General features: G+C 41.2%; 4 protein-coding genes and 1 long non-coding RNA gene across 12 annotated transcripts in view; 4 read left to right on the forward strand and 1 right to left on the reverse strand.

Moving 5' to 3' along the window:
- The first annotated feature begins 1,092 nt into the window (after positions 1-1,092).
- Positions 1,093-2,878, forward strand: phlda2 (pleckstrin homology-like domain, family A, member 2). Its single transcript, XM_059975565.1, has 2 exons — positions 1,093-1,631; positions 2,562-2,878. Exon 1 carries the CDS (start codon positions 1,208-1,210, stop codon positions 1,616-1,618), a length of 411 nt encoding a protein of 136 aa, XP_059831548.1. The 5' UTR covers positions 1,093-1,207; the 3' UTR covers positions 1,619-1,631; positions 2,562-2,878.
- A 3,160-nt stretch (positions 2,879-6,038) lies between these two features.
- Positions 6,039-140,080, reverse strand: slc22a18 (solute carrier family 22 member 18). Of its 3 annotated transcripts, none has more exons than XM_059975569.1 (10): positions 139,948-140,080; positions 97,447-97,544; positions 85,845-85,990; positions 85,621-85,753; positions 47,271-47,380; positions 44,923-45,033; positions 39,819-39,919; positions 13,424-13,525; positions 12,338-12,458; positions 6,039-9,779 (listed from the first exon to the last, which is right to left on the reverse strand). In XM_059975569.1, the coding sequence occupies exons 1-10, from the start codon at positions 139,951-139,953 to the stop codon at positions 9,613-9,615; spliced, it is 1,095 nt and encodes a 364-aa protein (XP_059831552.1). In that variant the 5' UTR covers positions 139,954-140,080; the 3' UTR covers positions 6,039-9,612. The 3 variants fall into 3 exon arrangements, with proteins under 3 accessions (XP_059831552.1, XP_059831550.1, XP_059831551.1); XM_059975567.1 differs by having other exon boundaries at positions 139,752-140,001; XM_059975568.1 differs by lacking the exon at positions 13,424-13,525 and having other exon boundaries at positions 139,752-140,013.
- LOC132396399 (uncharacterized) lies at positions 122,615-131,437 on the forward strand. The gene is made up of 3 exons (XR_009512972.1): positions 122,615-122,715; positions 124,009-124,234; positions 130,435-131,437. It is a non-coding gene; the product is annotated as an uncharacterized LOC132396399 (long non-coding RNA).
- A 129-nt stretch (positions 140,081-140,209) lies between the features above and the next one.
- Positions 140,210-158,958, forward strand: tssc4 (tumor suppressing subtransferable candidate 4). 4 transcript variants are annotated; one of them, XM_059975571.1, is made up of 4 exons: positions 140,210-140,598; positions 142,583-142,655; positions 149,092-149,157; positions 157,272-158,958. In XM_059975571.1, the coding sequence occupies exon 4, from the start codon at positions 157,351-157,353 to the stop codon at positions 158,392-158,394; it is 1,044 nt and encodes a 347-aa protein (XP_059831554.1). In that variant the 5' UTR covers positions 140,210-140,598; positions 142,583-142,655; positions 149,092-149,157; positions 157,272-157,350; the 3' UTR covers positions 158,395-158,958. The 4 variants fall into 4 exon arrangements, with proteins under 4 accessions (XP_059831554.1, XP_059831556.1, XP_059831553.1 ...); XM_059975573.1 differs by having other exon boundaries at positions 140,210-140,445; XM_059975570.1 differs by lacking the exon at positions 149,092-149,157 and having other exon boundaries at positions 140,211-140,598.
- A 36,360-nt stretch (positions 158,959-195,318) lies between these two features.
- The window catches only part of LOC132397172 (anoctamin-9-like), a 111,656-nt gene continuing 81,064 nt past the window's right edge, over positions 195,319-225,910 (forward strand). For 2 of the 3 annotated variants that reach the window (XM_059975574.1, XM_059975576.1), the window contains exons 1-4: positions 195,319-195,545; positions 209,734-209,802; positions 215,930-216,043; positions 224,490-224,626. In XM_059975574.1, coding sequence (XP_059831557.1) covers positions 195,417-195,545; positions 209,734-209,802; positions 215,930-216,043; positions 224,490-224,626 — 449 coding nt within the window. In that variant the 5' untranslated portion in view covers positions 195,319-195,416. Of the gene's footprint in view, positions 195,546-195,900; positions 196,079-209,733; positions 209,803-215,929; positions 216,044-224,489; positions 224,627-225,910 lie in introns of those variants that run through there. The other variant, XM_059975577.1, reaches the window with a different exon arrangement.

Genomic DNA, 225,910 nt, shown 5'->3' on the forward strand with positions numbered 1-225,910 from the left:
TTCAGTTTGGCTTCCCCTTTCTCTCTTATACAATAAACCTGAATATTCTGATGTTCAGGCCAAGATCTGGATATAATATCCCAGGTACAAGCACAAAAAGACTTTATTTTGGTTGTACCATTTAACTCTGGCTCCTCCATGTTCTTCCTCTGGGGCGTTCCTGAAGGTCTGGTTAAAGTCAGAGCTGACTTTCATACTCAGAAATCTCGTTTCTCATGTTTTGTAACCTTGTAATTATTCCCACCATTTATTTTTATTCCTTGTATGATGTTGTACTTTTCCCCAGCAATCGTTGCCATTCAGCAATCTCCTCTCAAACTCATTCAAATCCCTTTGCTCGCCAAACGATAGGTTTTCTACAGTGCGTCAGGAAACACCATGATTTTAAACGGTAGTGTCTGTTACACGATGTACCCAGTCTGGCCGCGTTAGTGTGACGCCGCTCCCTTAGCACCGACCGCGTGTCAGCGAGGGGAATGCGGTCGGCCTCTTTAACCTTCTTACTCCAATCTGGTGAAGCAGTAATTCCAGGCACTTGCATTTTACTAACTCACCACGGAACCACTATCCGTAGTGAGTCTGTAAACTAAAACGATCCCATTTGGAACAAAATCCATATTTCATTTTTCTCAGTTACTCGATATGGAGAGTTTTTTTCCAATTGTTTTATATATGTCATCCAGTATATTGAAATATTTCACCCTGCCAACAGCAGGCAAGAGAAGCTCATCCTGAAGGGTGCGGTCGGCAACGCTCGACCCTCGTTCGGGTTGCATGGTGGGTCTGGCCGCCTCTTCCCCATGGATTAAACAAATTAGAGCTCGGCGACGGCCCCCTTTGAAGAAAAATCCGCCTTTCCCAAACAGCGGATCTTTCATGGGTAGGCGGGGACCGCAGCCTTATCGCTTGGTGGGGCCAACAGGACGTGAGGAAAGAGAGAGAGACCGCTTGCATCAGATCCTTTGGGAAGAAACGAATCCTTTTACCGTAAGGAGCAGTGGAGTCCGATTACAGTCTCCCCTCCTCCAGCTCCTGTTCAAAGGCTGGGTGACATCAGCTGAGTGAGACAGGAAATGGGAGGGGCACCAGAAGCCTTTATCTCCCGAGGATCTGGCAGCGCCCGGAGTCTGAGAGCTGCAGCTGTGGGTGAAGTCAAAGAGCCGGTTCTAGCTTCTTTACGGCAAGGCTTCAACTTAAAGTTCTCAAGATGAGGAAGACAGCGGGTAGTGTCCAGGTGATGAAGGAAGGCGTGCTGGAGAAAAGGGGCGATAACCTGCTCCAGCTCTGGAAGAAGAAGTACTGCGTGCTGACCCAAGACTGCCTCCAGCTCTACCCGGACTCCCAGAAGCGGTCCCGGAGCAAGGACCTGAGTCTGCAGGAGATCCGGACGGTGGACTGCGTGGAAAGGACGGGCAAATACATCTACTTCACCGTGGTCACCACCGACAACAAAGAGATGGACTTCAGGTGCCTGGCGGAAGGCAGCTGGAACGCGGCCATCACCATGGCTCTCATTGAGTTCAAGAACAAGAAAGCCATCCAGAGCTTCCGATCGCGACAGGACGCAGAGATGCTCACTGTGGGCCAGCAAGAGAAGCTGTTGGGAAGGGCTCCCTAGGCATACTCCACAGGTAAGGACGTAGCCTAGCATTACCCGCGGTCGCCTTGTTAATTCGAACGTGGGATCGGGGAAGGTCGGCATTAAAGTTATCCATCCGGGATAGGGTCGGTACTTCTCATTACACACACACTCCCTCCTTTCTTGCCGCATGGTGGGAAGTTCAAGTCATCGGCCAGTGCAGAGAAAGCTGACGGATTTTGACAGTCTCAAAAGTTTGTAAAGAAGTTCTGCCAGAATTGCTGGGAGCATGGGATCCCGGGATCATGATAAGCGGGCTTTCGAGTACTCTTCCCGGGTTGGGGGGGGGGGTAGTGGGGTCAGTGCCTCCCGTTTTCTGTCGTCTGCCTGCGGCTGGTCAAGTTAAACGGGAGGTTGGCCCAACGCTTCTCCTTACTTTGGGTTCAGTACCTAGCTGGTAATGTTCAGCACACACCCCGGGTGGGGAAGGCTAGTGTTTGCCAGGATACTATACTGTGGCAGCACGGGATGAGGCGGGAGAGCTGGCCGGGATTGTTGGGTGGGTTTTCTACCACACACCTGGCAGAATGTGTGGGTGGTATCTGGATGTTGGGTAAGGGCAGGATCGTGTTGAACTCTGGAGCTTCGCCCACGCCTAACAGCTTTACCACCTGGATTCATTCCTGCAAACGATTAGTTCTACAGGGAGGTGTCTGCCCACTCCCTATGTGAATGACTCACCAGTGTGAGTCAGTGCCCTGGGGATAGGTAAGATATTGAAAGAAATGAATGGTCTGGAACATTCTAGGTTTGGAATGAATCTCAAACGTAAAAGTTAAACTTTTTCATCTCAGGACTTGCCAAAATTCTGTAAGATTTCTCTCAAGTGTAAAAGCTACCTTTACCAAACACTTCAAAATAATCTGTGACACTGACTGTTAGAAAATATTCTGGTCACTAATCAGCTATGCTCTTTGTCTAGGTTGGTCATGTTGATCATGGAAGAAACATCAGTAAGTGAACAGTGGATGAACACACCCAGGAGATTGAGAGCCATTTGAAGTGACTTCAGTTTCGTCCTCTGCTGCTCCTGTCAGAAGGACCCAAGCTGCTGTAATCAGCCCCAGACATTTAGGACCTGACACCTGGCTGAAGTGAGCCTGTGGGGTTGACTGGAAATCTGCTTTATTTATTTACCTGTTGCAGAATCCAAGAACATTTACCTTGCGTCGTCAACTTATAAATTATTTTGTAATCTAAATTTTGCATATTTATTAAAGTTTTTAATATAAAAATGAACCTCAATCTGCTGTCTCTTTAGTCTTTGTATTTGCATAAGGTGGGTTTAGATTTTTGATCTATTTCATAAGGGATAGTTATCACTAGCAAAGACAGCATTTATTGTGCATCTCTAATTGCGCTGAGGAGGAGGTAGGTAAGAGACACCTACATTGGTGGGTTTGGATCACATAAACTAGACTGGGAGGAATATGTGCTGCCCTTGCCTAGAAGGAGATTAGAAAGCCAACAAAGAGTACTTTCAATCCCAACGCATTGGCAAATGAGCATGGCTCAGATGGCACTTTTTGGGTGGGAGGGTTATGTGGCCAGGCATATAGAACTTTGAGGTCTCTGACCACAGACTGGACATGCATTAGTAACCTTCTGGGAGCAATAACTGACTATGTAGTTCCTTTCTCTCAATCATATAGATGATAATTACGAAGAGGTACTACCCAGCATTCTGCAAATTGGTGTAGATTTTGAAACAAAGTTTAAAATACGGACCTCTCAATTCCATATGTAGTTTCCAGCTGAGGTCAAAGATTTTGAATGGGAACTCTGCTTATACAGGGTACTGAGGCAATTCCAGCATCCAAACCAGTCTTTACTGAAGTCTAAGCAACACACATAAAATGCTGGTGGAATGCAGCAGGCCAGGCAGCATCTATAGGGAGAAGCACTGTTGATGTTTCGGGCTGAAACCCTTCGTCAGGATTAACTGAAAGGAAAGTGAAGAAGGCTAATGGAATGTAGGCCTTTATTACAAAGGGAATTGAGTACAAGAGCAAGGAAATCCTCTTGCATTTGTACAGGGCCCTGGTGAGACCGCACCTGGAGTATTATGTGGACAGTTTTGGTCTCCAGGGTTAAGGAAGGACATCCTGGCTGTAGAGGAAGTGCAGCATAGATTCACGAGGTTAATTCCTGGGATGTCTGGACTGTCTTAAGCAGAGAGGTTAGAGAGACTGGGCTTGTACACACTAGAATTAAGGAGATTGAGAGGGGATCTGATTGAAACATAAGATTATTAAGAGATTGGACAAGATAGAGGCAGGAAATATGTTCCAGATGCTGGGAGAGTCCAGTACCAGAGGGCATGGTTTGTGGGGGTCTGGAATGCACTGCCTCGGAAGGTAGTGGAGGCCAATTCTCTGGATGCTTTCAAGAAGGAGCTAGATAGGTATCTTATGGATAGGGGAATCAAGGGATATGGGGACAAGGCAGGAACTGGGTATTGATAGTAATTGATCAGCCATGATCTCAAAATGGCGATGCAGGCTCGAAGGGCCGAATGGTCTACCTATGCACCTATTGTCTATAAAAGATAGTAAAAGATTTGAAAGTAGAAGGCGGAGGGGGAAATCCAAAATGATAGATACTGAAGTCTACATCAGGAGAGTGAAAGCTTTTAAATTTTTCAAGTGTGAATGAAACATCGTGACACCCTACTGCTGTAGTATTTGGGACAGATGAGTGTTGCTGTCTAAGTTCAACCCACATAAATCCTTCTGTAATTTACAGTCCAGAGAACTCTTGCGTTGCAGCGCTCTTGAATGTAAGGGTGTGGTGGAATCTTAAAGCAGAACATGATGAATAATAAAACTTCCCCTGGCTTATTTCTAAATTATAAGGAAATCCTCATAGATGACCAAACTGTGATCTTATACATCCCTGCAATATTTGAGTACTTCAACTTGCTATTTTCCTGTTCTGCTATATTAATGTAACTAGGGGCATCATTGTTCAATTTGTTTTAATGCTTGGAGATGCACCCTAAATGCAGGGCAGAACAAAACGGTGTCCGCAATCAACAGATATGTTTGACACAACCAGTGGCATTTCCTTTGCTTTCTTTGCCAGTGTGCCAACAAAACAGGCTACTGTAAACTTAAAAAAAAGGGTATAAATACAGACTAAGGTAACTGACCAAAATTTCTGACACCAAATGTTTAACCTTCCTGACCTTTCAGCTGAATCAGCCTTATAAAAGTAGTTAAATAAGCTTTCTATTTATATGAAGTAAACAGAAGGTACTAACTCAACACTAGCCCTTGGTTTGCTTGCTCCTTTGACACTGGAGTTTGTGTTTATTTGTCCATTTCTGTTTTTCTTACTCTAAATTTACATCCTTTCACCCCTTGCCACCGTGTTGGTCAATGATCCACGGGATAAAGAAATTGGATACAGTAATATAATGCCAAGCAGGAAAATTTATTTTCGACAATCCAACTTAAAACATTATTGTGGAATATTTTCTGAAAAGCCCTTTAATAGTTGTGTATTAAATTTCATCTAGTTCTAGTGCACAGGTAATTTTTCATTTAGGGGTTTTAATGCATTTTTATGCATTAAAAATGCATAATTTTTAGTCATTATGCAAAGTTTAAAAAGTGAAAACTAGCATAAATCAATGTAGAAAGATAATAAGTTGACACACAATTAACAACTATTCAGTGAATAATACCTGCGGTGGCAGTGGATGTGGTCAGGAGCTGGTTTCAATACGTATTAAGGGAGCACTGTGAAGAAAAAATGCCACTGGTGTAGTTTCCGTGTCCCATGTGAGAAGTTCAATAGGGCGGCGGGAGACGAGTCCCATCTTCCATTAGGTCCTGATTGTAGTTGGCAGCAAAACACGAAGCTACACACACTCCCTGGCACGTAAGGTCACCAACCGCTCAGGTAATGTGGAGCAGGGATAGGAACAGGTGGCTCCACTGGTCTAAGCTGGGTCGGTGACTAAATTTAGGGACAAACTAATGGGGGGGGGGGGGGGAGTCACAATGAGCAAGGGCATGTTGTGCAGTGCAGTACCCTGAAGAGACAATACTGGCACCCTGCAGATTTCCTTGGCCCTTTAGACCCAGGAAGCCCAGAATTTCAGTCACCACAACCTCTCATTGATTCTATTATGGTTATTGGTTTGACTGTGTATACCCACAAGAAAACAAATCTCAGTACATATATGTACTTTGATAGTAAAGTTATTTAGAAATTTGAATTTTGAGCCTCTGACTGTGTTGAATGACAAACATCGGAAAAAGCATCAATGTGATTAGAGTTCAGATGTGATGGCCATACAGTAAAACACCCCTGATAACTCAAGTAGCAGACATTGATTCAAGCCCCTCCTACAGCCTTACTAGACAAAGACATGAGGTAAAGAGAGGGAAGCTGTGGACATGCTCCATTTTTATTACATTTATTACCTTTGTTGTTTAAGTTTACAGATGAAGAATAGTCATATTGCCAAGGCTAAGAAAGAACAACAGCATTCTCTTTAGTTGAAATATTTCTTTAAAGTAAATTCAGTATTCAGTCTTGGAGTCTGTGATCACTGGAAATAAAACATGAATTTATGGGAAGGGTGGCTGTTTCTGGAATAATTTGTGTGCCATTTGCAAGACACTTTAGGAGCTATAAGGTTTCTGACACCCTTATTCAGTTCTTTATTCTTCTATTTTACAATGGATACAAAAATGTCAGACTTATAAGTTACACCACAAGATAATGATCAAAAGGGATATGCAGAAAATGACAATGAAATGGAGGGAAAATTCAGCATATTGATTTAAATCATTGTTTACTGTGGCACATTTCTACAACTGTCAAAGATCAATAAATTCACATCACCATAAGTATACAGCATTAATCAGGCTTAAACTTAAACTTTGGGATGGGGACGGGTGCAACAACACATAGCCGACTGGATTAATATGTCCCATTCCTTGAGCACATTCAGATAGAGTCAACTCTTTTCCCAGCCGTTTTTTTGCAATAGCATTTATCTGATTGGAACAAGTCTTTGCCACATGAACAGATCCTATAACCATGTCTATTCCCTTTCTGGTTTCAGCCTGTTGCTGGTTTCACAATATTACTGAATCTGTTTTTGTCAGCCTGTGAATTATCAGAAACCTCCATCAATTCAATCATCTACAACATGACCCAAAATGCAAATATACTGTGCATCTTCTCCCTTCATATATCTTTCTGCACCCTTTAGCACATCTTAGTTCTATTATTAGTACCTCCAACTCCTTGTTCACCTTCACCAACATCACCTGTCCAAGACACCAAATACCCTGTCCCACAATTCTTCAGGTCAGCTAACATTTATTTCTTGTGTGGAACTGTTCATGTGTAATTTCCTTAATCCTTGCAAATGAGTGTTTTCTTTTACAGTTACAATGCACAGTTGAATCTAGTTATCCTCAAACCTGCAGATCTGCTCAAGGTCATTTGGCACAATCAATTATGTGAAAGTGTCCTCAGTAAAGGGCTGTCCAGCCCTCTTCCTGTATATCATTTTGCTCTGGTTCAGTGTTCTCTTCTACATCTGGCTGTGACTAGACGTTTTCCATGCTACTGTCTGAATTTCATAGGGAAACCAAGGCAGCAAGGACTTTGTATCTGCATGGTTAATGAAGATTATCAATAAAACACCAAATACAGCACAGAAAACCAGTAAGAGCAGTAGGTCACTGCGAGCCACTTGGCTGAGATTTCCTGAACTGGGACTTGCCAATTGTTCCCTTGCTTTCCAAGCTTTTAAGACTGATCTTCCCTGAGTTTCATGGAAGGACTGGGTGTGCATGGAGCATGTGGTAGAAGTACAAGCATACTATGAGTTCTCTTCCCTTTCTTTCTCCCCAAAACTAGTAGCTAGAGCAGTAATGTTAAGAACATAGAACGTAACAGCAGAGTACAGGCCCCTCGATCCATGATGTTGTGCCGAACTTATAGTCAACTCTAAGATCAACCTAACACTCGCCTCCTACATAGCCCTCAATTTTTCTACCATCCATGTGCCTATCAAAGAACTTCTTAAATGCCCATAATGTATCTGCCTTTACCATCAGCCCTGGCAGGGTGTTCTATGCACCCACCACTCTCTGTGTAAAGAGTTTACCTCTGACATTCCTCCTAGACTTTCATTAAACCACCTTAAAATTATGCCCCCTTGTATTAGCTATTTCCGCCCATAGTGATAAAGCAAGGGCAGAGTTGCCACATTGCTCTGTTAGACCGTTCTGGGCATGCACAGGGGCTCATGGAAGACAGAATTTTCAGACAATTGCTTTAAACAGATACAGATCCTTTTGTATCTGTCAGTTTTTTCCCCATCCCTATCTGTTTCAATAAGATTACCCCTTATCATTCCAAAATGAAAAGAGCACAGGTCTAAGCAATGAAATTTTGGATAAAATACATAATGCTGTCAAGAAGCAAAAGATAAAGAGGAGGGAAAATGTTGATAATCTTGGCAAAATCACCAATACTTAAAATTCAGCAGCACTTTGGAAATGATGAAGTATGACCAAGGTTAGAATAATTCATAAAAAACTGAGATTTACTTAAAAGATCATTACAGGATTTTGTGAAAATATCTGACTAACTTTTGTTCATTGTACAAATTTTTCTGATCTCCATTTGCACTTCCTTCTGAGGTTAACTTGACCTGCTTTTATTTTTAATTTAATGCAATTCAGGCCTAATCTATGGTGGCTTTGTAGTGTTCAGTAGTTCGATGTTAGACTGACCAGGTGGTGCTGTGTTTTCCAGCAGTGAACCAGCCAGTTTTACAACCAGGCTTCAACAATTCTTACAAAGGGTCAAAAGCCTGAAAAAAATTAACCCACCATTTCCCCTATCTCTCGCTACCTGACCCATTGAGTCTTAATAGTACCTGCTATTTATTATTCAGGTGTTTTTGTCTACTTTTTAATCTTGCTCAATGTGAATTCAATTTCACAGAGAGTAAATAATAATCTATCATTTGATCAGCAGCAAAATTACTATACTGTTTGGCAGAGATCATCCTGCCTAACGTCCCAGTGATGATAAAATGCCCTTGAAGTATCACTGAGAAACATTCTCTTGGCAACCAGCCTAGTTGTGGTGTGGGCAACTAATGGTTGTGGTCCAGGTTTGACAGGTAGGCACTGTGACTACAATGAGTCTCCCTGATACTTGCCACAGGGAAAGTCATCACTAGGTTTCACATAGACTCCTTATAAGGGTAATATCCCCACTTGCTTGGGAATCCAAGGCCCAAGACCACATAAAATGGAGAAGGAGCTGTCAAAATAGCTTTAAGAATCAGAAGCATTAAAAAATCAGTGCATACAGCAGGGGAGGAGCACTGACTAGTTAGTTAGTCTGACTAGTCAGACTAGTGACTAGTCCAGTTAGTCGCTTACCTAATTGTGTGCCTCCTTTCAGTTCCACGTTGGTTCTTATTATGCCTCAAATTCACATTACTGGAGGGGAAGCAAATCAACCACAATGCCCACAAATTGCCCAACACGAAGAGGAGCAGGAGATAAAGCTGAAGCACAATAGCAACCATACGGCTACTGTCCAACTGGAGAATTAATTACCTCTCAGCTCTATAACTATGTGAAAACATTAGCAGCTTCTGTTCTGTATGATATTCTTCACTTTTTTTGATATAGACTTCCTTCATTTATCAGCTGAATACCAATGTCACGAATACATCTGATTAGCAAAAACCATAGAAATCTTCAGCATTGATCTTCACAACTCTAATCAATGCACTGGATGTGCTGCACGTCCACTATCATCATTCTTCTTCTTCTCTCTGGTACTAAACTACTGATCCACCAAGTGTTGAAATTACTCACAAATTAGATTACTAATTAGATTCTCTTAAATGATTGAGATTCTGGAACTGACCATTCTGTAAGGATTAAGACATTTCCTAGAGTTCCTAGATTTCCAGCATTTCAATTGGAAATCCTTTTAAATACGTAGAGAAAGACTAGCAAATTGACTGCGAACTGCAGGTATCCGAAAGATGGGTACCCATATAATTGATATAGGAAGCCTCCAATAGTGGGAGCCATTGAACGGATGAGAGAGTGTACGGACATATTCAACCCAAGCATCGCACCTACAGAAAGACAAATTCACAATCAAATAATGAACACAGACAAATGAAGAGTTCAACAGAAGTAATCCATAAAGTCAAAATCTATCTATACATTGACATTAATTAATAATCTAAGCTCCTTTATAAAAAGCTTAACCCCAAATAGTTCAACCAGATCAACTTTCCAGAAGCACAAGAACAAGTCCTCCTACCTATTTCTAAATTTCCTGACATCACAGTAACTAAGCTTGACCATTCATCAAAATCTCTCACTGGTGCAGAAACCTAGCTCAGTCTATGTAGTTCAATACCATCAGCAGCAATAACTCAACATCTACTGCCCACATTTCTTTGTTAGTACAGTACAACCTGTCTTCTGTAGGCCATCTCTCCAAAGGACATGGGTTTGGACAGCCATAACAAAAGCCCAACGTTCTCAGCCTTTACATCACACCAGATGGCTGTTATTCAGACAAAAGTAACTTTGTTTAAACCTTGGAACTTAACCCTCCCTATGAGCTAGTTCATCCCAACTTAGGGTTAAACCCATTCTTTCCTTTCAATTACGACTGGGTCAATGGCATCCTAATTAAAATTTATTTCCATTGAATGATATCTCTGAAGAAGAACAGGGGAACTCTCTCTGAACTTCAACAATGTATAAACTGGAGAAAAATCAGGCGGGGATTTTGAGGTGAAGTTATATTTATAGCTTTATAAAATTCTAGTTAGGCCACATCTGGAGTATTGCATACAGTTCTGGTTTCACCACTTTAGGGAGGATGTTGAGGCTTTGGAGAGGGTGCAGAAGAGATTTACCAGGATGCTGCCTGGACTAGAGGGCTTGTGCTATCTTGAGAAGTTAGACAAACTTAGTTTGTTTTATCTGGAGCAGCGAAATAGGAGGTTTATAAGATTATGAGAGGCATAGATAGAGTAGACAGACAATATCTTTTTCCCAGAGGGCATGAATTTAAGCTGAGGGGGGTAATTTCAAAGGAGGGGCAAATTTTGTGTATATACAGAGATCTGTGGGTGTCTGGAATGTGCTGCTTGGTGTGGTGGTAGAGACAGATACACTAAAGACTTTTATGGGATGTTTAGTTAGACACATGGATGTGAGGAAAATGGAAGGATATGAATATTGTGTAGGTGGAGGGGATTAGTTTAGTTAACCATTTGATAATTAATTGAATTGGTCTGGCATAACATTGTGGGCCAAAGCGCATCATTGGAGCCTCCCTGCCTTCTATTGTGGACCTGTACTCTTCCAGGTTGAAGAAGAGGGCGGGGAACATCATAAAGGACTCCTTCCATCCTGCACACGGACTGTTTGAACTGCCTCCGTCTGGTAGGTGCTTCAGATCCCTCCAGACTAAGACTAATAGGCACTGGAGAAGTTTTTTTCCCTACTGCGGTCACTTTGCTGAACAGTTAACTGCCAGTTAACTGTCGGCTAACTATTACTTGGATTGCACTACTTGTATGTATAATCTATATTTTCATTTATATTTATCATTATTGTTATGAGCAGAGAGACAACATCTGCTGGAAGTAAATTCCTTGTATGTGCACAGGTACTTGGCGATTAAAGTCTGATTCTGATTCTGATTTTGATTCCTGTGTTGTCCTGATGTGCATGATGATATCTCAAGAGACCACACTGGCGCAAAAGACATTGGTTCTTAAACAGGAATGGAGAAGTACCAGACAGGGGTGTGGTGAACCAAAATCTGTTTTAAAAAAGTTTTATTTACAAGATAATATGCGAAAGCTTCATGATGCATTCATGTGGGCTGCAGATAAAATGGCTGAAACTTGTCAAGGCAAGATGACTAAGAGAATTCTGAAGGCTGCATTTTGATGTGATTAAAATCTTGAGAGTTGCAGCCTCAGGAAAAGAGACTGGCTGCCGTCTGAACCTCATTCGAGGGCCTATTTATCATGTACGGGACAAGGCAAATAGTCTTGGCAAACTCTTTCACTGAGGGAGGAGGGCGGTGAGGGGATTTTGTAAGAGCAGTTGATTTTGACCTTTCCTAATACATGAGCAAGACCCGATGAATAATGATGTGGAGCAAAATTATGGATCTATGCATCTTGAAAGAGGACATTCAGGCTGTTAAATCAGTGCACTGTATCAATTATAGCATCACAGATATAATACAGCACCGAAACACTTTGCCCATGGCGTCAACCAAACTAATCCCATTTCCTTATATGTGTCTCACATTCCTCTAATATTTGTTCTCTGAAAGAACTCATTAGTGTCACTACCATGATATTTTTCTTAAAATCCTGCATATTCTTCCTTTTCATATATTTTTCTAACTCCTTTCTGATATTTTTTTTACCTCCGTATATCAAGGGAGCTCAGGGCAAACGGAAGAATATCACCATCTCTATCAGTTAATTTAGTAAGGGGTCTGAGGAATTTAACATTGCACCTCTACTTTGACAAGCTCTAATAAATCACTTCACATTGCAATTGCAATGTGTCATGAGCAAGGATAAGGGTTTAAAAGGAGAAGTTCAATGGCAGTAAAAGTTAATAATTACAGTGTTTTTTTTTTACTTACCAGTGTCTGCGGGAGGAACAATTTTGGTTAAGATACTGTTTGTGGTCAGGTATAATCCAGAGATTCCGAAGGACATGGGAATGCATACTAGGTAGAAATGGAAGATGTTGCTTATCAATGCCTAAGGAAAATAGATGGAAACTATTAATCTTAGAACAGGGAGAAATAAAACCAAAGAAATAGCATTATAAAAACATATTTGATTTACCAATCACCTGCCAGCTCTTGTTCCATCCCCCACCCTTTCTTATCGGATTCTCCTCTCTTCCTTTCCGTGAAGGATCTCAAACTGAAATGTCAGCTGTTTCCCTCCATTGATGCTGCCTGACCCGCTGAGTTCCTCAAACATTTTGTGTGTAGTAAGAAGAAATCCCTGATTTCTTTTTCAGCTGTGAGTGATCATCACAGGCTTTTGGCATGAAAACCGAAAACCACCAACGAAGCATTCAAAGGACTTCAAAGGCATCTGGTCTCAGTGCACTTCCACTTCCTTATTTGTAGCCTTCCGGAACTGTGAAAGCAATTCAGGCCCTCTGCTTTCAATCTACCTTGAGCATGTTTAAAGATTGACAAAATCCTTGACCTTTGAGCCTATGACCCCTCCCTCACATGAGCCTCAGGCTATGAGCTACATCCTGCTGCTAAAGCCACAGACATAAGCACAGCTGCCACAGTGATGTCGTTTGGCTTGTGGGGGAGGAGGTTATTGAAATGATAGGCAAAAGCTTTTATTCAAATCTCTGTTTTAACAACAGTTAGAATTTTTTACTCTCTATATTACAAGATTCTGAGGATTCAAACCTTCCAGGGTTGACTTCAAATCTCCAAAAAGTGAAGGCTAATCTCAAAGACACTGCTTATGAGTAGCTTTCTAAGTAAAAAAAAATCTGGTATGTAACTTTTTCTTTAATATCTGTGGCATCCTACTTAGAACATGTGTGCAGTGATTTAGTAACACAGCAGATGACTCACTAGTTGACTGAACTCTAAACTCTTGTGCACTCATTTTCTTATAGTGCTTGCTTTGAATACAAAGTTTGAAGAAGTCCATTTGGTATAATGGAAAGCAACTAGATCAGCACTTACCGTGGCTAAACCTACTAGAGAAATCACCAGGATGGACCAGGGAAGTAGGGTGTGTTCTCCTAGTCGCTTAGTCAGCCATCCAACAACCAGCCCTTGCATAATCTAGGGAAATATGAAAAAAACCAATAAATGACATCACTTTAACTTTGGCATATGTAACATATAAGGGGATTTTTCTATCAGCTCAGATTGAATCCAACCTGGACCCATGGGATAAGTTTCCCCACTTTCATGTTATGAAAGCACTAGAGCAGGGGTTCCCTACCTTTTTTATCGCATGGATAAACTGAGGGGTTCATAGACCTCAGGTTGGGAACCTCTGCGCTAAAGGCAAAATTATTGTTACTGAGGTGCTTGACCTCAGGACTAACAGGACTCAGTGACGCAGTGTACCGTAGATAATATTAATTTCCTCTTTGATATCATGGGGTTTATTTTATTTATTGAGATACAGCATGGAGTTGGCTCTTCAAGCCATGCTGACAGCAACCGCTGATTAACCTAGCAACCTAGCTTAATCATGAGACAATTTACAATGACCAATTAACCTACTAACCGGTACATCTTTGGACAATGGGAGGAAACTGGAGCACCCAGAGGAAACCTACGTGATCATGGAGAGAACGTACAAACTCCTTACAGGTAGCATTGGGAATTGTACCCAGGTTACTAGTACTGTAAAGCTTCGTGCTAACCACTATGCTACTGTGCCAACAGTTTTGACTACCACTAATTTGAAGCAGTATGACTACAGTTTCTGCACTAGATATTTGTTACGGGCAATGTTGAAGGATGTGCAAACATACCAGATGCCAGTTCTAACTGCACTATATTTGTTCACTACTGTATTGTCCAAAATGTTATATGGAAGTACACTGCCCAAGAAATATCTGTGGAACTGACTGTACTCAGAATTTATGAGACTGGCTGTACACGAAGCTGGTATTCACGGTTACTTGGACTCACAGGCTGCGCTGAAGGGTGTGTGCTTCTGTGGTTCAATCATTTACAGAGTCAGTCTACTTGCTTCATTCACAAAACAGGGAGTTGGCTTCCTTTCTCATTCACCACTGCTTACTTCTTTTGTTTGGTGTCAATGAGCTCAAATTCTAGCTGAGCAAGGAAATATGAGACAGGTGCCTTCAGTGACCTCTTGTTACAGGGCCATGCACTTGCACAGTATGTGCGGGAACCAGCTCTCTTCAGACTAGCACAACACCTGCTGTGGGACTGGGACTGAGACAAAGTTCGGGAGATTCCATCTTGTAGTCAGGGGCTGCCATGAGTTAGAGTTAGAATCAGAATCAGTTAATCACTGACATAACATATTGTTGAGCAGCAGCAGTACAGTGCTAGACATGAAAATTACTGTGCAAAAATAAATAGTGCAAAGACAAATGATAAGACATTATTCATGGAATCTTCAGAAATCTAATGGCAGGGGGAAGAAGTGGTTCCTAAAATGTTGAGAGTGGGTCTTCAGGTTCCTGTACCTCCTCCTTCCCGATGGTAGTAAAGAGGGCACGTCCTGGATTGATGGATGTCGTTTTTTTGAGGCACCGTCTTTTGAAGATGTCATTGATGGCCGGGAAGTATTGGGCCCTTCATGTAACTGGCTGAATCTACAACCCTCTGCAGCTGTTTGCAATCCTGTGCATACCAGGGTGTGATGCAACAGGTAAGAATGCTCTCCATTGTGCATCTGTAGAAGTTTGCAAGCCTTTGATGACACGTCAGATTTCCTCAAACTCCTAACAAAGTACAGCCACTGGTGTGTCTTCTTCACAATTGCATTAATATGCTGAGCCAATTTCAATGCAGCAAAGCAATAATTCAACTTACATTGCACATGTAATGGAAGTGAAACAAGCAACAGTTTATTTGGACTGTGCTCTTAGATTATGGGAAAAATCAGGAAAGATAACAACTTTTAATTGTTCAGTGGAGCTTTACTAGAAATTGTATCTGAGTCATAATATGAAATAAGTTACTTGCAATGGACTGAATGTACTATAAGAATAAGAGAAGTCTTTTGTTGGAAGTACAAACTCAATGAACTCTTGGAAGCTTTGGAAGAAAGCATTGAAAATTCCCAAACACAGTTCCCACAGGCTCTATAGGAGTTCCTCAGCAGTGGGCTGAATATGTACAAAAAAAGTGCTTGAAATCAGAGATGAAAACCAGGCTATGTGCAGTTTAACCAGTTGCCTCTTTTGTCTGCTGTTATCATGCACATAGCATGTCCTGTTCATTTGCCTTGCAGGAATCTGAGATGATTATCATTAGACAAAAGAAGAAGGAAGCAGTTTGAAATGACTGTGAAAAGCAACTACGCTATGAAACAGGTAGAACTATCCTAATGTTGGAATTTCCAATGACTACAGAATATACAAGAGGTCCACCAACACCAAAAGTAAGCCGGCTAGTGGTGTAGTGGCAAATGCACCAGAATTCTGAGGCAAGTGGGCTTGGATTCGAATCCAGCCGGCTCCTCGCAGGCTGTCCATCCATGCTGGGCTGAGCGGCGAGCTAGCAACTCAGCCTTGTAAAAAACAGACAAATGCTAAAGAAACAGCAAGGTTGCCACTCGATGTGCTACCAAGTGTGGAGAGGAACAATAACCACCAGCACCCAACACCAAATAGAAAATCACCTTATCTTGAAAATAAATTATTGTTCCATTACAATTATGCTGTCAAAATCCTAGATTAGATCCCCCAGTGCAGCAAATACCTGCAGATTAGTAACTGGAATAGCGGGAGTAGCAGCTCATCACCGTGCAAAATCTTCTCGTGATAATTAGGGATGGTGATCTGGGTGAGTACCAGTGGTCTAGGTATGACCTCTGGAAAGCCATCTCGCATGTGAAGTGGCAATTCTGAACCAAACGTGGACCACAGAAGGATGCTATCACCTTCTACAACAAGGCTTTGCTCCCAGATGAGTTCAACGCCTTTTTATTCTCTCTTTGACCATCAATACATGGAGGCACCTTCATGAACTCCCACAACCCCTGAGAAAGCTGTGATGTTGTTCTCTGAGGCCAACGTGAAAGCATCGTTCAGGAGGGTAAACCCATGGAAAGCATATGACACAGACAGTGTACCTTGCCAAGTACTAAAGACCTGTGCTGGGGTCTGGGGTATTCACTGATATCTTTAACCTCTCGCTTGGGCAGTCTGAGGTACCCCCCTACTTTAAACAGGCTTCAATCATGCCCAATAAGAACGTGGCAAACTGCCTCATGACTATAGTCCAGCAGCACTTAAGTCCCATTGTGATGAAGTGCATTGACATATTGGTCATGTCCTGTCTACTGTTACAATAGGTCAACAGCAGATGCCATTTCACTGGTTCTTCACTCAATTTTGGAAGATCTGGACAATGAAGGTACATACATCAGGAAGTTCTTTATTGACTACAGCTTAGCATTCAACACTATTATCCCCTTGAGACTAATTACTAAGCTCCCAGACCTAGATACCTCTCTGTACAACTGGATTCTTGATTTCCTCACTTGCAGACCTAGTCAGTATGATTGGACAACAACATCTCCTCAACAATCACCACCAGCACAAGGCTGCTCGACTCACTGTATATCTATGATTGCTTGATAAGTAGAACTCCAATGCCACATGTAAGTTTGCTGATGACATCACTGTCATTGGCCGAATCAAAGCTGGTGATGAATTGGCATGTAAGAAGGAGACTGAAAATCTGGTCGAATGGTGCCACAACAACAACCTCTCACTCAATGTCAGCAAAACCAAAGGGCTGAATTTTCACTCAGGATGAAGAAGCCAGAGGTCCATGAGCCAGTCCTCATTAGGGCACCATATCAGAGGATCAGTCCAGGGACCAGCATGGAAGTGCCATCACAAAGTCTTTCTTAGAAGCTTGTGTACTTTTGGCATGTCATCTAAAACTTTGATAAACTTCTTAAGATGTACAGTGGAGAATATCCTGACTGGTTGCATAACAGCTTGGTATGGAAACAGCAATGGAAATATCATCAAAAAGTGGGGATACAGCCTAGTCCATCACAGGCAAAGTTCTCTCCATCACTGGCACATCTACAAGGAGTGCTGACATAAGAAATCAGCATCCATCATCAAGGGTCCCCACCATCCAGGCCATACTCCCTTCTCACTGCTGAGGTACAGAAACAGTAGGTTTCATCCCACCAGATTCAGAAACACTTATTGCCCTAAACCATCAGTTTTCTGAACCAGTGTGGATAACTTTATTCACCTCAGTGCTGAGCTGACTCCACAATCGATCAAGGACTCTACAACTCATTTCTACAGTATTATTTATTTACTTTTTATTACTAGTTCATTTTATCTTCTTCGGCACATTGGATGTTTGTCAGTCTTTGTTTATGTATAGTTTTCATAAATCCTGTTGTATTTCTTTTTTCCCTGTAAATGCCTTCTAGAAAATAAATCTCAAGGGAGCATATGGTGTAAACATAGATAATAAATTTACTTTGAACTTGGAAAACATATAAAAACTGATTAATTAAACCATCATTACATTGCAAGCTCAAATAGGAAAGGATACTTCGCTTTTTCTCATCTATATAGGTGTAATGGCTTCTCTGTAATGTTCACTGCCGAGTTAACAGTTTCTCTGGAGCAGCAATGTTTGGGTTACGGCTGGAGATAACAGGCCTGTAGTATGCATGTTAGCAAAATGAATATTGTTTTGTCTTGTGTATCTGGAAGGATGTTTTCTTCGTGGTCTTTTGTCGAGAAGAGAGGAAGAGGGAGGACGTGTGTGATGAGAGCTGGTAGACCACTGGACGGAGTGGACCGGGATCTGAGGGTCTGAAGGTTGGTAATGCTCGGAGGAGACCAATGGTGGAAGAATGACTATTGAGTGAACTCCAACATGACTTTGACTTGACTTGGGCCCTTATTTATATTCATTACTAACCCTACATTCAGATTAATATTCATAAAGTTCAATCATTTAATTACATATGGTGTACTGTCTGATATTTTGCGTTGTGGGTTTGCAACTGGGGGTACATTACACAGCATCCATACAAACGTTTGGCAGGGCCGAAGGCTGCTCCCCCTAGATGAACACGAGCTGGGCGAGCCTGAGGGTTACAAAGTTAAAACAATGAGTATGAGGTGCACAGGAAGGGGTAGCAGCTCTGATGAAGGGACTTGCAATGTCCATTCTGGGGCAGTTTACTCACCCTTGGTTCCCGCTGGATACTCATCTCATCTGTGGCTCCAAGTAGCTGTCTGCATGTGACAACAGCTACACCCCATACACAGCTTCAACAGGCAGGTCTCAAACCCTGGTGAGAAAGGGATATGTCTAACCTAGCATGCAAAGTCAGCTCCGGCAGACTGGGTGAATGAAATCAACAGTGAGATCCAATGGCCAGGAAGGGGGTTCTGTAATGAAGCTTCATTTAGAGTGAAGGGTGTGACGGGCACAGAAGTCAAGATCATCCACTGCAACTGAAGAAGACCCCTGTTGTGATGGCTACTCGTACTGCTGAACCCAGACTTCTAAGGTTGAGAGAGTGGAACTGATCCAGTGCAAGAGATTTTTCACCTTAAAAACTCTCCTGCATAGGTTGCTGTTTTATCATCAGATACAATGGACAACCAACTGAAGAGATAATAGTAAAGGCTCTAATATATTACTTTGAGGTATTACTTATTTACCTGCTTAATAAATGTAATAGTTTATACATTGTTGAGTTTTGGGAGCACTCATTGGGTTGGGTTGAATTGCCAGACTTCAAATACAGTATTTCAGGAATTACGGACAAAATGGCACCTCACAGTCAGTGTGCTCTGCTGGTACACTCTGTACAGAGTGGTCGCCTTAAAAAAAATTACTCTGCTTTAGTGCAATGTTTTTGATTACCCAAGATGTTTCTGCATGTTTTTAATGAACTTGGCTCTTTCTGCTGTCTGTAAATTGACAGAATGATTTGAGGTGAGAAGAGCTGCCAAATGTAAGTTCAGGGACCTGCCATCAGAGGCACCCGGATTGACTGCCTCACAAGGTAATATCAGAGGAATTTGAAAACTATTAAAAAGCCTCATAGATTTCACAGCTGAGAAGTCTTGACCCAGCCTTGCTAGCTGTGAAATGCTACAATTGCGCTTTTCAAGGATGGGGTCTCCGCACCAAGGCACCTATGAAACCACTGAAAGCATGGCACTGGACCATGTATATGCCGAACTGTGTGTGGCCAGTGTAAAAGGTGAGATGGTCAATAGCATATCTGCAGTGATGAATAAATCTAGAGCGAGCAAGAGGCTGAAAAGAGAGGTCCAGATGGATCAAATATTCCGAAGATGGGAGAAAGGGCCTTCAGTCTTGTTGGGGGGGGGGGGGGGTGGTGACAGATATACAAATTAAAGACAGGAGAAAAACACGCAGACCCTCATGCCTGCTCTGTCATTTAATATGATCAGAGCTGACTGTAATCTCCATTCTACAATCTTATCTACTTACAGTAAATTTTTAACAATCCAACCATTGTTTATCGAATATCTATCCACCTGTCCTTTAAAAATATCCATAAACTTCTTCGACGAACCTCTGAGAATATGAGTTCACAAATGGAAAAATACCTCTTTTCTGTCTTAAATGAGCAACTCCTTATTTTTAAACAGTGCATTCAGTTCCCTGGTAATAAACAATACATTCCAATTGTTTCTCAAATGACTCTGGTATTTGAGAACCATGCACTAAATCTATACAAATGAACACTGACTGTAAATTCACCGATGACAACTGTTGTTGGCAGAATCCCAGATACTGACAAGGTGGTGTACCTTCCGCCTTGCAAGGGTTCACCCTCTTTAAAAGACAGCCTAACATTAGCTTCTGAGACAGAGATCACAGGGTCATCAGGTGCAGCAGGAATCTTCACAGCTGTAGTTATATTCTCCCTTTCAAAGTGGGCATAGAAGGCATTGAGTTAATCTGGTAGTGAAGCATCACTGCCATTCATGCTATGCGCTTTGTAAAAAGTAATGTTCTGCAAACCCTGCCAGAGTTGTTGTACACCCGAGGTCGCCTCCAGCCTCATTTGAAGTTGTCTCTTTACCCTCTGCAAAGCAAACCTGGTTTTCTGATACAGGCCTGGGTTGCCAGACTTGAATACCACAGATCTAGTCTTCAGCAGATGATGTACCTCCAGGTTCATCCATGGCTTTTGGTTTGGGAATGTACAGTAAGTCTTTATGGGCACACACTCATCCACTGAGGTTTTAATGAAGTCGGTAGCAACTACTGCATACTCATCCACGATCGAAGATGAATCCCTGAATACAGTTTAATCCACCGATTAAAACCAGTCCTGTAAGCACTTCTGTGCTTCCTTTGTCCATACCTTCTTGGTTCTCACTGCTGGTGCTGCATTTTTCAGTCTCTGCTGAAGTCAACCAGGTGACCAGACTTCCCGAAGTGAGGGTGTGGAATAGCACGGTAGGCATTCTGGATGGTGAACTAACAGTGGTCCAGTGTGTTGTTTTCTCTGGTATTGCAAGTGATCTGTTAATGGTAATTGCTTAGTGATTTTTCAGACTGGCCTGGTTAAAATCTCCCCAAAGCAATGGTGAAAGCATTAGAGTGTGCTGGTTTGTGCATGTTGATCCCATTGCTCAGATCATCTAAAGCCTGATTGACATTGGCCTGAGGTGGAATGTACACTGCTGTCAAAATGATCCCGGAAATCTCCCTTGGTAGGTAAAAAGGATGGCACTTAACTGCTAGGTATTTCAGGTCTGGTGAGCAGAATTGGGGCAGCACTGATATACTTGTGCAGCAAGAAGAGTTGATCATGAGGCATACTCCTCCCCCTCTGCTTTTGAGAGACTCTTTAGATCTATCCTGATAGTGTATAGTAAGCCTGTTGATCAGAATCGCTACATCTGGTACGGAAGGGGTTAACCAGGATTCCGTGAAACAAAGGACACATGCAGTCCTAATGTCCCTCTGATTCAGCACCCTGGCTCTGAGATCATCGATTTGATTCACCAGAGACAGCACGTTTGCCAGTAAGATAGTCGGTATTGGGAGTTGAAAACCCCACTTCCTTAAATGCCTTGTATAGCTGATCAGCAGCCTGCGTAGAATCCTACTAGTAGGAATCCGTCCCCAATCGGCACTTACTCCATGTAACAGCAAACAAAATAGTGCTCATTTCTTGAGGAACAGGATTGAAATGGAGGAAACCTCTGTTAAATGGTTAAGCTATGTAACAAATCAGATTGTGAAGAGATTGGTCCCTTTACCCTTGAGAGGTGATACACCTTGAGAGATGACCAGAAACAGGGGCTATAAATAAAATATAGATACTCATACATAAGGGTTTCAAAGGAAACTTTTTTGCCCAAAGATAAGCACCAGGCATAGTTGGATAGAAATAAATGAGGTAGAAAGTATTAAATTATATAAAAAGTTTAGATGGAAAAGAGTCAGAGATGGTTTCAGCAGAAGATAATTTGCTATAAAATGCATAAAGCGCAATAGGAACTGAGTGTTGAATGGAATAATTGTGCAAAATACGATGTGCAATTCTCTGCAATTCACATTGAGCAAAGGCTCATAAACATCAATAAGATAAATGACAGTTTGCTTTTCCAGTGGGTGCAGGCTGAGGAAATAATGTTTTATTTTATGGAGAGATTTGGCATAGAACAGGCCCTTCTGGCCCAACGAGCCACACCGCCCAGCAACCCACCTATTTAAACTTAACCTAATCACAGGACAATTTACAATGAACAATTAACCTACTAACCAGTACATCTTTGGACTGTGGGAGGAAACCAGAGTTCCTAGAAGAAACCCACATGTTCACAGGGAGAATGTAGAGTGTTGGAATTGAACTCTGAGTCCCCAAGCTGTAACTGTGTCACACTAACCACTACATTACTGTATTGGCCAGGATTTTGTGGAAATACATGCTCTTCATTGATTGTCATATTTCACATCAACCCAAAGCCTCAGCTATTAATTGTGCAGCAATCCATCGGTCCGTAAGTGTAGGCAGGGAACGCTAAACCAAAAATCTTCAAGTCTTGGTCAGAACAAGAGTTGGTAAAGAGCAACATTTAATAAATAGTTGCAGAGATCAGTGTGCTAAGTTTATGAAGCAATGCAACAGTTAAGTGCAAGAAGCCACACATATTTATGCAATTTATGCATTAATCAATCAGCTTGAAGTTCTAGCCTTATAGCCTCATAATTTGTCCTTCCCCAATTAAAAATTTTCCTGTCCTCGCTGATTCTATCCTTTTCCACAATAATGCTAAGGATCAGGGAGCAGTGGTCGCTGTCCCCCAGATGCTCGCCCACAGAGAGATCTGTGACCTGGCCCAGTTCATTACCTAATACCAGATCTAGTATGGCATTCCCCCTATCAACATACTGTGACAGGAATCTGTCCTGGACACACTTAACAAACTCTGCCCAGTCTAAACCATTGGAACTAATCAGGTGCCAATCAATGTTAGGGAAGTTAGAGTCACCCATGATAACAACCCTGTTATTTTTGCACCTTCCCAAAATCTGCCTCCCAATCTGCTCCTCAGTATCTCTGCTGCTACCAGGGGTCTTATAGAATACTCCCAATAGAGTAACTACTCCCTTCCTGTTCCTGACTTCCATCCATACTGATTCAAAAGAGGATCCTGCTACATTACCCACTCTTTCTGTAGTTGTAATAGTATTCCTGCCCAGTAATGCCACCCCTCCTTCCCTTTTTCCCCCTCTCTATCCCTTTTAAAGCACTGAAATCCAGGAATATTAAGAATCCATTCATGCCCTGGTGCCAGCCAAGTCTCTGTAATGGCCACTATATCATAATTCCATGTATGCATCCAAGCTCTCAGTTCATCACCTTTGTTCCTGATGCTTCTTGCATTGAAGTAAACACACTTTAGCCCTTCTACCTTACTACCTTTATACACTTTATTCTGCTTCTCTTTCCTCAAAGCCTCTTTATATGTTAGATCTGGCTTTACTCTATGCACTATACTTGCAGTTCTTGCATGACCTTTATCCTCCTCCACCTCACTATCTGCTCTAACACTCTGGTTCCCCTCCCCCTGCAAATCTAGTTTAAACCTCCACCCCCCGCCCCGGAATAGCACTAGCAAACCTTCCGGCAAGGATATTAGTCCCCCTCCAGTTCAGGTGCAACCCATCCCGTCGGAATAGGTCCCACATTCCTTGAAACAAGGCCCAATTGTTCAGAAACATGAAGCCCTCCCTCCTGCACCAACTCCTTAACCACGTATTCAGCTGCATTGTCTTCCTATTTCTAGCCTCACCAGCACGTGGCATGGGTAGCAATCCTGTCCTTCAACTTTGCACCTAACTCCCTAAACTCTCTTTGCAGGACCTCCTCCTTCTTCTTATCCACGTCATTGGTCCCTACATGGACCACGACATCTGGCTGCTCACCCTCCCTCTTGAGAACATGGAGAACTTGATCCAAGATATCACGGACCCTGGCACCAGGGAGGTAACATCAGACCATCCAAGATTCTCAATCTCTCCCACAGAACCTCTTATCTGTCCCCCTAAGATGATGAGAGGCATTGATCACGTGGATAGTCAGAGGCTTTTTCCCAGGGCTGAAATGGCTAACACAAGGGCACAGTTTTAAGGTGTGGAGGTAGGTACAGAGATGTCAGAGGTAAGTTGTTTTTTTTACGCAGAGAGTGGTGAGTGCATAGAATGGGCTGCTGGTGACGGTGGTGGAAGGGAATACAATAGGGTCTTTTAAGAGACTTTTGGATAGGTACACAGAGCTTAGAAAAATAGAGGGTTATGGGTAACCCTAGGTAATTTCTAAAACAAGTACACATTCTCACAGCATTGTGGGCCGAAGGACCTGTATGTGCTGTAGGTTTTCTGTTTCTAAGCACATGGATGAAAGAAAAATGGAGGGCTATGTGGGAGGGAAGGGATAGATTGATCTTGGGGTATGTTAAAGGGTCAGCACAACATTGTGGGCTAAAGGGCATGTACTACACTTTGTCACTGTCCCCAACCTTTTCTCTTCCCAACTTGACTCTATTTACCAGTCATCTGCTCCTCACCTGAATCCACCCTATTACTTGACAGGTCTTGCTTTACCCCTCTCCTCCTACCTCCTTATACTGGCTACCTCCCCTCTAACCCTTACAATTGAGATGAAAGGTTTCAACCTAATATGCCAATTATGCATTTTACCCACAGAAGTAGCCTGACCATTTGAGTTCCTCCAGCAGTTTAATTCCAGATTCCAGTTTCTGTAGTCTCTTGTGTTTTCTTCTGATCATAATGCTGAGAAAGTAGAATTGAACCTCAAACACTAAGAAAAATAGTGGGGCATATTCTCAGGCCTATATACATTCCATTCAAACAAACTGCTGCAGGAAATCAGCAGGTTAGGCATGAAATGGATGGTCAACATTCCAGGTCAAGATCCTTCATCAGGATTTCATGTTCACTCCAGTTCCTCACACAGACGCTGCTTGTTTGCTGAGCTCCCTTAGTGTTATATTTATTGCTCCAGATTCCAACATCTGTAGTATTTTATGTCTCCACATTATATTCAGCTTGAAACAGTTCTCTCAATAGCATGACTGGGTGCTTATCCTGGTGATGCTTGATCCTTTGCTGTTGAATGAATAGCATTTAAGTTTGCTCTTTCCACTTCCTGATGCCTGCAGCAACTTTGAATGATCTGTCCACCAAACGTAATTTAGAAACCACAATTTAGGAATGGGACCTGCCCAGCTATATCCGTTGAATATGCAACAATAATTTGCATATAAATACATTTGCAGCAGGCGGTTTCTTTTCCCTTTGGGCACTTCTAAAGTCACATCTTTCCCACGGTTGCAATCTTAATTATTTCATTGCTACCCAATTTGAATTCTCACTCAAATTTATAGGTGACAAAGCATTAACCATTGTGAAAGAGAAGCAATACAGGTATTTCAAGTTCAGTACAGTATCACAATTGGCAGTTAATGTATGAAAGAAGTTGTGTTAGAATTAAGCACGTAGCTAGTTTGGATTTTTGCAATTCAAAACTCCTTTGAAGATTTAATGCTACATGTTATCAAAAGTTCAAGAGAAAAATTGATGTTGAATAATCAGCTAACCAAGATATTCTGAACAGGAAAAATGTTTCTGTAAGAGTGGCACGGATATTAAAGAGATTTTATTACTCTTTAATAAGATCACACTGTCAGGTCACCTGAATTAGCCAACAGCTTGGTTCTCTGGGGGAGAAACTCAGCCAAACCTTCCACTCCTCTCGCTAAAAAAAAAGTTCATGTGGAAACTATACAGAAGGTGTATGTGGTGTATGTATACCTATCTAGGATTGTATGCAAAGACCAACTAGATATCGGAAGGTTGTTGGAAAAAGTAGAGGTAATGACTAAAGAATCAGTCCATTTAGTGAAGGAAAATGAAATCCTGAAAACCCCACAACTGTGAAGCTGAGCATGTCAACGTTGTGGAGGATAGAGAGAGGTTATTGAAAAAAAACAATGGTTTCCTTTAGATGTTCTGGTTTCCTCCCACAGTCCAAAGATGTACCAGTTGCTAGGTCATTGTAAATTGGCCTGTGATTAGCCTAAGGTTTATTCGAGGATTACTGGAAGGAGGTGGGGGGGGGGGGAGGGTGGTGTGCTCAAAAGGCCAGAAGGACCTTTTCTGCATTCTATCTCAATAAATACACAGTTAAAGATACAGGTTTCTTGGGGGCTAAGAGCAACAATAGCAATGAATGAATTAGGACTTATGTGACCCAAGGGTTGATTCAGTTACCTGGAATCCATAAAAGGGTTTTAGATTTAGCATTTTGAAGAAACCACTGGTATGAGGGATGTCTATTTCTAACAGTTAGAAAATAAATCATCCTGTGTCCTCCATTGCTTCTCTCAAAGGACAGTCTAGCTGGATATCCTTCATTCTGCAAACTGTTAGAGGTCCTTAACATAACCATTGTCCCACTACTCCCTCCTCTGATCCCATCTCTCATCTGTGCCGGGTCTTTACCATTCCCTCCGACCTTCAACTCTCTGAGGCAGAGCGCTCTGTCCTCATTAAGGGCCTCAGCTTTGTCCCCCTTCGCCTACACCTCAGCGAGTTCCGTGTACGCCATCACACTGAACTCTTCTTCTGCTGGCTCTGTCTCCGAGCTTACTTCTTTGACAAGGACTCTCCCCTTGTTCAATCTCTTCCCACCTATGTTCGTGACACTTCTCATGCTTTGAATTTTTCAATGATTTTTAGTTCCCTGGCCCCCACCACCTTATTTTCACCATGGACATCCAGTCCCTATATACCTCCATCCCCCACTGAAATGGTCTCGAAGCTCTTCACTTCTTTTTGGATTCCAGACCTAACCAATTACCCTCTACCACCACTCTCCTCCGTCTAGTGGAATTAGTTCTTACTCTCAATAATTTCTCCTTTGGCTCCTCCCACTTCCTCCAAACCAAGGGTGTAGCCATGGGCACCCATATGGGTCCCAGTTATGCCTGCTTTTTTGTTGGCTTTGTGGAAAAGTCCATGTTCCAAGTCTATACAGGTATCCATCCCCCTCTTTTCCTTTGCTACATCGATGACTGCATTGGTGCTGCCTCCTGCATGCATGCTGAGCTTGTCGACTTCATTAACTTTCACCAACTTTCACCCTGCCTTCAAATTTACCTGGTCCATTTCCGACACCTCCCTCCCCTTTCTTGATTTTTCTGTCTCCATCTCTGGAGACGGCTTATCTACTGATATCTACTATGAGCCTACAGACTCTCACAGCTACCTGGGCTATTCCTCTTCCCACCCTGTCTCTTGCAAAAATGCTATCCCCTTCTCACAATTCCTCCGTCTCCACCACATCTGCTCTCAGGATGAGGCTTTTCATTCCAGGATGAAGGAGATGTCTTCCTTTTTTAAACAAAGGGGCTTCCCTTCGTCCACCATCAACTCTGCTCTCAAATGCATCTCTTCCTTTTCCCGCACATCTGCCCTCACCCCATCCACCCACCACCCCACTCGGGATAGGGTTCCCCTTGTCCGCACCTACCACCCCACCAGTCCAACATATAATTCTCCGTAACTTACGCCACCTCCAACGGGATCCCACTACCAAACACATTTTTCCCTTCCCCCTTTTTCTGCTTTTTGCAGGGATCGCTCCCTACGTGACTCCCTTGTCCACTCGTCCCCCCCATCCCTTCCCAGCGATCTCCCTCCTGGCACTTATCCTTGTAAATGGAACAAGTGCTACACCTGCCCTTACACTTCCTCCCTCACCACCATTCAGGGCCCCAGACAGTCCTTCCAGGTGAGGCGACACTTCACCTGTGAGTTGGCTGGTGTGGTATACTGCATCCAGTGCTCCCGGTGTGGCCTTTTATATATTGGTGAGACCCGACGCAGACTGGGAGACAGTTTCGCTGAACACCTACGCTCGGGCCGCCAGAAAATGCAGGATCTCCCAGTGGCCACACATTTTAATTCCACGTCCCATTCCCATTCTGATATGTCTATCCATGGCCTCCTCTACTGTCAAAATGAATCCAAATTCAGGTTGGAGGAACAATACCTTATATACCGGCTGGGTAGCCTCCAACCTGATGGCATGAACATTGACTTCTCTAACTTCCATTAATACCCCTCCTCCCCTTCTTACACCATTCCTGACATATTTAGTTGTTTGCCTGTTCTCCATCTCCCTCTGGTGCTTCCCCCTCCTCCTTTTTTTCTCCCGAGGCCTCCCATCCCATGATCCTTTCCCTTCTCCAGCTCTGTATCACTTTCGCCTATCACCTTTCCAGCTCTTAGCTTCATCCCACCCCCTCCGGTCTTCTCCTATCATTTCGCATTTCCCCCTCCCCCCACTACTTTCAAATCTCTTACTACCTTTCCTTTCGGTTAGTCCTGACAAAGGGTCTCGGCCCGAAACCTCAACAGTACTTCTATAGATGCTGCCTGGCCTGCTGTATTCCACCAGCGTTTTGTGTGTGTTGTTGTTTGAATTTCCAGGATCTGCAGATTTTCTCATGTCCCCGCTAGCTCACTTTTTTCCTAAAATAAAGCAGCTCTTCAAAAGTAATTATTTTACCTCACTTTCACTTACTTCTCCCAGCCCTTTCAGGGATACCTGCTCAGGTAGCTGAACTTCAACCCACAGCACTCCATCTGCAACCCACTTCTTCAATGTAGAACACTGCCCAGGTAAGAAAGCTTTGGCAGTGAAGTTAACAAGAGTATAGATGAGCTAAAAGGGAAAGCGGGTGACATCCTGCAAAAAGCAGCAGCAACCTCATTAAAAACTTGAATTGGTGACTACAGCAATGATCTGATAGACCAGATGAGAAAGTACCGGTATGTGCAGAATCACTGACTCTGAATGACACATTCAACTTACAACTTGGTTTTTCTTAATGCTATCTCGTTTCCAAAATAATTAAAATCTTCCTAAGATAACATACAAAGGTTGTAAGAATATCATTATGAAAAAAATAGTAAGTTAAATATAAAACAGATAATTTTGGAAGAACACAGCAAAAATCATTAATGTCTGAAAGTGAGGAACATATTAATGTACTCCATTGTAACTATTCAATCTGATGTGCAAAATGATAGCTTGTCACTTTTTCGATGTTTGTCAATTGCATTCATATATTCCTGTGTAGGTAAAAATGTGGAATACATTACACATGGTTGCATTTGCCTTCACAAGAAGCCACATGGTATGGTATATTTAAGACCTGTGTGAATCATAAACCAAAAAATGTGTCACACAAAAAATGCATTGTTCATAAAGGATGAGCCAGGCTTGCAGGTATGTTAAGCAGTGACAGGTATCAGTTTATCTGTGAAACAATCACTGAAAAAGAAAAATGCTGCATTAGCCAATGATTTATTTTTTCTAGTTTTATTCTCCAACTTCCCTAACTTTATTAAAATATTCCAAGGTGTTTCAAGAGAACATGTTTCTTCTGAAGCGACTCAAAAATAGTGCAGAAATATCATATATACATATGTCTCTGGAATCATAGATCTATGTTAATAACAGACGACAAAAGTAAATATCACCATTTTTTCCTGAATGATGACCATTAAATGAGTGATTTTGTCAGTTCTGTAGAAAGGAGTTGCAGCTCCGATTCACAGGGAGTATCCATAATGCAGCAACACTGCGCTACTGAAGTGACAGCAAGGTGGTGACTTTGTCATCATAATCAATGGTTTTATTTGTCACGTACATGGGCCTTCTGGCAGCACAGTCAGCAGAACTGCTCATATCATTTGAATGAACCTGCTGATTAATGTCATAGTTTAGCCATGCGCATGTTCCTCAGAGAAAGCTTCCCACATTTTTAATAACACATTCACAGAATGTTGAAAGCAACCAGTATTCGTTCGTTTTAAATCATCAAATGCTGCCACTGTTTCCTTTACAATGAATGATTGGATAATATGTTTTTTATTGGGAAGAACAAGTTGAATGTCAAGGAGACAGGAATGATCATCTTTAACAGATGATGTTTCTTTCATAAATGAATTTATAAATAAAATATATTACAAGAAATGCAAAACACAGCACATGGTTTTCTTTACATTTATAGTGTCCATACATTCATAGTGCTATTGGTCCTGCCTATTTTAGAGTACAGAGCCCCACTGCCACTCATGTAGTCTTGGGATAATAAAATCTTCAAGTGTTTGAGGGGCTTCTACACAGGGCTTAGCTCAATATCTAGCAGCAGAATAACCTTGGATTGCAAACCTTCCCTACAAAAACCCCTGTATTAGCCGCACCAAGTTTCAGTGCATCCTTCAGCATATACTCCTGCAATTTAGAATGTGCCACCAAATTTATGATCACTTATGGTCAAAGGGGGTTTTCTCAAAAACCTTTTTCACAAAGGACAGGTATTACGTCATGGTCTAACTGAATGGAACATTACACAGCAACAAGGCCAGGCCCATCCTTCAGAACACTTGGGTCAGAACACAGTGACACTTTTGTGTGTGGCTGGGTCATAGAACTGAAATATGCAAGCACCAAGGTGACATTCAGAACAAGGAGAATGCCGGGTGCTCTTCTCCCATTATCTGGAGACTCATGCATCTTGACCAAATAGAATCCGCTCCAGCATGGATCCCCAGATGGAATGGAAAATAGCTTGAGTGACTGCCACGCAGAGGAGAGTGTATGGGCCACATCTGCACAAAGTACAGCATCACAGAGAGCTACTCACACTATATGATGAAGTCCTTGCCTACCATCCAGGGGGAGCACTACTCCCATGGTCCAAATTTTGCTTTAACCTTGTCTATACACTCAAGCCAATTTTTGTTGAACACTTTGCCCCCTCCAAGCCAGATCTCCAGCACATTCAGGAAGTCAGACTTGTGGGTGAACGGGATAGAAAACTGATCAGGTGACAAATAAACTCTTCTCAGGCTTCCAGTCAGGTATAGGTATTGATTTTAACCAACGATTCGATGACAAACTCTTGTCATCTTCCTCAGGGATGATGCCTGCGCATGTCTAGTCCAGTGCTATATACATCCCCATTGTCTGTCCTTCCTGATTGATTGGTCCTCATCCAATCAATCTCTGCTGTCCCACCTTATTCTTAATTGAATTCCAGTTCTTACTTAGAGCAAGACCTTCACCCATGTTAAAAAAAACTTTCTCTAGTTTTATTTCGATGGCTTCCTTCACCTGGTGGACCCAAAAGCCATTGGCGCACTGCAAAAGTTTTGACTTCAACGGCACATCTACGTCTACCCTTGACATAATTCCCTCTGACTCTGTCTTGAACGCTTGAGGATGAAGAATGCTCTGATGTTCTCTTTGATTACTTCTCACTGATCCATCAGGAAGCCCAGGAGGAACTTTGCATTTCTCCAGTCTGCACAATCCCTTTTTAGAAACTCGATGTTTTCTGCAATCAGAATCCTCAACTGAAGTTCCATGTCCCCCTACCTGTCTTCTTTATTGACGCTGAAAAAGACAGCACTGAAAAAGGGTGACTTCTTGATTGCAGTCCGAGGGAATCATCAAATGCTCCTACCTGAAACCACTACAGTTGAAGCTTGCAGCCACAGAGACTGCAGGAAGTAACATTATTTCAACATAGTTAAGTGAACTAGGAATCTTAAGAACTGGCAGACTTGGGAATCCAGACCATCTAAGCAGCAAGTGGAGCAGCTTGGAAGCTCAGGAAATATGTTTGATTGGGAGTACTCTGGGAGGTAAAACTGAAGCATAGGGTCTAAGGATACAAACCTCCAACCCCCACACTTCCCTACCATTGTTTTGGCTAATATGCAGCCTCTGGAAAATAAAATTGAACAAGTAGTACCAAAGGAGCTTCACAGGCTGTTGTGTACTTTACTTAACAGAGACATGGCTCATTCCCAATGGATACAGCACTCTAAGCTTGAGAGCTTCACTATCCACTGCAGGGACCAGATGACAGCATCAGACAAACACAGAGTGACAGTGTTTGCTTCATAATGAACTCGTTGTGGTGGTTCAGGAAGCAATAGTCCTGCTCCCCTGATCTGGAAAACCTGGCAGTCAATTGTTGCCCATTTTACTTGCCGAGGGAGTTCTCTACAGTAGTGGTGCACTTTCCGCACCTGGCACACAGCAAGCTGGCATGGGAGGAGATGGCCACTGTGACATTGCACCTGATCTTTTCCCAACCACGATGGGGGACTTCAACCAGACCAGTTTGAAGAAGTCTCTGACTCACTACCATCAGCCTTTCACCCGTGGAACCAGAGGAGGCAATATACTCGATCCTGTAACACCACCATCAAGAACACTCACTGTGCTATTCCGTGTCTGCTAGACCAATCACCCGGCTGTACTTTACCTCCTGGCATATATACAGAGTCTGAGGACCACAGCACCAGTGCTAAGAACTGCAAAGGTATGGTCAAAGGAGAGTTTATAGGATTGTTTTGAATCAGTGGACAGGATCATATTCAGGGATTCAATGTTCAACTATGCTACACCTATCACTGACTGCATTAAGATCTGCATGAATCAGTGCATATCTTCAAGAACACACTGAGTTTATCCGAACTGGAGGCCAAATTGAATCACTGAGGACTAGATCTGTGGCATTCAAGACCAGCAATCCAGAATTCTACATGTAGCCTAGGTATTACTTAGAGAAGGCTACTGTGAGAGCAAAAAGGCAATTCTGAGTAAAGCTAGAGACACAATCAGCTACATGACAGCTGTGCTAGGGTTTGCATACCATTACTTCCTCAAACAGCATAGATGGCAGTGATGCTTTACTCTCTGATGAGCACAATGCCTTTTACGCTGTCTTTGAAAAGGAGAATAACACTACCCCTGTGCAAATCCCCACAGCATCTGATGATCACATGATCTGTCTCAGAGGCCAATGTCAGAACATCCTTCAAGAGAGTGAACCCTCACGATACATCAGGCTCCAATGGACCTGTTTCTCTGTTTAGCATGTTTCCAGTACCTGGTCGGTACTGAACTTCAATTTCTCACTTCTGTTGTTGGAGGTTACCACCTGCTTCAAAATGTCAGCAATTATACCAACGTTGAAAATGAGCAGAGTGAACTAGCTCAACATTATCTATCATAATGAAGTGCTTCCAGAGGTCGGTCATGGCTTGAATTGACTCCTGTCTGAGCAAGGACCTGGACCCACTCTGTTCCCCTACTGCTGCAACAGGTTCACAGCGGAATGAATGTGTAAGGCTTATCAGATCTAGTGGTTATCTGGAATGGTACTGGTAAAGCTGTGAAAGTAGCACAGAGGAAAAGATTCACAGATCTGCTGAAAGTCTCCTTGATAAAATGCAACATCCTGTTACCTCTTGGGGATTCTTGGCCCCCGACAGCTCAAAGTGGAAAAGTATAAGAGATGGTATGAAGAACCTCAGGTCCACATTTTAAGAATGCACAGGAGTTCTACATTGATGGCAGAAGAAACACCTCAGAGAGGAATTTCTTAGCATTGTTTTTTTTCTGTAAATGGTCAAGTTTTGTTTTTATGTATTTCTGGCTACTAGATTGGGGAGTGTATGCAATATGATGCACAAGAAGTAAGAATTGCTTATGGCAGGCAGAAATAATTCATAGTTTCTCTTTCCTGTCAAATATATATATATAAATTTCAATCAAGTAGTATTGCCCTCTTAGCTATTCAAAAATCCTTTTCTCCGTCTTATGAGCAAGTATTTATCTAAATGAAGTGAATAAGCACTGTTCCTCCTGTGACAAGAACAAAGTTTGTTCTTTGTCTTATAGTGAATGTTTCTCTAAGTTTCAAATATGTGGAGTGGAAGTGTTCCTTGGCACCAAGACAGAAGTTAACCCCTGTTGTGTGTGCCAATCCTTTTACACGGAAACTGAATCTTCCAAATCACACGATGCCGAGGTAAGCAATCCTTCCTTGAAATACTTTTACATGATCCTACTTTCAACTTACCAATTTTTCCCAAAATTCCAGTTTTTCTCTCTGTTGTACTATCAAACCAGAGCATATCTAGACTAAAGGACTGTCTCAAGAGCGTTAAAAGCAACACTGCTTTCTTCTTCTTGCTCGCCACTCCACCTCCACCACAATCTTTACCGTATAATGTCTTTCAAACTCTCCTCCAGTGTTGTAGGGTACTAGGACCTTCACTTTCGCACACAAGTCTGAAAAATACATTTAAAATGCACTTCTTCTCTGGTACTATACTATTCCTTCAGAAATATAGAACGAAATATCTCATTCCATCTTAAAGCAAACATTCTATGAGATGGTGGCTTCTATTGTTATGGATTTTTATTTACTCTAGTTTGTCACCTATCACACAATGGCAGATCATTTAAAAAATAAAGAGGACTGCTGTTACTAGAGCAGCACAGAGATCTTACTGATGAGTAAGCATGAAATCAGCATGACCATCAGAAGATCTCATGAACATCAACTGGACCAGCTACGGTGACGGGATTTGTGGAACAAAGAATACGGATATTAACTCAATGACACAGAAAGGAGAGGCCCCATGTGCCACCTAGGCACTAAAGGTTCAGACAATGACACAGAGACCAGCAAAAAAGATGGCGGATACAGGAAGCAGTGGTCCCAAAGTATAATGTCAAATAACATAGAAACATAGAAAACCTACAGCACAATACAGGCCCTTCGGCCCACAAAACTGTGCCAAACATATCCCTACCTTAGAAATTACTAGGCTACCCATAGCCCTCTATTTTCCTAAGCTCCATGTACCTATCCAAAAAAAAGACCCTATCATATCCATCTCCACCACTGTTGCCGGCAGTCCATTCCACACACTCACCACTCCCTGCGTAAAAGACACCCCTGGTATCTCCTCTGTACCTACTCCCACGCACCTTAAACTTGTGCCCTCGTGTGGCAGCCATTTCAGCCCTGGGAAAAAACCTCTGACTATCCACACAAAACGCCTCATCATCATTTTATATACCTCTATCAAGTCACCTCTCATCCTCCTGCTTTCATAAGGCATGCTCCCCAATTCAGGCAACATCGTTGGAAATCTCCTCTGCACTCTTTCTATGGTTTCCACATCTTTCCTGTAGTGAGGGGAACAGAACTGAGCACAGCACTCCAAGTGGGGTCTGACCAGGGTCCTATATAGCTGCAACATTACCTCTAGGCTCCTAAATTCAAGCCCACGTTTGATGAAAGTCAATCCACCATATGTCTTCTTAACCACAGAGTCAACCTGCACAGCTGCTTTGAGTGTCCTATGGGCTCGGACCCCAAAATCCCTCTGATCCTTCACACTGCCAAGAGTCTTACCATTAATACTATATTCTGCGATCATATTTGACCTATCAAAATGAACCACTTCACATTTATCTGGATTGAACTCCATCTGCCACTTCTCAGCCCAGTTTTGCATCCTATCAATGTCCCACTGCAACCTCTGACAGCTCTCCACACTATCCACAACACCCCCAACCTTTGTGTCATCAGCATTCTAATCCATCCCTCCACTTCCTCATCCAGGTCATTTATAAAAATCACATGCCACAGAGATCAGTAGTAGGGTAAATTTGAATGCCTACAGGATTACGGCAAGAGTAATGCAAATCACATTTGGCTGTGGGCAACACAGGTGAAAAAGAAGAGCAGTTCCAATTTCACTGATACCGTTTAAATGGAGTTACTTGCAAAATAGAACACTGAATTACTCTGGGGATCAGAGAGAGGATGAAATAAGAAAGGGGTGGGTTATGTTGGTGTTGTGCAGAACTCTGGTCAGATTCAGTGTGGAGTACTGTGGTGAACTACATATACCTGTCTGGACACACCCCTCTGCTGACTGCTCCTGTGGCTCCTCCCACAGACCCCTGTATAAAGGCGATTGGAGGCACTGCTCCTCCCTCAGTCTCCAGGATGTTGTGTGGTGGTCTCTTGCAGCTAATAAAAGCCTATCATTCGCCTCCCGTTTCCGAGAGTTATTGATGGTGCATCAAGTACTTCAATTCCATGCCCTGGAATTCAAGAGAAATTCATTGGCCATTCAGGAAATTGAGGTAGTGGAGGGGGGGGGGGAAGGAATAGAACAAGTGGTGGATACTTGCAGCCCAAATGATATGGGGGAGGGGGAGACAGATGGTTAAACGATGAGGATAAATTACAAAGATTAGGCAGGGTTAGGCGGGGATAGACTCTTTCTTCTGGAATGGAAACTAAAACAAAGGGGTTATTCTTCAAATCAAAGAGGTTCAAATTGCCAGAGCACTTCATACAAACCATCAGAGGAAATTAAAATTGGTAAGGTCCAATGCAGAATGATGTCTAAGGTGAGGGGTGACCAGACTTGGGAAGAATCACAAAAACAAAAGAATCAGGGAGGTTTGTGTTGAAGGACTAAAGAGTAGAGGGAGAAAGCCTGCAAGTGTCAGTTCAATAATTTTTCTCAAATTTGGTCAGTATATGTTCATTGGGGAGATCCGGGTTCCTTGACAGTCAAAGAAGGAATTAAGGTTTGCTTAGGGAAGTTTACTTTGGGCAAGTAGAAGCAGGCTTCTATAGGAAGCCCTGAAGAAAGGTCTTGGCCCAAAACATCTACTGTCCATTTATTTCCATAGATGCTGCCTCCAGCATTTTGTGTGTGTTTCTATTGGAGTAGCCTCTGGACAATGTGGGCCACTCCAGTACAAACTAAAATTGGGGAAATAACATCTACATATTTCCAGAAATAAGGGTGATTAAAATGGACATTATGATCCACGGGTTTTCATTCACAATTATTTTCACTGAAATTAGGTTCACAGAGTGAATCAATTGCTGGAACAACCGTATCCATCTCCAAAGAAGCAACCATCTCCAAACAGTATAGCTGTGTGATTAAGCAATGCTGAGGCTGATGAGCAGGATAATGGCTGCTTTGATTTACTTTTTAACAGCTGAAGTACTCCCAAACTTCGAATGAAAATCACACGTTGAGATTCCTCTGCTCATAGGCATTGCTCTGCATTTTCATAATAGAGTCAAAGTTAAACCAACACAAGCTCTTTGGACATCTCATCCAAGCTGACCAAGATGTCTATCTAAACTTGTCCCATTTACCTAAGTTTAGCTTATAATTTGCAAACCTTTTCCATCTCTGTACCTGTCCACCTGTCTGTTAAATATTTACTGTTAACTACACAGGGCATTGACTTAGTTCCAAAGCTTCACAAACAGAAGCTGTGGGTGGCTGGGAAGGGAAGAGCTCAAGTGGGAGATCTAGAGGGAGGGAGGAATAGAGAATGAAGACACGTGGGGGAGGGAGGGAGGGGTGCGTGTGCGAGGGGAGAGGGAGGTTGCGCGGGGGGGGAGAGAGAGGGTGTGTGCGCGGGGAGGGAGGGTGTGTGTGGGGGGGAGAGAGTGGGTGTATGTGGGGGTTGAGGGAGAGGGTGAGGAGAGAAAGATAGAAAAAATGATAGAAAGACAGGAAAATAGAAAAATGAATGAAAAAGCATAAGATGGATAGACAGAGGAAGATGGAGAGAAAAAGAGACTGCTCCAGAGACAAAGAGAGAAAAATGTACCAAATTTCATTAAATTCTCCTAAAGCTGTGGATTTAAACCATGCTATAATAGTAGATTATACATTACACTTTGCATGAAACAGAATATGTAATTTAGAATCAACAGCAGATTAAAATTATGGAATTAGTTAGAAAACAAACAATAGGCCAATCCCAGGCATTAAGTTGGTGTACCACTGCTCCATTTACACTACTGCAAATATATTCTTCCTTCCAAAAGATCTGGAGAACAGATCTGTAGATATTCCAGATATGCAGAGTGGCTGAGGAACAAAGGAAATTCCTGGAGATTGGGTGAGTCTCACTTCAGCTGTAGAGAAATTGCTGGAAAATAAACTTATAGGGATAGGATATACAAACCTTTGGAAACTCAAGGCCTAATTGGGGAGAGCCAGTATGGCTCCATGTGTGGTAGCTTGTGCCTTACCAACTTGATTTGAGTTTCTTGACAAAGTAGTGAGAGAGAGATTGATGAGGGTAGGGCAGTGAATGTTGTCAGTCTGGATTTTAGTAAGGCGTTTGACGAAGTCCTTCATGGGAGGCTGATCAAGAAGAATAAGATGCATGGGGTTCGTGGAGAATTGGCTGTTTGGATTCAGAACTGGCTTGTGTATATATGACAGAATGTAGTGGTCGAAGTGGCTTATTTTTGGAGGTCTGTAATTAGTGGTGTTCTGCAGGGATCTGTGTGGGACCTTTGCTGCTTGTGATGTATATAAATAACTTGGCTGAAAATGTAGATGGGTGGGTTAGTAAGTTTATGGGTAATACTGAGATTGGTGGTGCTGAGGATAGTGTAGAATACTGGCAAAGAATACAGCGTGATATAGAACAGTTGCAGATACAGGATGTAGAAGCTTTGGAGAAGGTGCAAAAGAGGTTTACCAGGATGCTGCCTGATTTAGAGGGCATGTGCTATCACGAGAGGCTTGACGAACTTAGGTTCCCCTGAGCGCCGGAGGCTGAGTGGAGATATGAAAGAGGTTTACAAGATTATGAGAGCCATAGACAGAGCAGAGAATATTTTTCCCAGGGTTGAAATGTCTAATACCAGAGGGTGTGCATTGAAGGTAAGAGGGGGTTGTGAGGGGCAAATTTTAAGTGGTGGATGTCTGGAATGCAGGTAAGTTTCCAATGATTTTTGTTCTCAATGATTCTCAAGGCCATTATTTCCAATCTATCACAAAATATCTGCTTTTCTAGTTTTCCTGCCAAAGTGGGTAAACTCACATTACTGATCAAGATCAAGCCTCTTTACATTTAGCTTTGGAACTGCACAGGAGAATTGGTCACAAAGTTTGTTTGCTGTATATGTTCCTACGGGCAGAGTGAAAAGCCAAAACTGATCCTGGGTGCACACCACAAGGGAAAAACTGGAAATTTACAACTGATTAGACTATGATACTTAATCAAATTAAATCTTTATTATAAGCTTGGGGCATCAAATATAACTTTGACTGTTATCAAATAAAACACCACTGGGATATACTTGTAAATACTAAACTGATGTTTGAATTTAAAATGATCTAGATTATCTTGGTTGTTTAGTTAATTAATGATCAGTTCACTTTTAATGCAATCATATATACTTAATATTTTTCTTCTTTCATGACATTGCAAATTAATGCTGTGTTTGCATCTAACAGTCTTGGATGTTTTATAGTTATTACTTCATGATTGTAAAAAGGTTGCAAGATCCTGCTCTGCAGACTAGTCTTGACTAACAATAAAGATCTTTCTTCTCATGTTAACTGAGGTATCATACTTCAAATCCTTAACATAAGTATCAAGCTGTAATCCAATTTTCCAGTCAGTGGTGAAGAAAGGAAAATTTGTCTAATGCAATACAATCTATCCTTGCTTAATAATTACATTATAAATATATATCTTTACCTCTCCCCTCCATCTCTGCTTTCCAGAGATTTCTCCCTCTGAGATTACCCTGTCCATTTTCTATAGCCACTCTCCTCTCCTATCTGATTCCTTCTTCTCCAGCCCATGACCTCTCCCACCCACCTGACTTCACCTATCACCTTCCAGCTAGCCCCTCCCCCTCACCCTCCACCTTTTTATTCTGGCATCTTCCCTTCCAATCCTGAAGAAGGGTCTCAACCCAAAACGTTGACTATCTTCATTTCCATAGATGCTGCTTGACCTGCTGAGTTCCTTCAGCATTTTGTGTGTGTTATTTTAAATATTGTTATATTGTGCCAAAATATATATGAATAGCAAATTCTTCCGATATTTACAGTTATCACCAGTAACGCTCAGCAGAGCCGCATAGGGTACTGTAATGTCACTTACCATTTGCAGAACACCAACATAAGCCATGAGGTAGCCATTGTCCTCTGCTTCCAGTTTGAAATAATCCATACCAACAACCGAAAACATACTCTGGAATACTCCTGCAACAGACAAGGATAGTCAGATCATGCAAGATTCTACAATGTTTTTTTAACAAGCTTTGCATAATATAATCAAATTGAACAAGTCCTCTATTTAATCAAATTGTGAGATTGGAGGCAGTTCTTAAACTTATGTTAACTAAATAATTTTTGACTGATTTAACAGGGAGTTTGTATGCCACCAACATAGATGCTTAATCACAAATAGTTACTGTAAAACACAAGAGATAGGTAACAGGCACGAATTAATTTAAAATTTTTACATTGATCACTGTTCTGGGGTTTGAGAATGACCTTGGCAAGTTTACAAGCTCCTACTTTTATTTATCTACCACACCTAGTTTTCAGTATGCAAAATGAATGTGAACTAGGAATAGCACTATTTTCCCTCCAAATATACTTCATAACACTTTTCAAATTAACTCAGTAATTTTGTATGTCATCTTTTGTGATACAAGAGGTATTTGCTCACAAAATTTACATTCTATCAGCAAGACTGTGATCCCTCACGAGTAATAAGTTGGAGAGGCTTCTTCACACAGGCTCCAATCCCTCAACCCGTGGGTGGCTGGAGGGCCCCAAATTGTCTGCAGCCTCTGTAGCAGCTGCATCATGCTTCAATGGAAAATAATAGCACCAATTATTTAGGTTGAAACGCCTGACTGTAGAAGTGAAAATGAATTGATCTTATTCTTGTGGGATGACAAGTCATTCCACACACAGATGAATCATAGGCTAGATCCAGTCTCAGGTTAGATGATCAGTGTGATCATCCCAGGAAAATAGAAAATATGACTCAATTCCCCGCTCTTGATCACTATCCCTTGAGCCTTTGCATGTATACATTGCGTGTCAATGAGGGCAAGATAGGCGAGCACTCATTTTTCAGACTCACTATAACTTTGGGCATGATAAAGAGGAGGAATAGAATGAGGATAAGTTAATAGAAGATTATCATGAGGATTTTTTGGGGTTTCCAGCATTTAGTAAGGATATTCCCTTTAACATTTAAGAGGCACTTAGACACATGAACAGGCAAGGAAAGGGGGACTATGTGGAGGTGGATGAGATCAGTTTAACTAGACATCCTGTTCACACAGACCTGGTGGGCCAGTAAGCCTATTCCAGTGCTGCTCCATGTCAGGCTATTGCTGCTGTCTACTATGCCAGTAAACCAAGAAACTGCAAACTATGAAGCACTATAGCTATCTAAATGTAATAAATTTGGATCTAAAGATGAAATATTTAGAAATTGAAGATTAGCTTTACTTGTCATATGTATGTTGAAACGTATAGTGAAATGTGTATTTGCATCAGATAAAATCAGCTTGGAAGTGTTGTTATGCTTCCAGCAGCAACATAGTGTGCCCACAACTCACTAACCCTAACCATACATCTTTGGAATGTAGGAGGAAACCGGAGCACCCGGAGGAAACCCATGCAGTCTCAGGGAGAAGGTACAAACTTGTTACAGACAGTGGTGGAACTGAACCCCGATCTTATAGCTGGCACTGCAAAGTGTTACGCTAACTGACTTGCAATCTTAAAGGACTGCACTGAGGCCACACAAAATTTGCTAATGGCACTTCCCAAACAGAATTGCAAATACTAACAAGTAAGAGAAATGCAAGTTTTTTTGACATTTCCTTACTTCTTATAACATTTTCATCTTTGCGTTTCAAAGGTCTTGAATATGAACTGCAGCACAATTATCACTGCTCCAGTAAACTCAGAGATTTACCCTTTGCTCTTTTAATTTCAAAACTAAACTTTGTTCATAACAATAAAAAAAACAAAGAAAGTAACAGTGCAAAACTCCTGCATTCATAGTCAAAACATCCAGCAGTAAACTCATTTTAAAAGCAAAAGTAAAACCCAGAGCACCATAGCCACTTATGTGGCCTCCCAAGGGTGCATACACTTTCACTGTTAGAGGTGCTTCCCCAACCAACTCAGCTCTTCCATCTGCGGTGCCTAGAACGTGGTCCATCCACAGAGCCTTGGCATTGGCTACACTGAGCTTCAGTGCATCTCTCATCAGCATGTACTACCGCAGCCTGGAATATGGTAGTTAGCAGTATTCCCTTACAGACATCCTGCAGTGCAGGAGGACCAACAAGTTTTTGGCAGATCAAAGGGCATCTTTCACTGAGTTGATGACCTTCCAAAAGCACTTGATAGCTGTCTCAGTATGTGACCTTGGATACAACCCGTAGTTCAGAGAGTCTTCTGTCACACAGCTGTTGGGGAGGAACTGAGTCAGGGACCCTTGCGTCCTCCTTCACACCATTTTACCAACTCCAGTGTGCAGAGAGATGGGTGACTATTCCTTGTGCAAATCTACACTGTAAGGACTGGAAGTGTGCTAACACCACTGATCTTATCAGACCATCCTTTGCCATTTACATCTCCTCACATCACCAAAACTAGCAAACTTGCTATTTTTATTGCTCTTAGACGTGCAAGAATAAGTAACATATTATATTAGGCAAGGTTTCTAACCACACTAACCCCACAGCTAAATCCGCTATGCACCAAGATGAAAATTATTTAATTACATAATAACTAAGCAGATAATCTGTGTCGTCACACAGATTATCTTAATCTTTAGCTAAAATCTCCCCCAACCATTCATCAAGAGATACACCATGGAAATAGGACCTTCAGCCCATCAGGTTTTTTGCTGACCATTCCTCTAATGGATACAAGTGCTGAACTATTGCTTTGCTGAATGCCAGATCATTGTATATTTTCCAGGTTGTAAATGTAATAATCTGGTATAAAGCAGGAACCACATTAAGTGCAGTTTTCTGGTTGTTGCATTAGTTGCAATTTGGAGGTGCATTATCTCGAAAGTATGCAAAGGGACTGGGGTGACTGTTCTAAGTGGACAATGAGCTAAGTGTCAAGAGTGCAGTTTTTATCTTTTAACAACAAACACAGAATTCTGGAGGAACTCAGCAGCTCAGGCAGCATCTACGGAGAGGAATAAACTGTCGATATCTGGGGCTGAGACTGGAAAGGAAGGAGGAAGAAGCCAGAATAAGAAGGGGTAGGAGTACAAGCTAGAAGGTGAAAAGTGAAGCCAGATGGAAAGGAAGATAGGTGGGTGGGGGAGGAGGGAGGGTACTGTGAGAAGCTGGGAGGTGATAGGTAGAAAAGGTAAAGGGCTGAAGAAGGATCCTGATAGGAGAGGAGAGTGGACCATGGGAGAAAGGGCAGGGGAAGGGGCACCAGAGGGAGGTGATGGGAAGGCGAAGAGAATGGGTAAGAGGGGAACCAGAATGGGAAATGGAAAAGTGAGGAGGGGAAGAAATAGCTGGAAGTTAGAGAAATTGATGCTCATATTCTCAGGTTGGAAGCTACCCAGATGGGACATGAGATGTTTCTCCAACTGAGTATTGTCTTATCTTGGCAGTACAGGAGGCCATGGACCAACAAATAGGAATGAGAATGTGAAGTAGAATTAATATGGGTGGCCACTGGGAAAGCCCACCTTTTGTGGCAAACAGAGCAAAGATGCTTGATGAAGCGTCTCCCAATCTATATCAGGTCTCTCCAATGTACAGGAGGCCATACCAGATACATAGACAAACTGGCAGACTCACAAGTGATGTGTCAACTCACCTGGAAGGCACCTAGACAGCCTGTTTGTGCGGGCCACATTGCTTACATGCCTGACATCAAACTTTTGAAACAAGCACTCCATGCTCTGTGAGAAATTTCTAGCTTGACTGAGAAATTGCTTTAAAGGCATTCTCAGAATGTTTGATAAAAATAACAACATTCCTATCGACTTGTAGGAATCCCTTGCTCATGAGGGCTCAAAGTGGAGAATGGCACATTGAGTCTCTTCAATAGGACCACATCTGAAAAACGTGCTGGTCTAGAAGACAGGTGGCAAAAGAATCACAGAGGCGATAATGAGAATGGGAGAAAGAATAAGACCATAAGACATAGGAGCAGAATCATGCCATTTGGCCCATCCAGTCTGCTCCACTATTCCATCATGGCTGATTTATTATCACTCTCAACCTCACAAGTAGCATTTATGCAGGATAATAAGGAGAGACGTAATTGCTTTGCCAGGAGCTAACATGGACCTGGTGGACCAAATTGTTTCCTACTAGTTAGTCAATAAGTAGTACTTGAGAAGGTATACTAGTTGTGCTGCTCTAATGGTGGTTGAATGGCTTCTGACTAATATTTCATTTGATCATGCTCTGATTCGATGAATTAAAAACTTCAATATTTGATTTACTGACCCTTTTCCAAACTGCATAGGAAATCTGTCATATTTCTCCCACGTACTTCTGCACTTCAAAAATGCACATAAATGCCTATTTATATAAATCTTTATTAATTTTTAACCAGTAAATGCTGCCTCTAATCTGTTTATTTTTACATATTATATTTGGCTGTTCCAATCATTTTCCTTCTTTCTGTGAAGTAAACATTCTGTCCACTGCTGCAAATAGCTGCCCAAGTCCTGCATTCATCTTCAAATTTCTTTTTGTTGAGTTTACCATGTTCTTTATCTCAATTCTCACAGATTTAAGCCACACTTTACAAGGTTCCTAATCTGATGTCAGCCAACCCAACTCCTGATGTTACAGACAAATCTGTTAAATGAAACTTTCTGATTAAAAACATTGCCTAAGACCATCAACCCAGGGACAGTAGGACATTGATACACCATTCCTCATCTTAGCACCAATATGCAAATGTTTGGGCTTACATATATCACTTATTTGAAGTAATGAACAGAAATAGCTGAGCTTTGTCCTTGAGAAGGGAGAAACAAAGAACTATAATATGACTAGCATTTTTAAAACAGCATGTGGTAATCTATTTCACATAGATCTGTCTGTTATATATACGTACAAATATGAAGTTATTTGCCTATTGGAAGAACAGAGACAATAATAATAAATTGCATTGAGCAAAAACTTACCCAGCAGCTATCTCTTTCATATTCAAAGAGGTAATGAAAGGTGACTTACCCATTGGCAGTCCAGTGATGGCTTTAACAGCAAGTATTTCTGCGGCTCCAGGGATGCTCAACAGTTTGATGATTTTTTTTACATTGAAGACGCTCTTACTGGAAGCCATTTCTAGAAATGAAATAAGCATATCACTGCTCACCGATTTGTATGCTCTGTGTTTCACACAAATGCTCTCACTCATGTATTTTTTTTTAGACAGACAGACAGACATACTTTATTGATCCCAAGGGAAATTGGGTTTCGTTACAGCCACATCAACCAAGTATAGTGAAGAAATATAGCAATATAAAACCATAAATAATTAAATAATAAGTTAATCATGCCAAGTAGAAATAAGTCCAGGACCAGCCTATTGGCACAGGGTGTCTGACACTCTGAGGGAGGAGTTGTAAAGTTTGATGGCCACAGGTAGGAATTACTTCCTATGACGCTCAGTGTTACATCTCGGTGGAATGAGTCTCTGGCTGAATCTTATCCTTTGGTTGGTTTCCTCTTTTTCATCTCTATCAGCAAAATCCACTGAGTAAATTTAAGATATTTTATTCTATGTCCTTTAATATCTTCACCCACAAATGCTCTGGGAGAGTTGCCAATGGCTTTATTAGATATGCTGCTGGTATATTAGGGAGAGCAGGATCTCAGATACACCTTTTCCATATAATCTCTCTGAATGAAACTATCAAAGCAATGCAAATTTGTAAATGTGCCTCTTGGGACTGGACTGACAATGCCCAAATTCCCTTGGTGAACAAAGCAGCCATTTGAAAGCAGTATTTTATATCACCTCACAGTACTCATCTGCTCACATTCCTGCACAAGAATCATCCACACTGTTGCTTATTAATATTTAAAAAAAATCTTCTCCAGTGATTTGGTACATAAAAATGCTGACATAGTACTGAGCTATACAAACTACATTATAGCAGGAAAAGACCATGCATGCTCTGAAGTTACTCTGCTATCAAGTATATTATGCTGATCTGTAACACCTCTTTTAACTCATCTTTGTGCACTATCCCTTAAAACCTTTATTTAACAAATATCTGCCAACTTCAGTTTGAGGATATGTGGTATGTCATGTAAATTTCTATCATGGGGAGAATTCTAGCTGGCTGCACCACTGTCTGGTATGGAGAGGCCACTGCACAGGATTGGAAACAGCTACAGAAAGTTGTAAACTCAGCCAGCTCCACAACAGGCCAAGCTTCTCTAGCATCGAAGATACCTTCAAAAGGGAATGCCTCAAAAAGGTGTCATCCATCATTAAGGTTGCCCATTACCCAGCATATTCCTCTTCTCATTGAGGAGGTGGTACAGGAGCCTGAAGACATACACTCAACACTTTAGGAAGAGCTTCTTCCTCTCTATTATCAGATTTCTGAATGAACAATGAACCATCTACACTATCCATTCTATCCATTCTTCTGATTTTGCTCTCTTTTTGCACTACTTAATTAAGTTTATAAGATATATTTTTTGGAATTTATAGTCTTTTATTATTATGTATTACAACATACTGCTGCAAAAAAAAAACAACAAATTTCACGACATATCCCAGTGATATTGAATTTAATTCTGATTCGGATTCTGAAAAGTTTCAGTTTACTCAGCATCCACCATTTGGGAGAGATTTTCATCTCTTTCTCTGCTGGGGTCACTGATCCAAATCAAAGGATCATTGCACTTGACCTCAGTATAGCTTAGGGGTGGAAAGAAAAATTGGACAGTAATCATATCTTTGGCTGCACCAATCAACATCTTTGGACAGTTCCTGAGGATGGATGCCGACAAGTACAGCCTTGGCAGAGGTTGAATGCTGCATATCTTGTTTCAATAGACCTCCACGATAGAGTACGTAGGAAAAATGTTTACTCTGGCAAGTGGGTTGATAACCAAACGTTAAAAGTTTAAAATAAACGGCAAATATATTAGAATGGAAATAAATTTTTTTTCCACAGAGGGCGTTGTCAGAAGCTGGAATGTACTACCTAACACGATGCTGGAACTGAATTCCAGAGGAGCTTTCTAATGGCAACTGGACACATATTAAGTGTATGAATTTGCAAGAATATGGGGATGAAATAGGGACTGGAATTAAATTTAACACCTCTTTTAAAGAGGCAGCACAGATATGACTGGTCAAATGGATTTCCATAACATCCAATGATTTGATGCAATGTCTAAGACATCTGATGCACGTGAAGTCAAAACTTTCTGGTCAGGAAGACTAAGGCAAGAAAAGTTTAAGCCATAAAACATTGTACAGAACAGAAACAGGACAGGTTATCACAAGATCTGCTGGTCATGGCTGGATTGTGCTGAGACACACATAAACCTCAACTGACCTGGTTTGTTTTTTTGTCTCACAGATTTGGTATCTTCCGGTATATATTTCATCACTACTATGCTGTTCAGAACAGATCCTGCTGCTGCAACGTAGGCTGCAAATGACTCCCTGAAGGAGGTAACAGATGTTAAATCAATAATGTGGGCTTATAAATTTGCATTCTACACCTGTCATTAATTAAACATCAAGCAAAGCATCTATCAAGATTGGTTAGAACATTATGTGTGAAAGGACCTTTGATCCATTGTTTCTTGCAACCGAGGATTCAATTTATATATTTTTGTCTTCATGACAACTCAGAAAGTGAATGTGATCTGAAGACAAAATATATTACTCGTACACTTTACGCTCTTGTGTTAAGGCAATTGCATTAATGCAAATGCAATATAAAGGTTAACCAGAAGGCTTTTAAAATAATAGATTTAAGCCTCCAGTTCAGAGTTCAATGTCTAGTACACAATTAAACGAATTTGCTTGCTTCAATGTCTTATCATGTGCTACGACCACAGCAGTACTGATTCCACAGAAACATCTAGGTATGTGACAGGTGAGAATACACAAAAATTTGAATGTTTCATTTTATTTGGTTGTACTATTTGCTGAAACACGTTCTGTGCTCACACACATAACTCTTACTTAGGTAAGTTATTGAAAGGCTGTTGCTAACTATGAACTTGTACACCAGTGTAAGTCAATATTTTACTGACAACCCAGAAAGAGGGGAAACAGAGAAGCCTTATTAATCATGACTGGTTTGGATATGGCAAATAAAGAGAAGTAGTTCCCATTAGCAAATGGTTCAACCACAGATATAAAGTTTCGAGCAAAATATTTTGAGGATGTGAATATTTCTTTTTGTACAGTGACGAGCTATGAATTTGAACTCTCTATCTATTAGGGTGGTAGAAACAGAATCAATCAGAGCTTTCAACGGGAACTGGGTTAACACTTGTATGCTTATGTGCAATAACAGGAAATATGCAAAGAACAGGGACTGAAGGGTTGGCACTAGTTGGAGCCAACACAGACTCATTGGCCAAATGGTCTTCTGCTGTGCTGTAATAATTCAATACAGGGACTGCCTTGAGCTTGATCGCAGCTCTTGGGTGCTTCTACTAAAGAAAGAATGTACAAGGTTATGTTGAAAGAAGCAAGATCATATACTTCTCTCACCTGCAGGTTAAGAATCAAAAGGCAGTCCATGTCCTGGAGAGGTGGATGTGCTTTTAGTGGTAGGATACTAGTATGTGTTGCCATTGGCTGCCCAATGATGGTTGGCTTGCCTCTTCACAGGGTGAGTGTAAGGAAGCACACTCAATCTCACACCATGACTATTTGAGCAACACCTTGTCCAACAAAGAATGTGTGGTTTACAAATCACTTGGGTGGAGTTTATGCACATATGAGAGAAAAGAAGGACATAAATGGGAAAATGTGATTCATTGGGAATGTTCAGAGAGCTGCCACACATTTTCAATGGGCCCAATGACCTCTGTCTCTGTGTGGATGAGTATGCAAAATGAATGGTTGAACATTTTACAGTGTAGAATTCATTGTGAGATGTGGGTATGTATTGATTGCTGAACATGAGGGTGTGATAGACTAAATAGCCAAGTATGACTCGTTTGGATAGCAATCATCATGAGGTGAGTGATATGGGTGTGGTGAATTGAACAGTGCCTGAAGCTAAAAGTACTCAGGGAAATATAATGCATTTGTAAATGTACTTGCTGACCTTGACCACTTGTGCACTCCACAACCATTTTACAGCATCCACTGATCACTTGGAATTAACTGCTTACATTGATCTTTGATCTCCACTGCCTTCTGACCAGGTATCTGGAGATGAAGAGGATGTGCTGCTGGAGAAGTGTGATGTGAGCAGTAGGATACTGTTATTGATGGCTCTGTTAACAATATTGGTTATACCTTCATTAGAAGGCCTCCTAATGATAGTCCGTATCATCTCTTCACTGGGATTAGCATATGTAAGCACATCCTTTTCCATGGTATGGCCACCATGTCGTAAATGATGATACAGGACTTCTCTCCACCTTACATCTGCTCAACCAAGGTTCATCATACAGCTTCAAATGATGCTAGCCTTTCATTACACTAGCCCTCCTCTACAATCTAGCTAACAATACTAGCTGAATGTGACTGTCATCCAGACAGAATTAGCTACACTACATTCAAAGGGCAGGGTTAGCTGTAGATCAACACCCCTTCAATCAGTTTCTGTTAAATTTAACCACCTCTCTGATTTTAGAGCAGTCAGATAACGGCATGGGACAATTTATACAGTACTTCACCTTCTCTTTTGAAGGCACCAACTCTGCTGGAGTTCATTTCCAGCAGATGTACTTAGGCAGTGTTTATTTATCACAGCCCTCTTTGGAGAGTAGTATCAGTAGATATTATAATTGCAAATACCACCAAGTCAAGTTAAATCCCATCCTCTTCTATTGACTGTAATTTTCAGTGGCGCACTGATTAATGACATCTGGTTATGCCTGGTTAATTATAAATACCACTTTTTCTCCTGGCTAGACGTTTAATCCTCCTTAGATGGAGAGATGTTGCCCCGCCCACGCATGCTCAATGGCTTAACGATATTATGGCCTGCTTAGACCTTGAAAAAATTCATTATTCAGTTCTTAATTCGGATTTAAAGTTCCATAAGGTCTGGGGACCTTTTATTGAGTACTTTCATAACCTTCCTCTTAACTAAGGTTTTTTTTTTGGTCCCTTGCTTTCAGCTCCTTTTCCTTTTGGTGGTAGGCATTAATATCTTCTGTTGCTAAGTGTATTTACAGCTTTGGGGGTTTGATTGTCCTGATTTATATTCTCTATATTGTGTTGTGGTTGGTCTGGAGTTTTTTTTTGTGTTGTGGGGCTTGGGGAGGATACTAATTTTACATGTCTTCAATTTGGGTGCTTTTTCAATTATCTTTCTTTGTATCATGTTGTTATTGTATGTTTATTTTTGCACTGTATCAATGTTCGTCATTTTGATCTGGGTTTTTTTAATCTGTAGTTATGTAGAAAATGTATAAAAAAACTAATTAAAAAATACTACTTTTTTGAGTCTGTAATTATATCTCTGCTCACCCCAGGGTCACTGAAATCTTTGTAACTCCTCAAGTCAATTCAGAACAAAGACAGAATGCTGGAAGAACTCAATAGGTCAACCAGCATCAATGTTTGGGGTTGAGAACCTGCAAAAGGACTGAGGGGGGAACTGGAATTATTGTCAATATATAGTAAGTTAATGGGATAGAGTCTGACAGGTAATAGGTGGAGACAGGTGTGGAGGGGATGATAGGTTGATGGTACCAGGTTTGGGGGGGGGGGGGTGCGGGAGGTCTCTACTATAGCTGTTTCCACTCTTTCTTCTAAAGATGCCATCCCCCTTTTCTCAATTTCTCCAAGTAGGTTATCTGTTCTCAAGATGAGATCTTCTACTCTGGGGTTTTTGAACTGTCCTGAGAGCATGGCTTTAATCAATGGAACTCTCACCTGTATTTCCTTCACTTCCAGCACATCTGTTTTCACTACCCTCTCCCCAGCAAAACAGCAGTAGAACTCCCTTGGTGCTCACTTTTCACCCCACCAGGCTCCACATCCAAAACATCATCTTTTGCCACTTCTGCTAGCTCCAGTGCAATCCCATCACCAGTCACATCTTCCCCTCTTCCCCTTTCTGCGGGGATCACTCTCAGGTCTACTCATTCCTCCCCAATCCTTTCTCTTTCTCTCAGCATTTTCCCTTAATACATCAGTTCTCCCATGTCATTCCTCACCACTATCCAGGGACAATAAATAGCTCTTCCAGGTGTGATGAGGGAGAGTGCACTTTTTCAAACCTTGTGTTTGTCATGTGGCCTCCTCCACATTGGTGAAATCAAGCATAGACTAAGCAGAGCAGCATGTCCACATTGTCCATCTTGAACTTCTGGTTGACGTTATTTTGACTATCCTTCCCACTCTGACACAGACTTGTCTGTCCTTGGCGTTCTCCATTGCCATGGAAAGGTCAAGGCAAATTGGAAGAACAGCATCTCATAATCTGTTTTGGTAGCTTACAACTCAAGCAATAAATATAACATTTTCCAATTTCAGGAAAGCCTGTCTTCACTTACACAAGCTTGCCTATCCACATTGTTTTCTTCTCCCTTTGTTCACCCTTCGCATCCCCTCCCCCACCTAGCTCCATCTACTCATCATCCCCTTCTCACAATCGTTCCACCTATCATCTACCTACACTGTACCATACCCCTGTCTCTATCTGCTTCCACCTACCAGCCTCTATCTGCCTCACCTACATAGTACTACATAGTAGCAATCTTTTCTGCTCCCTCTCAGCCTTGATGCAGGGTCAAATTACATCTCCACAAATGATGCTTGACCTGCTGAGTTCTTCCAGAATTCTGTTTTTTTTTCTGGATTTCGGCATCTACATTATCTTCTGTCCTTAGGAATTCAGTATAACTCCATGCAGAAACACAAGAGTTTCTGCACCTTCTCAAAAATGAGGAACACAGTACACTATAACTCTTTTTTAAGTTGTAATAGAAGCCCATGTGTAATAATCAAAAAAAAACTTGGGAAAGAAAGACATACAATTTAACATTAAGATAATTAAAGAGGTGATTTTTTAAAGAAAGAAGAATTACATTTGTATAGAGAGATGTCAAAGATGTACTTGTTGTAAGGTAAGTTGCTGTCAATTAATTATTTTGTTAAATGTGGTAGGCAAATGCAGAAAATATTGATACACAGCAAAGTTCAACAAACAAGTGAGAAAAATGACCAAATGACAGTGGCTTTGGCACTCAAGTTAGCGACTTTTCCATTCTGAAAACAGTGCTCAAAATGAAATTTATGGCAAAGTTCCATCAGAAGTTGCATTTTTAATTGACTGCATTTTGCACCTCTCACCTGCTCTTACAGTGGTTCTCACAAACTCATGGGCGCTCTGAATAATCACTGTGTTTACTTGTCTCTTCACCCATGACTGGTTATGAACCTACAGAAATCACCTTCTGAAATTTGATGAAAGCCGAACTCTTAGCCTCTCTTGCTCTTTGCTATTTGGTTGTTATTTGAGTTTGCGTACCACATACTGAACTGCTGGAAACCAAATGCATGATTCTATGCAACTTGATCAGAAATATTGCTCTTTGCTTCCCATCCACTGCTGCCAGCACTCTCCAAGATTCTTCCTCTACAGCTTAATCACTTAGTTACACAGAAAAAACTGGTACACATATTGATTGTAAGACAAAGCATAGTTTTAGTTCATTACTTATTCAACAACAGTGCATCTCCCTTTAAGACACTCAATATAGGTGTCTTGCCCAATTGCTGGCATGAAAAGTTGATAGCAGATGTTCCATAGATCATTGTATTCACTACCTATCAGGATTTAAATTAGTTACATCAATTCTGAGAGCAACAAAGAAGTATCTCCTTTCAATAACCACTTCTCTAGATTTCTACTGACAATCACTCATTTCTCATATTATCATTCTTTTAGTAACATCAAGTGCAGGGATTATAGCTCAAAATGATCCCTGGAAAATAAATGGAAATATTTTTTTATTTAGCATTTTGTCATCAGAATTTTCAACAATATTTGCAACTTTTCTATTTTCCTTTCTTCTCTAGCCTTGCTTATCGTGGTAGCAATAAAAATATTTTATTGTTCTCTTTTCTGCTTCTGTATTTAATAGCCAAGAATTTTCATGTCATGAGTTTTTCAAATGAGTATGAGAAAAACGTTGGCATGGAAGATGCTCAGTAGAATTGAAAGAACTATTAAAGTTGTCTGTATATTTTAAGCTATATTATTGCTTGTATTATTGAAAATTTGATTTTTTTTGTTCCTGTTTCTTCGGTTTGATACCAAAAATTAGGACATTCGTCACTAAGATATTTTCAGAAAAAGTGACTTATAATAAATAATGGTGACCAATATATTAACTTTCAAACAGAGAAAGCAGAAACTCATCCATATATTTTGATAAAGTAAGATTTAGACCAACTGCATATAATCATAATAAATTTATTGAGAAGTCACTTGTTTCACCAGTCCTCCTCTTCCCAAGGTGGAACAGGCCACTACCAGTTTCTGAGTTTTATGTAAAGAAAGTTTACTTGGGCATGGTATCAGCAAGATTCTCCAGCAAGCAATGACAGAGGAAACATATGAGAGAAGAATAATTTTATTTTCTGAAGAAGTTATATTCAGGAAGGAAACATCAGGCGTAGGAGGATTTTTTAAAATATCAAAACACCACACGTAGGGTAAACAGTTCATTTTGCCAGTTTCCTACCATTTAAAAATACTCCTGCTGTTTAGTGTGCAAGTGCCAGGAAGTGGTTTGATATTGACATTAACCTCCTGCAGCTAATTATGTGCAGGCTAAGTACAGCATTACATGTTCAGGATATACCACTTCCACCCCCCACCTCCCAGCTTCCACAAACCTGACAACAAGCCATTAGCCATCTGACACAGTGCAAGTCCAAACAAACATAGAATGAACTATGAGTTGCTCAGCAGTCAAAAACAACTGTGACTCCTATCCTAATACCTCCAATGCCACAAGCACATCACATGGTGCAAATATAAACCATATCTAAAATTAACTGTATTTTGAACACAAACAAGTTATGTTTTCATTCAATTGTACTTATGCCTGCCTGTGCCATTTCAAATTAATGCTTCCCTGGTAAGGTTTTTAGCACAGATTGTGATCATACACTATATCAGTCTCTGTCAAGTGTTTATCACAGCCATCCAAAACTAATACTACTTCTCATTTTCCCACAGTTTTGTATTTTCCAACAGTTTAAATAATTATCCACTTTTTCTTTAACAAAAAGATGCAATATCCATGCCTCATTCAGTCCAAATCAAAAAATTCAATGTTCCAAATCTCTGAATAAATATTTATGTGATCTGCACATCTTTAATAAGAACCTTCAACCAATGACACCTATCATTCTTTCCACATGGAAGGGAATCACTATGATTCTAAACTTCTCCTTTTAGCTTCTTCTGAGCTGATTTTTAGTCACAACATCTCACCTAACAACAACTTTTCATCTCTAGTAGCCACGTGACGAATCTAAAGTGTACACTCTCTAGAGATCTTAAGATCCTTCACATTGTCTATTACCTTACAAAAATTCATCTTCTATTTGTTTTAATTTTCTGTGCTCCTAGTTATAAAATATAACATGCTTTTAATCTGTCCTTACTCTTTCAAGAACCTTCCTTCTTCATCTTCTCTTGTATCTTTATATCTAAATATATTATATCTGATGTAGATACACTTTATATCTAAATTCCAAGCCCTTTAACACAAAATACATGACCACATATTGCTGCATTCTTGAAGTACTGCATTGATTTTCACTCCCAAGCTTTTCCCAAGTATCATCTCAGCTCTAACTTTTTAATTCCTTTTCTCATTACAGTACTGAATAAGCATTATCTCACCTAATGTCATCTGCAAATTTTGATCTACAAAGAGGAAAATTTGGAAACAACTGCATGGTAGATACAGTAGTGGATGTCATAATGATGGTGGGGAGCTGCCTCCACCTCTTCCAGGAGGAATGCCACAGAACCTAACTACATCAGCCGACAGGTCTTATAAAATATAAATGAGCATACTTTGATATACAGTATGTTGCATTTCTCAGCGCTCAACTGAGCACAACCATGGCATCAGCAGCTTGTTCATTTGAGGAGGAGCTAACCAGACAGTAAAATATTATTGAGCCAGGAAGAAGTGCTTTACCTGTTTCAACAAAAATAACCTAGGCTATTTCCTATCTCTGTCCTCTCACTCCCATCCAGTACAATCTCTCAGCCTTCCAGGTTGCACATTCAGTGCTCCAAGGTTATTCTCATCAAATCCAATGGTCCTACGTTACTAAGTAATGTAAGTAAGTCTGCAGATGATCTGAAGACTGGTGGTGTTGTGGAAAATATAAAAAATTGGCAAAAAATACAACTGGATATAGATCTATTGCAGATATAGGCAGAGACCTTGGTAGGTCAAATGTAAAGACAAGACCTTTAACAGTGTTAGATAAGCAGAGGGATCTTGGGGTCCAAGTTCAAAGCTCCCTAAAAGTACCTAGACAGGTTAATAGGTGGTTAAAATGGCATATGGCATGCTTGGATTTATTAGCTGAGCCACTGAGTTCAGAAGTCAGGAAGTTATGTTACAGCTTTATAACACACTATTTAAGCCACCTCTGGAGTACTGCATACAGTTCAGTTGCCCCATTATAGGAAGGACGTCGAGGCTTTGGAGAGAGTGCATAAAAAGTTTAACAGAATGTTGCCTGGATTAAACACTACGTGTTATAACAAGAGGTTGGACAAATTTGAGTTGTTTTCTCTTGAATGGTGGAGGGGAGATCTGATATAGATTTATAAGATTATAAGAGGCATAGACAGAGTAGCCAGACAGGCATTAAGCGTCTAATGCTAGAGGTTATGCATTCAAGGTGGGAGGGGGTAATTTCAAAGGATACGTGAAGGGCAAGTGCTTTTTTATTTTACACAGAGAGCGGTAGAGCTGGAATGCACTGCCTGGGGTTGGTGGTAGAGGAAAATCAAAACAGCATTATGTAGGTAAAAGGAAGTTAGTTTAGTTAGCGACTTGATTACTGATTTGATTGGTTTGGCCCTATGTTATGGACCACAGGGCCTGTTCCAGCTGTACTGTTCTATGCTCAATGTTCTAAATGCACATGGCTTTACACGATTTCATGCAAATTTTCACTGTTGATTTTAAAGCATCAATGCCACAAGCACCAATTAGGGGTGGCACAGTGGTTAGCACAACACTTTACAGCACCGGGGACCCAGGGTTCAATTCCTGCTGATGCCTGTAAGAAGTTTATACGTTCTCCAGGTGCTCCGGTTTCCTCCCACAGTTCAAAGATGGTCGGTAGGTTAATTGGTAACTGTAAATTACCAATTTACACTGAAAAGCTTGAGCACGTAGATATTAAGAAAGAGGGTATGCTGGAGCTTCTGGAAAGCATCAGGTTGGATAAGTCGCCAGGACCGGATGAAATGTACCCCAGTCTACTGTGGGAGGCAGGGGAGGAGATTGCTGAGCCTCTGGCGATGATCTTTGAATCATCAATGGGGACGGGAGAGGTTCTCAAGGATCGGAGGGCTGCGGATGTTGTTCATTTGTTCAAGAAAGGGCGTAGATATAGCCCAGGAAATTATAGACCAGTGAGTCTTATCTCAGTAGTTGGTAAGTTGATGGAGAAGATCCTGAGAGGTAGGATTTCTGAACATTTGGAGAAGTATAATATGATTAGGAATAGTCAGCATGGCTTTTTCAAGGGCAGGTCGTCCCTTACGAGTCTGATCAAATTTTTTGAGAATGTGACTAAACACATTGATGAAGGAAGAGTAGCAGATGTAGTGTATATGGATTTCAGCAAGGCATTTGATAAGGTATGCCATGCAAGGCTTATTGAGAAAGTAAGGAGGGATGGGATCGAAAGGGACATTACTTTGTTGATCCAGAACTGGCTTGCTTGCAGGAGGCAAAGATTGGTTGTAGACAGGTCATATTCTGCATGGAGGTCGGTCAGCTGTGGAGTGCCTCAGGGATCTGTTCTGGGACCCTTACTCTTTGTGATTTTTATAAGTGACCTGGATGAGGAAGTGGAGTGATGGCTTAGTAAGTTTGCTGGTGACACAAAGGTTGGAGGTGTTGTGGATAGTGTGGAGGGCTGTCAGAGGTTACAGTGGGACATTGATAGGATGCAAAACTGGGCTGAGAAGTGGCAGATGGAGTTCAGCCCAGGTAAGTGTGAAGTGGTTCATTTTGATAGGTTAAATATGATGGCAGAATATAGTATTAATGGTAAGACTCTTGGCAGTGTGGACAATCAGAGGGATCTTAGGATCTGAGTCCATTGGACGCTCAAAGTAGCTGCACAGGTTGACTCTGTGGTTAAGAAGGCGTACAGTGTATTGGCCTTCATTAATCGTGAAATTGAATTTAGGAGCTGAGAGGTAATGTTGCAGCTATATAGGACCCTGGTCAGACCCCACTTGGAGTGATGTGCTCAGTTCTGGTTGCTTTACTACAGGAAGGATGTGGAAGCCATAGAAAGCGTGCAGAGGAGATTTACAAGGATGTTGCCTGGATTGGCGAGCATACTTTATGAGAATAGGTTGAGTGAACTCGGCCTTTTCTCCTTGGAGTGACAGAGGATGAGAGATGACCTGATAGAGGTGTATAAGATGATGAGAGGCATTGATCGTATGGATAGTCCCCCAGGGCTGAATTAGCTGCCACAAGAGGACACAGGTTTAAGGTGCTGGGGAGTAGGTACAGAGGAGATGTCAGGGGTAAGTTTTTTTAATGCAGAGAGTGGTGAGTGCGTGAAATGGGCTGCCAGCAACGATGGTAGAGGTGGATACTATAGGGTATTTTAAGATGCTTTTAGATAAGTACATGGAGCTTAAGAAAAATAGAGGGCTAGAGGTAAACATAGTAATTTCTAAGGTAGGGACATGTTTGGCACAACTTTGTGGGCCGAAGGGCCTGTATTGTGCTATAGGTTTTCTATGTTTCTATGTAAATTGTCCCACAATTAAGCTAGGATTAAACTGGGGGATTGCTGGGCAGCATGGCTCCAAAGGCTAGAAGGGCCTTTTCCACACTGTATCTCAATCAAGCAATAAATAATCCAGAGAAATAAATAAGATCAAGGCCCAGATGTTTAGATAGAATGCCCCATATTCAGGTTCAGTTCCTTAACTGGAACCCCATTTGTATCTGAACTGGTTGAAATTCCGTCTGATCTACTGATCATTTACCTGTGTTCTACCTTTATATCAGATTTCCAACTTCTGCAGAATTGTATCTCATGACTCCAGTGCTTTTGTTTCTTTGTTTTCATTTATACATCTCCTCCGGGCACATCACGTCATTACGAAATCATTACCACCCTTCTTTTTAAACTGACTTGTCGCCATTTGTATCATTCAGTCATTCTTGGTCTCCACCTTATTATCCATTATTGCCTACACTTTCCCTTCTCTGTAAAATAAAATTAGCTTAATTTCTAACTGTTCTCATTTCTGTGGCAAAGTCACACACATGGGATGTTAATTCTGTTTATATACCCACAGATATTCCCTAACCTGCTGAGTATTTCTAGCATTTTGTGTTTTAATTTGAATTCCCGAGTCTTTTTTTCCTGAGATCAGCTACTAGATTATATTTCAGCCCTAAAGTGAGGGCAGGGCGAAGTAGGGAAATCTGCAGAGAACAAGATGCGTAGAGTGATGATAATGGTGACTCTAATAATCCCAGTATTGATTTCGACAAACTTAAAAGAGCAAAGAAGCGGAGGAAATTTAGGTGTATTCAGGAGGGCTTTCTTGATCATAAACACAAAGACATTCTGCAGATGCTGAAAATCTTGAACACGATGTTCAAATTTAGTTGCTGCCTGACCTGCTGAGTTCCTCCGACATTTTGTGTGTGTTGTTCAAGCTTTCTTGATCAGTTTATGTTTTGGTAAAAATGAGGAAGAAGGCATTGTGGAAAGGGGAAAACGATAATCCAGAATTAGAATGTAGAACAGTACAGGAAAAGGCCTTCCGGCCCATGATGCTGTGCCAAAATAAATTAATAATTATACACCCAACTGAACTAATCCCTTTTGCCTACATAACGTCCATATCTCCCCATTCTTGACACATTCATGTGTCCACCTGCAAGCCACTTAAATGTCTCTCACGAATTTACTTCCTTTACCACCCCTGGCAGTGCATTCCAGGCACCCACTACCCTCTGTGTGTAAAAAAAACTCACACATAGCACAGTGTTATTTCAGTTTAGAGCATTCCAGAGTTTGGAGGTCAATTCTGGTGCCATTTTGAAAAGGGGTGTCTGCACATCCATCCCATGGAATGTGTGGGTTTTCTCCATGTCCTCCAGTTTCCTCCCACAGTTCAAAGACATATCAGGTAGGTTAATTGGTCACTGTTAATTGTCCTGTGATTAGGTTAGGGTTAACTAAATTTATTGAGGGTTGCTGGGGTGGCAAGGCTCAAAATAATTTAAAAAATCTTCTTTGAACTTAACCTTTCTCATCTTAAATGCATGACCTCTAGTATTAGACATTTTGACTCTGGAGAAAAAAAAAGGCACTGGGTGTCTATCTACTACTCATATAATCTTATAAACTTATCAGGTCTCCCCCTCAGCCTCTGCTGCTCCAGAGATTACAATCCTAACTTGTCCAATTTCTTGCAACACAAGCAGAATCAAGCTCAATCAATCAAGTTATCAAGTTCAGTTTATTGTCATTTGACCAAACACATGTATACTGCCAAACAAAACAACATTCCTCTGGATCCAGGTGCACAACGCAGAACATATAACTCACACACACAACACATAAAATAATATTACCACAAACAAATTCACAAATATTACGGTTAATTTATGACACAAGTTAAAAAGTAAACAGTATAACGCTACTGGCACTTCATACATAATGAGAGCTGGCTAGCAGCAGGGAATTCAGTAGCCTAATGGCAGTGGGGATAAATCCTCGCAATCCTCTGACTTGCCCCACACAAAGCCATGCTGACGGTCAGTAACTAGGCCAAATGCTTATACCATCCCAAAGGATCCTCTCCAATTGTTGAAATGATTAATTAGGATACAGTCAGTTAAATGAAAGAAATCTAATGTGAAAAAAACTGGAATCAAAGGCTGACAGGCTGAATTGTAGGTGAATAATGGCCAGATGGCTCCAGATAAAGTTTAAGTATCTGTCCATATGGGGGAAGGTAGGTCACCCAGAGCTAGTTCTCCTGAATGACACGAGAGACAAAGAGCATGATAAAATTGAAGGAGCACATTAAACACGTCATCTTGTTATTTGTTGTCTGGGGAAAATAGAAATGAAATAAGGATGAACAGAGAATAGAAAGAATAGATTGGCAGCAATCAAAAGGGACACATAAGTCTTCATTGAACATTTACATAGTTCACTAGTAACAAGAAAATAAATGGAGGCATAAGACCTAAAAGGGTGATACAAGCATGGGTGTAGACAATGGCCAATTCCTAATGAGCACTTTGTACCTGTTTTTGTTTTAGGCAAAGATCCCAATAGAAGTAATGGCAGGTACAAAAGTTGATAAAGTACTACACAGAGCTAATATGGATGTCACATGGACCATATAGGATGCATTTTAAGTTGCCCAGGTGGAGATGATTGCACACGGGGTTGCCTGTATCTTCCAAGCTTGTAATAGTGGGGTTATAAGAAGGCAATACAAAGGCAAGAGTTACATTCATGTTCAAAAAGAGACGCAAGGACAAGCTTAGCCAGTCAGCATAACTTCATAGGTAGGGAAGCTTTTCAAAATAATAATCACAGAGAAAAAGAAATGTAATCACAGTTTGCTGAGCTAATAACCATTTTTAGGATAATAATGATTGACTAATCTGACTGCATTTTTGGATCAGGTTACAGAGGGTTTATGAACATCATACAATGGATTACACAAAGTACAGTCTTTTTCAAAAGGATTTTGATAAAATTCACATAAAAAGCCAATCTGTAAAACTCAAACTAAAAACTGTGAGTAACAGCATAGGCAGAAACAGCCACAGTAGTTTTTCATAATGGAAGGAGGTAGACAATAGTGCATTGTGATTTCTGCTATGTTTATTAGATTATTAGATAGATCATTAGATAGATATTAGATAGATAGATAGCTAGATACTTTATTGATGCCAAAGGAAATTACATGTCACAGTAGCATTACAATTTATTAACGATACGAATATTAGAAGAGAAGTAAGAAAAAATAAAGTGTAAGTTACCTCAGCAGTCTAACAGGAGGGGTCATCACTTCCCCGGCTATAGATTGACTCATTATAGAGCCTAATGGCCGAAGGTAAGAATGACCTCATATAGCACTCTTTGGAGCAGTGCAGTTGTCTTAGTCTATTACTAAAAGTGCTTCTTTGTTCAGCCAAGGTGGCATGCAGAGGGTGAGAAACATTGTCTAGAATTGCCAGGATTTTCTGTTCTACCACAGCCTCCAGTGTGTCCAGTTTGATTCCTATAACAGTGCCAGCCTTTCTAATCAGTTTATTGAGCCTGTTGGCATCACCCCTGTTGATGCCATTGCCTCAGTACACCACCACATAGAAGACTGTTCTGGCAACAGCACGCTGGTAGAACATGTGAAGGAGAGGCCTGCATATTCCAAAGCTCCTCAGTCTCCTCAGGAAGTAGAAGTGACTCTGGTCCTTCTTGTACACAGCCTCTGTGTTTGTGCTCCACTCAAGTCTGTCATCCAGGTGCACTCCAGGTACTTGTAGGTTCTCACCACATCCACGTCCTCACCATCAATAGTAACAGGAAGCAGTGCATGCTTAGTCTCCTAAAGTCTATCACCATCTCCTTTGTCTTACTCATGCTAAGTTGCAGAAGATTCAGCTTGCATCATTTGACAAAGTCCTCCACCAGGGCCCTGTATTCATCCTCCCTTTATAGACCCAAATATTGCTGAGTTATCAGAGAATTTCTGCAGGTGACATGTCTCAGTGTTGTGTCTAAAGTCCAAGTTATACAGGGTAAATAGGAAGGAAGCCAATACAGTCCACAGCTTTGAAGCTGTACAAACTGTGGTCTGCTAGTCAGGTAGTCCATTACCCAGGATACAATGGAAGTGCCGACCTGCATTAAATGGAGCTCTTTCCCCAGCGACAAGGGCTGTATGATATTGAAGGCAGTTGAGAAATCAAAAATCATGATCCTCACAGTGCTGCCCTGCTTATCCAATGGGAGTAGACTCTGTTCAGCAGATAGATGACAACATCATTGACTCCAATGTGCTCCTGGTAGGCAGAGAATTGAGAGCTGATCTGACCAGGGGTCAGAGGTGAGCCAAGACCAACCTCCCTAGGGTGTTCATGATGTGTGAGGTCAAGGCCACAGGACGGTAGCAATTCAAGACTTTTGTTTGCCCTTCTTGAGTACTGGGACCACACATGATGCTTTCCACACAGTTGGGACCCTTTCCAGGCAGAGACTCAGATTGAAAATGCTCTGGAGAACTCCACACAGCAACTCAGCACATTGCTTCAGGACCCTGGGGTTCACACCATCCAGTCCCAGTGCTTTGCGGTGTTTGAGTTTCCCCAGAGCCCTTCTCACCTGTTCAGTAGTGAAGGTGAGTCCAGGATGACTGGGGAGTTGATGCAAGGCCAGGGGTGGGGGAAGTGAAGATCGGGACAAGATCAGTTGGTATGTGAAAGTGTGGATGGTAGGTGCAGGGCAAGGAGGGGATGCAGACAGTTGTAGCCTGTGTTGTTCATCCATATAGAGGAGGGGAGGCACTGGTGCTGAGGGAGCATTCTGTGCCTCGGCACCTGACTGGTATGTTGAGGGGGGTGTGAACAGAAGGGCAGTTGTCAAACCTATTAAAGGATTGGTTTAGTTCATTTGCCTATTTAAAGTTGCATTTTGAAGCTCTACAGCTAGGCTGATTGAAGCCAATGATGTTCTTCATGCCTCTCCACACCTCCTGTGTATTACTCTGTCCAAACATGTTCTCCAGTTCTCTCCTGTATTCTTGTTTAGCCATCTTGATCTTCCCCTTTAGTTCCGTCTTCACAGGCTTCAATTCCTCCCAGTGTCCTGATCTAAAGGTTCTCTTTTTGTGGTTAAGAAGAGCTTTCAGATCATTGGTGACCCATGGTTTGTTGTTAGGGAAAGAGGCAACAGTCCTTGACGGCATTATAGTTGACACAGAAGTTGAAGTAGCCAGTGATGCAATCAGCAAGCCTGTTAATGTCCTCCCCATATGGTTCACAAGGCACATTCCAGTCAGTAACCTCAAAGCAGCCCTTCAAGGCCTCGATGGCCTCTGGAGACCATTTCTTTATTATCTTAGTGGTAGCTAGCTATTGCTGTATTTTGTATAAGGGCATGAGGTGAGGCACTTTGTGATCTAATCTTCCAAGTGGGGGGAGAGCTGTGGAGCTGTAGCATTTACATACAAGAGATCCAATGTTTTATTTTCTCTTGTATGACACTTGACAAACTGATCGAAGATGGGTAGGACTATCAATAGAGAAACATAGTTGAAGTTTCCCAATACTGCAATGAATGCATTGGGGTGTTGAGTCTGTAATGATCTGGATCTGGAAGTATAGGGTAAGATTTAGGGGAAAATTTCAAAATGTATTAATGAACAGTGAAAGAATTACTAGTAGAGATCAAAAGCACATTGGATCCCAGGCTTTGTAAACAAGTAACAAAAGCAAGGAGATTATGATGATCAAACATTTGTTAGGGAACATCTGAAGTTGTACGCCCATTCTAAAAAGGATGTGAAGGCCAAACGGCAGTGCAAAAAAGATTTTCTAGAATGATTCCAGGAATGAGGAACAACTGCAAGAACAGACTAGAAAATCTAGGGTTATTAGCCTGAGAACAGAAGTTGTTTAATATAGCTGAAGCAAAAAAAAAAGGCAATCTGAAGCAAAACGCTCGAGGTTCCTCCTGCATTTTGAGCATGCTCCTTTGGATTTCCAGCATCTGCAGATTTTCTAGTGCTTGTGAATCTGAAAGAAAATTATGCTGGTGACCTGAAAAAGTAGAAAAATTCAGGAAACACTCAGCAGCCAGTGTTTGTGCAGAGAGAAAAGATTTCAGATCAATGACTTGAAAGTAGATTTATTTGATGAAGGAGTACTAAACCATTTAATAAGAGAGAAGCTGCTCTTATTATTAGGTGGGTTAAAGACCAAGGTACACAGTTTTAAAAGGATTGCCCCCAAATACAATGGCTGGTTCTGACTGGAATATGCTCTATCAGGGTGTAGTGGCATATGATTCAGTGGTAGCTTTCAAAAAAGAAATGGATAAATATTAGAAGTAAAACTTTTCAGTATTATGAAGAAGGGATAATGGGATTGATGGGAGTTGATGAGCTGAATGGCCTCTTCCTATGTCAAAGAACCTCTAGATTCTTTGATTCCTAATTAAATAATAAGTGTCATTCGACCTCTAATGAAATAACATTAATCAGTGCAAGGCTGACCCGCAAAGGCAAAATACAAATGTGTGATGGTACAGCAGGCAGTGCTTCTGCCTCACACCTCCAATAGCCCTGGTTCAGTTCTAATATTGAGTAACATCTGAGCAGAGTATGCAAGTTCTCTCCTTTTCTTCAGTTCTTTCTATATCCCAATGGCCTCCCCCCATGTCCTTAAAGATAGTAATTCCAGTCTGGTGATTACTGCACAGATAAACATTACTTACATATTCTGGACCAGTTTAACTCAAACTGCATGGCAGCATGATTGATTTAATTGGTGTCAGTACTACTGATCAAAGAAAGAGTGAAAACAATTAGCCTGAGTTCCACCTCCTCCTCCTGCTTGTGATCCAGTGGCTGCAGTAACTAAAAGGCCTGCATCTCAGCATCAAACAAGGACAACATTAGGCTGGAACAAAGAAGAAATTTTAATTCTAGAGCTAAATAGATGAATCTTAGAGAAGTCATCCACCATTTTGATGTTCATTGGCCAGATTTATATAAAGGCCAATTGAGTTAGAAACTATGATCTCTGGAGAAAGAAAAGGGGTGCAAGCATAATGGGAAGAATGGTTCATATTAATTTCCTGTTCAGTGAATTCAACCTAAGCATGCCCTCAGTGACACAGAAATACCTTACAGACTTTGTGACATTCCTCTGAACTTTCCCCGCGGCCTGTTCAGCACTAATCTCCCTATCAGCAGTGACCTTGTGTGACTAAGAGTCAGATGATAGCACATACTGAAAGACACTTGTCAACTCTCTGCAAATTCTGATCAGCACACAGACATCCTCATTCCTGTGAAATTGCCATTTATACACCTTTCAAGTTATGCTTATAGCCCGTTAAATATAATCCTAATTATCTTTATATGTAATTTACCAATAGCTAAGAAGTTCTCTGTAACACATGGTGAATATCCAAAGCAAGCATGTAAATGTCCTGTTCTCTGCTACTTTGTAATTAATTTCAAATCAGCTTCTAACTGAACTGTCAATCAAGAAATGACTGAGGAATGCTAGATTTAAATCTGAATAATTGTGGTTAGAAGAGTTTGGAATAAATGCTTAGTTATACCAAGTTCTGGTTAGAACAACCCCAAAATAATGCATGTAGCTCTGGAGGAATGTACTCACCTTGGTTGGAGCATGGCAAGGATTTATCAGACCGATTCCATACTCCAAGGATTAATTTACAAAAAATGTTATATAGAGTCTTTTTCCTATATAGGGAATGTAATAGGGTAGAGGGAAATTAATAATAATACATACTTTAATTGATACTGAGTAGGAAATTCTTTTGTTACATCAACATTTAGAACACACTTAGAAGTGTGCGGACTTAACTAATGTACAGAATAGTAGTATACAATAATGTATCAATGTGTAATACTGTGCAATAATAATGTACAAAATAATAAAGCAGAGACTATTGTACTATGATGTGTGTTCTCCTGTCACACGGAGGTTGTCTACATGCATTGCATTTGGCAGGATAGGTTTTCTGTAATGATCCTTGTGACAGCGGAGCTGAATGAGTCTGTTCACTAGGTGCTCCACTGCTTATTCAGTAGGTCATGGAGAAGATGTGCCTGATTGTCCATAATGGATAACAGTTTGTTTAGTGACCTCCTCTCCACCACTAACTCAAGAGAGTCGGGGTTGTAGCCAAGGACAGATGGAACCCTTTTGATGAGCGTATTTAGTCTTTTTGCATTACCAGCATAGATGGTGCTCCCCAAACATAAAGCAACATAGAAAACTGCACTTGCTACACAGACTGGTAAAAGATCTCCAAAATACTGCTGCACACATTGAAGGACCTTAGCTTCCTTAGAAAATAAAGTCTGCTCACCCCCTTTTTGTAAACAGCCTTCTTGTTGGTTTTCCAGTCAAGTCTGTTGTCAAGGTGAACACCCAAGTATTTGTACTCCTTCACCACCACAACCTCTTCTCTAAAAGAAAATATTTCTTCTGGATCATGACTCCAGAATTAAGGGGGCATAGCTTAAAAACTTGAGATGGGCCTTTCAAGAGCAAGACTAAAAAATACTTAACGTGAAATGGAATTTTTGTTTGGTCAATCAGAGATAAAAGATTTATCTGGGGAAGATAATCAAAAGGATGTAAGGTTAATTATAGAGGAGCTATGACTTCACTGAATGCAGGAACAGACTTGAAGGGATAAATGGCCTATTCCTGTGTGCATGCTAATTCCAATTATCATTACTACACCATTGAAGTTTACCAAAGGAAAGGCACAATCTATAAAATGCACTTTTTTTTTTAAAATGAACATCTCTCAAATGCACTTCGGTTACCACCTGGAAAGACGTTTCGGAGAGGCAGATGGGATGACTACTCCTGTCTTGGAGATTTATTTCTGTTCCTTTGTCAAAGAGGTAAAATCCTGGAGCTCTTTACCTGTTTGTACTGTCGCAGCGTTTCCATCATTTTGCCTGCATATGATGAAAACAAACCCACATTTCAATCAGGCAAAGCGTTCAAGAGGTGTTCAACTGCTCAACATCACCTTCTCAGGAGCAGTCAATAATGGAAACTAAATGCTGGCCTTTTCAGAGACACCCGCACACTGTGTGAATGGATTTTAAAAACATATAGAGCCAGTTATTATCCTGAAATTAACCCTAGGGCTTAATCACATCTCTCCAAGAAACAAAATAAACATTTCAGGTTAATGGATAGACCAGAGTGCTCCTTAGTCAGCAATCAGAAAATTTATTCTTTTTCATTTGGTCCACAAGTATGGCTCAACTTTCTGAATGCTTTCAGCATTTATACTATTGATAACCATTAACCCACATAATCACACACTGCAGGGAGTGCAGTACCCTGTACATTAACCAGATGGTTCTTGAACCAGAGAGGATAACTTCACTTGCCTATCACTGAACTATTCCCACAACCACTTTCCAGAACTCTTCATCATATGTTATCAATTTTATTGCTTGTTTATTTCTTTTTCTTTCTTCTTGTGTTTGCAATTTGTTGTCTTTTGCACATTGGTTGTCCGCCCTGTTGGTGCAGTCTTTCATTGATTCTATTATGGTTATTCAATTTACTGAGTACGTCCACAAGAAAATGAATCTCAGCTTCGTATATTGTGACATACTGTATATATACTTAGATAATAAATTTACTTTGAACTTTGGAACATTGCCTCTTGTTCCCTTTTTATGTTTTGCTTCTAAATTCAAACTGCTTGTTACCATTCAATAGAAATTTCAAATGATATAAAAGGAAAAGATTTGGCCAAGAGAGTAGAACTAGAAGAACTTAAAGAGTGAGAAATATTGGCTCTCGATCTGGAGGCAGAAGATTTGAATAGTGTCCTGGTTTTGTTTTGTTCCACTTCCAACTCTGCCTGGGGTCTCTGCATCTCAGGTACCTCATCTAATTCTTCATGAGTGAAGCTCAATGTCCCACCTGAAACCCACCTCCTAATCACCATATCCCTCACTCCTACCCCTCAGACACTCAGACTAAGATGTATCAACTCAGGGCCAATAGAAAAAAGGAACACACCTGTAACTATGAGCCTCTGTCGTGTATTGACATGACCTAGTGAGTAAATGACAAGTCGCGGTTGATCTCCGGGCATGAATATTTTACATTTTTATTTCCTTGCAATGCGACCTCTAAGCATTTAGCCCAGTATGCATAACTGTTGTTTTCTACATCATTGCCTGGACCTCCCTTTATCACCTGAGGCACGTTCTGGTATCAAGGGAAATATTTTGGGATAATGTCACTATGGAAACATCAACATGGATACTAAATCTAACAAAAGGGAGGAAGTCTAAAGGCATGATGGGACATGTCCAAACTAATCTGGTCTACTTAAAAAGCAGCCTTGTATTAGTCAAATGACTGCTGCTGCAGAACAGAGAGTGCAATTGTAAAACTTACTGAAATCACTAAATACAATGTGCCTTTCATGCCCATATCTGACCTACTTTCTAAATGGAATCGACATGATTTTGATCTCCAGTTCTGCTCTTCTGTAAGAGTTGATTTCTAATGTTTTTACAGCTTAAGCAACATTAGTATATACCACCAAAACGACAATGTTTCACGACAAGCAAAAATGCACAGCTGTGGTTGATACACAGTTATCAGGAATAGGAATCCACTCCTTTACCTTTGGGACTTAAACCAACTTTGGAAACCTAATCAATGCTCTGGCCAAGATGTGCTCATTCTGCACAAGGTGTGGAACTTGGGATAATCTTTATGACATGGACATCACCATTTATATGCCAAATAAGTAGGAAATTCACAAATTAAGTTCACAGCTGGTCCTGCCTAAGAAGCATCGGAGGATTGCGTTGAAGTGACTTCATGATGATTCTGGCCATTTGGGGGTTGACAAGACCTGTGGACTGCTCAGTGTCTACTGGTCCTGAATGAAGCCGGACTTTGAAGAGTACTGCAAGTCGTGCCTTCGATGTATACGGAGGAAGAGGCCGAGGACAGTCTGGAGGTGACATGACCCCGTATAGAATCTGGTTCCTCAACTCCAACCTGGTCCATTTGCTCAGCAGCAAAGACATCGCAGAGTGTTTCATTTTGTCTACTTGGGCCACGTCCCCTTTCACAACCGCTGAACAAACAGTACCAATGCAGGGGTCATCTCGTTAAGCAGCTGCCGCTTCCTCAGGACTCAATTCTGGTAACTGCTTTGTCTTCAGAGCAGTCAGGTTGCAGTAAGCTTGTGGAATGGCACTATAAGAAGCTCCCAAATGATCTAGCACTGGATTCTGCCCTTGCCTTTCCTCTGCCTTCCCCGTGATGGAAAACTGGCACATGGCTTCGAATCCAGGGGTAGGAACACTCTCCCACTCTCCGTCTCTGTCCAGCCCTTCATGTGCATGTCAGGCCAATGATTGGCATCAATGTTCCGACTCCCTGATCTGTGCTTCAGGCTGAAATCATAGGCAGACAACACTACCAACCACCGATGGCCTGTGGCATCCAATTTCGCCAAGGTTAGGATATAAGTTAATGGGTTGTTGCCTGTCCTATCAGGATGCATAGTGATCAGGGATGGGATTTTGAGAGCAGGCTCATACATGAGGATTTGGGGAGACTGGAGTGTATATTCCCTAGATTTATGCAGCCAAGGAATCCAGTGGGGTTTCACATTTGTTATGAAAAGAACCAAATTAACCCAAACCAATCTCCCAGGTATTCACTGCCGGTGACTGCAAATGAAAACTAACTTGGGTTCTCTTGTTCCTAGCTCTGATGAAGGGTCTTGACTCTGAACCAGAAATGCTGTTTCTCTTTACTGACATACCTTCTGGCCTAGTGAGTAATTCCACTGTTTTCTGTTTTTATTTAACATTCATGTTCATGCCAGTGATTTAGTAAAAAGAAACCCCTTTTAAAAAAATTCCTAATCTCATGATCCCTTTGTAAATGAGCAATTATCATAGTAATAGTTAATTAATTACAACTCCTGAGGTCCACTTTTTAAACTTAGTCCTTTAGTAACTGCATACTCCCTGAATGAGACCACTTGTTTTCTCTTTCCTCTTGGATAGGAAGAATATGATTGAGGATGTGGAAAAATTTCACATGGATATTGTTAGGAATGGAAGGTTTGAGTCATAAAGAGACTGGATAAACTGAGGCTGTTTATTCTGGAGCAAAGGCAGCTGACAATATTGAGAGTCTTTTCCCATGGCTTGAGGTGATCGAAAATGGGAGGATCACAGACTTAAGGCAAGAGTGGAAAGATTTAAAGTGGATTTGAAGGCCAAGATTTTTTTTTGTACAGAGGATGGTGGATATGTGGGATGAACTGCCAGAAGAAAGGGTAGAGGTAGGTATAATTGCCATGTTCATTCCTGCCTTCATCACATGAAATGGAGTTCATCAGCACAAACTTACGCTGTTGTGGTAAAGGCACAGTAGATATAATCACATCTGTGTAATACACACAGAACACTGTAGGAACTCAGCAGGCCAGGCAGCATCTATGGAAAAGAGTAAATAGCTGACATTTTGTGCTGAGCTGCTTCATCAGGGCTGGAAAAAAGAGACGAGAAGTCAGAGTAAGAAGGTGGATGGGGAGGAAGGTGTACAAGGTGGCAGGTGATAGGTGAAACTGGGAGAGGGGGAGGGGTGAAGCAAAGAGCTGGGAAGTTGATTAGTGAAAGAGATAAAGGGCTGGAGAAGGAGGAATCTGATAAGAGAGAACAGAAGGCCATGGAAGAAAGGGAAAGGGGAGGAGCACCAGAGGGAGGTGATGGGCAGGTAAGCAGATAAAGTGAGAAAGGGGAATGGGGATGGGTGGTAATTACTGGAAGTTTGAGAAATCAATGTTCATGCCATCAGGTTGGAGGCTACCCAGACAGAATACAAGGTGTTGCTCTCCCAATCCGAGTGTGGCCTCATCTGATTTCTCATCTCTTCTTTCAAGTCCCAATGAAGGGTCTCTGCCTGAATTGTCGACTGTTTACTCTTTTCTATAGATGCTGCCTGGCCTGCTGAGTCCTCCAGCATTTTGTGTGCAACACTTTGATTTCCAGCATCTGCAGATTTCCTCTTGGTTATTATCACATTTTAGTTATTTTTTTGCACTATTCATTATATAAGGGGACTTTCAGATAACTTTCATAGAATCAAATAAGCAGAGACATGAGCCCTTTTGACCTACCTCACCTGTGCTGGTTCTTTGCCTACACTTCCTCTATTTGCCCACATTAGGCCCATATCCCTCCACAGCCCTAATGAGAAGCCCTAATTCATCAGTTCAGATTCACAGGCCAGAGGCTGCTCAAACCCACAAAGGGCTTGAACTATCATGAATGGTTTACTTCATCATTTAGATACTGAATAAAATATTTGGGGGGAAAAACCTGAAGGTGTTAGAATATAAACAAAAGATGCTGGAATCAGCTCAAACAGAGTTGATATTGGAGATCAAAAACTGGGAAAGGGGATAGTCAGTTTTTAGTTGTCAAGAAGATGGTGTTAGGTGGAAAGATAGATGAGACAAAAGGAATGCCTGTATGATTAAGTGTCTTTGAATTGAAATGTTAACTATTTCTTTCCACAGATGCTGCCTGATTGGACGAGTGTTGCCTCGTAGTTTTGTTCAACTACAAACACCAGGTTGTTTTACTGGACAAGTACCCAAGAGCCAGGGAATTTAAATCCAATAAACTTAAAATGTTCAAAATAGCTAGTCTTGGCAACAATGACAACATGGGATATGTGTGAGTACCCATCACACAGGCATCCTTCATAGGAGGATATGTGGTGTCTTTATCTAGTCTTGCCTTGACTGCAATTCTAGAGACAAAGTAATCTGGTTGACTGTGAAAACAACCCTGTAAAAGGTGATGAATCCCAGCCCTGCCCGTGCTGCCCACGACCTGAATGAAGACAAACATTAATTCAATGGGGGCTTTGACAGAGACTCTGCTGACAACATTTTCAAGGAGGGCAAGGCAGAGCATGCAGTAATGTCAGCACCAGTATCAGTCATCTTGTGCAATTTCCTTATTTGGAACTCATTTCAACAGTATTTAATCATTTATTGCAAAATAATTTGAGTAGTTAAAAACTTTAAAACACAGTAGGTACTTTAGCAACACGAACAAAATGCTGGAGGAACTCAGCAAATCAGATAGCATCTAAGGAGGGAAAGAAACTGAACACGTTTTGGGCCAAGACACTTCATCAAGGCTGGAAAGGAAGTGTGCAGAAGCCACAATAAGAATGTGGGGTGGGGGGTGGGGAAGAAAGGAGTCCTTTCTCTATTCATACAGAATACTTCTATATGGGTTAGAGCTACACTGCAGTGTCTCCTGACTGTGTGCTGGCAGGGTGCTCCTGTTTTCTGCGAAACTTCATAGATGTCCATGAGATTCCTGAGAAATTCTAGCCATAGATTGACCAGGTTCAAACTGATACCCACAGCCACTGAGTGAACAATCATGGACATGGGGCACAGGTGACTGTGTTGCCCAACCTGAGACAGGAAAATGGTGGCCTCTAGGGATTGGGGAGTAAACTGCTGAAGCCACACACCTTGCTGGCAACCTGACCACTCTGCTATCATTTCAATCTTTAGATACAAAACTGATCCAGCTGACGGATCCTAAATACCAGTGTCCGGTCCTTGTTGTCTTCACTTTTTCTGTTCAGAGACTGCTCTCTGTAAAATCCAAGCAGGAGAATATAAATTTGGGGGTGCAGTTGGAAATGGGGTGGGAGATGGTGTCATTGCTTCTACCAAAGAGACAGCAGTTCCTACATACTAAATCTCTGGTCCTACAGAGTACTGCAGTGTTCTGTTTAAACTGCTCCTCTCTGCTCATATAGGACAGCAATCTGTGCAGAACAGTTAGCTGCTCAAATACACCATTCCTCCACTCCTGGAGCACTACAACCACTCACTTGAATGGGGGCAACTATCCGCTCACAATACCCCACTCAACGAGACATCAATCTGTTCACTGATAGAATCTCTCTACTCTTTTAGAGATTCAAATAACTCATGTTGCAAAAACTGGGCATCCAGTTGGATCAGCGTGGGATTCCAGGGAAGCTGCATGACATCATGCGACCTCCATCTGTAACTCCAACGCAGCTATCATCAGGGCCAGAGGACACTGTGTAATAGCAATGCCACAAATTTCATTAAGCTTTCTACTCCTTCCTGTCATTCTCTGCTTGTTGTAACCCAAAATACTCTGTACACTGTGACCTAGAACTATATCTAAATGGTTATCTTTGCTTCCTTAAACCAACCAACCCTTCCTCACTCTCAAACCAGCCCTTTCATTTATTTCCTCAAGTAATAAAGCCCTAGTCATAGCCCTTGTTATAAATTTTCCAGGACACTGGATCTAATTTGGTCTACACGGATCACATTGCAAAAGAAAAGCTATTTTTCTCAATACTGTTGCCAGAAACACATGAATAAAACCTCTGTCTTCCGTGCCATCCTCTGAGGATAATATTCACCTTTTGATCTGGGTGGGCGGGAGAGGCCTGGACTTATACCACCAGTTGATGCTGGAACAAAATACAGGATATTCTTTTGTGACACCATTGGGTGAAATATGTTCTCCGTATCACTAAAATGATTTGCAATACAAACCTCAGATGTAGTGCACCATACAATCACAAAGAGAGATCACCCTATGGAAGAGGTGAAGAAGGGTGGACTAATATGTGCTGTAGTTTGGAAAAATTAAAGTTGATCTGTTGGAAATGTGGAAGATTCTGAGAGGCAGGGTAATGTAGTCTCTCCTGAGAGAATCAAGAACTAAATTTCGTTGAAACACTGACTTGGCTTCTCCCTCACTGACACTGCCTGAGCTGCTGTGTATTCCAGCACTTTGCTTTTTCCTATTTTATGAGTGTCTGTGAATGCTAGTACTGGGGGTAGGAATGGCCTCTAATATGGGGATTGACATTCAAGCCTGTTGTGAAGAGAAATTCCTTTACTCAAGAGAACTGCAAATCTTTGAAAAATCTCCATCCAGAGGGCAGTGGATAGAAAACCATTGAGAGCATTCATAAGATAAAAATCTATTTATCCCGAAGACCAAAGAGACTTTTGCATGGTAAAGGAATCTAATCGCATGACCAGCCATGGTCTTGGTAGAAACACAGAAGCATACAAACAGAGAAAGGAAACTGGACCTCCAGCCCACTGCGTCTGCACTGATCACTATATTTATCACATTTTGTTCTTCCCATGTTTTCATTAAAATTTCCCAGGACAAAATGAATGGAAGAGTCAGTTTGAGGAAGCAAATAGTGCACTCCCACTTCCATGGTAAAATCCTCACCTAGTCTTGCATATTAATTCAATGAGTCATTAGTAAGCAAATCACTGCCTCTAAGAAACAGTCAGCGCATTTAGGGAAAAGATCCAGTCAGCAAGTAGGTGAAGGCTCCTTTGATGCAAGACTACTCACTATAATAGTACAAACAATATGATTTTTGTCTTGGACCCACCTCAGAGACTTTATGAATCAGACAAGCTGCAATAACCCACATGAGATTTATAGTCAATGTCTGAGTATACCATTCCTATACACTGATAGCTCCTTTACTATCTTCATGTCTTAGAGGTACAGCTCTTACCTCTGAATCAGAAGCTGTGAGTGTAAGTCCCAGTCTAGAGACTTGAGAGCAAAATGTAATGCACTATTTTTTTTTTAAGATGAGATATTAAACCCTCTTGGGAGGATTTCAGTGATGGTAGTGTTGCAAAGAGCAGGCTCATCATAGGTGTCTTTAGAACATAGAACACAAGGAATTAGTGCAGGAAGCAGGGTTTCAGATTTCAGAATCATTGGGATCTCTTCTAGGGAAGGTATGACCTGTACTGTACTGAAGGATAGGTAGCACCTGAACCCAAGAGACAGCATCTATAGGGAGAAGCGCTGTCGACGTTTCAGGCCGAGATCCTTCGTTAGACGAAGTCAGTCCTGATGGAGGGTCTAGGCCCAAAACGGCGACAGCGCTTCTCCCTATAGATGCTACCTGGCCTGCTTCGTTCCACCAGCATTTTGTGTGTGTTGCTTGAATTTCCAGCATCTGCAGATTTCCTCGTGTTTGCCTGAACCTGAGAGGGGGCCAACATCCTTGCAGGCAGGTTTGCTAGAGCTGTTTGGGAGGGTTCAGATTTATTTGACAGGGAGATGGGAACTGGAGCAATGGGGCAGATGATACACAGTTGATAAGTAGATGAAATATGTTATGAGACTGTGAGCAATGATAGACAGATGACAGTGTAAAATTGCAGCCAGTGGGATGGGTTGAAACGTGCCTTTAAACTAAATGGTAGTCTCAACAGTTTGGAAAAGTGAGGATAAATAAATAGGGAAGGAGAATGCAGGAGAGCTTATGAAAGTCTCCAGAATAAGTAAAAAGACAAAGTTTAGAAAGAGACAAGAATTAACTTCAGATAACCTGGGGGCAAAATTAAAAAGGAAATGAAATGAATTGATGTCATTACTTACATCCTTCATATACACGAGGATTAAAATCTTTACTTTACATCTCTGCCTAAATGTGCAATTTATAGTCATTTATAATAATAAACAGTATGTAAAACAGGACAGTCAATATAACAGAAATACAACTGTATCAGCATGAATTAATCAGTCTGACAGCCTGGTGGAAGAAGCTGTTTCAGAGTCTGTTGGTCCTGGCTTTTATTCTATGGTACCGCTTTCCTGATGATAGCAGCTGGAACAGTTTGTGGTTGGGGTGACTCGGGTCCCCAATGATCCTTCAGGCCCTTTTTTACTTTGTCTTTGTAAATGCCCCAAATAGTGGGAAGTTCATATCTACAGATGTGCTGGGCTGTCCGTACCACTCTCTGCAGAGTTCTGCAATTGAGGGAAGTGCAGTTCCCATACCAGACAGTAATGCAGCAGTCAGATGCTCTCAATTGTGTCTCTGTAGAAAGTTCTTAGGATCTGGGGGCCCCATACCAAACTTCTGAGGTGAAAGAGGTGTTGTTGTGCCTTTTTCACCACATAGCTCGTATGTACCAACCACATGAGATCCTCGGTGATGTGTATGCCGAGGAACTTAAAGCTGATCACCCTCTCAACCCCAGATCCATTGATGTCAGTAGTGGTTAGCCCTTCTCCATTCCTCCTGTAGTCCACAACCCCTTTGTTTTTGTGACGTTGAGGGAGAGGTTGTTTTCTTGACACCACCATGTCAGGGTGATGACTTCCTCTCTGTAGGCTGCCTCATTATTATTTGAGATTAGGCCAATCAGTGTAGTGTTGTTGGCAAATTTAATTAGCAGATTGGAGCTGTGTAATGAGTACAGGATTGAAGGTGTTATATTTTAATGCCCACAGTATACAGAATAAGGCAGATGATCTTGTAGCACACTTCGAAACTAACAGGTATGAAGTTGTGAACGTCACTGATGTGTGGCTGAAAGAAGAATGTAGTTGCGAGTTGAACCTCCAAGGATGCACCTTGTATCAAAAGGACAGGTGGGTATGCAGAGGGGGTGAAGTAGCTCTTTTGGTATAAAATGAAATCAAACCCTCATAACCAGGTGACATAGGATTAGAAGATGTAGAATCCTTATGGGTAGAGTTAAGAAACTGCAGGGGTTAAGAATCTAAATTGGAGATGGTATCAGAAAGGATCTGGGAAGTGTGAATTGGGACAGGTTGTTTTCTGGCAAAGGTAAGTGGGAGGCCTTCAAAAATGAAATACTGAGAGTAAAGATTTGTATATTTCTATCACAATAAAAGACACAGATAAGAGGTTTAGGGAACCTTGGTTTTTGAGAGTTATTGAGGCCCTGGTTAAGTAAATGAAGGAGATACTGTGGTGAACTACATATACCTGTCTGGACATGCCCCCCCGCTGACTGCTCCTGTGGCTCCTCCCACAGACCCCTGTATAAAGGCGATTGAGGTCTGAGCCCGGCCTCTCAGTCTCCAGGATGTAGTATGGTGGTCAACCACTCCTTGTTCCTTCTTCCAGTCAATAAAAGCCGATATCTTGCCTTTACGTCTCAGAGTGAGTTATTGATGGTGCATCAATTTTATTGACTGGAAGTTTTAAAACATGGAAACCGTTTTACATCCGGAAAGATTGGATTTGGACCCCCAAGACCCTGAAGCAGCTCTTGCCTTTGAACTCTGGCTTGCATGCTTCCAATCATACTTGGAGGAGGTTCGTGCAACTGAACCCGCCGTTATGCACAGAATTCTCCTCTCGAGGGTCACCCCAAAAGTTTATTCATTTATCAGGGACCAGTCGACTTACGAAGGAGCACTGGACGCCCTCAAAAGACAGTACCTGCGGCTGGTGAACACCGTCTACACAAGACATCGTTTAGCTACCTGATGACAGCGGCCTGGAGAATCGAGCGCCCAGTTTCTCTAAGCCCTACAGACACTCGTCCGAACTTGTGACTGCAAAACACTCACGGCGGAACAGCATGCGGAGCTGCTAGTACGAGACACCTTTGTTACAGGAATTAGGTCAGTGTACGTGCGTCAGCGGCTGCTGGAAAATACCGATCTTAACTTACGCTCAGCGATCGAGACGGCTGACATGCTGGAGGCTGCTCTGCACAACACTAACGCTGCCTAGTCATGTGATCCCCTGCCGGTTCCGTGGATACCTTAGACCCCGCCGCCGCTGGTTCCCGCGAGCGAATTCGCCAACGCTGCTGCCAGTCATGATTCCACGAACTCCCCGAACCCGACCACAGCTGCGGCCAGGCAAAAGCCTGAGCTGTGTTATTTCTGCGGACTCGAAAAGCACCCCCGAAAACGCTGCCTGGCCCGAGAAGCGACCTGCTCCAGCTGCGGGAAGAAGGACACGGTCTCCGTCCACGATCTGGCGCCTGCAGGAGCAGCAGACCACTACCCCGAACACTCCCCGGTAACTATGAACCCTGTACCTGAGGTGACACCGCGCACACCAAGCCCTACACAGACTCCTCACGACACTCATATACGGGGCGTTTCGTACGCGTATATACCAGGCGCCTCGCACATGCGTGAGGGATCACTGACGCCTAGTGGGCTGACACCTCCAGTTAGGCCGGAACCAGCACAACCACCGTCTCAGGTGCAATCACCCCCAGCACCTGTGCAATCACCACCACCGCCATCTGTGCACTCACAGCCGGTGCTATGTAGATCGCAGTGACAGATTCGACCACCTGATAGACTTAACCTGTAAGAAACTTCGCCACATGGGGACCCTTTTTAAAACAAAGGGGGGGGGGGGGTGAATGTGGTGAACTACATATACCTGTCTGGACACGCCCCCCTGCTGACTGCTCCTGTGGCTCCTCCCACAGACCCCTGTATAAAGGCGATTGAGGCCTGAGCCCGGCCTCTCAGTCTCCAGGATGTAGTATGGTGGTCAACCACTGCTTGTTCCTTCTTCCAGTCAACAAAAGCCGATATCTCGCCTTTACGTCTCAGAGTGAGTTATTGATGGTGCATCAGATACATAGCAGGAAGGAGCAAATGAGGCATTTGAGAAATACAAGGGATGCAAGAGGCCACTTAAGGAGGAAATCAGGAGAGTAAAAGAAAAAATGAGGTTGCTTCAGCAGACAAAGTGAAGGAAATTCCCAAGGACTTCTACAGATGTATTAAGGGTAAAAGGATTGCAAGGGGCAAAATTGGTCCTCTGGAAGATTACAGTGGACACCTATGCATGGAACCAAAAGAGATGGGGAGATCTTAGGTTAATTTTTTACATCAGTATTTACTTGGGAGATGAACACAGATCTACAGAAGTGAGGCAAAGCAGCAGTGAGGACATGGACCTATACAGATTACAGAGAAGGTGTTTGCTGTCTTGAGGCAAGTTAGGGTGGATAAATCCCCAGGGCCTGACAAGGAGTTTCCTCAGACACTATGGGAGGCTGGTGCACAAATTGCAGGGGCCCTAGCAGAGATATTTAAAATGTCTAATCAGGGTGAGATGGCAAAGGATTGGACGATAGTTAATGTAGTTCTGTAGTTTAAGAAAGGGTCTATGAATAAGCTAGAAAACTATAAACTGGTGAGCCTGACATGAGTAGTGGGAAAGTTATTGGAAGGTATTCTATAGGACTAGATATATATAAGTATTTGGACAGACAGTAAGTGGTTAGGGATAGTCAACATGGCTTTGTGCTTGTTAGGTCAGGTCTAATAGAGTTTTTCAAGAAAGTTACTAGGAAAGTTGATGAAGGAAAGACAGTGGATGTAGTCCACATGGACTCAATAAAGGCATTTGGCAAGGTTCTGTAAGGGAGTTGATCAAGAAGTTCAGTTGCTCAGCATTCAGGATGAGGTAGTAAATTGGATTTGACATTGGCTTCACAGGAGAAGCCAGAGTGGTAGTAGGTGGTTGCCTCTCTGACTGAAAAGATTGTAACCAGTGGAGTGCCACAAGATTTGATGTTAGGTCTGTTGTTGTTTGTCATCTGTATTAATGATCTGAATGATAAAGTGGTTAAGTGGATCAGTAAATTTGAGGATGACACCAAGATTGGGTGTGTAGTGAATGATAAGGAAGACTATCAAAGCTTGCAGCAGAATCTGGACCAGCTAGTAAAATGGGCTGAAAAATGGCAGCTGGAATTTAATGCAGACAAGTGTGAGGTATTACACTTTGGGAAGACCAAGCAGGATAGGACATACAGTGAACAGTACGGTACTGATGAGTGCAACAGAACAGAGGGATCTGGGAATACAGATCTACAATTCCTTGAAAGTGGCATCACAGGTAAATAGGGTTGTAAAGAAAACATTTGGTATATTGGCCTTCATTAATCAAAGTATTCAGTACAGGCTTGGGATGTTATGTTGAAGTTGCTTAATACGTTGGTGAGACCTGACTGAGTATTTTGTGCTGTTTTGGTTACCTACTTACAGGAAAGACATCAATAAGTTCAAAAGAGTGCAGAGAAAATTTACAAGGCTGTTGTCAGGACTTGAGGACTTGAGTCATAGGGAAAGGTTGAATAGGTTAGGACTTTATTTCCTCGAGCCTAGACGAATGATGTGATAGAGGTATACAAAATTATGAGGGGTACAGATAACATAAATGCGAGCAGGCTTTTTCCAGTGAGGTTGGGCAAGACTAAAACTAGATGTCATGATCTCAGGGTGAAAGGTGAAATGTTTAAGGAGAACATGATGGGGTACTTCTTCACTCAGAGGGTGGTGACAGTGTGGAACAAGTTGCAAGCGGAAGTGGTGGATGTGGGTTCTATTTCAACATTTCAGGAAAGTTTGGATAGGTACATGGATGGGAGGTATGGAGGGCTATGGTCCAAGTGCAGGTGGACAGGACTAGGCAAATAGGTCGGCATGGACTAGATGGGCTGAAGGGCTTGTTTCTGTGCTGTAGTGTTCTAGGACTGTATGACCCTAATGCAAACAGCAGCCAGGATGTTGGTACAAATTACAAAATAAGATAGAAAAAGCATGTGTAAAGGACAACACTATGACGGTCAGGGAGATTTCAATGTGCAGGTAGAATCAGAGCAAACACGAGGAAATCTGCAGATGCTGGAAATTCAAACAACAACTCACACAAAATGCTGGTGGAACACAGCAGACCAGGCAGCATCTATAGGGAGAAGCGCTGTCGACGTTTCGGGCCGAGACCCTTCGTCAGGACTAACCGAAAGGAAAGATAGTAAGAGATTTGAAAGTAGTGGGGGGAGGGGGAAATGTGAAATGATAGGAGAAGGCCGGAGGGGGTGGGATGAAGCCAAGAGCTGGAAAGGTGATTGGCAAAAGTGATACAGAGCTGGAGAAGGGAAAGGATCATGGGACGGGAGGCCTCAGGAGAAAGAAAGGAGGGGTGGGGAAGCACCAGAGGGAGATAGAGAACAGGGAAACAACTAAGTATGTCAGGGATGGGGTAAGAAGGGGAGGAGGGGCATTAACAGAAGTTAGAGAAGTCAATGTTCAATAGTAATAGTAATAGAAGTCAATAGTAATCTCTTACTATCTTTCCTTTTGGTTAGTCCTGATGAAGGGTCTCAGCCCGAAACATCGACAGCGCTTCTCCCTATAGATGCTGCCTGGTCTGCTGAGTTCCACCAGCATTTTGTGTGTGTTGTAGGTAGAATCAGAATTTGGTTTAAAATCGCTGGCATATGTCGTAAAATTGGTTGCTTTGCGGCAGGAGTACATTGCAATGCATAATAAAAACAACAAAAAATAAATAAGTAGTGGAAAAAGGATAAGAAAAAATACCGAGGTAGTGTTCATGGGTTCATTGTCCATTCAGGAATCTGATGGCAGGGGAAGAGTTTGTTCCTGAAATGCTGAGTGTGTCTTCAGGCTCCTGTACTTCTTCCCTGATGGTAGCAAAGAGAAGAGCCCATGCCCTGGATGATCAGGGACCTTAATGATGGATGCCACCTTTCTGAGGTTTCGCCTTTTGGTGCTGGGGAGGCTAGTGTCCAGAATGGAGCTGACTGAGCTTCCAGCTTTTTCTGATCCTACACAGTACCACATCAGGTGGTAATGCAACCAGTTAGATTGCTCTCCACAGAACATCTGTAGAAAGTTGCAAGTGACTTTGGTGACTTACCATTCTCCTCAAACTCCTGATGAAAATTAGCCGCTATTATGCCTTCTTTGTAATTGCATCAACATGTTGGTCCCAGGAACTTGAAACTGCTTCCCTTACCACTTCTGATTCCTCGATGAGGACTAGCGCGTGTTCCCTCGCCTTTTGTCTTACTGACATTGAGTACAAGATTGTTGCTGCAGCACCACTCAACCAGCTGATCTATCTCACTCCTGTACGTCTTATCACCATCTGGAATTCTGCCAACGATAGTTGAGTCACCGGCAAATTAATACAGGTGGGGAAATTAGGTTGATGCTGGATTCCAAGAGAAGGGGTTTTAGCATGATAGCTTTTTGGAGCAGCTTGTGGTAATTATTATGTAATGAACCAGGTTTGATAAGATACAGAACCCTTAGGAAGCCATGATCATTATATGATAGAATTCACCCTGCAGTTTGAGAGGGAGAAGTTAAAATTCAAATGTATCATTATTTCAGTGGAGTAAAGGGAACTACAGATGCATGAGAGAGGAGCTAGCTAAATTGATTAGAAGAGGACACTAGCAGGGATGACAGCAGAACAGCAAAGCCTGGAGTTTCTGAGACATTTAAGCAGACGCAGAATAGATTGATCCCAAGTATTCTAAAGGGAGGATGAAGCAAATCTGGATGACAAGGAATGTCAAAGACAGATGAAAAGGAAAAGAAAGGGCATATAACATAGCAAAAATTAGTGGGAAGTAGAGGATTGGGAAGCTTTTAAAAATGAACAGAAGGGAACTACTAAAAAGAAACAAGGAGGTAAAAGGTGAAATATGAAAGCTAGAAAATAATATAAAAGAGGATACCAAAAGTTTTTTTTTCCAGCTATATAAATAAATGAATGGTGAGAGCAGATATATTGGACCGCTGGAAAATTTCACTAGAGTGGTAATAATGGGGACAAAGAAATGGCAGACAAACTTAATAAGTATTTTGCATCAGTCTTCACTGTGGAAGGTCAGGGAGCATGTGGTCACTGTCTCTGAAATGTTCTCCCACTGACAGATCTGAACCTGGCCTAGTTCATTGCCAATAATCAAGCCTAGTTGGTTTGTCTACATATTGAGTCAAGAATCCTTTCTGGACACACTTAACAAATTCTGTGCCATCCCTCAAATTCAGGTATAACCCATGCTTTTTCTACAAGCAATACCTTCCCCAGAAGAGATCCCAATGATCCAGAAATCTGAAACCCTAACCCCAGCACCAATTCTTCAGCCACATATTCATCTGCCAAATAATCCTCTTAATGGTGCATTCACAGGAACCAATCCGGAGACTACAACCCTTGAGGTCTTGCTTTTCAACTTTCTATCTCGCTCCTTATATTCTCCCTTCAGGACCTCTCTGAGATGTCACTGATCTTGGCACTCGTCTTTGTCAAAATCTATCCCTAATCATTGAAACAGATGTATACCAATTGTATGTTAAAAACACCTAGCTAATCTGAGAAGATGTAGGCTGACTCTCTTCCCCTGCCTTGGAGTTCAGCCAGGCACACACCCTGGTTTGATCCGTAGCTCTCTGGCTAGTTTTCTCCCCCCATCTACTGCTAACCCTTTGCTGCCCTCTGCTGTTTCACACATATATTGCAAGATAAAAATAAGGTGCTAGCTGGGACCATCCATGAAAGTAACAAATTCAGAACATTATCACTGACATTGTAAGAACCTTGAAATAAAATTATTCATCAAAAAATATGAGTGCAGCATGCAGTCAAATTCAAAAATAGTGACTGAGGAAGATTACTGATCAAAATGGTCGACGACCAGTGCAATAGTAATTGGGAGCACAGGAGAGATAATTATTTCTATTCAACATGGTTTTTGACATTGATGTATTTTTCGTCTTAAACTGGACCATTCTGAATAACAACAGTACAATATTTTCAGGTAAGAAATATAATATACAGGTTGAGTACCCTTTATCCAAAATGTTTGGGGCCAGAAGTGTTTGACGCTTTTTTTGATTTTGGAATATATAATAAGATAGCTTGGTATCGCCATCATTTCTGACTCTGAATTTGGGTACTACCAGTAAGCAATCTTTGTCTTATACATGTTCATCACACACATGAACTTAATAGTAATAATTATTACATACAATTAATATAATGCATGCAGGGTAACAAAAGCAGCACAGCAGAATTGGGAGAATATCTGAATCAGCTGTTGAAAAACAACAAACAACAGGCTTTCAGTCTCTGCCTACAATACCATGTTTTGATTAAAAGGTTACAGTACACCTTATTTGTATTTTACTTTTCATAAGTTTTATGTAAGATACAAAACCCATCAGCATTGTAGACTTGCTCTGGTGTTAGATTTTCACCAGTGACAAACTTATCACAAACTATTCAATGAATTGCTCTGCAGTTTTGTCATCAGCGCTTTATTTTAAAATTTTAAAAAAATCTTAAAAAATGTAATGCTTGTGTTCAAAATGCAGTGATTTTTTTTTTGTCACTAATAGTAGGTGAGTAATCAGCAGCAAGACAATTCAGAACTGTTTTGGCCACTGCAGTTTCAAGCATTCAGGCTTGGATATGACAGAAATGATTACACTACTTCAACAAGTTAGGAACAACAAAGAGTTTGAAGGTATCAACAATCATCTTAAATGTTACAATGAAAAAGAAGATTTGGAAGATGTAATCAACAAAATAATTGTATAAAAGCAGTCCACTAATTGCAAAAAGTTCTGCGCTGATTTTGTTCAATTACAGTAAATCAAAAGAACATCTCAGCATACGTAAATTAATTCCTCTATCAACAACTATTAGGAACTAATACAGTTTTATAGTACTGTAGTTGTTTTGGTAGTGTTCTAATTAGCTCTGTATTTCATATAAATACACACTGTAATTTGTTACTCAGGTAAACCGTAGTTTTTCAAATATCTTTTTAATTATTTCCATGAAACTTCGGGTAATTGGGACAGCTGCTTAATTGGGCCAAAATGTACTGGTCCTGATGTGCCCCAATTAACTGAAATCCACTGTAGTTTAAATCTGAATGTTTATTAGCTCAATCATTTTGTATATTTCAATGTGTTAGAAGTGCTTTCTAACAAAAAAATTAAATTGGTTAAGGTACAAAAGTATAGTGCAATATCTGATTAATTAAAAAGACAGTTTAACGAGCATGCTTATTAACTTGGGTAAATTTTTAATAACTTAATACTAAAATGCATATGTATAGAGTAAGCAAGTCATGTGTGATCTCCAGTTATAGTTCATTACAAGGTGAACTTACTGGATACAGAAAAGGGTTGGATCAACGTGGCTGTTATTTGGTCTACTCCAATGCATGCACTGTGGTGAGTCGTCTCTGCACACAACCAGAAAGTGCATGTGTGCACACCAGTTAAGGAGAGAGCCAGGAGTTGTGACTCTTCTACTGCTAATTTGTCCTCATTCAGAAAATCAGCTAACAAACATGATTCAGGCTAAGTGAAAGTTGGCACAGTGATTCATAAAATGCATCCCATCAAAAAGTCAACAATCAGTTATACTGAATGATTTGCACTAATTGAAGTTGGAAATTTCCCATCAGGTTAGTACAGATACAACATTAAGTGCTAAAATTTGACCACTGCTTCATTAAAATAGAGACACAATCTTCAGCTTTATTTTTAAAAAGTCAAGGTTGACCTCCAAATTTTTCCATTCCCTTCTCAAGTTGCTGTGTCATGCTGGATAGCAGTTCTAATTGAGGCAGGTATTTTTCCCCCAGGAGATCATCACTAAAAGGTCATTTTCCTCAGGTACACAATGAGTGGCCAAGCAAAGTTTGTGTACACTGTACAACTGTAATTGGGCCTTAACTGCAGGTTCCAGTAGGACACAGGAGATAAAAACTTTTATTCTATTAACTCAACACAACTTGGAACACCCATCCAGTTAGCCAATAGAGGAGCTCTTTGCTAGTCTGCTAAAAAGAATAATGATGATTACCCAAGTACATAAGTGTACCCACAGAAAAAGAATCTAAGGGTTTTATGTGTTGATAATAAACTTCATCTTGAACTGTTCCTGTTAGGTTGACTTTTGCAAGAGGCATGGAGACCCTGAGTATGTACTTACCCAAATTTAGATATCAGAAAACCACCAGCTGAAGAACCAATGATCATTCCCACACCATACGAGAGACCAAGCTTCCCCAGTTCTCCAGTCCTTTCCGACTCCAAGGAGAGGTCAGTCACAACCATCTGAGCAGCTGGGAGGGGTTAAAAGGAAAGAATGCATTTTAAAATTGGGCACTAGAGAGATGAGCAGAAAAATGGGAGGAAAAACGGACCACACTGTACCTTGCATTCCATGCATGAATATGGAGGGCAATCGAGATAGGAAAAGCAGCAACACATTTGTTGAGAGCCCCATTATCAGGCTGGTAAGGCTAGAGGAGAGGTATGCCAGTGAGAGGGCCGCTCGGCCTCCAAACAAGTCACCAAATCTGTCGAAAGAAGAATAGAAATACAATTTCAAAGATGGTTGGGAATGTGAGATTGGAACTGGAATTGGTTTAACATTGTCACACACATCAAGATACTGTGAAAAGCTTGTCTTGTATGCTGTTCATGCAGATCAAATCATTGCACGGGGTACTGAACTAGAACAAGTAAACAATAACAATGCAGAATAACATGTAACAGCTGTAGAGAAAGTGAAGTGCAGATAAACAATAAGATGCAAGATCATAACGAAGTATGTTGTGAGGTTAAAAGTCCATCTTATTACAATATGGTACAAAATTGTACAAAGGTACAATATCTAATAATAGCAGGGTAGAAGCCGTCCTTAAGCCTGGAGATATGTGCTTTCAGGCTTTTGTATCTTCTGCCCAGTGGAAGAGGGGAGAAGAGAGAATGCCCAGGCTAATTGGGGTTTCTGATTATGTTGGCTGTGAGGTAGTGAGGAGCACAGACAGAGTCCATGGAGGGGAAGCTAGTTTCCATGATTGTATACAGCTCTTTGCTGTTTCTTGTGTTAATTGCAGGCCAGTTTCATCCTAAGCTGTTTTGTATCCAAATAGAAAGTGTTCCATAGTGCATCAATAAAAATAGGCAGGAGTTGATCGTGACAAGACAAATTTATTTAGCATCCAGAGATGCTGGAATATGAGGCAAAAAAAAAGCCACTACAGTAAACTCTGTGGGTTAGGTAGCATCCATGGAGGCAAAGGATGGTTGATGTTTTGGGTCAAGACTCTGCAACACGACTGGTGAATGTGGGTTACTGGAGGGGTACCTGTTGAGTCTTTCTCTGAGAAAGAAAGAGCATCCTAAGGTTTTCCTGATGGTGAATGGAGGTGTACAAGGACTAGATCGTGAAGATGAAGCAGTTGGGGCTAGGAAATTGTAAGTTCAAAGTAAATTTATGATCAATCTATATATTTGTTACTGAATACTACCTTGAGACTAATTTTCTTGCAGGCATTTATAAGGAAATAAATAGAATTCATGAAAAAACTATACATAAACAAAGACTGAAAAACAAGCAATGTACCAAAGACAAACTGTGTAAATAAAATACTGAGAATGAGTTGTAAATACACCTTGAAAGTGAATTTGTAGTCCCTAAAATCAGTTCAGAGTTGTGGTGAGTGAAGTTATCCATGCTGTTTCAAGAGGGGTGCCACAGTAACATGGTGATTAGTGTGATGTTCTTACTGCTTGGGACACTGGAGTTCGGACTTCAAATTCAACACCGTCTGTAAGGAGTTGTGCACCCGCTGCTTGAATGAGTGGGTTTCCTTTGGGTGGTCTGGTTTACTCACACATTCCAAAGATGTAGTGGTTAGTAGATTAATTGGCCATTGTAAATTGTCCTGTTATCAGGCTAGTGTTAATAGGTGGGTTGCTGAGTGGTGTGGTTTGTTGGCCTGTTCTGCGCTTTAATCTTCAAAATTAAAAAAAAATGCTCCTGGTGGTGTGAGACTTGAGGCATCTGAACCTCATACACGATGGTAGTACTGAAAAGAGGAGATGGCCTGGAGTGTGGGTGTACTTTATTTATTTAGAGATACATCATGGTAACAGGCCCTTTCAGCCACACCACCCACTAAACCCATGTGGCTAAATAACCTAACCCGTAGGTCTTTGGAAACACACATGGTTACGTGGAGAACATACCAACTCCTCACAGACGGCACCGGAAGATGAACACTGTACCACTCCTATCATCATTTGTCCTTGATGATGGATGCTGCTTTCCTGTGGCAGCACTCCCTGTAAATGTGCTCAACGGTGGGGAGGGTTTTGCCCGGGATGAGCTGTGCTGTATCCACCACTTTCTGCAATCTTTTCCGCTCCTGGGCATTGGTGTTTCCACACCAGGCTGTGATGAAACCAGTGAGGATACTCTCCACATATAGGAGTTTTTTTGTGACATGCTGAATGATTTCAAACTTCTAAGAAAGTGAAGGAGCTGACATGCCTCCTTTGAAATGGCACTTAAATACTGGCCCCAGGACAGATCTTCTGATATGATAACACCAAGGAATTTAAAGCTACTGACCCTCTCCACCTCCAATCCCCTGATGAGGACTGGCTCATGGACCTCCAGCTTCTTCCAACTGCAGTCAAAAATCAGCTGCTTGGTTTTGCCGACATTGAGTGAAAGGTTGTTATTGTGGTATCACCTAACCAGATTTTCAATCTCCCTCCTTTATGCAGATTTGTTACAATATTTGATTTGGCCAACAACAGTGATGTCATCAGCAAACTTAAATGCAGCGTTGGAGCTGTACTCAGCCACACAATCAGTAAGATCCTGTAAGACAAGGTCTTACGGTAAGATGGCAGTGCGTTCGATCGCAGCAGCTTCTACGGGGTCAAGTTTTTTTAAAAATACGTACTTTTTATGATGGCAAGATCCTGTTGGACATTAAGAATTTAAAGCACTGCAGATTTACCCCATCAGTGAATTGCTCATTGGCAGAGAAACTGAAGGAGTTGGACTTGGTGTGGATTGTGCTGCTGCCTGCATCGGTGAGGCATTGGTACACGAAGGAGGTGTGCAGTCTAACAGCGAGTGATCATCTTAAGTCATTTCTCTTGTGATCGCAAGTCCCTGTTGGACATTGTTAATGTGGAATGTTGCAAGTCTGATTTACTGGTGGATGGTAGGGCAGCTGCGTGGCCTCAGTTATAGCCTCAAGGTGCGGTGTCACCTGTTTAAAGTCGTCCAGGAGAGAGGCGTCAGAGTTGGTGCACTCCACCAGAGGCAGTGTAGTGTGGCGTCCAAGCTGGACTCAGTGTTGCCCCCAGTGTTCACTCGGCAGAAGACAAGCTGTATTGGATTCCACTACAGATTTCTGTAATATTCATGGACTCAGGGTCTTGGATTACACTTTTTGAGAGACAGTATTTACTGATATCTTATAGGAGCTCTGTGCTGTGTAACTGTTGGTACTGCATTTTACACCTTGGTCCCAGAGTAACATTGTTTTGTTTGGCTGTATTCATGGGTATACACGTATGGTCGAATGACAGTTAAACTTGAACTTGAGCAGGAGGCTAAGCACACAGCCTTGTGGTACACCAATGTTGATAGTTAGCTGTTGCCAGTCTGTCCTAACTGGGGTTTGCCCGTGTGCAGATAGAGGATCCAGCTGCACAGGGAAGTATTAAGGCCCAGGTATTGGAGCTTAGTGATAAGTTATGAAGTGAGAGGCTGAAGATGTCCGTAAACACTCCAGCTACTTGACCAGCTATGCCACCTGGGCCAGATATGGATTTGCTCTCCTGAAAGATGCTCTTACATCAGCCTCAGAGACTGAAATATAGAGTTGTTAGGGGCTGTGGGCTTTGTGAAGGTGTCTCCATATTCTATCGGTCAAACAAAAGGCAACCTAGGAGCAAAATCTTGTTGTCATTTATGTTGCTTGGTTTTGCTCTGTTGGAGGTGATGGCATTCAAGCCCCACCACAGTTGTTGTGCACCTCTATGAGATTCAAGTTTAGTCTGGACTTGCCATTTTGCATGTGAGATGGCTTTTGGAGGACATATCTGGACCTCCTGTACTTTCCTGGAACACTAGTCCTGAGCTCCATTAATCCAGCCCTCAGCGGATTTCAAATCTCTTGATTTATCCAGGCTTCTGGTTGGAGAAGACAGAATGATTTTGTGGGGACATACTTATCCATGAGGTTTTTATAAAGTCCACGACAACTGTGGCATATTCATTCAGGTCCTCTGATCAGTCCTTGAACATGGCCCCGCCCACCGCTCGAAGCAATCCCATAGCCATAGGTAGAAGGGACTGGACAAAGGGAGGCAATACAGAGTCAAGGTATAGAGTTAAATGCAGAAGCAAGAGAAAGGGGAAAAAAAAGATTCTTTTCTGGTTACAAATCAAGACCATCGATAGCCAATGGACAATCAGGGAAAACACTGTGTACAGTAGTCACACAAATCACCTGGCATCTCTGGTTGGCAACGTAGCTGAAATATAAGCATATTCCAGATGCAACAAAAGCAGAACATTTAAACTAATTTGTAATTTTACATCAGCTTGAAAATATTTAAAATGAATGTCTTTTCTACCCGAAAATAATTATGGTAATGTTTCTGCAAGAATTAATCAAACCATCAGTATGGATATTCAAAAGATTAACTCCAGATCATGCCAATCAAGTGAAGTTATAGTGTGAACTTACAGTAAATATCATAAGCTAAAGAACCACTTGAACACCAAGGAGCTACAAATGGCATCTTAACCACCCAAGCATTAAAAGCAGTTAATATCCAAATCATCAGATCTTTGAGACAAAAACAACAATCTTAACGTCAAATGCAATTGCTTTAACATCAAAGTACTGGCAATCATGTACTCAAAGACAGCCCCATAACCTAATTTCTTCACTTTCTTTTATTTCTCCAGATAAGGAATTAAGGAGCCGTAGAATAACACCTCCTGTATAAGTGCCTTCAAAGACTTAGTCAGAATCTTTTGATAAGTTCTGCAAGAACTTTAAGCTGTGTCATGTCTTTTGCTTTGAAATTCTTTGGTGTGCAGAGTACCTAATATTTTGGCTCAGTTTGCTGCCTCCTTACATACTCAATTCTGCTGAATATTTTTCACTATTAGTGTCAACAGATACACACTAGCAAGAGCATAATACACCTTTCTTTCAAAGGAAAACTTGATGAGTAACCATTATGGTGGAGAGTTCAATATTGTTCATTCCCTGCATTCTATTCAGTGTAGGCACCAATTTTCATTCATAACAAATCTGAAATGTGTTGAATGGTAGTGCAAATTGGATTACAATGAATCAGCTGGACACTGTAAATAATATATTCAATGTTATTAAATACCAGACAAAGTTCATCCCTTCTGCAAAATTCCTTTGCCCATAAACAAAATATTAAAAACAGATTCAGAGTAAACCTGAAATCTAATACTGGTTTCTTGTTAACTTTCAATCCTTTACCAGGTCAAGATAACCGCTACATTACCACGGCACCCATGTGGCTCTTTCACATCCTACTCAATTCTTTTGCCACTTTGCAAAAGGTATAATTTACAGCCTCCCAACATATAAAGTGAAGCACCCAATGGTCATGGAGAGAATGTCCAAACTCCACAAGTACATCAACTAAGATTTGGACCAAATCCCAGATGTCCGGGTCATTCAGAACTATTGAAAAAAATTGTTAGTTTGATACATGGCAAAAATTGGGATGTGGATTTGCCAGCTAATAAACCTTTTTCTAAACTGTTTTAAGGGCCACCTTGCTCTAGTCTGCCCACATGACCTAGGCTCTGACATCATGCAAGAAGCTCTTGGCCTTGCCATTCGTCATTCCAGATTTGTCCTTAAATCAGTGCAGTATAATTGAGTATTTGAGCAGTGAATGCATCCAGCAGGCTCCACTCAGCAAAATCCAAGATGATGCTAATTCTTGAGGGAACACACTACATACATATCTTCACTCTAAAGAGTATCTACTAATCGCCGTTTCCTGAATGCTTCCCCTTGTGCAATTATGTATAAGAAATAGAACCTGCTCCTCTATTCAAAATCTCTAGTCAAACCTGCTCCTCTATTCAAAATCTCCACAATACTTCCTCACATAATTCAGTTTTCTTGGATTGTTTAGAAAACAAGAATCTAAAAGTCTATTGCCCTTGCCCTTGACTATATTTTTGGTCATGGCTCTCTGGAGGTAGAAAACTTCTCTTCACCTCACTCATAAGCAACCGATATCTTATTTCTATAATATGCCACTCTCTCTTTGATAGTACATAGTTTAATTTTACAAAAAAAAATGTTTCATAGTACAGTACTTTATTAGAGACTTCTTGGAATTCCAAATTTCAATTCAATGAGAAAAACAAGATTTGATCTGCTTTTATCAAATCCATCCTGATCATTCCTTATTAACTCTGAAAAAATATTAATTTTCATCTTGACAATGCTCCATTGTACCTACTCCCTGCATTCCTCACCCCACTGACATCTGATTTTTGTTATCAAATTTGTGCTTTTCTCAATTTTCTAGCCATTAACCAGCACTCCTACTTCCAAGGAGTTATACAATAATGTGATCAGAGTTTTTGCTTTCTCTACACTTTAGCTTCCTCCTTTATCTAGATTCATTGGATTTTTGCTCTTTCCCATTTACAGCCTCATCTTTAATTGTACTGTTTAATTTCCACTCCTCTCCCTAGCTCCTCTATTGCAGTTCGAATTCATTCTCTTTTTATTGCGGGGGGGGGGGGTGGATAGAAAGGTGATGGATGAGACAGTGACAAAAATAAAAAATTGAAACTCTTATTGGTTGCCAATGAGAAATTTCAATCTTTATGATACAATCTGAAGATAACACATGCTCTATGTGATTAGCATAAATAGATTGTTTCCTTCAGTAGTAATACAAAATAAGTTTAACCAAAAATCATAACTGTTAGCGTGACTTTTGGAGTTAGCACATGTAACAACTAACTTAATTGACTTCAGATTCAAGTATGAATTGTGGATTAAATGCAGCTTTGAACAATGGGCTCCTAAAAACCATGAACTAAGTTATAAGAACAGACAATGCTGATATAAAATTATTACTTGTGTATTTGGGTGTCTGTAATATAGTTGTGAACATGTAGGTGTGATGGTGGGAAGATCCAGACAGTTGAAACTGTTACATCTAGTTCAAAGGAAGCATTGTAAATATGGAATTGTCCTTTGACCTTAGCCTGAATTGCCCTTTGATCTAGAATATAGAATATTGTGCAGTGTTGGGTCAGGCAGATCCCTTGCTCTGAAAGTCAGCCAGTCACTCTCCCTCTCCCTCCTCTCCTCCAAATGTCTGCCAGCTTATTTGTGAATGTGTGTATCAAATAAAAGACTACTTTTCATATGACCAACTGTGTCTCTCTCCTGACTTTGTTCACATGACAACAGTAACCATGTTTTAGTTCAAGTTTTTCTAACTAGCCTGTGATGAAGAAATCATCACTACAGGGTATTTTACAAACCACATATCATTAATGAATGACTCATTCTGTGCAATAAATTGTTTGTCTCTACACAAGAGGATGTCAGAAGTTCAACCACAAGATCTGTGTCAGGTCAGCACGACAGGGTGCTGAAAACAGAAAATTCCACAATTGGGGAAAAGGAGGGAAAACGAGGAAATGTTAGCTTGATGTTAGCAAGGCAAGCACAAAGCAATGGAGCAGTTAAATTCAGGAAGGATTGACAGACTAGAATTATGACCAAAAGGTGAGGTCTTTAATGAATACTCTTCTTCAGTATTCACCAGCGAGAGGGACTTTAACAATTGTGAGGACAGGCTGACATGCTTGGACATGTTCTTGAGAAGAAAGAGAATGTGCTAGAACTTTTGAAAAACATTGGGATATATAAATCTCCAGGGTCAGATGGGACATATCCCAGGTTACCAAAGGAAGAGATTGCTGTACCCTTGACAATGATCTTTGCATCCTCATTGGACACAGGAGTAATACCAGATGATTGGAGGGTGGCAAATACTACTCCTTTGTTCAAAAAAGGAGTAAGACCAACCCTGGGAATTATACACCACTGAGTCTTACTTTAGTGGTGGGCAAGTTATTGGAGAAGATTCTTAGAGACAGAATTTACATGTATATCGAAAAGCAGCCTCATTAGGGCTGTTCGCATGGCATTGTCAGAGGCAGGTCACGCTTCACGAACCTGAATGAATTATTTTAGGATGGGGCAAATGTGACATTGATGGTGGCAGAGCAGTAAATGTGGTGTATATGGATTTTAGTAAGGCATTTGACTGTTCCCCATGCTAAGCTCATTCAGAAAGTCAGGAGGCACGCTATCCAGGGAAACCTGGCTATGTGGGTGCAGAACTGGCATGCCTAAAGAAGACAAAGGGTGGTAGTAAATAGGGAATATTCTGCCTGGAGGTTGGCTGCCAGTAGTGTTCCACAGGGATCTGTTCTGGATCCCCTGCTCTTTGTAATTTTTTAAATTTGCAGATGACGTGACGGTTGTTGGAGTTGTGGATAGTGTGCAGGGTTGTTGTAGATTGCAGTGGTACATTGACAGGATGCAGAGCCAGGCTGAAGGACAGGAATGTTAGCCGAGACACAGCTTTCATTAGCATGGGCAGACACGTATCAAAATACAAGTCGGACAGCTGACCTGACATTTTGCGTAAGGAGCTGATGGATTACTGCTGCTCTAAAACCACTCGTGTTCCAGCTCTTACCGAGCCTCTGATGAAGCCATGGAGGAAAATTTAATACATCAGATATAGCCTTTTACAAAATCATTAAAGATTCCTTAAAGTGATGACTTTTCTGTGCTACATGTTTCTATGATTCTAGATCTCATCACTAGCATGTAGATACTAGTATTATTGCACCAGCAAATCAAGCAAGTATCTCCCTGTGTAAGCTAGCAGACTAAAGGAAGAATCAGAGATGATAATTGTCCATTCCTTGTGCAGACTGTTCAAAATAGAATCAAATGTAAAATCAAGAGTTTGGAGAAATCGAATCCCATGGAAGTTAGAAGGGAACCAAATGGCTGGTGGCTGAATTGTTGGACTGCATTGGTTTTTCATGAAGTCTGCTTAGTTGGCAGTTCTCTATATTTTTTTGGGATGGGGAGAAGAAGAGGTAAAAGCATGAATTCTTGTACAGGGACAGTCATTTAAGGTCACATTAAAATATAAGGGGCCAACAGTATTAAACTGACAATCAGAATGCCAGAGGGTGTCATATTTTGCTGTCATATCAAAAATAGCAGCAACCTTGATTAATTACAATAACGGCAGGTAAATATCAGAGAAGCTGGTGAGTTTGCCTTCACTGAGATGAAATAGGCAATTCCAAATCCTCCAGCTACTAGAAGAACATAGATGTCTATGTGTTTAGATGCTAATGTTTTTAGAGGTGAAAGGAACTTTCAAAAGGACATGTCATGGCTGAAAGACCACCTTAGTTCAGAGTTTAATAGCCAAAGATACACAATCCATTGAAAGGACTGGCAGGTTGGCAGGCAGAGGAAGAGGAATGGCTCTGCTGGTAAAAAAAAAAGGAACAAAATCTTTAGGAAGAGGTGACATAGGATCAGAAGATGTAGAATCCTTGTTGGTTGATTTAAGAAACTGCAGCGGTAAGACGACACTGACAAGGAGTTATATACAGGCCTCCGAACAGTAGTCAGGATGTGTTCTACAAATTACTTCTGCAGATAGAAAAAGCATGTCAAAAAGGCAATGGTCATGTGGAGTTTCAATATGCAGATAGATTGGAAAAATCAAGTTGATACTGGATCTCAAGAGAGAGAATCTGGAATACATCCAAGATGGCTTTTTGCAGCAGCTTGGGTTTGAGCCCATAGCAAAATACTGGAGGAACTCAGCAGGCCATGCAGTATCTATGGAAAAGAATACAGTTGATGTTTCAGGCCAAGACCCTTCATCAGGACTGAAGAAAAAAAAAAGATGTTGACTGTATTCTTTTCCATAGATGCTTCCTGGCCTGCTGAGATCCTCCAGCGTTTTGTCTATGTTTACTGGATTTTCCGTATCTGCAGATTTTCTTTTGTTTGTGTTTGAGCCCACTAGATCTGGTTTGGATGTTGTGTAATAAATTGGATATGATTAGGGAATGGAACCCTTAGGAAACAGTGATCATAACATGATAGAATTCACCCAGCAATTTCAGAGGGGCAAGCTAAAGTCAGATGTATCAGCAGTACAGTGGAATAAGGGGAATTACAGGGGCCTGAGCGAGGGCTGGCCACCATTGATTGGAAGGGGACACTAGTAGGGATGATGGCAGAGTAGCAATGGCTGGAGTTTCTGGGAGCAATTTGGAAGGAAAAGGATATATACATCCCAAAGAAGAGGAAGAAAAATTTCGAGTACAAAGCTTTTATGTGCCTGTCAGAATAAAAGACAACACAAACAAGTTTTCTGCTACTTAAGAAAGTCTCTAAAAATAAACCAGGAAACTATAAACCAGTGAGCCTATACTATTGGGAAAGTTATTGGAAGGTATCTTAGGGACCCAATATGAGTATTTGGATAAATGGACTGATTAGGGATAGTCAGCATTGGTTTCTGCATGGTAGGTCGTGTCTATCCAATTTTATAGAGTTTTTTTTTAGGAAGTTACCAGGAAAGTAGATGGAGGCAAGGCAGTAGATGTTGTCTGCATGGACTTTGGCAAGGTCCTGCATGGGATTTTGGTCAGAAAGGTTTAGTCACTTGGCATTCAGAATAAGGTAGCAAATTGAATTAGACATTAGCCTTGTGGGAGAAACCAGAGAGTGGTAGTAGATGGTTATCTCTTTGATTGGAGGCCTATGGAGTGGAATGTCACAGGGATTGGTGCTAGGTCTGTTGTTATTTATCATCTAAATCAATGATCTGGATGATAATGTGGATATCACCATGATCAGGGATGTAGTGGACAGTGAGCAAGACTACTAGACCTTGCAGCGGGATCTGGACCAACTGGAAAAGTGGGCTAAAAAATGGCAGATGGAATTTAATGCAAGGTGTTGCACTTCTGTAGGACCAACTAGGGTAGGCCTTATACACTGAACAGTTGGGCACTGTGGAATGCAGTATAGACAAAGGGATCTGGGAATACAGGTCCGTAATTCATTGAATGTGGCAACACAGGTAGATTGGGTTGTAAAGAAAGCTTTTGGCACATTGGCCTTCATAAATCAAAGTATTGAGATGTTATGTTCAAGTTGTACAATATGCTGGTGAGACCTAATTTGGAGTATTGTGGACAGTTTTGGTCACCTGCCTACAGGAAAGATGTAAATAAGGTTGAAAGAGTACAGAGAAAATTCACAAGAATGGTGCTTGGCCTGATGGATCTGAGTTATAAGGAAAGACTGAATAGGTTAGGACTTTATTCCTTGGAATGTAGAAGATTGAGGGGAGATTTGATAGACATATACAAAATTATGAGGAGTATAGATAGGGTAAATACAAGCACACTTTTCTACCTAGGGTGGGTGGGGCTTCAACTCGAGGTTATAAATTAAGGGTGAAAGGTGAAATGTTTAAGCAGAACATGAGGGGGAACTTCTTCACTCAAAGGGTTGTTAGAGTATGGAATGTGTTGCCATTGCAAGTGGTTCGTGCAAGTACAATTTGAATGTTTAAGAGATGTTTGGATAGGTATACAAATGGGAAGGGTATGGACAGCTATGGTCCAGGTGGAGTTCAATGGGACTAAGCAGTTTAAATGGTTTGGTGTGGACTGGATGTGGCAAAGGGCCTGTTTCAGTGTTGTACTTCTATGACTCTATGTGCCTTTGAAGTTGGAGTTAAGTGAGCATTGTTCTCTTTATGTTCTTGTGGAATAGCAGCTAAAACTAAAATTTCACAAAAGTTTTACCCTGTAGAACATCATTTCCTGGACCAAAATATTTACCTGCCAAACAGAGGTCCACCCAGAAGCTGGACAATAGCAAACGTTGTCTGTAGATAACCAAACATGACCGCATCCATCCCCAACTTCTTTGACAAATACTGGGGACAAAACATTAAGTGTTAGAATCTGGGATAATACTGTGCACTGTTTGAAACAGACGAGAGCTCTGACAGACATCATCCTCTCCACATTTGTTACATAGAAACATTGCTGCCAGTGTAATACTGATCACTGAAAGTGGAGGCAAACCCATCAAATCATCTCTACCACATCCAACACAAAGAAAATTGTTTAAATTCAGGACGCAATTAACAGCAGAACACACAACAGTACTTTAAAAGCATCAGACAGTACCAATAATCGGTACCAAACAGGAGTGGAATATAGTGCCTTGCAGTAAGTTCATATGTTTAGTCAAATAATTTGACACCAGGAATCAGAAGTACAATGATAAAATTTTCAATTGATTTAAATTGGGGCTTGTAGTTAAAAATGGGACAAAATACAAAATGACAAACAGATCTGGATCATTGGCATATAAACAGCAAATGAATTTTAATATAGGTGTTAGAGGGTATTCTAGAGTAACGTGAACATAGCAAATGAGAACGAGGCTTCAGTTCTTAAAGTAAATGTAAATAAGTTCACAAAGCTTGCAATTAGCCTTCATTTTTTTTGTGTAAATTGCAAGCAGTAAATTGAAGTTAAAAGTCCAAGCTGCTTCACAGACTAAGAAATTGCATATGCAACAGCCAAACTTTAAGATATGGGGTTGTGTTAATTGGCTTCCATCAAACCAGGCAACATGACTAAGTTATTCGCAGCATTGTGACTGAGAAGCAGCTGACAGACCAGATGGACATTGTCACTTAGCATATCAAACATGGTTAAAGGTATAAGCAATCAATAGCTTGTGTATTTACAATAATTGTGTACTCAGAGACAGCACTGACAAATTAATTTTGGGTATCTGAGATTTCTGACCACAGAAGCTTTTGGACTGTTTTTGTGAATTATTTTGTGACAAAGCTGTTTGAACACCAGAGGCATCTGTCACTGTAGATATTTTATTTGGATAATTGGCATATAAACAGAAAATGAAATTTAATATAAGCATTGTTGAGGTTGACTGTTTATAACTTTAATTGTCATTTTCTTTGTTGTTTAACAGTCAATTTTCTGCATGTATTTAAGTAGTCTTTGTATACATAATAGTTTAACATGCCTCTAGTTGCTACACAAAGAATAATTCTGGAAGTTTTGTTCTTTCATTAAGTGGCGAGTATTTTCTCTCCACACGGATCTCCCTCCTGGCACTTATCCTTGTAAGCGGAATAAGTGCTACACCTGCTCCTACATCTCCTCCCTCACTACCATACTGGGCCCCAAACAGTTCTTCCAGGTGATACTTCTGTTGGGGTCACCTGCTGTATCCAGTGCTCCGATGTGGCCTCCTGTATATTGGTGAGACCAGACATAGATTGTCATAGAGCACCTGTTCTCTGTAGGCCAGGAATCCTCGTGGCCACCCATTTTAATTCCACTTCCCATTCTCATTCCGACATGTCAGTACAAGGCCTCTTCTACTTCTGCGGTGAAGCCACACTCAGGTTGGAAGAGCAACACCTTATATTCAGTCTGGGTACCTGATGGCATGAACATCGATTTTTTGAACTCCGGTAATACCCCCACCCCGCCGCACTTCTCCTTCACTATTCCCATTTCTCTCTCACCTCATTTCCTTACCTGCCCATCACCTCCCTCTGGTGCTCCTCTCCCCACTTTTCTTTCTTCTGTGGTTTTTTGTCCTTTCCTATTAGATTTCCCCTTCTCTAGCCCTCTTTCTCTTTCACAAACTGACTTCCCAGCTCTTTACTTCACCCCTCCCCCTCTCTTGGTTTCACCTAACACCTTGTGTTTCTCCCTCCCTTTCCCCCACCTTCTTACTCTGACTTCTCATCTTCTCCAGACCTGATTAAGGTTCTCGGCCTGAAACATTGACGGTTTACTCTTTTCCATAGATGCTGCCTGGCCTGCTAACTTCCTCCAGCATTTTGTGTGTGTTGCTTGGATTTCTCTTGTTTTAACATTTTCTCATTAGTCAATTAAGTAAGTATTTTCTAATTGGTTGGCTTTCATCTACTGAATTTTCTTATCTTTTGGGTATAAAAGTTATTGCTTTATGCTAATCGTCATCTTTAATTCCTCTCTTTTCTAGTGGCAGTGACCTCCCGACACTGTTCTGTTCCTATTCTCTTTATTCTATCAAGTCTTATTAAAATGATAATGAAGCAACATGTTTTATGACTCATCCCTGACTTGTAAAAGAAACTTGGATTTAAAGCAGAAGCCAACAATTGGCCTAGCCAGCTAACTTGATTGCAAAGATTTGGAGCTTGGAGGAAACACACCTAAACAAAAGGGGCAAGAGCTTCCTCTTTATATTCCAAATTGTCTGAGAGAAAACTAATTTTGGCTTCTACATCATTGGATGGAAATCATGATTGAGGATTGCTCTGTTGCTATGTAAAAAAGCATAGCTGTAAAATAGAAACATAACCCAGTAGAGCTACATGCAAAACCGGGAGAGCACAGACTAAATATACAAACCTGTAGAGTATCAAAAATTAAATTTATGCAAGCAGAAGAGCACAGATTAAAAAAAAATTAAAATTTCTATGAGCTAGTAGAGGTGTGAAACAAATTAAAATACGTGCAAGCCAACGGAGCTTGGGGAAAAAAAGGAATTTAATTTGGGTTTCACAACAGCCTGTTAAAATTTCAGTTGTAAACTATTAATATTTCGAGATCACGGTCAAAGTAATAAGTATGCATTGTATAAGATCAAAATCAAAATGATGGCCAAGGTTGTGAAACGTCCTAAGAATTCTTACCAGAATGAATCAGAGGTACTGGTAATAATGGACAAGTTTTCAAGATGGGTGTAAGCTATTCCAGCAAGGGAAGTGACAACCACACACAGCAAAAACTCTGATCAAGGACTATATCCCTAGATGGGGATTGTTATGTCACTTCAACTCTCACCCAGAAACACATTCCCCTGTGAATGTTTATCTGGAATTATGCCAACTGATAATCAAGTAACAACTGACTAAGTATCACGAGGAAAGTGTACCATGGCCTAGGCTCTTCCTATGGTCTTAGGTAGCATCAGAGCAACCCAAACAATAAAACTTAACCAAGTCTATTCGAGGTGGTAACAGTCCATTCTATCTCACTGCTGGTAGACCTCGACCTCAGAGAGGCTGATATACACATTATGGCAGAGATTTTAGTTAACTATTGTGTAAAATTAACCCAAGCTGTACAGTCTGTTTCGCAACAGGTTTCTGCTGCTTGGGAACACCAAACAGAAGGAGGATGTACCCTGATTCCTGGCAAGTGGGGTCTGTTTAAGAAACTGCATAAGGAAGCACTGGGAGCTCAATAGGAAGGTCCTTATCAAGGGCTGTTAATTACCAACTCAGCAGTGCAAGTAGAAGGTAAAAGTGGATACATGTCAGTCATTGCAAGCAAACTATTAAGTGGTACCTGACAAAGACAATAGTGCAGTGGTTAATGTGTTAGTAACCTCTGTCACAGTGCTTATGCTGCCAAGCTACAGTAAACAAATCACTAACCAGCCAGTAGATTCCAAGCAAGTTAACAACTACTGGACATTATGAAGTTTATTGTATTATTATTTGTTATATTTTTGCCAATTTCCCCTAATCATAATGTATTCTTGTATTATTGATGATCAAAAATATCACAATCCAACAAAGCTCCTGCCAAGTAATAAGAAATGGTCTATGTTCATAGAACAATATGTACTTTGTGTGGAAATTGAACCTACTCCTCTCTTCCATGTAATTGGTTAATCTTGTTTTTTAGGATATGTTTCTCCTGCCATGAAACATACACACACCTTACCTTCATCACAAATTAGTCTAGAAGTAAATGACACATTTCAGAAGGAGATCATTTTACATCAATTGTCTTCCCATTTTATGGTGTTGTAAGGAGTATAAGAGATTAAAAATGTTGCTTTAGCCTTAGAAAGGATAATAATAGAAATGATTGCCATGTATAAGATGGTTCTTCAAAATCATATGGCATTAGATGTTCTCTTAGCAATTGGGGGGGGGGGGAGAGCAGGGAAGAACATGTGCAATTATAGGCATTGTACTTAAATACCCAAGTCAGAAGCCATTACTAACTTGGCTGATCATATTTGTAAAGAAGCAACTAAAATACATCAACTTGATGGATGAGATTTCTATGATTAGATTCATTCAATTCACAGAAACTGCGGTTACTCATATTAATCATACTAACATGCCTTATCATAACTTACATCTTATTTTACTTCTTTAAAAGCAATCATTAATAAAATAGTTCAAACTCGTGTATGTCTACTAATCTGCTTAACTATGACAATCTTATGAATACTTTGAAGAATATATGTTCTATGCTATTTCATAACCCAAGTAGTTTTTTTTGATAACTTTGTAACATGAATACCGAAAGATTTTTTGCCTCTGAATTTTCAGATGTAATGATTCAAAATGTATGATTTAGAATTAAAGGTGGGGGGATTGCTGGCTCAGACTGTTTAATTTTAATTGTCATTTTCTTTGCAGTTTAACAATCAATCATTTGCTTCTATTTTAAGTAGCCTTTATATATACAAGTTTAATATGCCTCTAGTAGCTATTCCAAGTATAATTCTGGAAGCTTTGTTCTTTTATTAAGTGGCTAGTATTTTCTCATTAGTTAATTTTACCACAGTATTAAATAGTATTTTCTTATTGATTGTCCCTTATCTATGGAATTTTCTCATCTTTTGGGTATCTACGGAAAATAGCGCCCCCTTCCAAACATCTGACACCCATCTTTTAGATAACTTGACCACAATATCAGCTCAAAAATACAAGTCAAGCTCGTTAATCTTTTAATTAACAAATTATGGGACTACATGAAAATTATAACTCCTTGTCCCTCCTTGCTTTCACTGATGCAAATTGGTCAATGATGTGATCAAAGTCAGTTTTTTCAGTTTCTTCTCTTCCTACACTCAGCAGAGCAAGATCACAGAGTCTGCCTTGACCCATGGAGGCTCTCAAATACAAAAGTATTAGTTTTAACTTGCTGAATGGTCTCTCACAGTTGGTGATGGAAACTGCGATGGTTAGCATTATCTGAATAGCAATGCGAAGATTGGGGAAGATGTTCTCATTTCCATACTGAACAATAAATTCAAGAAGCTCTTCAAGTCTTGATATTTTCATGTTGACCCGCCTTGATAGCAACATTCTGCAATCCAAAGTTTCTTCATATAGCTGCTGTCCATCAACATCAGAGCTGTACAATTCACCCAAATTTTCACACTTATTCTTTATGTCGTTACTGTCGGCCCCATAACACAGTCCCTCGACATTGAGAAGGAACCCAAACTTGGCGTCAGTGTCATACAAACGAGCGAACCTTTCGTCCATTTCTCTGTGAAGACGGTCGAGTGTTCCTTTCATGACTCTTTCCATTTCCTCCTTAGCTGTTAAGCCAGCGTCTCTCGTTCTCATCAGCCATTCGTTTCTTTCGTCTCTGACGTCTTTCAACTTCCACTCTTGACAGAGACCAACTCCTTCTTCAAGTGACTCACTGACCAACACTTCTCTTTCATCATAAAAATGTTCTTGAGGCCTTTCAAATCCAGGGCAGCATCGTGGAAGTTCATGCTAGGATCCTGCAGCTTCTTTTGAATACGGTCAACGTGAATGAGTACTTCCTTCCAAAATCCTAGCAAAATTAGAACATCGTAACTCAACATGCAGTTGTACAGCTGCCTTGCATCACTTCTTGTTTCACTGGTCTCATTTTCATTGTCTATCATGCCCTGGAGAACTTGAAGTATCTCCTCAAGGTACTTGTTGACAGGCTTTACTGCTTCAGTCCTTGCACTCCACCTGGTTTCGGACTCCGACTTAACAACCACAGGCACGGCGTTCTGGAGTTTTTCCCAGCACTGTGTTGAATGAGAGAAAAACACGTAGAGAGCTTCGATGGTTCCAAAAAATGTGACCATCATTGTATCCTGCTTGGCTGCATGTACACCCACCAAGTTGAGTGAGCGATTGTCGTAATTCCCCAAACACTGCCAGGTTGTTTTTCTCTTATTCTTTAATGAACACCACTTCTGTGCCCAGCCACCACAGCAGCGTTATCATAGCACTGTGACCGACAATCTTGTCACTCCATTTCGTCCTTCTCTAGCTGTTTCAAGATATCTTCAACCAAGCTGTCAGCATTCTTCTGGCATATTTGGATAAAACCAAGGAAGGACTAACATGGACTGTTTTTCTCTCAAAATCAACTTCCACATACCTCACTACTTCTGACATCTGCTCATGGTATGCCTGATCAGGGATCGAGTTGAACATGAGACCACAGAGTACTTGGCTTTACGAATGCTTCTTAGTAAACCCTGGTGAACAGTGGATGCCATCATGTGGATGAATTTGTTCTGGACACCCAGTGAAAGACAAGATGCAGATCCAGGATGACTTTCCAAATGAGTGAGGTGCTCTTTTATGACAAGGTCAAAGATGGCTAGCAGTTTCAGTAGGCCAAGGATATTTCCCACATTGGAGTCATCGTCTAGCTAAAGTGACTCCCTATGTCTTCAAAAAGTCAGGTTCTGGGTCACAAGGCATTTTCTGCAGTGAAGGATTCTCGTCAAGATATCACGCCACTTCTGCTTTTCCTTCTCAATCTGTGACTGAAATACTGTGTCAATAACTCCTGTTTCCAGCTGTTTCTTTTCATTTCTTTCCACTGTGTGAAGCATTACCAATGATTCTTGGCATTTTCATGAACACTAATCCTTTCGGGTGCTTTCCACTGGTTGAATCCACTTTCCTGCTCCAATGAGGATTGATGGTCTGACCGGGAATAGAGAAGACAATAGATACAAAATGCAGACTTTTTAGTAGGGAAATAGACCAGCCATGAGCAAGTCACTTCCTCACCATGACCATTTCCCAATTTCCTCTTGAACCAAGTTTTGTTCATTGAGTGGTTATTTGTTGGTAGGAAAGGCCCCTCTGTTCTGGAAATACTTCGAACCCAGATTTATTATTTCTGTTCTCAATGTGTCAGGCAGAATTGCTTTTCCAGTATCCTTGTCGAACTTCAGAAGTCCAATGTCATGCTGTTCAATCACTTCTGGTATGACAGTTCGAGGCTCTTTGACACCATCCAGTTCACTAGGTTCAGTGTTGTCAGGTTCAATCTTGTCAGGTAAAATCTTGTCAATAACTCAACATCACCACCACCACCACCACTATCATCTTCTCCTCCTGTCATGTCCACGTTCTCTGTTGCAGCCTCACTCTTAATCTCGTCATACTCGGATTTATCTGACTTGACTTTTTCCTTGGCTTGTGACACATTTGTACTTGATCCACCTTTGGATTCTGACAAACTTGTAGCAGGTGTAGGTGACTCCATGGAACGTGTCAAACTACCTGCTCCAGGCTTTTCAAAGAAGGGCATGAAGAACTTGCCCAACTTCTTGGCTTCCTCCGCCTCCAACTTCTGTCCTTCAGCTCCACTTTCCTTCTTCTTCGTGAAGAAATATTTCATGGTCTTCTTACACAATGCTCTGAACTAAGGCCATCCTAGTGCTTCTCACCCATGATAATCAAAGACAGATCATACATCTGAAGAAAATTCTTTTTTCACTATCCGAGGATGGCTTGTCTGACTTTACTAGAAACTGCTCAGTGGCACCTCCCGCTTCAAGTGGCGCCCAGGGCACATGCCATACCCGCCATACTTTAGATACGCCACTGACACCCCCCCCCCAACACTGTTCCTGTTCTCTCTGCTCTATCAATTCTTAATAGAACGATTGTGAAACAGCTCTCTGAAAAGATTGAGAAGTGACTTCATAGATCTATTTAAAAAAATGAATGGAGGGGGTATTAAAAATAATGGAATTGAGTAATATAGAGGAAATGTTCTACTTCTAGGTGTGTCCCAAACTCAGAGGCATAAAGAATAGGATTTTCTGTATAAACTTATTCAGCCGTTGTTGTGCCGAAACATACTCATAAACCTACGAGGAATCAAAATAAGAATGAATGAATATGAAGAAGCATGCAAGTTTACATTGATAACACAATATACAAAGCCAAATAAAGCCATAGATTACAAAAGAAAAATGCATAATGAACCTTAATTAAACATCAATCTGGCCACAAATGAAATATAGTGACCAGCTCTGGGTGCTGCATTTTACAAAAAAGTATTTACAGAAGGTGTGGAAGATGTTTCACAAACAAGAGAAAAATCTGCAGATGCTGGAAATCAAAGTAATACACACAAAATGCTGGAGGAACTCAGCAGGCCAGGCAGCATCTATGGAAAAGAGTAGAGAGTTGACGTTTCAGGCTTTGACCCTTCAGCAGGATTGGAGAAAAGAGATTGGAAGTCAGAGGAAGAGAATGGGGGAAGGGGAGGAAGTAGTACATAGTAATCAGTGATAGGTGAAACCAAGAGAGGGGGAGGGAAGTCGATTGGTGAAAGAGATAAAGGGCTGGAGAAGTGAGAATCTGATAGGAGAGGACAGAATGCCATGGAAGAAAGGGAAGGGTGAGGAGCAGCAGAGGGAGATGATGAGATAGGAGGAGGCAAGGAGGTAAGGTGAGAGATGAAAATAGGAATGGGGAATTGTGAAGGAGAAAGGGTGGGGGCTATTACTGGTAGTTCAGAAGATGTTTATCAAAATGATTTTGAGATGGAAGACATTGGTAATGTTGATAGACCGGGGAAGCTGGAATTGCTGTAATGAGGAGGCTGCAAAAAAAAGTGGCCACAGTATTTAAAATCACCAGGGTAAAGACACCAAGTAGAAAGAAACTAATAAGTACTTGGGTGCCCAAGATTTTTGCACAGTATCGTACTTGTCAATGTGGAGCAGAAAGTGTGTACATAAATCTGGCATGAACAAAGAGTGTTGGGAGTGGTGAGGATAGAGCACCACTGGAGTGAAGTTGGACAGTAAGCTGAGGGGGAGGGGCTGGGCACATATACACCTAGCCCCGAGACACCAAACAAGGTCATTTGATTCCAAACAATTGGTTTATTGATTCATTACGGAATGTCTCTCTTGAGCTTCCTGTTCTCTCCCCGCTCCTTTCCCCTTTTCCCAACCATGATTCCCCTCTCCCTGCCCACTTCCCACTCTCAGTAGTACACAACAGAGACCCATATCTTCACTCACATATGTCATAAATATTTTTGGCAGCAACAGTACACTGCTATACATGAAGTAACTACAGTACTGTGCAAAAGTTTTCGGCATCCTAGCAATATATATGTGCCTAAGACTTTTGCACAGTACTGTAGAATGGCGATTGACTAAGAATCCATGTATTCATGCAATGAGTGACTGGGTTCTGGTATATACAGGCAGGGGCAGTTTTGGAGGTAGGTTCAACTGTAGTGTTCTAAAGAGAACTAGGTAAGTATCTGAAGAGAAATAATTTACAAAACTGCAAGGAGAGAGCGGGGGTGCAGGCATATGAGCAAGATTGCCCCATCACATATTTGGTATTAATTATTTGGGCTGAATGGCATCATCCCATGGTGAAACCATTCCATGATTCTGATGCATTAGGTGGTGGGATGAGGTCTGGTGGAGATTGAAAGTGAATAAAAACATGCCTCATAAAAGGTCTGTGTGTTCTACATAATTCTTCAAACTAATCTTCTGTGCAATCTCTTCCTCCAGCTTTTGCTTTGTTTTGACTTCTTGCTCTTTTTGGAGTTTTCAAATCATTTGCTGGAGTGAAACAGCTTTGTGTTATCAGGATGAATTTAGCTAACTCTATTCTATCTCACACCAACATTAAAGATGAAAACCAAAAAGAATTTTAGTTATGGTTTATCTGGTTTCTTTGAAGTGCTGACTCAAACTTGCATCCATTCTTTATATGCAAGTTTAGATTATATCATTTCAGAAGTTAGAAAAGCAGGGAATTATTGTCTATGTTTAGGTTTCCCTCAAGTTAGACCACAAGCAGCACTTGAACTGCTGTGCTGGTTAACAAACTACACAACAGAAACCAGGGGCTAAAAATCTGTTTGCACTGAAAGCCAAGCACTATAATGGTACCATCTGGGGAAATTATGCACTCTTAGCACAAAGAATGTGAATAATTGGTTGCAAGTTGTGTGGGAGAATAAATAGGCTCGCTAATTGTGGCAGCACTCCAAAACTCTGTTTAGTTTGTTTCAGGATGTTTCCTCCCAAGTCCTTCCTTAACTTTAGAATTACTGTAAATTCCCATTGACGTGTTTGTTCCTGCACTTCCATTTTAATTTTTATTTTCTTTGTGCATTTGTCTGAATACATTTCCTCTTGTCTTTTCCTTTACTTACCTTCTCACAAAATTTGACTGTACCTCTGCGGCTAGGCTCAGCTCAAATGCCATCTGTAAATTTGTTGATGGTACAACTATTGTGGCAGAATTTCAGACGGTAATGAGAGGACACACAGGAGCAAGATACATCAGCTAATTGAATGGTATTGCAGCAACAACCTGGCACTCAACGTCAGTAAGACCAAATAGCTGATTGTGGACTTCAGGAATAAGACGAAGGAACACACACCAGTCCTCAGAAGTGGAAAGAGTGAGCAATTTCAAATTCCTGGGTGTCATTATCTTTGAGGATCTAACCTGGACCCAATGTATCAATGCAGCTACAAAGGCGGCACAACAGCAGCTATATTGAGGAAATTCGGAAGATTTTCCTCTCTTTACCCACTTCCTAGTCCCCAACAGAGTCTAGTGAACAGAAAGCATTCAGACAAGGAAGACTGATGATAACTGAATAAGAAGCTAGTTCAACAATGCAATGAAGTTAACTTCTCTAACATTTTGAAACAGGCAAGTGCATAAGATTAAAGATTTGGGTTAGCAAGAAGGTAGCCAGAAACTACTCAAGGTGGTCATCAGGAGATACGTTAGTAGGCACTCATCATGAATATATGGGGATAGATTTGAATAGGCCTTTGAAAAGGAAAGCTACATGTTGCTATCCAGCTGCAGCACCAGACTTAACTTTCAACCTTCCCACTTCCCTTTTGCTGTTTGTCTAAGAATGTTCCCAATGTTCCCAGATCCTGCATTAACTACAAAAAAAAGAAGAAAATGCAGGAAATACATAGCAGGTCAGACAGCATCTCCTGAAAGAGACTCAGATTAAAGCTCCAGACTAATCATTTTCACCAGAATCAGGGAAAAGCAATTTCATAGCAGGCAGAGGTGTGAACAACCCCAGGGGATTGGGACAGAAGGTAAAAGTGTGGCTATATGGTGCCAACTGAGACCACTGAATGTTTATCTGGGACCAAAAGGACGAAACTGGTGAGGTTTAAATGACAGCTGATTTTTATTGAGTGATCATATTTGCACAAGACTAGAAATAAAATAGAAGCACGGATTAAAACAAGGTGTGTTAGGCAATTACTTGTTAGTAAGCAAAGCTCTTCACTTCCTCAGGATATTTTATTGGTAAACTTGATTTAATATTCCATTGAAATGAGAAATCCTCTTATAATGCAACAGAAAAATACTAGCCCATATTATATGCTCAAATTTTATAACGAAGCTTCAATCTACAATTATTTCAGGAGGTGCAGTTACTACTTCTTTTCTCGTGAACAGATTTGCCAGATCAAAACTGATCACTGTGGACCATCACAGTAGAAGAAGTATTTCCATTCTGTTCTGTAATGATTAATCCAGCGTACTCCACACTCTAACCATTGCCAAGCCAGATAATCAAATCAGGTTCAATAATAATTGCAGGAGGCCATAATGGATGCAGCACTAACCATACCCCAAAATTATGTGCTGACCTTGTGAAGCATGTATGTTAAACAGGCCAAACGGCCTGCAACATATACAGTTCAGGATCTCACAATCAGCAGACAAGACAGAGTTGTAGAGCTTACTGTAAACAGTCTTCAATAGTGGCCGATAATTCAACAGTTAACGGGAGGAGAGTACATCAGCTTCTTCATCCTCGACAAAAGCAAGTCATTTATTGGGAGTACCAAACAAAAGGACTGAAGTATTCACACCATGTTCACTCAGAAGTGTTGGGTTGATGTCCAGCATGGCTTCCTTTAGTCTTTCCCACTGTTACAGAACCCACTGCTCAGCCAACTTCATTTACTCCACATGACAGAAGGAAACAAATGACAGCAAAAGCAAATTTGTAACCTGTACTGGATACTTGTGTTGTTCTCATGCACTTCTTCTGTGCTTCTCTAAGTCTTTATTAAAGATGAACAGATGGCAGGCAATTCTATTTAGCCACTTTATTTATTGGTAGATGAGTGAACAGAAAAACAACAATTTTGCATTTGAAACATTGGTTCAGTTTTGGGGTTATATTGCATTTTATGGAGTACAATAAACTATAAGTTTCTGTTGTTTCTATATGTGCAATTGAATATGGAAGCCTGTAGGTTACTGTCCAGTTTGTTCTGGTTTATGACTTTCACCATAATGATACACTTAACAGTGAAATTTTAGAGCCATCCACGGGTTGTTTACTAATTTAAGAAAAGTGGGGAACAAAAAGTTCTTGAACAAAAAGTTAATTTTATAAATGTGGGGTCATATTCTAACAGAATTTTACTATCACTAGTTTTATTAGCGCTATTTCCATTCCCTTTCACTAGATTATTTCCCTTTAGATGCACTATCATTTTTGCAAATAGCACAGATCTGTCAAGTGTATGAAACATGGCAATCTGGTGAGTGAGAGTTTTCAGTGTAATCGCAGGAAAGAGGTGATGTTCTGGTTTCCACTTAGTGATTTAACTAAACTTAGTGGTACATAAGTACTCCTGAGGCAGTCAGTATCCTGGACAACTTGGGGTGAAGGAAGTATCGTAAGCTGGAAGAACTCAAACTTTGGAGATTCTCCAACCCCTGATGTCACTCTAGTCCATCTGCACAACTGAGTGTTTACAGACAGAACATTTCAGAAAATACTTATCCTACAGCTTGTTTATGCAGCCAGAGAAGGACCAAGCAACTACCAGACAGAAGAAGAGGCTGTTGAAAGCATCAAAACAGTATGAATCTGGAGAAAGTGGCACTTGTAGAGGCTGACCAGGTTATACCCTAACAGGCCACAAACAATAGTCCCAAGGTAGATTTGTTAGTGCTGTGGGGGTGGAAAATGAGCAAAATTTAAAAAAAAGGGGGGGGGGGTGAGAAACTGGTAGAGTAGAAAACTTATGAGATTTCGAAGTTCAAAGTACTGTACGTATACTGTATGCAACCTTGAGATTTTTAGAGACCTATAGGAATAAGATTAGGAAATTAAGTTTTCCTTTGCTTTTAATGTTAGACATCTAAATGCAAGTCTTAATGAATAAGGCAAATGCACTGAGGACACTGATACGTTACGTGGAAGTTTGTTACAGCTATTATGGAAACGTTCTTAAACTTTTGATGTACTTATGCGGTTTACAGACAAGGTACAGAGTGGCAATATTGGTGAAACAGTCACTGCTTGGTGGTATGATACATTATGTCGGAAGGTTCATCAGGTGAAGAAATAGATTGACATGGAAAAAAATGGGGCAGTTACACAGTAGGCGGAGTGTACTATTGGGCTCAACAGTCTGAGAGGCAGGAGCCAAATGTGTAAACAAATTTCTGAAAAAAATTACACTAGGATAGTAATAGTGAATTTCAACTTTTTTTATATTGACAGAGACATTGGTACAGAGGATGCAGAATCACACAATTGCATTTGGTAGAATATTTCAGTCAACAGTTAGCAAGCACACCAAGATTGCAAAGCAATTCAGGTTTGCTTTTAGGGAATGAAGCAGGGCAGAGAAAATTAGTACCACTTTTCTGGTTATGTTTGTTTCAGCATGTTTTTGGAAAGTTCAAATAGGTTCTAAATTTGGCTAAGGCTGGAAGCTGAGAGATGATTTCAGTTAAGTGGACTACAAAAAGTGCCTTGAAAGCAAATGAGTCTTGGCACTTGAAAAGTAAGTCTGGTAGAGTTGTATTATAAGAGGGAATGACAAAAATGTTTTACTCCTTTTTAGCTACAGAGGTGGCTCTGCTGGAATGGAGGATAGATTAATTGTAAAAGCCAGTTTTCTGTCATATTGTACATGCTACAGATCCACTGTAGAGGGCACCAGACCACAAGATATACTGTACATATACAGTAGATTGTCACAGCTTCCCAAGAGACTGAGAGACACCAATAATATTGTTCCTTCATTGATGGTGGCAAAATCCAGGCTACTCTAATAAAAAATATTAAAACTACCATATTGCCCTTCAATCTTATAAAATTAAAGGATGTTTGTTATTGTTTTTTAAAAATAATTATTGAGTACACAAAGTTAAAGGGACAATTCTTGCTGGAGTTACAGAGCAACACCCTATTGGACCAAAGGGCCTGTACAAGTCCATACTGACCATATTCTCCACCTAGCTAGTCCCAATTTCCTGCATTTCCTGGCTCCTTCCCTCCATGTACATATCCGGGGGCGGGGGGGGGGAGTGGGGGTGTCTTCTTAAATGACACTGCCTCAATCACTTACTCTGGAGGCTTATTCCACGTTTTCACCATCCTCTGCATGAAAAAGTTGCCAGTCAAGGCTCCTTTAACTCTTTCCTCTCTTGCTCCTTATCTATACCCAGCAGTTTCAGACTCCTCACTCCACTGGAGGTTGGAGATGATCTGTCTTGGGGTTGAAAGACTGTACGTGCATGGGTGAGGGGGAGGAACAGGACTGGTTTGCTCTTGTTACGTACTGTGTTGTTGTTCTGAGCATTGTGGGCAGGCTATGCTGAAACGCGTGGTGACACTTGCATGCTGCCACAGCACACCCTCAGGTGTGTTGGTCGATAATGGAAATAACACATTGTACTGCATGTTTCAATATAGTTTTGAATCTAGAATCTGGGGAAGATAAACTTTGTTAATGCCTCCCAAACTTTTACACATTTTATAAGGTTGCTTCTCATTCTCCTGTGTTCAAAGGAGTAAAGGTATGCCTCACCAACCTTTCACTGTTAGGGCCTCTAGTCCTAGAAAAATCCTCAAATTTACTCTGCACTCTGTCCATTTCACCCATGCCTTCATCTACAGGACCCTAAATCATGCACAGTATTCCAAGTGCATCCTCACTAATAACTTACACAACTGCAACATAATCTCCCTGACCAATGTAAGCCAATATCCACAACCCAAAAGAGCCAATAGAACTAAGTTCCTACTGATCTCAACCCGGCTGATCATGTCCCATGAGGATAGCAAGCCAATCAGCTCAGACTCTCCTCATGGTTGACTGGCCCAGCATTCTTGCTGATCCCCATCAGGAATGTCACTAAAGGCCAGTATTTTCAAAGTGAGGATGGTTAGAGACTGTGTACCAAGACTGTTTTCACGACCAGTCTCCAAGACTATCCTTCTTTTGCAAAAACTTGATGAAATTATCATGTGACTTTTAGTTTCAGTCGTTAAGCTTGACATCCTATGGACACCAGGCAGGGAGATTTCTGGCTTATAGAAGCGCTGTTCAGTTTGTATGCAAGTTTGTCTTGTATGAACAACACATCCTGTATATAAACTGTTTAAAAAATGTATCATTTCCTGCACGGGCTAATTTAGATTCAATCTGAAACTCATAGTGGGAAGCCACGTATCTCCATCCTTTCTTTATATGTCCTTCAAATAGCAATATCTTTTCACAAGTAAGATCTCATTAAAAACCCTGAGGAAAGCTTCAGACTCTGGCGATTTTTGAGAAGGTATTTGACTTGCTGCATAGTTTTGTACATATGCACTGCGAAGGCAGTAGGCACCCAGTAGCATTTTATTTTACTTTATTTTATTAATATATTATTGATATCCATGGGTATTCAATCCAATAACATTACAATCAGTTCACTGTCATTTAATTAGTGACTTGAAGTAAGCATAGTTACATTTCAACACAGGCGTTATGTTTTGTTTGTCAAGTGCCTAAAATGAATTGGGGATTAAGTTATTTTAATGGTATTATGGGTCATTTACTGTACACCAAATTGAAAATAGAAAGTATTTGCTGTTCACTCTGCAGATTCCTCTGTACTAGGGTGATTGCACGATTTATATGCTGAATATTTTGAATTCAACTTAGATTTCCAGTTGCTTCCTACTTCTACTAACAACTAATTTCTAATGGCCTTTGGCATACTCATCTTTTATTTCTTAAATTTAACCTGCCTTCAGCTGTCCTGAATTTCTGGTTTCCATGCCTTGTGGACAATATCTGCATATTTATCTGCATGTATTGGAGAATAAAGCTGCAACGTTTGCTGTGTGGCCAGAACTATGTGACAGCCTTGTGTTTGCTATCTACTATGTATCCAACTTATTAGCCAGAATGTAATCTCTGTATTGTCTCTGTACTATTGAACACATCAATGCCTTGAGAATGTAGCTAACAGTGAAAGTAAGCTCAGTGCCTTAAGAATGTAGTTAACAGTGAAAGTAAGCATGTAGAGATAACGGTGGTAGACGGGATCATGGAGTGGTGTGATGTTATGGGAACCAGTCAAAGCCGGGGAGGGGGACACGTGTTCCAAGGAGTAGACTAGACAGGATCGTACAATGGTGTGATGGTGTGAGAACCAGTCAAGGCACTAGAACAAGTATATGCCAATGAAACTAAGATAAGAAATTACTATGAAGAATATTGTGAACCAGGGCTCGGCGGACAATTAGTGACACGCTCATTAGGTGTCTCAGCTTTAGTTTGCAAATAAAGGCTTAAACTTCTCAAAGAATCTTCTGCGTCTCCTGGTTATTTCAAGAAACCACGACAAAATTGGCAACCGCGGCAGGACCGGAAAGAGACCCGCGGAAAGGAAATGGCAGATTGGGGAAGCTTCCTGGTCCTCTAGGGACCCCCACAGGGCTAACAGAATTAAGGGTGCACCCAAACAAAAGGTAAGCGCTTTTTGCGATAATTTGGACTCTGTTGGTTTTGGGGAGGTCTCGGAGACTCAGAAGTGTGGAACCACTGCCAAAGGGTCTCTCTGGTCCAAAGAATCTGGCAGAATTGGGGGTTAACAGGAGGCTCAGAGGATTGATCGAGAACACTGCAGTGGGGGTAAGTACGAATAAGCTAATAAGAAGTTAAGTGAAGAAAAATTCCACTTGGTGTTGGTAAGTCCCTGTGGATACCGCTTCATATGAAACGAAGGTCTGAATGGACAGGGAAAGGAAAAGTAGAAAAATCCTTGTGGATACCGCCTTAAGAGATAAGGGTCTGAATAGACGAGGTGCAAAGAGAAAATTCCGTGGATACCGCTCAAGGTAGAGGTCTGCACGGGCAGAACGGAATAGGAAACAAGGACAGGTAGAATATTGATTACAAGCGAGGAAGACACTAAGGTGCTGGAGAAACAGCCTGTTAGAGAGAGAGGGAGGTACAGTGAGAAGCTGGCTTCAGCTCCATACCGAATGTGAAAGAAGCAGAAAGGCCCCCTCCCTATTATGAGGAAGGAACCCCTAAGCAGTGCTCCATGTTGACGGGTACAGCAAACATGCAGGGAGAAGTTACTGAGAGGGAATTGCCAGAGGAGCTGTGAAAAGTACTTCAGGGGCCGACCAAGTATTGAATCAGGACAGAAAGGAAGGACTCCACAGGGAGACCGAGGGAAGAAGAGGACCCTGGAGAAATTTGTGTGGGAGGCAGTAAAGACATACCCAGAGACAGATGGGGAGACAGGCGAGGAGGAGAGCCAGGGCAGGTGGGAAGAAGGAGGAAGAATGATGCCGATGCCATTGTTATTAAAAGGATCAAGACAAGTGCAGTATATCCCTTGGGGAATACCTAGAAGGGCTGAAAAACACTCTACCCAGTCTACATGAAGGAGCAGGGAAATGGATTAGAGCCTTTGAAGAAGAGACGGCAGGATGATTATTGGCTATGGGAGATTTAAAGGCACTATTGATAAGGTTGATGGGAACCTCCAAATTTAACGAACTAATGGAAATGGCTGGCATAATAAACCCGAATGACCCGAGAACTGATGGAGACGGGTCTGACAGAGTGAGGCAGAGGGTATGGCAGGCCCTCAGGAAGCTTTACTCACCCAAAGTGGACCCCAAAGCCTTAAAGGGGGATCCACTGGGAGACACTAAAAACCCAGCAGCCTATGTAGAAAACCAGTTGAAAAGGTGGAGACTGGAGACTGAGCAAGAGGTGCAAAATAGCTTATTTATGACCTCACTGTTCCAACATAGCATCTTGGATGCAGTGCCTCCACAAGTTAAATCCAAACTCGAGGAAGTGGTTGGGCTGATGTCAATGACCCCACAAGAATTCAGAGACCATGTAGTCCATGCAGTTGAGAAATACCAAAAAGACAAACAAAAGTTGGCTGAGCAGCAAGAAGAGGTGCAAAGAAAGTTAATACAAATGCAGCTTGAAGAACTCAAAAAGAAGGAAAAAGAGAAAAGCAAAAAGATGCTGCCAGCAACCACCGGTCCGAGTACAGCCATTGAACTGGATGAAGCACTGCTATATGGAGGAACCGATCATGCTGTAAGACCAGGGCTGGAAAACCCCATGCCAATAATCAACGTCTTTGGAGGAGCATTCCCACAAATGCCCTATCAGGAACAGACTAAATTCAAACAGCCCAGGCAGGACTGGAAGTCCCAAGGAGGGGGACAGAGGAACTATGGGCAGAGGGGACCAGTGAGGAAACAGGGGGAAAGAGAGGTAGAGAGATTGTGCTGGGGATGTAATCAGCCAGGTCACATGAGAAGAGATTGTCTGTTTACACCATGGCCTGTCACACACTAGCAGGAACCGATAAGAAGGGAACTAAAGTTTAGCCAAGGACCAGCCCCCACAGGCCCATGCAGACCTGTGAACCCCTATGCAAGGTATTAGGGGTGTCCCGAGAACTCAAGTGGGAAGGAACATTACCCAATGATAACAAGGGAGGCAGATGAGGAACCCATTGTTCAGGTTATGTTAGAAGGGCAACTGACATCAATGATGATAGATACTGGAGCCACGTACACTTGTGTACAGCCACAGTATGCCCTTCACCTTCCCATGTCAGGAAAGTTTATTAAGACAGTAGGGTTCTCGGGGAAAACACAGTTGACACAGTGCACGGCTTCAGTGCCGTTGAGAATCGGAAATAAAGGAATTGTTTTGCCAGTGCTAGTATCTAAAGGAACTCTGATTAATTTGTTAGGCAGAGATGCCTTATTGAAACTGGAATTAAAATTGGAATGCACCAGAAATGGGCTGAGTGTGGAAAGAGCAGGGGCTCAATTGATAGTGCGAGAAGGCAAGAAGGCTAATGTCTTTTGGATAGGAGACATAGCAGATCAGATTCAGGAAGTCTGGGAAAAATGGAAAAAGGGCGTGCAGGCTATATTACCCAGGGCTGTAATGCCCAAATCTGAGCTACATTGTACAGTGATTTTTGATGAGACTCAGAACAGGGAGTTAGAGGAAAGATGGCACGTGGAGGCATGTACCCAACAGCACCTGGAAGGAGAGGCTATGATAATTGGAAAGCAAGGGGCAGCTTTACAAGTTAAGTGGAACATCTTTTTAGAAAAATGGTACAGGATACCGGAGGCTGCGCCCCACATAATGTTGTTGGTAAACAAGGGATATCAGTCTAAAGACCCTTAGTTAAGAGTGCTGAAACCGTAACAGTGTGGAGGAAAATCACGCTGGAGGTGTGGATATCAGAAGACAACAGTTGCATTAAAATAATAGTAAGTGTAGATATGGTAGGGACAATGAAAGAGGTCAAAATATCTGACAAATGAAGTGATCCCAAGGTTTGGAATACCTACAGAAGTTAGCTCAGACAATGGTTCAGCTTTTATCCAGAAAGTGGTCAAATTGGTACTACAAGCGCTGAGGATAAAGCAAAGATTTGGATGTGTATACCACCCTCAGACGCAGGGCATGGTAGAGAGAATTAATGGAACCCTGAAAGCCAAACTGAACAAACTCTGTGCAGACACAAAACTTAATTGGGTCGATGCTTTATCGTTAGCATTGATGAGTTACTGCATGCAAACCAATCGAATGACATGCCTGGCTATGACATGAGATGCTAACTGGGAGGCCCATGCCAGTGCCCCAGTGGAGAGGGCCATATAAAGGACCTAGTTTGGAACAATTGGAAATAGAATTGAAACAATACATGCACAGCTAACTATGATACACAAGTCTATTATGTACAGGAAAAACAAAATGAGCCAGAGACCGTACAAGGGGAAGGACTGATCAAACCAGGAGACCAGGTTTACGTGCGAGTTTTTCGGAGAAAGTGGAACGAGCCGAGAAGGGAAGGACCCTTTACGGTGACCAAGGCATCACCCACCGCAGTTCAGGTAGAAGGACGCTCCACCTGGTACCATCTGAACCACTGCACGAGGGCAGTCCCGCAAGGACAATCAGGTGAGGAGTCCAAGGTAAGTGATGCGGAGGAAAAGTTAGCAGGAGACAGACAGGAGGAACAAGGAGCCAGACACCTACACTGGAACAGCTTATAATACAATATCAGTTGAGCTATGAATGTTTTACATGGACAGGTGCTCGTTCAGTGGGTCATTTCAGAGGTAGCTGCACTCAGATGTGGAATGTGACCCCAGGCAAAAGACACGTAGTAGATTCCCCTCCAGCCGAAGGTGCATTGGACGCCCAGACCATCCCCTTAGCAGACACCTGGTGGCTGTGTGGTAAGGAAGGGGGTCTGAGATCCACGCTTCCCCTCAATTGGGCAGGTACGTGTACACGTGTTATGCTAAATCAAGAATTTATAGTATCCCCAGAAGTACACTTCAACACTGATATCTCTGAACAGCAGACACTATTGCAGAAAAGGAGAAAATATGAACCCAACTCAATGATTTCGATAGATAGTATAGGTCAGCCAAGAGGTATACCTAATGAATTTAAGGCGAGGAATGAGATTGCTGCAGGCTTCGAAGCATTTCTATCCTTGATAGGAACTATTAAGAATGTTGAATGGATAAATTATATATATATATATATTACAATCAGCAAAGATTCATCAACTACACTGATGATGCATTGGAGGCCTTGGGACAACAGTTAGATGCAACTAGTAAAATGGCGAGGCAGAATAGACAAGCATTGGACTGGCTGTTGGCAGAAAAAGGAGAGTTTGTGTGATGTTTGGAGAGCAGTGCTGTACTTTTATACCAAATAACACTAGTCCAGAAGGATCGTTTACTAAGGCAATGTACAAGTTGATAAGTCTCAGAAAGGAAGTTAAACAGAATGCAGCATTTGGACATCAGTTATTTGACTGGTTAGAAAGTAGACTCGGAGGATGGGGAGTATGGCTGACTAAAGATGGCAATGACTGTTGGTATTCTATTGCTGAGCTGTGTGCTTGTTCTGTGCTGTTTTCTTCCTTGTGTCAAGTCTCTTGTAGTGCATGCTGCAACCAAACAATTTCCGAAGCTCATGGAGATTACTGAAGCAAGCTTAGTAGAGAAAGAAGCACCGAAGAAGTATTGTTACAGCCTACAACACCTGCAGGATGAACAAGAGCAAAACAACAGTGTGGGAGTAGATTGTAAGGGCTTCTGAGTTTTTTTTTCCCTGTCTCAGATACAAAGGGACAGGTTTTTGACTCAGTGGCCTAGGGTAACAGGGAGAGAATACTTTGAGGTCTTGGCGCAGAAAATTGTAGTTTAACCCGAGATTTGGGAATAAGTGCTGGACTTTATTGGGGCTTTTGTGCGTGGACTCTTAGTCTTCTTTCTCTGTATCAGACCCTATGGGTCTCAAAGGGGGGATTATATTGGAGAATAAAGTTGCAACGTTTGCTGTGTGGCCAGAACTATGTGACAGTCTTGTGTTTGCTATCTACTATGTATCCAACTTATTAGCCAGAATGTAATCTCTGTATTGTCTCTGTACTATTGAACACATCAGTGCCTTGAGAATGTAGCTAACAGTGAAAGTAAGCATGTAGAGATAATGGTGGTAGACGGGATTGTGGAGTGGTGTGATTGTATGGGAACCAGTCAAGGCCGGGAAGGGGGACACGTGTTCCAAGGAGTAGACTAGACAGGATCGTACAATGGTGTGATGGTGTGAGAACCAGTCAAGGCACTAGAATAAGTATATGCCAATGAAACTAAGATAAGAAATTACTATAAAGAATACTGTGAACCAGGGCTTGCCAGACAATTAGTGACACGTTCATTAATTGTCTCAGCTTTTGTTTGCAAATAAAGGCTTAAACTTCTCAAAGAATCTTCTGCGTCGCCTGGTTATTTCAAGAAACCATGACACATGACTGAAGTGACTGCTTGCTTTGAAGAAATCTTCATGATCCTGGCATTTGTAAAGCTGTAGCTTTATCAATCCCATCTGCAGATTAGTATAATACTTTCAAGGAAATGTGCAATCAACTGGACTGCTTCAAGGTTGCTTGCTGCTTTTGTGAGAACCTTACATGTTGTTCCCCAGCAGAAATGCCGCTGGTTGCTCCGCATCAATCTCCTGAAGATATATCCAATGTGCGTTCCTTCCACAAGAATGGTGATTTGATTATTGAGATTGGGTATCTTGTGTCCATCCAGAGCTGACCTCATCCATATTGCAGCACAGCTTGTCTTGGCCACTGCACAAGTGTTTGATGCCTGTTTCAGTTTGCTTTCCTGGTAAATTTATCCAGTTCACATTGTGAGCTCTTGTTTCTTGTATGCAGGGCATCCGTTTTCTCAACTTTCCATGTACTTACAACATCCACAGAACTTACAACACCAAACCAATTTATTCTTCAAGTAATCTCTTGCTTCACTTCATCCACTTCCTTCCATTGGCCGTTCAGCATTTCTGAACTGCCTTGAATTAGTTCTGCAGCTTTTCAAGTCTTTATGCACTTTTACTCTCACATCAGAGTCATTCCCTCAACCAAGTCTCCCATGTTCAATTCAAGTTTACTTGTCATTCAACCATACACGAATACAGCCAAACAAGACAGTATTACAATAGGGTTAAGGTGCAAAGCACAGTACCAACAGTCCCACACAAGACAGCAAGCAGAAATGTATCACAAACATGGAATAAAACAGTCCCTAAACTCGCACTACCAATCTACAGTCGACCACAATAAAGCCTGTGTTCCACCGAGCAACTCCAGACTGGACGTCGCAGTTCTTCAAATCAGCAAAACTGTGGTTTACTACAGTATTAATAATTTAGCTCCATTCATAATGTATTGAAGATCATGTAAAACAGTTGGTAATTTAAATGAACAAGGACACTTTACTAAATGAAATAAACACCCACAGTGAAGGACACTATTCTTGCTGTGGCTTATTTTCACACTGGCAGACTGTTCTGTCCAGTGCTACGGTAACCTCTGGACCTACCTTTAATGTTCTTATTCTTCCATTAATATAGATAATTTCCTTTGCCATTTAATCACTCCTGCTTGATACAGATCTCCTCTGCTCTTCTTCCCTTACTCAGCTTTTAGCCTGGTTCAGCACTTGCATAAACAGATCTTAATTTCAGCCAATTCTCAGGTAAGTTCATCTGTTCTTAACCAATGAAATCTTAATTGTTCTTCACTTAGCAACATCTTAATTACTAAACTACATCCTGTAACTGGTGGAAAAACATGCTAATCAATATACATAAAACAAATTCCTCAAAACAGGAAATGGAGAAGATGGAGGAGGGATACTGACAACAATAACCTTCCCAGATCGTCTTCAAATGGCATCTCAGGATCTGTGAAAGGGAAATACCATTTGACCAATCTACTAGAATTCTTTGAACTAACATGTGCTGTGGATAAGGAGAACTGGAGGATGCAGTACATTTGCATTTCCCAGAAGATACTTGATAAATTTTATTGTAGAAAAGGGAAGATCACAGTACAGGCATGGATAACTGGCTGGATAGCAGAAAGCAGAGAAGGCACAAATGAGTCTTTTGCTGGTTAGCCTCAACATTTCTGAATCAGATGTGTAATTTGTTGCTTTGTGGCAGCAGTACAGGCCAAAGACATGAAAATTACTATAAATTACAAAATAAATATTATATAAATGCCTTCGGTTTACATCCAAGGCAACTACGGTGTACGTGTATGCAGGTGTGTGCATAAGCTGTGTCAGACCTTGTCTCTGTGTCTTTCCTTACTTTCCAAAATAGCTTCCTTTTGTCTTTACCTCAATGTTTGGCAGCACAAACTCCTCTTTATCAAGCAACATGAAAATGGGTAAAAAAAAAACTGAGCAATCTTGGATCTCAAAGCAAGTCACTAATTCATTCAGAAAACCAATCATTTGCTCATAGGAAATAACTACCAATGTTTCATAAGATCCAAGAGGCCCACTACCACCATGCAACTGTTCATATTCTGCTTACCTATTAAATGGACAATTAAGTCAATTGATTAACTTAGTTATTAATTGCAGTAAACTCCACAAACAGAGCAGTGGAACTTTGCATAATTTGATAGTAGATAATTTCCTGTGCTTGGATAATCCTAATTATTGATAGTGTGAGAAGATCTTTGAAAATTCCAAGAACTGGAAGCTGTTTAATGTAGAAACTGTTTTTTGTTGTTACTGTTTACTTGCTTGATCACAATTAAAAGTGATGTTTTTGTTTTATCATCCTATATTTATTAGAAGGAATGATCAATTTAAAATGGATTTACAATAAAATATAGTATCATCAGTTCTGGCAGGTAACAGTGGGCAGAGTGAAGAGATGATGGCACTAAACAGAAAAGCCTTTGCTTGCATCTTTGGAAACAGCTCTATTTCTATCTTTGATATCTCTTTATTTTTTCCCTTTTCAAGGTTCTTTTGAAGTCTCTGACCTGCAGTTACATTCTGGCTTGGGTCCTTTGCGGGAATGGGACCTGCTCTCAGGGCCTCATGACTGGCCACTTTTTGATATTCCAAGGATGTGGCCTGGAATACTAGTGCATCTTCAGGATGCCAGGTTTCCGTGTCTCTGGAGATGGGCTGATTCAAGGCCAGTGCTCCCGACTATGGTGTCGCGGGAGAATATGGAACATCGGAGCAGCCGTGAGCTGTGTGTCCACAGACCTGAGCCTTTCTGGGGCAGAGCTTGGAAAAAGTAACACAACAAACTTCTAACATTATAAATCAGTGAGTTGTTTGTTATGTCTCCCCTCTCGCCGTGAAACAGGGACACCTCTTTTTCCCTTATTAGGGTGAGAGAGAGCCTGTGGTATGTCGAATTACTGGGTGAATGAGTAGTCTTTGGGGTACTGCAAGTCTGTGTTTTTATTGATGCTTTGTTGCACTCTTGAGTGCTCAATGGAGGGCACCGATGCTTTTATGCTAGTGGGGAAGGGATGGAGGGGGGCTGTTGGCTTGCTGGTGTGGGTGTGTGTGTGTGTGTGTGTGTGTGTGTGTGTGTGTGTGTGTGTGTGTGTGTGTGTGTGTGTGTGTGTGTGTGTGTGTGGAGGGGGGTTCTGATGTTTAACTGTCATTCATTCTTTGGGACAATCTGTTTTCATGGATGTTTGTGAAGAAAAAGAATTTCAGAATGTATATTATATACACTTCTTGGATATTAAATGTACTTATTGAAACCTATTGTATACTGACAGAACACTGCTACTGTTAGTGTAATAAGTGGTTGGTAAGAAAGTCCATGTCCTATGCTTTTCTGGGGCAGCAGTTGTACCATTATAATTGTGGGAGAGCGGACACCTTCACAATTCAGAACCTTATTAGTTGCGGAGCAGACTCAATGAGCCAAGTGGCCTAATTCTCTTGTATCTTATGGCATGACTGCTAAGATTGCAGATGACACAAAGATAAATAGGAAATTAAGTTGTGAAGATGCAAGAAGGCTACAGAAAGGATGAGGAAGTAAATTGCATGGGCAAAGATCTGTCAATTGAAGTATAATGTGGAAAAATGAGTGATTGTCAAAATGGGGAGAGACTGTAGAATTGAGTCTCCTCCCCCCAGTACATGATTTACAGGTACTGCAAGTAATTAGGTAAGCTAACAAAATTTTGCTTATTGCAAAGGGAATGGAATGCAATGATCAGAAGGTATGCTTCTGTAATGTTTGGAATGCACTGTTGTGGTTACAATCAGATCAGCTGTGATCTTATTAAATATCAACCCCACAAATCTGCTCTGCCTTGCCTCTTAAATTCCTAAACCTAATATGTATCCAATGGGACACAGAAGGGGAAGTAGTTTCAGTATGACATACATTTTGCAGCCATTTGAAACTACACCTGACCTGGAACATCTCACTGTTAAGTGTCCTCCATTTTATCTGTTGAGGGAGTTTACCACCATCATCCTGGCAGCAGTGTACACTACACTCCTGGCCAACGTCTGGCAGACACTAGAGGAGCTGAGCAATTATCAACAGTCATGATAAAGCACACCCTGATGCCTTCCTGATCATTGCAGGGGATTTCAACCAAGCAAGCTTGAAGAAACTACCAACTATCAACATATCCCATATGGAACCAGAGGAGCAAACACACCTTACCACTATTACACCACCATCTAGAACATTTACCATGCATCCCAAGCCTGCAATTTGGCAAGTCCAATCACATGGCTATTCTACTTCTGGCACACAGGCAAAGTCTGAGGACCACAGCACGAGAAGTGAGGACCAGGTATGGTTAAGGTATGATCAATATTCGGGGATTGATCTTCGAATTTAAATGATAATGTCACTGTTGTCACCGACTTAATCAACATCTGTGTGGATGAATGTGTGTGCCTTCGAAAGCATACCAGACAAAACCAAACCAAAATTCATGGATGAACCAGGAGATTTGTAGTTTGCTGAGGGCTAAATCAGTGTCATTCAAGACTTGTGATCCAGAACTATGCAAGTATGACCTATGACCTATGGCAGACTATTTTATGAGCAAAAAACAATTCCAATTGAGGCTATAGATGGAATAGGAGGTATGTCAGCTCTGGCAAGGTTTGCAGGCCATTATTTCCATTCAAGGCGAAACCTAAATTCACGAATGGCTGCGATGCTTCACTTCCAGATTAGCTCAATACCTTTTATGTACACTTTAAAAGCAAGAATAAATTTACACCTGTGCGAATCCTGCTGCATCTGTTGACCTGTGATCTCTGTCTCAGAGGCCGTTGTCAGAACATATTTCAAGAGGATAAACTCTTGCAAGATGTCAGGCCCCAATGGTGTACCTGGTAGGGCACCGAAACCTGTGCCAACCCATTGGCAAGTGTTCAGGGACATCTTCAATCTCTGACTGCTGCAGTCAGAAGTTACCACCTACTTCAAAAAGATGACAATCATACCAGTGCCCCAGAACAGCAGGGTGAGCTGCAACTTAATCCTTCATTTCCCCTTCTCCTCGCTGACAATCAATGCTGATGCACCTCAAACTTGTCTGTAGAGCAGTTGTCCTTCCTACATTAGAATATGGAGCTGAATAATGGACCACATGGAGTAGGCATCTGAAAGCTCTGGAACAATACCACCAAAAATTATTAAAATTTTAAGGATCAACTGAAAGATCAACCAGAGTGCAGAAGACAAACTGTGCACTTGCATATATAAATAAATAGCAATAAATAATGAGAATTTCAGATAATGAGATAAAGAGCCCTTAAGGGGAGATAACTGGAGTAGGAACATTTCAATGATGGGGCAAGTGAGTGTAGTTATCCCCTTTTATTCAAGGGCCTGATGGCTAAGGGTAGTAACTGTTCTTGAACCCGGTGCTGCAAGTCCCCAGGCTCTTGTACCTTCTAATAGATGGCAGCAGTAAGAAAAGAACAGGACCTGGTGGTAGGGATGCCGCTTTCCTATGACAGTGTTTCATGTTGATGTGCTCAACAATTGGGAGGGCTTCACTTGTGATGTACTGGGATCAATCTACTACCTAGGGCAACCTAACCAAAAAGTATCCAAAAAAGATAATCTCTTGCAAATGCTCCCAGGCAGCAAAAGATTATCACTAACACTATCAACATGAACATGAAGCAAAACACTTCTGCATAATCACTCTATTGAATTCCACTGCAAATTATCTTTTGACATTATTGGACAACATTTCATTCAACTCATCAGAACATGCTAAAACTATTTCAATTTCCTAATGACATGTTTCATCAGTGAGAAGGGAAAGCAAACTGGCCATTAAATGCCAGTATCTATGTTAGAGAAAAATAAACCTGGAATTCCCTCAGTATTCATTACATATTCCATTATATCTCACTATGAATTTAAATATCCCTTTAGTACTTTAAGCAGCACAAATATCATGCATACATAACTCAATAGATGAGAATCAAAACTTGAATTGTGTAAAACTGTGGGCAAATGAACTAAACTCATTTGAATTAATAGCTGCTCTTGACATCATGGCAGCCCTTGATGATACGGAGGAAAGATCCCTAGTAAATTAAAGGCAATAGATATTCGAGGGAAAACTGGTCACCTAGAAGAACAGTTTACATCATTAAGTCGTACATAACTCAAAAGATGGTTATAGTTGATCAAGATTGCAGGACATGAGAACTACAGGCAAGTGACTTGGTAAATCTCAAACAAAATACCAGAAAGAAACTTATTGGCAAGTCATTGCTGCATGATGATGATGATGATATGTTCTATCCTTTTGTTGGTGAAACACAGTAAAAGGCAGAATTGGATTTGTCCTGCTTTATATACACAAGAGACACCTTGGTAATTCTCCTTTCTACTAGAGTTAGTTATACCGAAACTTGCTTGCCAAGGACGGGGATAAAGTTGTAGTACAGCCCATTAACACAACCATGATATCGCTGGTTTTGCCAAATCCAGTGTCCTCAGCTATTTCTTGATTACCCAAAATAATCCCAGCTGTCAGAAGGCAAAAATAGACCACATATTTGTGTAAGAGAACAATTTGCACCTAGTTTCAAAATAAGTTTGCAAAAAGATAGGTCTGGTCTATGGGTTGAAATTCTAAATTGGAGAAAGGAAAATTTTATGGCATTGGAAAGGATCTGGCAAGGGGACTGGGCCAGGCTGTTTTCTGGCAAAGGTGTACTTGGTAAGTGGGAGGCCTTCAAAAGTGACATTTTGAGAGTACAAAGCTTGTATGTGCCTGTCAGAATCAAAAGTAAAAACCTTATCCACATACCTCGACTCAGCTTATCCCCCGGTTCAGTCCCTTCTTATCTACATCTGTGATACTTCACACGATCTTCAAGGATTTCAAGTTCCTTCGCCCCGAGTATCTTATTTCCACTATGGATGTCTAGTCCCTTTACACCTCCATCCCCCACCAGGAAGGCCTCAAAGCTCTCCATCTCTTTCTGGACACCAGTTCCCCTCCACTAGCATTCCCCTCCAAGCAGATGTGTGCATCAAGAGAGTGTCCTCCCTCTCAAAAACTTTTCCTTTGGCTGCTCCCACTTCCTTCAAACAAAAGGTGCAGCCACGTCCACCTTTTTGTCAGCTATGTGGAACACTATATTTCAAGACTACACTACTATCACTCCCCAACTTTTCCTACGCTACATTGACAACTGCATTGGTGCTGTTTCTTGCACCCATGCGGAGCTTGTCGACTTCATCAATTTTTTCAAACTTACATCTCCCAACTTACATCTTACCCTCAAATTTACCTGGTCCATTTCTGACACCTCCCTCCCCTTTCTTAGTCTCTCTATTTCTGATTATCTACCGATTGTCTATTATAAACCCACGAACTCTCACAGCTACCTGGACTATATCTCTTCCCACCCTGTCACTTGCAAAAAATACCATCCCTTTCTCTCAATTCCTCCATCTCCACTGCATCTACCCTCAGGATGAGGCTTTTCATTTGAGAACAAAGGAGATGTCCTCCTTCTTCAAAGAAAGGAACTTCCATTCCTCCACCATCAATGCTGCCCTCAACCGCATCGCTTCCATTTCATGCACATCTGCCCTCACCCCATCCTCCTGCTACTGCACCATGGATAGGGTTTCTCTTGTCCTCACCTGCCATTTCACCAGCCTCTGTGTCTAGCATATAATTCTCCATAACTTCCGTTCTCTCCAACGGGATCCCACCACCAAGCACATCTTTCCCTCCTCACCACTTTCTGCCTTCTAAAGCAATCACTCCTTACACAACTCCCTTGTCCATTCATCCCTCTTACTGATCTCCCTTCTGGACCTTATCCTTGCAAGCAAAATAAGTGCTACACCTACCCCCTACCCCTACACCTCCTCCCCCACTACCATTCAGGGCCCCCAACAGTTCTTCTAGGTGAGGAAACACTTCATCCATAAGTCTGTTAGGGTATCCGGTGCTCCCGGTGTGGCCTCCTGTATAACTGGTGAGACCGGACATAGATTGGGAGACCGCTTCACCGAGCACCTACACTCTGTCTGCCAGAAAAAAGAGGACCTCCTAGCAGCCACCCATTTTAATTCCACTTTCTATTCCCATTCTGACGTGTCAGTCTCTACTGACGCGAAGAGGCCACACTCAGATTGGAGGAGCAACACCTTACATTCTGTCTGGGTAGCTCCAACCTGATGGCATGAACATCAATTTTGCAAACTTCTGCTAATGCTCCCCCTTCTCTTTTCCCACTCTCACCTTATCTCCGTACCTGACCATTACCTCTGCCTGGTGCTCCTCCTCCTCCTTTTTCTTTCTTCCATGGTCTTCTGTCCTCCCTTATCATATTCCCTATTGTCCAACCCTGTATCTCTTTCACTAAGCAACTTCTGAGCAATCTACTTCACCCTTTCCCTCCCCTAAGTTTCTCCTATCACCTTGTGTTTCTTCCTCCCCTCCTCCACTCTCTAACTCTGACTCCAGTCATAATGAAGGGTCTCGGCCCGAAAAGTTGACTATCCTCTTTTCCATAGATGCTGCCTGACCTGCTGAGTTCCTCAAGCATTTGGTGCGTATGGTTGGGGGTTTCCAGTATCTGCAGATTTTCTCTTGTTTGTAAAAAGTAAAGATAACCGGTTTAGGAAAGCTTGGTTTTCATGTGATATTGAGGCTTTGGTTAAGGGAAAAAAAACGGAGGTGCATAGCAGATAAAGGTGGTTAGGAACAAATGTGGTGCTTATGGAGTACAAGAAGTGCAAGAGAACACTTAAAGAAATCAGGAGGGCTAAATGAAGACATGAGGTTGCATTAGCAGATAAGGTGAAGGAGAATCCCAAGGGATTCTACAGATATGTTAGGAGCAAAGGATTGCAAGGGACGAATTGGTCCTCTGGAAGATCATAATGGTATTCCACATGTGGAACCAAAACAGTTGGGTGAGATCTTAAATTAATTTTTTTTTGCCTCAGTATTTACAGAATTAGTAAAGACTAAGGACAGAACTAGACCCCTTTCCTACATAGTGGAGATTATGTCATCTGGAGATGACACATCAATCATTTGAGGGGAGCCGATTTGATTGTTAGAGAAAAAAGATGCCCAGAGCTGTCCTAAATAGTGGGAAGTTCACAGCCACAGATGCACTCTCTGCAGAGTCCTGCGGTTGAGGGAAGTATTGTTCCCATACCAGGCAGTGATGCAGCCAGTCAGGATGCTCTCAATTCTGCCCCTGTAGAAAATCCTTAGGATTTGGGGACTCATGCTGAACTTCTTCAAACATCTGAGGTGAAAGAGGCACTGTTGTGCTTTTTTCACCACACAGGCAGTATGTACAGACTAAGTGACGTCCTCGGTGACGTGTATACCAAGGAATTTAAAGCTGTTCACCCTCTCAACCCTAGATACACTGATGCCAATATGGGTTAGCCCATCTCCATTACTCCTGTGGTCCACAACCAGCTCCTTTGATTTTCTAACATTGAGGAAGAGGTTGCTTTCTCGACATCACTGTGTTAGGATGATGTCTTCTTCTCGGTAGGCTGCCTCGTTATTATTTGAGATAAGGTCAATCAAAAACTCACTAACCCTAACCATTCACCTTTTCCAAAATGCAGTGTAGGGCAATTTTATTGTTATAATAAAATAGCAATATTGAAGAAACTTGTTCACAAATGAGTGATGCATTTACCATGCTTAATATACGAGGAATCAGGCATGAACTGCATATAATTCAATGTTCAAATCAAGGATGCAATTTTGCAGTTACAGAAACAGATGTTGTCTGTACAGAAAGACGCCATACCTAAGCAAGTGTATGAATACACTTTATGTAAATGACCAATGGAAAATTATCACTATCATCCAGAATTACAACACTTTGTCAGACGCAAGTTCACCTTTCAGTGGTTCAATGGTGTTTGATCTGGCACTATCCAGTCATTATCGCCATTGTTATGAAACAAAAAAATATGGATAACCCTTATTCTAGAGTCATAAATGTTTAAGGAACTGTGTGCTGGTCTTACCTAGACAGCAGCTTAGAAAATTTTATAACAGACAACAGTTCATCAGCAGTATGCATCTACATTAGGGTCAACATTGATCCAATCCTGAAAATGACCAGCCAAAACTTTCCAAAGAGATTACCATCAAAAAGGGATTTCTTTCCCCCAAAAAAATGTTTTGTAAGTCTTCCATTCCAAACAGTTGTAAATCAAACAGGTTGGCAGCTGTGCTATGACTCAGTTATCGATTACTCCTGACTTGTATTCACCATCCACGGCATAGCAAAATACTTGAAATCCAATAGTGGACCAGAGTCTGTCAACACAAGTTCGAACACTTATAGCATAACGAATATGGTTAGCGTATTCTCACCCTACCACATCACCCAGTGTCAAATGGAGCAGCTGAAAAAGTAGTAAGAGTACATAAGTATTTAAAACAGTACAATTGTTACTATATAGACATCAATGATCTACATGTTGAATTTCTGATTAACAAACCTTTTGTTCTCACTTAGAATTACTCCACACTTGATGCACAGAAGACTTAGGCTACATCCACACTGGACCGGATAATTTTGAAAACACTGGTTTCGCATAAAAACGATAGGCGTCCACACTATGCGTTTAAAAAAATATCTCTATCCACACTGAAACGGAGATTTCGGCGAATCTCCTCCTGCTGTGCATGCACAAGACACATCTACCAAAAACAAACGACATGTTTGGTGTTGAATCTCGCCGTAAAAGTGCACGTTTGTGTCGTTACAGTCCAGAAAAAACTTAAAACGACAGACAACTGTTGGCTCTCATGCGGGAGAACTTCAAACTAAAAAAAAACAAATACTGGAGCGTACGGAGGCAACCAACAGGGAATTCACTGTATGATCCGGCTGATGACGAACATTGAAAAACTGACTAACTGTTGCATTAATAAAGCACCTTGTTAAATGTATAAAACATGTCTGCATCAGTGTTATCTTGTATTTCCATACAATGTTACATTAGGCTGTTACACATCTATTGTCAGAGAAGTACTTGCATAAATAGGTAAACCACCTTCATACGAGCAAGGACAGAAAACGGCAAAGTGAGTATAGTATACTTATTTATTCAGTAAGTTATGGGTCAAAGTATTTGGTGAGTACATTTTTAACTCTTCTGGCTTCAGTCTCGTTGCCATCTGTTCTGAAATTGTTAGGTTGCGTTCAAGAAAACAATGAAATAGCGCGCAGCTGTCTGACAGTGTTTTCAAAAGTCTCCGGTTACTCCGTCCACACTGATCTGCCCGAGCAGCGTTTTCAAAAATATCCACCTTGGAAAGTGTTTCTGAAAAACTCCAGTTTTGGGGGACGAAAACGCCGTTTTAGTGTGGACGGAGGGTAAAAACGAAGAGAAAAAGCTTCGGTTATGGATTTATCCCACGTAGTGTGGATATAGCCTTAGAACTTGCCTCAACCTAGTACCCTGGGGAAAACTTGTGGCAAAAATCGAAATGGTGGAATGAAGTAGTCAAACAAGCAGCATCTGAGGAAAGGAACACCAGGGACATTTTGTTCCAGAGGCCCTTGCTCAGAATTGAGAAGACAGTGGACGATTTACAGTTTACAAAGTAGATCTGGTGGAAAGGAGTGAGGTGCAAGACAAAAGTTTATATGGAGATAGGCTAAGACAGACCAGATGATAAAGTGCATGAGTACTGACTGTTAGTAAGACATTTTAAAGAGAAAGGGATTTAAACATATTAATGGGAAAACTGTTTACCTCAAGATTAAAAAGTCAATTTGCATTCCTAAGGTTGCAAAGTGCCTGGACAGTTAATGAGATGCTGTTCTTCTAATTTATGGTGGGCTTCATTATGGCAGTGAAGGAGGCTGCAAGCAGATAGATCAGAATGTGCGTGGCATTCAGAATGACCAGAACCAGAATCAGGTTTAATGTCACTGGCACATTATGAAATTTGTTGACGTACAAACAAGCTGGATGAACTCTTTCTACAACTTTCTACAGCCTTTTCTGTTCCTGAGTAGTAGCTCCCTCCATACCAGATGGTGAAGAAACCAGCTAGAATGTTCTCCATAGAACATCTGTAGAAATTTTCAAGTGTGTTTGGCAAAATACCAATTCTCCTGAAACTCCCAATGGAATCTAGTTGTTGTCTGCCTTCTTTGTAATTGCATCAAAGTGTTGTAGAGATGTTGACCCAGAACTTGAAACTGTTCACCCTTTCCACTTCTGATTCCTCTATCAGTACTGGTGTGTATTACCTTGACTTGCCCTTCCTCAAAGTCCACAATCAATTCCTTGGTCATACTGTGCAAAGTTGTTGATACGACACCACTGAAACAGCTGATCTATCTCGCTCCTGTACATCTCATCACTTTCTGAAAATCAGCTAACAACAGTTGTCATCAGCAAATTTATAGATAGTGTTTGATCTGTGCCTAGCCAACAATTGTGTGTGTAGGGAAAGTAAAGCAGCACGCATCCTTGAAGTGTGTCAGCGTTGATTGCCAGCGAAGTGGATGCTATTTCCGATGCACACTGACTGTGGTCTTCTGGTGAAGAAGTCATGGAACCAGTTGCAGAGGGGAGGGGTATAGAGGGCCAGGGTTTGGAGCTTTTTGATTAAAACTGAGGTTACCATACATTCAAACAATATATGTTGCATTGTTTCTTGACAAGTGCACTCCCTATAAATGTCTATATTATGTGTATTAATTCTGAACAAGCAAGTATTCAACGTTCTACATTGGTGAGACCCAATATCAACTGGGAGAGTGCTCTGTCAAATACCTCTGCTCCATCTGCCAGAAGTGGGACCTCCCAGAGACCGTTTTAATTCCTAACCACATTCCCATTCCAACATACCAATCTATGGCCTCCACTTTTACCATGATGAGGCCACTCTCAGGGTGAAGTAGCAAAATATATATATTCTGCGTAGCCTTCAAATTGATGGCATTAACATTGATTTCTCCTTCCTGTAATTTTCTCTTCCCCTCCTTCTTCCTTCTCCTTCTATTCACCAGTCTGGCCCCTTACCACTTCTCAACTGCCTATCATCTCCCCCTATTCCCCCTCCTCCTTTCCTTTCTCTTCTCAGACTCCTTCACCAGCCCTTTACCTTTCCTACCCACCTAGATTTACCTATCACCTTCTTGCTAGTCCTTCTTTCTCTCCCTCTACCTGCTCCTCTGGCATCTGTCCTTTTCCTTTCCAGTCCTAATAAAGGGTTTCAGCCTGAAATGTCGACTGTTTAATCATTTCCATAGATGCTGTCAGAACTGCTGTGTTCCTCCAGCATTTTGTATGCGAGTTGCTCTGGATTTCCAGCATCTACAGAATCCTTTGGGATTATTCAACCTAGTAACTCCAATATATAAATGTGTAAGTATATCTTATTCCTTCTTTTTAGATTTCTAAAGTGAGTACATCTTTGGCATAGCATTATGAGCTGTAGGTTTTCTACGTTCTATGTATCATGGTGTTGAACACTCAGCTGCATTCAATAAACAGCAGGCTAATGTAAGTATTATTATTGTGCAGGTGATCCAACGCCAAGTGGAGAGCCAGTGAGACTGTATTCGCTGTAGACCTATTGTGGTGATAGGCAAATTGCACAAATTGCAATAGGTCCAGGTCCCTGCTTAGGCAGGAGCTGATACTAACCATGACCAATCTCTCAAAGCACTTCATCATAGCAGACTGAAGTGCCACTCTGTGACCGTTGTTGAGGCAGCTCACCTTGCTCTTCTTGGGCACTGGTACAATTGTCACCCTTTTGAAGCTGGTGGGAACCTCAGACTGCAGCATAAGGGATTGAAGATGTTCTCAGTTCTCATACCAGATGCATCACCAGGGCCTGGTGCTTTGTGAGCGTTCACCTGCTTGAAAGATGCTCTGACATTGGCCTCTGAGACAGAGATCACAGGGTCATTAGATGCTGTAGGGATTTGCATAAATGGTTTTATTCTTCCTTTCAAAGTGAGCATAAAAAGTGTTGAGCTCATCAATGAGTAAAGCATCACCATTTATGATGTTTGGTTTCACTTTATAGGAAATGGCTTGCCAGAGCTGTCCTGCATCTGATTTCATCTAGTCTCAATCAGAATTGCTTTTTCATTCAAGTAGCCTTCTGTAGGTTGTATCTGGACTTCTTGTATAGTTCTGGATCACCAGTCTTGAAAGCCACAGAGCTAACCCTCAGCAAAGTACAAATCTCATGGTTCATCTACGACTTTTGATTTGACTATGTCCAATGTGTTCTTGAAACCTCACACTCATCCACACAGCGGTTGATGAAGTCAGTGACAACTGTGGTGTATTCACTCAGACTCAAAGATGAATTCCTGAATATTCTCCAGTCCTGTATTCACTCTTCCACCTCTCCTGATCATACCTCCTTGGTCCTCACCTCTGGTGCTTCAGTCTTTCCTCTCTCTATATGCTAGGAGTACAAGTACAGCCAGGTGATCAGACTTCGCAAAGTCTGGGCGAAGGATGGCAAAGTAAGCATTCTTGGTGATGGTAAAACAGTGTTCAAAAGTGGTAGCTCCTCTGGTTCCACAGGTGATGTGCTGGTAGTAGTTGTTTAGAGACTTCAGGCTGCCACCACTGAAATCCCCCACAATTATAGGGAAGGAATCAGGGTGCATAGTTTTGTGCCTGCAGATTATGGAGTTTAGCTTTCCTATTGCCCGCTAGGCATTGGGCTGAAGTGGAATATACACCACTACAAGGATGATGGTGGAAAACTCCTTTGGCAGATAAATAGATGATATTTGACCACTAGGTGTTCCAGGTCAAGTGAACTGGATTAAGACAGAACCACCACGTATGCGAACAACGATGAGTTAATTATAAAGCATACTCCATCTCCTCTGCCCTTAAAAGACTGAGCTACCCTGTCTTTATGGTGATTGTCGAAACCATCGAGCTGCAGTGCTGCATCCAAAAATGGTAGAAGGTAGCAAAGTTTTCATGATGCAGAGTACACAGAAGTCCCCGATGTCCCTCTGTTGCAGCAATTTTGCTTTGAGGCCTTCAGCTTTATCTTCCAGAGATTGTACGCTCAGCTGAATGATAATCAGGAGTGGGGTGGGGGGTGGGGGGAAGGTGGAGGGGTCTAAAACCTCTCTGGTTCAATTTTACCTACAGCCCAGCATCCTTTCCTCCCTACCTTATTCTTAAAGGGAAACTGCACACACAATCAGAGTCTGCATTTCAGGATCCGTCGATCTTGAGTATTAAAGATTTTGTAAACATCTCAAAACAATGTTGCCTAGTAAAGTACCCATGGCAATTCAGCAGGAAGTGGACAGTTAGTCCTGTGGATTGAGCACAGGAACTTGGCAAAGCAGTCAACCAATCAGCTTTTGTTTTCAGCATTGCAGAGGAGACCACATTCTAAATACCAAATACAGTAGACTAGTTTGGAAGAAGTGCAAATGAATTGCTGTTTCACCTGGAATGTTTCTTTAGGTGCCTGGATAGTGGCCAAAAAAAAAGCAGTTGCATTTCCTCCAGTGACATGGGAATACGCTGCAGGTTGGGGAATGGTGGGTAGGGATGGTAGAGTGGACCAGGGAATCATGAAATGAGCAATCCTTGAAAAATGCAAAAGGATGGAGGGGATGGTGGAGAATTTGGGAAAACATGTGATTTCTGGTGCGATCAGTTCAGAGTTGTCAGAGTAGCAGGGAATGTTATCATTGTTCTGTCCCAGGGAGAAGCAACGAGCACTTGTGGAAAATAGAGGAAATAAAAGCTTTATCTACTATAGCAGAGAAGGAGGAGGAGGAGGAGGACATGAGATCCAACAAACAATCTGCTGGAAGAACTAAACATATCGAGCAGATTAAGGAAAGGAATTTATGAAGTTTTGGGTCAAAATCCTTCATCAGGGTTCAATGATGGACATAATTCCCTTCCTCCACAGATGCTGCTCGAACTGGTGAGTTCTTTTTGCAGAGTGCTTGTTGCTCCAGATTCTAGTATCTGCAATCTCTTACATCTTGACATTGCAGATGTACCAGAGCTGAATGACTCATCATTGCAACAAACATGTTAGTGACAAAGGTATTGGGAAAGATCCAAACAAATATTTCAGATGAAACACCAACTTTCTTGCAACCTAGTCCACTGCATTAATTTTTCACAATGTGGGCTCCCTTATGTTGCACAGACCAAAAAAAAGATTAGGTGATCACTTTCAGACACCTGTGTTCAGTCTACAGGGATGATCCAGAGCTTCCTTTTTCCAATTCAACTTTCAATCACATACACATTCCAAACAGTCCATGGTGCGCCTCCTTCACTGCCATAGTGAGGCCCAGTATCATTAGAAAAACAATACCGTACTATCCAACTGGATTGGGCATTGAATAAAACCTTCTGGAATGGGCATTGAATTTAATTTCAGGTAAACTTCTCTCTCAATGCTTTCCACAATGATGCTGAAGTCTCTTTCTCAACCTCTTTCTTTAAAATGCTTCACTAAAGGTTAGCACTCACCTAATCTGTTAAGCAGATGATACAGAAGCCTAAAAGCATTTATCATTGGGCTCAAAGACAGCTTCTATCCCACTGTTTAAGACCCTAGTACGAGGAGATGGACTCTTGACCTCACAATCCACCACTCTGATATTGCACCACTTTGTTTACCTACAATGCACTTTATTCTGCATTCTATTATTGTTTTAACTTGTTCTTCCTCAATGCACTGTTTAATGATTTGATTACTGTGCAAGAAATCTTTTTACTATCTTGGTACGTGTGAGAATAATAAACTAATTCCTATCTCCATATAGTCTTTTGTAATTCTTTATGTTGTGAAAACTGACCCCTCCCATTCTTCCCAGTTCTGAGGAGATTGACCTGAAACATTAACCATTTTCTATTTCCACATATGCTGCTAGACAAATATTTCCAGCATTTCTATTTTTGTTTCAGATTCCAGCATTGTCAATTGAAATTATTTTACAAATATGCAAACAGCAACATGGCAAAACGCAGATGGATTTACAAATGCCCTCAGAATTGTTATCGAAATTCTGAGACTGATGGATTGGACTGCAGTTCAATCCAACTGTAGTCCATATTGGTCTCTTTCAATTCTATGTTTTTTCCCATGTTGTCACCCATTCTTCCTTGTTGCCAGTTGGTAGGCTAAGGGTTTGGGGCTTGATGTTCTTGTTATTGTTTCTCCATGTGGGTGATCTGTTGTTTTTTGTAAGAGGAAAGGGCTGGGGTTTGCTTGATTTTGTTTCTTTTCATTCGGGAGGGGGGGGGGGGAAGAGAAACTGATGTCTTTCAACTACTTCTGTGGTTCAAGATCCATAAACCTACCTGTCCAGGAAGGAAGAATGGGTGAAAACATGGAGAAAAAAAACATAGAATTGAAAGAGGCCAATATGGACTACAGTTAGATTGAACTGCGGTCCAATCCATCAGTCTCAGAATTTCAATAACATTTCTGAGGGCATTTGTAAATCTATCTGCGCTTTGCCTTGTTGCTTTTTGTGTATTTGTAAAATAATTTCAACTGACAATGCTGGAATCTGTCCACATTTTCTGCCCCTCCAAACTTGCATCTGCATACCTCAACTCCTATTATCTCCCTGGTTCAGTCCCTTCCTACCTAAATTCATGACACATCACACGCTTTAGATCTTTTCATTGACTTCAAGATCTCTGGCCTCAATTGGTTCATTTTCACCATGGATATCCATTCCCTATATGAGGGCTTTAAAGGTCTCTGCTTTTTTCTGGACAACAGACACAGTCTGTTCCCATCCACCACCACTCTCTTCTGTCTGGTGGAACTGGTCCTCCCTCTCAATAATTTCTCCTTTGTCTCCTCCCACTTCCTTCAAACCAAAGGTGTAGCCATGAGCACTTGCATTGATCCCAGCTATGCCTGCCTTTTTGTTGGTTATGTGGAATAATCTATGTTCCAAGCCTATACCGGCATTGCTTCTCAACTTTTTCTATGCTACATCAATGACTGAATTGGTGCTGCTTCCTGCACCCATGTGGAGTTAGTCAACTTCATCCACTTTTCCTCCAACTTCCACCCTGCCCTCAAATTTACCTAGTCCATTTCTGACAGCCCCCTCCTCCTTTTTGATCTCTTTGCCTCCATCTCTGGAGACAGTTTATCTCCTAATATCTTTTACAAACCTACTGACTCTCATAGCTTTCTGGACTATACCTCTTTTCACCCTGTCACGTAAAAAAAAATGCCACCCCCTCCTCTCAGTTCCTCTGTCTTCAACACGTCTGCTCTCAGGATGAGACTTTTCTTTCCAGAACTAATAAGATGTTCTCCTTCTTCAAAGAAATGGGGTTTCTTTCCTCCACAATCAATGCTGCCCTCACCCACATCTTTTGCATTTCACACGTCTGCCCTCACTGCATCCTCCCACCACCACACCACTCTGCATCCAGCACATAACTCTCCATAACTTCCACCATCTCCAATGGGATCCCACCAGCAAGTACATCTTTTCCTCCCTCCACATTCCACTGGGATCACTGCCTACAAGATTCCCTTGTGCACCCATCCCCCTTCTGGCACTTATCCTTGCAAGCAGAACTTGTGTTACAGATGCCCCTACACCTCCTCCCTCACTACTATTCAGGGCCCCACACAGTCCTTCCAGACGAAGCAATACTTCACGTGATTCTGTTGGGGTAATCTACAGTAAGGCCCAATATAGATTGGGAGACTACTTCACCGAGCACCTATCCTCCATCTGCCCCTGGTGGTCAACCAGCAATTCTACTTCCCATTCCGACATGTCAGTCCACGGCCTCCTCTACTATCGCGATGAGGCTGCACTTGGGTTAGAGGAGCAAAACCTTATATTCTGTCTGGGTAGACTCCAAACGGATGACATGAACATCAATTTCTCAAACTTCCAGTAATTGCCTCCCCTTCACCATTCCCATTTCCCCCTCTCACTTCATCTCTTTACCTGTCCATCACCTCCCTCTGGTGCTCCTCCCCTTTCCTTTTCTTCCATGGTCTTCTACCCTCTCCTATCAGAAAACCCTTTCCCCAGCCCTTTATTTCTTTCACCTGTCACCTTCCCACCTCTTTACTTCACTCCTCCCTCTCTCTCGATTGCATCTATCACCTTCTGTTTCTTCCTCCCCCAATGAAGGGTCTCAGCCCAAAACATTGACTGCTGCTTGGCCTGCTGAGTTCCTCCAGCATTTTGCGTGTGTAACTTCGATGGTTTTCTGTATTTTATGGCTATATGGAGAAGAGTTGTAATCTCCAAACACACTTTGAAAATAAAATGAATCTTTGATATGCATAAATGGCTTATATCTAGAATAGTTTTCGTTCCACCACAATACCTGATCCGTTTTATTCATTACAAGGGAGATGCTTACACTAATTAGCATTGAGAATAAACAACAATTTAAAAAATGAGTGGTTTGTAACCGTCGTTATGGAGACGAATCTGTAACTACCACAGTAAAGACAAATTAAATGGGATTAATATAAAAGGTACGCTTAAGTACTTTACAATAAGTAGAAAAGTATCTCCGCCCACCTGAGGTATTGCTTCCTTTCCAAACTGTACCCCCTCGGCCATTTGAAAAGGAAACAAGAGACAGCAGACAGAATACAATGTGCTTTTACTCTGCAAACGGGTTAATAGAGACCAATTTATTAAACTTAAGTGACTTTAGTTATAAATCTGTACAAGGGATTTTCAGTCCCGGCTCAAGTTTTGTGCAACAAGGAAACGCAATTCATCGTATTCCAGCCAATCACAGATCACTTATCAAGAAAACTCTTCTTCAGTTTATAACTCACCGGCATGACTCCGTTCTGAATCCAAAAACAAGTGGAATAAAGAGCCATGTTGAAGTGAGTTATTAGAATGACGAAGCCCACCCTGGCATTTTTCTCAGGACTGGTCATCATCTCCAAGGCACAGAATCTCTGGGTTTCACTCTTTTGCGCAGTATCAGGCAACTTTACAACTCTATTAGCGATCTCACTGACTTACGCCCATGACGAAGAGCCACTAAATCAAAGTGCAGTCCAGAATCGGCTCTCTGTGAGTTAAAAGCACTGGCACTGCTCGCTGACCCCCTGAGCAGCCCGGTCCAATCACGAAGCTGGGCGCCGGGGGGCAGAACTTGCTGCCTCGCCGAGTGCGAGATGGGGGAAGAGCCCGCTCCGAAAGGCCGCCACCCTGATTGGGCACGATCTGGTTTCTTGGCTCTGACTTGTCCAGCTATCTGCCAATATCTGTCAACCTGGCTGGGCAGGAACACCGACTGCCAGGTCAAAGTCACGGCGCCGCACTGGGTCGGCAATATCTTCAAACGCCGTGGCCCGCCACAAACCAAAGTTGTGAAGGCGTCGGGGCTTCGGGAAACTTTCGGAGAGGGATTACGGGAGTTGTAGTTACGTGGATGTAAGGAGCTGGAGTCGCAAGTAGATTGAGGGGGAAGGACTACAAGTCCCAGAGGCAGGTGGCCTCACTGATCCGTCGTTTCCGGTGAGCGCGGGCGAGAGGAACGGTGCTGAGCCGTACGCGGGAATCCGGCCTACACTGAAACCAGAGGGACATGGACCCGGAGTCACAGCTTAATGAACAGAGAACCGCAGTCCTTTTAGAGTTAAATAGTATCCTGTCCACCACTCGGAATCTGTGAGTCTGGGCGGGTGGAGAGGGAATGGCGCGAGAGACGTCATTTTGCATGCTGTCTGTTTTTCTATTCCCCATTCGGGCTCCCCGCTTACCCCTTCCCTTCTCCTCATCTGCCCATCACTTTCCCTCCTTCATCCCTTTCTCCCATGGACCTCTCTTCCCTTCTATCAGATTCCTCGTTCTTCAACCTTTTTCACTCCGTTTTTCACTTCCTTCTCCCTCACTTGGCCTCACCTATCACCTACCAGCTTGTATTCCTTCCCCTCCATCTCCTCCTTCACCCCCTTCCCCTCATCAGCTTCTGGCCCAACACATATGCCGAGGACTAACTTCACCCACAGGCGACAGTTATCATTTATATGTACTTTTCTCTATTTGTTCAACTCAGTCCCAACTCTGCATTCTTTTAGTTCGCCTCTCCCTATCCATGTTAATATATTAATTTGTGAACAAATCGACAATTTGGAGAAAAGTGTGTGTGTGGGTGGGTGTATACACACACACAGATACCTGCGAGGTTAGTCCCCTCGGCTTATATTTTGGGCTAAAAGTTGATAAGAAAGGATGGAACAGTTTGTTTTATGTTTTTTAGTGCTTTGCAAATAGCTTTGAACTCATATAAACAAGACATATGGTTGGAATACTAAAGTGAAATTGGGATAGTAGATATCCATGAGAGTGAAAATGAAATAAATGTTGCATGACTGAGTATTGGGAGAGTGAAGAGCTGGAAATGAAGCAAGAAAGGGTAAAAGGAAAGGATCCTGTTAACATTGACAATTTAATTCTATCTATTAACGGGGTAAAGAACTTAATCTTTCTGGAGTGACCTCATACAAATTGTATTGGATAGCCTTCTCCTTGCCATTGCCACATTGTGTTCTACTGTTACAATATCTCATTAACCAACTTTAGAAGTCTACTGAGTGAAGTTCACAGTTTTTAGCAGGTGCAGGTTCAGTGGATAAGATCCTTAGCCCATGCTGATTCCTTATAAAAACATCAAATTCAAATTATTTCCAGACCCTGATGATCTTGGTGGGGGATGGAGGGTTAAAGAAACAGGTCATGAAGTATGCTAAATACCTGAAGTACAACATTACAGAAACTGGCAGGAAATCTATCAGTTGTTTGTAACACATAGTACTACCAATAAATAAAATCTCTTATCCTCAAGTTGAACACTTAGGAATTTGGGATCAATAAGCAATTTATATTCTGGAATTTAACTGGTGTTGTAGGTGATCTGATTGATATCAAACATTACACAAATATTCAGCAATACCACTGGGGCTATGAGGAAAGCAGGTATAGAGACCATTCATAGTGCCTAATATGCTGAAAGAATAGTTGTGTACACTCATCACCATTTGACTTAGGAAGGGTTACCTGAATTACTTAATCCATCTAAAAGCATTTGATATAAAATAAACTACATTGAAATAGCTTGAGAGTGGTGAATCAATTTTAATCATGTTTATTGAAGGGGGAGAAAGGTAGGCCAAGACACTGAGGATCTCTTTGTCGTTTAGAATCATGTTCTGGAAGAGTTTAATGCTCATATGTAGTTGATTTATTAAAATAATTAATATGGATGTTGTGAAATATTGTAAAATGTAGTGGTAAATAACAGTTTCAAACTTAACATGTCTTTACATTTAAACTCTTCTTGGGCAGGTATCAATTATAATTAACGTTTCGATGACAAACTCTGCCTCTTCCTCAGGGATGATGCCCAAGCATGTCTGGTGGTATTTATATCCCTATAGTCCAACCCTCCTGATTGGTTAGTCCTCATCCAATCAGGTTTCCACTCTCCCACCTTATTTACAATTAAATTGTAAGGGTCATATATACCGGGAAAGCACAAGATCCTTTTTCATGTCTTTACATTTATTTGGATATTTGCACAGTCCAAATTATGTCTTAGGGAAATTAGCAAATAAAAAATATTAATTTAGAGCTCCTGACGTTGTTTTTGCAGTGTGTGTGAGCTCAGGACTCTGGTAGCTTTGACAGACCGAGAAGAAGGGAAACTAGCCCAGTCTCAGAAAAAAGTAAGTAGATTTCTCCAATGAGGGATGTTGGAGGGGAGAATGCTGTAATGCTGTGTATCCAAGGGGTAATTGATGAATTTAAATATTTTGTTTAACATCAGGCAAAAAATGGCAATTTTGTTCCAATAAGTGATATATTTGAAGATTCATTTATTGGGACTTTAATGCAAAATTTTCTGATGCAGTGTGAATTGCTTCATCTTTTGTGCTTAATATGTTTGCTGATCAAGCTGCTCCACTCTATATAAGCACTAAAATCCGACCTTGACGACTTAGAGTGTTTATGCTGAACTTGCATTTGTTGTATCATTGCTTTGTGTATTGCTGCCCCTATAGCTGCTGCAGAGATTGGCAGTAAAACCTACCATGATGGTCAGGCTAACAGGTAGGTGAGGTCATGAGACCATATTCTCCAACCTGCCTGGCCACGATTCTCAATGTTAGAAGTAAATTTATTATTAAAGTACATACATGTCACCATATACAAACCTGAGATTCATTTTCTTGCAGGCATACTCAATAAATCTAATAACCATAATGGAATCAATGAAAAACTGCACTAACAGGGTTACAACCAATATGCAAAAGACAACAAATAATATAAATGCAAAGAAAAAAAAAATAATAAATAAATAAGCAATAAATTTCAAGAACATGAGATAAAGGGTCCTTGGAAGTGAGCCCAAAGGTTATCGAAACAGTTCATTGAAGGGGCGAATGAAGTTACTCTGGTTCAAGAGCCTGATGGTTAAGGGGTAATAACTGTTCTTGAACCTGGTATTGTGAGTCTTGAGGCTCCAATACCTTCCTGATGGTAGCAGTCAGAAGAGAGCATGGCCTGGATGCTGGGAGTCCCTGATGATGAATTCTACTTTCCTGCAACAGCACTCCGTGTAGATGTGCTCAATTGTGAGGAAAGCTTTACCTGTGATGGATTAGGCCGTAGCCACTACCTCTTGTAGGTTCTTTCCTTCAAAGCATTGGTGTTTCCATACTAGGCAGTGATGCAACCAGTCAATATACTCACCACCATACGTCTACTGTATAGAAGTTTGATAAAGTTTACGAAGACATGCCAAATCGTTTCAAACTTCTAAAAAAAATAGAGACACTGCTGTACTTTCTTTGTAATGGCACTTGTGTGCTGGACCCAGGACACATCCTCTGAAATGATAACACCAAGGAATTTAAAGTTGCTGACTATCTATCTCTGATCCCCTAGTGAGGACTGGCTCATTGACCTCAGCTTTCCTCCTCCTGAAGTCAATAATCAGTCTCTTGTTCTTGCTGACATTGAGTTAGGTGTTGCTGTTGTGGCACCACTGACCGAGATTTTCAATCTCCTTCCTATATGTTGATCTGTCACCACATTTGACTCCGCCAACAACAGTGGCATTGTCAGCAATCTTAAATAGGACATCGGAGCTGTGCTTAGCCTCACAGTTGTAAGTATGAAGCAAGCAGAGCAGGGAGCTAAGCACACAGCCTTGTAGTGCCTCTGTACTGATGGAGATTGTGGAGTAGATGTTGTTGCACAACTGAACTGACTGGAGTCTGCAAGTGAGGAAATCAAGGATTCAGTTACACAAGGAGGTATTGAAAGCAAGATCTTGAAGCTTATTGTATAGTTTTGAGAGAATGATAGTATTGAATGCAGAGCTTTTAGTTGCTGAAGAGCATCCTGATATATGTGTCTTCATTGTCCAGTTGTTCCAACGTTCCAGGGTTGAGTGAAGAGCTAATAAAATGGCATATGCTGTTGACCTATTTTAACAGTAGGCAAATTGGAGCAGATCCAAGGCACTTCTCAGGTAGGAGTTGATGTGTTTCATCACCAACCTCTCAGAACACTTTATTACAGTGGATATAAGTGCTAGTGGATGATAGTCATTGAGGCAGGTTATCACATTCTTCTTGGACACTAGTATCTTTAAAGCCTGCTTGAAGCAGGTGGGTACATCAGACTGCAAAAGCGAGAGGTTAAAGATATCAGTGAACACTCCGGCCAGGTGATCAGCACAGGTCTTTAGAACTCAAACCAGCTACCCTGTCTTGGCCAAGTGGTTTCTGTGGGTTCACCCTTCTGAAAGATGCTTTCACAATGGCCTTAGAGACTGAAATCACAGGGTTATCAGGGGCTGTAGAGAGTTTGTGAAGGTGCCTCCATGTTTTGCCAATCAAAGCGAGCTTAAAAGGCTTTGAATTTATCTGGGAGCAAAACATTTTTGTTAGCTATGTCACTTGGTTTCACTATGTAAGAGGTGATAGCATTGAAGGTCTGCCTCAGCTGCCTAGCATCCTTTAGTGATTCATGTTTGGTCCAGAATTGCTGCTTCACACAGAGATAGCTTTCTGGAGATTGTACCTAGACTTCTCATATTTATTTTACTTGGTCACCAGACCTGAATGCCACTGACCTGGCCCTCTGCAGACTTTGGATCTCATGGTTCATTCAGGATTTCTGGTTGGGGAAGACTCCGAATGATTTTGTCTACAATTGTTTTTATAAAGTCCATGACAACTATGGTGTATTCATTCAGATCCTTAGTGTCCTTGAACATCGTCCAGTTCATCAACTCTAAGCAATCCCATTGCCGCTCCTATGCCTCCTGCGATCCGGTATTTGTTAACTTATCTCTGGTGCCTTGCTCTTTAGCCTCTGCCTGTATGCAGGTAGGAGGACTGCCAAGTGATCAGATTTCCCAAAATATGGTTTAGGCATGGAGCGGTAGGCATTTTTAATCATAATATAGCAGTGGTCAAGTGTCTTAGGACCGCTGGTGCTGGAGGTTATATGTTGATGAAATTGGGCAGAGATTTCAGAAGCCTGATTGAAGTTCCTGACAATGTTTGAAAGGCATTGTGGTAAGTTGTTTCTTGTTTGCTTGAGTACCTGCTTAATGTTGGCTGTTGATGGTATGTAAACTATGGTCAGGATCATGGAGGAGAACTCCCTTGATAATTAGACCAGTCACACTTAATTGTTAAATGTTCCAGGTTGGGGGAGCAAGAGCACCACAAAGAATTTATTATGTATCACAGACATGAACCCCGACCTTTTGCCTTCTCCGAATCAGCAGACTGGTCTATCCTGTTTTATCAGAAGCCCTTGGGTCTTACCAACATATCCAGCGTGTCCAGAGTGAGCCATGTTTCCATGATACAGAGAGCGCAGCAATTTCTCATTTTCCCCCCCAATTCAGCAATCTTGCCTTTAGGTTCTCCATTTTGTTCTCCAGTGACTGTATGTTTGCTGACAAGTTACAGGTAGAAGTTTGATGCTTTGGTGTTTTAGCCTGGCTTGGAGCCCTCCCCTTCTCCTGCTCTTTTGGCTGGGGCGATGTACCTTTGTCCACTTAAAGGTGCTGAACCTGCATACTTGAGAGTTAAGTCTGCCCAGTGCTTCAGAAGATTGTGAAATGTTCACTAAGACGGTCCAAAAGTACATTACTTAATGAGAAATTTCAGGCTGCAGATTGCAGTCAGAGTTATTCAGGAGAAATGTATTAAGAAGTTTTATAAGTTCTCTGCAACATCTCCATGGTTTGTGCCATTTTGTGTTGAACAGGCTAGATTGACTTCTTTATTTCAGGAGGTTCCAAGCTGATGAGCAGGTGATTAAACCCTATATGCAAGTCACAATTGGTTGCAGATAGTTCTTTTTAAAGTCAGTGAGGGTCATTACAGTGAATTATTTAATATGTTGGCCATTGTAATAGAGTCAGAAAAGAACAGCACAGAAACAGACCCTTCTAGTCTGTGGCAAACCATTTAAGCGACCTACTCCCATTCACCTGTATTGGGTCCATATCACGCCATTCCCCGATCATTCATGTACCTATCCACACTTCTCTTAAATGTTGAAATCACTTTTGCATGCACCACTTGTGCAGGCAGCTCATTGCACATAAACCTTTCACCTTTCACCCTTAATCTATGACCTCTGGTAGTCTCATCCAACCTCCATGGAAAAAGCCTACTTGCATTTACCCTATTGTTACTCTTCATAATTTTATATATCTCTATCAAATCTCCCCTTAATCTTCTACATTTCAAGGAATAAAGTTCTAATGAATTCAGTCTTTCCTTATGATTCCACCCTTCAGACCCATGTACAGTTTCTCTGTACACTTTCAGTCTTATTTCCATATTTCCTGTAGAAAAGTGACAAAAACTGTTCACAGTACTCCAAATTAGGCCTCACGAATGTCTTATACAACTTTAACATAACATCCCATCTCCTGTCCTCAATACTTGCTTGATTTATGAAGGCCAATATGCCAAAAGCCCTCTTTATGACCTTGTCTACTTGTGGCACCATTTTCAATGAATTATGGACCTGTATTCTCAGATCCCATTGCTCTACAGCACTCTTTAGTGCCCTACCATTCACTGTGTAAGACCTACCCTGGTTGGTCCTACCAAAGTACAATGTCTCACACATATCTGCATCAAGTTCCACCTGCCATTTTTCTGCCCATTTTTTCCATTTGGTCCAGATCCCTTTGCAAGCCATGATCACCTTCCTTACTGTCCACAACACCCCCAACTGTGGTGTCATCTACAAATTTGCTGATCCAGTTAATCACATTATCGTCGAGATTGTTGATAGAGACCCAGTGCTGATCCCTGTGGCACTCCACTAGTCATAGGCCTCTAGTCAGAGAGGCAACCATCTACTATTACTCTCTGGCTTCTTCCACAAAGCCAAAGTCTAATCCAATTTACTATCTCATCCTTAATGCTGAGTGACTGAACCTTCTTGACAATCTCCCATGCGGGAAGTTGTCAAGTGCCTTGGTAAAGTCCATGTAGACAACATCTACCTCCTTGCCTTCATCCACTTTCCTGGTAATTTCCTTAAAAAACTGTATAATTGGTTAGGCATGATGTACCATGCACAAAGCCATCCTGACTATCCTTAATCAGTCCATTTCTAGCCAAATACTCATTTATCCAATCCCCTAGAATACCTTCCATTAATTTTCCCACTACTGATGACAGGCTCACCAGCCTATAGTTTCCTAGTTTATTTTTAAAGCCTTCCTTAAACAGCAGAACAATATTGGCTATTCCTCTGATACTTGTTACTAAGGATGATTTAACTATCTCTGCTGGGGCCTTAGCAATTTCCACACATGCTTCCCACAGGGTCTGAGGGAACACCTAGTCAGGCCCTGGCAATTTAGTCACCCTAATTTTCCTCAAGACAGCAAACACCTCCTTTGTAATCTGTATAGGGTTCATGAAGTCGATGCTGCATTACCTCACTTTTATAGACTCTGTGTCTGTCTCCTGATTAAATAAAGATGCAACGAATTCATTCAAGATCTCTCCCATCTCAATTGGCACTACACATGGATTACTATTCTGATCCTCCAGAGGACCATTTTTGGCCCTTGCAATCCTTTTTCTCTTAACATAACTGTATAATCTTTTGGGGTTCTCCCTCACCTTGTCTTTAAGGCTTTGAGATGCTATGTGCAGCATATTGATGTGACTCTGCTGATCCTTCAAAGGAAGGCATTCATAAAGAACGTACAATTTTTTCTGTTTTATTTACCAGGTTTTTTTTAAAACATCTCTTTATTGTTTTTATGGAATAAAAAGAAACAAAAACACAATATATATCATTCATAAGTTGAAAATATAACAAGGTTGAAGAGAAAAAAATATTGGAAAACAAAAGAAAAAATAAATAATAAAAATATAAAAAAAAAGACGCAACCATCTCACCATGAATAAAAAGCAGTCAATTCAGTTCATTACTTTCAACATCTTGAACATTATTCTCCAGGAACTTGTAAAAAATGTTCCATATTTCTCAAAATTTGTCAAGTTTGTTTTTTGTAATGTAGCTTATCTTTTCCAGAGCAAGATAAGAAGTCATTCCTTTCAAACATTGTGAGAGTCCACTGGTTGATGGTTTCTTCCATGAATAGGCTATGCAGCGTTTAGCTTCCAAAAAACAAATGTTAAGCAGAGACCTTACATTTTTGGAGGTTACAAAGTCATTTGGATAAATATTCAGAATACATAATTTAGGATTGAGGGGCACCTTTTTCCCAAAAATCTGACTAATCAAATCCAGCACCTTCTTCCAGAAACAAATTATCCGGGGTACTCCCACATACAATGAAACAGAGATCCCTTTTGATGGTTACATTTAATGGAATGTTGGGGTTAAAATGATGCAATCTGACTGGAGTAATGTACTGTATGGTTATCCATTTATATTGTAATAATTTAGAGTGAGTGTTCACTGATTGAGTTTGAGCTAAGTAACAAGCTTCTGACCATTCTTTTTGAAATAGATTCTCACTCAAATCAATTCTCCATGCTTGAAGTATGTTGTTTGATGACTCTTTGCATTTGCTTGCAAATAAATTGTATAGTACAGAAACATGTTCCCTAACTTCAGAGTGATGTCTTCTAGGGTAGATAAAGGAGGGAATTTCAAACTATTGCCTTGCCTGGACATAATGAAACTTCACAACTGAAGGTATTTAAAAAAAAGTGTTTTGTTGGAATTCCATTTGTGGCCTTGAGTTCTTCAAATGACATAAATGTATCGCCCTTATAAAGATCAGACGCCTTTACTATGCCTCAGGTCGCCCAGGTTTTAAACCCAGGGTCTGCTGTGCCGGGCCTAAAGCCATCATTACCAAAGATGGGGGTAAACTGGGATAACTGTGATGTCTCTCCCAAATATGCAACAGCATCATGCCAAATCATCATTGTATTTTTTAAAAAAGGACTTTTAGTTTGTTTAATCTGTTTTTTTCTTATCTGCTGAATACAAGTAAAGATATAGAGGGATATTGATCGACTGGGATTCCATTGAGACCCAAGTAGGGGGGTGATCCTTAACAAAGTAGAACATTCCTGCTCTAAGTTGGGCCGCCCAAAAATACAATATAAGATTTGGCAGCTGTAAGCCACCTCTATCATACGGCAAATGTAATAGGGAAAGCCTGAGTCTTGGACGTCTATTATTCCAGATAAAGTTAGAAAAAACTTTCTTTAATAAATAAAAGAAAGATTATGGAGGAGAAAGTGGGATAGATTGAAAAAGGTACAGGAACTTCGGTAAAATTGACATTTTTAGAATGTTTATGCATCCAATCAGAGATATAGGCAATTTCGACCATCTGTTTATAATTTGAATAACTGAGTCTGTGAGAGGATTATAATTAGTTGGGATAATTTCATCAATAGTAGGAGTGATTTTAACACCCAAATAAGTAAAACCCTGTACTGACACCATGAATGGAGTTTGAAATGAGGGATTGAGTCTCTCATCTTTATCCATGAATAATATTACAGATTTATTGTTGTTTATTTTATAGCTTGCAAAAGTACCAAAAATACTTATCAGGTTAGTTAAAGCAGGTAATGTTTGATTCAAGTCAGAACAAAACAAAGTTATGTCATCCGCATACAGGGCTATGCGATGTTCTATATCTCCTATAGTTATTCCTGCTATGGTAGCCTCTTTTCGAATTGCCATAGCAAGCAGCTCAATGGCCAGGATAAACAGGAGGGGAGATAGGGGACAGCCCTGTCTTGTTCCCCTTTGGAGTTTGAAAGGTGCCAAAAAAAGCCCATTAGTTAAAATTTCAGCCTGTGGGTTAGAGTAAAGAAGCTGATTCCATCATAAAAATTTCCCCCCTATACCAAATCTTTCTAAAACTTTAAACAGATATTGTCCTTCCACTCTATCAAAAGCTTTCTCGGCATCCAGTGACAGAATAGCACTATCAGAGCTTCCAGACTTTTCGTAGAGTATATTAAGCACTCTTCAGATGTTGTGGAAGCCCTGTCTTCCCTTAACAAAACCATTTTGGTCAGGGTGGACCATCCTTGGCAAGAGTGACTCCAGCCTCCTAGCTAATACCTTACAAAGAATTTTGAGATCATTATTCAGAAGTGAAATTGGTCTGTAAGATCCACATAGGGACGGTGATTTTCCAGGTTTTAGTAGTGGTGTAATTACTGCCATATTAAGAGAGAGGGGAAGGGATCCAGTATCAAATGACTCCTGATACATATCAAGCAGAGGTGGTATTAATTTAGTTTTAAAGATTTTATATATTTCAATCGGAATGCCATCAGGCCCAGGACTTTCCCCTCCCTTCATATTAGTTATGGCTTCAGACAATTCTTTATCCTCTGAGTTATACTCCAGCAAGGTCAAGGACGTTTCATCCAGGGGTGTAAATTCTAGCAAATCCAGAAATTCCTTTTGTATTTGTGGAATTGAATCCAAATATTCTGATATATACAAATTTTGGTAAAATCTCAAAAATATATTATTTATTTCTTTTGGGTCAGCAGTTGTCACCCCCTCATCTGATTGTAGAGAGCTTATTGTCCTTTCTGTTTGATACACCAGGCCAAGAGTTTACTAGCCTGCTCATAATAGGATTGCTTCAATCTCATCAAACTTTTTGTTACCTTATCAATGGACAATACATTATATCTAGCTCTCAGTTTGTTAAGTTCTGCAAATAGCTGCTGAGAGGAATTTTGAAAAATTTCAGATTCAGTCTTTTATTCCTTTCTCGAGCTGTTCTATTTCAAATCTAAAAGATTTCTGCTTAAAGTTGGTGAAGCTAATCATCTAACCTCTTAGAAAAACTTTAAAGGCTTCCCATCTTATAGCCGCAGATGTCTGGTCCGTATTAATTCCAAAATAGTAGCCTGTCTGTTCTCCAATAAACTTTATATATTCTGGATCCCTAAGTCAAATATTTTGAAGCCGCCACCTTGGGGAGTAATGTAAAGCATTAGGCTGGTTCCAAGTGCTACGAACCCCGTAACTGGGTCACTTACCAGCAAAGATAGAGAGGTCCGTTGAAGTCTGATGATACTATTTTTAACAGTATTTATTAGTAAAACTACACAAAAATAATATCAATGCAAATATACAGATAATATATGTCGTCAATACTAAAATCTAAAAGTGCGGGTATAATAATAAGAAATAAGCTCTATCGTTGTCTAGGGGATAATGAATTGTCTGATGGAAATATACAGTTCACTGCAGTTCCACAAGCTGCCGTCTTTTGGTTGTCGCTGTGTTGCACTTTGTTGGAGAGAGAGAGAAATAGGAATAGAATGGGAACAGTTACCACTACGGGTTTTCCAACCTTTATGATTTTGATCCGTCAGGAGTCTCGTTGTCGTGGCCTTTCACTTGTGGCTTCTCCTTTAGCTAAAGCCGTTCTTCCGTGGTGAGCCCGCCAACCCAGGCAAGGGAAGGACACACACGAGCCCCACCGGCTGTCGCTATTAAACGCTGTCACGGGATTTCTAGCGTTTCTCCTGGTGCGTCTAAAGGGGTTGTTCCCCTGACCCTCTTTTATCCTTACTCACAGGGTCTCAGATGTCAATCAGGTTGGGATGACGCAATCCCTCAACCAGCCCACTCTGGTTGTCCCCTGAGGGGCTTCAATGAATAGTACAGTACTCAATACACAATTCCGTCTCCAAGAGACAATAGCCGTTATCAGTGGTTTTGTTTTGCTGAGGCCAGGACACATTCCAAACCTTGTGGATTCTGCGTGTCTCTCTCTCATTTCCTGGGTCCCAGACCCGAATTAATAGCAATCTTGCGATTCTCAAAAAGGAGGGGGCGACTTTGTACCCTTCGGCCCCTCAGAGTTGCTGCACATTTATAACACAAGTATATGAAACTGGAGCATGATCTGAAATTAATATGCTGTCATACCAGCAGCTTGAAATTGTAGATATTAAGGTAGCTGAAACTAAGTAACAATCAATTCTGGAAAAGGTCTGGCAAGTGCTAGAATAGCAAGAAAAAGCTAATTTATCTGGGTACTCCACACATCAACTAAATTAAAGTCTTTAACACATTGCAATAACTCTTGTTTGATTGTGAGAGGTATCTTTCCCCTTAGATCTGTCTAGTTCAGGTTGAAGTGTGCAATTAAAATCACCACCTATAATAAGGTAGCTCGGCAGAGCAGCTAATGATAAAAGCAGATGTCTGAAAAAAGCTGGATTGTCATCATTTGTCCCATACACATTGACCAAATTGAACCTGGTTGAGAAAATTTCACATTGAATAATAAGGTATCTGCCAGATTGATCTTCAGTAACATTAACAAGGTGAAAAGGCACCAACTTATGTATAAGGGTAATTACCTCCCTTGAGTGTGAGTTAAAAGACGCTGAAAATACCTGTCCCGGCCATCTCTTCCTTACTCTAACTATGTCTTCGGGGTTAAATGGTCTCCTGCAGAAAAACTATTTTGGCTTTTAACTGTCTTATCCTACTCATTACTTGCTTGAACTTGACAAGTTTTTTTTAATCCTCTTACATTCCAAGAGGTAAACTGAAGTCCGCAGGACAGAGACTTTTAGTTGTAATTTCAATCATGTTGAGCTGAATTGATTTAGAATGACTGCTAACTGGGATAACAATGTGACAAAAAAGAAAAATAGATTTAAAAAAAACCGTGAAAAGTAAATAGAAAAATGTGAACATAACTGAGTGTATTTCCCAAACTAAAATACACCCACCCACCCACCCCATAATGAAAGCTTCCTGACGGTCCAGAAGGAGGGCCTAATTATGGAGCTTAACTGGTCCTCCCATGTTATCATGTTGAGGAACAGCATAGCCAGCAACCAGGTTATCAGTAGTGGAAAATCTTACAACTATATTATACCAAGAGACTTTATCAGATTTAACCTAATCGTAGTTACATTGCCACTATAGAAAGTGAGAACCGATGCAAATTCATTAGTCTATATATTGCATTGATAAGCATACCACTAACGTTCGTTAGCTTTCATTTATGTCCCTTAGGCACTATGAACATGCCTATTTAAGCAAAAAGTTAAAGAGAAACCTGCTGTATTGTCTTATTTGTCTGAAGCCTCCAAGTTATAGTTCTTCAACCCCTGCACAAATTTCTCCGCTGCCGGTGCATCATCAAAGGTGTAGAGTTTAATGAGTTACCAGTAGTGTAGCAGGATAAATCAGACCATATTGTAAGTCCGAGATCGAGAACAAGGCCAACTCTTTCTTCACCGAATCGAATACACGCCTTCGCATAAGTAATTTGGCAGAGATGTCGGGGGAAAAACCTGATTCTTTGATTATCGAAAAGTACAGATTCTTTCAGTCTGGCTGCCTTCATAACCCAAATTTTATCAGCGTAGTTTAAAAACTTCATTATCACTACCCTGGATCGCTTGGCCGACTTTGTTTCAGTTTCGTTTGCCCTGCCTATTCTGTGTGCTCTCTCAATTAGTAAGGGCCCAGGGAAGTTTTCAGCACCCAGAGCCTCCAGAATCAATTTTTCCAAAAAATAGACCATATCTGACCCTTCTGCCCTCTCTGGAAGTCACACCAAGCGAAGGTTCAAGTGGCGGCTACCGTTTTCCAAATCGTCCAGTTTAAGCACTAACGCCTCCAAAGCTGCTTTCAAAGTAGTATTCTGAGTACATAAAGAGGCGATATCGTCCTGATTGGTGTTAATTCTCCCGTCGGCTTCTGAAATGTGCGCTGTAACAGCTTTCAAATCTGCTTGTATTCCTTGTATTGTGCTCAGTAGCCCTTCAAATCTTGACATAGAGTCATCCTTCATTACTTGAATTGCGTTTAGGATTTGGCTTTGACCTGTTAAAGCTTCCTCCTTGCCAGTATTGTCGGTGGTCTGCACCGTGCAGCTACAAGAGGGGCCCAATTTCAGAGACTTTTGCGTCTGCTTTGTTGCCTTCGGTGGCATTTTGGCTTTCCTTTGATTTCCAATCAGATCAAACTGGAACTGTCCAGGTATTTCAAAGTTGTTTAGTTGCGTAGTTTCAAAACTTTTCGTAGGGGCTCCGCCACACATCCGCTCAGCACGGCGCCATAACCGGAAGTCCTATTTACCAAATTAATGTTAAACCTACATGTTGTGGGTTTTTTTCACCAAAAAGCAATGAAGAGGAATCTTATCCAAGGTGATTAAAGCATTGTGTGCAATAGAAGTTGCTCATGAGGTTATTGGAATGCAGATTACACTTTTCATCTGTTGTTTGATACTTGATACCAAAATTATGCTAAGTTTGAACATGTTCGATTCTCACCACTACTTACCTTCCTGAAAAAAAACATTTCTATTGTTAATGCTGGAACCACAACTAGCAATATGTAGAGTAAAATCCGGTCACAGTATTTAATTTTTACTGAAATCTGAGTCCAGATGAAGAGTTTTGACCCAAATGCCAATAATTCCTTTCCCCTTACAGATACTCCTTGACTCACTAAGTTCCTCCAGCAGGGTATTTGTTGCTCCACATTCCAGCAACTGCAGTGTCTCTGAAACAAGCCTAAACAGTTATATTGATAACTCTGAAACATATAGGTAAACAAATTTTACTCACAAAACTTTAATTTTTTAACTGCCTGACAATTTATAAACATACACCACTGATTATAAACAATGATGTTACACGCAAGTTTATGGAGAGCTAGTAATCTCAGCAGTATTTTACTGGGAATTCCACAATTGTCTCGTGCCGTTGGCTGGGAAAATCAAAATTCAGCCCAGGCAAAGATTTGTGGCTTCTTTGAAATAACAGTAATGACTTGGATAGGAGAAGTTTAACACCAAATTATGGATATTACTTTTGCATGTACTATCAAATTTGGGTAATCAGATTAGTACATCAATCTGTAAACAGTTTTTAATACAAATATACTAAATTATTTTTACTTTTCAAAAATAAATTATCCATATTCATTTGAAATCACTGTCAAATGATTTACTGCAATTTGTTCAGATTGAAATTGAGTTTGTTATACTTTGAGGAAAGATAATGGTGAATTAATGATTGGTTAGGCTTATATTTAATGTTATTACACTAAATTGCTATCTATCTGCTGATCTTTATTGAGACAAAATAGTGGGTACTCGCCACTGTTCCCTCTAGGCTGTGCGGGTACACGGTGGCCAAAGTATCCCCGGACACATAGCCTTGTTGCTGGAATGTTAATATAATTTTGAAATTATGCTTATAAAATTATGAAGTACACAGTAATTAATGTTAATGAATATAATCCATAAACTTTCTAAATTATAAATGTACCACAACCTTTACTTTGAAATATTTTAGGACTTCCAACATATTTTTAAATTGACAGTATTTCAGGTTACAACATGGTTACAAATTGTAACAATAAACAGAGAATGGAAGTCAGTAGTTCATTGTTGATAAATTGCTGGCTCACGGAACGCTGACGCCATCTCATCAAAACATTTTACTTTTGCCATTGTGTCTGTCAGTTGTATTTTAATTTGTTGGTGCATCAGCTTTGTGCTTCAGAAACATAATGGAAGGATTGCAGAAATCTGCTTTCCTTACACTAATTGTTGATGAAAGAACAGACATTTCAGTCGAAAAAATGTTAATTTTTTATTTTAAGTTTTGACCGGAAAATGAAACTTCATATAAGACTGTTTATGAGTATCTTGAAACTAACTGCATGTGACAGTATCACCATTGTTGAAGTAATTAAAAAAATAAGCAACAGTCTTGATTTTCAAGAGATGGTGATGTTTATGTCAGACAGGTTAAATGATATGCTTGGAAGGAATAATGGCATGCTGCAATTCTTTAACAAGTCAGGCATCTGTCTGAGCAACATTGCATTGCAATAGAGAAGACCTGGAATTAGATGACATGTTGGGAAAAAAAATCTATTATACAGGATGTAGAAACACTGTACAAGCAGTGTATACAATGTTCAGCAGGCTATCTGTTAGAAAAGGAAAGCTAGAAAAATTAACTAATGTCACAGAATGTAATGCTCTATCATTTTGACCAATAAACAAAGTAAGATGGCTGTTAAGACATTTTGTCATTACTGCTTTTATGAGGAATTAAAGTCTTGATCCAGTATTGCAAAGAGTAAGTTATTGAGTGTAACCTTCCAATCAGCAACTACTGATTGAATAGAGTTAACTGCCCTTAATGATGTTTTAGAAGATCTGGCAGCTCTTTGTAAATTCCTTCAGAAAAGCTATTTGAATATAATTGAAGCATTGCAGTATGAAGAAGTAATAGTTAACAAATTACAGTCACAGTATCTTGGCGATGCTGTTTATTGGAGTGACAAACTGCTTGCCTCTATAAGTTCTGATACCGATACCGCGCCTTATTATTCGATTAATTCAACATGTATGTAATCACTTGGGTAATAGATTTCTTGACGATAAGGTAAGAGAATGGCAAGCTTTTGACCCTGTTGTTATTGCAAATGCAAAAAATTTCGAATTTGGAAAAGAGAATGTTGTATGACTGACAAAAAAAAACTCTGCATTTAAAGTTCCACACAGTTTGCAGGCCATGTAAAAAAAATTCCTGCTCAGAGCAATGGTTTGTTAGCTCAGTTGTTTAAAAATTAGAGGGATTGTTGACATTGAATGTATCAGACAAATCTGAAACATAAATATTGATCACTGCTTCAACTAAATTAATATTTTGATTTAAAATTGATTACTCATATTTTTAATACACAAGTATGTACAGTGAACAGTTCAATGTATTTAAAATATCCATCTACTGAACTACAATACTGTGTTCTTTCCTTACCAGGCCTTGAGCTCCCTGGAAATCTGGAAGCACCTGTTTGCTGCAGTGTCTGCAGAAGTCAACAGTCCATTGTTGCAATAAAATGGTAGATGAGGAGACTTCCACAGATCTATTGCTTCTAACAGACCCAAACCATGAAACCAGATTATTCAATGATGTAATATCCATTGGTGAAACTGATTCAGAAAATAACCCACAGTCACTTAATTCCATATCACATGTTGATGAATCTGATCCAGGTGTCTGGGAGCTGGATGACTCACTTGTTGAACCGCAATGTGATTACATGTCAGATCATTCTCTGACCGCTGGAATTAGTCCACCATTGCAGCTGTTTCAGTTACGGGGAACTAGTTCTGGGTTCACTTCACGTAGTCACAGAATATTCAGTGGCTTGGAGAATGCAGTAAAACTTGATGCTTCTCAGTCCAAAGACAAGAAGATCATTGAAGAAGAATTCGAACATCCACCATATCAAGCTCCTCAGGGAAAGCTGACAGAAGAATCTCCTTCAGAGAAAATGATAGTCATGGTACCAGCCAGAGCAAGGCAGAGTACGGTCTTGGGTAAAAAGCCACACTCTGTCCCAGACTTCCTTCTGCATCCAGAACGCTGGACAAAATACAGCTTGGAAGATGTTCCAGAAATGAGCAATAAGAAAAATACAGCAGTGGCGCTCGAGTTCATGGGTGTTTTGAAAAAACGAAAAAAAGAAAAAAATACAGACATGCAGCAAGACCTAACCAAAGACCTAACAGACTTCAATGAAAGCTCCAGTTCCTGTTTCAATCAAAAATCTGACAGTGGTGTTGGTAAAATCGTTTTCAGAAAGCCATCAAAACCAGAGGTAACAGAATGGGATAGTGCTGGCAAAAAGGTTGATGTGATCAAGAAGAGAGAGAAGAGCGGTGAACTTGGTTCAGTAGATCTGGCACTTTCAGATTGCAGTGAAGTCCCGGATGCAGAAGCTTGGTGGCATGATAAAGATGTAGCGGAGCTGTCAAAGGACAGGAAACAGATGACAGCAGAAGAGAAAGAGCAAAACTCAGTCATATTTCACAATGTAAGAAAGAGAAATCGGAAGAATATTCGAATGAAATTGAATGAAGACCGCGAGGATGACTAATATCCACATGGTTTGATTTTAAATGGATTATCTTAAAATCAATATTTAGTTAAATATTCCTTTGACAGAGCTGTCTCCTTTTAGGCCATGCTGTAAGTTTCCCAGGAAGGTAGTATTAATTTTGTACAGTTATCCAATGTTTGTGTTCACAGGTGTATGTTGTGGGGGGATGGGGGTTGGGGAGGGTTTGGAGTGCGATGTAGAGGTGGCGAGGGAGGGAGAGGCAGGAGAAGTTCTAAATGGGTCAGGTTTGTGATGGAAAGGAGAGAAATGTAAGATCTTGAACTGTAGTGAAAGTAAAATGTACACTATGTATAAACACTTTATGCTTCAAGTGACAAGAACTGCAATGTTATTTTGAAACCCAGATGAAAAGAATGAGAAGTTCTAACATGAGCTTCTATGTGGCAAAATTCAGGGCTTGAGAGTAAAGTACTAAATTGTATTTCATGTGACCAGCAATGTTAACAATGCACTGTTGCTTAACAATTATTAGTAGATATAATTTCAAATAAAATTAATCCACAAGTAGGTATTTGTGGCGTGACCAACTTTTATTGTCCATCTCTCATTGCTTTTGGTTCTAATCAAGCAGTGAGTAATGCTTGAGGAGTGCTGAGCTTGGAATTCACTTGGGTTTTCCATCACACTGACTTTAACCTGTAGACAACAAAAGGCTTTGAGAACTTGCCACAGTATAGTTTACTATAGTCCAATAAAATTGTTAATCAATGGTGCTCCTCCTATCTTTCAACCTCCATCACCTCCCCAGCTAGAGTTTTGATGAAGCAGATAGAATTAGCAAGGCACTGTCCTCAGGAACCACTGTGGCATTGTTCTGGGCTTGTGAGTGGCCTCAAACAATCTTATATTTCTTTGTACAAAGCTGTCCTATGAATCCAGATATTGGAGAATTTCTCCCCATTGATGCAGTTCGATTTCAGTTTTACTGGACAACATGAAGATAGTTTTTGATTGAATGCACTGTGAGGAAGTCATTATTACCTCATCTCTGGAATTCAGATCTTTCCCCATTTTTAGATAAATGATATTTGGAGCTGTTTGGGTGTGACAAAACTAAAATTAAACATTGAATAAGCAGGTTATTTAATAAGGCAATCATTAGGACCTTTAATGATCTGCTTGATTACAGGAAATGCAAGAGAACATAAGAGAGAGAAATCAAGAGGGCACAAAATGGACATGAGATTGCTCTGTTAGACAAGATGAAAAAGAATCCCATGTGCTTCTCAAGCTGTATTAAGAGCAAAATGACATCAAGGAACAAAATTGGACCACTTGAAGATCAGCATGGTCATCAATGCATGGAGCTGAAAGAGATGGGAGAGGTCTAAAATGAATTTTTTGCATCTTTATTTACTCGAGTGATAAACCCAGTCTATAGAACCGTGGCAAAACAATGGTCGGGTCATGTATTTTATTTGAATTATTGAAGAAGAGGTGCTTGGTCTCCTGAGACCTGTTAGGGTGGATAAATCCCCAGGGTCTAACAAGATGACCGCTCGGACCTTGTGGGAGACTTATGCAGAAATTGCAAGAACCCCGGCAAAGATATTTTAAAAATCTTAGCTACAGGTGAGGTGCCGCAGGACTGGAGGATAGCTCATGTTCAGTTGTTTAAAAAGGGCTCTAGGAATAAACTGGAAAATTATAAGCCAGTGAGCCTGCCATCATTTGTGGCTAAATTATTGGAAGGTATAAGGGACAGGATATATAAATATTTGGATAGACAACCTGATTAGGGATGGTCAACATGGTTTTGTGACATGATCATGTCTAACCAATCTTATAGAAGTCTTCCAATGTTAATAAAGGGAAGATGGTGGATGTTGTCTACGTTGACTTAAGCAAGAGCTTTGACAAGACCCGCATAGGAGGCTGGTGTAGAAAGTTCAAGCACTTGGCATTCAGGATGTAATAGTAAACTTGACTTAGCAAAAGAAGAGTGGTAGAACATGTTGAGTACCCCTTATTCGAAACTCCAAAATCTGTTTTTTTTTCCGAGTGCTGATAATGACGTTACAAATGGAAAATTCCACAAGGCACTGGGAAGGTTCCCTGACAATGCCCAGGTCTCTTTGCATCGCAGACAGTTCTGAGAAGTAACCTCATATATGCAATGAACAGAAGTTAATGGAAAAAGAAAATCACTGCATAATGCAAAAAATGAAGATCTTGATCGTGCATTGAAAGAATACATTCATCAGCACAGGAGTGAACATATGTCGCTTAACAGTATGCCGATCATGAAACAAGCAAAGATCTATCATGATTTTAAAAAAAAATTTAAAGATAAAGCATTTACTAGTCACAAAGTATTGATAAGTTTACAAAGATCATTGCTCATGAAAATCTAGCACCAGAACAAGTCTATAATCCTGTTGGTTTTTATACCTTACATAAAACCTAAAACAAAGTGCAATGCAAATACAATGTAATGTAACCTTTTAATCAAAACGCGATAGCGTAGGTGGTGACTGAAAACCTGTTGTTTGTTGTTCAACAGCTGATTCAGGTATTATCCCGATGATGCTGTGCTGCTTTTGTTACCCACTAGATGATAACAGTGAAAATTATGACATACCATTAATATGATGAAAATATTAAGTACATATATGTGATGAACAAGTGTAAGACAAAATTCAGAGTTGGAAATGATGGCGATCCCAAGCTATCTCATTGTATATTCCAAAATCTGAAACACTTCTGGCCCTAATCATTTTAGATCAAGGATAGTTAGCCAAAAATGGTTTTTTTCTTACTGTAAGTCTGTGACTAGTGTTTTGCCACAGGGATCGGTTCTGGATCTGTTGTTTATCATCTACTTTAATAATTTAGATGATAATGTGGTACACTGGATCAGCAAATTTGCAGGTGACACCAAGATTGGAGGCATAGTGGACAGCGAGGAAGGTAATCAAATTTTGCAAAGTGATATGGATCAGCTGGGAAAGTGGGGTAAAAATGGCAGATGGAATTTAAAACATGTGTTTTTCAACTTCTGCAGAATCTCAAACTGCTGGAGGAAAATAAATAGTTGACGGTTCAGTTTGACCCTTCATTAGGACTGGAAGGAAGGTAGTACAGGCCAGCAGGTGATAGGTGAAACTGAGGGGGAAGATGGGTGGGTGGAGGAGTGGGGGGGGGGGGGGGGGTCTGAAGAAGAAAGAATCTGAGTGGATAGGACAGAGGACCGTGGAAGAAAGGGGAAGTTGAAGGGCACCAGAGGGAGAAGGGGTGAGATGGGAATCAATGGGGAAAGGAAAAAGAGAAGGGGCAGAGAGAGAAAATAATGGAAGTTTGAGAAATCCGTGTTCATGCCATCAGGTTGGAGGCTATCCAGACAAATATGAGATGTTACACTTTGGAGGACAAAAGTCTTTGTAAGACTTATGAGGCCCCTCATTGGTCAGGGTTGACCATGGATATTGCATCTTAGATGGCAAACCATGCCAGTACAATATGGAAAATATGTTGTTGCCTATGCAGCAGGCTCACCCTCTCCATGCAGCTGATGAATCTAAATGAACAGCAGAGACCAATACCATTTGGCACTAGCGGCTGACAGGAAGGTGACAGTAACTCAGGTAACTATGTTTTACAACAGCAGTGTGCTTCAGAGCATCTCTGGATGCACAACACATCGAACATTGAAGTGGATGGGCTAGAGAAGCAGAAGATGACACCAAGTTCCATCTAATACAGGAGTGGAACCTGGTTTTGTGTAAAAGGTGAAATATTTAAGGCGAATTTGAGGTAGTCCTCTTTCACTTAGAGGGGCAAAGGTGCAATGAGCTGCCAGTAGAAGTGGAAGATGCAGGTTTAACTGTAACCTTTAAAAGAAGTTTCAATGAAAGATAGGGAAGGTTGTGGTCCAGGTGTAGGTAGATGGGACTAGATAGAAAACCAGACTGACAGGATAGATAGGCTAAAGGGCTTGTTTCTGTACTGTAATGCTATATGAGCCTATGAGCATTGTAGAAAGGCCACATATCAGCACTTCCAAATATATCTCAAGGGATCAATGCCACATTCTTGAATATTGCAGCAACACATACTTTACAAGTATACAGTCCGAGGTAAGTGGCTACATATGTACTCAGATGTTACTCCCAGCAAAGTATTATAAGGCAGTAATATTTAAGGATACTTATGGCATGCCACACAGGCCTCATTGAAATAAGGATCCTATATTGTGAGGACTCAGTAGACTTGCATCCTTGTGAGTCAGTCAAAGCTTGTAGTTGGGCACACACTAATAATCTTCATTGTTACAGGTGATTCGAGTCTTTATTGAAAACTTCAACACTTGTATACATGTTCAGGTTTATTGTATTCTGACTGTACATACTAAATATACAGTCAAATGAAATGACATTTCTCTGGACCACAGTGTGGCCACAATACATATATCACGCACAACAAAACATCAAAATATCACTGTAAATAAGATAATAAAATATTCAAAATGCATGCAGTTCACAGTACAGGTAAATGGCACAGTTGAACAGCTTGCTGCTTTAGGTGGCAGTGTGTACCAAAATAAGCAAACTGTAAGGTAATAATGATTCTAATCCTTGGGACTGGGATGAAGACACCAAGAAACATACACAAAATGGCCTTACTTCACATTAACTTAATTTTCAACATAATCAAAGACTCTTCCCACCCTGGTCACTCTCTCTTCTTCCCCCATCCACTGGGAAGAAGATGGAAAAGCTCGAAAACTCAAACAACTGAACTCATTGATAGCTTCTATCCTGCTGTTATAAAACAATTGAATAGACCTATTGTACAATAAAGATGAACTCTTGATCTCTCATTCTACAGTATCATGTGTTTTGTTTACCTGTACTGAACAACCTCTGTAACTATAGCACTATATTCAGCATTCTGTTATTGCTTTCTCCTTTATACAGTTTCAACGTACTTCGGTTTTGAAATTACTTAGCTCAATAGCATGCAAAACTACTTGTTTACTATATCTAAGTGCATTTGACAATACAAACCAATTTCCAAGATATTTTTATTCTTTGATGCACAGACAAGAATTAGTTCTTATCAAGTCAGAGTCGAAAGATTTTTGGCTGCATAGGATCATGCAGGTTCTCGGCAAAACAATCCCATTAGTACCTTTCTGTTCTCCTTAATTCCCTTTACTTCTGAAATTGATTTTTCTCCTGTATGTCACTTCTAGTTTGATTCCTTTTACTACTTACCTAGTTTAGTTGATACTAATAAGTTGTACAGCATAGAAACAGGCCCTTTGGCTCACCACATCCATGTCAGCCTTTCTGCCCATCTATTCTAATCCTATTTGATGCTACTATCCCTATCAGAATCAGGTTTATTATCGCTGGTGTTCACGTGAAATTTGTTAACAGCAGCAGTTCAATGCAATACATAATATAGGAGAGAAAAAATAAATAAAACAATAATAATAAGTAAATCAATTACAGTCTATGTACATTGAATAAATAAACACACGAAAACAGAAATACTATATATTAAAAAAAGTGAAGTAGTGTCCAAGGGTTCAATGTCCATTTAGGAATTGGATGGCAGAGGGGAAGAAGCTGTTCCTGAATCACTGAGTGTGTCTTTAGCCTTCTGTATCCTCAACCTGATGGTAATAGTGAGAAAAGGGCATGCCCTGGGGGCTGGTAGTCCTTAATAATAGACGCTGCCTTTCTGAGACACCGCTCGCCGAAGATGTCCTGGATACTTTGTAGGCTAGTACTCAGGATGGAGCTGGCTAGATTTACAACCTTCTGCAGCTTTTTTCGGTCCTGTGCAGTAGCAACCGCCCCCCCCCCCCAAATACATGACAGTGATACAGCCCGTCAGAATGCTCTCCACGGTACATCTATAGAAGTTTTTGAGTGCATTTGTTGACATGCCAAATCTCTTCAAGCTCCTAATGAAGTATAGCTGCTGTCTTGCCTTCTTTATAGCTGCTTCAATATGTTGGGACCAGGTTAGATCCTCAGAGATCTTGACACCCAGGAACTTAAAACTGCTCACTCTCTCCACTTCTGATCCCTCCATCAGGATTGGTATGTGTTACCCTTCCTGAAGTCCACAATCCGTTCTTTTGTCTTACTGACGTTGAGTGCTAGGTTGTTGCTGCGGCTTTAGGTGGTCTAAAGCTGCATGGAGAGCCATTGAGATTGCATCTGCCATTCACCTATTGTGGTGATAGGCAAATTGCAATGGGGCCAGTTCCTTGCTGAGGCAGGAGTTCAGTCTAGTCATGACCAACCTCTCAAAGCTACTGGGTGATAGACATTAGGGCAGCTCACATTATTCTTCTTAGGCACTGATATAATTGTTGCCTTTTTGAAGCAAGTGGGAACTTCGGACTGTAGCAGTGAGAGGTTGAAAATCCTTGAATACCCCTGTTAGTTGGTTGGCATAGGTTTTCGGAGCCTTACCAGGTACTCCATTTGGACCTTCCACCTTGCAAGGGTTCACTCTCTTTAAAGACAGCCTAACATCAGCCTCTGAAAGAGATCACAAGGTCATCAGGTACAGCAGGGATCTTCACAGCTGTAGTTGTGTTCTCCCTTTCAAAGTGAGCATAGAAGGTGCTGAGTTCATCTAATAGTGGCAATATGTTCAAAATGCATTAGTTTCTATTGAACATCATGGCCTAAAGGGAACAAATAGACTTGGCACATGAGTGAATGATAGATGTCATCCATGGAATTTCGAGCAATTTTCCCCAGCATCACATTTAAAGTGGTTCAGTTCTAATCCTTAAATTCTAACTTTCTCATCCTGCAGCATAATTTGGAAAACTCAAGAACTGACTATTCTTCATTCAGTTGACATTGCATTAACTCTAACTCTCATCTTGATCAATGCTGATATTGTTGTTATTCTTAATATTACATGGCTTTCAACTTTATCTGTACTTCCCCATTTCTGTCCAAAGGACGAGTAAACTTTACATAATCTATACTTGATCAAAGTCAAGGTCACATGCACAAGCACATGTATGCTCAGGCATACTTGGAGCAACTTACTTGGAACAGCATCACAGGCACATAGGATTAAAGGCATAACATTTACAAAAAATATATAAATTGAACACAAATTATACAAGAAAGAACACAATTAGAACAAAAACTCGATTGTAGTGCAAAGTGGTCATAGTGTTGATATTACTGAGCGAGTGATTAGAGTCATACAGATTGGTTCTAGAACAGAATGGTTGGAGGGAAGTATCTGTTCCTGAAGGTGGTGATATGGAAGTTAAGGCTTCTGTACCTCCCGTCCAATGGTAGCTGCAAGAAGGTGGATGGCTCGGGTGGCTAAGAGGGTAAAAAGGGATTATTCTGACATGGTGGGGCCAGTGTTTCCATCCAATTCTGAGTGTGGCAAAGGATAAAAAAAACTGTGTACTAAGTCATTTTTATGATGATCTATGCTGGTGTTGCAGAATAAGGTGAAGAGCATGCAAGTGTTTTCACGTGATGTTAAATATGCCAGCTGGCTTCAGTTTATCAGTGATAATCTCTTTGTACTTCCAACCACCACCCGTCTGCAACACTAAACTGATTTTTTATCTTGCGTTCTTAATGCTGATGAATGGTTCTCGACCTGAAACATTAAATCTACATTTCTTTCCACAGCTAATGCTTGGACTGCTAAGTCTTTTTAGCAAACACAGTAATTTTTCTTTAAGATTTCTCAAGCAATAGGCCAGCACAATCTCTATATCTTAGATCATCTTCACTATAATCCTACAATTTGATTCCTGTTTCAGCTTGTTTTAGATCATGCATTGCCATGATATACTCACTGAACAGGTTGAATGAGTGCTAAATAGACTCATTAAGTAATACAATATGGAAACTGGCCCTCAAGCCAACCAAGATACCCATCAAGGTTAGTCCTATTTTCCCATGTTTAGCATGTATCCTTCTAAACTTTTCCTATCCATGTACCTGTCCAAATGTCTTTTACATGTTGTAATTGTATCTACCTCAATTACTTCCTCCCTCTGCACGCTTTGAGTGGAGAAACAGCACCCAAGGTCCCTTTTAAATCTTTCCCCTCCCACCTTAATCCTGTGCCCTCTAGATTTTGATTCCATTTTCCTGAGAAAAAGACAGTGTGTTTTCACCCTGTCTCTGCCCCTCATGTTTTTATACTTCTCTATAAACTCAGTCTCCTATGCTCAGAGAAACAAAGTCCAAGCCTGCCCACCCCCTCCCTGCCCCTCAATTTCTGGCAAAAATTCTTGTGAATTTTCTTTGCACTCTTTCCAGCTTAATGATACCTTTCCTATAAAAGGCAACTAAAACAATAAATAACATACTCCAGGGAAGAACCCACCAACACCTTATACAACTGCTACATCACATCCTGATTAATGAAGGCTAGTATGCCTGATGGCTTTTTCACCACCTCATCTATCTGTGTTGCCATTTTTAGGAAACTATGTGGTTGTACTTGGAGGTCCTTCTGTTCTGCAACACTCCCCAAAGCACAACTGTTCACTGTAAATGTCCTAACTAGGCATAGCTTCCCAAAATTAAACCCCTTGCATTTATCTGAATTGAATGCCATTTGCCTTTTCTCAGTCCACTTGCTTCTCTGATCCGCTGTAAGTTTTGGTAACCATCTTCACCGTCTATGGTGCCACCTGCTTTAATGTCATCTGAAAAGTTACTAACCGTGCCTAGTATATTCTCAGCCAAATTGTTTAAATAAATGTCGAACAACACTAGGCGCTGAAGCCCCATGGTACCACACCAGACACAGGCCAAAAAAAACCTACCACCATCACCCTCTGCTTCCTACCATCAAATCAATTATGGCTCTCCCTGGATCCCACGTGATCCAACCTTCCAGACAAGTCTTTCCTATGAGACCTTGCTAAAGTCCACATAGGCATCCTCCAGTACTTTTCCCTCATCAATCTTCTTGGTTACTTTTTTTAAAAACAAGCTTTAATAGATATGTGAGACTCAATTTTTCATGCATAGAGCCATGCTGGCTATCCCTAATCAATTCTTATCTATCCATGCAGTATACCTGAAGCATCTCTTGGGATTTTCTTTAAACTTGCCTACAGATGCTTCTCATGCCCTCTTCCTGCCCTCCTGATTTCCCTGCTAAGTGTTTCCTATATTTCTAATCAAGAGATTCACTTTATCCTCACCCCTAAACCTGATGTATACCTCTTCCCTTTTCTGTCAAGAGTCTTGATATCTCTTGTCCACTAAGATTCCCTAAACTTGCCAGCCTTACCCTAACAGGAACATGCTGTCGCTGACTCTGGATATCATACTTGTAAAAACTTTCCACATAGCAGATGTCCCTTTACCTACAATATTCTCACCCAGTTGACCTCCACCTAATGCCTTCAAAAGAACCCCTGTTCCAATTTAAGCCGTTAAATTCCTAGCTTTCTCCATAACTATTTAAAAATTATTAGAACTATTATGGTGACTGGTAGCACTATACTCCTCCATTGATACTTCAATCACCTGCCCTACCCCATTCTCTTAAGAGGAGGCCCATTGTTGTATCCTCTCTACCCTCTGTGTATTGATTATCTACACGTCTAGGTTTTGCTCACTCCTCAGTACTTCCGAGCGCTGCAGACATACATCAGGTCAGATTTTCTATGTTAAAAAAACTGATTAGACAATGCAACTACCACTCACCACAAATACTGACTTCCCCGAACTCTCTCTCGAGCTGCTCTCTTGTTCAATCTCCCAGCCATCTTCACCTTGGAATCAATTCCTCTCCACCAAATCTGCCCCACCTCCAATCTCCGAAAACAAATCTACTACCTTTTTAACTTTGAGGCTGTGGGGTGGCACTCAGGAAATGCTCAAGTCCATTCTCAAATGTGTGTTGTATTTAGTCTGCCTTCTTTCAACCCCTGGCAGCTCTACTGAAAAGAGAGTGGCCAACAGTAGGATAGAACAACTTCCCAGAAAGTCAAAAATAGAACATAGGAGTGACTGGCGTGACTTCAACAAAATCTGCCTTCTTTAACAAAATGGCATGCAGCCAAAGGATTACTTAATTGTTGTCATAGGTAGCATTTGGGAAGTGAGTCCCTGATTTCATTGGACTCCAGCCACTAGGTGGAGTACTCTCTCAGCAGATCCTAGTGGATGAGCCACTGGAAGAGAAAAAAAGACAAAAAAATAGGGTGGAGATGGCAGGAATTATTATTAAATTGACCAGTGACGAAGAGCAATACAGTTCATCTATAGTAGGGTTTCTCAACTGGGGTTCCATGAGATAGCGCAAGGGGTTCTGTGGGAGATTGTTATTATAAAAAACATCATTTTTTGAACTTCACACATTGCGTGATGTAGCGCGATGTAGTGCTCACAGTGGTAAGCAGTGACCAAGCAGTCCCGTTAGCAATCTCATTAGACATCTCGCATGGTATAGCAGTACGCACATGCACCCTGTTTCTTTGGTTGAGTCCCTTCTCAGTTTTTGATGCGAGATAGGGGAGGCCATTGATAATTAGTGAGTGCTGTATTGCACAGAGGGAAGGATTGTAGGCTGATGAGCATGAAGTGTGTTTTCCGAGCATTGAATGGATTTGGCAAACTTGGGCTGCGAAGTCAACCTCTCCCTCTTGAATTACCTTCCCCAACTTCCCCTTACGTGCTGCCGACTGACTTACGGGAACAAACTACCAGTGTAGTAGAAAATTGGAGGGAAATTTTCATTCTAAAGATGGTCCAGTCCAGTGTTATTGTCCAGTTTACGGACAACTCTGATAAGGTTAATGATGAAAAATTACAATCTTCTGAGTCATTTCACTGCACTAATTCAACAATGGACACAAAATGTCAGTCTTCACAATGAAAGCTACTGATCAATGGGTTTTACATGGACTGGTGACCAAGTTGTCCTATTCCATTGTGCCGAGTCTGTGGCAAACAACTCACTAATGTAGCAATGGCTCCAGCAAAGTTGAACAGACATTTACCTACAAATCACAGCCATATGACACGTAAAAGTGCTGGTTACTTTAAACAACTATTGGAATCTGAAAACAAACAGATTAAAGTTTTTGAAAATAAATTCATAGTCGATAGAAAGATTCAGGAAGCAAGTTATTTAATAGCTTTAAGACCAGTTCACTAGAGAATGTTTAAAAAAACTGTGTGAAAACCTGGACAAAGTGCACACCAATCTCCTGTTACATAGAAACATAGAAAACCTACAGCACAATACAGGCTCTTTGGCCCACAAAGCTGTGCCGAACATGTCCCTACCTAAGAACCACCTAGGCTTTACCCACTGCCCTCTATTTTTCTAAGCTCCATGTATCCATCCAGGAGTCTCTTTAAAGACCTTATTGTTTCCACCTCCACCACCGCTACTGGCAGCCCATTACCACTCTCTGTGTAAAAAACTTACCCCTGACATCTCCTCTGTACCTACTTCCAAGTACCTTAAAACTATGCCCTCTCGTGCTAGCCAATTCAGCTCTGGGGAAAAGCCTCTGACTATCCACATGATCAATGCCTTTCATCATCTTATACACTTCGATCAGGCCACCTCTCATCATCTGACGCTCCAAGGAGAAAAGGCTCAGTTCACTCAACCTATTCTAATAAGGCATGCTCCTCAAACCAGGCAACATCCTTGTAAATCTCCTCTGCACCCTTTCCATGGTTTCCACATCCTTCCTGTAGTGAGGTGACCAGAATTGAGGACATTATTCCAAGTGGGGTCTGACCAGGGTCCTATATAGATGCAACATTACCTCTTGGCTCTTAAACTCAATCCCAAGATTGATGAAGGCCAATGCACCGTACGCCTTCTTAACCACAGAGTCAACCTGCGTAGCAGCTTTGAGTGTCCTATGGACTCGGACCCCAAGATCCCTCTGATCCTCCACACTGCCAAGAGTCTTGCCATTAATGCTATATTTTGCCATCATATTTGACCTACCAAAATGAACCGCCTCACACTTATCTGGGCTGAACTCCATCTGTCACATCTCAGCCCAGTTTTGCATCCAATCAATGTCCCATTGTCACCTCTGACAGCTCTCTACACTATCCACAATACCCCCAACCTTTGTGTCATCAACAAATTTACTAACCCATCCCTCCACTTCCTCATCCAGGTCATTCATAAAAAATCACAAAGGGTCCCAGAACAGATCCCTGAAGCACACCACTGGTCACCAACCCCCATGCAGAATATGACCCGTCTACAACCACTCCTTGCCTTCTGTGGGCAAGCTAGTTCTGGATCCACAAAGCAATATCTCCTTAGATCCCATGCCTCCTTACTTCTTCAATAAGCCTTGCATGGGATACCTTATCAAGTGCCTTTCTAAAATCGATACACACTATATCTACGGCTCTACTTTCATCAGTCTGTTTAGTCACATCCTCAAAACATTCAATCAGGCTCGTAAGGCATGACCTGCTTTTTGTCAAAGGCATGCTGACTATTCCTTATCATGTTCTGCCTCTCCAAATGTTCATAAATCCTGCCACTCAGGATCTTCTCCATCAACTTACCAACCACTGAAGTAAGACTCACTGGCCTATAATTTCCTGGGCTATCTCTACTCCCTTTCCTGAATAAGGGAACAACATCTGCAACCCTCCAATCCTCTGGAACCTCTCCTGTCCTTATTGATGATGCAAAGATCCTTGCCAGAGGCTCAGCAATCTCCTCGCTTGCTTCTCACAGTAGCCTGGGGTACATCCCGTTCGGTGGCAGTGACTTATCCAATTTGATGCTTTCCAAAAGCTCCAGCACATCCTCTTCCTTAATATCTACATGCTCAAGCTTTTCAGTCCACTGTAAGTCATCCCTACAATCTCCAAGATCCTTTTCCATAGTGAATACTGAAGCAAAGTATTCATTAAGTACCTCCGCTATTTCCTTTGGTTCCATACACACTTTTCCACTGTCACACTTGATCTCATTCTATTCTCTCACGTCTTATCCTCTTGCTCTTCACTAACTTGTAGAATGCCTTGGGGATTTCCTTAATCCTTTCCGCCAATGCCTTCTGGCTCTCCTAATTTCCTTCTTAAGCTCCTTCCTGCTAGCCTTATAATCTTCTAGATTCCTATCATTACCTAGTTTTTTGAGCCTTTCATAAGCTCTTCTTTTCTTCTTGACTAGATTTGCAACAGCCTTTGTACACCAGGGATGTTGTAGCCTACCATCCTTTCCATGTCGCATTGGAAAGTACCTACTCAGAACCCCATGCAAATATCCCCTGAACATTTGCCACATTTCTTCTGTATGTTTCCCTAAGAACATCTATTTCCAATTTATGCTTCCAAGTTCCTGCCTGATAGCCTCATATTTCCCTTTACTCCAATTAAACGTTTCCCTAATTTGTCTGTTCCTATCCCTCTCCAATGGAGAGGTAAAGGAGATAGAATTGTGATCACTATCTCCAAAATGTTCTCCCACTGAGAGACCTGACACCTGACTAGGTACATTTTCCAATACCAGATCAAGTACAGCCTCTCCTCTTGTAGGCTTATCTACATATTGTGTCAAGAAACCTTCCTGAACACACCTAACAAACTCCACCCCATCTAAACCCCTCAATCTAGGGAGATGCCAAAGACCCTGTTATTATTACTCCTTTCCAGAATCTGTCTCCCTATCTGCTCTTTGATGTCCCTGTTACTATAAAACAACACCCAGTGGAGTTATTGACCCCTTTCTATTCCTAACTTCCACCCACAGAGACTCCATAGACAACCTCAACATGATTTCCTCCTTTTCTGCAGCCATGACACTATCTCTGATCAACAGTGCCATGCCCCCACCTCTTTTGCCTCCCTCCCTATCCTTTCTGAAACATCTAAAGCCTGGCACTTGAAGTAACCAATCCTGTCCCTGAGCCATCCAAGTCTCTGTAATGGCCATAACATCATAGCTCCAAGTGTCGATCCACGCTCTAAGCTCATCTGCTTTATTCATAATACTCCTCGCATTGAAATAGACATATCTCAAACCATCGGTCTGAGTGCGCCCCTTCTCTATCACCTGCCTTTCCTCCCTTTTGCACTGTCTCCAAGATTTTTCTATTTGTGAGTCAACCTCCCTTTTCTCTGTCTCTACAGTTCAGTTCCCACCCTCCAGCAATTCTAATTTAAACTCTCCCCAATAGCCTTAGCAAACCTTCCCGCCAGGATATTGGTCCCCTTCAGATTCAAGTGCAACCCGTCCTTTTTGTACAGGTCACACCTGCCCCAGAAGAGGTCCCAATGATCCAGAAATCTGAATTCCTGCCCCCTACTCCAATCCTTCAGCCACACATTCCACCTCATTCTACCCCTACACTCAATGTCATGCGGCACAGGCTATAATCTCTAGATTACTACCTTTGAGGTCCTGCTTCTCAACTTCTTTCCTAACTCCCTGTAGTCTGTTTTCAGGACCTTCTCCCTTTTCCTACCTATGTCATTGGTACCAATATGTACTACTTCCCACTTTCCTTCCCACTTCAAGATATCGTGGACGCAATCAGAAACATCCCAGACCCTGGCACCTGGGAGGCAAACTACCATCCGCATTTCTTTCCTGCGTCCACAGAATCGCCGATCTGACTCCCTAACTACTGTATAGAGTCCACTATCACTGCTGCCATCCTCTTCCTTTCCCTACCCTCTGAGCCACAGGGCCAGACTCTGTGCCAGAGGCGTGACCGCTGTTACTTTCCCCAGGTAGGTTGTCCCCCTCAACAGTACTCAAGCAGGAGTACTTATTATGAAGGGGGACAGCCACTGGGGTACTCTCTAGCACCTGCTTCCATGTAGCCAACAAAAAGGCTTGCATTACTGGGACCCATAGGAGCCAAAGGAAAAATTATAAAGAATGAAGACAAGTTCTGCTTGATGGAGGAGAGCTATGGTGGAGAGGAACTGGTTGGGTCTGGTGTCCAAAAAGAAACGGAGAGCTTTGAGACCTTCCTGGTGGGGGATGGAGGTGCAGAGGGACTGATTGTGGAGGCACTAGAAATGATTTTCCAAAAAGCATCGGACTCTGGCATGGTGCCAGAAGACAGGAAAATTGCAAATGTCACTCCACTCTTTAAGAAAGGAGAAAGGCAGCAGAAAGGAAACAATAGACCAGTTAGCCTGACCTCAGTGGTTGTGAAGACATTGGAGTCAATTGTTAAGAATGAGGTAATGGAGTTCTTGGTGACACAGGACAAGATAGGATGAAGTCAGCTGGGTTTCCTGAATGTAAAATCTTGCCTGACGAACCCGTTAGAATTCTTTGAGGAGACTACACATAGGATAGATAAGGGGATGCAGTGGATGTTGTATATATGGACTTTCAGCAGGCCTTTGACAAGGTGTCACACATGAAGCTGCTTATCAAGTTATGGGCCCATAGCATTACAGGAACGTTACTGGCATGGTTAGAGCTTTAGCTGATAGGTACAAGGCAGCAAGTGGGAATAAGAGAATCCTTTTCTGGCTATCTGCCAGTGAGTAGTGGTGTTCCGCAGGGGTTGATGTTGGGAACAATTCCTTTTATATCAATGATTTAGATGATGGAATAGATGGCTTTGTTGCCAAGTTTGCAGATAATATTGTTCCATACCCCGTAACTGGGTGTCTGACCAGCAGAGAAAGAAGTATCCGTTGGAGTCTGGTGGTACTATTTTCAGTGTTTATTAGTAAAATATACAAATCAATATCAACAATGCAAATATACAGATAATACACGTTAGCAACACTAAACCTAAAAGTGTGGGTATAATAATGATCAATAATAAACAAGCTCTATCGATGTCTAGGGGATAATGAATTGTCATATGTGAATATAAAGTTCAGTTCAGTTCATACGTGCTGAGGTAGTTGTTGGTTCTTGCGTTTTAATCGGAGGAGAGAGAGAGAGAGAGCAAACAGTGACAGCTACAGTCAGGCAAACCTTCCTTTACATTCTTGATCCGTTGATGTGTTGTTGTGGCCATTCACGTATGACCCCTCTGTCCTTCAGCTAGACCGTTCTTCTGTGGTGGACTCGTCACCCAGGCAAGGGTGGACACACACCCAAGCCCCCACCGGCCCTGCTAATAACACTGTGAGTTAAACTGACCGATCCTTCGTTCAGTCTCCGATGCCCCACACCTTCTCGTGGGTTCCAACACTCAAGCAGTGCTCACTAGTGTGTCTCCTGGTGTGTCTGAGGGGTGCCTCCCCAGACCTCACTTTTATCCCCACTCACAGGGTCTCAGGTGTCAATCAGTTTTGAATGGCTTAGTCTATCAAACCAGCCCACTCCGGCTGTCCTCTGAGGAATTTTAATGAACAGAATGGTACCAAGTAAACAGCCCTCTCCCGAGTCATAAGTCTTTCAGGAGTCTTAATATGGTGGAACAACAAGTCTCTCTCTCCCGGTGTTATCTCTCCCTTATCTGAAGCAGATGTTCCAGTCCCAGTATGTTTTCCCTTTGTCTCTCTTTCTCTCTCATTAGCAGTATGGTAACAGTAACAATTTGTGATTCTCCCGGGGTGGTGGGGGGGGGGGATATGGGCATATGGGCAACTCTGCACCCTTCTGCCCATAAGAGCTGTTCATCCTTCGTAACAATATGAAGATTGGTGGAGGGGCAGGTAGTGTTGAGGAAATAGGTAGGCTGCAGAAGGACTTAGACAGATTAGGAGAATGGGCAAGAAAGTAGCAAATGAATTACAATGTTGGAAAATGCATGGCCATGCACTTTGTTAGTAGAAATAGACGCGCAGACTATTTTCTAAATGGAGCAAAAATCCAAAAGTCTGAGATGCAAGGGGACTTGGGAGTCCTTGTGCAGAACATCCTAAAGGTTAACTTGCAGGTAGAGTCAGTAGTGAGGAAGGCAAATGTAATAATAGCATTCATTTCAAGAGGGGTTGAATACAAGAGCAGGGATGTGATGCTGAGGCTTTATAAGGCATGGTGAGGCCTCACCTTGAGTACTGTGAGCAGTTTTGGGTTTCACATCTAAGAAAAGATGTGATAGCATTGAGAGGAGGTTCATAAGGATGATTCCAGGAATGAAAGGGTTAACATATGAGAACCATTTGATAGCTCTGAGTCTGTACTTGCTGGAATTTACAAGAATGAGGGGAGATCTCTTTGAAAATTTTTGAATGCTGAAAGGCCTAGACAGAGTACATCTGGAAAGGATGCTTCCCGTGGAAAGGATGTTTCCCGTGGCAAGGGAGTCTAGGACAAGAGGGCACAGCCTCAGGATAGAGGGGCATTCACTGAAAACAGAGCAGTGGAGAAACTTCTTTCTGAATCAGAATCAGGTTTATTATCACTGGCATGTGACATGAAATTTGCTAACTTAGTAGCAGCAGTTCAATACAATACATAATCTAGCAGAGAGAAAAATAATAATAATAAAACATAATAATAAATAAACAAGTAAATTAATTACCTATATTGAATAGAATAAAAAATGTGCAAAAACAGAAATACTGTATATTAAAAAAACTGACGTAGTGTCCAAAGCTTCAAAGTCCATTTAGGAATCAGATGGCAGAGGGGTTCCTGAATCACTGAGTGTGTGCCTTCAGGCTTCTGTACCTCCCACCTGATGGTAACAGTGAGAAAAAGACATGCCCTGGGTGTTTGACATCCTTAATAATGGACGCTGCCTTTCTGAGACACTGCTTCCTAAAGATGTACTGGGTACTTTGTAGGCTAGTACCCAAGATGGAGCTGACTAGATTTACAACCCTCTGCAGCTTCTTTTGGTCCTGTGCAGTAGCCCCTCCATACCAGACAGTGATGCAGCCTGTCAGGATGCTCTCCACAGTGCAACTATAGAGGTTTTTGAGCATGTTTGTTGACATACCAAATAAAGTATAGCCGCTGTCTTGCCTTCTTTATAACTACATCAATATGCTTGGACCACGTTAGATCCTCAGAGATCTTGATGCGCAGGAACTTGAAGCTGCTCATTCTCTCCACTTCTGATCCCTCTATGAGGATTGGTATGTGTTCCTTCATCTTACCCTTCCTGAAGTCCACAATCAGCTCTTTTGTCTTACTGACATTGAGTACCAGGTTGTTGCTGTGGCACCATTCCACTAGTTGGCATATCTCACTCCTGTACACCCTCTCATCACCACCTGACATTCTACCAACAATGGTTGTATCGTCAGCAAATTTGTAGATGGTGTTTGAGCTATGCCTAGTCACACAGTCATATGTATACACAGAGTAGAGCAGTGGGCTAAGCACACACCCCTGAGGTGTGCCAGTGTTGATAGTCAGCGAGGAGGATATGTTATCACCAATCCACACAGATTGTGGTCTTCCGGTTAGGAAGTCAAGGATCCAATTACAGAGGGAGGTTCAGAGGTCCAGATTCTGTAACTTCTTTAGCTAGAGGGTGGTGAATTTCTGGAATTTATTACCACAGGCAACTGTGGAAGCCAAGTTGTTGGGTGCATTTAACACAGATCTTGATAGGTTCTTGACTGGACATGGCATCCAAGGTTACAGGGAGAAGGACGGGGAGTGGGGCTGAGGAGGGTAAAAAAGGATCAGCCATGACTGAATGGTGGAGCTGACTCAATGTGCCAAATGGCCTATTTGTGCTCATATGTCTTATGGTCTAATTCCCTGTCTCTGTTGGTGATAGAGGTGATGTGTTTGGTCCACATTGTTGGAATTGCCAGGCAAGTAATTGCAGTACAACTTGCAAATGGTACACACTGATAGTTGAGGGAATTCATGTTTAGCGTGGTAGATGGGATACCAGTCAATTGAACTGCTCTGACCTGCAGAAAGAACGATGAAAGAGAGCCAATAATTTACATAGGTTGACATCAAAAGCAGGTTCCTCTGCTCAAGTGGATGTATCTGGGGAGCCTGAACACTGGCTCCAAACCACACATGGTCCAAGCTAAGCACCTGCAACCACACCAGATATGATGATAGTTGCATTACACTCAGTTGAAGATTGTGGCCCGCAGAGCCAACGTTTGCTGTTTTATAAGAAAAGAACTGGGGCTTGCCAGGGGGTTAGTTTGGGGAGGGGTGGGAGAGGTGGAAATGTCAAGGAGTGCAAGGGTATCATTGGGAAATGAGAAATAGCTAGGATTAAAAAAAAATTCTCTTTTACATGGCACTTAATTGACAGAATGTTGGGAGAATTTCTGCCTGAACACCCTCATTAACATCCATTTTGAAGAAATTATTAAAATTACTAAGTTGTACTGATTTCCCAAACATTTTTGCACTGAAGACAAATGGAGTACCACCTGGGAGAGATCATTTACACACTGTCTTTTCCTTCTAGGTACATTTCCAAAGCTTGATATTCATCAGCTTCCCTTGCCAGTATATAGTGGGTGGGTGTCTAGAGGTGACACATTGCAACCTCTTCCTTAATTAACATCTGAAATGGATTTTATATGAATTATTGCATTTATTTTATTGATATTTGTGCAAATCAAATAGAGTCCATGGTTGGAATAATTCACAATATGACAAGTAAACAAGCATAACTTTAAAAGAATTGGCAGTTAGAAGTAAACATTTTGTAAGCAAGATTTATGCATCGAATGTAAGGTATAAGCAGATGTACAAAACTTGGAGCAAAAATGATTTTTACAATGAACATTTAGGATAGATCATAGAGGATGAAATTATCATCAGGAAAACAAGCTACAGTGCTGAGGATGCTGACCCAATGAAAGTGAAACAAAATTGGCTGATGTGATTATTCATTGAATACTCCAACAAAGCAACAACATCTTAAAATTTAAATACCCCAGTTATCCAGGAATTGGGATAAATCCTAAGAATCAAAAGACCCACAGTCCTCTTAGTCTATGTTATAATGTTTCCTTACATTAACAAGAGAGTAAATTTTGCAGATTTAGTTTATAAAAACACATCTGATCCCAAAGTAATGAGGTCTTAACCCCAATTTCCATTCCTGGACAAACAATTGGATTGTTGACATTAAAATTTCCCTTGCATTTAGCATCAAATTTCACATAACACACTTTAAAATACATTAATACATGCATGGAGAGGAATTAACCTATTTGCAGCAGCAAAAGATAATCTTAAATGTGTTTCATAGTTTTTCCTTCAGACTAATCAGACATGGAAACATTGAAAGGGCAGGCTTGCTGAAACAATATTTTACTAAACCAGGAAAATCATATAATTGTGTTAAATGGCACATTTCCACAGTTATAAATAACATAAGAAATTATTTAACATTTCATGCTGAAGTCTATAATGTCACAGTATGCACCTTTAGTGCCGATGCACCTTGGAGATAAATGGCTTGTGTTACTGGCTGTTATAAAGTCCCATAGTTTATTACCTTGCCACCTCAAATTTCAGCTCAACCAAAACTCTGCTGACAATATCTTAATTTACATCACATCCCATTTCCCTATTAACTCTGCCTTGCTTACTTGGTTCATGAATTAGCAATGATTCAAATTTTAAAATCTCATTCTTCTTTTCAGAATGCTCAGTGCCCTCTTTCTGCCCAGATCTGCATTCTTTCCCAGTGTATCTTCAAGATTGGGAAGTAACAGAGTAAACATAGTAATTATCGGTTATATCTATCATTTCTTCTTCTTTCAGATTTCAAGCATCTGCAGTTTTTTTTTCCATTATGCACTTCTCCTTACTTACACTTCACTAGAGTCCCTGCCCTGTACCAACACAATGAAAACTGCCAAACATAGATCAGCCAAAATATTTTCTAACTTGTATCAACATGCTTTTAGCTTTATTTGTTACAGCAATCTTCCCTTCAGAATCTTCCTTTGCAAGTATGAATACACTGCTGTAGAGTTGTGATTTAACATATTTTGTTCAGTAAGTGTCAGAGCTTGTGGTCTTTGTTGGCCCTAGTTTTCATCATCTAGAATTCAGAATCAGCTTTATTATCAACTGCATGTGTCATGAAATTTATTAACTTAGCAGCAGTAGTTCAATGCAATACATATTATAGAAGAAAAACAGTAAAAATAAATAAGTAAATCAATGACAGTATATGTATATTGAATAGATTAAAGATCATGTAAAAACAGAAATAATATATATTAAAAAAGTGACGTAGTGTTCATTGACAATGTCCAATTAGATATTGGATGGCAGAGGGGATCCTGAATCCTGCCTTCAGGCTTCTGTAGCTCCTACCTGATGGTAGCAATGAGAAAAGGGCATGCCCTGCCCGCTGGGGGACCTTAATAATGGACGCTGCCCTTGTGAGACACTGCTCCTTGAAGATATCCTGGGTACTTTGTAGGCTAATACCCAAGATGGAGCCGACTACATTTACAACCCCCTGTGGCTTCTTTCGGCCCTGTGTTGTAGCCACCCGCGCCCCCCCCCCCCCCCCCAATACCAGATAGTGATGCAGCCTGTCAGAATGCTCTCCTCGGTACATCTACAGGAGTTTTTTGGGTGTATTTGTTAACATACCAGATCTCTTCAAATTCCTAATGAAGTACTGTCGCTCGCTTGCCTTCTTTATAGCTGCATTGATAAGTTGGGACCAGGTTAGGTCCTCAGAGATCTTGACACCCATGGACTTGAAACTGCTCATTCTCTCCACTTCTGATCCCCCTATGAGGATTGATATGTGTTCCTTCGTCTTACTCTTCCTGAAGTCTTACTGACAATCAGCTCTTTCGTCTTATTGAAGTTGAGTGCAAGGTTGTTGTCACGACACCATTCCACTAGTTGGCATATCTCACTCCTGTATGCCCTCTCGTCTCCATCTGAAATTCTATCAACAATGGTTGTATTATCAGCAAATTTATAGATGGTATTTGAACTATGCCTAGCCACACAGTCATGGGTATAGTGAGAGTAGAGCAGTGGGAAAAGTACACACCCCTGATGTGCACCAGAGTTGATTGTCAGCGAGGAGGAGATGTTACCATCAATCCGCACAGATTGTGGTCTTCTGGATCCAATTGCAGAGGGAGGTACAGAGGACCAGGTTCTGCAACTTCTCAATCAGGATTGTGGGAATGATGGTGTTAAATGCTGAGCTATAGCCAATGAACAGGATCCTGACATAAGTTTTTGTCTGTTAGCCATTATCAATACCATGAGATGAAAATCCATTTTGGGAGCACAAATACATATGTAATATTTATATTTAAGCCTAAACTTTGAAAAAGGTCTTGTGCATAATGCATGAATAAGAATGCTTCAACATTAAAGCTGTTTTAAGTAATAGTACAATATGTTACTATGAAGTGGAGAAAAGTTACCCCTCGTTCCAGAATGACAGTTTTGTGGAATGAGGACAGGTTGGGTACATTAGGCCTCTATTTCTAATTTTTTACAGAAGGCAGAGTAGAGTTTGAGATCACTTGAGCTATTGTTTGTGGTGAGTAAGTGTCAGATTTAAAAATGCAAGCAGATCATGTTGGGAACTTTCTTTGGAGCTTGGGATCATTTGGGTTATTGGACACTTGACTGGGGCATTGAAAAGATGTTAGGTTTAAACAGATCAGCCATTTTTTGGAGGGGGCCCCGGTTAGAGTGGGAAGGTGAAGCTTTGGCTCAAGAGGCTTCAGCTAGGAGGAAAGGAGACTAAGATAAGTTTCTGATTTCTTTCTTTCCTTCCTTATTTACTTCTTCCTTTCCTTTTTTGTTTCTTCTTTCCTTCCTTCCTTCCTTCCTTCCTTCTTTCTTTCTTTTTTTCTTATGCACAGTCAGAGCAGTGGGAATGTTAGGACAGTAGGAAGACATGGAGACCTCCAGTATGCCTGACCATTACATTTGCAAGAAGTGTTTCCATCTGCAGCTTCTTATAGACCGTGTTAATGAACTGGAGTTGAAGCTGGATGAACTCTGGATCATCAGGGAGGTTGAAATGGTGATTGACAGAAGATACAGGAAGCTCAGTACATTTAAGGTGCAGGACATTAGAAACTAGGTGACTGTCAGGAGAGGGAAAGAGAATAGGCAGCCAGTGTAGGGTACCCCTCTGGCTGTTCCCCTCAATAGCAATGATATTGTCTTGAATACTATTGGGGAGAGTGACCTAGCAAAGGAAGACCACAGCAGTTCGTTCTCTAGCACTGAGTCTGACTCTGTGACTCAGAAGGGTAAGGGGGTGGGGAGAGAAGAGGCAAACAGTCCCGAGCCCTCCATTTGTCAGGGTTGACCGTGGATGTTGTGCCCTAGCTGTCTATGTGATACACAAGCTAGTATGCAATCCAGCGAAGGACCATATGAAGAGCAAGCTGTTACTCATGCAGTGGGCTCCCACTCTCCACTTAGCTGATGAATGGCAGAGACCAATAAGTTTGAAACCAGCGGTGTCACAGGAGTTGCCAGTCAGCATTGAACTCGATGTAGAACTGCTTGAGTGACACCAGCTCCAGATTTTTCCTCTGAGTGGGGATAGCATGGCAGTGGAGGTTTGGTATCAGAGTTTTCCTTCTCCTAGGTGAGCTGTCAACTGTGGCTGACAAGCTCCATCTGGAAAGAAACATACCATTTAAGAATCTCATTCTCTTCCATATGACCTTCTGTCTATTTGTTTCCTTAACCAGTAGTGAAAGGGGATTCATTAGTTAGGGAAATGAACAGACAGGAGATCATATGGAAGAGAAAGAGATTCCTGAATGGTATGTTTCCTTCCAGATGGAGGTTCAAGTATAGCTTGGATCAAGTCCACAACATTCTTAAGGGGAGGGGGAGGAGCCAGAGGTTGTAGTCCATGTTGATATTAATGACATAGTCAGGAAGGGTAATGGGGTCTTGCAAAGGGTGTTCTTACCATTGTTGCCCGTAATCATCTCCAAATGGGGCTAGAAATAGGAATATAGTACAGTTTAACATGTGGCTAAGGAGATGGTGCAGGAAGGAGGGCTTCAGATTTTTGGACCACTGGGCTCTCACCTAGAGTACATATGGAACAGTTTGCACCTGAACTGGAAGGGGACTGATAGTCTTGAAGGAAGGTTTGCCAGTGCTGCTTAGGGTAGGGGTGGGAAGCTTTAAACTAGAGTTGCCCGGGATGGGAACTAGAGTGCGAGGGCAGCTAGTGGAGTGGTTGTGGGAAAAGTAGATGTTAAGCCTGCAGACAAAGGTGAGCATGGTGGGACTAATGTTCTGGGTTGTGTCTGTTTCAGTGTAAGGAGTATTGAAGATGAGAGAGCATAGTTCAACATGTGAAATTATGATATTGTAGCCAGTAGTAAGACTGCTTTCAGGAGGAGCAGGACAGGTAGCTCAGTGTTCCAGGGTTCCATTGCTTTAGACATGGTAGAGGGGGAGGCATTATTCGGCAGGGAAAATGTCATGGCAGCGCTCAGGCAGGTTAGACTGGAGAGTTCATCTGCAGAGGCTATATAGGTGGAAATAGGAATTAGAAAGGGATCTCCACATTATTGGGATTATATTATAGACCTCTAAATAGTCAGCAGGATTTAGAGAACAAAATTTGTAGAGAGATAGCAGAATAACCTCAAGAGAAATGAGGTTGTGATAGCAGGTGATTTTAACTTTCCAGATATTGATTGGGACTTTCATACTGTAAAAGAACTAGATGGGATAGAGTTTGTCAAATATGTTCAAGAAAGTTTTCTTATTTGTTATATAGAGGTCCCAACCAGAAAGAGTGTGATACTGGAGTTCCTATTATGGAAAGAGAGAGGACAAGTGACAGCAGAGTGAGTGGGGGAACACTTTGAATCTAGTGATCATAATTTCACAATAATTATGGAGAAGGATATGTCTGGTCCTTGGGTTGAGATTCAAAATTGGAGACAGGCCAATTTTGCTGGCATCAGAAAGGATCTGGCAGAAAGAATGTGGATTGGGAGAGGTTGTTTTCTGGCAAATGGATGCTTGGCAAGTGGGAGGCCTTCAAAAGTGGAATATTGAGTGTGCAGAGTTTGTATGTTTCTATTAAAATAAAATACAAGGCTTACAGGTTTAGGGTACCTATGTTTTTGAGGAATTTTGAGGCCCTGGTGAAGAAGAAGGAGGTGTATAGCAGATATAGGCAGCAAGCGACAAATGAGGTGCTTGAGGATTACAAGTGATGCAACGGAACATTTAAGAAGAAAATCAGGAGGCAAAAATAAAGCATGAGGTTGCACTGGCACACAAGGTGAAGGAGAATCCTGACCTATCAAGAGTAAAAGGGTAGCAAGGATCAAAATTAGTCCACTTGAAGATCAGCATGGTCATCTAAGTATGGAGCTGACAGAAAGGAGGATGATCTTAAGTGGATTTTTTCTTCTGTATTTACTCAGGAGATGAGCCAACTGAAAAAAAATTTCAGTGAAGTGATGGACCATGTCCAGATTACAAAAGAGGGAGTGCTTGCTGCCTTGAGGCAAATTAGGGTGGATAAGTCCACAGGCCTAACAAGGTGTCCCCTCAGTCCTTGTGGGAGGCTAGTACAGAAATTACAGGGGCTCTAGCACAAGTATTGATATGTCCTTAGCCACAAGTGAGGTACCAGAGGTTTGGAGGATAGCTAATGTTGTTTCGTTGTTCAAGAAAGGCTCTAAGAATAAGCCAGGAAATTATAAGCCAGTGATTCTGATGTCACTGGTGGATGAACTATTTGAAGGTGTTAAAGGAATAGGACATATAAGTGTTTGGTTAGACAGGGTTGGAATAGGGATAGTCAACATGACTTTTGCATGGTAGACCATGCTTAACCAATCTAATGATCCAACCTGTTTTTCGATGAGGTTACTAGGAAAGCTGATGATGGAAAGGCAGTGGATACTGTCTACATGGACTTTAGCAAGGCCATTGATAAAGTCCCACATAGGAAGGTACTCCAGATTGGTAAGTCACTTGGCATTCAGGATGAATTAATAATTTGGATTTAACATTGGTCAAATCCATAGAGTGGTAGAAGATGGTTATCTCTCCGAGTGGAGGCCAGTAACTGGTGGTGTGCAGCGATCACTGCTGGGTCTGTTGCTAGTCATTTATATTAGTAATATGGATGATAATGTGGTAAACTGCATTTTGCAGATGACCCCAAGATTCAGGGTATCGTGGACAGCAAGGAAGGCTATCATAGCTGGCAGCGTGATATGGATCAGCTGGAAATATGGTGTAAAAAATGGCAGATGGAATTTAATGCAGACAAGCGTCAGGTGTTGCACTTTGAGAGGGCAACCCAGGGCAGGACATACACAGTGAACTGTAGGGCATTGAAGAGTGCAGTAGAACAGAGGGATCTGGGAATACAGATCCATAGTTCCTTGAATGTGAAATCCCAGGTAGATAGGGTCATAAAGAGAGCACTTAGCACATTGGCCTTCATAAATTTGTGTGTGAATGTCTTTATCTGAACAAAGGTGACTGAACATTCAGAGGAGTCTTGTCATAGTATGCTCCCATTGTAATAATGAAATTCAAAAGAAGCATTTGTCAAACACAAAATATTGAAGTAGATAGTATCATAATAGCTACTGAAGTCGTATTGAGTTACCTGCTATTTGTTCTTAGGAATATAAAATATCTGATGTACTTTGTGTTCTGGGAGACTACACTGAAGTATGCACAATACTCTTGGTGTGGCCTCACCAACACTTTGTACAATTGTAATAAAATTCTCACGTTTCTAAATTGCAACCCTTTTGCAATAAAAGCCAATATGTCATTTGCTTCTTAACCACTGCTAATCTTGTGGCTCATGTGCAAGTACACCTAGACCCCTTCACGCTTCACTTCTTTGCAGTTCCTGTTTAGATAATAGTCTGCCCTTTGGTTTCTCTCACCAAAGTGCATTGACATTACCTGTGTTCCCTTTTCTTTTCCTTTTCAGTAATTCAAAGTATTTTAACAACTCCTAGTTCTGTTGAGAATTTAATTTGTTTCACCCTCTGCTCTCTGATCTGCTGGATACTTCTTACAGCACCAACCACAAGATTCACAGGTTTTCGACCTTTCCTTCTTTGTAATAGCCCACATCAGCACGCTTCATGAACGGCTTATTGCCATAGCAACCCTACATTCAGCTAGAGTTGACAATGCTAGATGCACCCCTCCTGATTTGTGGTTACTCATTTTCAGTCAGAACAAAAGAAAACAACTCCATACTTCATTAATAACACTTTTTTTGGTAAACGATCGCTGTAATTCCCCTTTCAGAATTGAGCTCTTGAACAGCTTGCACAACCTAGCATTTTTGTCTTGAAGGTGCATTATGGTTGTGACATAGTGGGCCAAATTGAGGTGGTGGAGCCCGGCCCTGAGAGGAGGGAATGAGCCAATGTTTGGCCATTGCTGGAGCAGACTTGGAGGTAATTTGATGTGGCAGAACTGAGGAGAGGCAGAGTCGATGCAGAGCCTGGGCCTGAGAGCAAGGAAAGACTCAATGTTTGATCAACTTAAGCGCAGAGCCAAATTGGAAGGGTCGTGTACAGGCCGATTTGAGGCAGCGGGGCACCAGCATATTGAAGCGGCAGGGCCTGGGTTCAAGACTAAGGAACAACTCAAGGTACAGATGATTTAAGCAGCAGGTTAGATCGAAAAGGTCAGGGTGTTGAGGCCGGAGGCAAGGGAAGGGCCAGTTCAGCTCGCTGCTCCACATTTACTCGGCTCTGCACTGCATTGAGGCTGAGGCCTGCTCCTGAATTGGCTGCAGGAATGCCTTGTTTTGTGTCTATGGATTCACTTACATAAACTTCAATTCTGGATGCTATTTGCTTACTTTTATGGTTGCATAATTTGTTTTTTTTTTTCTCTGAATATTGGGTGTTCAATGGTCTTTTTTTAAATGGGTTCTGCTGGGTTTCTTTGTTCCATGGTTGCCTGTAAGGAGACAACTCTCAAGGCTGTATAAGGTTTACACAGTTGGAGTGAGTTGTTCTCCGATCTTGGCAATTTGTGTTGGTGATAGAATGCCACAAAACACTGGTGCTTAAATTCTGATGTTTACAGCTTACAGTTACCATTTTATAGATTTACTGTACGCCCACAGAAAAAGAAACTCAGAATTGCATGTGGTAGCATGTATGTACTCTGATAATAAATTTTACTTTGAACTTTAATTGCAATAAACCGAGATAGATTGCTGATAATTTCCAATTAAGGTTAATTTTTTGCAGGAAGGTTACTCTTTACATTTTTATGTTTATTGAATGTGTGTATTATAATTCATAACACTACTCAGAGTTCAGAAGAGAAGAAGGAAGCACATTAGAGATTTGGCGTTCACTGTACCTTGCAGATTGTTGGGTTAGCTCCATCCATGGCTGAAATCAATATTATTTAAAACAGAAGCAGGAAATACTCAGCAAGTCAGAATGAGAAATAATATGGAGTTACTATAGGACAAAGGACCGGGGTAAGTGTAGTTCAGATCATTGTGGGGATCTATGGATTTGTAATGGGTGTTAACCATCAACCTGGCTTTCTTGGAGATGGCTGTCTGAGATTAAACAAGAGAAAGTGAAAGCAGTTAGTTTTGAGTTCTGTATGAGAGCGGGAAAGAGCGCAAGTATAGTCAGCAAAATACTGGAAAGATAGCAGTGGAGTGACTAAATTTGGGGATGCTCAGGAAACCTAAACTAGAAAGGTTTGGAGAGCTGAGGCTGATAGAGGCTGAATGAGGTCATAGAGGAAGGAGAAAACAGAGAAGTGAAAACAATGTGAGTTTTGAAAACCAGCAATTTTCAATCATCATCAGAATTATGGCAGTTGTCATCAACTTGCTATGGAGCAGCACTTATGCACATTAATAGAAGGCTAAGGTTTCATCAAAGACTCCTCAAAACTCAAACCATGATCATTGGGAAACAAAAAGGCAGCAGGTAGACAGGAATGCCATCAACTGCAATTTCCTCTCCAAATTATGTACATAAATTGGGCAGAATTCACTTCAAGATATTACTATCTTGATTTTCCTTCATTGACTTGAATGTTCACAAATGACAGCTGCAGTCTGATCTCCCTGTTCCAGTTGTCAGGGAAGCAGATGCATCATTAGGATAGGTTAAGCAAAAAGAAGAATTTGAGAGCAGTGCAGAGAAGGCAGAAGTTCAAACTACCTTGATTTGCAAATATTTCACTCTCCCTTCATTGTCGCCTAATCTAAATAATGGAACTCTTTATCAGTAACATTATGGGGATACCTTCTTTATAAGGACTAACTCAATGTTGAAAAAATGAAGGAGTTGATCATGGATTACAGGAGGAATGGAGACAGGCTAGGTCCTATTGACATCAATGGAACTGCAGTTGAGAGGGTGAGTAGTTTTCTCAGTGTACACATCACTGAGGATCTCACCTGGACTGTACATACCAGCAGAGTGGTGAAAAAGCACAACAGTGCCTCTTTCACCTCAGGCAGCTGAAGAAGTTTGGCATGAGTCTCCAAATCCTTATGATTTTCTTTAGGGGCACAATTGAGAGTATACTGACTGGCTGTGACACCGCCTGGTACGGGAACTGTATTACCCTTCATCGCAGGGCACTGCAGAGTCTGCACTGGTGCAGACAGCCCAGTGCATCTGTGGATGTGAACTTTCCTATATTCAGGCCATTTACAGCAGCAGGTACATAAAAGAGGCCCGCAGAATCATTAGGGACTCAAACCACCCCAACCACAAACTGTTTCAGCTGCTACTTTCTGACAAACGGTATCACAGCATTAATGCAAGGACCAACAGGCTACAGGGCAGCTTCTTTCACCAGGCCATCAGAATTATTAATACACAGTTATCTTTTTGCATATCTGACTGTACATTGTGTCTGACTACATACATGATAAAAAACAATTAGGTATACAATCTTAGTGTTTGGGCAGTATCCTCCCACATTTCCCTTCCCTATTGCTTGAACATTACAACGGAGATACAATATAAAGATTTTTTACTCTCTCATGTTGTGAGATGGATGTAATAAAAAAATTCTAATTCTAAAACTTCCTAAAGACGTTAACAACTTATAATAAAAGCTGAACTTGCCAGTTATTCCTACATCCCAAAAATCAGGAGTACCTGAGAATTTAGGCCTAGACTTTGGAACAAAAGTATGACATGCTGCTCCCTAATACAAACACGTGCATGATGCAGCTTTTCCACAACATTTGTCTGACGTGGATACAGATGACATCCTAGTTGTTGTTTGGAAGGTCTTCTCTCCAGATTTCATTGTACCTCTACCCAAGCTGTGCCAGTTCTATTACAGCACTGGCTCCTACCTGACAATATGGAAACTTGCCGATATTCATCACAAAAAGCACAGCAAATCCAATCCAGTTAATTACCGTTCAAACAAACTATTCTCAATTATCAGCCTAATGATGGAAAGGGATAACAGCAGTGCTATCAAGTGGCATTACTCTCTAATAATCAGTTTCAGTAAGATCACTCAGTTCTAGGTATTTTCATAGTGAGAACTGAATTCCTGATGTGAACTGAATTGACAGCTATGAGTCAACTGACCAAGAGTGGCACCAAAGAGCCCAAGTAAAATTAAAGTCAGTGGGCATCAAGGGGAAAGGATCTCAAAGTCTTTCAGAGATATACCTCCCACAAAGAAAGGCAGGTGTGATTGTTGAAAATCAATCATTTTAGACCCAGGAAATCACAGCAGAGGTTCCTGAGGGCAGCGTCCTAGCCCAACCATATTCTGTTGCTTCATCTACGACCTTCCAACCATCAGAAGGCTAAAAAATAGATACCTTACATCATACCCAATTTCATTTGCAATTCTTCAGCATTTAAATCAATCCACACCTCAACCTAGAGCAAGACAACATTCAGGCTTAGAATGATAAGTAGCAAATATCATCCATTCTACAAACCTGCCAATATGAAATAAGTCTAACTGGCTTTGGCTTACTATCAATGTCCTGTGATTGCCACAATCCTAGTATTAAGTGGAATGGACACATAAATAACGTGGCTACAAGAATAGTGCAGAGATTGTTTATCCTGCAGTGAGTGACTTACCTCCTGACCAATTACAATGCAGCAATCAGGACTTTAATGGAATGTTTTCCACTTACCTGGGTGAATGTAGCTCCAATGACACTTAAGGGGATTGACACCATCTAGGTCAAGGCCGCTCACTTCATTGGTACCCAAACCCCACCTTTACACTTTACACTTGCAAATTACACTTGCAGACACTGACTTAGGCTCCTCCTAAGTTCACAGCCTTTAACACCAACAAATGAGAGGGACACATGGAAAACCACCCGCGTCAGATTTCCTTCTAGGCTGCACCGTTCTGACTCGGATGTTATTGAGTTTCCTTGGTCATCAGTAACTCTAAATCCTGTATCTCTCTCCCCAACAATACCATGATAGTGCTTTCACTATAAGGACTGTAGTGGTTCAAGAGGGCAGATAATGTCATCTTCTTAAGGACAATCAGGGTCACAGAAACATGCTTTTCAGCCCACCGAGTCTTTGCTGATCACAAAACATTCATACCCAATAACCTTACATAAATCCCATTTTATTTTTCTCCCATTCCCATCAACTCACCCCAGACTCTACTGCTTACCCACACAATAGGAGCGATTTACAGTGGCCCATTAATCTACCAACCCGCATATCTTTGGGATATGAGAAGAAACTGGAGCGGGTGGAGGAAACCCATGTAGACAAATTCCACACAGATAGCAACAGAGGACTGAAATATACCTAGGTAACCAGGAGGTGCTCCAGGGTTGGTGAATCTAAAACTAGAGGGTGCAGATGCAAGATAAGAGGGGAAGGATTTAAAAGAGTGCTGAGAGGTAACTTCTCTATGGTTGTAGTGAGTATCTGGAAAGATACTGTAGGTACATGGAGTGAAGGGCTTAGAGAGTTATGGGCTGAATCTAGACAACAGGGAGGATCCTCTAGTCGGTGTAGACTGGAAGGGTCGTGGGAGCTGCTTCCATGCTGTCTTGCTATATAGCTCTTAGGACAGTGGCTCTACCACTCGACCCAACTGCACCAATGTGGTGTCCAAGTACAAGCAATAATTGCTGGCTTGGCTTGTGACATATAGATTCCATTTAAAAGATAATCAAACCTTGGCATTCAATGATGGTACCATTCCTGAGTCCTCTGCTATCAACAGCTCCGACCAAAAGCTCAACTGGACTAAGGTACATAAATACTGTGGTTACAAGAGCAGGTCAAAGCTGTTGTTCAGTAATGAACAACAAAGCCTTTAGTCTGCCTGTAAGTCAGGAGTGTGATACAATACTGTGTATTTGCTTAGGTATATGCAATTGTAGCAATATCTAGGAGAATGGCATTTGCTTGCTGGCATCCTGTCACACTCTCCTAACCATTTTATCTTTTCACCCTTAGTGCACTGTGGTATCAGTAAGTCACACAAGGAAGAAACCATCTCATGTAACAATCTGTAGCACCTTACAACCATTGGATTGCTATTGAAGATCAGTTAAAGTAGGTAAACATTACATTTACGCAAGGCAGATTAAAGTTTAACCACACAACCTCTTGTAGGAGTAAGGAAGACCAGCATATTCCTGCTCTGTTTTCTGACATTTAATTATTTCTTTATCCATGATACTGAGTAGTGCTCCAGGCCCAAATTCCCTGACCTTAAATTTTAGAAAACATACAATGTACAGACAGATTTCAGGTGATATAATTTAGCATTTAAGTTAACCTTATATGAAATTTATCATGTTTTCCAGGTGAGGCAACAGTTTACTTGCAAACTGCTGCAGTTGTCTTTTGTGTCCGGTACTCCTGATGTGGCCTCCTCTACACTGGTGAGACCTGTCGTAAGTTGGGGGACCGTATTGATGAGTACCTCCACTCCCTCTGCCAAAAGTGGAACTTACCAGTGGCCAAACATTTCAATTCAGATTCCCATTTCTATTATGACATGTTGGCCTATGGCCTCCTCTTGTGCCATGATGTAGTTACCCCAAGGGTGGAGGAACAACATCTTATATTTCTCTGGTAGCCTCCAACCTGATGGCATGAATATTGATTTTTCATTCTGGTAAAAAAAAATTCTCTCCTCTTCCCCTGTTCTTCCATTTCCCACTCTGGCCTCTTATAACTTCTTACCTGCCTATCATACCCCACAGTGCCTCTCCTCTTATCCTTTCTCCTATGTTCCTCTCTCCTATCAGATTCCTTCCTCTCCAGCCCTTTACCTTTCCTATCCACCTGGCTTCATCTATTGCCTTATAGTTATCCTCTTTCCCCTCCCCCAACCCTTTTATGCTGGTGTCTTCTCCCTTCCTTTCCAGTCCCGAAGAATCAAAATATCAATTGTTTGTTCATTTCCATGGATGCTGCCTGCCCTGCTGAGTTCCTCCAGCATTTTGTTTGAGTTGCTCTGGATTTCCATCATCTGCAGATTTTTTTGTTATCAAGTGCAGTTTATTGTCATTCAACCATACACTTGTATGCCACCATAATAATGAAGAAACAATGTTCCTTCAAACCAAGGTTCACAACACAGGACATATAATTTACACACACAACACATAAAGTAATATTACCACAAATAAATTAACAAATAATGAGGTGCATTTATGACACAAGTTAAAAAATAAACAGTACAACAATACTGATGCTTCTTATGTGATGAGACCTGGCTGTGGCAGGAAGACCTGGGTTATATGCTTTCAGAGTAACTTACTAAACACTTAATATTTATATCTCCTACACTGAAAAAAATGTGTTGTGACTCACCAAGTCTATTTTTGAGGACATATTTGAGAGTATTGACTGAGCAATTTTAATAGACTGATAGTTTGACTGGTTTCTACATGCATTATGTGAACTACCTTGCTCCCTATCGTAGAGTTATACAGCACAGAAACAGGCCCTTCAGTACAGCTAGTCCATGCCGACAACTGCATCCTCCCTGCTAGTCCAAGTTGCCCACATTCAGACCATAACCCACCACAACCCTCCCCTCCATGCACCTATCCAAATGCCTCTTAAAAATTGTAATTGTACTTGCCTCAACCACTTCTTCTGGCTGTTCATTCCAGGTACTTGCCTCTCTCTGTATAAAAAGGTCAGTTTTAAATCTTTCCCTCTCATCTTTTATCTGTGCCCTCTAATTTTGGACCCCCCAACCCTGGGGAAAAGACTATAACAGTCCAATATCCATACTCCTCATATTTTATAAACTTTTATGAGGCCAACTTTTCTTCCCCTGCACTTCAGTGAAAAAATATCCAGCATGGCCAACCTCTCCTTGCAACTCAGACCCTCTAGTCCAGGCAGTATCTTCGTAAATCTATTCTGCACCCTCCCCATCAGATAGTCTTTCCTCTAGCAAGGCGACAAAACTGTACACAATATTCCAAGTGCAGTCTCACCAATAACATGCTGTACATAAATGTGACATAATGTCCCTACTGCCAGTATGCAAACCACCTTCTTTATCACCTGTCAACATGCATGGCGGCTTTTAGCAAACTGTGCACTTGTCCTTTCATGTCCCTTTGTTCCACAGTACTCGTCTGGACCCTGCCATTCAAAGTTCAAAGTATGTTTTATTTTCAAAATATGTATATATTATACAACCTTGAGATTTACTCCTTACAGGCAGCCATGAAACAAAGAACACCAAAAGAACCCAGTAAAAACAAACACCCAATGTGCAAAGAGAGGAAGAAAAAGCAAATTGTGCAAACAATAAAGCAAGCAAACAGTATTCAGAACTGAAGTTCGCAATGCCAGGCATTACCAAACTGATTCAGAAGCTTACTAGCTGCAAGCCACAGCGTCAGTCCAGCACAGATTCAAGCAGATCCCCTAGATCAGCAAGCTGAACCAGTCCGTCTCTTGCCTTCGACCCCGACACCACAAGCATTGCAACCTGGCTCAATACGGCCAATACCCTATCTTTCCAATTTGACTCAGCACTTAAATCAATCAAACTTCAGATCTTCCCCTGCCTCCCCTGGCTCTGCCACATCCAATTATCCACCCTTTCCAATTTGGCTTGGCCTTTAAATCAATTAAGCCTTGGATCTTTTCATACTTCACCTGGGCTCTGCAGCATTGAATGGCCTCCGAGTCCGCTCCATCAACTCCAGTCCAGACACGTTGCAACTGTCCTGCTCCAGCGAGACTCTAGCCACACAGCAAAAATGCCAGTTCGTACAAGTGATTCAGATCTGCTCCAGCAGGGACCCACTGGCCATTGTTTGCTATGTTCATTTACCAGAAAAAGTGTGAATAATGAAGCACTTAGTTGCTTTTTTGTTTCATTGGCGTCCAGCAAGTTGTCACTCAAACCAGTAAGTAGTGCCAGACTTAAATCTTCTCTATATAAACCCTACAGTGGTTTGACTCTCCAAAATGCATCACCTTACCTTTAGCTAAGATGAAATCTAATTGCCATTCCTCAGCCCATGCCCATAAATGATCAACCAACTTCACAGTAACAAGACTCCCTAATTTAGTTTCATCAGTAAACTTGCTAATCATGCCGTGGACATTTGTAGCCAAATCATTTACACAAATGAGTAATACATGTTCCAACATTCCCTGTGGCATCCCACTAGTCACAGGCCTCAGTTGGAAAATTGACATTCAACCATTACCCTCTGCTTCCTATCATTAAACTAATACTGAATACTCACTAGTTCCCCCTCAATCTAACCTAGATCAGCCTACCATGCAAGACCTTGTCAAAGGCCTTACTAAAGTCCACATAGACAACAGCTACTGCCCTACCTACCTTCATTTATCCTCTTAGTTAACCCTTTGAAAAACTCCAAAAGATTCATTAGACATGGCCTTCCACGCACACTTACTATTCCTGATCGGACCTTGACTTACCCAAGCAATGGTAGATTTTGTCCCACAGAACTAGTAACTTACCTTTAACTGAAATCAGGCTCACTGGCCTGTAGTTCCCTGGCATGTCCTTGCTACACTTCCTGAAGAATGGAACAACAGTGGCTACCCTCCTATCTTCTTGAACTTTGCCAGTGACTAATAATGAGGCAAATATCTCTACAAGTGCTTCTCTGGCTTCTCATAAGTTCCATGCTTGCACTTGGCAAGGTCCTTGGGATTTGTCCACCCTGATGTGTTTCAAGTGCTCTTTCTTCATAACATGTAAATGATTCAAGACCTCCCTACTTATTACCATCATTTCTTCAGCATCCATGATATTCCCCTTAGTAAACAGCGAGGAGAAATAGACATTAATAACCTCAGCCATCTCCTGTGTTTTTATAGATAGGTGGCCCTGACATCTACACCCTCATTCTGGTACCACCTCATTATGGTCTCCATTCCATCACAAACTTTCTGTTTGCTCTATTGGCCTCTCTCCCAATAATTGAACTTCCAAATTTTCCCAAATGTTGAAGTGGAAGGTCATCAACCTGAACCATTAATTCTGTTTCCCTGCACACAACCTGAATACCACCAGATCTATGAATGTGGAAATAACTAAAGTACACCTCAGCTTTCAATCACTGGGTAATGAAGGGAAGCAGGAATGGGTGACGGCCATTTCCTTGGGGGATGAGGTCAATTACTTTTGGAAAGCATTGTAGAACTGTAACCCCACTCCTCTTCCTCATAATCTCCAATGCTAGAGTTAAGCCTTACTCATCTCTAGCAAGAATGGGCGTCTACTGGAAAATTCTCAAACCAGGATCTAGATATAGATGTTATACGCTAATAACTTATACGCAGATTTCCCTCCAATTAGTTTCATCTTCCCTAAATGGTGGAGGCTCCTTGACACCATGTGCGATAGAAAAGTGAATCTAAATTAGTAACGGGATTCTGCGATCGCGGATTGTCACAGATGCTGCACGTCTCTGATAATTTATTATCTGGCTATTCAGGGAAATTTCCAAGGAACCGGGCTTTTCACTCCAAGCTTGAAACTTAAAGTAGGATGAAAGAGCACTGAGGTTCGCATGAGATTACTCAAGCTGCACGGTCCCGGAATGAGGAAGTCGTAGCCGAGGGTTGTTGGGAACATAAGGCTGTGCAACTGAGAGGTTTCTCGTAGCTATCAGAAGGCTAAGAAAACAGAAGCGGTTGTTAGCCAAATGGATGAGATGTCCCTCGAAGGGAGCTACAGCTAATTCCAATCTGGACACTGATCATTGGCAGGATTCAAACTTAACCTTTAGTTTGGGAACACTCCAGCGCACGAGATCGCACTCAGAGATAATGGAGCAGGTAAGTCTACAAATATACCAATTGTTTCCGTCAAACTTCAGGCGCTTACCTGTCTCGAACCGCGGTTATTCCGTCAGCACAAACGCCCTAGTTTTTAATAAATAAAGCTTTCAAACATAAGGGTGTGACAGGTACTTTGAACCTATTGACTAGGAGAAATAGAATTACGCCTCTCGGTTTCAATATATTCATGTATTTGCTTTTTTTATTTACCAAAACCGGAGAAAAATAAATGTGAAGATAGGGGCTGAGTGTTATTTTCCGGGTCACAGCGAAGGTTAAAGTGTTTGAAATATCACGTACAATTGTGAAAATGTTTTGAAAGACTGATTTGTTGGGAAGGAAACGGAAAGAGCGACAATTATTGATTTCAGAGCAGGATAGTCTGACGTTGAGCCCTGAAAGGGAGATTGCCCTGCTCCCAGTTTCCTGGGCATTCCGAGTATAGGCTGGTACGGAAGTTGGCCGATACTTCACCAGGATAATGTGCTCGGCCTCCTTATCAATTCGCGCACAGCTGTTCTCAAGTCCAGGTAATTCAGTACAACGAGATAAGCAGTAGGAAGCGCCCGACTTTGCAAACCTATCGCGACTAATAAAAGTTCAATTTCGTTTATGTTTTTCTGTCAGGATATCATTTAGCTTCACGTGCACAATGGTACATAGTTGAATGAAATCGGAGAGTTAAATTTGTGGTAGTGCAGTTCTTGCGTTAGCGAACCTTTTGTAAGGGAAGAGACGGGCCAATGTGCAGCAATGCTTGACAAAAGGGGAGTTTACAGAAAAGAATAATGCAACAATGCAGCAGCCGTGTTAAATAAGGAAAGTTAGTAAAATGTCAAAGATAAAGGGATTTTAGCTTAAGCGAAAAAGCAGTGTTAACAAGGTAGGTGAACTAAACTGAACAAATGGAAATACAGGAGTTTGACCTAATCACAAGTAATTCTGCAGATGCTGGAAATCCAGAACATGCTGGAGGACTCAGTAGGTGAGGCAGCATCTGTAGAAGTGAATAAACAGTCGACGTTTCCGGCAGAGACCCTCATCAGGACTGGAAAGGAAGGGGAGGGGGAAGATGCTAGAAGGTGATAGGTAAAGTCCAGATAGGTTGCCCCCCCCCCCCCCACTCCCAGAGGGAATGAAGTAAGAAGCTGGGAAGTGATAAGTGGAAAGGCAAAAGGCTGGAGAAGAAGGAATCTGTTAATCTAATTGGAGAGGAGAGTGGACCATGGGGGAAAAAGGGAAGGGGGATGGACACCAGGGATAGGTGATAGGCAGGGGAGGAGAAGAAGTAAGAGGCTAGAATGAGGAATTGAACCAGAGGGAAGGGGGAAGGGGAAGGGAAAAATTACCGGAGGTTGGAGAAATTGATTTTATGCCATCAGGTTGGAGGATATCTAGATGGAATATGAAGTGTTGGTACTCCAACCTGAGAGCAGCCTCATCATGGCAGAAGAGGAGGCCATGAACCATCTATGTCAGAACGGGATTGGGGATAGGAATTAAAATGAATAGCCTCCAGGAAATTCCATTACTTTGCAGATGAAACAAATCGACAAAGCAGTTGATTAGGTTTGAAATAATAGCCTTTACACACACAGCTGCCAAATGAACAAAGGCAGGAATCTTTACACAAAAAAGGTAATAGGATAATCTTGGGCAACTTTAATATTCACACACAATCAAACTGGTAAAGGCTGATTTGTGGATGATTTAATGAAATACTTTATGACAGTTTGTTATGGTGGACTCTTCAAGTGAACAGGCTGCTTTAGAACTAGCAAGAAACAAATAATGTTATAAAGGATTATTTGTAAATGTATTTATAATATAGGATTTTGCATTCTGTTTTAGTGACAAACATCAGTCCAAATCTAGAGTGTTAAACTTAAAGTTATTAGGTATGAAGGAAGAGTAATTGATACCTGGTTTGTTATTATCACAGATACCAAGATGCAAAGATAGGGAGCCACAAGGAGTGGCGCCATGTTCATACAATGTAAAGTTATAGTAATGCATTAAATAAAGGTACCAAGGGTCATATATCTGAGTTGCAGATGACACTGAAATAGGGAGGGAAAGAAAGTGTAAGGAGGACACAAAATGTTTGCAAAAGAAACTGAAGAGATTAATTGAATGCATAAAAGGATTGTAGGATGAGTATAACGTGTGGAAACATGGCTATCCACTGGAAGGAGGGATCAGAAATACTTTATAGGTAACTGGGAACATCATGAATGCTGATGTTTGTGATTTGGGTGTTCAGGAAAAAGGTCAGGGTGGAGTGGAGAAACAACAATTGATTAGGAATAGAATGTTGACTTTATTGCAGGAGCTGTGACTTAAAACACTGAAACGTCTTGTGTGTGTTTGAGAAGTCTTGTTACAGTTGTATGAGGCTTTGATAAGACCACACATGGAATACTGCATTCATTAATCTCACCACTTAAATAATATTAATTTTACCAGTGTGGACAATCTCACAGTTTCCTACATTATACTCTAGTTGCTAACATTTTGCACATCCCGTTAGCCTACTATCTATTCCAGTGGTCCCCAACCACTGGGCTGCAAATCATATGCTACCAGTCCATGAGGAGACGATAATGATTTGGTGATATGAAACAATATGAGTCAGCTGCACCTTTCCTCATTCCCTGTCCCGGCCATTGTTGAACTTGAACGCACAAGAAGTCATCAGTCGCCTAAACGCAGTGACACCCTAGCGCCAGGGATCACTGGTTGGTCTCGGGTAACCAGCCACCTTGTGCGGCCGGCGAGAAGTGCTGTTGCCATGGGCCTGGAGCGCGGACAGATGGACGCCGCCTCTAAACCTGTTTACCACACCGAGTGTTCGTGGGGAACCGGGTGCTAAAATATTCACAGACGACCTAATTCGGGCTCAGGGTTTCATAAGTAGCAGAGCAGCTACCTCATTGGGATCTACTGACAGTCATCCCTCGAGTCAAACTGTTGTCGGCCGATCGATCTTACCTACCTACAAGGGGGGCAGGCGCGTGCCCTGTCGCACTCCTGCTCGCTCTCTCCAGGCTGTGACCACCACGGGGACCTCCGGCCTTATCCTCTCACCCCACCCACAACCAGCCACACCTGGCCAAGGTGTCTGGCGGCGGGCGGGCGGGTGGGAGGCTGTCTAATGAGGCAATGAATCCCTCAAAACTGCTTCAGTACCTTGAGGCCAAGCACCCTGCACTTAAAGACAAACCCGTTGAGTTTTTTGAGCGGAAAAAAATGTGAGCAAGCGGGACAGAAGCAAGTGCTGAGAGCCATGAAAACTAAATTATGGAATAGACTGGACACAAGGAACCCCCTTCAAGTATCACTGTTACCCATCAACCCTCGATGGGACCATGTTGTTGCAGGGAAATAAGCCCAGGGCTCCCACTGATTCAGCGATATTGATGTGTTGCAATGATTTTATATGTTCATATGAGGAAAATATGAGCTGTGTGTTTAATATCCAAAATGTTATGATGCTATTGACTTATAAGTGACTAGTAATTGATTTATCACTATATTCATGAGAGGAAAATAAGTGCTGTGTGCTTAATATTAAATTTCTTAGATAAACCCTTTTAGAAACGAAATTGAGTGTATTAGCCACTTATAAGTGACTTAAGTAGTCGCCTATATTCCAGTCGTGATTAACAACCACCACCCATCCCCCCGTCGACTGATCTGCAAGAATAATGTCTATATTAAACTGGTCCATGGAGCAAAAAAGCGTGGTGACCCCTGATCTATTTTCTTTGAAGACTTTTTTTTGTCTTTCCCACAGTTTCATTTCCCATCTACCCTGGTGTTATCAGCTAACTTGGATATTTACAAATAAGTCGATAATATAATTTTAAATTGCCAAGACACTGGAAGCAGTACAATTCGATTAATATCTAGGGACATTGCCTTACTGAGGAAATACTGGCCTATATTCTCTGGCCCATTTAGAAGACTGAGGGATGATCATATTGAAATAAGAGGATTTGACAATCTATATTTCCGTGCTGTGATTGTTATATGGTTATATGTTTTGATGGCCACCTAGCTGAGAATTGTTTCTGTGGTAGGGGAAATTCAGAACATGAAGGCCAAAAAGGTGAGAAATTTGTTTTCCAAGAGGATTGTAAGTCTTTGGAATTCTCTACCATAAAGAAAGTGGGTGCTAACCAGATTCACATATTGAGCCTGGGCATGAATGAATTTATTCTTAGCTTGCTGTTCTGCAGAGAATTGCCACCGAGTACATTCTTTATTTCTGCATTGGTATAGCACTAATCTGACCGAACTGCAGATCAGAGGCTGGCTCATTTGATTGGGCACCAGAGTTGGCATTCGGTGCAGGTGCATATACCAGAGATGTTTGGAAAACATCTTCCAGTAATTATGAGAAGTGCAGTAGTAAATCTACAACTGTTGTGCATCCTAGTTGTTTTCTCTTTTGTGATCTACTAGTTACTGCTTAGAGTCAAAAAAATTCTACTTAATATTTCCCGTGTTGCAGGGCAAGGGGTGGGGGAGGGAAATAGTTACTATAGATGCAGCTGGACTGAGTTGATGTTAAAAAGATAACGCAAGTCAGAAAATGATTTCTACTTTTTGGAAATCAGGAACTATTTTCCCAGAATACTCCCTTGAGTATTCACATGTGAAAATAAATTATTCAGCTAGAATGCTCAATAGGGAGATAATATGAGGATGTTGTGGGAGAAATGTGCTGAGCGTTCTTTGCCTAGTGCTTTTTTAATGTTGATGTTGCTTGTAATTATCAGCAATGAACAAGATAACTACACTCTGCATTTGCCATCTCTTTGAGTGCATTATATAAGATGGAATAAATAGAATGACCACGCTAACCATTTATGTATCCGTTAATCATCCAATATTTTGTAATTTACTCTTTTTACCAAATAGGTCAACCTAGAAGTGAGACTTTAGAAATACTGGGTCCATAGAACACTCAAAGAATAATTTTATCTTTTACAGAACGTAGATGGATGGGGTACAACCATTGTAAAAATAAATAGGCAAAATACATGGTGTAAATGCTGGCAATCTGAAATAAAAACAGAAAATGCCGAATTAGTTAAAAAATGGGTATGAAAATTTTGTCAATGAGAAAATTTTTAATTCATTAAAAGCAGTGAGGAAAACTGAATAACCTGGAGGGCTTTTGTAAGCTTATTGTGGAAAGTAGGTTGAAAAAGCAATGTCCATTTATTAAGTAATAGTAATTGCCCAAGGAATGAAAGGTGTATATGGATATCAGTTTACTGAGCAGGCAGAATGAAACCATTAACCTGTATGGGATTAACCCAAGCCAGTATTTATTTGACAATGGAAGTAAACGCTGCTATACTCTCCATATACTCATAACTATGTAGCTAAGCACAGCTCGGCTGAATGGTGCTACAGCATCAACTTCTCACTCAGTGACACTTCAGGAAGTGAAAATGCGGCAGGCTAATCCAGACATCAGCAGTGGGAAAGTGTTAGCTGTTTAAAGTTCTTCTGCAATCACATATCAGATGACTTGTCATGGGCCCAGCACACAGAGTAGTCACAAGGAAGGCACACCAACATCTTCACTTACTTTGAAGGTGAAGGGCATTCAGCATGTAACTGAACACTCTAACACACTTCTACTGATGTACTTTTGACTGTCTGCTAACTGGTTGCATTGTGGTCTTGTAAGGCAATCCAATGCAGAGGAAAATAAAAAGCTGCAGCCCTACCATCAAAAAGTAACTACAGGATGCAGTATATCACACCAGCCGACTATCACACCCCATCCCTTCCCACTGATCTCCCTCCTGGCACTCATCCTTGTAAGCGGAACAAGTGCTACACCTCCTTTTACACTTGCTCCCTCACCATCATTCAGGGCCCCAGACAGTCCTTCCAGGTGAGGCGACACTTCACCTGTGAGTCGGCTGGTGTGGTATACTGCATCCGGTGCTCCCGGTTTGGCCTTTTATATATTGGTGAGACCCGACGCAGACTGGGAGACCGTTTTGCTGAACACCTACGCTTGGCCCGCCAGAGAAAGCAGGATCTCCCAGTGGCCACACATTTTAATTCCTGATGCACCATCAATAACTCACACTGAGACGTAGGCGAGATATCGGCTTTTATTGACTGGAAGAAGGAACCAGGAGTGAGTGTCTATCATACAAGGTCTTGGAGACTGAGGCCGAGCGTCAGGCCGCAGATCTCCTTTATACAGGGGCCTGTGGGAGGAGCCACAGGAGCAGTCAGCAGGGGCGTGTCCCGACAGGCACATAGTTCACCACATTTCCACGTCCCATTCTCATTCTGATATGTCTATCCATGGCCTCCTCTACTGTCAAGATGAAGCCACACTCAGGTTGGAGGAACAACACCTTATATACTGTCTGGGTAGCCTCCAACCTGCTCTCCATCTTCCTTTAGTGCTCCCCTCCCCCTTTCTTTCTCCCTAGGCCTCCCGTCCCATGATTCTTTCCCTTCTCCAGCTATGTATCCCTTTTGCCAATCAACTTTCCAGCTCCTCCCCCTCCTTTCTTCTATCATTTTCGATTTCCCCCTCCTCCTCCCACTTTGAAGTCCCTTACTATCTTTTCTTTCAGTTAGTCCTGACAAAGGGTCTCGGCCTGAAACGTCGACTGTACTTCTTCCTATAGGTGCTGCCTGGCCTGCTGCATTCCAACAGCATTTTGTATGTGACACTTGATTCTTAACTTTCCTTGGAAATGGTACAGCAATTTTTTCTGTTCCAAGCAGATAAATGTGTAGGAGCTGGTGGAGAAGTAGGTATAGAATGAAAATTCTGAAGTTTATAGATAAAGTATAAAAACCAACTTTTAATCTTAGACAAATAAGCCCATCAAACATATTGTTTGAAGTTTAAATGTTGTCTTCGGGTTGTGATAGAAAAAGCTGCTCAGCTCTAATCTGGGGCCAGAATCAGGATGAGAGAGAATGGTGTTCACTAGTATTTACACACAAATGTTAGACCTATCTTAGCTGAGGGAAGGTCTGTAGCTTACAATAAATTCTATTAGTTTAGGAAAAATGCCCTCTTATTTGATTTTGTTGTTTTATTTAATTGTTTGAGTTTTAATTGTTTTTAGGTTTGTAAGGATGGTCTTGGAGACAGAGAGAGGAGTTATGGGTCAGGTTAGAATTTAGGGACAGGGATGAGGGGGAGTTAGAGGTCAGGCTGGAGTCTAATTCTCTGATCTACATTCGAAGACCAGCGGACATGGACATAGGACATCTGTGATTGGATGTCGGACTTTGGACCAGCAGAGAGTGGACAATGCACCCCCTCCCATAGGTCAGCAAGTTGTTGGTGGGTTCTGGAGCTGGATTTCGTGTGGGGAGGAGAAACAAATTCAGATGACCCTCTACGTTTGTGAATCAGTGAAAACAGAATTTAAGGCCTAGTGTTCGGGGTCCTATAATCCTGTTTCTATACACCTCCGTTTTAAATGATTGGCCTCTTACTTATGTCCTCTTGTTCATGGCACTTCCATTAGAGAGAAAAGGTAAATAGGAGGGTTTGTTTTCCCTTTGCTGCAGCTTCAATGAACACCAAAAAGCAATGATTTTTTTCAGATGTCTAGAAAATCATTTTAATGTTACTACTTCTTCTATAGTTTTGGCATCTTTAATTTATTACAATGTTTTCTTTGATAAAGTAAAGAAGCCATCTTTTCTTTGAACACTGTAAGAGTCAATAAAAATCAACAATGCAAAAAGGAAAGCAGATGTTCACAGCTGTAAAAAAAGTGGATTTATCATGGTGCTGAACCCATCAAAACACAAACTCAGCCACTAGACTTTTAGAGCTGGGGCTTATCATTTCTTGAGTGAGTTTGATCACTGTCAGCAGCACCTCTTTTATGGATTTTAAGGATTTGTAATCCTGTTGACTCTAATAAAATAAACTAAGATTAATTAATATCAATGTAGGTTGGCTTGATGGATGTGGTCTTGGAAATTGACAACAGAATCTTACAACCAAGCCTCGGGACCCCTTCTGTATATGCATAAATAACTATCTATCCAAGTAATGAAATAAACACAATATACTTGCATAATAAGAAAAACATAAAAGAAACATGAGAAATTCTGCAGATGTTGGAAATTCAAAGCAACACACATACTCTGCTGGGGAATATTTGCAGGTCAGGCAGCATCTATGGAAATGAACAAATAATCCTATTTTAGAATTATACTTATTGTAATGAAGCATGCTATAAAGTTATAATGAAGCAGAAGCTCAATTTATTCCAGTGAGCAATATGTTCAAACATATACAATAAAGTGACAGTAAGTTTGACTTATTTTGAGGTCATAAATAGATGAAAGGGATGTGATAGAGCTTGCATCTGAAATTCTTCAACTAAAAAGTACTGAATAGCTGATAAAGTAACCCTATAGAAACAGGGTGAAACCCAGGCTGAATCAAAACAGGAAGCTATGTGAGGCATTGATCATTTCTTGTAAGCAACAAATTCTCTCAACCTGCAATGTGATGAAACTTTCTGAAACATGTCTCTTCTTGTCAGTGCTTTTCTTAACTACCACAGATTTGCATAAGTTAACATAGAACATAGAAACGTAGAAAGTCTACAGCATATTACAGGCTCTTCAGGCCATAATGTTGTGCCGACCATGTAACCTGCTCTAGAAGCTGCCTAGAATTTCCCTACCTCATATCTCCCTATTTTTCTAAGCTCCATGTACCTATCTAAGAGTCTCTTAAAAGACCCTATTGTATCCACCTCTACCACCTTCGCTGGCAGTGCATTCCACGCGCCCACCACTCTCTGTGTGAAAAGCGTATCTCTGACGCACCCCTTGTATCTACTTCCAAGCACCTTAAATCTTGCCCCCTTGTGTTAGCCATTTCAGTCCTGGCAATCCACACGATCAATGCCTCTCATCATCTTATGCACCTCTATCAGATCACCTCTCATCCTTTGTCGCTCCAAGGAGAAAAGGCCAAGTTCACTCAACCAGTTTACAAACCCAGAATCCCCCATTATAGCATCTAATAATTTAATAAATATTGATAGGGTACTTGATAGGACCATGTTGATGGAAGTATCTTTGCAATGTTGAGCAACCTGTCAAAAAAATCTATTGTTAATCTTCCCTGAAAAATTGATACAGATCATTTCATTACAACAGTGTATTTTGTACAAGGTGAAATGAAGTGTGTAGAGTAAAGTGTTACTGTGACAGAGAAAGTGCAGTGCAGGCATGTAATAAGTGGAAGGCCATAACAAGGTAGACGGTGAGGTCCAGAGTCTATCTTATTGTACAAGGAGACTGTTCAATAGTCTTTACCAGTTGAATACAAGCTGTCCTTGAATCTAATGGTACATGGTTTCAGGCTTTTGTATCTTCTGCTCGGTGAGGGAGAGCAGAAGGGAGAACATCTATGGTGGTAGAGTCTTTCATTATGTCGGCTGCTTTAGCGAGGCAGAGAAAGCTGTAAACGCAGCGGAGGTTGGCTTCTGTAATGTGCTGTGCTGAGTCTGCAATGCTCTACAGTTTTGTTCAGTCACGGGCAGAGCAGTTGCGTGGGCTAGTGGGGCCCGGCCTTTTTGGAGTTGCAGAGACATTGGGCAGGCTGCGCGAATGCTTCTACTGGCCTGGTACAGGCAGGATGTGGAGCTGTTCTTGCACTGCTGTGATGGTTGCACATTACAGAAGAAGCCGGGCTAACAATCTAGGGCACCAGTGAGCAGTACATGGTGGGGGCCCCAGTATGGGTCTACTGCCCCTCCCAGAAGAAGGAGCTATCCCCCAGGCTGGGAAGCCACTGGAAGGGGCTGGGAGAGGTGCTCAACTGCATCTCTCATGTGGAATATTGGGTGCGGTTGCTTGAACAGCGGAAGGCAGTCGTGCTGCACCAGGACCGGCAGGCAACATGACGGCCCTTGCCAACACTAAGTCACACTCTGGACTTTGTCATTTATGGACTCTGGGGTTGCTGACCCCTTGGGTGGGGGCAGTGGCACTTTGGGTGGGTGGGGGGTGATCGACAGCCTGCCCCTGCATTTCTTTTAATTGTTCTTGTGTCAAAATGCCTTTGTGGGATTGTGGTGGTAAGTTCCAGTTTACTTATTGTTACATTTTAGCTTGGGTTATTGTAGCTTAGTTATTCACTTGTGTATTTATGGGTCACCCTAACTGTAATCAAGGTGTGTGATGGCTCATCTCCCCCATCTGTATGAGACTGGTTGGGGTCATGGTGCCTGGTCTGTTTTTGTGTTTATCACAATAAAACTGTTGTTGAGTTTAATGAGCTTCCTCGTGTGTCATTATGGACCAAATGCTCGCCGCAGTATGATATATCTAGGTGTCTTTAATTGATAAAAATAACTGTTCTAACTAACTGTTCTAAATCACACTCAGCTTTATTATTACTGACACTTGCTGTTCGAACAAATTTTGTTCCTCAATGGTATCTCAAACCTCAATTTGAATTTTAACTTCCCTGTGAATAATTCAAATAAATTTGAATAGCTGCAATTCCCCATAAGAGTTGCAGAATAATTTGGCTTCCATCAGGTTTTTGTGGCTTACTTGGGATACATATTTTCCACAAATGCCAAATGCTTGCACACGTGCCAGTCAGCCGTGTATATTATGTCCTAGCTGTCTATGTGATCTACAAGCCAGGAGAGTACAATATGGAGAGCAGGCTGTTGCCCATGCAGCTGGCTCCCCCTCTTCGTGCAGCTGATGCATCTAAAGGAACGGCAAAGACCAATACAACACACTCAAAATGTTCGAGGAACTTAGCAGGTCAGGCAGCATCCATCCATCAGTGTTGAATCAGCGTTGGACTCAACATAGGACTGTCTTAGGGACTCCAAGCTAACCACACGTGAAGGCCTGCATCTAGACTTGTGTGTCAGAGACTATTTGAGATGCATGGCATTGGGAGCATTTAATAGAGGGAGCTTATCCCCATTACCTCCTCCGGCTATGACAACTTTAGGAATCAAAGAAAAAATTCTGGTCATTGTGTAAAAACTGTCCCAATGTCACTGTACTGATTTAATTCAGCTGAAATCGTGGAGTTTTTGAATTACATTTAACTTCCCCTTGAGCATTTCATATCTTGCAAGCTTGGAAAAAAAAAGTCAGTTTAAAAATTCAGCACAATTATAATCATACAAATCACAATTGAAAACTGAATTTATCTAGTGATTACACAAGGAAATCTGCAGATGCTGGAAATTCAAACAACACACACAAAATGCTGGTGGAACATGATCCTTTCCCTTCTCCAGCTCTGTATCACTTTCGCCAATTACCTTTCCAGCTCTTAGCTTCATCCCACCCCCTCCGGTCTTCTCCTATCATTTCGCATTTCCCCCTCCCCCCACTACTTTCAAATCTCTTACTATCTTTCCTTTCAGTTAGTCCTGACGAAGGGTCTCAGCCCAAAACATCGACAATACTTCTCCTTATAGATGCTAACTAGCCTGCTGTGTTCCACCAGGATTTTGTGTGTATTATCTAGTGATTAGCATGTGAAATGTACCATTGGTAACCATCTTCAACACAAGTGTCTGGGATCACCCCATCAACTTGCTGATAAACAAGCACAAACTGAGCCAGCAATGTCAACACAGTGAGTACAAGAGCAGATCAGATGATGGATGTCCTACAGTGGGTAACTCATTACTTCACACCTCATAGCTTCTCCATAACTCACAAGGCAGGTCTGAAATGTTTTCTGGCATGTCCTCTGCTCTGCAGAATGAGTACAGCTGCAGCAAAACTCAAGATGGTCCACACCATCTGAGACAAAGTAGCTGACTTGATTGAAGCAGAGTCTTCCATCCTAAATATTAAGTTCTGTCACCACCAGAATACCATAGTCAGAGAATTACCATCTACAAAACCTATTGCCCATGTATATTCTGCTCATAAAATGCTGGACAAATCCAATCTGGTTAATTACAGCCCAATCAGTTTTCTCAAAGTGATGGAAGGTTTCACCAACAATGACAAATATTCATCAAGGATCTGCTCAATAATATCCTGTTTGAATTTCTCCACAACTATTAATTTCCTGCTCCACCTCTACTGGTCATCTCTAACACTAAGAAATCAAGGGCTTCAGGTGTTTGGTTACATTACCAATTGCAGGTTCTCTTTAGTTACACACTATCCTGACTTTAAAACATATTGCTAATCCTTCATTGTTTCTGGAACACCCTACCAAAAGCATAGAGGAAATATCTTTAATAAAATTATTGCAACAATTCAGAAAGATGGCTCACCATTTCCTTTTCAACATACATAGTTGAATGATAAAATTCTGGTCTTACCCAGCCCAGTTCCTGAAAATGAATAAGCAAAGGAAAATAAGAAATTTGTAGCTGTTACGCCAAACAATTGGGCATTACTGGAATCTTTATATCTTTCTCTTTAATGCTGAGCCTTCCATTTTAATTAATTTGCTGTTCACTTCTGGTGTAAGCCATATTCCTCAAACTAAATGATCTCTCAGTGCATCATTAAGCCCATTACTGAACTGATAATGCTCCTTCAATTGACAATCCTGACAATCCCTTCAATTCAGCCATGTAAGCTGAAGCGGACTCTCCTATTTGATTCCACTTATGAAACCTAGAGTGTTCTGCAATAAACAATCGCTTTGGTTCTAAGTGTTCCTGCACTACTTTTACAATAGCAACAAACCTAATTTCTGATGGTTTGGTTGGAGCTGTCAAACTTCGAAGCAAACTGTATGCCTTGAAACTCAATGCACTCAGCAAAATTAGCATTCGACTCTCATTGGCTTTTTAATTTGCTTCAAAATACTGTTCCAATAGTTCAGTACACTTGAGCCAACTACCCACTGAGCAATCAAACACACCTTCCCTTCCATAGAACATATGCTGGCTGCTTTTTTAAAAAGTCAACCATCTCTCCATGTGCTGGGCTGTGCTTATTTTACTCACAGTTGCTCTCGCTGCATTTATATTTAGTTCGAAAGTCTTACTGCGCTTGAACAGGTTGGTAGCCACCATGGGTCTGTTTTAAAATTCAAAACGTTACTTCACACTTTATATTACTTGGGTCTGTTTAACTTCAAAACATTAAACTATTACAAAGGAATCTGAAAATGTGGGTCTAACTTCGAGCTTACTTCAAGCAAGGCATGTACATATCACGCCGTAGCGTGATGATGTATGCAATTAATGTATTTATACATATAATTCATAATGATTATTTTAAACAAACAATAATGCTTTATCAACAACAAATTTACAAGTTTACTCAAATGTTACTTAAATATTAAATATTCAACACTCTCCTCCCCAGAGCTGGTGCAAGCAGTTTTATTTTTCTCTTATTTTAAAGTTCATATTATCTTATAATTGTTCAGTGAAAAAGGAAACCTAGTTATATTTTCATGATAACACACTTAAACAAAGGATGAGTTGATGCCATATGGAGGAAGGAATATTGATATTGAATTGTTGTGCTCTTGGCAATTTTTGATAACATTTTTCTGGATTAGTGTGCAGGATCTATCAATCATATAATAAGTTTGATGACTTCCTTTAGTTTATCCCAGAGTCTACAACAGGAACTGTCCTTGTTACTCATTACCAGTAGGTATGTTTGGGCTTGCAGATATTCAATCGACCTTGAACGTATCAGACTTTTCATATTGGGGTTTATGAGCTTAAAAAATAAACTTCAAAACACTATTTGTGTGTAGATATTTAAGCTGGATATTTAAGTTTTATGCTGTGCTTGGAGATCCACTTAATGACTTCAGATGAGGATGTGTAACTGCTAAAGGATTGTTTAGGACAACAAATTAATTTGCTAATCTTTTACTTTAAAAGACCACATTAGCCTTTATTTGCTCTCAGTTCCTATGATTTAAAAAAAAGGCAGAATTAAAGTTCCATGTCATTTCCTTGTTAGTAATGGCACTTACATTCTTCAGATATTTTATCCAAACTTTCGGTGTGAAAGGTAATCAATAGAATAAAAATAGCATGTCATTTTATTATTAAATAACCTGCAGCTTTTGGAATTTAGTACCTTAGGCAATGATATCCATGAAGATTCTATATTTACAGATGTGAACACTAAACTGCAGCATATATATCAGTTTATCTAATGTTTCTTTTACCAGAATGAAATGATTAACATTGTACCCTGCAGTGAAGAGGAGGGCCCACTAATTGAGGATAATAATATACAGGTAATTTTATTTTTAAAATATTTAAATAAATCATAAAAAAATAAGTAATTCTGAAAATTGTGAATGCTGTCATTCTACTGGCATGAATTCTAAAGGTTGTGACCCATAGGTGCTCACTTGTTCTACATCGAACTATAAGTATCTTAATGGAGCTATTGACATTCCCAATCATCACTGAAGAGTAGGTATCATGTTTTTTTTTCTTTTCTCAGTTGAACATTGTCATTCAGTCTTCAGAAATGTGGCTTCATTCTTATGCCTCTTGGCTGTTCCCTTGGTGGCCAGTTGGAGTGTGTGAGTGGCGACCTCTGCTGCGTCCACCACAACAGACAGGATCTCCCGGTTCCCACTCACTTCAACTCTGCTTCACATTCCCATTCGGATATGTCCATACATGGCCTCCTGTACTGCCATGACGAGGCCAAACTCCGGTTGGAGGAGCAACACCTCATATACTGTCTGGGTAGTCTCCAGCCCCTTGGTATGAACATCGAATTCTCCAACTTCCGGTAATTCCCTCCCTCTCCCTTCCCCATCCCACTTTCACTCTGCCTCCTCTTCTAGCTGCCTATCACCTCTCATGACTCTGCCTTCTTCCACTACCCATAGGGCTTTCCCCATAGATTCCTTCTTCACCTCTCCGGCCTGTCCCCTCCCTACTTCCCCTCCCCCACCCCCTTGATCTTTCCTCTGATTGGTTTTTCACCTGGCACATTCCACCCTCCCCCCACCTTCTTTATAGGGCCCCTGACCCTCCTTCTTTAGTCCTGACGAAGGGTCTCGGCCCAAAACGTTGACTGCTAATTTCAACGGATGCTGCCCAACCTGCTGAGTTCATCCAGCTTGTTTGTACGTGCTAATTTGACCACAGCATCTGCAGTGTGTTTTGTGTTTGAGACTTTTCACTTGGTTTGGTTTTTGTCTGCCTTGCACATTCTCTCTCTGTGACCTTTTCTGTGACACTTTCTGCAGACTTTTTCTCTGAACCAGCAGTCATTTGCAACATGGAAGGATTTACCACATTGATAACATCTTTGGCTTTGTGCACCATTTTGTCCATTTCACATTCTAACCACCTTTACTGTAGTTCTGCTCTGGGCTCTTAACGATATTGCAATTGTCAATGCCTGTTCTGAGTCTAGGTCGCTTTCTACCAGTAACCTCAGTTGAGTGCTTTGACTATGCATGCCACATACAAGCTTGTCTCTTCATGCATCAGAAGGTCCATCTATAAAGTCCCTGCACTGGGAAAGGTTACGCAGTTTTGCAATGTATTCAGAAAGGCTTTCATCTTTTGACTGGTTCCTTTTGTAAAATCTAAATCTCTCTAGGACTCAAGTTACTTTGTAAAGTTGTAACAATTTCATTGAATGTCTTGCTTGCTGGCTTTTCAACGGTTACCAAGTTGTGTAAGAGACTGTACATTCTTGCACCCATTAAGTTAAGAAGTGTAGAGGCGCTTTTTTTTTTGCTCCTCTATGTTGTTCCCATTACAGTACAGTTCAACCCTCTTGTTATATGTCTCCCAGCCTTCATTAGTGCTATCAAATTTGTCAACTTCCCCAAATGAAGCCATACCTACATTATTTTCACTTTAAATTTAGCGTGTCTTTCACTGTTACTATGCATGGTACTCACCCGTTTGTTAGTGTCTGTGACAACCTTCTTGTGCCGTTTAACTCTTCGTATTTAATCCCGTAACTGTCGGTGCCGTTGGTGATATTCTCTGACATTCAGATTTGTACCTGTCGGCAATTTGTTGTGTCTGTACACAAATACACAGCAACTAAATGAAAACACGCACACAGGAGATGGCTTTAACTGATCTATTCACATTGCAGAAAGGGAGAGAGGACAACGAACATGCGTAGACAACAGATTAATATGTAGTGATAAGGTGGTGGTGGGGGGGTGTCATTGCTCTAAAAGATACAGATGCATACATTACATTTACAAAGGTCTTTCACATACTGTATCATTCTATCCCTGAAACACCCAGTTCACCAAAACCCACAATTACCCAATAAATGAGTCACATTGCTTGCTCCATCAATAATTAGTAGGGGGTGAAACCCAGCATGCGGTTTGGGGTTGCTTCTAATCTCATCAGGATTCCTGGTAAAACATCAACCCGTGTCTTTCCTGTCTAAGCAATAGCTTTGGCTAAGGTGTTCTTGATTGTTAGGTTCATCCTTACTACCATTCCCGAATTCTGAGGGTGGTAGGGTACATGGAACCGTTGTCAAATCCCTAACAGTTGGTACATTTCCTTCATTGCTTGCCCTGTGAAATGTGTTCCCTGCTCTGAGTTTACCTGTAGTGGTGCTGGCATTGCAGTTCCTTGTTGGAAAAGCCCCTACCCACCGGGTGATGTGATCCATGATTACTAGATAGTAGCTTCTCCTCCTGCTGTTTAGCAGAAGTCTATCTGGATGTTTTCCTGGGTCCCCTCAGCTGTGGCTGGTTTGCCAGCTGCAGCTTTATGCCTCCATAGGGTTATGCTGGGTACAATTGACACAATGGTGGCATAATTTCTCAACATTCCCTTCCCTGGCACCACAAGTCCTGCAGGAGGGTTGAGATCATGCTCTGCCTTCCCTGATGTATCACCTCATGATATAACTTCAGTAGTATCTGCCTAATACACGGTGGGTCCACAGAGACTCCTTCCTCCCTGTGTGTCCAGCTCCCATCTAGCTCCTCCTTTGCTCCCTTTTTCCTTCTCTTCTGCCAAACCTTCATATAATCTTGCTAAACTGACTTCAGTCAGTTCTTCCTGCACACTTGCAATTTCAATGGCCTCTTGTTCCTCTGCTGCTTTCTCCACACTGTTGTCTGCCCACTCATTTCCTTTCTGTTCCTTACCCTCCCCTTTCTGGGGAGCTTTTACTTTAATTACTGCCACCCCTCCTGGCAGACTCACTGCTTCCAGCAGTTGTCGTATTAGGTGCCTGTGCTGAATACCTGCCTTTCTGCTGTTGGTGACTGCTCTCAGGCTCCCTGTATTCATGAGCTCTACAATGGTATGGGGTGTGTGTAGTATGAGTTGTCCCATCATTACAGCTGGTTCACTTCTCTCAGGGCCCAGGTAGTGCAGTCTAAAGCTGCTATGCAGCCCGGACGTTCTACTGCAATGGGTGTCTCTTTTGTTGAATAATATGCCACTGGTCTTCTTGTGTCCCCGTGGCCCTGCACCACTGCACTTTAGTACCCTCCCTCATTGCTGCCATCTAGATGAAAGGAGTGAGCCACACGCACTAATCCTAGCACAGATACAGAGACCATGGCTTTTCTGATATCTGAAAAGCCTTCCTGAACTCACACCCATCTTGCTTCTTCCAGAGGGGGCTTCCCTCCTTTAATCGAGGCCTGTATCTGGGCTACTAGTGCAGAGAACACAGGTATGAAAGTATGCAGTAATTGAATAGACCTATTACCTTACTCACCCCCAATACTGGCTGGGGCATGAAGCTGATTGCCAATGTCTGTCATCTGACATGTCCTTCCTCCTCTGTGAAGTGATGTAGCCGAGATACTGTCCGGTTTGTTTTCCTATCTGAGCCTTGTGTGGACTGACTTCAAACCCCTTGTCTCACAGTATCTCTAAAACACTGGCTATCGCCCCTAAATGACCTGCTATTAAGGGCGGCGTAGTCTATTGTTAACCAAAATGATCCATCAAGCTTCTTTACTGGCCGTATAGGTGAGTTAGTAGTTGACACAATCTCTCTAAGTATCCCCTGGCATTTTCATTCTTTCACTATACCCTGAATTGCTGCCAGTGAAGCTACACTGGCTATGTTGTGTTCTTTGTTGGTTGTACATGTTCACTGCCCCTGGCTTGTCCATACTATTTCTCCCTTTCCTGAATCTATAATGGCCCCTGCTTCTCTTAGGATGTCCAGTGCAAAGATAGTGCCCTCATTAAAACCTAGAAATACACTGGAACCTACATTCCACCGACTTTGAGTATCTGTGACTCACTTCTTCCTTATTTCACTGATTTTCCTCCTACACCTGTAAAATAAGTTGTCTGTCCGGTTGTTGGCAAGGGTAGGTCAGTTGTCGATACCGATGTCCCTGTGTCCACTAACATATCACATTGCCAGCACCCTAACAATGCCCTTGTGTACATCCACAGTCACCAGCACTGGCAGTGGGGGCTGCCGCCACATCTTTTTCTGACTTACGCGCCGACGTCAGCAGCTCTTTGATACATAAGGAATAGGAGCAGGAGTAGGCCATCTTCCCATTGAGGCTGCTCCACCATTCAATCTTCTCAATCTCCACCTACCTACCTTTCCTCATAAGCTTTAATTCCCCTACTATGCAAAATTCTATCCAAACTTGTCTTAAATATATTTACTGAGGTAGGCCCTACTGCTTCATTGAGCAGAGAATTTCATATATTCATCAGTCTCTGGGAAAAGCAGTTTCTCCTCATCTCCATCCTAAATCTACTCCCTCAAATCTTGAAACCACCTCCCTAGTTCTGGTATCTGATCAACAGTCAGATTGGGCGTTGGTGGAATGAGCAATTGTGTGTTGGCTGTGACTGTTACCTGTTCTTCTTTCCTCTTTTTTTGAACACTGGCACCAACCATGTCCTGTTAGGACACAGCTGTAGTATATCACCGGATTTACCCTCCCCCACCTATTCCAGCAGTTCCTTGCTACGTGTCGTGGCTGCCAGCACACAAAATAAACCTTCTGCAACATCACAGCAACTGCATCCACTGTAGCTACTTTATGAATTCTCTTTCTTTCTTTGGTCTATCTCTCAGGCCCCTGAAACTATCGCAGAGTAGGTCAACCCCACTGCTATCCCTAAATCTAAAGCTTCCCAGCGGGCTGAGCTCAGGCCTACCTTCATCATTTTCAGGAAGACTGGGTTGTCCCTCACTGGATTATCCAACCCTAAATATTCCTCATATGCTCAATATTTAGGATCTGCATAATCCATGGCTGTCTCATCATCTCTTTGAATCATTGTTATTATTGTTTCCCAGTTACTCTCACCTCCCCACAGTCACTGCTTCACTTCCCCCTTAAAAGGGTGAAATCGTTCTTCATTTCTGGCGTTCCTGGTAGTTGCCCATGTACCATTCCACTCTTGACACCAAATGTTGTGTGAATGAAGTCACCTGAGAAAAGTACTGGTAGATATGAAGCAGCCTCTTTATTTGACGAAACAAGATACAACAGGCATCAAATGGAGAAGCTTTCGGTCAAAAAGTCTGCCTGTGCCCTGCACTACACACATCTTATGTGCATTCAAAGGACAATTCCATATTTACAATGCTTTCTTTGAGACTACACCCAAACTTCACGCTCCTGATTCACACCCACACCACAGTCAAATAAATGAATTTTAATCAGCATTGTCTGGTCTCTTGTTTCATGGCTTTTAGGAAGGTATTGTTCATTTAAATTAAATCTACAATTAACATTCCGATTTGAAGATTGGTGATTGCTAAATGTAAATGTTCTAAACCCAAAAATCACTCTAACAGTAGGTATCATGTTTTCTCTCTTTACTCAGTTGAACTTCGTCATTCAGGTTCATTGACTAGATATGGAGAACCCCAGTTGCTCTGTAACCACCTAAAAACTTTTCTTAACTCAGTAATTACTTTCAGAGTTCAACTCATGCTACATTGCTCTGAAATAGTATTCCTGACAGATAAATCATAAAAAGAGATGCAAGATGCTGTGTACAAGAACTTCACCAACTGCTGTCATTTTGGAGAAGATTTGGGCTTTTACACAGACCACTGATATAGTATGGAATAGTTGACCATTCATGTGATTTTTGAGTTCAATGCAGAAAATACATCACTTTATATGCTCTAAAGAACACTATCAGATCAGTCTGGAAATAAGCTTTCCTGTGTATTACCCCAACGTTAGCCCTTTATGATGAAGAGCAGGAATTTGAGCTCCCTTTATATTGACACTTCAAGCATTCTCGGAGTAGAATTTGCAGGACGTCAGCACTGGCAAACATGCTCAGTCCAAATGAAATACAAGTTTGAAGGGAGATGGAGCTCTGTAGGAAAATGTAAATGTTTGCTATGTTTTGACACTCTAAACCCATTTTCAGAATCATTATGTATTTATTTTTCAGAATAACATTGACTTTGTCCTAGTAGCAAAAAGAACAGAGAATGCCAATGACAAAAATAAAAATAATAGGCAACTTTATCTGAGAAAATTAAGTGAAAAGGGCTTCCGAATAATGGTGAGTAGAATTATATCAATGTGAAATCTGAATGAATTTAACTGTAAAAGTTATATCTTAAGATTTAAAATTACACTTTCATTGAATAGAATTTTGACACAGATTTAATAAATAATGACTGGTTGAAAGACTTAATGTAAATTCAACTGATAATGATTTTTGTAAGGATTTTTGAGAGGAATTTTAAAAGTGTAGAGCTGATGAGATATACAAACAGGGCAGAAGGACTGTATTGACTGGATGGTCCTAATCCAAGTTCCATTATTTGTTTGTTCAAGTTAGGAATCCACTTGAATTTTACAAGCATGGATCAGTAAAAGTTTCAAAAATAATCACAGTCCACTATATGTTAAGCTATTTTTCTACTCAGAGATGAATAAGACAGGCAATTCCATGGACACGAAAAGGAAACACAGATGGTAGTTTGCCTCCCAGGGGCCACCATGTTTCTGAACATGTCCACAAAATCCTGAAAAGGGAAGGTGAGCAGCCAGAAGTCATGGTACATATTGGTATCAACGACATAGCTAGAAAAAGAGAGGAGGTCCTGAAAGCAGGATACAGGGAGTTAGGAAGAAGCAGGACCTCAAAGGAAGTAATCTTGGGACTGCCGCCTGTGACACAGATGGTGAGGATAGGAATAGGATCAGGTGGCAGATAAATGCATGGCTGAAGAATTAGAGCAAGGGGCAGGGATTCAGATTTCTGGCTGAATGGGACCTCGTCTGAACCAGGTGTGAACAGTACAAAAGGGATGGGTTGCGCTTGAATCGGTGGGGGGTCCAATATTCTTGCGGGCAGGTTAACTAGAGCTGTTGGGAGTGGTTTAAGCTATTAGGTCAGGGGTTGGGAACCAATAGACCTGAGGATGAATCAACTGGTTTACAAGTGGATGATAAGTGCAACGTGAACATAAGGAAGGACAAGCCAATGAATGGGTACAACTGCAGACAGAGCAAAGGGTTAAATTGTGCCATAGAGGCAAAATTCGTAAGGGTGAAGAATGCAAGACTGAAGATGCTGTATTTAAATGCAAGTAGCATTCGGAATGAGGTGGACAAACTCATGGTGCAATTAGAGATTAGTCAGTATGATGTTGTGGGCATCACTGAGTCATGGCTTGGGAGGCCATAGTTGGGAGCTTAACATTAAAGAATATACTTTGTACCAAAAGGACAGGCAGAAAGGCATAGGCAGTGGTGTGGCTCTGTTGGTAAAAGATGGAATTACATTTTTAGAAAGAGGTGACATAGGGTCAGAATGTTGAATCTTTGTGGATGGAGTTAAGTAACTGCAAGGGTGAAAAAAACACTGGGAATCATATATAGACTTCCAAATAGTAGCAAAGATGTGGGCTTGAAATTGCAAAGGGAGCTGGAAAAGGCATGTAATAAGAGTAATGTCACAATTGTAATGGAGGACTTCAATATGCAAGGAGATTGGGAAAATTAGGTTGGTGTCAGATTGCAAAGCAGGGAATTTGTTGAATGCCTATGCGATGGCTTTTTTGAGCAGCTTGTACTTGAGCCTACTAGAGGAAAGGCTATCTTAAATTAGATGTTGTGTAATAACCTAGATCTTATAAGGGAGCTTAACGTAATGGAACCCTTAGGAGGCAGTGATCATAATATGATTGAATTCATGCTGCACTTTGAGAGGGAGAAGCATAAGTTATGTGTATCAGTATCGCAACAGAATAAAGAGAATTACGGAGGCATGACAGAGGAGCTTGCCCAGGTGGATTGGAGGAGGCCACTGGCGGGGATGACGGCAGAGAGGGGATGACTGAAGATAAAATGCTTTTGGGATTAGAGGAAGTAACCTGGCATGGATAGGCTGACAGGCAGGAGGCAGTGAGTGGGAATAAAGGGGAGCTTTTATGGTTGGCTGCCAGTGACTAGTGGTGTTTTTCAGGGGTCAGTATTGGGACCGGTACTTTCACATTGTTTGTCAATGATTTAGATAATAGAATTGATGTCTTTGTGCCAAAGTTTGTGGATGAAACAAAGATAGGTGGAGGGATAGGTGGAGGAAGCAATGCAATTGTAGTAGGACAGACAAGTTGAAAGAATAGGCAGATGAAATACAGTGTTGGGAGATGTATGACAATGCCTTTTGGTAACAGGAACTATTATTTAAATGGGGAGAAAATTTAAACATCACAGGTGCAGAGGGAGCCCATAAGACATAGGAGAAGAATTAGACCATCTGGCCCATTGAGTCTGCTCTGCCATTCAGTCATGGCTGATCCTTTTTTAAAATCTTCTCCTCAACCCCAGTTCCTGGCCTTCTCCCTGTAACCTTTGATGCCATGTCCAATCAAGAACCTATCATTCTCTGCCTTAAATACACCCAACGATCTGGCCTCTACAGCTGCATGTGGTAACAAATTCTATAAATTCACCACCCTTTGGGTAAAGAAGTTTCTCTGCATCTCTGTTTTGAAAGGGCACTCCTCTATCCTGAAGTTATACCCTCTTGTCCTAAACTCTCCCACCATGGGAAACATTTTTTCCATATCTACTCTGTCTAAGCCTTTCAACGTTTGAAAGGTTTCAATGAGATCCCCCTCATCCTTCTGAATTTTAGCGAGTACAGACCCAGAGCCGTCAAATATTCCTCTTATGATAACCCTTTCATTCCTGGTGCAAGACTCCCAGAAGGTTCATTAATGGAGTATCACTGGGTTAAAGGAGGGGTGAAGAGTGCTTGTGCAAGACTCACAGAAGGTTAATTTACAGGTTGAGTCTGTGGTAAAGAAGCAATGTTGGCATTTATTTCAAGGGGAGTAGAATATAAAAGCAAGAAGATAATGCAGAGATTTTATAAGACACTAGTCAGGCTGTACTTGGGTACTGTCAACAGTTTGGGTCCCATATCTCAAGAAGGGTATGTTGTCATTGGAGAGTCCAGAGGAGGTCCACAAAGCTGATTCCGGGGATGAAGGGGTTAAGATATGAGGAGCATTTGGCAGCTTTGGGCCTGTACTCACTGGAATTTAGAAAAAAGTGAGGGGATGTCACTGAAACCTACAGAATGTTGGAAAGACTAGATAAGGTGGATGTAGAGTGAATGTTTCCTATAGTGGGGGTCCAGAACAAGAAGGCACAGCCTGAAAATTGATAGAGTGCAGCACATGTTCTTTGGCAGGGAAGGCACGATAATTTTTTTCAAAAGTCGGAAAACAAGAATTCAAATGTTCATAAACAGTGAATACAGGGTGATAATAATCAGAGAAAAGCAGAAATGGCTGGCTATATTGGAAAGATTGACATGTTTGATTACACAATGGGTGTCTGGCTCATGTATACTGAGTTAATTCAACAATATTTTGAAGCAAATGAAATAACCACTGAGAAACAATTTTGCTGAATGCTTTGGGTTTAAAGGCATACAGTTTGCTTTGAAGTTTAACTGGTCCAACCAAACCATCTGAAATGAGCTTTGCTGATATTGTCAAAATAATGCAGGAACACTTAGAATCGAAACCAGTGTTGACTGTAGAAGACTTTAGGTTTCATAAGCAGAACCAAAAGGAAGGGGAGCATGAACAAAATTTCAGCATGTAGACAGAAACCAGCCTGGCTGAATACATTGTGTACTTTTGTGGCAGGGGTTTATATATACCAAAGAAATGCAGATTTAAAGCCGAAACTTGCAGAAAATGCAACAAATTTGGACACCTTACAAAGAACCTGTTGTGCAGACAAATTAAATGAACTGCACAGAGAAAAGAAAAAGCAAAAAGGTCAAATTGCAATTCCAGGAAAAAGCATTGATCTGCATGCTGTTGACGAAAAATCTGGTTTTCTTCTTATCATGTCCACGGACAGTCTATATGTGGCCCAGCCAAAACTGGACACATTTTGTGCCTTGTTGTTGAATCTGGTAATGATCAGAGAGACACAGGACTGTGTAGCCTTAAGATTTATAGTATGGTAATTAGTAACAGGCAAGCAATATGGCTTACAACAGAAGTGAATGTCAAATTAATTAAAATGTAATTGGACACTAGTTCATCTATTTCAGTCATTCCACAAAATGAATTTGAGAGGCATTTGAAAGATTGTAAATAGAAGTCTGCAGGCATTCATCTAAGAACTTATACAGTAATAAAGGTAACTCATATGGAAATGACATTCATAACTGTGAAATACAACAGCCAACAAGTCACATTGAACATTTATGTGATACAAACAGAAGACCAGCATTGTGGAGGTGTGATTGGCTGAGGCAACTACAACTTGGCTAGAGATCTATCCATCTCCTATACCGCATATATGCCACATCTCCTATAATAAAGTCAACTGAAAGCAATTTAAGAAAGATTTTGGATGATGTCATGACCTTGTTCATGCCGAACACCATGAACTTCTGCCCAACAGAGGACAGTTGTTGGTGCTAATCTCTGTGCCACTGTTCGGGAAGCACATTGGACCAAGGAAGGACCTTCAACGACAAAGTAATGAAAGCAGTGGTCTGACTACACCAGTTTTTGTCTGCAACGAGAAAGCTTCTGATATATTAATCAGGCAATTACTTGTGAAATGTGGCTTGGCTTTAAGCTGGAAGCTCGAGGAGCTTCAGGAGAGTTGCAAGCTTTCAGCTTTTGTGAGTACAAGGAACCAGAATCTACTCTGCGTGCATTTAAGGTTATTGCATTAACTTCAAGTGGGAGGCAAAAAGCTGTTTCTGAGAGTAAATGTAAAGACTAAAGCCCAGCTGGTTGAATGAAAGGCCAAAAAGAGAGGAGTCAAAGGAGATACAAGAACAGAGGATTAGCCAGAAAAAGTTGTGGATGAGAGAACAAAGAAATCAGATCAAAACGAGAGCAATAGAAGGATTAATAAGAATTAAATGAACCTTCCTAATATCAAGATGCACAAACTAGAAGATGTAAAAGGAAGAAGAAAGGTGTCCAGAGCTGTCAGAATCACTCCCACAACCACCATGGAGGAGGCACCAGAACCTGGGATTGTTTTCACAGCCACAAGTCTTGCCTGACAAGCAGGGAGATTCCCCCTTGTCATGAACAACGTTACCCCACAACACTAAGAAATCCTCCACAGCAATTAAATCTTTCAACCTGAGTGGGACGACTTAAACATTTACTATGCTGTGGATGTCTGTATTGCAGTTGTATTATATAATATACTGAGAATATAGTTGAGATGCATTCTTATTTTCCTGCAGTTTATAGCAAAGCAGGGAGGAGTGTTGTGTATTTAATATTTCAGTAATGTTTGAATAATCTTGTATATATCCAAATCAGATCAGAACCAGGTTTAATATCACCACATATGTCATGAAATTTGTTGACTATGCAGCAGCAGTACAATGCAATACATAACAATGGGAAAAGACTGTGATTTAGAGTAGGTATATATATTAAATAGTTAAATTAAGTAAGTAGTGCAAAATGGAAATACAAAAGTTAGTGAGGTAGTGTCCATGGGTTCAGAGTCCATTCAGAAAACAGATGGTAGAGGGGAAAAAGCAGTTTCTGAATCTTTGAGTGTGTGCCTTCAGGCTTCTGTACCTGCCTCCTGGTGGCCACAACAAGAGCAAGTTATCACCTAGATGATGGGTGTCCCTAATGATGGACACTGTCTTTTTGAGGCATCACTCCTTGAATATGTCTTGAATACTGTGGAGGTAGTTCTCATGATGGAGCTGACTAAGTTTACAACTCTCTGCAGCTTACTTTGATCCTGTGCAGTAGCCTCCCCATACCTGACAGTGATGCAGCCAGTCAGAATGCTCTCCACAGTACATCTGTCAAAAATTTCAAGTTGTTTTGGAGACATACCAAATCTTCTCAAACTCCTGATGAAAAGTAGCCGCTGTCATAGCTTCTTTATAGCTATCTCGATATGTTGTGTCCAGGTTAGACCCTCAGAGATATTGACACCTAGGACTTTGAAATTGCTCACTTCTTCCATTTCTGATCCCTTTATGAGGACTGGTGAATGTTCCCTTGTGTGTTTATCCTTTATGAAATCCACAGTTCTTTGGTCTTGCTGATGTTGAGTGCAAGGTTATTGTTACGAAACCGCTCAACTAGCTGATATTTCTCACTCTGGTACACCACCTTGTCACTATCTGAAATTCTGCCAACAATGATTGTATTGTCAGCATATTTATAGATAGCATTTGAGCTGTGCCTAGCCACATAGTCAGAGGTGCTTGAGAGATTAGAGCAGTGGGCTGAGCACACAGCCCTGAAGTGCGACAGTGTTGATTGTCCGTGAGGTGGAGATGTTGTTTCTAATCCGCATAGATTGTGGTCTACCGGTTCTGAATTCAAGGATCCATTTGCAGACGAAGGTACAGAGACCCACGTTCTGGAGATTTATGATCAGAACTGTAGAAATGATTGTGTTAAATGCTGAGCTGCAGTGAATAAACAGCATCCTGACATAGGTATTTGATTTGTCCAGGAGAGTTAAGGCCACTTGAAGAGCCAGTGAGGTTGTGTCCACTGTAGACCTATTGTGGTGATAGGCAAATATATCGTTTGATAAAGCATTCTGTTCACTTAAATAATTTATTATGCGTTCCATGTAAAAATGTTAATCACATATGTCATCATACTACCACGTGGTATGTGCTTGCTTCGCTTAAAGTAAACATTAAATTCAACCCTCATTCCCAGAATCCTGTGTCTTCTTTTAATGCTTTGAAGTTACAAATCATAGTAAACCAGGAAGCTGCATAGTTCTGTAAAGGGATAACATAAAGTGAACTTAATGTTAACTTGCTCGCTTTGTCTTTTTGAACTCACTTGCTTAATATTTTGACAATCCCATACTCAATAAATCTGAAATGCTCATGCAGTACATTCTATGATAACTCTTGCAGTATTTTGTACTCCTATACCAAACTTCTGTTTACTTATTAGCATATTCTGAATGCGGCAGTAGCTTCTAAATGTGGTGGTAGGGTAGCTTAGTTAGCACAATGTTTTACAGTACAGGTGCCTCAGATTCAATTCCACTACTGCCCGTAGGGAGTTTATACATTCTCCACCGTGCCCCTCTGAGTTTCCTCCGGATGTTCTGGTTTCCTCCCACAGTCCAAAGACATACCAGTTGGTTGGTTAATTGTCCTTTGATTAGGCTAGGATTAAATTGGTGGATTGCTGGGCAGCATGGCTCAGAGGGTTGAAAAGGCCTATTCTACACTGTACATCAATAAAATAAAACAAAATAAAATCACAAGGGAGCTGTAGATAACACGGCTGAATCACTTCTCCATCCTGACCTCCAGTGCTGCCTCTGCGGAGTTTGCACATTATCTCTGTAATTGATCGGAATTTGCTCTGATGTGTTGTCTCTCCCTATGCTCATTTTAGGCTAACTGACTACTATGTATTGCCTCTCATATTAGTTGGTGCAGAATTGATGGTGATATGACAAATAAGTCACAGGAAGATAAGTGAGGAAATTAGAATAATGAGGTTTCCCTGAAAGCTAGTATGGACTTGATGAGTCAAATGGCTTCCTTCCATGTCATGGGGAAGTCTCTTTCATAAGCAGTTGTGGAATACTAGAACTGGTAACCCAGGAAGCTGTTTGCTATTTTTCACTATTACCTCCACTTGCTCTGTCTGTTTGAACTATACATTCACAATGTCACCTCCCCAAGGTTTATTAAGACGATTTCTATGGGTAAATTGACAGATTTCGAGAATGAAATTGAGGCATAGCACCACTTTTTATCCACTCTATTTTCTACCATTATATTTACTGACTGCAGTAAATGTTTATCTCTTTTCAGATGTTTCCTTACAAGGGAAACAAAGATGACAATCTCCTCATGCATATGTTCCGGTTAACCAACACTGAGTTCCAAGTAGTGTAAGGACCCAGGTGGAAAATGAATTGTCATTTTTTGAGCGTACATTGGGGTTTATTTGAACTGTACGGAAAGCCAAATACAGATAGATCAAAGACTATGGGAATGCCTATGAGAACTAAAACAATAGTTCACTGAAATCTTAGCATTATATTCATGCACTGAACAAAGAGGTTCTGCAAGGTAATTACTCAGTCTGGTTTTGGTTTGTCCAGTTGAGAGGGCATACTGAATTTAATACTCTAAAAATGAAAGAAGTGCAAGTGAATAGTTGCTTCATCAGGAGAGACTGCCTGGATCCCTGGATGGTGGGAAGGGGTGAGGTAGTTGGACAAGTGTTACATTGCCAGTGGTTGAGAAAGTATGTACCATGAAAAAATGCTGCCTGTTATGCTGACATCTCTAGAACTTTCCTGTTTCTATTTCAGATTCGCAGCATCCATAGTTTTTGGCATGCAATACAAAAGAGGGATCCAGTTTTCCTAAATCCTCAAACAATTTCTATTGTTTACTTTCATAAAAGTGATACTTAAAGTGTAAAAACATGCAAACTAATTTAAGGAAGCATAACAGTTTCCTTCTATCTCAGAAAAAAGAAGATTCCGAGAATGAGTATTTTGGAATTGAAGCTCATGAGGAGATCTTTAAGGAGTACATTCATCACACAAATGTGTCTCAGGGAAGATATGCAGATCGTAAATTGCACAGTGTCACAGAATCAACCAGGTATTGACATTATCTAATTATTTATATGTACTCAATAATTTGTCAAGTATGTCTGATTCATATCATTATACAAGGTGCAGTAATGGAGTTAGACAGATCATTTTGGAACCATAATGTGCAATTTGACTACGTGATAATTTTGTATTTGATCATTGAAAAGAGCAGTTAAGAATACTCATCATCTCTAAATAGTTATGTAATATTGTAGACAGATGTGGAACATCAATTTCATGGCTGTTTCACCTCCCCACCATCCACCCTATGCCATGTTTCCAAAGTGCTGACCATATTTACCAATCTTTTTTTTTCAGTGCCTGGCTGTATGTAACTTGTAACTCTTCAAAGTCTCTGAGGTTCCTGTTTAAATGTCCCTTCTTTACATTATTCTTGTAAGAGACTTTATCCTTGGTAAATGAGCTACGTGTCTTGGATGACTTCAACTCTACTATCAACCGTGCAACATTGCTTTCCACTGTTCATTTACTGCTGGGTTTTTTTTCTCTGTCCTCTCCTGGGATCCTAATGATACTGTTCAGTCAGAGCAATATTGGGCCATATATAGGGCAAATGGTTGAGTCTGATTGTATTTTTTCAAACACACCATTATACATGTCATATCCCTTGCTTGCCATCATCGCTGCTATATATAAGGAATCCTATTCTTTATTCTTATCACACTCACTCCCATTCTTTTCCTCAAAATCTTCTTCACCACTGTAGTATTTAGAGGCTGCTGCTTAAGAAAACAAATAACAGAAGCAAAGCTAGTAACAAAACATGCAGGGACAACAGATCTTTTATTAAAGGCAGTCAAAGCAGAATTAAATGCATTGGGAACCCATCTGGGAAAATGGCTCTACCTAATCATTTAGCAGTTTTAAGTGTGCATGTGTGTAAAATATATCTCTCTAACCTGCCCTCCAAAAGCTGTCAAGATTTCATAACCCTTGATGACCATTTCCATTCCACATGTGCATTTACAACCCCACACATCCACCCATATGGTGGACTTGTTACTCATTAACACATTTCTGTTTCAACTTTTTAAAAATGGAATGAATGACCTACTTGGTCTCTCTCTCTCTCTCTCTCTCTCTCTCTCCCTCTCTCTCTCTCTCTCTCTCTCTCTCTCTCTCCCTCTCTCCCTCTCTCCCTCTCTCCCTCTCTCCCTCTCTCCCTCTCTCCCTCTCTCCCTCTCTCCCTCTCTCCCTCTCTCCCTCTCTCCCTCTCTCCCTCTCTCCCTCTCTCCCTCTCTCCCTCTCTCCCTCTCTCCCTCTCTCCCTC

This window comes from Hypanus sabinus, chromosome 7, assembly GCF_030144855.1.
Source record: "Hypanus sabinus isolate sHypSab1 chromosome 7, sHypSab1.hap1, whole genome shotgun sequence".
Classification (NCBI taxonomy): Eukaryota; Metazoa; Chordata; class Chondrichthyes; order Myliobatiformes; family Dasyatidae; genus Hypanus; species Hypanus sabinus.

Bases quoted from the DNA above. Each gene is read 5' to 3' on its own strand.
- tssc4 (XM_059975571.1), top strand. From the start codon at position 157,351: ATGGTAGATGAGGAGACTTCCACAGATCTATTGCTTCTAACAGACCCA.
- slc22a18 (XM_059975567.1), bottom strand. From the start codon at position 139,862: ATGATGACCAGTCCTGAGAAAAATGCCAGGGTGGGCTTCGTCATTCTA. The intron at 85,754-85,844 runs GTACAGTGTGGT...AACCCCTCCCAG, and splicing joins ATTCATGCATGGAATGCAAG to CTGCTCAGATGGTTGTGACT. The intron at 45,034-47,270 runs GTCAGTTGAGGT...TTTCATTTCTAG, and splicing joins GAGACAAAAAAACAAACCAG to AAATGGCTTCCAGTAAGAGC.
- phlda2 (XM_059975565.1), top strand. From the start codon at position 1,208: ATGAGGAAGACAGCGGGTAGTGTCCAGGTGATGAAGGAAGGCGTGCTG.